Source organism: Tinamus guttatus, unplaced genomic scaffold, assembly GCF_059628265.1.
Source record: "Tinamus guttatus ecotype Peru unplaced genomic scaffold, ASM5962826v1 Tinamus_guttatus_pri_ptg000211l, whole genome shotgun sequence".
In the NCBI taxonomy this organism is placed as follows: domain Eukaryota; kingdom Metazoa; phylum Chordata; class Aves; order Tinamiformes; family Tinamidae; genus Tinamus; species Tinamus guttatus.
Window position 1 is genome coordinate 7911872 of NW_028288745.1, and position 288358 is coordinate 8200229.

Here is a 288358-nt window from a genome sequence, read left to right on the forward strand (position 1 = left end):
AGTAGTACAATAAGTGCCTTTCAAATAGTGTTCTGCAAAAGCTTTCCTAACAGGCTGCAAAAGACACATTGTGAAAGTTGGAAAGTTGCAGATTTAATGCTGGCTCAGGGATGGGTCTCTGCATTTGAAGGGATGGGAGGAATAAGAGTTTGGGGAAGTGCTACATTAAGAAATCGTGAGCTCTTAAGGGTGGTAGCACAAAATATACTTAAGCACAGGAGGACTGTGCTGATTAATTCACAGTTTGCTATTTATCTCTCCTTGTATTGTTACTGTTCTAATAAAGGGAGGTTGGAAAGTATTTGTCTGGCGGGTATAAAAGCAAGGTTCAAGCCCAGAGTGCCTATGCTATAAATCCACATCAAGTTACAACAGACTGTCCTACATCTAATGTGCTTTGTGTTTTCTCGTCCCATTCTTATTTTAATGAGAACAAGCTATCTGGAAGGAACATCCAAACTGTTCCTCATGTAACTGCTGCTTAGTGGTATTTTCATTTTCTTCTTCTGCCTGATTCCTTTCAGACATGTTAAATCACAGACATGGGTGATTGTGTATTAGTGACTGCAAAGGTTACCTAAATTAACACTGTGGGCTAATGTTATTTTAAATGGAGGGTGGGAGCACATCTGTTTCAGAGAGCTTTCAGATCGCCTGCGGTAATGACCACTTCAGCAAGCTGCTGCATGCACAGCTACTTATTCGCAGTAGTATTAACCACTGCAGCTGTGAGATGGCGTGTTTGGGTTCATGGCCATAGGCTCCTCTTCCTCACTGCCTTTGACGATTCCGCCCGATGCCAGCGTTGAGTGGGTGGCAGAGAGCGGCTCCCCTCTGCCCGTAACACGCGCGGTCGAAGGACGGGGCTGTCTGAGTCTCCTCCATTTCACTTGTGGCTCCCTCAGACAGGCTGGCATCGTCTGCTGCCATAACAAACATTATTTTTCAGGAATTGTTATATAATTCTATAGCACTATAAATATAATTGAGGTAATAAAAGTAAAGCAAGCTCTCTCATTTGTACCAGTGGATAAAAGTGCATGGTTTTTGCTGTTCCTCACGTCAGTTTAGGAAATGAGTTGGAAACAGTCACATGCAGAAGACTCCAGCTGAGGGAGATGTACCTCCCATGGGAGCGCCAGGTCACACGACTGACCTGCCTGGAGAAACGTGCCCTTTTCCACAGGTGTCCTTCTCCAGATGAAGGTGGGTGCAGCCTGCAGATACCTACATTGGACAAACCGAAAGGGAACAAACAGGCGGACGTTCAGCTGACACCTTCCTCATGTAAGTGGTTTTGCCTTAAAACATGGGAGAGCGGCAGCAGCGCTTTGCAGGGCAGCTCTGCCTGGTCAGAGGCAGGCAGGCAGAGGACTGCGGTGATGCCTTCATCTTCACGGCCTGTGACATCTCCAGCCGATGATACAGGAAACAGCTGGGATCTTGGAAAAATAGAGAGAACTGAGATGTGGACAGAAGCTAAGAGCCCTGTCCACAGACATAAGGGAATCCTGCATAAAATAAGGGGTTGTTGAAAGCTGTGTGGATTCCTTGGCTAACACCCTAAACCATTTGACCATCCTTACTAAATCTGTGTTGCCAAGTCTGTTGCCATTGAAATCTGAAAGCAAACATTAGCAGCCAAGAGCATCATGCTAATTAATTGCCTCAGGAGGATACAATTTCCAGGATCTAATGAAAGATGGAATCCAGCTCCCATATGTCCCACTTGATGGACCAAGAAAATGTGCCCATATTTTTCATAGAGACAGTGAGAAATGTCCAACTACTTGTCTTGCAGTTGAACAAAACTAATCAGCAGGCCAAGAGACGACTGTGCCCATGAAAAGCCAAATCAGACTGTGGCTGAGGAGCTGTCTGCATCTACTGCATTCACGGCACGTTCGCAGTGATACCTAGCATGAGCATCAGGACGTCGCTCTGTGCTGCTGCATTAGTGATCAGAACAGCAATACCCAAGACCTTGTGTGTAGCCACTTGGTACCTTTGGCAGGTCGTGAAAAAAGAGGTTAGTACGTCGTTCCTTGACAAAAAATGGAAAGAACAAACAGAGGTATTGGTATAAATCCAGACAATAGTGTTGAGCCCTACCTTGCCACGCCATAGGCTTGCTCTTGCTTGGACTGGAATCCTTTTAATGAGAGGCTCATGCCAGAAGGGTGCTGGGGTAACTGTGGGGCGGCAGCGAGGGCAGGACCCTTGGTCTCATCAGAAGGTGCCTGGCAGGAGCAGCCTGTCCGGTCGAGAGTGGGTATGATACCTCTGCGCACCCTCCTGCTTGGCTTCTGGCCCAAGGCTTGGCTTCTGGAGGCATGTGCAGTGCTTTTCCTCCGTTGTTCCGTTTGCTTAACTGTATAATGCTTATTTTAAAATGTATTATTTGAAGGCTGTGTCTGTTGCCAAGCTCCTTCTCCTCTGCATGTGGGAGGAACCCTCATACCACAGAAAGGCCGGGCACGCTGTTGTGCACGGGTCGTTACTGTACCGATAACCTGCCGCGGGTGAGACAGGTTCCCTATCCGCGTGTAGCAGTGTAATGTTATTTTCCTGATGAAAAGCTTCGGACGTGATTCCCAGTTTTGTCTGAATAAAGGTGACTGGTGACACGGTGACTGTGTGTGCTGGTTTGTACCATCAGACCCCGACCTGTGGCCTGCGCGGGGCCGGCTCCCGGGCCGGGCGCTCGCCCTGCTGGCTGGCGACATGGCGGGAAGGGTCACAAGGGCCATTTAGGGCAGTGGGAGGCTGAGGCGGGAAGCGGCAAAGGTAGCGCACAAGGCCGTGGCAGAGCTCTGCGTACGAGCCACAGTCCTCTGAGCGTCGCTTTATCCACCAAAGCACCACTGGTATTTGTTAAGTGGTCAATTCTGGATGCACTCGCCTTCATGTTTCATCTTTAAATATGATACATGTGAAACTACTAATCTAAAAGGAGTATCTCAATGATACGCTCAGTGAAAATGGGCATAGTAAAAACAGGTACAAATTGCATGGCACATTTTGCCTTAAATATGGAGGAAATGTATATTTTATTCCCTCTGTCCTGAGGCTAAGAAGTAAAAAAAAAAAAACAGGAAAGCCAAGGTAAGTAATTGCACCGCACCAGTCATTGTGCATCTCCTCAAGATCTCTCAGGTTCGTGGAGAAAAATGACATCGCCAAACTCCAATAAATTCCACGCGGAGCGGCTCATCGCTGCAACAGGCCTCCGTAAATCATTTAACAGCACGAGGGCTGCCGTTAATGCAGCCTGTGGGATAAAGGCAGACACTGGCTATTTTTCTGCAACTGGGCTTCAATTTCACTCTAGATTTTAGGTGACAGAAAGCTCAAAAAGAGCTTCTGGTAGCACTCTGAGAGATGAGATCAACCACTTATGAGTGTGTGTTTTGATGACACAGCCTAGGAAATTGAAGTGATTATTATTACGGAAGCACCAAAGTGATAAGTACCATGTAATATATGAGCAACCGTCAGTCAGACAAGCCAAGAAAGGTCATAATCCATTACAGGAATGTTGTAAATGTTATCATAAACTGACATCAGGATGCTGAGCTGGAATGCTTGCGCTTTTTTTTTTTTTTTTTTTTTTTTTAATATTGCTGTTCTTCAACTTCTCTCTGCCCTGGAAAGACAAGTTTAATATTCGTTTTCCTCTGAAAATGGAGTATTTCCAAAATCTTGAGGATAGCATAAGTAATTTTTCTAACATTTGTAGCTTTAATTTTTTTTCAAAGATCAGGGCTGATGTGTCACAGTAGCATCCAGGACACCATGGGCAGGTGAGGAAGGATAAAGCAGTACCAAAGTAATTCCTGGATATTTGCCCGTTGTTTCTTTATTTGAGCCATCACCCATTGCTTTATAAAGTAATGTAGTTACAAACAGTTATAAAGAGCTGCTGGAGCCTGAGGCAGCCCCTCCTTGGCCGCTGCTCAGCTCCCCGCGGCGCCCAGGGCCCCCGACGGCAGCGCTTGGCCCTTCGTGGCTGCCCTGGGGCCCCAGCAAACCCGACACGTGGCGTTCGCCACGGGTGCAGTAACGTGGCGCTGGCAGCGCCCGTGGGTCCCCGCGCGGCTTCCTCCGGGCCGAGGTGCTTACTGAAGGCATCGCACACCATTACTGTTTATTTAGAAAAATTACTGATCTCGTCTAGCTTGGAAGGGCTACAAATAAGCCATGTTCATGCCATGAAGGTGAATGTCCAAGAGGAAGCCAAGACAGGTCAACATGACTTGTATAAGATACTGCAAATCATTGCCTCAACTGAGACCTGAATGCCTGGAAGCACAGGCAGGAAAGTACATTTCCAGACTATCAAATTATCTTGGGCTAATAGTGTAATGCTTCTCACTGCTGTACCACATGTCCTGATGACTGAGCAGATAATGCCACAGCTGGAAAAGGATCGGAATTTCCAGAAGATGTCGGTAAGCTGAGTGCTTTCACAAGAAAGGCTGGGGTTTTTTTCTGTTATTTTAGGGGAAAACAAATGTGCTTATTCTTTATTATTCGTTTATATAGAGTAACATTCTATGATAAACAAAACCTCTAAATCACTCATCTGTTTTGCATCTTACCCTGCAAAGTGCTTCTTCATTCCTATGAATTTCCTTCTTTCTGTGATAGCAACAATATTCTTCCAATCACACGTGTTTCCAGAATTGGTATGAGCAGATCAGGTAGCAAAGCAATTAGAACAGGTTGTACCCCGAAGTGCTGTTTTAATATAGACTCTTTCAAGCACATACTTGGAGCAAACAGAAAATTCTGGGCCAGAGATATGAACCATAGCACTGCTTATGATCTCTGTGGAAGGGCATGACACCAAATGTGCTTTTAGGCTGCTCCGAGGTATGTCAAAGGGCATTAACTTCAGCACAGCTGGGCATATCCCCAGATTCACTTATGAATACATATTTCTTACGTCCTATATGTTAACTACAGTTAACATAACCTTAGTCATTAAGAATAAACCATAGAGTAAGCCTATTAGGGGAGATTTAGCATCTACACTTTTCTGCTAACATCTGCTTGGCTGACATACGTAATCTGCCTAGATGTCACAGTTTATATCCTATTTTCATTGGAGAAGGACGAAACCTGATTGGTGCTTTCATCTCCTCCTTTGGCTCGCTAGGAAATATTTCTTGCCAGCTCCAGCCCCAGAGGGTGCTCGGCGGGACTGCAGGCACTGAGAAGGTAAAGGTGCTGTGGTGGTTTCCTAACCTGGCCTGCCCGCACCTAGCTATACCACCCTGGCATAGCACTATTTGAACAGCAATCAGACAGTAGTAGCTTTCTGAGGACTTACGTTTCCTTTTAGTCCTTACAGACCTTAAGGATACGCACTGTAGTAATTCCAGAGCAGCGTAGTCCAAGGGGGAACTCAAAATTAGGGAAAATTAGACCATTTCTAATGAGATAGTTATTACACTGAATAATGATGATTATTGGTTCTGCTTAATAAAGCTGTCAGCCAAGGCAAAATATATATTAAGTTAAATTACATTACATTACATTTCTGTCAACTCAGATATTCGGCGCGGGCACAAACTGCGGGCACAGGGAGATGTTAAAAAGTGCTGCTTTTCTCAAATAGCATAAAATGTGAAGTTTTTTTTTAAAAGCACCCCTTTAAAGGCCTGATTTAAATCCCATTAAATCCACTGTGGTGAAGATTCACGCTGCCTTCAGTGCCCTACAGAGCAGGAGCGTTCTCTCATATTCACTGTGCTAAATATCTAAATGCTCTTAGCCTGCTTCCAGTCACATACAGGTGATGTGGTGAGGCACAGCGAGCTTCTCGAGGCCACCGAAGTGACAGTGCTATGTGCCAGGTGGGGGATTAAACAGCAGGAATTGTCAGCCGTAGCAGCCCAAACCCCACCAAGCTCCAGAGGAATCCTCTGCCTTGTGCCCTTCCTGCCCACTGCTTCCCCTGCTCTTCCTCCTGACCTACATGAAAATGGAAAACAGACTACAGAGTGTAAATTACACTGCTCATTTCCGAGGAGAAAACAGGAAAATATTGTCTATTGGCTAAAACAGAGATGTCTGCCAGGCCAAACTCAGGCAGTGGAGCAAGACGCTTAGCAGTGAGGTGACTCACCAGAGGCGCCTTGGCACGATGGGCCAGGCCGGGGCTTTCCCTTCTGGAGGGGAAATTTGACTGCTCAATGTGCTTTTCCCTAGAACAGGACAAAACTTCAAACTCAGAAGGTCCCACAGCACCGAGGGATGACGGGTGTCCCTCGGACGGTGCCGCTCTGCGCCAGGACGCTCTCCAGCAGTCAGCTGAAGAAGCAAGGAGAAGCCATGAGCGCGTTGCTGCTACCCCACCTCTTCTATGCAGGTTTCACCTAAAGGGATGTTTCTTTATGATATTTTGATATAAGCTAGACCATATCTTTCTTACGGAAAAGGTGCTCACTGCAGCAGCAATCTCAGTACCTTTTATAGCTTCTGAGAGCGATTAAACAAGTAGTAATGAGACATGACTGGCTATGCAGCTCTGCACATGGACCTCATGGCCTGGGGTCCATTAGGCCTTGCAAGGCCAATGTGGCGCACCCTGAACCTGAGGGAGCGCAGGTTCTGCTCTATAATTTCATTTATTTGGGAGCACTATTGCTCTTACGAACAACAATGCACTACCTCAAATGAGGAGGATAATGTGGTTAATAAGTCGCAGTATACGTGGATAGAAGATTTTTATCATGCGCTGAAACATTTAGTAATCAACAAGATTCCTCCTCTTCTGAAGCCCATTTTGCAGAGTTCCACAAACGAGGTTCAACAGTCACCATTTCATTAGCATTATATGGTTGCCATGGCAATGTGGTACCAATGCAATCGAGGGGCTTTTCATCCCAGGCTTATTATAGAAGTGCTCTTCCCATCTAAGATACATCAATATGGCAACAGCAAACAGACCTTACCATCTGAATATTACCACAGAATTTCAACCTGTGCTAATTTGGATAGGAACATATCATACTATTGGCATCAGACCCAGAAATGATCAGAGATGGAGGTTCCTGAATGCTGGACACAGCCAAGTCTCCCTGCTGCACCGGGGTGATTTCTCTCATTGCTTCCTGCAGCGTCTGAATTTGCTCTCAGAAAAGCAGCTGGCTCTGCTGTGACCACCGCGCGCGACGGCTGGGAGGCCACAGAGCTGCAGGTGGCCACATCAAAGGGAAAAGCAGCCGTGGATACTGAGGAATAAACCTGGAGCTGGAGAGGCCTCGGAGCCGACTTCTCCGAGTGGATTGCGGCTCACGCTGGGGAATCGCTGCCAAATGCAACGTCTTGGCTTCCCCGCCTGTAAAATGGGGATGCTGACCCTGTGCCCTGTGTGTGGGGCACCCCGTGTATAACCGAGGAAAAATGATATATAGTACGGCTAAATATTGTTATTAAGTAAAGTAGCAATGTTTTTAGCGGTTCCAGGAAAATACACAGCACAGAGCTACAATTTGAGGAACGTCGCTGGGAGGATCCGGGCTCCCCCCGTGAGGCACAAAAGAGCTGGCAGCCCGAGCGCACGGTGCAGCATATGCGCTCGTGGAGGAAAAGAAAGATAGCCACGTCGTTAAAAAATCAGGACAGTTTGTACTTCTTTAAAAACAAAAAATATTGTAGGCTGCAAGAGCAGTTGCTGCTGCAATCTGAGCAAGCAGAGCAACAATTTAATATAAGACAGCAGCAGGGTGGCTTGTTTATTGTATGCCACAACATTTTTGTGTAGATTTTCGTTGTTTTGTTGATGATCATTTCCTACTTAGATAGGAAATATCTTTCTCCATCCCGACATATAATGTTCAGTCTATCATTTCTCAACTTAATCATGTTGTGTCCTTTACAGCAGCAAGGGTAAATTATAGACAAGATAGTACTCAGTATAATCAAAGATGTGTTCCATTTTATATGATAAGTTTTGTCTGATTTAAAAAGGCAGTTTCCTCTCCAGCTGAGCACAGAAAGAGAAAACTCCACTAGCAGATGAAAAAGCACCTCAGCAGAGAGGCCTCTCCTCCATTAGGATCCTATTGTTCACTTGTTCACACACAAAACTAACCATTGCTGCTGCTATTAGCTATTAATTTTTCTCTCTTTTTTTTTTTTTTTTTTTTTTGCATAATACGCCCAGAGGACCAGCCGAAACCAGGACCCACTTGTGCTAAGCAGCCTGCCCAGGAATTTGAAGAACACATACGATGTTCTAGGTGAAGAGGGCTTTGTCTTGGAGTTTTGCTTGCTTGCTTGCCTGCTTTCCCTCTGCCTCTCTCTCTCCTGAAAATCCCTGTAATGTAAAATGGTTAAACTCTGGGGGAAGAAGCATTCATCTTCTGATCAGTAAATACTTTCTTGTGCTGAATGGTGCCTGCTGACTTTACTGCTGCTACTGCAACCTTTTAAAATGCTTCCAGGAAATCTCATTAGATTTTAACTTTATTATTATTATTATTAAGGAATCTGAAGAGAGTTTGTGATAATCCCAATTTAACTTTTTAATAAAATCTGCAAATAATATGCCAGCATGTATTTGATCTCATATACATATCTGATAAGAATGCTGATTTGTAGTAAAATTTGCAGACATGGGTCTGTTGTCATCGGATTAATGAATATAAAAGCTGGCAGCTTTATGCTGGCAATATTACGGTAAGCCTATATTTTTATAGTAGTTCTGAGCATTGCCTTCAGTACTGGTGAAGATTAAGATTTAGCATGCAGAAGTAATGCCCATTATGATGAGATTGTCCACAGTGAATTGAGAAGGACATTTGCTTAATTAAAAGTATTTATCTTAGATGATTTAAGAACTATGTCCTACTGCCAAACTGAGTATGTAAATATATTCCCTACAATCAGCTAAATACCGATGGCTCTACTGAAGAGAAGAAGAAAAATGTAAAAGGAAAATGATAGAGCTGATTCCGCGAGAACTCGGAGGGGTCCCAAGGACCTGACCCTGGTCCGTGGATGGGGAAGGTGCCACCGCGTGGAGAGCGCGGCGGGATCCTCACAGCTCTGCTCCCCGCCAGCTCCCACCAGCTCCCGGGTCCTGCCGGGCCCCCGGAGCGGCGCTTCCCGGGATGTCGGGGCACCCGCGCAGCCCTTCCGGCTGAGGCTGCTGCAAGGAGCCAGGTCGACCCAGCCAAGCGCAGCAGCAAGGCCCGTTGCTCTGCACACCCTCCTCATTTACTCATTATTTCTTATCTTCATTTAAATTCCAGACCATTTTTTTTTCTTTCTCCATAAGCTAATAGGAAAAATACGTCTCCCCCCCCGCAAGTCATTTAATTCAAGTAATTTGTTTTGATGCTTGCTCGGAGCATTCAAATAGCAGCTGACAGCAGCTGATATGTGCTACGTTCCTGAAGCGCTGGAGGAAACGATCTGCACAAGCCCCTGGTGATGCCGGCCCGGGTTCCCCGCGCGGGGCCGTGCGGTGCTGGGGCCGCGAGGGCCCCGGGATCCCCAGCGCCGCTGCCAGCACCAGCTTCAAGAAGGTAAAACCCGGTGTAAACCCCTGCTCTGCACCTGCACGGGGAGTAACGAAACCCAGGCCGTGTCACATCCTGTCTAGGTACTGGGAAAACGCAGGGAGAGAAGAGGGAGAAATGAGCAAAATATACAATAATGTACGAGGTGCCTGCTGTTAACTTCAAAGCTCGGGAGGAAAGCTCAACTGCTAGAGTTTGTGAGTGTGGAATTTAGACACGGGTAAATAGAGCAACACATTAAGCGTGTTTTTTTCCTCCAGAGCAAAATTAAATAGGCATACAGAGCAAATTATAATATTTAGAACTTCCAGGGCACATTCCAGTTGAGGATCACAAAATAATTTGAAAATATTAATGAATTAGCCTCACAGCTTGCTTTCAGGTAGATAATAATAATAATTACTACAAACAATAATAATAATAATCATCATTATTCTTATAGCTTCAAAGAAATGAAAATTGAGGCACAGAGAATGAATGCATTTGTCCAAAGTCTGTTTTACTGCTCTAAGCATCCTTCTCTAAAGTTATTATGTTTCACATTTATCCTTTTCTAAATTCTGCATGCAACATATTTCTCAGTTTGAGTTCTAAAAACCAATCAGCCGAGCATCCTTATGAAGCTGTTCTTATGAATATCTCCATTTGCATTTGAATTCTCCAGCAGCAACAGTCCTGCTTTAAAAAAAATAAAAAAGGAATAAAGAAAATAAATAAAAATCTGTCAAGGGGCCATCTGTGACTTGGTATCAGAATACTACCAAGAAGTTCTGAGGAGCAAAGTTCATTTTAAGTCTAATGCATGATGCTTTTTGGCCTAGGGAATTAATTCAATCCCATGATTTGTTTCTCGATGCAGAACAGCATCTTTGTGCTGCGTATGTGTGATCCTGCATTTAGTACATGTACCCATGCCTAAATACGAAATGTCTTACATGGTAAAACACTCCTCTTGATGGCCCAGGATATTTGCCACTTTTCTAAGGAGTATTAGGAAATAAGGGATCCCTGATCCTGGCAAGATGAGGACTGGGATTATATGTTCTGAATGGAAATATATAAAAGTTAGGAATACTTATCTGCAGGCTTTTTATTATCTCCTCTTCAGGTGCCAAAGTCTGATGAGTCTCAGCTTTAGCTCTTTACTTTCATGCATGCAATATTTGGGATTAACTCCAGGAAACAGGAAAAATAGCATTAACATCATTCTAATGCACCACATTATTTTCCCTTCCTTTTTTTTTTAACCATTAGGGTATGCAAATGTTCAGTTAACTGGTCCTCAACTTTTCTCTTTATTGAATTGCTTTCACTATGGCAAAATAAATATTCATAAAGAAATGTGGACAATAAATCATTTCAAATTGTTCAAAGTCGTTTTCTTTGCAGACTGCATATATATTCAGCTGTAACTCGCCTTTAATATTTCATTCAAAAGGAAGACTTGTAGAAGGACAATAGAGATAATGTGTCAAGTAGTAATTAAAATAAGGGGTAATGATTAAAACCATTTCAATCTACACTGTGCTCTGTCAAATTCATAATCTCCCATATTGGTTAGGATGACTTTCCACTCGCTTTATATAGAAACTCAAACTCACCTTCTGCTGAAAGACACTGCACAGCACACGCTATTTCAGCTCTGAGGCTGCGGGCTGCAGAGCCCTGCGCATCTCCGGGGCCTGGGCACATGCTCTGCGCATGCGCAGGTGCAGGCAACCTGTCTCACCACTCAGATTGAATCTATAAACCAAAAGAAATGAAATAAATAATATTTGGAGATCTTGGTTCAAATCCAGGTAACAATGATGTTTTATGCCTCTTTATATGTGTTTAGGCAACTTAAATACTCCTCCATATTTGGCCCAAACTCATTATCTTTCCTGATTTGTTACTTGTTTTAGGCCCTGTTTCAAAAGAGCACTTACATGCAAACTTAAAGAAATTGATTTAGGTAAGCATTTCTCGTTGTGTTAAATCTTGGGCAGACATTCAACTTTGAAATCAATTGGACTTATGAGCAGTCCTGACCTTGGGGTCTAAATGGTGGCTGAATCAGTGCATCGACAGAAAGATACTGGAAAAGATAATATCCATGTCTAATCAGAATTATAGTCTCTATTTTCATGGGAAATTACCCATAGATAACACATTATTCTGCTTAAGAAATCCATTTTACGGCATTTATTAGAAAGCCCCAACTCACACTTTCTGTATATGCTAAAGATGGCAGATGAACAGTGTCATTCCATGATAATGTATCAAATATTCTTTAAATGAAAAAATAAAGCACAGGACAAGCACAGGCACGAGGGATCATTTGTAATTATGTACCGAGACCCTCTCAATTGCCTGGCGTGCAGCAGCCTCTTGAAGGCTGGGTGGATGGGGCAAGCGTGGCTCTGCATTCCCAGGGTCTTAATGACAATTGCATTTGAAATATCCTCTCACAGAGCATCTAGAAATGAAACTCTCACCTAAGAGGGATCACATTTGCATGGGAGGTCTGTTCAGTTTACACATGAAATTATCAGGGATCACACTCTTTTACATGCTGAGAGCAGCAAGAGTTAAAAACCTGCATGTTTCTGCTATTGTGGTATACTGCGTATACGAGCACAACCATGACTAAATCTATGAGATTACAAGAAGCAGTTGGTGAAAATATTGCTGCTATGATATGTGAAATAAAAAGGTCTTCTTGCTATCCTTAAAAATGTTTCACTTACGTTTAGCCATTTGCCTAAAATGACTATAGTATAAAGATGGCAAAAAGAAGCTCTTAGGCACTGTTTATGGAGTCAAACACAAAGACAGAAGGGGCAATAAATTATGATGGGCTCCATCATGGTATTTACTATGATGCATGGTGAATAAGAAGACCCTAACGAGCTGGAGGAGGAGGACACGGGTGCCACCTCACTGCGCAGTTGCAGGGGCACAGTGTGACTCACGTAATTCCCCTGGCTTCTGAGCAAGGTTTAGGAATAAAACAGGGGGCAGCTGCACCACGTCTCTCAGACTCGCAGTGGTGGCCGCCCCCCGTTACCTGTGCGTGACCTAGCACTGGCCAGGCTGCCTTTAGTGGTGCTGAACATGGAATACACACTGCTGCATTGCACGCACATCGCACACCACCTCGGAGCCCAAAGCTCTCATCTCAAAGGGCAGGCTGTGAGGGGAGAGCACAGGGTCGGGACATATCTGCTCCTGTTGTATAATTTTCAAATAACCAAGAAAGAAAAATGAAACTCCTGTCATTCTCAGTCATGTCACCTAATCCACCTCAGAAGAGGGCAAGGCCAGAGCAAATCTGCAAGCTGCTGTGTTGCTGCTTGGGATCGGTATTGCCACACCTGGTCTCAATTGGAGCTAGATTTGCCTAATTAGGATCACCTGTTCTCAATTAAATCAGATGGTGCCTAGCAGGGGCAGAAGGTTTATAGAGCCCATGGGAAAGGGGAAGAGCTTTTTGCTAGATCCCCATTCTCTTGTGCTAGGATGAGTTACTGGAAGGAAGATGGTGCCCTGTGGAGCTGGGACCACCTTGAGCAGCTCTTTAGCTTCTGCTGAAATCTCTCTAATTTGGAGTCTTTAATTACAGAGGTGAGTTTTGTCACTGATTTAAATGGCCTGGGGTTTCATGCTCCCCATATACCTTTGATTAGAGTGCTGTTTCTCTGACAGTGCATGTAACAAGAAGCTCCCAGAGAAAAAGTTTAGCGTTTCCCCCACCTCAGTTGAGAACTATTTATGACAATAAGTCTTTTTGAGGAAATGGAAGAAAGTGACTTACTCTTCTTGTGTTTATTTTTTTTTTCATTCTGTTGTGCCCAAGCATGCTTGTCACAGTTATTCTCCTGTTTAATTTAGTTATCAATTGGTTCCTGAAAATCTCTTTGATCAGTCTCTTTTGATTTTATTTCTGGCTCTATCTGCCAGTGTTGGGCCAAATTCTTAGCGTTGATTTGTGCTGATTTCAGTAGAGCCAATGCTGACTTCCAGCTGCTGAGGAGCTGGCCTGTTAATGTCCCATTCTAATCACCTTCCCTTCCTGCCTTATCTCCTTCTTGCTAAAAGGACTTGTTCGCTGCTTCCTGAACAGGCAATAATAAGGAAGATGTGAAGCTATCCAAATAATAAGAAAGGAAGTCATAGATACGCCCGGTGTTCGTGTTCTTTAACATTTTAGAATGTGCTGTTGTACTTTCCCATGGGGAAAAAAAATAAAAAAAAGGTTCAGCATGGTGTGTTACCTTATAGCAACTTTGCACCCTGCGGTAGCATACAAGCTAATGTGAGGTGAAATGTAACAGAGCAGAATAGCTAGATATGAAACACATTATTTTTAAAGCTCATCCACTGAAGTTGTGGTGGAGGGATAAAGAAAAAAATATTCCCCCCTGCTAGCATGCTTGCTTTTTTCCATAATTACCTGGAAACTGTGAAGGCACCTAGATAGGCTGGGCGGAGGGAACCATTAATCTATTCAGCACTGTAATATGATTAATTTTGTTACATCCAAAGCATCTTTATCAGAAGGATGTTTGGTCCTGAGGCTTTGCTTTTTTCCCCTCTTTCAGTGCTCTGGCTTTTCTCCAAGCAGAAGGATAATTCCAACTTGTAGCAGATGTAGACCATCTCCTAAGACTCAGGATCAATCAGACAGAAGATGACTATTCTCCTTAACATCTTAAGATTCACTTTGGTTTAAAAGTCTGCTTTGTGTCCTGCAGGCTGTTATTTACCATAAGCTCTACAAAAGCAGCCATTGTATGCTTGAAAAGTAACAAAACTAGATTGACTTTATGCTCAAAAGTACGCAATTTATCAGGGAAATAAGAATGAATGAGGCTGCTAATACTGTAACAGACTCAAATGGGAAAAAAACTCCACATGGTAAAATGGCAAGTGAGAAGAGGGGATGAAGAACAGGTGGTAGAGGGGCGGATAAGGGCAGGGAACAACAAAACAAGGGAAAAGAGTATTAAAGACAATCTGGGAAGGCATAAGCATGCACAGCCCCAGGGGTTTGCCTGTGGCACTTCAAAAAAGGTCTGAGCAACTTTCAGAAATAGTAAAAATGGAATGAAAAGAGGAAGGGGAAGTGTGACAGCATGTAGCAAAGACTTAGAAGAAAATTAAGAAGAAACATAAGGCATGCTCTGGTTATTTATATGTCCTCCCATGCTTCTTTCTTTGCAAAACATCCTCTGGCTCTGCTGATGTGGAGGTAGGAAGAAAAAAGCAGGTATAATAGCTTAATGCTGCTGTTGTGTCTTGGGGCTAACTTGTTTAATTTAGGATATCTGTGCTCTGAACATAGGTAGAGTCTGTTTGAGAAAGCATAGCAACAACAAAATTACTGGGGAGTAGAAGTGTTTTTTAATAGGAACTTCAGATACTCAACTCCTTAGATAAGTATCAAGGTGTTGCATACTAGAACTCTGTCCATTTTTTTTTTATTCTGAATGCCTTTCTTCACTTCCCATATTCAGTTTCATGTTGTTTTCTGTGGAAGAAATGCAAATACCTCAAGTTTACATATGATGAATTTTAAATAAATATTGAACTGCTGTATATAATCAAAACCAGGAAACACACTTGATTCTGTTGGTGGAATTATCTGTAATAAAAATAGATCTGCAATCTGTTTGTGATAATTTTAAAGGTCTATTTTGAGAGGGTATTGATGAGGGTTTAGCTTCTGCTGTGGATGTAGCACTCTGCCCTGTGGAGCATCCAGCAGTGCCTCGGGCTCTCCAGGCACAGCCCTGGGGGCTTTTGCTTGCTGACAAAGCCTGAGCTTGTTGGGTAAAACTGTACTTGGGCTAAACTCCATTTAGTTTAGTTAATCTTTAATCTAGATGGTTTCTTCCTTCTGACTGCTTCAGTGGCTACTTGACAGCAACTTCTGGAGACTTTTTAATATAATACTGATACTATATGTAATGTAGCAATGGCCACTTTTATGTTCTAGAGTCTTTGCTCACACAGCACAGCCCTCTAAATACTCCTTGAGGTTGGTTGTCCCAGCTGCTTGTGGTGCCAGTGGCTATTTGGAGTCCTCCCAACAAGCAGATGAAATAAAAATCTTAATGTGAGTGTTTCAGTAGACTCCTGACATAAGCAGCAGCTTCCTCATGTGTCATCTGATGAGAAACTATTTGCACCCTTTCTTGAGATGGCTTAAGGCTTCCTTCACTGGAAGATATGCAACTTTAATGCAGCTAGAGAGGAATGACTGGAAAAATTAACCCCTCAATGTTCCATCAATGCATTTTTTTGATTTATGAGTATGCACCCTGTTTTGATTTTGCAACTGCAGACATGATGGATAATGAGCAAATGATAATGTTGGCAAGCCTATAGAATTCTGCAATAAGTTAAATATTTTCTGCCTTAGATATTTAAGCTGAAGAGTGTGAAGTTCATGCTGTAGGAGTATTCAAAGAAGTTTTAGTACTTAGTACTGAGCTTGCTGTGTGTAATTGCCCCTTGCTTCCTTTTCTCCTGCTATGAATAAGGCAATGTACAGCTGAAAATCTGAGCTGCAGGGAAATCCCACCCATGTTTTGAGGCTTGCAGGGTCAGAGTATGAGAGCAGCCATTAGCCTAGGGTTAGCTGCTGCTCTCAGCTGCAATGCAGTAGCACAAATGATTCCTAGTACAGAGGAGAATCTGCCTCTAAATGTTCTCCTTAAATAGCAGGAACATGAATGATCTGGTTTGCCTTTTAAGTTGTAAAAAGTTAATTGAGAAAGACTTTAATCAATACTTTATGTAATTTAAACCTGATGCAACTGAGTAGCTTGCCTCTGAGAAACTTTCCGATGGAGGCTTGCAAGCTTCCCAGGACTTGATGGTATTCTGATGAATAACATTCCTAGTAGCCTAATTTTCTAGCTAATTATCATCAAACACCTAGACAGACTTTCTGCAATATTAGATATGCTTTGAAAAAAAATCTCTTCAACCATGGGCATAAGGGAATTACAAATTCACTGGTATACAGATTTTCAAATTTTGAACTAGTAGCTAATCATATCTTAGTGGTAAAATACTACATTTTGTAGTTGGAAGATAGCGCAATAACTTATTCTGAAATTAAAAATAATCCACAGATATCTTAAAATAATGTATTATAAATTAAAGCTATGGGTTTTTAGTTGTATACCACAATTTTTAACTATGATTTGGATAAAGTTTCTATATGTTTGGTGTTCCACAATGTTCTATTTCAGCTTAAAAAAAATTGCAAATCTGTATAGGTTTTATCATGGTCATAACTTGAAGAGCATTAGTCCTATTCCAGGCACACTTTGATGCTACACTTGTTCATAAATATTTCTAGTCCAGTAGGTCCTTCTTCATTTTGTTCTGTGGAAGTAGTGTGAGGTGGAGGTTCAGACTTGGAAGGAAAAAGCGAGACCAAGTATGTCTTGCCCTGGCAGAGCCTGTGTCCTCTTGAAGGTATCTAGCCCCAGTTAAGGCTTGTCCTTCATAGCCACAGCCTGCATCTGCACTGAGCTGCACTCGCTCAGGGTTGCATTACTCAAGCGATGCAAAATCAGGTCCAAGGTAAATTGTGCTCCTATGGCTTTAATAGGGGCCTTCATCTTTGAATGGCTGATATGTACTTGTAAAGCATATAACCCAAAAGCAGATCTGGCAGTTTGAGTATATGATGGGAGAATAACAAATAAGCATAGCAAACAGATGGGACAGCCAGTCTGTTGCAATGTGGTTCAACTGCAGGGCTGGCAGTGGGGAGCAGGAGCTCCTTAGCTGATGTTAATTGTCATAGCTCTGTTCACTTTGGTATTTACAATAGCTTTATTTATAGGATTATCATTGATTTCTTTTGTGATTGGGAAAACGAATGAAAACTAACAGGCCTTTAACGTCCTCTGATGTTATGATTCCTTCAGACATATAAGGAGTGTATCCAGTGCCAATGATATAGGCTCTCTGCAATAAGTGTGAAATGACAAGTGTGCATATATGTACAATCTCATCAGTAGCTGACAAGCTTTTAAAAAATGTTTTGGCTATAGATGATATCAAAGTGTTTTGAAGCATGTGGGAGGGATCTTTCAACTTTTTAGAAAGACTGAAGAAGGCATTTGTTGTGTAGACTAGGAGGGCTGTGTCTGTACCTTCCTCTCCTCCACAAGTCCTGGCTGGGTAGATGTCACCTGTTTCTACGGTAGCTGTCATCCATCTGAGGCATTTCTGCTGGAAGCTGGGATGCAGCTTAGCAAGGCATGGTCACAGCATGAGATTATGCAGCTTGAAAAAGTAATGTTTTGGACATCTAGAAGCTGCTGTAAGAAAAGTAATAATCATAATTTGGGGAAGAAGCTCTCCTGAACATTATTTTAAGGATGAACTTGGGGTGGGTATGACTGGAATAGCAAGCACACCCTTCAGGGCCTGTTTGTGTAAGCAGTTGAATGGACACCTCCAGAAATGCTGTAACAGTTGCAGCCTAAGATCTAGCTTTGCATGAGGTAAACTGCACCCAGCAAAAAACTTTTTTTTTTTTTTGCGGTGGGTGTGTGTTTCAGACTCTTCTGTGAAAGTGTTCCTTTTTCAGACCTTTAAGTAAAATATATGGAAAAAAATAAACATGGATAAAAGACCAGATGACAAAATAAGGGCATGGTGTCTGCAAGAGATCTGCTTACAAAAGCTGCCAGGCGGATTGGTATTGCGGTAGGTAAAGAATGCTAGAAAGATAGCAAACATGATTTTGGAGGAAACAAAAGCAAGACTTTTTGGATCTCATCAAATTCTAGAAAATTAAGCATGAGATTGTCTAGATTTATTTTATTTGGTGGAAGATATATTTCTGAAAGCATGGTGTGTCTCATTGCATATAGCATATTCAGTAGAAATAAGTCTGTGTTGATGGATAAGGCTTGTAATAAAGGGTTAATTTCCAGAAGGAAACTGATTTAACTCGGAAAGATTTTTTTTATCAAATTGACTCTGCTTGGTTTGTAGTGATCTAATATGACCTTGATTAAATTAGAGAAAATAATGATATGGGCTGTTTGTCCTATTGACAATTGCTATCCTAGTCTAGGGTAACTGTGAGTTAATGTCTGGCCCACATTTTGCAGGGATCTCAGCTAGGAATTAATTTCTATTCCACCTTGCCAAGAAAGCAATAATTATTGATGATTGTGAAGTGGTGAAATAGGCCTCTGGAATGAGCTCAAAACAGTTCAAGATAGATGATCAGCTTGCCACCAGCCTAACAGTTTAGCAAGGATGCAGGGATACACTCCAGTGTCATTTATACACCTGAGCATCAGTTCTCTGGTTGGGTAGTGAGAATGTGGCTGCTCTTCCTTCATCTTATATAACAGTTTATTGCAACAGCCACTTCCAAGTAGAAAAAGTCAGCTCTTTTCCAAGCAGGTCTTGGATAGAATCAGGAAATTCCTGATTCCTTGAAAGTGGACAACTTAAGTTTGTGTCCTTCCCCTATTTGATGGAAGCTACAGAGAAAAAGATGTATTGATTTGAAATGTGAAGTCAAGTCAGAATGTGCAACTGAGGACAAAATAATGTAATGATGGTTATTTTTATTTCTGCTTTCATCTACCTTGGTTGAAAGGGTAGGCTTCTTCTGCAGATGCTTTCTTGTTTGGAGTTGGAATGAAATGATCAGCTTGTCTACTGACCAGGCCTCCTGTCAATCTGGACTTGAGCTGGTGTGGTAGTGAAAAGTTGCTGTCTTTTTGCAAATGCTGACAAAACATTAGCAGAAATAATGTTCAATATCTAGAAATAGCTGTTAAGGCACAGTGTGTGTTCTCACCTGCCTAGAAAACTCTGCCTCTTAGCATTAAGGAGTGCTATATGTGCACATCAGTGTGTAACCTTGTGATTTTTGCATTAACATTTTTGTGGGTCCAGCTAAACTTTTATGAATGGTAATTAAACAGTCAGCCAAGTGAAATGTGTGTTTGCAGCATGTAAAGATACAAAGTACTCTAACACATGGAGTAAGTTCCTCTTATTAACTTTGGCAAGGAGCTAATGTTTTTTTGACACCAAAGTTGGGGTGGGGTTTTGGCAGAGACTCTCAGGCCCATCACTACTTTACTGTAACCTTCCCTAGCTAGTGCTGGTGGTTTGGGCTTCTACTTCATATTTCTATGCCAAGCACCACTTTACCTCCAACTACTGTTAATTCAGCATTAAGCACCACAGAACAGTTCTCATTTAAAGTGTTTTCCATACGATATTTCATTGTATGACCTGGTCCTGATTTTAAACAAAATATGCAAGCTACTTAGCTGTGCCTGTTATTGTAGCTGGGTTTTATAATTGTGTTCAGAAGCCTGGTCCTACCTGGAGTCTGTTATAGTGAGTGCTGCAAAGACCTTGAGAAAAGTACAGCCTCTGCTCTGAAAGTAATTTTCAGCTTCCAATCTTTTAACTCCAAGTCCTACAGTAGCAGCAATATGTTTCATTGTGTACATGACCACGGCCGCTGTACTCACAGGGCAATGTAAATGGATCATTTGCAAGTTAATGGCATCTTCTATATGGAGCTAATTTGCAGGCATACAAAGGGTTGGGTGAAAAACGGGCAGAGTGCTGTATACTATTTGTATTGAACACTGGTAAAGGAAGAAAGCTTCAGTATTTTAGTGACAATCCAGTATATATTTAGGTAACAAAAAAGTGTAATTTTTGTATACTATAATATCTCTAAGTGGGAAGATACCTTTTTAATATAAAGCTATTATGTGCCCTGACATGGCTAAATAACTGGTATTATGCGTAAATTGTCACCTCCAAGCAAGCAGACAATCCTTATGGACTGCTGTGTTGTATGTGAGATAGAAGGAAAATATTTGCATTACAAAATCAGATGAGGTGACTCTTTACCCTTGCTTTCTTTCCTGTTAAAACTAAGATTTCTCTAGTTAACCTGTCTACCAAATTGCCTTACAGTGCACTAGTGTCTAGTACCTACTAGTTGCATGTTTTTCTTTCATAAGTACTTTAATAATAGATTCTGTGGTATTGTCAGATTTCTCTCTGGGCACAGGACATAGCTGAAGGCTTTAGAAAGATATTAACCTAGCTTAAAACTACTGTAGCTGGTCACTAAATATGGCTGGGATTGCATCCATGGGAATAGATGTAATGAGGTGAAAGATGAGTCGTAATTATTTACAGGGACATTGAGCTTCCATCTATTTCCTTTAGGAAAAAACAAGCCTGATCTTTTTCTCTTACAAAAAAAAAAAAAAAAAAAAAAATCAAGTAGTTCATTTTGTGCAATTTAAAGCGGCAAGTCAGCCTCTAATATTTACCTGAACAGAGAAATACTGGCTGTTGCTAAAAGCTAGGTATGTAGAAAATCCTTTTTTTAATAGTTTTTGAGTCTGACTTCTTGGAGACTTGGAAACTTTCCCTGTATGAAAGGCAGAGAGGATTGGAAGGGGATTTTGCTCAGAAGCAAGCTAGCTGACATCTGCGGGCATTTTTAAACTTGGATGAACACATGATTTTGTCCTATTTCTGCTGCCCAGTGAAATGGCTCTGGACCAAGTCTCATTCAAGAGGGAAACCTGACCCTTGTCAGATACTTGTTGGCACAGGAAATGCAGCAGACCCAGATAGTACTGGGCCTCCATATGTGCAAATGGTCGCATCCTTCAGAAGACCTTTATTTTTCTCCATGATTGCCCCAGACACCTACTTGTCTGGTAGGAGGCATCTTTTGCTTCCAGCACCCAGTGCTGAAGAGGGTGAATGTGACTGTCCTTCCACCACCCTGTGCTGTGTCACTGGAGACTGTGGTTATACCCAGTAATTCTGCACTGTGGTGGGCTGCATTTTGTTTTGCCCAGAAAAGATCATTTGGTCTGATATAGCTGAGTGGCTCTTCAGGATGTCTAAAATGAAGTGCAAGATACTCTTATCAAGCAGGATGGAACTGAGGAGGAGGAGACTAAACACCTACAAATCCTATTTTAAACTATGGGATATGTAAGGGCTTTTATCTGGGGTAGAGTGTATGTATGTTTTAGACTATAAACACTCAGGCTTGCTGACTATTCTGTCTCCCTGAGGTCCAGCAACATGAGAAGCACAGCAGGGAACAACAACAAAGAGGCAGATACAGAGAAGTCTCTCAAATCAGTGCAAACCCAGGATATTTGCTTAGCCGTCAGTGCTCAAGCTTTGTAATAAATATAGGATTTGTATACAGATGTCATTACTGGGGACTGAGGGTAGGGGAAAGTGAGCCAGATTTTTTTTTCCATCCCCCAAAATATCCAAAGAAACATTTGGTGGCATTTAAATAGGAAAACATAGTGCTGTGCCAGAAACAAGTTTTACTTTTTATTATTTCTTTGAATTGCATGATAGTGATTATCAAAAGATGTTTGCAGTGTGAAAATGCGGGGGGGTTCTTGCTTACTTTTTTCTCCCAAGATGATCATGTTAAAACTTCTGGTTGGTGCTACATCTAAAAAATTATAAAGCAGTTTAGGGATAAGCTTTTGTTTATACTGCCACAGATGGCTGGAATAAATTAGTGGACTTGCTAAGGAACAGTTCATTTTAGTTTTAAATGCATTTGGACACTTATCAAAGCCCACATGGTGACCATTTTGTTATTTATTCATCTATTTCTGCTTTACAATTCCAGGCCCAAAGGCTATGTCAAACTAAGGGTCATGGGTTCATTTTTTTGCTCTCCTACTTCTCTAACAGAATTTAATTTTATATATATTATGTATTTTATATATTCCACAGTTCAAGCCCATTTCAAACTCTGGTACTATGGCCTGCCTTGGTCTATTCTATGTGGCTCTCCTGAAGAGCACTGCAAATCCAATTGTAAAGCAACAGATAAGCAAGACTTAACATTTAAATTCATTAATGAGTGTTTAAGCATTTTCCCTCAATTGGCGAAGAAATGCATGAAGTTGTAACTACACATTTTCTCTTTCACATCAATACCACTGGAAGAAGCAGTGAGAGCAAGACTTCAAGTTAATTTTGAAATGAGATCCCCATGGGTTAGGTTAGCATGAGGGTGGCAGGGCTGTGCTGTGGCTATTTGCCTCTCCAGCCACACATCCCAATGCACCTTTCAGAAGCAGGATGGTGAAACCTCCCTCATGCACCTACTCTTGCTCCTTCCTTGACACCAGTGCAGGGCAGATGCCCTGCAGAGAGCTCCTTGGAGGTCAGGACCCAGAGGGGGCACCAGTGCAGTCATGTCTTCAAGCTTTGCTCTGACTTGCTCTATCCTGGGGAAATCCTCACCACTCTACTGCTGCTTGCAGTGCTTGAGCTGGTATTACTTAAAAGTACTTTTGAGTGGGGGCATGGGGGGAGGAGTGGAAAGTTGCTTGCATTATATGGCAGTGTACTGGGTCCTCTAAGCTCTCTAATGCATCACTGTCAGCATTTGAATGCTGAACTTTGAGAGCTACAAGCTTACCCTCTGAACTCCCGGATTAGCTGCTGCAATGGCTGGAGGAGGAATCTTTTGTTTTAGACTGGGTTGAGTTCCTGGAAGCATGTGGTGAATGGGAAGGGCCTTGCTGCCTGCTACCCTGCCCTTGCCTGCCCTCGCAGCAAGGCAGCAGGTCCCAACGTGTGTCTGTTGCTGCTGTGGTGGCAGCGAGTGCCTGGAGCTTTTATAGAAAGTTCACATGCAATTATTTTGTTGGCATGTGAGCAAGTTTTACCTGAACTGCACAAGGCACAAAGGTTAATGGCAATTTTCAAAAGCCTGTAACTCAACCAACCCTCAACAATGTTTCATGCCAGAAGTGAAAGTTAGGTCTTTAGCATCAGGGTTTTTTCTGCTGTTTTCAAAACCCTGCTGAGGAAAAGTTATAGGCTTAGCCTCTGGAAGGAAAAATACATGTTTAGGCTGCATAACACTTCAAAAAAAAAATCTTACTGTTCTGAAAAAGTGATACTACTAAATATTCTGACATGTGTTGTACATGATGTCTGGTTACTCTTCCTATGTTTCCCGAAATTTAGTTCAAGAAATTTAGTTTGATGGATTTGCTTCTCTTGCCCCATGCTGCGGAAGCTCCACCGGGGCTGATCCCTGGAAAGGCAGGCCTTCCAGAGCTGGGGAAGCTCCACTGGGGCTGATCCCTGGAAAGGCAGGCCTTCCAGAATTGGGGAAGCTCCACCGGGGCTGATCCCTGGAAAGGCAGGCCTTCCAGAGCTGGGGAAGCTCCACTGGGGCTGATCCCTGGAAAGGCAGGCCTTCCAGAATTGGGGAAGCTCCACTGGGGCTGATCCCTGGAAAGGCAGGCCTTTCAGACCTGCTGGGGGAAGCTGGCCACTGCAGCAGGCTGATGCAGACTGGCTGACTGCCATGGTGTGTGGATACAAGTAAATGGATTCCCAGGAGGCTGCTAGTAAGGGATGTCCTTCCTATCAAGAAAGGCACATTGTGAGTTGAGGCAGGGTACTGTCTGTGAATCCCATTCTCTGGCCTTCTGCTTACTGACTGAATAACCTCGGCTTCATTTGGAGGGAGAAACTACTGTGGCATCTAAGTGCTCTTACTCTTCACTAGTTCCACAGGGCAAAAGGTTGGTATCAGGTGCCTTTTGCTCCGTAGGCACAGATTGTATTGAAGGACCTATAACCTGAAGATACCAAGAAAATGTGATGTGACACTTCTCAAAAAGTTGAGGTTCCTCAAAGTGGTGTAATCCATAATAGGAAAACCACTGAATCCAGTGGCTGCTGCTAACCTTGTCTAAGGTAAGGGCTACTCTAGAATGCAAGCTGTATGGCTTTGTAGCTTTTGCATTTTTTCCTACCCACGAAAATATTTTTTAAAAGTTACTTATGGGGCTAATGCACTCTTACAGTCAATATACTGCTGTAGGTCAGGAGCAAAGGTTTTGGTTATGCTTGGGATGAGTGCTAGCAGTGCAGGGGGGTGCTTCTGACCTCTCTTCCAGTGCTTGCTGTGCAAGGGTGGCTGTAACCAGCTAGTCATGTGGCTGTGCTGAGGCTTGAGGAAACTCCGCTTGTGTTCGAGGACAAGGGTCATAACCTTGTTTTTCCATATATTACACAGGGAAGATAGGAATGGGGAGCGGAGGGGACAGTTGGTGCCGGAAGCAGTGCTGAGGACCGTGGCCCCTCAGGTGCAGGGAGCTCCCAGGGCTGCGGGTAACCCCGATGGCTCCGCTCTCGCGGGTGGCGGGAAGGCCCTGAGGCGGCGCCGGGCTGCCCCGTCCCGCCCCGCCGGCTGCGCCACGCGCGGGGCCGCGGCCGGGCGCGAGCGGCGCTGCCCGGGGCCGCCCGCCCCTGTGGGCGTTGCCGGGCGGCCCCGCCCCGCGCTCCTGCGCTCGCCCCGCCGCGCTGCGGGGCCGGCGCGCGGGCAGCGGCGCGATGGCGGGTGCGCTGAGCCGGGACCCGGTGGATATTGAGGTACCGCGGCCGCGCTGGCGGCGAGGGGCGGCGGCGCCCGCCCGGCCCGGCCCGGGCGCAGGAGGCGAGTGCCCCGGGCGGCCCCGCCGCGCTGCCTGGCCCGGAGCGGCGGCGCTGCCCTGCGCTGCTGCCCCGGGACTGCCCGGGCGCCGCTCTGCGCCCCCGGCCGCAGGGAGACCCGCGAGCGCCTCTCGGGCCACTGGGGGCTGCCGGTGGTGGCAGCCCAGGTGCTGCTGATGGTGGCCCAGGTGCTGCTGGTGGTGGCCCAGCAGTCCTCCGGGTCCGGGCTGTCCCCCTGCGGACCTGCGAGGTGTGACAGCAGCTGCACCTGCCGGGCCTGAGGCAGTGTCGCCCAGCAGGGCCATGGCCGCGGCTGCTCGGCCCGGCCGCAGGCCATGTCCTGCCTGTGCTGCTGCGGTGCGGGACACAGGGTTGCAGGCCCTGGTGCTAGGGGTGCCTGGATGGGACCAGGCTGCCTCAGGCTTATCCTGTGACTGAGGTCTGGAAACACTTTTGGATCCCTGTTGGGGGTGAGATGTGGAACAGGTGGGAAGAGCAAACCTGCTGGTTCGCAGAGGTGGCTCTGGAAATTACGGAGACACTTTGGTGTGAGATCGGTACTCTTGCTGTTTTATCAGTTTGGTGTTTTGAGAGCAGCAAATAGTGGATTTTTTTTTTGAAGTTGTCTGTAGTTTTTTTTAAAAAAGTTGTCAAAAGTTGGGAAAAGTTTGGGTTTTTTTTTAGCACTACAGACTTTTGGGCACTTACCTTTAATTTCTCTAGGAAAAGTATTTCTGATGTTAGAATTGCTTTGTATACCTAGATAAGTATGACTCAGAATAGAGTAATATATTATTGTAGTATCAAGTGTTGGCCATTGTATGTGGCACCATGTAATTTTGGAGACTAGTGCTTGTTTCCCTCTGAAAATATGAACTTTGGTCAGTGCCGCCTTGTGTTTGTGTTTTGGTGCTCTTCAGTTAGCAAGCAAGTGGAAGTGTTTGGCTTTTAACTAGATGTATTGTCTTTTGCCCATCTCGTTGACTAGTCAGTGCATGCTTGTCTCCCAGATGAATATGTCAATAATTACTAATAGTCTGATTGCAATTCCTTTCTTTTGCTTTCTTGGGACTCTTTTGGTAAAAGACCCAGGAATGTTTTCTGTAAAAGCATAGGGTTTTTTCTTTGAAGTAGAGAAAATGCATGTTATCTAAGCCTGCATTATTGCAGATTTTTTTTAACAATCTGGTTGTTGAGCAGAGAAGGCCATCAATGGCACTGACAACATAGCTTGGCTAAAATCTAAGTATTGATCAGATGATTTCATGAGCATATTTATCTCAATGATCTGCCTCTCACACAACACAGTGCACATAGGTAAAACTAAAATCAAAGTAATTTTGAAAACAAGTTGTTTTTTAAAAAAAAAAAAAATCCAGAAAGTTTTTCCCTGATGAGTTGTGTTCCCTTTGGTTGCCTTAATCAGTAGTGGCTCTTCCTGGGCATGTGACCTGTGAAATCTTTTGCCTGTGACACTAACTTAGAACCTTTGAAATTACTTTACCTCTAAGAGTTTGCTTTCAGAATTATGGAAAACTAGGGATATTGTGATTAAAATAATTTCTAAAAAATGTTACTTAACCCAAACTTTTTGTATGAGGGAGGTGACATCTAGCCCAACCTTACAAAATGTGTTGGGAATATTCCTTGGGTCCAGAAATGCAGGTCAAAAGAAAGAAAAATTCGTTGCAAAAGAGCCAGGAGTAGAAGTGCGTACTTTAAGATGTGCCATGCAAGGACTTAACTTGGGTTTTTATTTGTCTATATCTGTAGATTTTCATGTGATACTATGAAAGCTTTTGGTTTTGCATCTATGCACAAACTGGCTATTTCTATCACAGAATCTAAAGTATGGGGAAAGCATTGCCTGTAATAGCTTGTAATATGAAACTGTTAAATGGACACACAACCTCCAGAGGATTGTTATATACTTGATGCATACCTGTTTCAAGGATACTGTGAGGGAGAAAGTCTCTCTGTTTTTTTGTTTTTTTTTTCCTTCTAATTCCTCACTATCATTGCTTGTTAACTACAATTATTTTAAAGATTATATTAAAGTTGTCAGGTGAAGTATTCTGACATTAGCAAACAGTAAAATTGTGCTGCTGAATAGTCATAAATCAGCTTTAGTTCATGCAGAGTGACAACAACTCAATGACATTACTTAACACTGTTATATTAAGTACAGCAAAATACTTTTGTTGTTTTTATTGCTTCCCAAACTTCCTTGACTGTTTTCCAGCCAAAGTGCAGAGCGACCGATTGCGGGTAGAAATACCAGCCAGCCTTTCCTCGTTCCAGGCCTTTGGAGCAGAGCGTGCACAAACATCCGCCTGGGCAATAAGTCACCCGCTGTGTTCGGCAATCTGTTTGCGCTGCGATGCAGCCAGCAAACCTGGGCTTGGTCCTCGTCCCTGTAGCCCTGTCCTTTGGTGGCGGGTGGACGGCAGGTCCTCCCTTGATTTTCAATGCCCAACCTCCATTGCCGAGGGCTTCCCCAGCGGGGAGGTGCTTTGCCAAACAGTTGCTGTCAGAAAAATAAGTGTAAATAAGCTGAATAACACACCCCCAACCATGCCTTTCTCCATAGTGTGCCATAGTGTGGTCGGTCTTACAGGGTGGGTGGGCAGTAGGCTGGAGATGCTCAGAGCTGACCTTCCCTGAGTCAGACATCATCACTGAGATCTGGCTTGTAAAGAAGTGTGAAGAGTTGCAGCTGTGCTCTGAAATAGTCTGGGAATTAGCATGGTAAATTTATAATATGTACATATGTAATATAATGAGCACTACCATCATTGAAACTGCCTCAAGCTTTATTTTCACTTAGCTTTAGAATGCATAGGTGACTCCTGTGACACATTTTTTTTTAATAAAATACTCCATCTGCATAGCTTTATTTTTTTTACTTCAGCAAGCTGCTGTTTGCTGCGCTGCTCTTTGCCCTGTGCTCTTTCTTGTGTGCTTAATCCGTGTGTGCAGATAAGCTGCCCTTGCCTGCTGTGGACAGAAGCTTCATGCTCTGCGTTACCTCCAAGGTGGGAGGGAGGGTTTCCTGGGGCCTGACTGCCCTGGGCACTGACCTTCAGCAGGACGTGGCGGCGGCTCCGGCCGCTCCGGGGCACGTGATGCCTGCTCCTTTTGGGCTCACTTGGCAGCTAGAAGCAGACTGCTCTGCAGCTGCCAATGCTGGTGAGCAAGATTGTGCCCTGTCTGAGAACTTACATTGCCCAAAAAGTGCCCTGAGCCCAAGGGACACAGTATTTTGCAACCGTATCCATGCTGTTCAAAGTGACAGGTCTGGCAGCACTGAGGGGTTCTTCTGTCCTGGGGCTGCATCCTGTCTGGGTGCTACAGAGCACAGACTATGGCAGCAAATTAAACAAATTTTGTTTGTCACACTTGTTCCTGTACAAACAGACCAGTGAGAAGCTGCACATAGCAAAGGGGGTGGCTTGAAGGCCTGCCTGGGAGCTAAGCCTGGAGTTCTCTGATGGGGAAATAGAGCAAGTATTGAAATATAAAGAATAGTGTAAACAAACCACAGGGCATTCCACTAAGGTACATGGGGGATTCTGTTAATGTGGCTCTGAAGTTTGTCAGGAAGCTACTTTGTTATTGCCCAAGCTTTTATTTCAAAATGTTACAGCTACTACAATGTCTCTCTGCTTGAGATGCCTGGTGTTAGTTGCCTTGTAATGAAGGTTTAATATGTAATCCTATGTTCAAGTTACTGCTTTGTAGCTTGGCTTGATGATCAAATGAATGATCCAACTTGGTAGCTGTGTCTAATGGTATCATTTGATGAGTGATCCTGGAGGAAGCAAATTTTCCTGTTTGGTGGTTTTTGTTTAGATTTCTCTCTGGTGCTTTCATTGTTAGAGTGGTTTTATTGTAGTAAACTTTTAGCTGAGTGTAACAATTATAGCATGATTAGCAAAACCTCATGGAAGATTATAGACCAAAATTAGCAGGTCCATCTTGGGTGAGCTAAAACACTTCTGGCAACAAATTCTGCTTGGCAAAATAGCACCATGGCTCATGAGCACCTCAATCCACTTAAATGCAGCTGCCGCCTGTAGGAGTGAGCAGCGCAGTCGTGTGTGGTTGTCACCCCTGCCCAGCCAGGCCCAACCAGGTACCCGGAGGAGGCATTTGGGGCTGGAGGGTGCCTGGGGTTCCCGGCTGGGTGGTGGCACCCAGGTGCGCGGCGCGGTCGGGTCCTGCTCCTCCTCGGTGGGATGCTGGGTTCGCAGCCACGTGCGCGGTGCGGTGCGGTGGACGCAGCGTGTGCTGCGCGGTGGGACGCGGCCCTGGGCAGCGCGTGGCGGGCGCGGGAGCCTCCCGGGCGCTGGCAGCCCCTGGCAGCTGCTCTGCTCCTGCCGGTTGCCTGGCAACCTCCTGCTCTGAGCATCCCACTCCTCCTCCTCGGCATTGCGGAGCGGCCCGCTCGGCTCCTGCCCCGGCCACGCTGCTGCGCAGGGCTGCGGCAGGCGTGCGGTTGGGCATGGGGTGCCCTGGGTGAGCGATACCTGCTGGTGCCCAGGCAGAGGCTCGGCGGGCGGCGCTCCTGTGGGCATGGTGCCCAGCGCGCTGCCTCGCTGTGGGGCTCGGCCACCTCACCGTGTAGGAGCCGCGGCTCGCGGAAGGGGCCTGTGGAGGTCGGCCGTGTGGAGCTCAGTGGATGTCTTGTGTTGTGGTGCTTAGCTTCACTACAGTGCCACTGCTCAGTGTGTGAATATACAGAAATTAAATATATGGTTGTCAGAGGGGAGCTGCGGAGGAAGGTTGGTGAAGAAGGACGTGGAAGGCATGAGCAAAATGGTCTGGCTTCCAGTTCCAGTCTTCATTAGGAAATGGGAAAAGCATTTTGACTTCATTGGGTCAGGTATATTTTTATGGAAAGAACAGGTGATGCAGACTTAACCTCAACTTTGAATTCTTGCCTTTTCTGCTCATAGACGGTTACAAGTATAAAAAAATGCTTGAATCATTTTGTTGTTGTTGCAGACGAAGTGTAATTCAAGTGGACAATCTTCTTGAGAAAAAGAACCAAAAAGTTTCAAGAGACACTGTGAGAGTTAAAGCGGGCAATTTTCTTTAAAAACAAAACCAAAAGAACAAAACTCCCGAAGTTTCAAGAGATACTGTGAGGGTTAAATGTCAGAATAAGTACTGGTTTTTCAGATCAAGATATATAGATAAAGGTGGTATATTTACTAACTGTTTCCCAAGTTATTGCCTGCTTAAGATATGGCCTGTTTTGCACTGGTATCTGCTGTTTCTTGCTTGCAAGAATGCAGAAATTTCTTGTGCAAAACAGTTCTGGTGCATGTTCTGTTCAAGACAGCCCCAAAATTGCTTCAGAACCTTCCCCCAGCACTTTTATTCCTATGTACGTGTGTGCTCTGGGTTAATGTCTTGCCTATATCATGCCGATTGGCGTATTTGTGAAGGCTCTAGTGTGAACGGGTGCTGCGTGCTCTGCAGAGGCAGCTCTCGGCCAAAGCCATGTGTTGCTGCTGGATGCCCAGCAGCACCCGGGCTGTGCGGGGTGGCGGTGGGCACCTCACTGCATCCCATGCCCCACTGTGAAGACCTGAGGGCAGCAGCGAAATGGGGAGAGACTTCCATGCTGCTGGGGTGCAGCCTGGGAACAGGCCAGGTATCCCGTGTGCTTTAGCATCCAGGTTAGTAGCTGCAGACTGAGTTGGGCAATTGCACTTCTGCCCTCCGTCAAAATACTGAGACCTGCTTGTGAAACATTGAGTCCCTTACCCTGGTTGGAGAAAGGGACCTGCCTAAGCTGCTCTGTGGTGCCCAGGGTTTTTAAGTCTCATAGTGTTTCACTATTTAAAGTTAGGTTAAGCCATTTATCTTTGCGTTTTAAAATGCTTCTGGTGTGTGTATGCTCACGTGTGCCCAACAAGCACACTTATATATGTATGTACTTGTTGCACCTTGTGAAGAAACGGACTCAGTCTGGAGTGCAGAGTGAGACAACTTTATTTCCAAACCGACTTCTTTTTATACTTTCTTAACACAAGTGTTGCAAAGCGCACAACCAATCAGCATCTGGCCACCTGCGCGGTTGTCTGGCTTTGTTTCTTTTCTTCTGGCAAGACACGTCGCACACGAGGCAGGGGGAGGTGTTCCTCAGTCCTCGTCTTTCTCGGCTCTGTCCCCCATCTGCTGCAAAGACTGACACCCTTGTGGTTAACTATCTGCTAACAAGGTACTATTGTCTTTGAACAAGCCTCCACATCTCACCCTTCTTTATTTGTTTTTGTTTGAACAGCCATGACTTAATTAAATGATCAACCTATCCTTAAACACATAACAAGAAACAAAGCAGGCACACTAACAATAAACGAAATATGCCAAACATCAACAGGCTGTCCTACTAGACAGAACATGTCCTGTCAAATTTGATTGGCCAGAATTACCCATATGTCTTTCTTGAGGATGTCAAACTCGTGTCTCCTTCTAAGAGCTTAAATAGAGGATGTAATTCTTCTGTGGAAATTCCTAAGGAGGGACGGATCCAATTAATAGTTCCCAAAAGTTTTTGAAGATCATTCAAAGTCCTTATGTCTGTCTTTAAGGTCAATGATTGTGGTCGAATTTGATGATCAGAAATTCTCCATCCTAAATATCGCCAAGGCGGACTTTCCTGTACTTTATCTTCCGCAATTCTTAATCCTGCAGCTGATGCTGCTCGCGTAATCTGATGCAGAGCCTCTTCTGCTGTTTCCTTTTGCTCTGCAGCAATCAATATATCGTCCATATCTTCCCATCGGCACAGTACAGGGTGGTATCGGAGTCCATACCATTATCTTAATTTCTCCTTTGAAATCTGCATTGACAACTCCAGGTAACACACAAACAGCCCTTGTCTCGTGGTTGAAGATCGCCCAATTAACAGTGCTGCCATTCCTCGCCCCAGGGGGCTGTGGACACCAGTTGGAATTAGCACAACTGATGTATCAGTAATTAGCACTTCTATTGTGGTGGCCAGGTCCACCCCGGCGCTGCCCCCTGTGCGGGCGCACAGGCGGCGGCTGCTTCCCGGTGGGAGCCACTCCGAGGGGTGATTTGCCGTCATGGCGCGACCCCTCGCCGCGCTCCGCTTGAAGTTTCCCGAAGGGGCTAGCGGTCGACCTTCCTTATCAAATTTTGATCGACACTGATTAGCATAGTGTTGTCCTTTGTGACAGCGCGGACATAGTCCAGGCGCTCCTCCTTTGTTTGCTTGCGTTTTTGGACAGTATTTACGAATATGCCCAAATTGGCCACAAGCAAAACATGGCTTTTTCATAGACATTGTTGCAAATGTTTCGGCCATCAGTGAATATTCATACTGTTTGGTACCGACATTAATACATGCTTTTAGCATGTCATCAATAGTAGGATCCTTTAGTGGCCGCAAAACTCTCTGGCAATCAGGGTTAGCATTCTCAACTGCTAGTTGCTTAAAAATGTAGCTTCGTGCTTGTTCATTATCAATTTGTTTCTCCAGAGCCTCATTAAGCCGATCCAAAAACTTCATATATGGCTCATTCGCATCTTGTCTTATGCTAACAAAAGGTTGTCTTTGTTTACCACTCTCCGGAACGGCCTTAAGGGCGCGGAGAGCAAGTGCCTTAACTTGTTGCAAGCCCTCAGGGGGGATTTCTGCTTGTGCTGTTGTAGCACTGTGATCGCCCTCCCCCATTAGCACGTCCACAGTAACAGCCCGTAAAGGACCTTTTTTCGACAGCCGCTGGTTTTCCTCCCCCTGAGCTCGAGCAAGCTCTCTCATTTTCGATTCCCACATCGTGTATTGCATATCAGTCATAATGAGGCGAAACAAGGTTTTAAAATCATGGGGAGTAAAAACCGAAGAATCACAAAGAGATTGTATAAGGTGGGTGGTATATGGTGCGCCAAGGCCATGATCTGTCACCGTACGTCGCACGTCCTTAATAAGATTATACGACAAACCTTCCCAACGCGGATTCTGGTCTGGTGCACAGATAACGGGAAAGGCTTTCAGCATGCCCACATCCCCCGCCTGTTTTGCTCCTCGTTTTACTGAGGCCCATTTATCGTGAGGATCCGGGGGGTATAGGTCTGGCTCCTTTCCAGGGTCAATAGGACCCGGACCAAAAGGATCATCGTCCTGTTCATCAGGTGGCAGTACCGCAAAGGCTTTTGCAGCACGTTTTCTTTTCTGATTCTCATCAGGACACGATTGAGGTAAAGGAGGCGCGGAGGGGATGGCAGGGGCCCCGATCCCGTCATTTATGTTCGACTGCAACCCACTATGAGATTTCAATATTTCGAGTACAACTCGCCATTGTGGCAACAGGTTAGCAGCAGCCTTATCACCGCGCGTGGCACTATCCCACAGTCGGACCCCAATTTGGTCCCATCTTTCCAGATTAAAAACATTCTTACTATTCACCGAAGGATCGTCTTTAGAAGCCCATGCAAGAACCTTTTGCAGCTCTTCTTCACCTAATTTTTTTCTTTGCGGTTTCAAGTTTTTAGGAGAAGCTTCTAAATCGTCCTTTTGTTCCTTCATTAGGTATGAACCCATAGTTCCCAGCCGCTTACCTCTTTCCTTTCAAGAGGCTTTTAGTGTGCACACAAAGTAAGCTTCCTTTCAGCTTGATCCTTACGCTTCCTTTCAGCGTGATTCCCGGGAGTTCAGCTGGGCGGTGCAGCCGGAGAGACAGCTAGTCTTCGAGCCCCACGTTGGGCGCCATTTGTTGCACCTTGTGAAGAAACGGACTCAGTCTGGAGTGCAGAGTGAGACAACTTTATTTCCAAACCGACTTCTTTTTATACTTTCTTAACACAAGTGTTGCAAAGCGCACAACCAATCAGCATCTGGCCACCTGCGCGGTTGTCTGGCTTTGTTTCTTTTCTTCTGGCAAGACACGTCGCACACGAGGCAGGGGGAGGTGTTCCTCAGTCCTCGTCTTTCTCGGCTCTGTCCCCCATCTGCTGCAAAGACTGACACCCTTGTGGTTAACTATCTGCTAACAAGGTACTATTGTCTTTGAACAAGCCTCCACATGTACACATGTATTCTGGTTTGTGGGTGTATGTATATATGCACATACAGCCTCAAAAAGCTGCCATAAAGTATTAATGTATGTGCTGGCAGTGTTTTATTTGTAAATTCTAAGTGATAAACATAATGAAGCCCTTGAAATGCCAAACCTTTCATCTGTGCTCAAGCCAAGGTTCAGTTTTATTTTCAGCATGGCATTTGCTGCCTGAAGTGTTACAAGTGACTTGACCTTAAAATTACGTTTATTTTAGTTCATTGAAATGGTTGGCCTTTCTAGTTCAGCTTGACACCAATAGTGCAAATGGGACAACAGACATGCTTGCCTATGATTTCATTTGAAAGCTAATTTTAAAAAAAAATCTAGGTGCTGAATCTAAATATTTCCATTTAGGTAGGATGGTAGTCATTAGTTAAAGGCAATCATGATGCTTTTAATTTCAAATTTCATTCCAGGTTCCCAAACTATTATATATGTAATTAAAGATGGAAGTGTCCAGGCAGCTGAACTGCCTGGCTTGGGCTCATTGCCCATCACGAGGCTTGTGCTTAGGGCGAGTGGCCTCTGTGGCACTTGGGGAAGGTGCTGGATGTGGTGCCGAGCTCCAGGCTGGCGCCTGTGCAGCGCAGGGTGTGCGGGACCGGGCACGCCGGGCTCCGCGGGCAGGGCAGGGCACTGCGAGGGGAGCAGCGGGCTGGCCGGCGCGCGGAGGCATCCGCAGGGAAGGAGAAATGGAGCAGGCTGCGGTCGGCGGGGCGGTGCGTGAGCTATTGCCGAGTCTCCCAATTGCAGCATTTTGCTTTGCAGCCGCCACGCTGTTAGCATCTCTGCTGGCATCTAGCTCATTACCAAGGGCTTGTTTCTGCCTTGATTACGAGCATGTCGTATGAAGCCAGGTCCTATTTTTTTCCAACAATAATTCCTCCCCTCCCATCTGGGCATGACAAGCATATGCGGAAAACTCCGGAATACGTGTGTAAAAGTAGGCAGAAGTACTAGAATAGGTTATTAAAAATGTAGAGCCATAATGTGAGTAAAGAAGATTGGAAGTATAAAAAGAGGTTTTACACCTGGAAGTTATTATAGTTATTTAGATTGCGGGAGAATAATAACCAATTGTTTTCTAAGATGTATGACACATTTATGAAAAACCTTGAAGGATAAATGGATCTTTTTAGTATGCTACTTCCACAAAGGACTCTATGAATAAAATAATAGTGAGCGAACTCTCAGTGGATGCTGAATACTGCTAATTGATGAAATTATTACTTATTACGCTGTGACTGAACTCTGCTTAGAAACACTATTTTCAGTATGATTTTTTGAAAATGACAGCTGAAATGTAAGAGGCTTTGTATTGAAAATGAATAGTGATAATTTCTTGATATCTTTGAAATGAAGGATATTTCAATGACAGTTAAAACTGAGGAAAGTGTTATTTTTTTTAAGTGCTGAGATCATGAAATATTGCTGTGGAAATAAAATGAACTTTTCTGAAATCAATGAAGTAGACTTCAAATATGGATTTATGAGGCATTTTAAAAATAATTTTTAGTCCTCTTATAGTAAAGCAGTCAATTATTTGTGCCAGCAGTTTTCATATGTCAGATGTTAAGGTGAGAAATGTGATTTGTGAGATAGGGTGTAGCTGTCGCATTCAGGAAAACTCTAATTGTAAATTAAATCAGTGTTGGAGAAGCGTTCCATCATGGATTGCTCAGGGCAAGAATGGGAATGAGTATAAAATTTGGCTTTGATTTGGTACTGACAAATTAAAGACAGCTGTCCTTTCTTGACAAGCTATTTCAGGTCTGTGCTGGCTCTCCAGTTTTGTTATGGGTAATTGGTGTGAGGGTCTGTGCAGAGCCTTGTGTGCAGGGTGGTGCTTTGGGATGGAGCTGGAGGTGAATGCGAGATGTGGTTTCAGCATTAGCATGTTTATTCATCAATATGCAGAGCTTACCTACCTCCTGGTGCTTGGAATCCAAGGGACAAAAACCTGTGCAGGTTCATGCATGTGTGTGCCCATGTGTGGGCACCTTGAACAGGCACATTAGAGGTGGCCTCTTTAAGTTCCAATTGAAAAATCAAGTCCTTAAAGATGTTAGTAAGCCTGTACAAAAAAATCTTCAAAACAGATGGAGGAGTGCCAAGAGTTGGAGGAAAAAATCAAACAAGCCAACCACAACAGAAGCTGTTCTAGAGTGCTTGGGATAAAATGCAGAAATGAAACAAATAGTGAAGAGCAGAAATTAAAGTATTTCCTCTTAAAACAAACAAAAAAAACCCCTCCAGTCTGAGCAAAATGTTATCAGTTCAGTGTGGCAGCAGTAATCAATATTACTGACTGGTGAAGGGCCAACTTCTGTGTTTGGCTATAATGAGAAATACTTTTCAGAAGAGCGGAATAGTTCTTACATAAAGCATGGGACATGCACACTGCAAGATGTTGGCACCAGGCAAGGAGATGAGCCGATTTAGGAGCTCCACGGGCTATGTAGCACAAGGGCTGTTGGCTCATGTTTACCTTGGAGTGTGAAGTTCTCTGGTCGCTTTCTTGGTGCACCTTTGTCAAACTCACTAAGCTACTTGGAGCGCAGGGGCAAAGCCCTTGGAATTGCTGGGGCAGTGCCCTGGTCACTGCTTGTCCTCTCAAACGCCTGTGTAAAGGCTGCCAGCTTTTGGCAGTCTGGGAGATGGTGGTAGTCAGGAACCTTGTCTTGGGGCAGAGTCCTACCCAGCCCAGAACTTCTTGACCTGCTGGGATTTCTGATCCCCCTCCTTGGCCTACCTGAGCATGCAGCTTCTGCTGCAGCCCCTTACTCCCAGCAAAACTGGACTGTCTCTGGGGATGTAAGGCCTCCGCTCGAGAAGCGCAAGCAAAAAATAATACCCCAAAATAAAGGGCAGACCTGAATTTGAGCTGAGGGAGGTAAAGAGCAAATCCACACTGGCTTGTCGGTTTCTGTGGGATGTTTCTAAAGCTCTCAGATGCAAATAAGCAGGAAGGTCCCTAGAGTATTTCTGATAGTTATTTGGTTAGTTTTCATCTGTTGTGGGATTTTTCTTCCTAGTGTACTAAATTCACTTCTGTTGCAGCTGTTGAGGCTACTTGACAATTTTTGCTCCTGCCTGTACCAGGTAGCACGTAAAGTGGGTGCTGATCTGAAGTGTGCCAGTTGATACTCCCAAAGGAAGGGCAACTTTGTCATCCTGTATCTTGGAGTCTAGGAAAAAAAAACTTTGTCCTGTTAGCAAGTTGGAAATTCTGATTTTGCAATAAGAAATGAAGCTTAAACCATAGCTTTCTGCAGCTTGAAATCCAATGCTTTAGAATCATAACATGTTTATAAGAGAACTATTTAAATATATTTTTAGAAACCCTTAAAAGTGATGAAAATGATAATTATTTCCCCTTCAGAGGTCTCATGGCAGAATTGCAATTTGGCTTAAGTAAGGGCTGGAAAATAGTACTATGACACAGAACACCCTGTTTAATGTATTTTTAAACTATTTTTTCTGTAAAAGATGATGATGTTAAGAAGAAAATAGGAGGGCAAGAGGAAACTGCTTCCATAAACGGTCAAATTATATTCCTTGAAAATTAGCTATTAATTTTCAATTATCAGATATTCGATAATGCTTTCATATGTAGCTACAAACATCAGACCCTTATTCTTTATAATGTGTGATTATTTACAAAGCCTTCACATTTCAGTTTTTCTACATGCTGTTTTTTTCTTTTTGATTAGGGTGCTTATACATAGTCAGGAAATCGCTAGAAAATCAGTAATTTTATTAGCAATTTTTTATTTTCCCATTCTATTAAGCAGATGACATGATGACTTTTACAGCTTTGCTTATTGGTTACATATAGGTAAGTTTACTTGTTGCTTCTTGCAACAAATTTAGAAATCTGTGCGGATAGTTGGCATGTTCTTGGAACAAATACAAATTGTTGCATAACGTGTTTTAAGCACTAAATGTGCAAGATCTCTTTTGGTGTGTATTCTCATCCTTGCATTTCAGGTTCATTTATTGGACTTTGAAAATCACCTTTTAACAAAGTTTTCAGAACACTGCTTTGCTCAGCTAAAATTAGTTCTGCTGATTTTGCCAATGATTAAACTTAAAGCAGTAATAACTTTAATGCTAATTTTTCTCCTGTGATCAAAAGTCAGTAGAGCATTCACTTTTCATTAACTGGCAGGTCTCTAATGCAAGTTTGCTTTTTGCTTAAGCAAACACCCATAATCTCAGGAAAGTGCAGGTTTAATCTAAAGGATTCAGTTATTGGGATACCATGACCTATTTTTGATTTTGGCACTAGGTTTATTTTCAATGACAACCCGACTTGCTTTCTCTTTCAGTCCATCTGTCCTCTTGCAGAAATAGTGAAGTGAGATGTAAATGTACGACTGATAATGATCCTTTTCACAGTGAGATATTCATGAAATGGCTCTCCATGTGAGTGAGCGATTACAAATGTTATTTAGTATTCCTTGTGTAACAGCAATTGTACAAGTTGATGTGCAAGTGGCTGAAGCGTAGATAAACATGATAGGAAGGAAATCAAAGAAAACCTATTACACGTAGGATGTAAGCCTGTATTTTTTGAAACTTTTAAGCTTTGATTTGTATCAAAGGAAGAGATTTTAATCGGAAATTGAAGCAGGTAACTTTGACTGTAGTTGGTTTCGTAATCTGTAAAGATTGTCTCTATGCTTGTTTAAAGTCATGGAAATGGAGAAACCAGGAGTTAAGACTGTGTATTAAGAGCTGACTTAGCTGATCAGTTGGATCATTAAAGACTTTCTAGTGTGACAGCCATTAAGGAAATTAAACATAGGTGTTGAAGTATAACCAAAATTGAAACTCTTCTGTTCTTAAAGGTTCAGTAGATTTTTGTAGCTGCTAAAAGGAATGTGTGATGCTAGGTTCAGTTTTGAGTAAATCCACAAGAACGGTGCTCAGCTCTGCCTTCTCCAAATTTGGTGTTTTGGGAAGGTGAGACTTAGGGCAGGTGTCCTGAAGGAAGCCTCGCACCTGGGAGCTTCACCTTAGGGTACAGTGGCTGCTCTAAGCTGAGTAGAGCTGCTGCTTCTTAATGTAAACATGCTTGTGTTGCATATAGGATAGCTGCAGTGGAGATGAGTTATGGCGAGGTGGCAGCACGCGGGGTTCCAGCAGAGTCATTTTACCCCCGAGAGCTCTTCTGGTGGTGAACAGCGTGTGTTATCTATGGGAGGCAAATGGCTTCAATTTTTTCCTGTTTTAATAACCCTTTCAGAATTTACAGTAAATACCTAGCATAAAAGCAGGGCTGAGATTTCAACAGAGAAATCAAGCTTAGTCCGACAGTTAACACTGGATCAACAAAACTAGGTAAATCATGCATACAGATGTGTAATTTTGCTTTTCTGTTAATCTGTGATGCAACAACTTTGCTTGTATAGCAGCAGCTACAAGGTGCATCACATTTTTGTTAATGTTGTGGACATTTATAATGGAAGTTTCTTGAATTTTATGGGAGTGATTTTGAAAACTTCTCATTTTGCTGGGACAGTATTTTCATAATGCAAGGAAGTAGAGATTTGTGAATCTGCATTGGCAAAACTGATTTGAAGCTGCTTTGAGTATTTACATGTAATGGATATAGGGCTAAATCTCTAAGATAATATGCTATGATATTATTACAGGATAAATAGCTGTACTCTTGCTGTATAGAGGCTGTGGAAGGGATGCAAGAAGCCAGAAAATTGTTTATTCTGATTATCTGCATGGCAACACAATATACAAATATGTGCAATCACGTATATGTGCATGATAGAAGCAAATGGGGGAATCTAAAACTACTTGAAAATCTAAGAATCAAAATTTAATACTTAAGTGCTGTCTTAAAACCGGTGACCTGCCGATGCACAGCTGAAATAACGCCCACCACAAGATAATCCATCAGCCTTCAAACACTTGCTCTATTTAAGACTGAGCCTGTGTGGCTGTAGGGGGGAACAGATTTTGAGAGTCAAGTCTTGTAGGGGGACCTTGTACAGGGGGGTGCCTTTGACCATCATTAACCTGGACTGAAAAGGCTGACGTGCAGAATCACTGAATTTCAGTAAACAACTGTTAAGGAAGTGTCTCCTGTACTTGAGGAAGTTCCTAGGACTGAGATGCTGTTTTTAAATCTTGCGGTTAGGCGCTTGGATACGGCTTAGCAACCTATGATATGTTAGCACGTTAATGCTTGTAACCAATTACTGATGCTCTGCTGAGATGTTGCTATGCTAATTGCTATATATTGTGATACGTAACGCGAAATAAATGAAGTCACTTCCAGCTTCTATGAAGTTGATATCTGGCATTCCTGACCTGCTCCAAGCTGCAACAAAGTCTGGGTCTTTTCCACGTGGTGGTTGAGCCCTTCCTGCCTGAGCTCGCCAGGGCTCTGCCTTTCAGGAGGCTCCAGTGCTGCCACTTTTCTGGCATGTTCCTGAGCCCCAGTTGTATCTGTATGAGTGCGGAGCACTGGCTTTGAACTCGCTGGACTTTTAGGACTCAGATTCATAGAATTGCAACTTAAAATCATGGATTCCCAAGCACAGACACAGAGGATCATGTCGGGGAGAAGTTTATCCAGCTTCAGAAAGATTAGAGAGGATTGCAAATCGTTGCACTGCAAAATATCCTGCTGTAAACAGGATTGCAGTCAACTTGTGCCCTTGCCCCATGTGCCCATTTCCCGTAGTAATGAAAAATGTGTAGTATGCAAAAACCTGAGGGTTTTCCTCGTTGCTTCCATGTTCCCTGGATCACTCTTGATTCTGGATTTGGGATTCTCTGGGGATTGGTCTTCTCCCGTGTAGTTAGTGGCTTCTCAAAAGTTGGTCATTTTCTATTTCATTCTATTCCCTCTGGCCTTTGGCATTCCCACAACTAAATCAGGTCTGACTAGCACAAAAGCCCATATTCCTCTCCTATTAGTAATTGTTTGAATTGAGTTCCTATGATAAAGTATCAGCCAGATTATATACATTGCTCATAAAAATTTCCTCAGCAGATTAGCTCTTCTGTAAGGAAGTAATGTACATGAGATGGGTATCACTTTGAGATACTCATAGTAGCAGGATGGAGAAATATGAAATTTTCCCCTATTCCTTGATTAATGAAAAGAGCATGGACCTTGTTTCTGGAAGAGGTGACCTCACAGCTGCTTGGTTTTTATTTTTTCTTATGATTTCTCAAGGGATCTGTTTTCTCATTTAGTAGAGAAACTTCCACTTGCAGTTGGTAGGGTTTTGATGTGGGAGGCAAAACACTCTAACTGTTGGTGCTTCATTCAGCCTTTTGAGTGCAATTGTAGAAGTGAAAGGTAAAATGTGAATGAAGAAATTTGAAGAGAGATATTCTTAGTTTATCCCTTAATCATCATTTTTATGAACTGAAACTTTAAACAATGCTCATTATTCTAGGTCATAATCTGCCAGGAACCAACACTTCTATTTTGAGTTTTTTTGTCTTTGACTACTATTTTGTAATAATTAGTTTCATGTTCAGATATGCAGGGGGAAAACCTCAGGTACTCGCTTCTCTCGGTGAACTGACACTTGCACAGCTCTGAAATTTAGTGTGCTCGTTAACTCTTGGGAAAAAATAACTGTGTTCTCATTATGTTAACTTGGTGAACATATGCACCTTGCAATGTGCTCGGTGCGACTTGCTGTGAAGGAGATTATAACTCTTTTTAAAGAAATTGCGTAGATTAATGGAATAGGGTGGGTTAAGTTGCTCTGCATATTCATTCCCTTGCTTGCCTACCTTCTCCATGTTAACTTCTATGCATATACACATGGACACATATATCTATTAAACAGTTTAGCTAAGGATGCTCTGTGAACCAGTTGGAGCAAAACAGGACATACTGTGTGTACTGTAGGGACTGAGCTAGGTGACTGCTCTGTGCTCAGAGTAAGCTGTGGGCCCATGGCTTATGTCCCTAATAGTAACTGGTCCATGTGGGACCAGTTGCATTTTCAGCAGCTGTTTGCACTTTGATTTGTGTTGCCCTTTAGCAGGCATTTTGGGACTATTAATAGGAGAATTCCTTCCAAAAGCTAGGGAAATGCTGGAAGAAGAAAATACTACTTCTGATGAAGAAGCCTGTGCAGGTTCAGTATTGAAAGATCTGGTGGAGCCTGAAGGTTTCTCTAATTCTAGGGTCTTAATTTCAGTAGCTCTTAGCAGTCCTCACTTTGCTTTGTCCTTGGCAGTTCAAGGATAGACTGAATATTGCTAGTGAAAGCCACTGGTTTCTGCAGGACTTCCTCCAGAAGCAGGGTCTAATACTCAATATGAATTATTAACTTTTTTTCTTTTGAATGAGAGCTGAAGTGCAAGAAACCAGGGCATTTTGCTGAAGTTGTTACTCTGAAAACATGTTGAAGACTTTTCAAAGCTTTGCTTTCAAAAAGCTTTCAAAATTGAGAGCAATTCTGTGTATCTTACAAAGACCATGCCAGGCTGGCAAGACTTATTCTAAGAGATTGAAAGTGCTGCAGTCCCATCTAAGATGTAAATAGTACTTTTGTTTTTATTAACACTGTTGTCTGTATTTGTCCTCTTGAGCACGCTAAAAATACGGGTTATGGGTTTTGGAAAGTAGAGAGCCTTGTCTGAAGTGCCAATGTGAAAGAAACATAAAGGAGAGTGGAGCATAGTCGTACAAAGGAAAAATTTGTCTCAGAAGTGATTTCCTTTTAAGAGACTAGAACCTATTATGAAAGCAAGAGGTTAAAAAAGGCAATATTATAGCAATTACTAGGATCTCTTGTTATGACAGCATGAAAGGGGATTCTGTCTTTGGTGATACACAGAGTGTTTGCTCTTGGTAGATCTTGGTGTGTCCTTCCCAGCTGGGAAATTTGGACCTCACCAAGAGCATCTCATCCTCGCCATGAGCTTGTCTGCTCATCAGGGCCTGCTCTATAGCTCATCCATCCCTGACACTTCGAGGCATTTTTCCTGTTCTTCAGCTGTGAAGGCTTGTGATCAGGAAAACATTGCTTGGTTTCTCTTACTGTTTTTATTCCACTGAACAAAACTCTTCAGACAAATCTGCCTGCCCCTTGTTGGTATTACAGTGATCCTAACAAAACATAATACCTCCATAGCTTTATATTTTATTTTGCAAAACATGCATTTTATTAAAAATCAAATGTAATTGCAATCGCTTATGATTTCAACTAAAATAACATTTTTATAAGATATGAATAAAATATGACATTTTAAAAAGAAAATAATGGCATTGCCAACACCAGGGGCTTAGGCTGACTTACCACAGAGCAGGTGTAAACTGGTATTTTGATCTGCCTGAAGATGCCACATCCCAAACCAGACTCATCTGCAGAACGTGTCCTGCTCAGGTGGGCTGTCTTTAAGTCACTCACTGTTCTGGATACCTATTAAATCAAGTTCTTAGCAATTACTCACTGTAATACAACATGCTCTTTTAACAGTTTTTACAGTCTTTTCACTAATAGATGATAGTGGAAGATTAGCCCCACTAATTTTTGTGTGTATACTTTTTAATCATAGCATTTAAAGGGGAAGCTGTACTATGAATATCTAATGAATAGCTTAAGGCAAGTTTATTCTCAAAAGTTATGTTACTATACTGGCACAGATCAATATAACCATTTATCACAATTGTCAACGTTTAAAAACTGTAGCCATCCCTTATGCACATCACTCATTTCCAATGTACATATGAGTAGGCTGTAACATGTTAAGATATTTGCAGCCTAAATCAAAAAATATTATATTAAATACATTCCATTTTAGAAAGGAATATATTGGGAATGAAACAAATATTTTTAAGATTATAATCTTTGTGTTGTAAAGAAATGAGTTTGCATAGCATGGAAAAAAAATCGTTGTCATGGATTTTTGTTAAAGAAATTCTTTAACGAATTGGTTTCTAAGGGAGTCGTGTGCAATACAGATTGAGTTGTATTCTGCAGAGAGAGACCATTTGGCTTCATGCCCAAAGTGAAGCTTTCAAATTAATCAATGCATGGAAATAATTAAAGAATGTATAATGCTTTGGTGCCTGTAATTGTTGTTGTTGTGCAGAACCGTAAGTTAGGCTCTTGGATGGATGTTGTGCAGCTCCCACAAACCTGTCTACGCAACCCAGGCTGGCTTTTCTTTGGCATCTGCTCATGTTAATCTCATGACTATATGATGTTTTTGCGTACTTACTCGTAGTCTTGTTTCTGTTTCCATCAAAACACTACCTAGCTAGACTTCCGCAAAAATAGAATATTTAGATTTACGACCATAGAATATATGGAATTGTCCCTAGATTTTTTTCCCTGTAAGAAATATGACTGTTTATGTAAGCACTAAGCGTGTACTTGATGGGGTCTCCCTTAGTTTGCAGTCAGTGTGTTAATGTGAAGCTCCAAGCTCAGTGCGGTAGGAGCGGGCACTCATGTCCCCCGTCCCTCGCGCCGTGGGGCAGCTTGGGCTGCGGTGCAGCCGGAGCCCCTGGGGCAGGGCTGAGCGTGCGGCGGCACCGCGAGCGTGGGGCCGTGGAGCCCGTGGGGCTGGGCTGCCCTGGGATTCATCCGCACCCGTCAGCAGCCTGTGGGAGCGAGGTGCTCAGCTTGGCCTAGCTGAGCCAAGGCTGCTTGCTTCTGTGCATAGCAACCCATAGCTCATTGTCACAGACCTGCCAGAACTTTTTTCACTGTGATTTTATGCATATTGGCTGACCTATCTGAATCTGTTAGATTTATTAAATGTCTGACTAGCCATAAGCTGCAGAAAGCTAACCAGGGAACCAAAATGAATGGGAAGAAAGCACCCTTACTGATTTTCCTTTCTGACATTTGAACAGATCCAATAGCATTTATATAACTTTCCCATTTGTACATTTAACTTTAAGATTTTTAAATGCCAGATTGTTCTAGCACCAAGAGTCACCAAGGTCATCGCTCCAAGATTTAGACATAGGCAGCATCATTTAGATGGTGGTAACATCATTGATTTTTTTAAATTGTATGAGGTTCACTGTGTTCTATGCCAGTTTTGTTTCAGATTTAATTTGAGGACATACTGCACCATGTAGTCCTTTTGGATTTCTGCAACTGTTGCATTTGGAGCCATCCTACTAGTGCAGAATTCCAACAGGAGTAAACATATGGGGATTCTTCCGTTGTTGGTTTACCCCACCATTTGTTCCTAGGTTTAAACCAACTGGTGCTGTACCCAGTGGAGTACATCTGTTACAGTTTATTACTAGAAATTTGCAATTCATTTCAGAGCTTACTAAATAATTATAATATTCACGGCCAAGAGTACCGTGTTAAGCAATTATGAAAGATGGGCAAAATTTTACTGAAGTGCTGTGTGATTCGGGAGCTAATGTCCGGCTCGCGCAGGCGTTTCGGGCGCTCGGCAGCCTGTCAGCAGCAAGTGAGATGTGTTCTGACAAGTGGGCTTGGTCAGCCAGAGAAATTAAGGTAGTAACTAAGATGCTGTAAGTGACATCCCTTATGTGAGTGATGCTGCTGTCTTTCAATTAAGAAGGAAACAAATCAGCAAAAGCCACTGCTGAATGCAGTTGGTTGCCATGCCTTGCTGCAGCACTCGGCTGAAGAGCAGCCAGGATGGAGAAGGGCTTTTGCTGTTGGATTTGTAGGGACACATCTGCCTCCCCGTTCTGGCCCATAGTGCAGGTCAATGTGTGGAGGCTGTTAAATGATCTATGGTGTTTGAATACTGTGCTCTGTCTTCCTCTCCCTGCTTCACACTAGATGGAAATTGCTATATTGGATTGTGTGTGTGCTTTTTTTGTTGTTTGCTGGTAGGATTTTCAAGTAGGTGAAATTCCTCCTGTGCTTTACAGGAGGAATGCATTACTGATTAGCCTTGAGTAAGCATTAAATAGTTAATTAGCACATGAACCCTTTGCATTTAAATAAGTCTACATAAGTGTCCTCACAATTCTGTACAGAGTGGACTACTTTTTCATTATCACCCATTCGAGCAGACTTTTAAAATAAGGAAACACCCTGACATATTCATAACCCCATCATATTCATGATTTGCAGTGTCTGTAAGTCAGTCTCGCACATCTTTGACATACGTAGTAACAGTGTAAACACACCCTCTGCACAGCAGTGGGGAAGTATGGTGCTAAAGTCAAGATTTTTAAAGGAAAACTTGCAAAATCCATTCTGGGAGCTACAGTTAGCAATATTGTGCATTTTGGGCCTCTAGCAGAGACCTGCGTCTGGAGCCTAAACGGGGTCAGTTTTGGTGCTCGGAAGTTGCCACCTGATTCTTTTGCAGAGCTTGTGTTCCAAAAGGCCATTTTTTCCCCTCACATTGCACTAGTCCAATGAAAGATACTGCAGACTTCATCTTGCTTGTATCTTTAGCCTGTTGCTGTCAGTTGAGAATACTGCTGTATTCCAAATGTTGTTTGTGTATTTGCAAATAAAACCATGGCAAGAGAAATCAAATTACTTCAGTGAACTTAACTTACTAGTTCACTGGGTATGGAAATGTGACCCTGTGAAGGGGAAGCTGTAACTTACACTGAAATAATTAAATAGCCTTTCCTAACCCTGCTCTTTTAAAATCTCTTTTTTTTTTCTGTTTTAAAATCTTCTTTGCTTTACAAATTCTACTTGGAGCAATTTAATGAAATAGTCATGTTTCCATATACTGTATGTGCTAAACAGCCAGGGTGGAAACTATTATCATGGAGCCAAGACTGGCTGCTAGCTGTAAAAATGTTTTCTAGTAGTTGAAGTGCTTTTAAATATTCAAAGGTTAAATGGTTTGTATAATGCCAATCTGAACAAATTCATATGAGTTTATAGTGTTGAGCTGTCTTATTTTTGCTTAGTACAGTAAATCACTGAGAGGGCTTAGATGGCTTAAGAAATTTGAACTCTTTATTTTTTTGGAACTCTTTATTTATATTTTAACATTCTCTTTTCTTTCTGCAGAACATTCTGGCTTTAAATCCCCGAATACAGACTCATGCAGCCCTCCATTCAACTGCGTCAAAGAAGCAAGTTAAGAAGCAATGGAAAAGGAATTCTGATAAAAGCTGTTCAGTAAGTACACATTTACTAAGGTTGAAACCTCCATTGTGTAAGATGCTTAGACTTGAGCTTCTTGGCTTGTTCAGTAACTAAGTTTGGCTCATAGTTCTGTTTCTGTGGGTATAAAGGTGCTTCATCATCAGTGATGGACACTTCAGAACCTGAACGTGCCTCACCTTGACCTTTTGGTGACTTGGTCTTTGATGCAGCAGATTCCCCTCCTGTTAGGGAGGCTCTTCAGTCTTCAGCGTGCAGTGAACTCGCTGCCTACACTGAGGCTCGCGGAGGCAGCTGTGCTCGTGGGGTAGAGGACATCAGCTACCTCTGCTCTTCCTTCAAGTGTTTCTGATCAATTGCTCGTGTTTCTGATTTCCAAGAGTAACTCTGAGGAATGCTTCCTTTTTCTGAGACATTTAAAGAAAATGGGGGAACCCACTATAAACATATGCATACATATATGTGTATGTGTGTAGCGAGAGACAGAGTTGAGATTAAGTTTAGATTTTAGATCTTACTCATTGCATTTTTCAGGGAATAGAGTTTTAGAATCAATATTTTTCATCATAAACTGGCAAAATTCTTCAGTATTCCTGCTGTTAGATATCATCGTTTTATCTCTATGTACTTAGGTTCCTGGTCTCAGTATGATATTTGACTAATCCTATCAGAATTTGTTGTGTCTTTGATCTTTCAACTGATTAGAAAGCCTGTAGCATTTCGGCTGTCTTCATACAAAATCTGTTGGATAATCCTTTAAACTCAGAGGACTTTTACTACTAGAGTACTACTTCATCTCTGTAAGCTATTTCCCTCTTGGGTGTAATGCTATGGTGTGTTTTCATAGTGTTGCCAAAACACTTCCTCCTGCTAAATAAGAGAATAAAGGTTTCATACTTGACACTGATTCATTATTAAAGCTCCCTGAAGTTTCTCAAAATCAAAGGGATCCAGTTTCTTCGTTTTGTGAGGACAAAACATATCAACACTATCTGTTGGGAGGAGAGACCCAGGGATATCTGTAGTATTTCAGCCTTACTCTAATTTATTTTCCTCTTCTATCATTGTTTACAATAATGTCTATCTTATCAGACACTAGCTGATATTTCTGTTTTCTTATTTTATTAAATTATATAATGCTTTCTTAATTGGAAAGTAGCATAGATGCAAAGCTTCAGTTTGTGAACAGAGATGATTATTTTGGGATGTCTGATGCGGTTGGTGCCCACAGCGTCTGCCTGTGCTGCACACGTAGCTGAGCTGCTCGGCAAGCGGCTCCTGGACAGCTGTGCTTTACAGCCTTGTGTTTTCAGGTGACCTGAAATAAGTACCGGGCGGTCAACTGCTGCGTTTCAGAAACTGTGTGCTAGGAAGTGCAGGTATCTGTGCAGCAGGGCACAGGTATGTCTGTGCGATAACCTCATCAGATATTCCAGCACAAATTACCCTGGCTAGCTCAAGATTAATCTATAGCATATATATGCTTATATACAGTACTAGTGGATGGGTTGCACAGGTGCACACCCCGACCATTTTCTAAAGTTGATAAACTTTAAGATTGCTCTTGGTGATCTTTAAGCTTTGCCTTGGTCATCTATAAGCTTTCCCTCATATCAGCCATTTCCTTGTTTGATTTTCATGCTCTATTTATTCATAAAATGTCTGCTATTTCAAGATTTTGCTGTTAATAATGGGAGCATTTTCCCAAAACTGTCTTCCTGCTCCCTTCCTCTTAGCCCAGTGTACCTTATTGTGTCTTAAAAGCTCTTGGAGCCCTAAAACACAAACTGCTTGGTCTGTGCAAACAGCTCTGGTTTCAGGTTCATTGCTAGTTTGTGTAATCACAAATTTTCTATGGAGATTCTGATGTAGGGCGATGTCTTTGCCCAGATTTACAACCTACTCAGCAGCTTGGTTTTGGAGTTCTCTGTTACTGTGTAGAGACCTGTGGAATTAGAACCTTGTGCTGGCGTAGGTCTGCTCATGTCTTGCACCATATATCTTATAGTTTTAAAGATCAGAGGTAGCAGAATATGTGTATGTGTACAATCTGAATATGTACACACCCTGATCACAGATGACTTGCACTGCATGTTGTGAATTACCTATTAGAAATGTCTTAGTGGTAATAAGTAAGATGCTAGAACTGAATGGACAGTCAATATTTTTAGGCCAGTAATGATCCTTGTTTTTAGGACCCTCAAACTGTTTATTTTTCAGCAGAAAAACTCCACAGAACCAAAAATCAAGCCTAAGCATTTGTTTGGTATCTCACTCATAAAGGATTCTAGCAGAAAGCAAAGGACTTGTTTTTTTTTTTTTTTTTTAAACATTCTCTAGCTCACCATTGAGAAGTGGTTGCATTAGACAAAATGATATAATCCTTTCCTAGCCATTTTAAATTAAGGAAGCTAATTCAGGAAGGCATATGTTGAGCATATTTTTGTTACAGTCTATAAAGCCACTGGCAGTAATAGAGGCCTGTTGACAAACAGGGCCAAACTGTTTGCAGGCCATAGGAAGCGTACATGTTTGCCTTTCCTAAGGTCTGAAGCTGGCTTCTAGCTCCAGGTTCTTTTGAAGCTGTGCTGATGTCTGTGTAGAATTACTGTTGGAGGGAGGGTGGGAGTATGAAAATACAAAACTAATTAAATTAACAGCCCTCAAAACTCTGAACAAAAGCTGCATCTGCCGAGGCATACACGCAGTGACTTTGTAATGTCTAATACACTTCCAGATGGCAGACTTACATATTTCCTTGGAATAATTACACAAGTGAAATTTTAACTCCTAGTTTTCTTGGAGACACTGTGGTTGCCCATTAAATGAGCTCTGAAGTAGAAACTAGCTGTCAAACTTCTCTTCAACATGGGAAAAGCCTTCTCCTAAGGGAAGGTTCACATATGCTTTCAAGGAGAATTACTGTGTAAGCATCTGGATTTTGGTTCACTTTATGGCAGTAGATGCAAGATCAGTCAGCTTTCCTTTGGAAATCGTAACTCCAATTTATGTGAGGGTCTGTAAACTCCTCGTTGCTGAGTCATGCCAGGCTAATGCTAGGTGGTAGTGCTGGGGTGGTGGAGGATTTCTGTTGGCCATGAGAAATTAAATAGCCATTTCACAGCTTTTCTTCACCAACACTAAATCCTGGAGGCGGCAATGTTTTTGTTATGCCGTGTGGAACTGTGTGGCTACTGTGAGGGCTGCTGGGTTTCAGAATTTTCCTGAATAATTCAGAATTTTTAGGCTTTTTTTGGACAAGGTCTTCTCATTTTGCATAGGGATTACATCAGTCTATAAGATATGTGTTTGTGGATATGTAGTCTTGGTGGCTGTCTTCCTCTATGATTTTTGCTTGCTTTAAATCATGAGCTTTTGGTGCATTCTGTGTGTGCTACCATTAATTCTGGCATACTAAAGTGCCTGTGAGTCATATTTCAAGGTGTTATGGGCCAAGTTCTGCTTTTACTTGTATAGGTGCAGGCTTGCTGCATTACATGGATACTGTTTCAGTCTATTTCTTTATGTATATATTTGTATATATAAATTCACTACTCTTTGGAGAATTTGGGATATTCTATTCCAGCCTTATTTGCTAAAGAAATATCGGAAGCATCTACCAACCTACCTGTGTATTGAGACTTCCTTCAACTTTTGCACTGAGCAGTAGTTGCTCCAGATGGAAGAATTGGAAGAATTTCAACAAGACAAAGGCAGAGAGGAAATGGGGTTTAAATTAGTTTGTAGTTAATTGCCATAGCCTGTAACAGTATTGATTTTTCTGGCAGTAATAGCATTGTTCTTTGTCCTTACACTTGCTAAGCCTGATCAGCGTTAGGCAATACCAGCCTCTCTTCCTTGAACAAAATAATTAAGCTCAGTTGTTTCTTGCAGGGATATCACTTTTGGGCAAGATTTTTTAGGTTTTCTGTGAGTCTCTTCAGCCATCAGTGGGAGAACCAAATTCTTCACATTGTCTTTTTCTGTAGAACTTAAAAGCGTGACCACCAGATTGCCCTGGTAGAGCCAGGCATGCAATTTACTGTAAGATACAGCAGATCATTCCTCTTGAAATTCAGAGAGCAAGGTCTCCTGTCTTAAAATAGTAGTAATGAGCATTTCCTAAAGCTTCAAACTGCTTTTCACTCTGATAGCATATCTGCTGCTGTAACTGCTATATATGAACGTGTGTAATAAGGAATCTTTATTAGCAAAAAAGTTTGTAATGACCTGTTTTCATTAAAATATACATATTTACATACAAAAGCCTATAAGTAAGATGATTCTTTCAGCTATAATCAGTTTGTTATTCTTTAAAGTATTGTCATACAGTCAGATAGATGGAAGAAATGTTGTGCCCCATCATGTAGCATGAGTGCACCAGTAACTGATGGGTTGAAGCAGAAATAGGGCACCTTGCAAGCAAGTAAATATAAAACATAGTTCACCTAAAGACTGAAATCAGGAAATTTAATGAATAAAAGCTTTTTCAGTAAATTGACCAATTCTGGAAACATTGATGAAAGTATTTATTATTAATAAAGAGAATCCCAAATGTTGTAAATAGAGAACATTCATTAAAGGAAATCAACTCAATTATCGCTATAATGTAAATGTATAGTTTACCTTTGCAAAATATTTATTTTTGTCGTCTTTGCAGATGAATATGCAAGTTTAGCTCTCGTCTGAGTGGATATACAATGGCAGATGTCTCTCTAATCGCTGCTCTATTCAAACATTAATTGGTAGAACATATGTAGAATTCTACAAGTCTGAATAGGTATAGGATAGCAGCAGTCTTTTTAATCACATCACTATTCAACCACTAATTGGTGTGATGATTAAGGGACATTAGAGGGAGCACTTTGACATCTGATTCTTTGAACTGATATCTGCTCAGGCTGCACTATATTCATCATGGCCAGACTGATTTCTTAAATAAAATGCTCTGATTCCCAAATGTGGAAAATATTGCATTAGGATCTATTGAGGTGATTAGGGAATTTGAGAATGATTCTCTTATTTAACTAGTGATTGATTGTATATGCACAAACTATTCGTATGAATAATAGATGGGTTACTTTGAGTATCAGAAAGAGTGGTGAAGTAACATCAAGAGAATTTCTTTTTTCTCAGTGCCAATAATTAAATATTAATACAGATTTTAAAATGTACCAGTTTAATCATTTAGCAGTCAAATTTCTACTCATGCATTTTTTAGATTAACTAATTACTGTGCATTATCTTGTATCGATACCATATGCTGGCATTTATAATGAATTTTACCATTTTACTGAAATAGTGGCTTACGTACTTATATAATATCACTTATCACTGCTCTAAGAAATGCATATAGTATTTGAGTTGCCTATTTTATTTTTGTGTGAATGTCTGAAGAGCCACAAACTTGCAGGATTGCTATAGTTTAGTGTTTTTATAGACATTTTCTATATATCAAATTGCAAGAATTAGCTATTGCAAGCTGTTCCAAGCCTTTTTCTAGTCATTTGCAAAAGGTTCCCTTTTTGTGTGTCTCCAAGTGCTGTGCAAAGCCACCTCTGACCTCTTCATTTCCCCTGTCAGTATTCAAGTTTGATGTTGGGGGATTCCCATTCTTACAGAGCAGAGCTCAACACTGATTTACTTCTGGATGTATTTCTAATCTTTCCTGCATTTCCACCTGAAGTGGCTCAAAGCTGCTATTGTTTGGTTTTGCATGTATGTACAAACCAATATACAAAATGTTCATATGTTGCAAATACCAAGTTCTAGCTAGGTCTCATCAACTCACTCTCCTCTATTAAAGCTGACCAGATCAGAGGATACAGATAGAACCAAAAACAATCTCCCATCTTAACTTTCAGTTTGGTTGTTGTACCTGCCTAGACTTGTATGTTTTAGGTGTCATTTTCTATAAATACTTGCTTGTAGTTACTAGCTGGAGATAAAGGTGAAAACACCTTCATATATTGGTGTTATCAGAAAATAAAAGGAGCAAGAAGGGTGGGGTCCCTCCCCCCCCACCTCCTGTCTCTTTATTCTTAGTTTTTTTCTTTTGTTAATGTTTACCTGTGTTGGAACCTGAACTACTCCTCTCTTCTTTCCTCTTCTGCACTTGCTTCTCATATTGAAAGCCCTACCTTTCTTCTCTTTAGAAGTCTATCAAAAATGATCACAAGCTTCAGGTTGAGCATTTGAACATCATCTCTTGGAGAATCCTGAGCCTTTGTATGCCTGCTAGCAATTACTCGCTTTAGCTTTATTTGTATTGCCTGTCCTGGAAGACATCTCAAAGATTGGTCAGGAACTGTAAGGCTAATTTCAGCCTGAATGAAACAGTAGCTTGCTGAATGCCCTGTTTGAAGCAGGGCTGGTAGCACTCAATTACCGAGCTGTATTGCAGGGTTCTTCACAAGACCCTGTTTGTAGCTTGTCTGCAACTTCACCATATATTTGCATTAAAACTTCTCAGTACTAGTCCAGTATTTTCTTTTTGTGTTAAGTTAATGATTCAAATGTGCATGAACAAGATTGGTAAAAAGCTTGGTTTTGACCTTTAAGCCAATTATGACAACATTATATTTGAAAAACCGTTGCGTCCATATGCTTTGAAGCAAAGACTTGTCATAGGCTAGGGATGAAAAAAGTATGTAGTTGTGTAGTAGATTGTCCAGAGCATTGAAAGCCTTTGAAAATTACAGCTTGTCCATGGCCAATGTGGTTTTTTGTTAGATAACTGGCAGATGAATTTCCTTAAGACTCCAACTGTCCTGTGGACCTGTTATAATTAGGAGGAGACTGTGGATCTATAGTGCTTCTTGAAGATACTTGGGCTAGTGTTTTTCACTGGAAACTCTCCCCCCGCCTGCCACTTGCTCAGTGTGGTTAATGGAAAAAATTCCCATCTTAGAAGTACACAGTGATGGACAGTGCATTACCTTGTCAAGAGTCATCCTCCTGAACAAAAGTACTCCTGACCAGAGCCGCATCAGTCTGACAGTCCCTCAGACATAACATTAAGGGCATAAGCTGATTTTTACTGTTTATGAAATGGTTTGTATGGTAGGAGAAAGTGCAAAAACCATTTTTTATAGGGCATACTTTATCCATATATATACAGCCTAATTTAAATAGGCTCATTCTCTCACATGCTGTCATTCTCTCATATTAAAAACAACCTACACAGCTGGCAGCATGCCCTTAGCCCATGACCCTTAATTTGTCAAGTCTCCTGACAAATTTCTACTTGCTTTATCCCACCAGGAGCTTCCTAAAAATTCATGGACCTGAATGTTTCAGTAACATATCTGCTTTAACACTTTTTCTAAGGTTTATTGACTTCTAGCATGTGCTGTGTAACAATTGGTACTCAGGCATAGGTCCTATTTTTTTGGTCAAGACTTGAATGCTTCTAGAAAGCCCCCCCGATTCTTGGAGGAGTTTTGTGCTTTGCTGTTTTGCTACGTCAGATCTTTCATAGATCTTAAATCACAAATCAAACACTATTGCAAATGTAGTGATTTGTTCTTTCAAACCCACTCATGACTTATGAAGAATTGGTAATGAGGCAAAATTGGCTTCCAGCTTTTTGTCCATTAGGAAGATCAATTTGGACAAACACAAGGTTTACTTATATAACCACACAATATGACAGAGTTCCACTAAACCTTTCACTTTCTGGACTTTGAAGCATAGATGTCAGCTACTGTATTCCATATAAATGGAATATATATAGGAATGGAATACACATAAATTCCATTTTGAAATGACGTAAAATAATTGTACTCTAATAGTATTTGCTGTGAGAAAACCAGCCTGTTGATTTTGGAGATTGTTTTCACTGTTTCATTCTCGATATAAGGTAGCTTTTTTGGATATCTTGCAGTGAAGTCAAGTATCATAGCTGTGGATTTCCTTGTTCTACCTTGCTGTATCTTTGCTTGTGTGCTAGAGATGGATTAATTTGCATGCATTGTGATTATGGCCTGTGTTAGCAGGGCAAGCTTTGAGGTTTACTTAGGGGCATATGTAAATTTTAATCATTTTTTTACCTTATTTTTTGGCTTAAGGGAATAGTAGTGAATTTAAACCCATTCTGATTTGCTTATTCCCTCTTTCTTCAAAAACTGTTTGCTTTTATATACCTTCTCTTTCTGAGCCTCCCATTCAGGCAGATTTCATCTAATTATTAAAGCTTTCTTGTGGGCTGATGCTTGGCTCATTTTTAATCACAAACTGTGTGCTATCTCAAGTGGAAGAAGGGGCTTTCTTGCTTATGTTACACATTGCTCTTGCTTAGTGTTCCATGTTCTTTTATTTACAGCAGTTTCCTCATTGCAGAAGTAACTTGAAACTTCCATAATGCTTTCTTTGCTGTTTTATAATATGATTTATTGTTTGAATATAAAATATTGAAATTCTGATTTATTGAGTAAACTGATATCAGAAGTAATGTCTCTGGGCTTCTGCAGCTGTAGTCTTTCAACTGTTACATTATTTCAGAAGATGCTAGGTGGTCAATAAAAGAACCTTCCTTATTGTGTGTGCATTTCGTGCCTGTGGAGTAGAACCCGGTTGTCCAGTCCGTGGACCTAAGGGTTGCCTTGCTGGGGTGCGTTCCCTCTTAGCCTTCCTGGCTGTGTTCCCCTTGCATCAGGTCCAGCTCTCCTCAGAAGGCTACAGCTGCAGGTGTTTTTTGCAGTCACTTGTTCCATCTCCAGCCAGTCTTATTTTGTCAGCCAGTATCTGCCACAACCCCTTGGCAAAATGTTTCATTCGCATCTAAGACTGAAAACAGAACAGCAGGCAACGGTTGCTTAATTGTTAGCAGGACTGGAAGAGATTTCCTTCCTTAGAACTAAGGATCCTACTGTGTGCATTTCACTTAAAAACCTCCAAATTGTAATTCATGTCTTTTGTGTCTTTTTTTTTTTTTTAACTCTGAATATTACTTGCTAAGTCAGGCACTCAGAAATTCACAGGCAGCTAAAGAAATAGCTCTGTGTTTGTATGGAAGGGCATGCACTGCTCAGGAAAGACAGGACGAAAGTAAAGCGGCAGTGATGTAACAGACTTTTTTGAAGCAGGAATAAAGCTGAACCTTTATGAATCAAAATCCCTTTAGAGAAGGGTAATAAATGAGTTTCTAGTGTGTTGGGAATATGCTATAGTGTCTCCACACCCCTGGATTAGATTTGGCTATGGCTGTAAATAGAAATCTATCTAATCATAGAATCATAAAAATGTAGGTTTGGGAGGGATATTGAGAGAATTTCTTGATTGGGACAGGATGAAACGTACCTAGATCTTTCATGACAGATACTTATATAACTCATTTCTGAAGGCATGTGATGTTGGAGCCTTCTCATTCTTGTTGGTGTTTAATCAATGCAGTACAAGTTTATTCTAAATTACACTATTTGAAGATCAAATTTTCTGGTCCTTCTCTGTTGTGCTTCAAAACAGCTGATGATTTTTCCTTTATTATGAAGTCTGCTATATGTTAGAAAACTGTTAAATATCTTTCCTGTTTCCTTTCAACTTGCCCTTACTGGTTCTTTCTTTATAAAATTTCCTATCTTGTGGCTTTTCTTTGTGTTTTGATTTTTCTATGTCTCTTTTTTAACTGGGATGATTAAAAATATATGCAGTTTTTAAGATGAGATCTGGCTAATACCGAGTAGAATGAATTAATTTCTTTGCCTTGGACATTGAAATATCCAACAGTGTTCTATTCCTTCAACAAGAACATAGGATAACACGTATTCAGTTAATGGCTTAAATTCTGACCCTTCATTTTGGTTCAGTTTTTAAATTTTCTTGTCCTGTGTCCTTGTCCTGTCTCCTCCTTTCCTATTTCACTAATAATACCAAACAAACAGTGTTATTAAGTATTATTATATTCAGCTTCCCCAGCTCTCCGAGTCACTGGAATTCTGAGTGGCTCTTGAAGTATCTTGTTTCAGATCCCTTCTTGGTCACTTCTTTTCAGTATGTGCTTGGCTATAGGTTGTATCTAGATCACACTTTTAAACTTATTTGTGAAAATGTGATTTGAAAATTTATAAAATTTTACTCTAGTTTATTAAAGCTAGACATTGACAACTTATTTGATCCCAACAGGATGGAAAATAAAGCTGACTTAATTTGATCTGTTCTTGGCCTGTTTACATTGACTCTTTTATATCATATCTTCTTTTTAAAATAAATGCCTTCTGTTATTTTTTTAGAGGGTGTAATTGCTGTGGTCGTCTTGTTTCCGTTTCTGTAGAGCTAAGCACTGTTAGCTGAGGACACTGTTTATGGTGATCTGTAACCCCTATTCCACCATTTTTTGTTGCAGTTGCTAATAGCTTATGGGTTGCTTGATGTATTTTTCATGATTGAATAATATATCAAATTAATCTATTTGAGCTTACTGTTCTTTAACCTCAAATTGAAAATAGTACCAACCTTTAATTAAGGAATCAAGCTGAATGTACTTTAGACTTAAATGTAGTAAATAAGAGGGAAGTTGTAGAATAGGTAATAAAAGAAAAATTGTTTGTCAAGCAATTTTATGATAATTTATTGGGAATTCTATAGAAGAATAACAAAGATATCTCTAAAGATATTTTATAAGATAAATGGAGAAGTTAAACTAGAACAGGGAAAAGAAATAAACATCTTAGTAACAATCTTGCCTAAATTATTTAATTGATATGTGAAAGTTACTTGAAATTCATATCCCAATTTATAAAGATTTTCAGACTAAACAAGAGAACAACTTAAAAGTAGGATAAGACTGTGAATAACCACAAAGGAACTGAAAAAATGGGATTGATGAACAAAGCAGGAAGTACAGAGGAAAGTGAGAATTTTCAAAAGTCAAGTTGAGTCACACCTGACAAAAGAAATTAAAACAAATATTAAAAGGTTATTCAGCTATCTAAAACAAATAGTAAAAGGTTCTTAAGCTATCTAAATTAAAGGAAGTAAAAGAACAAGGAAAGCCAGTATGAATATAAGATTAAACATCGTAGGTATTGTCTAAAATCTTTGTCCTTGTTTCAATAAAATTGAAGTAAGAGAAGAGATGGCTAATGGGCAAACAATGCAGAAATGAAAATTACTATCGCCAGGCCAAAGGGAGAGCTTGGAAAGCCTTTATCTGCTCAAGTCATGGGGATGAGAATTCTGACAGAATATCATAAAAGAATTGGCATTTGAAATTACAGGCACAAGAAAGAGTGAATCTTTTCAATAGCGACATGTATTAGTATTAAAGAAAAGCAAATGCATCTTATGTACTTAAGAAGATGGGGAATTAATGGACAGCTATAGCTCCTGTAGCCTAGCATCAGGAACATGCAAAACTCTGAAAACTGATCTGGAAGGAAAGATTTACTACAACTATTATGATAAATATAAAATGGAATTAAATGGATTGAGGTTATTGATAGGGGTGGATAATGACACACTGGTAAGAAAGGGAATGATAGTGAGTGTTGAAAAAGGAGCTTTTGGGCTTTTTGCAGAGCCTGGAGGATCAGTCTTCAGATTCGTACTGTTTAATATTTTCATTAATGAGCTTGACATAAATATTAGGAGCATGTTGCATGAGTCGACAGGCATTGTCAATGCAGAAGGAACTAGGAGATCAGAGACAGAACTGTGTGACACTGAAGCTTAGAATAATAGTAATAATAATAATAAAAAATCTAATAGTGCAATTAGGCTGTATAGCCAAAGGCTGAGAATAAGAATGGCTGGGGTGAAGAGAGAATAGGATAGTTTAGAAACAGCATCTTATCATAGAGTGGCTGTCCCATCAGCTGGATGACATCGGGAAAAGGTAAGAGAGGTGCCTTGGGTGATCAGACCTGCCACTTTTGCTGGAGATAGGTGTTTAATGATGTATTTTTATTTCCAGTGTCTATGTTTAGTTGCTGAAGTTATCAAGGGAATGGAAGTTTTGTTTTATGAGACAAGTGTGATTAGCCAAGCAAAATAAAAAGGAGATGCTGTTGTTTTTATGAATACTCAGGAAAATAAGAGCAGACTTGAAAGGATCAGAGGATTATTTTTTTTTGTTTTGTATATTTGCTTTAATTTAAAGGCAATACTAGCCTAATAACATATAGCTACACTTCAGCTATCAATACATCATCTGAAAATAGACTTCTAATGATCAGAGCAGTGAAATACTGTGCCATGGTCTTTCAGTAGGAGTAGTGGGGACAAAGTTTGACATGGATGAATGTGAAATCAATGGCGTAAACCTGATCATTCAAGTTGACATTTCTTGTCTTACACTTTATTGGACCATGGGTGTCTGAAATAGAATGCTTGGAGTTAGTGGATAGTCTTTCTGTGCTGATTGCTGACTGTTAAAAGGAGATATTCAAGGTATGTAGAGGAATAAATTGCTTATAAATCACTTCAAATACTGTAGTGATGAGTGCCATTCAGATGTTCATGGGAAAAATAGTTCTGCCTTCAAGTAAGGTTTTGAATAGTGTGCAGTAAATAAGGCTACACGTGAAGCACAAATGTTGAAAGGCTATTGATTAGGTGAGCACCATTCTGTTTTCTGAGTCAGGTGGCAATTTTGTATAAAATAGCATATGGTCATATCATTAAAAACTAGTATTCAGGTTCCATAGACTGAAGCTGAATCAAGTTTTCAAAGAGTGACTTAATTTCTTTTTTTTGGTGTTTTTAAGTGCTTGCCTTGGCAATGCCAGTATTTATTTTAGGTAGGCCTGTGTCATGCAAGAATTCTGCTGTATTGTCCAACCAACTACATGTACCCTTCCATCAAGCTTTAATTTCTACAAATGCTACTGTGGGAATTAGTTTAATAAATAGGATTATAGAGCTATTAATTTCTGTTCTAGGTTTGCCTACTCCTATGAATAATTTCCTGTTTCTCCTTACTACATAACAATCTTTTGCTCGTTGACAGGTGCAGATTGATGTTGTTAAATGTATTTTTAAAGCATTTGCATGATATATGTTCTTTTCCCTTCCTACTGGTACTCTGCTATGCAGACATCAAGCTGCTTCAAGGCTGATTTAACCATATGAAAAAAATTCCAAGTAATAACTGATTTTGATGCATTTCAGAAAGGTATGTTTAACTAAGCTCTTCTGCCCTAGTTGTAATAACTTGAAGGCTTCCTAATGCTTTTGAAGTTTTAGTTCCTTGGAAAAGCATAGCTATTATCCCCAAACTAAAAAGATTGTTTTCTCTCTGAGAAAAGAGTTGACTTCTGGACAGAGTCTTCCATATTGCTGTTGACTGAATAAGGGCTGTCTAGGGAACCTGGCTTAGTGTCTGCTCTTGTGAAGCCTAGGGTACAGTTCGGAATGAGCCACTGTATTTTTTGGTAATTCCTAATCCTTGTGCCATTTTCCCCATTATATACAAGCTGGAGGCTTCTTGCTGTCTTCCCTTTAGGGTCAAGCTTTCAGAAATTATTTTGCAAGAATGAAAGAAGGCAAATAATAGTCAATAATGCATTCAAAATAAACCCTCTTTGACTCTTCAAAACTTAACAGACACTTAAATTACATAAGAAATATTATTTATGTTGGATTTCTGAGACATGGTAAATACTGGCCATATCCGTATGTAGCAATAACACAAGCGAGCTGCAAGGTGCTCTGCTCCTGGGCTGCACGGGCAGCCTTGTCCTTGCCTCTTTGCAGAGGCTCTTTCTCATCTATATTTGCAGCGGATTTACTTGCTGGTGAGGAGACAAACAACGTGAGAAGGATCTCTCATACATTTGTAGTGAGAAATCTGAAAAGCTCACTTGCTACCAGGACTCCAGAAAAAAACAGGAAGCAGTACGGAGCGTTGCTAGGCAATGCCACATGTCCACAGATAGTATTTTGCTTTTAATTTATTTATTCTTCAGTTTGAGTGTGTCCTGCTTGGAGCCATTTGGGTAATAGTTAAGCAAGCACATAGAAATCAGAGAGCTGCAGGAGCAGAATAAAGGAATGCAATATAAAAAATAAAAAGGAAAAGTCACGACACGTTATGAAACAGAACCAAGAGACATGAAATAATTAGGGAGGACTAAGGAAGGAGAAAAGATAAACAAATGAGGGGGAACAGAGCAGGAGAGGAAAAAACTCAAGTAATGAAGAAAAAAGGAAAGATATGGCACTACTGGAGAAAAATTAAAAATTGGAAGCTCAAACAGCATATACACAAGGGAAATGGGAACTGTTGCATAAGAATAAAGTTAAAATGTGCAGATAAAAATGGCTTCCAGAAGAAAAAGAAGAGATTCAGTAAATGTGTGTTAAAAGAATGTTTGTTTGCTTTGTAGCTGCCCTGATCTTTCCCATTGCTGCTCTTGTGCATCTGCAGTAGTGGCAGCATGCTCAGGAGCAGGGGAGTGACTAAGAACTGTTTTATGGGGAGGTAAATAAAGGCTTTGTAGGAAGGCATTTAGCACTTAAGCTGTTGCTATTAAGAAAAAAAGTGCAGGTGAATGTTAGATGTGAATTTAAGCTCTCATTGCAGGGAGGGTGTTACTATTCTGCGGATTCAACATCTGAGTAGGGACAGGATTAAAACCATAGGCATGTCTGTCTTGACCAGTGCTCTGGGGCCTAAAGCCCCTTGGCTTGCAACAGTTAGAGGCATTTCTAGACCCCTGTGTGGTGAGGGCTGCTACATGCCCTGCTTTCAGGCAGTAAATGGCTTGGGTTCTCTGGGTGTTTATCTGGGATCTTGCATTTAATCTGCATGTCTATAAATGTGTTATAGTAGCAGCTTCTTTCCAACATGGACCGTGAGAAGAGCTTTTAGGTACCCTGCTTACACATGGGGCTCTATAAAACCCTCTTCTGTGTACAGGAAAGTTCTCATTCACCTTATTTCTTACCAAAAGGAAATAGGTACAGTTTATTCCTTTAAGTTTTACTGAGTTATCAGGAGTTACGGTTATTAGAGATACTTAATACCTTATTTAAAGAAAATTACTTGATTTGAGAAATCTTCATTTTCAGTTATACATAGGTAACTAAATAGGTGACAAAACAGATGGCAAAACTGTAACCAGTGTAATACCCTTATATGTCCAATTTTCTGAATATTTCTTGAGAGAGAAATGTTTTATAGTGCCAGTTTTTGTATTGTTACACTGTGTTTTTTCTTCCCCAAGACTTCTTTAACAATGAATTAAAGCTTTAAAAACCTACCTTGTTGCATGATATGTAAGGAAATGTAATATGATTACATTTTTGGCTAAATAGTTTTAGTGCATAGTGAAAAAAATTGGGGGATTCCAGTTTCATGCTTTTTTTCTTGTGCTTTGATTTTGGGTATTTGAGGGTATTGGTGAGTTTGAGGTCATCTTTCTACTGCACACTGACTAGTAGTGTTGTAATAAGATCTTGCATCCCAGTCAGTGAGGAGCATGGTAATAATGCTACTACACTGATATTAATTTTTTATTTCTGTTACTTTTAAAATACAACTTTTTTCTCTTATTAGCCATTTTAGACTGAAATTAATATGAAATGCATTTTAAAACTCTCATGTTGATGAACACCTCTGTTCAAAGACCATCTTCTGAATTTCAAAGAAAAGGAAAAGGGATAAATTTAAGTCTGGATTTTTTCCAGATGTGTGTATTGTGAATCCTTTTATACATCTTGATATATTCTGCTATCTTCTCAGGTTACCTCAAATTTAATGTGTAGATAAAAATACCAGTGTGGAGGTAGCATTTTTGTTAATCTTTGCATATGGAGCTCATAGTGTCAGATTACTAAAAGTCAAATAATTCTTCAGTTTCTTGTGGGGAATGACAGTGACGGAAAATCTGGTAGAAAAGAGCAGCACAAACCGTTTAACTGCACTAGGATTGTGGCATAAGGGTTGTGCTCCCCTGCAGCCTTTTTCCTAAATCTTGCGCGTTTGACTGTGGTAGATGGTTCTAAAGTAAACTTAATATTTCCAGTAATTCCTCTGGGGAAATCTAGTCTCAGTTTCATGTTTGGCTTTGCCGGTGGTAAGTACCCTCAATTGTCACATGAGGACATTTGTTTCATTGCTATCTAAGTCATCTTTTATGCTGTTGTGAGCCTGCTTTTCAGATAGCCATTACTCCAGAAGAGAAGCGTTTATATCCTCTGTTTTCTTAGCAGTTCACTGCATCAGGGCCCTTAAACACCCTTCTGTGAGATGGCTTCAGATTTCTGTTGAGAGAATTTGCAGGAGGGATATTCTGCATGAGGACTTAGCTCATGAACATGGTGTCATTTAGCCACGTATGTCTGTGGCAAGAAACATCATCCTCAGTCACCAGTGCTGGTGTTTCTCACGCAGAGCCAAGAGGATGAGAGGCTGCAGGGGGAGCCTGGCCCTGCTGCAGCCCCAGAGCCCGGGGTCTTGCAGAAATAGAAAATCGTGGTAGTAGTTTGGGCAGATAAGCTTGCTCAGGAGAGCAGGGGAAAGCTGTGTCCTGCTACCCATTGTGGGTACAGAACCTTGAACCTAAATGTTTGGTCTGGGACTTCTGCAATACTGTTGCTGCAGAATGAAACAGACCTTGTAGAAGATGGGAAATGGCAGCAAAGTCATCTTGGGCTGATGAATCAAGCCTGCAAAAAGGACTTGCTTTTATGCACTTACACAGACCTGGACTGTATTGCTTCATGATGCTATTTAATAATTTTAATTGAACTTCCATTTCTGAAAAGCTCTTAGATTTCATGGTCTTAAGTTACGTGTAAAGAATAAGGAGGATTGTGTAAATTGAGAGGGTGCTCTCAAATATGTGGGTTAATTCTTTGTGGTCATTCAGCTTTGGAAAAAAAAGAAGGGATTGGGGGGTATGTATTTTTTCTTAAACTCTTCATTGAAGGTAAATGTTTTTATCTTCTGTAATTTTAACAGTACAAGCTTACTTGTGTCTTAAAGAACCTTTTCTACTCTCCTTCCCCAGGGTATCTCTGTAAAGGTCTACTCCTATTTTATTTAATTGTAATGAGTCACGGGAAGAATATTTGCCTGAGCAAAGAATCCCAAGAGAAACCAATCTGGGTGGAGGTACAGGGAAGTACTGGGAGGGAATGCTGTATTTGGGATATTTGTTTTCTTAATAATCTTTAGTCAGTTATTTTCACTGTTAGCATTCCTGAGTACATCATTTCCACTTATGTAGAGCCTGTAAGCGTGTGTGTTAGACTGCAGGCCCTTAAAGAATTGAATTTTAAATTCATACTGCAACTGCTGAAGGGTCTGAGGATTCAGCTGTCAAGAGCTGGTCCTGAGCCATTTCCAGGAAGGCCTTCGTACAGGCCTTGCTTAGGCTACCCAGGAGGTAGCACTTGCAGCTTCCTTGAAAAAGAAATAGTTCCTAGATGAAGCTCTTCTCTTGTTCTAAGATGTGTATTGCTCCCTGCTGCAGAACCCTGTTCCCTACAGGGAAGCATCTTAAAAGCATCCCTTTGGCTACACAGAGACTAGTAGATGATTGCCAAATCTTCCCTTCCATATACTGATCCAAGTTGAATTATTTGTTAGGTAAAGTATCAAAAAAGTGGGAGACGCGAAGTGTGTGTGTGTCTTTTTTTCCCTATCCCCTAAAAGCTTCCTTTTTTCCCCCTTTTTCCTCTTTAAGCTTCAGTTACAAGGAAAGGAGCATTGTAAAATGTTCCATTTAGTGGCATCACTTGCATTCACTGATATTTATTATTTGCAGATATGCCTCTGCTAGCTTGCAAGGCTTTGGTAGCTTTTTATTCTTTTTATTTCTTTGGTCTACTCCTGTGCTGCATGCTTGATCCTTTCAGACTTGTTTTTTCTCAACTTTCCTGTATCACTACTATCTGATGTGTTATCCCTTGCCAAAACACGTGGAGCCTGCATCTGCTGTGACAAGAGCAGGCTGAACGCAAGCAAGATGCTGTACCCCTGTGTGAACAGGAAGACTTAGAGATTTGCTCCTTGAATTTCGTGTGTGAAACAGCATGAAAGGGGAGTTAGCAGAATGTCATCTCAAATAGGAAAAACTTTCATGGTCTTAGTAAGATTGCAGAATAAAATGTTATGTCTTTTTAACAAATAATTAACTTTCATGTAATGACCTGTCTTAAAGCACTAACTGCATCATTTTTTAAACTGAAGGACTATAAAATACCTAAAATTCTCTGCTACTTAAGAGTTCCCAGTTGCGTTGACAATATTTTGGTAATAGTAAAAGTGTCTGTGGAGTTTTAGAAAATCTCATGCATCAGAGCTTCATGATATCAAAACTGTCTTACCAACCTATTCCTGGTAGTCAGAAAATGTGTTACTTATTTGTGCTTGAATTTGCATATGTACCTTAAAATAATATCCTTAAAAACAACTGAGAAGAATTAATGTGGTTAAACTAATGAGGCTGTGATTTCTACCACCTACATTTCTACTTAATATTTTCCCACTGATTTTTATTTGGTTATGTAAAATGTGAACCTGATTTTTTATAGGAAATTTGGTGTTCCTCATGTCTTAATATCTGTATTTTACTTTCAAAGAGCCTGTATGGCCAGTATGACTGTATCACATGAAAAAAATGCTATAGCAACTGTTCATGTATTATGAATGACATAGTGTCAAATGTTATGTAAATACCTGACGGCTCAATATACTTTCTGAAGATACCAGAAATATGTACATATTAAAATAAGTATCTTTGTGAACAGCTGGTCGTGTCTCAGTTTTAAACTCCCTTTCCTCCCTGCTTGGAGTAAGAACCCCTTGAGAATGAGTCACAGCAAATAGAGAGGAGGAATTCAGCAGGTGGATATTGTGCAGATTGTACACTCTTAAAGTAAGGCTCAGACAATCCTTTTTCTTAATTTTTAAGAATACTCTGTGGGTGAAATATGCTGTGTTAACCTTGTAGCAAATGGCATAGGTATTGTTTAGGTTCTCCCTACGAAGGTAGTTTCAGGAGGCTTTCTATGTGGAATACAGCTATTGCTTACTGAATTTTTAAGAATTGCAGCACCAACACTAATACTATATATTAATCATTTTATCCTATAACAGATGGGTACTTAAGTCTGAGAAGATCAATGGAACTGTTTAGCTTTTTGTGTTTCTTTCACTGTGGAAAGACGGTCTGTTCCACATTAAAGGAGAAGTCTGTTAGGAATATTTAGGTTTTATTGGAATAAAGCTCAGCATTACATAAGTTCACATCAGAAGTAGATGTGCTATTCCAAATTCATAACAATTGTCTATTAGTCTGTTTTTAATAATTTTTCTTTGGCATGTAATCCTGTTTAATTAGATTCTACTCTCTGTTGTTTCAAGATTCCATAAACTGGAGTCTTGTATACCAGCTGCTAAAGCAGGAGTTACTGTCTAAATGATATTCACAATGAGTATTTGGAAGGTTTACAATTATACCCTTGCTAATAAATTGTGCTATTTTCCCCAACAGTTTTAAGTGCTAATCTTCAGAAAGCATTTTAAAATTAGCTAAAATTCTGTCAAGAGATTTACAAAAATTGTTAGCATGAAGATAATTATGTCACAGTCCTTGGACTCCATCTCTGATTGTGTGCATAAATCAGAAAATGTCAGCTGTGTTTTCCCTTAATAATTATCCTTGTAGCAATATATTACAGTTTAGATTACTATTATAATTTTGCTTTAGGTTTATAAAACACAAGATAGTTATTTCTAAAGTTTTCTGCTGATTAAATAATTAAGATTTCTCAGAATAGCATGTGATTATTGGCTTCAACATTTTATTTATCAATAAGGAGATCAATATGGAAATAAGCACTTCCAGACCTTTTATAAAGTTTCAGTAACCTTTTTTATTATATTTTAATGGAGATTGTTTTATACAGATCTCTCATAACAGAGGCTGGCTTATATGGTATATCCAGTGTTTTCAGCAGGGCTAGTTAGTATGATTAGTCTTGCATCATGAGTGTGGGACTTGAGTTCCTGGACCAAAATTTGAGACATTTCCTGCTGAATGTAGAGACTGTAGGTATTTGTAGTAATATTTCTATTTCCCTAGCAGTTTTGGAAATCTGCCATGTGAGCCTGCCTCCTTAAAAGTACCTGATTTAACCCTTGGTATGGAGGTGGCTCTATCCTTCAAAACTGGGGCCGGGGGCCTCATTCTGAGCACTCAAATCTAGGTATAAATGCATTCAATATGCATGTTTAAAAATATGGCTGCGTAATCTTTAGAGGACTAAAACATAGCATATCCTGTTGGAACCTTTCTTTGGATTATTAATCCAGAATAAGCAGTTACAATTACTAGGTTTGCTGTGGGTCTTCATCATTTCAGTTATTTCATCTTTTTCAGAAGAATGCCGAACCTTGCTTAAGAAAAATGCTGGTTAGTTAAAAACAGGCACATTTGTTTTACTTTCTGGTCTGCATTTGTGTACTTTTGGCTTCACTTCCAGTCTTGTCTGCTAAAACCTTTACAGTCTAACTTTCTGCTCTTCAGGTAGGCATTTACAGAGTATGATCAAATCTTTCCTTGATTTTTTTGTCTGCTATTTCAGTAGGTAGCTCTTTAAATCATGTTCTCTCTAAGGCATGTTGATTTCTGGCTTTAATCATCATAGGGACTTCTCTTTACATGTCACTTGATTTTTTTTCAACATCTGTTTGAATGTTGACACCATATTCAACTGGACTCCATTTTCCAAATCTACATTGGCAAATAGCCTTGTTTGTCTCCAGTAGTAGATGTTCTCTGAAGAAAGTGTTTTCAAGGAGTGAAGATAGTCATTAATGAGAATTGATATAAAAATATACTCAATGAAATATATCTGAGAACTGATATGCAAATGACTGTTCTTGCCTGTGCATAATTGGGTGATATCTTGCATGAACATTGTTCCTGGGATAGCAACAGCTGCAGCAGCAGTCTTATGTCGGCATCTTAGAAAGCCAGGCAACATTTGGAGATGTGCATATCTTTGGGAACTTAGATTTCCATTTTGTTCATTTGTTTCTCATTTGCCACAATAGAGTTTGATTTTCTTGCAGTACAAAATTGACACTAAATAGATGATGCTAGTGGCCTGGAAATGTCTATTTCAGTCATGGAACATGCCAGGTAGGCATGAATAAACAAAGTTGGCAAGTGATTTGAGGTTTTACTAAAATACTTAGAGATAAGAAAAGGGAAATCCTCAAGAGAAAAACAAAGTCTATAATCAAGTATATGCCTTAAAGAGGTGAAAAGTAATTTTTAGCATTAACGCCAACAGTAAGCACAAGCCTAATAGGTGAGAACTGTTCCAACTGTTTTTAAGTTGGAAATTGCTGTATGCTCCTTAAGATTGATACACAGAGAACATCGCTTACTAATAATAGAGATTTGCTTTCACAGATGTTTGAAGAAAACTTAAGATTCCTAAGAAAATAATTGAGTATTGCAAAGAATTGCAAGAATAGAGCAGCCCCACTTACCTAAAGCTTTCACAGGAGAGAAAGAGAGGATATTTTTAAGTAAGGCTTTTGACTTGGCAGCTTATCAAGTAGGATAAGAGATCTACTCAACTTTGGTGATACACGCTGCCTTAGAATAGGTCTTACGCTCTTGTCAGATCAAAAGATTTTATTTTTTGGCTTCTGAGAAATGTATGTAAGACCTTATCAGTAATACTAACACTTTGGAAAGTCTTATGTAAAGTACTCGGGATGGAGTTAAGATAGCTGATATGGCTGAGCGTGATCTCCCCTCGTTTGTCTGTGACAGATTCCAGCAGCAGCAGCGGGACGGGCTCGCGTCTCCGTGCTGCGCCTCAGGCCTCAGGCGAGGCGGCGCCTCAGGGTGCCCTGGCCGGGCCCGCGGGCAGGCCGGGCGGCGCTCGGCTCTGCGGAGATCCCCGTGGTGCTGCTGGCAGCAGGCGGTTTGCTTGTGCTCCCTCAGCTGTTCTGGGGAGTTCCGCATTTTACCTGGGAGTCCACATCAAGAAATGCTGTTGTAATGGCTAATTAAAGAAAAGGGGGATTTTTGCGTCCAGGACAAACATGGAAGAAAGCTAGCTAAGCTGATGCATTTTGAGATGCATGTTCTAAAAAGTGCAAGTTATCTTCTGTCAGAATCCAAAGATTTTTATATTAAATTTGGGTGATTCTTATGTATTAGGTGACCTAGCTTGTTACTTCAACTGAAATTAAGACTGAAAGTAGTTTGGACTTGCTGTTATTGCTCAGACTTTTAGATACAGCTTATATATTAATATGTATAATGTCAAGAGGATATTGCTTGTCATGTCTGGTGGAAACATAGATTTAAGAGTATACAATCTTTGCCCCTGAAGCTTGCAGTTTATTTGGAAAATGAATAGCTTGCATTAAGGAAAAGAGAAATTTTTTTTGCAGCTATTGGAAGCAAAGCTTTTCAATTTGTTCATTTGTTCCTTCCTAATATTTGTGTGTCCCTTATTAGATGTTCTATCACTGTTGTGTGTGATGCCACAAGTACTGGTGAACCTCAGTTCTACATTGTCCTTTTATCTAGTTACTATGTAGTTTTAGTTCAGGTCTCATAGGTGAAAAGTGAACCATTTATGCATTCAGACAATTCCCTACTCATTTTTTGGATCATTTAAAAGCCTCTCAAAGTATTTATGCTAGAGATGTTTAAGAAACAGAATTTAGACTTCTGTGTTTTTTGACAGCAGAGTCAGCAGTAATTTTACTTATGTCCATGTTCCTAATCATATCTAAATATATTTAATTTTTCATTCTAAGCTTCTTAAAGATGATGCTTGGTTTAGCAATAATATATAGAATGCTATATGATTATTCAATCATGAAGTTGAAACTTTTAGACCTTATCTATATTCACAGGAAATGATTTGGCAGCAAGCCACCAAAAACAATTTTTTATTGATTGTATTTTCATTTTTCTTTACTATAATTGCAGCTAAAACCTAATGAGTTTAATTGCTCATTATGTTTAAACCTATGAAGTATTGTGGCCAAAAGCACAATGTCCTGTTCAGGGTGGCTATAGATATTAATCTAGCTAGCAGCAGAGATAGTGGAATGAACTCATTTTTTTGCTACTGATTTTTGTGCCTTTGAATGTGTAGTTCGTCTTGGTCATGGTCTATCAAAGTGTCGTCATTTAGTAGTTGCATTCTTCAGAGTATTCTTTTACTAACTTTGCTCATGGTGTGTGTGCGTGTTCTTTTAAATCAGCCATTTGGATGGGTTTGCAGTGTGATTTGGAAGACTTCACATGGGTAGCTATTCCTAATACCCTTTCAGAGGTTCTAAAAGATAGTATAAAGCTGATACTCATATCCATCAAGAAGGGGTATCTATCGACCTTTAAAAATGTGTTTAAATTTGCTCTTTCAAGCTCCTGCTCTCTTCTGCGAGAGGATGCAGTATATTGTTTTGGATCATTGCAGCTCTAACTGGGAAGATGTAGGTGTATTCAACCTTTGCTCCTTCCCCAGCTCGGCGTGTATTCAGTAAGTGATGACAGAGGACTATGAGCTCTTCTGCCTTCAGTGGTTTGCATCCAGCTCAGTTTTTTATTTTTACTTTATAGTGAAGTTACTGGCTCACCAACTGTTGTATTTTAGATGAGAGCTATTTGGTGGAAAGAAATTGAGAAAGGTAGATGTGAGAGTGTCTAGAAGTGGTTGGCAGAAATGGTAAAAGTAAATTCATTATCTTGATATAATGTTTATTATTGAGTCTGTAATATTTGCTCTGTTTACTCTGGGTTACCTATTTGTTTCCACATTGGCCCTGCAGTTGAGAAAGCAGTATTTTATCTGTGTAGGGCTACATGATTACAGTATTTTCTTCAGTCAGGGGTCATGTTTGCTGCCCTCAGCTGGTTAACATCTTATGGTCTATAAAGACAAGAGGAAGTATCAGCAAAATGGATATTTTTCTCTTAATTTCAGCATTTTTCATGTAGGGACCATGAGTTGTTCTAGCTTGTGTGATACAGGAAAGATTTGGTTCTGACTGATAAAATCTTATGGGCTGCAGATCCTCCTTGTTCTCTCCATGCCTTATACCATGAGATCAAGAGGAATGAGCTGCATTATACTCATGTCTTCCTGTGCACTGTTTAGGTGCTAGTGGCACAGGGCTATTAAACTTGTTTTCCTCTTTCAGGGCTCAGAGCAATATTCCAAGTAGTGTTTCCTTCAGTCTGTTTTCCTGTCAGATTGGAGGTTTCATTTTGGTTACATAGATAGTGTATTCTAGTGCATAGATAGTACATTGATGAATCAAGAATTCTTGATTTTGTTAGTATTATCAGTTTGGTTCTCTTATGTGTATTTTAGATGAATGACCTGTCTGCACGTGCTTAGAGCTGAAGGTCAATGCATACAGGTCTAAATAATGGAATATTTCATCATAGGGCTTTCCTGTCTGTCTTGGGTAATCCCTTTGAGTTTGAGTAGGATTTTGTCATACAAAGGACAGTTGATTGTAATACAAACAAAGAAAAATCAGATTACCCTTGGGATAAGACCCACTACTTGCATAATTTTTTAAGGGCAAGAAGGTTGCAAAAGTTCCAAATGTAGAATTGTTGCTTGCTTCTCTTGCTCGAAAATCTATTAAAGTGTTAAGTAGTGCATTAAAATATCTATAATTTTATTTTAAAGTAATGCTAATTTAATTAAGGGCAAGCTGAAAATACTAGGTCATTTTCAAATATCTGATCTGTTTCAATAATGCTTTTGTAGTCTCTAATTGAATGTCATTATGAAAATAAATCCATGCACAGAAGAAATGACAATAGGTATTGCATTTTTAACTGCCTTTAGGATGTGGGCTTGAAAATTAGTTCACATATTAAAAAACGTGTAAACAAATAATAGTTCACATGACTTTTGTTCAAAGATGTTGCATAAAGAGCCTGACAATCCTGTGTTCAAGCTTGTTAGCTGTAATAACTATTGCACTTAAAACTTAATGCTTCTTTTAAAGCCATATGGCAAAATTATGCCTCCCAGAGGTAAGATTTGGGATTGGAAAAAGGTGCTACAGAAAACAGGGGTATCTGTCTCATGTATTAGAGAAGCCTCAAGAGAATACCAAGTCTTTAGAATGATGCTGGTGGTCAGAGTATTCTTGTTTGGTGGCACTGGACACTCATTTTGTGCAAGTAGTTTATGTAGCGCTTAGCTACTCTGCATGTGTGTGCGTCTCTATACATATATATATATATATATATACACATATATATGTATATAGCTTTGTGAGCTTGTTGATAAAGGAAAGATATTTTGCTTTCAAAAAAGCAACAAAATTAAGTAAAAAATCCGTAGTTTCATTATGGCACATTTCTAAGATGATTTCCATGACAACCATGTAATAAGATTCATATTTACTTTGTTTCTGAGTTCTCGGTGTCTTTTAATGACTCCGGTGCAATTAAAACAGAACGCCTAATTTGCGAGCCGCGTGGCTGGGTTTGGGTGGCGCGCCGCCGAGCGCCGTGCCGTGCGTGCAGCCTGACATGCCTTGTGCCCTTCGTTGCAGAACTGCGAGAAACTGGAGAATAATTTTGATGACATCAAGCCCACGACGCTGGGCGAGCGCGGAGCTCTTCGCGAAGCAGTGAGGTAAGTCTGGGTCCCCATAGCAACCGTCACAGATGTGGTGAAGAAAGAGTCATTCTTCATTATTGGGGGAACAAATGAGTTCATTGCCACCATTCAGCTCCAGTCTCCAAGGTATTAATTTGTCAGTGGAGAGGCTTCCCTTGAGGCTGTACTTTGGTTTTGAAGCTGCATAAACGTTAAGCCTGACTGCACAGTAAAAACCGTAAATGTTTAATTTGTTATTTAAAATGCTTAAGGGGTGCCTTGTTGTATATTTATACTAAGCTGTGAATGAAGGAAAATATTGTTCATCTAAATTCTGCAAGTGTTAAAGAAATTGTACAGTGCTGTTTGAACAAACCTGTGTTTGCACCTAAATTGGCTTTGATTTTTATGTGGTTAGTGGCCTCTATACTCTGATTTTATCACTATTTACATGATTTTTGGTTTTGCTAATGATGTATTAACATATATCCAATACTTGATATATTGTAGATACGTATATTTTCCTTAATACATTCATATCATTATACTTAATGCTTAGTAAAGGAGGTCAAAATTACTCCATACCTGCATCTTCTACCATGCTTGCTCAGGTAGTAGAGCATCCGTTTGCAGTGGTCGGGAACCTCGGTGGCTGTGGTGCCTCAAGCGCGGTCCCGATCACTGTGATGAAAGCTGGCAAATATAACCCACCGCATAAATTAAGGAAGAATGTTAATTATATTATCTGTGCATCTGAAAGTGAGCCTAGCCTCTGCTTTTAAAGGTTTTCAGAACTGGAGAGTAAAATTTAATGAGGCACGTATTGCTATAATTCATCTGCTCGCAGAGTAACTTCAGTGATTTGGGCAAGTGCACTAAAGATTGGCAGTCCTCCCCACTCCTCCCCAGAAAATAAAATACAAATATTGGGGGTCTTGTTGAAAAATTAGTTACATCCATTTGCTTTGTGTTTGTTATCCCTTAATTTATGGATGCTAGTGAGTGAAATTATCTAGTCATGTTCATGATGCTTATGTCTCATAAACACAGCTAGGAATAGCTGTTTGCAGAGGTATTCAGACATGAGATGCCAGCCTGCCTCTTTTGAAATCAGTTCAAATTATCTATGCAACATACTCATTCCTGCCTGAGCATTTCAAATACTAGTGTCACAAATACCAGCAAAAATAATTGCAGCCACCCTTCTAATTTTTGATTTCTTGCATTTTTATTGGCTTTCCTTTATATATTTTGGAGTTTCTCCTGATGTGGCCAGCCACGCCTGGTTAGATTTTTGCATAATGCCAGTAAATAGAAATTATTTAAAATAACGATTTGGGGAACATTTGACAAACAAACCCACTTGGAGTATTTTCAACAACTTGGATGTGAAGTTGCTGGTCTCCTGTCATGGCAGCCATAGGCAGGTTGGTGGCATTTTGTGGCACAGAACTGCACAATTAATATCTTAATCTTGGAGCTGGTAGCTTTTTGGTGATCAGTGTTTGGTAGTGATGGGAGAGCTTGGACATTTCAAATGTCAGGTATCTCTTACAGCAACCCTGCGGAAGAGTCTCACAGTTCTAATGATGCAACTTTGACATGTTTGAAGTTCAATAGTTCATGGCTATAGTGGCCTCTGGACCAGGTGTAGGAAGATGAAAATTTGCTGTCAGCAGTATTGAGATAGCTGCCACCTTTGGGTGAGGAAAGCATGTGGAAGAGTTGCATGTTGCACTGAAACCAAAAGTGCATGGCAATAACAGAAAGCCCCCTTAGCTGGATAGGTAAGGAGATATGTGTGGATCTCGGATGAGCTTTGAGTGGGCAGGCTGCCCAAAATAACTGTGATTTCCCAGAGTGGTGCTGCTGCTCTGCCAGATGAGATGTAATGAACATTTTTCTGCAGTGCTCTCATTTGGCACATTCGTTTTAACTTTATCTTAAAAAATCAATTTTGTTTTAGTATTTTCCTAGGCTCTGAGTATCATTGTGCTCTAGGTAAACCCTAATACCCAAGAAGGGTTGTGAAGGGTCTTCATGAACTAAATTAATGTATGCAAAATAAGAATTGCATTAAAAATGTTTGTTCATGCATGTATATATACACAAAATAAGCTTTCTAAAGAGTATTGAAATAGTCATAAAATATATGAACTTCCTCTAGCTTGTGTATTATTCTAGATACTGAATGTGATAAGCAGATAGTAGTTTGCTGTAACTTAGGGTATAGAGTGGTATTGCAAGAATTTGGTTTAATTTTGAGTGCAGATAACTGAATTGAATGCTTTATGGTTTTTATTTTGTTAGTTTATCCGAAATGGTCGATTTACTTTATTTCAGTGTTAGCTGCCAAGCTTAAGTAAACAAGAAGCTAGGTTTTTTGAACCAGTCTTTTATAAATGGAAAAGCTATTGCTTTGCATGTTATGAATATATATACTATAATGTAATTTAGCAATTCATGTATTAACTTCCCAGAAAAATAATGTAGATATACCTATAAAGCGGGATTGCCTAAGTAATATCTTTAAGTTTTTGTTGAACAGGACTCAGTTTGTTCTTAGTATATCATAAAGGAAAAAAAAATCAGGCTCTTTGGTAAAGCTTCATAGTAGAAACTGAAAGGAGCTTTTAGGCTGGTATGTCTGCTTCGAGGAGGTAAGTATTTGAGGAAGAAGTGGTACAACTAACTGTGTAGCTATGGCCTTTTCCTGACAAGAATATTGGCAAGAACAGCCTTGGGGCTTTGTTGGTAACTGCCCCGGGAAGGGGAGGTGGAGCAGTTTAGAGGCTGTTCAACAACACAATTGAATTCTAGCAGAAGCATGGAGAAAATTCAAACTCAATCACTAATATTAATGATAAAATGTAAATTAAGACTTGGAGTGATAGGGCATGGTGAGGTGAAGGATATATTTCGGAACACAGTGGCCACGAGCTGTCAGGAAGAGACGGCCTTTCGGCGCATCCAGGCTTGCGGTGTGATCTGTAGTGCCGTGCAGTGGGACTTACTGAGGCTGGAAGCAGCCTCTGGAGGTGTCTGGCCCAATGCTCTTGCCCAAAGCATGCTCCAGTAGAGCTTGTTGCTCATGGTCCCTTCCAGTGTATTTGGTCTATCTCTGCAGATGAAGAGTGGAGCGCAACCTGCCTGGGCAACCAGTTCTTGCAGTTGACCATCCTAATAGCTAAAACTTATGTGCCCATGGCCTCTTTTCCCTTTACTGGATCCAAACCACCCAGATGAAGGTTGCTTTCTCCTACTATGTGTTTATACTCTGTTGGCTCCCAGGGTAAGCAGCCCCAGCATGCTCAGCCTCTTGTGCTGCATCTGAAGGGTTGGCCTGGTGCTTTGGGACAGTGTTAGCAAGGTGCTGTAGGGTTGCCTGAACTGTGCCATGAGCTCTGTGTCACGGAAGCAAAGCCACAGTATTTAACACCTTGTGAAACAGGCCGTACATTTGTTTCCTTACTGCCGGGAATGAAGTGGCTTTTGGCAGTGAGCACTTGGGTAATGACTGGTGGAGATGTTAAATGTATGAATGGATCTTACTTGTAGGTAAATACACCTATGATTTGTCTTGTGAACATTGAATAAGTGTGTGAGGGCTTTGCAAGTGGAAATTAAAGCTGAGTGTTTGTGGATAGACTTGTTGTCGCTAAACAAAGGTTTAAATGCATTTCATCAGATTTCCTCACCTGTTTGGATCAGTATAAGAAGGCACCAAAGTTCACTTGAAATTGTTCCTTTTGCATTCACATACTTGCATGGCTAATATGGACATGGAACTGAGGCTATAACTTTGATTTTTAGTTTGATAGCAATTTCTGTTAATGATGATATTCATGCTGTTGTCTTGACAACTATTTAAGCTTGGGTTGGTAATAATCAAGCTCCTTTTATTATGGTCTAGACTCTCAGATGTATTTGACAAATAGTTTCCAAGGCTGGGCAAAAACCCAAGAAAATTGCACTGTAAGAATTTCTGTTGTTTCAAACATGTTCGTCCATTTGATGCAGAATAAAATTTAGGGATTTAAAAAGTGTTTAAAACATGCATGAGACATACTGTAATGTATCTAACAACCCTATTAGGCCTCTGATTTGGAATATGGGAAATACAAGTTCATATTTGTATTCTGAGCTAGGCAACTTTGGTTTCCTAGTCTAAGAAACTATATGATGGAACTATAGAGTTAGAGAATGTGGGCTTGAAGGATGAGATCAATAGGAACAATGAGAAATATGTTGAAGTTAGCCAACTTCCTCTGGCAGTCTTACGCTGTTATGAGAGATGGATAAGTTGAAGGGAAGGGAAAAAAAAGTAGTTGCTTCTAGGTTGCTTACTAGTATATGACAATAGTTATTTGTAGATGCTGCAGATTATGCCAGTATTGATGATTGCGTTTTGTATAGTATAGGAATATATACAGGCTATTAGAAACACTTGAGGGCTTCCAGCATTATTTCCACAGTAATGACCCACGGCATAATTGAAATTTGTGGAGCCTGGAGATTCAACAGAGTCAGACTATGATTGGGTCCTGGGTGCCGTTTTGTCACGGGAACTTCACCGTCCTCCCTGGTGTGCTCTGAGGTCCATGGTGTTACAGGCTGAGCTGCATCGCTTGCGCTGCCCAAACGCTGGCCACATCTTCCCGGCGCGAGATGGGGCTGCCCGAGGGGAGCTGGGATGTTGAACCAGGCACTTAGGTGCCAGAGGCTGTTCAGCTGCATTGACAAGGCTCTGTGTTGAGGCAGCTTCACCTCGTTTCTCTGTTGGCTGATGAGGTGGGCAGTGTTGTTGAGCCCTCTGCATGGCTAGTGAGCCTGGGTGCATGTTGGTTGGGTTGTCCCACAACTGAGTCGTTTGCATCTGAAGGGAGATGTTGCAGAGCTGTGGCCCCATGCACATAGAGGAACTGGTGGCCCCATGCACATAGAGGAACTGGTGGCCTTAATGTGCTCATTTTTGTGATGGTCATTGGAAATTGCATTGTCTTTCTGTATTGTTTACTCATGTATCATGGGTAATTACTACATGAGTAAATTAGGGCTTCATATTTCATTTTCAATGTAAAAGAAAAAAAAGCAATTGTCATATATAACAAGTCTGTTTCAAACCACAGATATAACTTGCACTGAGGATATCGTCTCTGTAGTCTCACAATGTTCATCTGTGCTTTAGAAGGTAATTGCATTGCTTTATATATATTCAAGTATAAATCAAAAAAAAACCATCAAGTGTCTTGTTTTGAGCCTGATTGCAAGACAGGCTATTTTGTTGAATAGCAACTTTGTAATACCTTGACAAAACATTTTGTTGCTGAATTGCATTTCCAAGTTTCTTTTGGCTTATAGACTTGAATAGATTTGTGCAGTTGCATGTATACTGTTGGTGCGAGGATGTTGAACAGGCCAGTTACTGATGTACTGTGCAGCTGATCAGCCTGTTTCTTTCTGCAGCCTGTGCATTGCTTGATTCGCTGACAGGAGGGACGGAGAACAGCACTGTTATGTCATGTCCAGTTTGGTGTAGTTTGAGTCTCTCCCAATGAGTCAGGTCTCTCCCTAAACTTGCATAGAGCTTTATGGCTGTGATGGAAGGGATGTGTGTGTCTAGGTGACCTTGCATGTGCAGGGGGGTTGGACTAGATGACCTCCAGAGGTCCCTTCCAACCTTAAGCATTCTATGATACTATTCAAAATATCATATATAACTTCTCATTTTTCGTTTATTCATTTTAATGTCTATTTAAGTGGATGGAGGGATTGGGATAGGGTAGATTGTTTTCCCTTAAAAGTGCCTTCTATCATCTGTACAGCATAAACTAATGTGTAACTTAACCAGAACTGAGGTGGTATGTAGTAGATGTTCAGAATTGGCGCTTGCAAAGAGATGCGGAATATTTCAGTGCTTTCCCTCGGCAATGTGGATGCACTGTTCTCTTACATCAGGTAACTGAATTATACCTTAGAGTAGATATATACCTAGAAGGAAAGCATTGTTGTCAAAATAGCAAACTCTGATTTAGCAAATTGCATACATGGTTTTAGATAGATATGTTCTATCCCGCATTATAATTGCAACTTTTGTTGGTGCACTATAATGTTGTGCCTAAAGTAAGTGTGTGGTGTTTTTTAAAGTGGAAGCTATTTTGTAGAAACTGTCCCTTGCTTTTTGTAATTTGTCATGCATAGTAGTGGACTGTCCAGCAGTCTTTACCATGCATGGCAAGTAGACTGCTGTAGGCACACGTACTGTTCCTGGAGAAAACAAAACCCATATTTTTGTCACTTGGAGAGAATAGTCTGTTTCTTCTTTTGAACCATTTAGCTTTATGATTTAAAGGAAAAAATAATTGGATAACAGTCAAAATTTTGCTTTTAGCAAACTGCAGGAGATAGTGTCTGATGTTGGTGGTGAAAGAGATTTTGCAAACGGCAGTGGCAGATGGCTTCCCACAAAGACCCCAAAGCTGCTGTGCTGGGGGGACCGTGCTGCACCTTCCTGTGACTGAGACACTCATCTGCAAACTGCTAGAACAGAAAAAGGTGCTAGAGAATCTTAACTTCCCTCTATTGGTCCCTCCTTGTTAGTTCTTAAAAAGCAGTGATTTTGATACTTAGTTTGATTTTGACTGCTATTAGTGATCAGGAAAGAAAAATGCCCGGGACTGATAGAAGTGGTATCTGAAAAAATGGAGGTGTGAATTCTGTACCCTGATTCTCTTGTTATAAGCCATGGCTTTCTGCAGACTGGAAGACCAAAGACCGTTTCCCACAGTAGCTGTTCTGCCTGCACTCAAACCCAGCTGTCTGCAAATGATATTTTAAATGCATCTGCTCTGGTTTCTTTTCAGGTGTGCACAGTACTTGCAAAACCCCTGCAAATAAAACCTTTGGGCCTTTGCCCCTGTCCCGTCCCTGCTGTGCCCCCCGAAGCCGAGGGGCCCGGTGCTGTCCCGGACGTCTCTGAGCGTGTTCCTCCCCGCAGCCTGGGGACAGCAAAGCTGGAGGACTGGGCACACCAATGTGCAGTGATGGTCTTCAAGCAGGACTGCTTTCTGCAGTGTTCAGCAGCTTCTTCCACAATTCCAGTGTGCTTAGGACACCTCAATTATAATGAATTTTAGTAACTGCACATAGATTTTTTGCTTCTCAAGCACCCCAGCTTTATGTTATACTGAATATTGTGGTTCTGGACATAAGAGCAAATCTCCATTTTTCTGGTAGTGCTTGTTTATGGGTGTGAAGGGCGCTTGCTTCTGCACAGAGCTCTGTTGCCTTGCTGCAAAGCGGAGCGTTATTAGATTCTATACTTCATTTTTTTGCTAAACTGTTTGTTCTGTTGCACTGTTTCAGAGATTAAGCTGTGGGCCCAACTATTCCCTAAGATATTTAACTTTCATCAAAGTTAATCTGCCCTTCTTGAGTAGACTTCTGAACTTAAATCCTGTTTGTTTACTTGAGACTATTTTGAAGACCCAGAAAAGCATACTTAAATATTCCAATGAAATCAACACACCTTATTAGAAACAAGACCCTAGTGTGTATAGGATTTTTTTCAATATACTAGTTGTACACAGATTTACATCAACAGTACACGTTTAGCAATTTGGCTGCAAACTTTTGGAGAAATAATCTGCCATGCTCAGTGCTTAGGGAACGGATATTTTATAGGAGAGTCTGTTTTCTTGGAGTTTGCTGTTGAGATCTGTTTGGCAGCCAGTTAAGCACTAGTGCACGGTAGGTCTTTGAGAATTCCAGCTGAAGACTTTCCCTACTAGTGCCTAAGGCTAAGTAAGATCCCGCGTTTTGGCACTGCTAGGAGGGAGGAGAATTAAGAGGTTAGGCAGCAATCTGTACAAAGGAAGCTGCTCACAAAGTGAGACAAACTTTAAAAGTCTCGTGGAGAGTCAAGGAACAGACTAAATATTCTTCAGCACCATCTCTTGTCCTCTTGAGTATTTACTGTAGCTTGTCTTGGATGCACCGTGGAGAAAATGCTGACTTTTGGAGCAGTCATTTGCAATAAAATTTGACTTGTATGTATTTAGTTTGTTAAACCAAACTAAGTATTTAATTGTGATTTGGGCAGTTGCTGAGCTTCAATTTCTTTTAGGAAAAAAAAATACTTTTTTAGAACTGTTCAGGATTTGTTTTACAAATGTGGCCAGTGTATTTAGACTTATTAAAATGCACACTAATAATGGCTCTTTGCAGTGACGTTGTATTAGGCTGTGTACAAAAATTTGAAAAATGGTCTTGTCCTCAAGCTGTTTGAACTCTGACAGTATTACCAAAAGGGCAAGAGAACCGTGATATTTCAAGGAATGTTTGTCATAGAAAAAAACAGTTTATACAAACTTCCAAATGTATGGGTTTGCCTCCTCTTTTGTTGTGCATCTTCCTCTGAGTGGACAGGGGCCCCTGGGTGCTTCTTTGGGCTTCTGTTTTTAACCAGGGGATGGGAAATGCACTGACTGTTTTTATAAGCAGTTGCTTCATAATGTACGATTTCTTACTTAGCTCTGAAATGGCATTTGTTTCTGGGACTATGCTTCAGGCTGTTCTCACCTCTCTTCCAGTTGCAAATTCACTTACATGGCAGCTGCTGGTGTTTTTAAACCTCTCCTGTCTTTAAGTGCTGTCTCTTGTGATCTCATCTCAGACATAATAATTAATTGGGGTGGGAATTGTTCTCCATATGATTAAAGAACTACACAGGAGTATTTAAAAGTACTTAAAAATAGCAGTTATTTTATATTTAAAAGCTCCCCTGGCCCCAGTGGGCCCTTGTCCCTGGAGAGCTGCGGGCTATGACGGAGCCCGAGCACCCCTGGCCCCGCGGCCGCCGGAGCGGAGCTGCGTCCTGCATCTTGCAGGAGCAGCGGGAGGAGGAAGCTGCTCTAGGGGCAGGGGTGGCTGTTCTGGGAGCAGGTTCTGCTCCTGCTGGTCCTTATGAAAGGCTGGTTATACTCCAGGCAAGGGTAGAGGGCAACCAGGGACCTAGTTGCGGATGGAGTCCCTCATTTTCCTCCCTTAATTTAGGAAGCCATTTAACCTGCAGGGACTATATAGCATATATCTTGGCTCCCTTATGCAGTTGAATTTGATGCGTTTCAGTGAGTATATATCTTGGTATTCCTAGCCTCTGCATATCTCGTGCCATAAGACCAGTTCTCTCATATGTGAAAAAATTTGTATTCCCTTCTTCTTGGGTTTGCTGGATGAGTGAAGACTTTACCTTAAATTGGAAAGGCCTGAGCAGTCTTTTACTATTGGTGGTGTTACACATTCTATTTCCTACTCATGTCACAAAGTCATAACATGTAAAATTCATTTTTTTCCTGAAAACTAACTCTAAAGAAAATTTTGAAATACATCTTCTCATAATGTTTTTCTATCATATTCATTTAATTCTCGATGTAAGATGAGAATTCATTGCCCTTATGCTGAGAGTATGAAAACACAAGGTGATAATGGTGACTCAATGTTTATAATATGAAGTGTTGTTCCTGTAGTTGGTCCAATTACACAATAGTAAAGCAGGGATGTAACACAGCAATGCTGCTTTTCTATTTGTTTCAGTGAGTTTAGCACAGCAGGGAATATGGCATTCTTCCAAGGTAATGCGTCAAGTTCACAGTTGGCTGGAAGTGCAAGGGAAGTTATTCTAAGACTTTGCATGCTGCCTTATAACTCTAGTTGAATGTACGAGATAGTTGCCTTATGAAATGTATTTGTCATTTTATTGCAAAGCCTTTGTAATTTTTTTGGTGTTCTCAAGATATTTGAACACTCTGCTATGCAAATGCAGTGTTTACAGCACCACAGTTTTAAGAATCAAATATAATTTTGTATGCTCTTTCTTGAAGGCCCTGCTCCATTAATTTGTTGAATCATGTAAGTGCTGCTCCTCTAATTCTTTAAGGAATACAAATACAGGTAAAATATGAACAGATTGGTTCATTTCTTTTTGAAGCATAGGCAGCTAGTAACATGCCAGCAATTTGGCAGGGGAGCAGACTAGTGGTGACCAGGTGTCTTGTTTGGTTGTGACTTTCTCTTTGAGACCTCAGAGGTGTTTGGAATCTCTTGCTTTGGATCTTGCTGTTGGTCTCTTATTTTTCCAAAGTTTTAAAGCCATTCCATAAAGAATTTTTAAATAAAAGTTAGTGGACGTTGCTGTCTCAGATATCTTCATATTCCGTAAAATTTTGAGCAGCCCTTTCTCAAAAAAACACATACATATAGCATAGTATGGGAGTGGCTCTATAATCTCCTCCATTATAAAGGTTAAATTTCCCATCTTATACTTTTTCAAATCACCCTATTCACTTTATTTTTTCGATCAGCCTTCTGAAACAAGATCTGGTGTCTCTGTTATAAAAACACTGTCCCCGGTAGTAAGTTTGGACTTACAGAAAGAACAGCAATTGCTGCTAGATTTTCCAAAGATTTTCAGTTCTGTGCCTTTCCTAGAGCATTTCTGAATGCCTTTGGCAGCATTTATCCCACAAGTGGAGGGATGCTTGTCCCTGGCAACACTTGTCTTCCAGCCTGTGTGCTTGTTCCAGCTGATTGCTGTTTTTCCAGCAGTGCCACCTGAAGAGCACGGAAAAGAAAATAGTGGATTTGTATGTGTGACTTAAGGATCTTTGTGCCTCAGAATGAGCTCACCTGGCGGCCTGTGGAAGAGGGCAGAGCCCGCGTGGGTGAGGGAGGACACGGTGCTGCCTGGGCAAGGGCACACGTGGGATGCCTGGTTCCAGCGTGTCTGATGGGTGAATCATCAAGCACAGGGTGGTTAAAGTTTCATCTTGCCAGTGACACAATTTGATGTAGCCAATTTTTCATGGAGAATGCACATTTGGGACCCTGCAAGCTGGTTTTAGACCCCACAGCTGCTTTTGGAGCTGTGAAAGCTTTATTTTGGATTGGAGAGGGAATAAAGAAAAAACTCTCACATTTGAACATCATCTGTCAGGGGTTTGGGGGCAGTATTTTGTGGCAGCAATCACAGAAGGAGGATCAGTTGGAGATAAAGATCAAAACTGCAGAGTGACAAAACATGCTCATCCCTGGGTATCCTGGATCAGAGTATCTGCTCAACACCTTGGTTTGCTTTGATGGCCAGCACTGACATTGAGATGCTGCTGTTTTTTCAGGAGCAAAACCTCAGCTGAACTTCTGAGTCCGCCTGTGTAACCTGCTGTGGCGGGAACCCCTGCTTGCTCGGGGGCAGATGTATAGCGAGGAGCACTGCAGCCTTCTGATACTGTGTGAACACACCAGTGACCAAGCACTTCAGAGGCCTGGATTCAACAGGAATGATTATACCCAAATTTGCTTTAAAAATATATATATAGTACACTTTTTAATCCAAAACCTCTCACACTGCTGGAGCAAGCAGAATTATTGCAAAATTTAACATCAGTATCCTGTTTGTTACCAATTAGTAATAAATTCTGTCCTTACATTCTGCAATTTAATGCTTTCCAAACTTCAGTTGCTGCACTGAATTTTCATGGTAAATTCATAAGCATTTTCATGCATAGTGTGGCAGAATCGGTGTCTTCAATATCTGGTGTGGAGCTGCTTTCTGGTCCAGTAGTGTGGCTTATGTTGAGCACTCAGTATGTGAAAGGATAGAGCCTCTCGGAAGAAGGTAGAATTATTTGTGAAAGTGTCGCCCATGCTGTTGTTGCCCTCCTAAATATCCAACTTTGCTTTTATATGTAAAGTTGCCATTTAGTGGTTCATGTGGGAAATGACTAGAAGGAAAAAGAAATGTTTAGCATATTTTATGTTGCTTCATGTCTGCGGTTTAGAACAATCATTAAATTACACCAAATATACCCTAGTAATTTGTTTTACCTTTGAATAGTTTGAATTCTTCCAGTCAAGGGATAATGGTCAGTTATGGTAGTTACTCTAGTGCTGTCTTTTAAAAGAGGAAAAAACAACAACAAAAAAAAAAAGTGGATGGGAGGGAGAATTTTCCTCCTCATCTTCCCTGATTGCCAAGTTATTTGTATGTAGAGAGAAGATTCTTTTTGTATAATCAATCTGCTGCTACCCATTTTACTGCCAAGCATTCCTGCTCTATGGTAGCATAATGTTACCTAGGGAACAGCTTAAAAGCTGACATATACAGTGGTGCCACAAATTAATTTCACAGTTATCAGGATATAGGGTGATAACAACAACATGAGCTACTGTGAAATTACCATTGTTCCCATTGAGTTACAGTGTAATTATTACTTTTGTGGCAACTATGCAAATAACTCATGTTGCCGCTGTAGGATGGGATGTGCTTTCCTTTCTTTGATTCAGTACTTTGTGCTTCAGAGACATCTTTGTTTCATAAACTAGAGCTGTGTTTTGAATTGAAATCTAAATATGGCTCCGCCAGCCCCTTAAAAGACCAGAACCCCCCATCCCCTGCTGTCAGTCCATTATCACGTAGAATTATACTTCAAGTGTGAGATAATTGAACAGAAGAATAACCAAACTGTTATTTTTCCTTTATTTCTAGGATTAATATGGGAATCTTAGCTCAATAAATGAGCTTTGGCACAGGTACTGTTATTAAGAGACAATTTCAGGTTTCTTGATATTTTCATGGAGGCTATCTGGAAGGGACAGAATGATATGCTTAGTTACATTATAAGGCCTATTGATATAAAAATATATATAACTTTGTAAATAAAAATATAAATAAAATATGTGTATATATTGTATATAGATATAATTTTGTCCCTGGACAAGGATGGATCCTGACACACACACACACACACACACACACACACACCCGCACACACCCACCCACTCCATTGAGCCTTACTGAAGGCAGAATGCGGGAAGGTCCCATTAAATGGAGAGGCTGGCACGGGTGCTGCTCTGTCTGGCTTAGTGCATGAGGATGCGAGTATGCTTGGGAGGACGGCAGCATTCACTTGTGTATTCCCAGGAATGTAATCTCCATGATTTTTATTTCCATTTCTAAGCTGGGATTTTCAAAAGTTCCTACAGAGAGCTTAGGTGTTCAACTTCCATTGAATTGTAATTGTGTGTGGATAACTCACCTTAAGCTCCTTTAAAAATTCCCATTCCAGATAAGTGGTTAATGGCCAGATTTTCAAAATTGCTGAGAATCAAAGAGCTTTAAATGCTTAAATCCTAAGAAAGAAATAAAACTTTTGAGAAGTGTCATTTAGAAAACATCGTAGTTACCATTGCATGAAAAGAACAAGCAAATGTAACTGCACTTCTTGAATAAATAAGCAGCTCAGTTACCCAAGCAAAAGCCTATCTGTATGATAACTCACCATTACGAAAATTGAGTGCAAGATAAATGTTATTGAAGGAGAAAATTCTGATGGGAAAGTTGTGTTTATTCTAGAATTTAGTGAAATTCCATTGAAAAATGGTCCTAATAGTGTTCTCCTTTGATATTTTTATTTAGCTTCTTAATTTCTATTTTTTTTAGATCCCAAAGAACAGAAATTGGAGAAGGCTTTCTCTTTTTAGTTATAATAACTTTTCAGAGATTATTTTTTCAAAAAATGCCCTTTTGTTTTCATTCAGTCTTGAAGGATGTTTTTTTAAGTGACAAAATAGCTTGCTAAACTGAGTCTGTTTCCTCAGCTCCTATATTGTATTGACAAATATACAATAGCTTGATAAGGCTGTTTCTGCGAGAACTGACTTGTGAAGGAATAAATATGAACAACATCTTGAAGGCACTGCGTCCACGAGCACTTCTGAAATGCCTATCAGTAGCATTGCACTGTCAGGATTCGAGTTGCATAGATTTGCTCTAAATTTATCTTAAAATGCAACAGTTGCAGCTTCCCCCCCCCCCCCCGCATGAAGGAGCTAAACAAACATTGTTGTTTTTCTCTGGCTGGTAAGAGAATATGGCAAGGTTTTTGAAAGGGTAGGAATAATACTGAAAAGATCATGGATTTAAAGAAAATAGCCTTGCTGGAAGTCAGTGTTCCAGTGTATATTATCCATATTTTCCAAAATAAGTTTTCTCAAGCTATTTCTGTAAAACAAATGAAAAACAGTAATTTGATTAGTTAGACATGTTATATCCTGCATTTAAATACTGTGTTTTCACCTGGGAGTACATAAATTGATGAGGAAGGTCATTTCTTGAAGTTCCTAGTGATCCCTCTTTCTGAATTGCTGTACCTGAAGGTGAAGTGTTTAGAGCAGTAGCAGAGGCCTTTTTCAATTTTGTGGTAGCCGTAAGATTGTTTCTAGGAAATACACATCTGACTTCCTGTCCTGATATATATATGTATATATATATATATATATTTATTTTCTTGGGGTCAGCACAACCTGCTCGTGGTTTGTGCTGAGGGAACGTAGCAGTATCACAGGTATGAGCGCTATGCGGTTGATATAGACAGGATGTAGTCACAATACAAACCTTATGTCCTGGCTCATTTGTTATGTATATAATGAATAATGTTGCAAAGCGATGTGGTAATTAATGGAAGGGCTTCATGGAATGACTCCTGTTTATCATATCGTCACTCTCCTTTAGTGGTTTGTTGACAAATATATTTACGGCAGTGTGAAAAGGTTGCTAATTGAGATGGATATCAGCAAGATTTTGTGGAAATGCTCTCGAAAACCTGCCTTTGGGAAATTTCTTCCTCTACCTTCTACTTATTATCTGTCTTCATGATTCTGAAGAGCTAAGCCAATGTTGAATGCTTGAACACCCTAATGGTTAACCCAACACTGGTGTTCTTGGTTTGCAGATTTTTGTTTGCTTTTTTAGTCTATATGATAGACTGTTTCATAAATACAGAGATATGACCTATTAGTGCCAAAATTTTTTGCATAAAAATTCCTGGCAAGTTATGGAATAATAGTAAAGAATAATTCCTTTGCAAAATTGGTGGCATTGTTTTAATTATTGCAGTGCTTTTGGCATAACCCCAGACACCAGTACAGGCTGGGGACCGACCTTGTGGAGAGCAGCTCTGCAGAGAAAGACCTGGGTGTCATGGTGGACGACAAGTTGACCATGAGGCAGCAGTGTGCCCTCGTGGCCAAAAAGGCCAATGGGATCCTGGGCTGCATTAAGAAGAGCGTCTCCAGCAGGTCGAGGGAGGGGATCCTGCCCCTCAGCCCTGGTGAGGCCGCATCTGGAGTACTGTGTCCAGTTCTGGGCTCCACAGTACAAGAGGGATGTGGAGCTGCTGGAGAGAGTCCAGCGCAGGGCTACAAGGATGATCAGGGGCCTGGAACATCTGCCCTATGAGGAGAGGCTGAGGGAGCTGGGCCTGTTCAGCCTGGAGAAGAGAAGGCTGAGAGGGGATCTAATCAGTGTATATAAATACCTCAAGGGAGGGAGTGCAGAGGACGGTCATGGTCTCTTTTCAGTGGTGGCCACTGATAGGACTAGAGGAAATGGCCGGAAACTGAAACATCAAAAATTCCATAGGAACTTAAGGAAAAATTTCTTAACAGTGAGGGTGACAGAGCACTGGAACAGGCTGCCCAGAGAGGTTGTGGAGTCTTCTTCTCTGGAGATCTTCAAAACCCGCTTGGATGCAGTCCTGTGCCACGTGCTTTAGGTGTCCCTGCGTATGCAGGGGGGTTGGACTAGATGATCTCTAGAGGTCCCTTCCAACCCTAAGCATTCTATGATTCTATGATTCTATGATCATTTTTTATGGTTCCTTAGGTTTTCTAGGCTAACAATAATTGTGCTGCATATGACAGAGCAAATAGTGAGACTTCTTCCTGCCCTTTCAAGAAGGGGAATGATGGTTTGAGGGATTTCTCCATTCTCCTCAGCCCTTGTAGGTAGTCACCTAGTTTCAGCTGTCCCACTGGGGAGGCAGAGGGAAGTCTCTTATATATATTTATATACGTGTGTGTGTCTGTGGTGGAAAGGTGGGGAAAGAGGTGGTGAGGCTTCTAACTGCCTAGTTAAGAAATCAAGACCTAGCATCTATGGTTCTTAAGAGGAAGCATTTTTCATCTTTTCCTGGCTCAATCTTGCTAAGTTTTTCTTCTGCACTTTCTTCTAACTCACCTACCCTTCCCTTTTGTTCCCTCTGTCTCTTCCCCCTCCAGGGCCCTGCCGCTCCTTGTGCGGAGCAGCGCGGCTTCCCTCATGGTGGGGATGGGGCCAAGGCCTGCAGTGCCACGAGCTCCTCAGGGGCTAATGGAGAGGTGGGACCGTTCTGGGCTCCGCTTTTCTGATCTTTTTAGGAGTGCCACGGGGCAGGAAACCCAAGGCATTATTTCTATGCTCTCATAGTTAATTCCACTCTGTATTTAGAGCAACAAATAGGTGAAATATTGCCTGTAAATGGCTCCCGTGTGGTAGGGTTGCTGTACTACTTTCCAGAGAAAGTGCACTGCATCGGAAGGGAGAAGTGCATGGTTATGCTTCACTTTGTGGGTGGTGAATTTTTAGCATGTGGTTTTGTCACCTCTCGTGTTTAGCAGAGCCCAGGACTCCAGGAGAGAGATGGATGTGTGTGTGACAGAGCAAGCCATCTCACTGGACCCCCCTTCCCAGGGGACTTGAAATGACTTGACACAACATTGTTGCTCTTCACCAGGTAGAAAGCTGTGGTTGTCTTGTAGCAGGATAATACAACTACTATCCCTTTATGCAGGGCCACTGAAAACTAACAATTATGATTTGTGCTCTGAAGAATAAAAATAGTTCCTCTTCTCCACGGAAAAATATATAAATCAGTGCCAAATCTGGCTAAATTAAAAAAACAAACAACCGATTTTGTTTTTGGCAGGGTTGGTAATGTTCTGATCCTTGGCTTCAGGGCCAGCATATTTTTCTAGGTCTATGCAGAAAGATGTTCATGTCATCTCTGCCTCTGCAGTAAATAAAAAGCTGGATCAGCTCTGGTGTGTTGTCTCTGTAATGAATTCCAACTGGAGTACTATCCTTCCATGCTTGGCAGCTTAGGCAGCTTTTCAATGGAACATTTTCTGTATTTAGAAGGAAAGATTTTAACCTCTTGCTTGCCCAGAAAGGTATGTGGACATTGTAAAGTAGCGAAATATCTTAAAAATAGAAACTGGACCAAAATTTGTGGATTTGTGGGCATCAGTACACTTTGTTTACTTGGAAGATTGCTTGCAGTTCTGGGATATCTTACATTTCTTGTTCTGGGGTATTGAGGCTGTACAGGTTAGTTCTGCATGGCAAGATAGAGGTTCTAGCACCTGCTGTGCCCAGCGGAGCCTGGGACTGTGTGTTGCTATCTTGTGTCGGCTACTTCTGTCCTTCTCTTACAAAAGATAAGGTTTTGATACTGAAATACAATAACTTCAAGAAGTTTGTTTGGAAAATGCTTTTGCTAGTCAGTTTGTCTCTGATCAATACAAGTTCAATGGCAATGCAGTATTAACTGATGTTGATATAGGGCAATGTACACTCAGACAACACAAAATAGGTAAAAAAAAAAGGTCTTGAGAGCAGAAAGATAATGTCTACCAATTTACCCTAGAAAACAATATGTTTAAGGAATTCCTTGGAAAATTATTGCTTTTCCATTGCCCCCTGCTCCCAGTTCTCCAGGAGCTTTCTTTTCTTACTGTGCCTGTCATGAGGCTGTCCCTGCGGAGAGCTTCGATGTGCCCCACCAGTGTGCGATACAGCAGCATGCCGTGGATTCCCCCTTTGGCATGTGGGAAAGGCTTGGCAAAGTGCCAGGAGCTTTGGTGACAGACGAAGAGCTCTTTGACATTGAGATGTAAATGTAAGAAACCCTGAAATGAATGAAGCGCAAGGCGTGTGCTTACCCTTAAGCACGTGCTTTGCTATATATGCAGTACAGCTCTTCAGTGGTCAAATCTTGGCAAATATGATCTCTCTACTGTAGGTGGTGCTCATGGAGATAGACACAGGTCCTGGGAATTCAGATGTCATTTCATGTGTGGCAGTGCCCCTAAGTGCCCAGCGAGCTGGCCCAAAACAGCCCATTTGCTGGAGCAGCTCATGGGATCCACCCTGTATTTTGCCCAGAAACCACCTGCTAAAGACACAGTACTCCTGTCAAACCCTGCATGGGCCTGGTCTTGTGCGGGCACATTTGTAAGGAACAGGATTAATAATTAATGCGTGTTCTCCGTGTGTAAAATAGGATAATCTCTGACAGATGGTGGTTTTTAACGAGAACGCTACAGTAATTCAGATCAGGCTAAGCATGTTTTATCTGTGCTTCACAAAAATAAAATACGCTTACACAGATAGATGTAAAACCTACATGGTTTTCTTGCATTGCTGGTTATAGATTGTGGACACATCAAATTCCCTGGAATTTTTTTCAAATGTCAAATTTCATAGCATGCAGAAGTGATCAACCTCTGGCTGTCAAGTATGTGTGTCACAGGTTATTGAGCGAAAACAAATGGGAGAGGGAATTACTAATGATAGCAACAAACAAAAATCAAAGCTTTCAAATATGCAAAACTGTTTTATATTATGAGTTGTTACAGACATATAGCAGTTACCTTTATTTTGTAAACGCCTTCCATAGTGCTCTCAAGAAAGCAAGTTACTGAGTCAGTTTTTATTCATTTTTCACTGAGGCATGCTGACCTAAGATTTAGAGGGCAAGTTGGGCAGTCAAGCTGCACTGACCTCTAAGGAAAGATCATCTATCTCTTTCTGGTAACTGCAGTGATATATTAATGAATGATGAGATGGTTGATGTGCTCTCAGGACTTGGTCCATCATCAGTGTCAGGGTGGTGTGCTAGAAGGAATGGCTGATGGGATATAAATGCATTGGATATTTAGATTCTCTCATTGTATATGTCAAACTCGTATAGAAAGGCATGCTGCATGGGATACTGGTGATGGATCGGTGTCACTGCTTAAATGAAGGCTTTGAATCACAGACGTCTGCAAATGGTTATTTTCTTCCATTTGTAAAATACCATGCTAAGTATTTCCTTGGAATGCGTAATGTACCATATATAGCGTAAAAACAACATCTAGAAATGCTTCATATGAAACTAAGTAGAAATAGGATATGTTCCTGGAATGAAGGATCTAGCTTTGAAATACCCATTCTGCCTTTTTTTTTTCTGTAAAATTGATTTTAAATATGGTGTATCTGTTTAACAGACTATATATACATAGTTTTCAAATTTATTGAGAAGTATGTATTTATCAGAGAAGAGGGCTCCTAACTAACTTTCCAAATAAGTTTTTATTTGGAAAAGGCTGTTAGGGGAATATCTTTTTAGATTGCCAGGTCAGACCAAAACACCTGGAACCCAAGGGGTGTTGGTGTTGACTATTAAAATTACTTACAAGATGCCCCTGTAAATTCCTAAAATCTGAAAGCACCTAAATAGTGATTATTATCTGTAAACTGGGAAGGGGAAAAGTTAAATCTATGATCTGTCTTGATTTTTGTCCCTCTCCTCCCATCCCCTTGCAGTGGGTGATTACTTACAGATTGACAACTGTAAGCTTCATCTTTTGTGTTTATAAATGAGATCGAGAATAATAGATCTTCTCTGCAGATTAAGTTTCATAAATTCATCTGAATTTCCCCTCAGCCCAGATGATATTTTCAACAAGAGTCAATCCCGAGTTGGCTTTCTGTAAAATAGTCTAAAGTGTCTTCCTTTTTTTCTCCCCTGTCCTGTGGAAATAGATTGACTTATAGGAGCATAAAAAAGTGTGAATTATATCAGTACATGGGCTTGTATTATACCTCTCAACTTTAAAGTTCAGATTGTTTGTTGTAACACAATGGGAACACTGGAGTGTTTTCTGTAGTTATGTAGAGCGTGACAGCAGTTTATTGTAAAAACAAGGAAGATGGTTCTTGCTGCACTGCTGTGCAACCAGATTGCTCTGTTAAGTGTTAGCAGACATGATGTGCCCTGCCGTTACTGATGTGGATTTGGGATATGTGCTGAAGTTCCCTTCATGAAACCCTGCTCACGGGCCAGGGATTGGAAGAGGGTTTGGGTAACAGTCTAAAATGCAACCTGAAAGCCAAGAGGGGTCATGCTGTCTTGCATTTTGTTCATTTCTGCTATTACAGGATAGTTTCAGCTTTAGTTTTTATTTCCATGCAGACAGATCTGACAGTAACTTAACCTTCAGAAAAGCAGCGCTGCTCATCACTGCGTCATTCTACCACACTCCCAATAAATAAGTATCTGTTATTACAAGCCCTTGCTGCTTTGACTGTGTTATGGCCTTCAAGTTAGAAGGGCTGCAGTGCCTTTCCTGCACCGGGATTTTGCATGGTTGTTTTTTCAGATCTGTAACAAGTATTTTGCTTCGCTTGCTGTAACAAGTTGTGTGTGGTTGTGCTGCTCATTTCTGAAATGGAGGAAACTTTCAGAGTAGAAGAAATTGTTGGTCCTCTTGTTGAAGTTTGGCCTGGAGAAGGGCAAACAGTTTTCTATAATATCCGGTATATGTTTATCATGTTCTTGCATCAATGTTTTTTCAGTAGATACTCATTTTTCACTTGGTATTTGCAGATCCACAAAAAAGGAGGTGAGGAGAAATGGTCTTGTGTAATAAGTACTTTTTCTTTTTAGTTGTATTTTTGAGCATCCCAGAGGTAATGTCAGAAGGCAAGTATTTGAATCTTAAGATATTTTAGTTAGACATAAGTTACTATGCTCTGTGTGTGTATGTATATTTATGTCTTGTTAATAGGAAATTGTCATATTAAAGCAAGTGCTGAATTGGGGCCTGTATCTTTGTGACAGAGTTAAAAGCTTCAAAAATGTCTGTGCAATAGACACGGCTATTGCTTGTCACCTGTAGGTTGTGTTCTCATCGCAGACTTCCTGGTGCTGCTTGCAGAGTGTATTTAAGATGAAAGAGTGAGGGTTTGTGCAAGGCTCCTGCCTAACGCAGGGCGGGATGTGCCTCCTTCGGAGCTGGCAGCTGCTGCAGTCATCTCCACAAGAAACCACGTTTCCTTCCCTGTGGTGTCTCCAGGTGCTACGATGCCTGGAGGAGCTAAAATGGCACTAACTTTTACAGATGTCAACATCTGCAGAAGAATAAGGCTTTGTTGATTAAAACTTGGGTAGTCTAACACTGTAACAGTAACTAAAACAAAATACTTGTAACTGTGCATGTGACATTGCATTTTACATATAGCTCCCCCCCTTCCTTGAGTTTTGAAAGAAAACATCTGCTTGTTTTAGTGGTAGGAACTCTTGAGTTTGTGAAATATTTCCAAATTTTTTGAAAATACTTCTTGAAAAGAATACTTACTATATTTATTCATTCTTTAGTTCACTCCTTATTGGATTCATTATACAGTCAGATTTTATAATTTGGTCATACTTCAAAAATGAAAAGAGCAGAGTTAAGCTCTTATATCTTCCATATAAATACATGTCTCATTTTTAACAGCATTTTAGATATACATTTATCTATTTTGAAAGAAGTAAAGCCAGCAGTGGTTTGTACCCAATGTTCAGGATGTTGCTGCTCTTCCTAATGGGACAGTACAGAGCTTGTGTTTGTGTTGGACGTTGCAGGGAAGGGTCCTTAGTCCTAGCTCGAGGCTCAAGATATTCCTCAGCTGGCTGCGACTTGGATCTGATGAGCTTCAGGGCATCCTGTTTTCCCAGGCTTTCCTGGGAGCAGAGGAGGGCCAGGAAGGACTGGGCACTGTGTCCTTTCTTTTCCAGTTTGTGTTAGATTTGGTTTTCCTTTTAAGTAAAAAAGCTATCTATTACCTAAATATGACGTGGTATCATATCAGTGTCATGGAACAGAGGTTTGGGAGAGTATCTTTCATGTAGTTCTGTTTTCAAAAACGGATTTTTCAAGTAAAATGTAAAGAGAGGGTGTCAATTGTCACTGAAATAAAGGGCTAAGGAAAAAGAAAAATGTTGAAATAGTGAAGCAATTTAGCAATATTTCATCTAAAAGCCTCAAAGTCTTTTTTTTTTTTTTTTTTTTTAAAAAAGGCATGTTTATGGGAGTTGATAGAGGTACTGGTCAAGGAAATATAAAGCCTGGAAAGAAGTATTTAACATAGCCAAATGAGTTTGGAGAATTGTCTGCCTGTGTGTGTGCATGTGGAAAAAGCAACTTGCTGAAATACAAATATTCAGGCAGAGAAGCCTAGATTCAGGAATTTGGAATATTCCTGGGGTTTTAAGTGATATAAAACAGCTCCAAATACCAATTTAATGTGATTTAATGGAACAGGGTCTGGTAAAATTATCACCTCCAATGATATCACAAGAAGGGGGAAATTGCTTACACTGGTCATGTGCGTTGAGAACTCTCCATCATTTTGAGTGTTTGGTGTCTTGTTGAATGTTGACAGGCTGCAGAGCAGCAGACTAGAGCCTAGCAAGTGCTTAGCAGCAGATCTGTGTTGCCAGAGTTGTTTTTGAGGATGCAGCATTTAGCCATTTGTGCTGGCTGTGGGCTGGCCTGCTTGCAGCCAGAGCGTATGAAGAAGCACTCCTGGATGCATCTCTTGTTTTAATTTCATCCAAAAGGAATCTTTTTTGTAGGCTTCAAAACCTCTCTGCTGGGTGAATTGAAGCCTGTTAAGAAAAGGCTACTGGGAGGTTTGTTTCTCAAGTCCTCTGCTGATCCAAGGTAAAACGGTAATGCAGATGCACAGAACAGAAAAAGGCAGTTCCTGTATCCCTGATCTCCCAGTGCTGAGCCAAGCGGTGGTGCTCGCGGCCCCTCTGAGAAGGAGCATCATCTCTGCAAGCTGCTGGAATGAAACAGGGCAGAGAGATTGACCTGCCCCAGATTATCCAAGCACCGTGTGGAAGAACTTCAAATTGGAATTAGCTTTCCGGAAACCCTGTTCTGCTGCTAAGCCCTAGAGCCGTGTGATTAAAATATTTGAAGAACACAAAGGATGTTCTTGAGCTGATATCGTTTGGAGCAGGATGGCCTGGCAATTAATTTTCACATGCTTTTGCTTCAGTAAAATAGATCTATGTACACAGCACAAAATGTGTCTGAAGTAACATATTTTGAAACAAAGAGAAGCCACAGGTATTTTAAGACACCACTGTATTGAGAATTATTTTTCTTAACACCATCATCTGTTCTGAATATTATGTTATTTTAGCATACATGCTTTTGGGACATTCATAAATCCTGCAGTGTTTCAAAATGCTTGCAAAATCTGTCTGTGCTTCACTATATATTTTTGTATCAGTATCGCTTTTAATTTCTCTAATATCTTACATAAAAAAATCCTGTAATTTGAAGTTTCCTTACTGTAAAAATCTCACGTTACTCATAATAGGGAAATCCTTGGAGAGAGTGTTGTTTGGTGCAGAAGTGGATTAAAACCTTTAATCTGCAGCTCATTAGGTACAGTAAGTTATAAAAATTGCCCCTCATTCAGTTAGGCTCTCCCTATGTTGGAAATGTTTTAGTGTAGGTAGGTCCATCGTTCCTGAGTCTCTCCTTATGTATTTACCACATCTGGTTTAATTTAGAGTTTGTTACTTTTTGAGCTTGCTGAAATACTTATTTTAGAGGAATGTAAAAGCCTGGATGAAACAGAATTGGTTTTTTTAAATATCTTCAAATTCAACAAATTTATTAGATATCACGATCAGACTGCAATTTCATTTTCATTCTGTAAGGGTGGATGAAAGGCTTATTTGTTGGATGCTTTATATGGCAAGCGAGAGCATGGGTTTCCTTAAGGGTAGTTTCTTTTGGAGGATGTTTATTTGCGGGTTGCAGCCTCCGGGTAGCACTAGTGCTTTCATTAGCATGTGATTTGTGCCACCCTGCTGCAAATGAAACATTTGACTTCTGCATTCCTTTGTCAACAAACGCGCTTGTGCTTCCTCTCAATCATAGCACATGTAATCAACATGAAGGATCCTTTTTTATTTTTTTTTATTACAGGGCACAGTGAATACCAAAGACAGCAGTGTAGTAAGTTGTAATCAAATCAAGAAAGTCAGTCACCTGATGTTAAACCTGGACAGGAAACGCAATTGTACCTTGCAGTGCATGTCCTGGAAATGTTGCATAAAGCTGGAAAGAGGTTTGTTTTATCTGATAGACAGCCACTCAATAGTCTGCTTAGATTCCTATGTAATTGAAAAAATTTAAGAAGCATCATGCTAGTACTGTCTCTGCTGCATTTGGTAACATATTTGAGTGAGCTAAAGTAAGTTATTCCATGTGGCAGTCACAGTGTACCAACAACTATTTTTACTCAGTGTATCTTCGATGCAGTCTGCTAACATTCATTAACCTTTGGATATTGGAAAAAGAGCTTAGCTGTTAAAATGATTATTGAATATTATGATCCAGTATGTATAGGTACTAAATTGCACCTTATATTTTTATCAAATTAGTAGAGAATCTAGTAGATGCTTACTTTGATTGCTATGTTAATATTTAGATCTGAGAGATCAAATTGATAGAAGAATCATTAAGGGAAAGAAATTTATCTGTAGGATTTCTCATTAGTGCAAGAGTAGCCTGTTTATTGCAATAATTAGTGATGTAGTCAAATGCGCTGGAGAACAGTGTCAAGTAAACTGAATATTCAGAACAATGCAAAGGCATCCAGGTTTTCCTCATTACCAGGAATTTCGAGCCTAATTTCTGCTGCTTTGTCTAAATTACTGTACAAAAAGGATGTGTTTACTAAAAATGAAAAATACTAAATTAATTTGAGTTAATTTAGTATAGCTCAAATTATCAGAGAATTTTAGCACTGGGGGTCAAAAAGATGATATTTATAGAGACTTGAGATGTCTCCCAAATTATACCTGTGTCACTCTAAATAGAAAAAATATTTTATCATCTGGTATTACCCTGATATTTACTTCTGAGACTATATATATCTCTAACACAAATTGAAAAATGATATATTCTGTACTGTGGGTTTTGTATGAGAAAGCAACTCTGTTGTCTTTGACATGTAAAAATACAGTTTGTTTTTTAGTAACTTTATGCTGTACTTCTGCAGATATTAATCAGTACAGTTACTTTGATATTGTGGTCACTTTTTATTCACAAGAATGCACGATATCAAAACCAAAAACTGATGTTTTAAAAGCATCATCCCAAAATAGATGGAAAAAAAGGATTAAAAATGATCACACATATGCATACTTCTTTATTAAGGCATGTAACAAAGATTCTTCAGAAGAAATTTAACAATCTTCTGCTGGACACTGACTCACTGTGAAGTCCAGGTAGCTCTTGAGTTGCCTGTGTTCTGCAGAGCAATCCCGAGTGAAATGGCAGAGATGTTACCATGATTTCACCTCGCGGTGCCATGAAGGGAACAACAAACCTGTTGTTGACTTCCTTTCGACTCTCTGCTTCTGCTGTAGATCAAAGTAGCTTTTAATTAAAACTTTCAGAAAGCTTTTGCTAAATAAGTAGGTGATCGACTCCGGTAGAGCATGCGGAAAAGAGGAATGGTGGTTCTGGTGTTGCTTTGGAGCCTGGATGCAATCCCCTTCTATGCTGTAGCTGGCTTGTGCAACTGGCCAAGCTACTGAATTTTTCTGTGCCTTAGTTCTTCATGGTCAAAATGGACATAGTATCTCTTGGCATACAGCTTTGGGGGGAGAAGTACAAACCAAGAGTGAGAGATGCTCAGGTTCCACGTTCAGCTGACTACTCAGATGAGGGTAGGGGAATGGGCACACCTTCACAGGGAGATGTGAACTTGCCATGTTTCAAGGGCAGAGCTGGTGGTGGTGCCTTTTATAGACTGGAATTGCTTGTGTTGTGGTTTTTGCCCGTTGCCTTTTGTCTTCTCACTGGATGCCAGAATCAAGTCTGGCTCATTCTTCCTTCCCATCCCTTACTCGGCTTTGAGGCCCTGTGCGGGACTTGCTGCAGGGTGTTGTTCATGTCTCCTTGTCCTGGGAATGCCAGCACAGGTCACAGCACTTCAGAGGTGTCTTGGCAGTGCTGAGGAGAGGGGGAGGATCGTGTCCCTTGGCTGCTGCCATTGGCCTCCTTTGCCACAGAGGCATGTCGCTGGCTCAAGGTAACCCTGCTGTTAAACTCGGGATCCTGGGGTGGGCTTGCCTTAGGAAATTGGATATAGTTGAGTAAATTTTTGGTCTAGTTAATGCTTGCTACCAGTGGTTCTGCTTTCTCTCTCTCCTACTGCACAATTTTGCACTTCTCATGTTTCTTCCCCCCTTGGGACACAGTGTGTCAGTAATTTAATCTCTTATTTCTCCAAGAGTAAGGTGATAATGTCATACTTTATATTCATGGTAAATTAATAAAATATTTAATAGATACTAGCATAAGTCATTATGAACTGACTATGTAAAAAGGTGGAATACTTGAGGGCATTTTTAGCCTGTAATTCATGAGTACCTACTGAACTGATCTCAGCTTTCTGCTCAAGATGGTTTGAGTTCTATGTCTTTCTGTGTGAGGACATGGAAAATGCTGGAACTTGTGATTTTTCTCTTAAAATTTAGAAATGCATAATTAAATCACATTATTTAAAAATAATTCTGATTAATTTATTCTGTTGGAAGCTGGGGTTTATTTGAATTATTCTGTATTATTTGTCCTTTTGTATTGTGAACTCTGCTAGTAAAGAGATAGGTGCATCTGAAGTGAACAGTGTCACTCCTGCAAAGCAGCGCTATTAATTATATTTGAATGATTATTTGGCTAAATCTAGAAGCAAAATGCAGTGTTTGGGTGGAAATCGCCTCTCTGAGGTTAGTTCTGCATACTGTTTCTTTCGTTTTTGCTACATAAAAAGTGCGTGTTAGAGAAGGGCTATAACAGAGTGTTACTGATGTAGCAATAACAGAATTCACTGAGTAAAAGAATCTTCATCTGAACATATGTGAAGAGGAAGCTGTTTAGGAAAGCCAGAAAAAATAGCCTACCTTTTCATGCTAAGGACTGAAATACTGGTGATAATCTAATGCATGAATGAGAAATGTCAGGAGGTTGTGTAGAGCTATTATCAGGGTCAAAATAATCACCTAATCTTTCATTTGTTCATGCAACATTTTGTATCTCCACAAAGGTAACAAACATGCAATAGGAAGTATGAATTTAATGCATTTTTTAATTATGTACTAGAAAATTACTAATTTGCATTAATGATAGGGAGGCCCTATTATAAATTAGTGAATTGTACAAATTAGCAAGTGAACAAATACAATAAAAAAGAATAACATACCATATAATGTATTTAATCTGTTTTGACATTTGTGGTTCAATGTTAACTGTTTATGCTAGTACATCATCTCTCTCAGCACTGGTAAACATGCTCAAGTGTATTTTGGCAAAGATTATGCAGTGCTAGCAGTAGAAAATTTCACCCAAACAGTATCACTGCCTTGTCTTTGCTGAGAAATGGAAGTGTTATCTTGTATAATCCACTGCATATATCTCTGTTGTTTTTGTGTGAAACCGAATGCAGAGTTTTATGTGGTTGTATTTTATAATCACAAATAAGTACAATTTCTTAGGCTGCTGGATTTCTGTAATCGTAAAACACCAACACTGATTTGTGGAGAGATTTGCAAAAGCACAAATAGGATTTTTCCTGCTAGTTACACTAATCTTGGCTTTGTTGGCAATTGGGGGCTTATTTTTTATTTTGTTTGTTGATGAGATGTAGCTGTCAAACTCCTTTCTGTGTGCCTGAAAGTCTTTGAGGCTTTAAAGGGGTCAAAAGATCTGGTTAGAGGTAAGGAAAGGATGAAGAAAGAGCTTCTACTATTGTACCTTGCTGACAAACTTCTGATTATTGGCAAAATATCCGATCTTTTGATTATGCAAAAAAATTGTTTCAATCAGATGGGTGTTAAAAATAGTAATCAGCAGCTATTTCCAGGAAATCTTTCCTAGTCATAATGCTCATTAATACACTTATGGTGATAGTGAAATAGGAAATTAAAGAGGGGATTAAATGGTCCTTTCTGCTATTCTGGGCTTGCAGAGGAAAAGTAAATTGTATTGACTGAATTAAGAGTGAACTGCATTTGCTTGTGTTTATTCTCTTGTTTCATTGCTTCATGCTATATAACCGGATATAGATCAATGGCAACACTAATACACAATCTAACAATGTTGTATTGTTATTTTTCTTGAACTGCATAATTTTAGTCAGAACACAAGCTAAAGATGAGGACTATATAGTTTCTGGTATCTTTTTTGGGTACAGTTCTTGACTGAGGAATGTTTAATACTGTTCACTCTCATAAAAAGTACAGCTACTGAAAATACCTGAGCTTTGGCTGAAGTGGGACTTTAGTATGGATATCTTCTGCTTTTAAAAATCAGGAATACATTAACAAGATGTGATTGTATTGATATCGCAGGCTGCATCCTCGTAGCCTGTGAAACTTGAGGCATGAACCTGCTGGAAGTCATTGGATGGATTCATCAAGCCCTAATGCTCCTGGGTTAGAAACAGCACCACTAATGGCACAGTGCCTGGGCCTGGGACGCAGCGCTAATTGTGATGTTGATAATCATCACTAGCATGGGCTTCTGCATAGAGAGAAGAGGCCGTTTCTGCTGATTCCTAGGCTTTCTCAGATGTCTCTGTGTGATTTGTGTCTGAATGGGGAATGCAGTGTTTGGGTCTTTGTGAAGTAGTCTTTACATAAATCATTTTAAACTTTTTTTCCTGTAATTGTTTTCAAATAGCTGTGCAAAAGAATTGCCAAAAGGCAGACATCTGCTCATCTGTAGCAAAAGAAACCATCTACCAAAAGTGAATATTTAAATCCTTTTAGCAGGTTTTTGGAAATGCAGTGCCTTTGGGAAATGGGAAGAGTATACTTTTTCAGTTGCACTACATTTACAGTCCTGGGATTTCTATATTTGTTGCGAGTCTAACGATTTGAGCCTATACAGAGGAGTACAATGCCACAGATTTGAGAACAAGCAATTTATCAAACCATGGTAAATCAACAGATTAATGTCTTTATTAATCCATCCTAAAATTCCTCTAAGCTACATTGCTCTGAAAAAATGGTTCTTTTAATATTTTCCAGACAGCACTTAGCTGCTGAGGCATGCCAGAAAATGTCTTGATTTTTATGCTATTATCTTCAACATGTGAGGAAAAGTGACAAATACTTTGTCTTTTATATAATTTTCTTAAAAGGATGTTATAATTCTCCTGTTCTTAGGTTCTAAGGTTAAAACCTAAAATGCATTCTTTCTGCCTTCCTCATAGCAACTAATGTTTGTCTTGTTGCAAATGCAGATCAGCTGATCAGCTGCCAACCATGCTTTCTCAGCATTGACAGTCCAGGACCTTTTCTACATTTAGTTAGTAAATAATTTTTCCCTAGTAGCTATCCACCTAATTTTAGAAAGTAGTAATTTTAGAAATCCAATAGTTTTTTAAAAAAGTGTTCATGTTCACATTTGAAAATCTGGATATATAATACCTACTTAGTTAAGATCCTTTGGATGCCTTTATGACAGAGTATTGACGTAATCTTGCAGTGATTGGCAAAGTGTTGAAGATAGGAGTTTAGATTGTAAGAGAAAATATTAATTGAATATGTCACCCCTATTATCCTAAATACCTTGAGAGATATGTGGACTCTTAAATTCTGTAAGGTTTGCTTATTTCTGTGGGGCACCTAAACTGCAGATTGATAAGCAGACATAAATTTGTCATTTTTAAAGAATGTAATTCACTGTGCTAGAAGAAATTTCAAAGATAGTCTTAAGCCTATTAGGTCATCTAGTCTAGTCTTTTTCCCATGTAACTTTACAGTAACCCTGGTTAGTGAGACTTTAAAGGCTGAAGAGTTGTTTTTATACCTCTTATCAAATGGTCTGTAGGTAGGGGCTTTTCTCCATTCAGTTTTTAACCATTCAAATCCTTTCAAATATATAAAAACTGAGCTTTGGTAATACCACTGGTGTCTCCATAAGTTTTGGTAAAACAAACAACTACTCCCTTCTACCCCAGTTATACATACATGAAACCAATATGTAATTTTACTTGTCTGGTGAGTGACTTTAGGCTATGTCAACATTTATTGACATCATTCAGTTTTAATGAATTAGTCTATTTACGTTGAGTAAGCAAATAAGATTATGCTTTTGACTATCTGCTATTGAACTGTTATCATAGCTTTAAACTCAGGGTATTATAAGAGCAACATTGATTTGCTGTGTAATTTGAAAAGGATTCCTGATTTTGCTCTGTGCTGACCTCTGTAGTTTGCCAATATGATTTCTGGTGTTGTGTTGTAAAGCTTTTCTATTTGTATAGGGGATACTTTTTTGAATGTTTGTTTTTTGAATAGACTTAAAATGGAAATGTAAAATCAGATAATTCTCCTTAACAGCAAAGCATAAAAGAAAATGGCTGCTTTTAAAATTTTATTTTAAATACTCATGTATTGTAAATGGGGTTCTATTTTCTTATGGCTAAAAATATGTAAATGATATGCAGCTTAAATTAGATGAAAAATAACATGAATATATCCTGTATTTCTAAGTCTTGATGGCTGAGCATGCTTAGTGTCACTTATTATGGTGTCTTAGGCAAAATTCTTTATTTGCAAAAGAAGATGGAAGATTGATTGCACACATGCAATTTGAATAGAAAATACTAAATTGCAGAATTATCTGCTGTGTTCTGATAGTTTCCCCACGAGTAGATCCTCTCAGGAGAAGGATGGGAGGAGCAGCACATCATGCTAAAATCTGTAGCTGCTTTGATTTAAAATGAGGAAAAAGAGCGAGGACACTGCAGCTCCTCCTGCTAATCTGGGTCCTGGGATTTCGGATTTCGGATTTCACTTTCGCTGATTTAGGAAATCACTTAAGGCTTTTAATTATAAGCAAAGGCACGGTGATACTGAGGGTCAGCAGGACAACAGACACATTAAAATACAGCGCAGCTAAGTGATCTGCTGTGAACTAGAGTTTGGTTAAGTTTTTACTGAGGATACTCTGACAAAGAGTTACAAAACTTGGAAGAAGCTGCTTGACTGGGTCCGGAACTGCTCTCCTGGGTGGGAAGAAGCATCTTGGTCAGGTTCAGTGTGGAAAGTGGTTGAACTCTTGGGCGTTTTTAAAGTCCCCAACTGTTGTATCATCCAAAAATGTTTTTCTTTCTCCAAGTCTGGAAATGAGGAAAAACTAAAACCTTTGAAGCTTGTATTTCAGATGCAGAGTACAGTGATGTATTTTGTCTGCTTCGGAATATGCTCACTGTCCAGTCAAATCCTTATGCAACGGCAGCAGTGTTGAATGCATCCAATTCTGTCCCTTCTCGGTATTGCACTCTTCCCTTCGTGCTCCCTGTGTGTGACCCCTCTATAGCAGCACGATGGCACTGGAAGTGCTGGGAAGGCACTGGGCACATGCAGAGCAGGCAGGTCTGCCTTGGAAGAAGCCACCTCGTAGATTAACCTAATCTCCTTGGCCCTCCAGCGCAGTTACTAACGTGATGGTAAAGAGGATACCAAAGAATTCCAAAGAATTACTTGGAGCTCAGATGCTAAGAATAAAGGAAACATGAGCATATCCTGTTGCTACTGCCTTTCCCCAAAACATTTCTTTGTGCAAATGACTGCTTTGTTAATTTTGCCGCGGTTGTTGGCGTGTCTAAATTGAGACTGATGATCAGTAGCTCCACTGGTCTAATTCCTAGCTTATATGACACTGCAGTAAGTAGTTCTTCACTGAGAGCATTTTCTTGTATTTTTAATGTATGCATTTTACTTTAGATTTTATTATCATTAATTTGGATATTATTTATATACATTAATATTGAATGCTTGTATTAATTGTTTTTTCCTACTGTTAAAATGGTAGATATGAGCTGCTGTTGCTAATGATGTTTTGTACAGAATGCTATTTGTATAGAGGACAGATGAAGGTATTCTGGAAGCAAAGCATGTTTGTGACTTGTAAAATGCATGTTCTTTTATGTTATCTTTTTTTCTGCCATGAGCCCAAAGGAGTTTCACTGATGTTAAGATAAACAGACAACAGGTGTTTTGTATTTTGGAAAGGTAATTTATACAGGCTAAAGATCATGCCACATAAAAATAATTTCTTCTCTCCTAAAAAGACTAGAAATAATTCTTAATATAAGTCAAAAAGTCGGTAACACTTCTGGGAGAATAGTCTGGGTGAAAGAAGATTATTGTGTACAGGGCAAGCTATAATAAAAACTGTCAGTTCTGTCAACTCATTCTGTCTAAGGTCTATAGAGGATTAAAAGGATATTGAACATCATGTAACAGCTGTCTCCTATGTGAAAGGGACCACTGTTGTGGTGAACGTAAATGTACCAGTTTATAAAACTCCACGAGGCTCTCGGTGTGGTTGAGCCACAAGTGGCAAAGTTGTAATGACAAGTGCCTGTTGGACCTGTTTTACACTATTGGAATAGTGTATGATAATATTAGCTTTGGCATAATGACAAACAAACTATATTGTGTCTGTAGGATGTTGAGGCAATATTAATTAATATGTGGTAGCTAAATGTAATTGTTGTCTGAGAGATATTACAAATTGGCTTTTAAGTGTTTTTGGTTTTTTTGTTTTTGTAATCTTAAGTTCTAAATGGGAATGTTATTGACAGTAAAATGCCTTTCAATAATATTGAGTTTTTGTAAGACAATTTAATAAATAAAAAGTACTGATTAATGCTTTTGAAAAAGTGGCAATTTCATAATGCTTAAAGTGAAATAGGAAAAATGGAAAAACTGCTTAGGATGAATATTACTGTGAAGAATTGTTAATGTTTAAAATTCTTTCATTTGAAAAAGAAAGTACTTTAAGTTCTGAAGTTGAATGGGAGGAAATAGTCTACCCAGTTCTTTTACTCAGATAGTGCTGGTATTTTTGGGGGTGAGGAGTCATGGGGCCATAGGAGAGGCAGAAGATCTGCAGTACCTCAGTGTAATTCTAAAGCTAATGTGATGTATGAAAATAGAAATTCAAGAACTATGCACTCACTCTTCAGATTAAACATCTCTGTGGATGTTGAGAGTATTATGTAATGTTTTGTAAACTGAAGTGTGGTACGGAGCTGTCATAGGACGGTTTAAAGCTTCTTAAGCCTAGCTGGAAGTGTTTGCAGCAAGCAAAGACAGCTGGTGGGATCCACAGACAATTTAAAAATGGTTAGGAAGAGTTGTGCAAACATGTTTGTTTAAAAATAAATAAATAAACGGCATAAGAAAACAAGTAACACACCTAACAAATGAGGAAAGCAAGTCCCAAGCCCAAGTCTCCTTTTTACTGCTGGCGGACAAAATATATTGATTTCTTGCAGCTAACTGGAGGGAATATGTAGCCTCTTGGTGGTGGGAGCCGCCAGAGCTTGGGAGGAGACACCACCATGCACAGGGGGAGGAGCAGCTGCTGGGGGAGCACAAGGAACGTGCCATGTGCTCATCATGGCCCGAGATGTTTTGAACCCATCTGCGGCAGCAGCAAATGCACCTCACTCTGTGCTGGAGGAGGCCGAGGACACCCGGGCCACGAGGAGCTCTGTGCCCGGAGGAGGCCGAGGACACCCGGGCCACGAGGAGCTCTGTGCTGGAGGAGGCCGAGGACACCCGGGCCACAAGGAGCTCTGTGCCCGGAGGAGGCCGAGGACACCCGGGCCACGAGGAGCTCTGTGCTGGAGGAGGCCGAGGACACCTGGGCCATGAGGAGCTCTGTGCTGGAGGAGGCCGAGGACACCCGGGCCACGAGGAGCTCTGTGCCCGCAGGAGGCCGAGGACACCCGGGCCACGAGGAGCTCTGTGCTGGAGGAGGCCGAGGACACCCGGGCCACAAGGAGCTCTGTGCCCGGAGGAGGCCGAGGACACCCGGGCCACAAGGAGCTCTGTGCTGGAGGAGGCCGAGGACACCCGGGCCACGAGGAGCTCTGTGCCCGCAGGAGGCCGAGGACACCCGGGCCACGAGGAGCTCTGTGCCCGCAGGAGGCCGAGGACACCCGGGCCACGAGGAGCTCTGTGCCCGCAGGAGGCCGAGGACACCCGGGCCACGAGGAGCTCTGTGCCCGCAGGAGGCCGAGTGTCCACAGGAACACATGTAGGAAGCGCAAACCAGGTGGCAAATAACGCTCATGTTGTGGCTGCTGTGCCTGGTCACCTCAGTGAAGGACCTGGGCGAGTGGGTTGGCCTGGCGGTGAGGAGCAGCGAGGTGGAGCTGGGTGAGCTGTGGGGAGGAGAGGCGTCAGGCTGAAGTTGAGCCTGGAGGAAGGGGGGGAAAAGGTGTTTCCTCAGCAGCTGTTTAATTGCTTGTGTTGTCTTTGTTTCGCAATGCTCAAATCAGTAATTAAAGTTTATGTTAATTGGCAATAAGTTAATTTAAGTAATTACCCAAGCTGTGACTGTTGCCTGTGACAGAGGGAGAGAGGTAGTGAAAGGTACTCAATATGGATTCCGGCACTGGTGATGATAAAATAAATGTATTTTAAGTGATATTATTGATTTGCATCTGGGCTGCATGTTACATAGCTGCTAAGATAAATGTAAACCCTTCATTTGATTTGTTTGTTCACAAATGCAGTTTGTGAGACAGCATAACATGTCTGGAATGACTTGCATTATATATAAAAGGCAATTGGTTTTATTTTGATACCTCAAAAGGATACTGCAGCTTTCTGATTTGGCATGCACTGATTGTGCTGCAATATGCTGTAAACTACACTGCTTTTTTGTTTTTAATTAACTCTAATTTATAGAGCAGTTTTATTCTGAAACATTGCAAATTGGGGAAATACAATTAAAGCAATGGTATACAAGCTATATAAAATGAAGTGTGTGGAAGGCAGTAGTCTTTGGGGCTATATTGCAATGTGGTAGGTGAAAAACGTACCATAAAACTTGTGCTTGGATGGGAGGGGAAAGAAAAAAAACTTACAGAAAGCAGAAAGGCAGATGGAAGGACAGGGGAGAGTTCCTGCCCTCAAAAGGGATTCAGTGGTAGAAATAAAGTGGCAAAAGAGTTATGGTCATGAAGAAAGCCAAAGAAGAAGAGGAAAGATGAGTCATTGATGAATGGAATGATTTGGCATCCATCTCCGCATGATTCAGTACTTCTTAGGTGTCCGAAAATAACCTTGCCTGTAAGTGCTGTTATTCTGTGCTAGGGTAGGAGGGCTTTGTGTCTGAAGACTAACTTTCAACTCGGAGCAGTTCTTCCTTTCAGTCAGAAGCGCCTCCCTTACATCTCCTGTCGCAGCCAGCGGGAGTGTCGGTGCCTGGCTCTGATTCTGCAGTCTCTGTCTTTAAAATTTGTTTCCTCTGGTCAGCATAGTTCTCAGATGGAAAAAAAACCTTCCATTTCCTGGGGATCTGCAGAAGGCTCAGGTGGCCAAAGGTGACAGGGATGTGGGAGTCTTTCCTTATTTCTTTAGACATGAAATAGCGTTGCTAACTTGCATGATACTGAATGTGTCTCTTAAAAGTCCTGTTTCATGTCTTTTCCTGAGTATGGCAGGTACTGCGTACTTACTATTCTTAAAATGACCTATTGCTTGTATTGAAAGGATGTTAAAGATCGCAACCATCAATAGTCATATGCAGGAAAACTAAACTTCCATTACTGTCTTCTTTCTTGCAGTCTGTGCACCTTCCTCTGAGTTTCACATGTGTTTGTATGTCTTTCCTTACAATGTTTTCTTGTTTTCTTCATGAAGGTGAGTTCCATCTTGCTGTGCCCAAAGGTATTGATGAGTAGCTGGCTCATGTTAAGGGCACTCATTCGCCACCCATCTGTTCTGGGCAGTCTTGCCAATGTGCTGATCTGCAAATCTCCTACTTCATCATAAGCATTTCTCATGAGATCCTGCTCAGGATATCAGTCTCCAGCAAGAGGGAATAAGAACGTATTTTTAACCAAATTTTAAAAAGTTTATTTCTAGTTTAGCAAAACAATGTTTTTTCATTGGTTTAAAATATTTTAAAGGGAAATGCTTGTTTTTGAGAGGTGAGTGACAGTACAGAGAAGCCTCTGTCCCCATTTGTTGCTCTTCTGCTTGCATTCAAAATGCCTGCTTCTCTAGACCTGTTTGGTGTGCAGGTTTTAAGGAGCTTGAAAGGAATTGTGATCTTAGGATCCACGGGGAATGCAGCTGGTGTCATTGGCATGGTCAAGGGCAGGACAGCAAGCTTCTCAGGATGATGTGATAGCTTCTCCCAGTGAATCTCTGTCAGTAACTGCACAGTGCACAGGTTTGAGACACATAGAGCATCTCTATGACCAGCTCACTAATGGCGTGGGTAAAGCTCAGCAAATACAGGTCCCCACTGGATGACAACTGTTTTCCGTTTAGCTGTTAGAGTGAACCTAGAATGAGAAATCGTTCCTAGTTCGGGTCTGGCTCGTGCTGTGTATACGTACGGGTTTAAACTGCGTCCTGGCTCTCCTGGGCGGTGCTTTGCTCTGTGGCCTTGGTGCCTGTGCAGGTGCAGTTGCTGCAGCCCTCCCAGCAGAGCGTTCTGGGCCGCGTTGGCAGCTGCTGTTCCGCAGACGGTCGCTGCAGTCTGTCTGAGCTCAGCGCGCTGCCCTTCCCAGCCCGTCTCTTGCCTCAGAACTGCTTGCAGCTCCTTAGCGGCTTGCTTTAGCACGCTCTCAGTGCCCATCGTCGCCTGCTTGCTGAGCCGAAACGGTAGATCTGTTTCTCCCTTGCTCTTGCATTTTCTGTTCCCCTGTTACTGCTAGTGGTAGAGTGCGGCACAAGAGCCTTGGAACCAGGAACAATCTTGATGTGAGGATTGCTCTGGTCGGTCCTTAATGTGGATGGGCTGTTGGGTGGTGTTGCTCCACCATTCTCTTAGAAATAACTGATCCAAGTCCTTACAAATGTACTCTGGAACACAGCCGCATGACCTGTGCGAGATTCTCCTATTTGTGTTATGTGGGTCATTTCTGGATAAAATTTAGAAAGTTCTACAAATAGAAAACTAGAAAGCCCCTTTTTAAAATGATATTTTTATGCTCTGCAGAAAACCACATAAATGGACTGGGATTTAATCTGCTTCTAAACCTTTGCCAACAGTAACCAAGATAAAGTTTATTTGGCCTGTTTTTGTGATATATGAAAATTTTGTTAGGTTATCAGCAACGATCCATTGTGGAATATTACTTCAGATTATCTGTTTCACCTTTGGCCTTTCAGCATACAAGTAATTGCACTTCAGATAGTTTTATTGCCAGTTAGGCAGACAATTGTTCACTGCAATTTTAGGTAATGAAATAGCTAAATTGCCCTTCTTTGTTTAGAAGCAAAGATGTGTTAAGAGCTAGTCTGCTCCCAGAAATGAGACAAATCTGTTGGTCAAATAATATTGCAGAAATACTTAGGAATATTTCAACAATTAGTCAATGAAAATTATTTACTGAAAATTAGTCTTTGCTGTCGCTACTTTCTTTTTCCGCTGTGCACAAAAATACACACTGGTTTCTTAGATCTTTTGTTCCACAAAATTGTTGCTTTATCTGTTCCTTTATTTCTAATTTATGTATTTTTTCTTTTTTATACTTCATGGTTCTCTTGTATCCTTTTTTTCTCCTCCCCAAAGGATAGTATTTGTTCCAGAAACTTGCTACCTTTTTCCATTTTCTTATTCATTGTCTTGAAAAAAGATCACTATTCTTAAAATGTCTATTTCTTTTACTATTATTAATAATCTACTGCTATCTCTCTTTTGTTTTGGAGTTTATACTCTAATACCTACAGCTTGAGTGAGTTTGTGTTTGTGCATGTTTATCCACAATTTTAGGTGCTTATTTTGTACAGAGAAAATTGACAGGTACAAGCCTGACAGCTGCTCATGTTGGGTACTGCATAAGTACCTCCTTTGCATGTGGAGCTTAGTAGCTGAAAGAGATTCACAAGCAGGTTCACCTTCAGCAATAAATAGCTTCACTATTACAATATTTAAAAATTAAGTTAGCAGGTAAGTTCACTGGAAATACGTATGTATAATTTAGCAATGTTCAGTAAGACACATAGTGTTTGAGTTATGTGGAGAATGTGATTTTTTTTTGTCATTATAAATGCACAGGCCTGTCTGTAAAGCTATGCAAAATGGTAATATTTGCATAAATATTTATATAAATATGCTGTATTTACATAAGCTTGTAGAAGCTTTATATCTAACTTACCATTTTCCAATAACACTGAGTTGACCCAAGAGCAAAGTGCTCCCCAAATGAAAAATTTCATTCCTTGTCTTCAAGATTCCAAAGTTTGAGTTTAATGATAGAAGAACTATTGGGTTGCATCTTCCTCTTGTGTGGAAATGAATTCTATCTGAGGTAAATATAGTATTTTCTAAGGCCCAACATAGTGTATGTATTTCTAAAGGTAGGACTGTGTAAAACTGTTTTTTCTATATTTTAACTGAAGTGGATTCTGAGAACTAATTTTAGTAATCACTGTCGGTCTGGCGTTGTCTAATGCTCTGCATTTTTGTCATCCAAGAATATTATGACCACTTAAAACATGGGTGGTTTCATTTTGTATTTTTCGGTAGTGATCTTTTTGTTTAAATTTAATTGTAGCTAACAGGAGAATTAGATTTACTCTGGTTTGATGTTTACCTTACATTTTGAACTAAACACATAGTAATGGAATAGCCTTGAAAAACAAAAGGTGGCAATTACAGAAAAGGAAAGTGTAATTAAAAAGTGTAATTAATTTCTCTTTGTATGGGAACGTGCACGTGGCATTGAAGCTCCTAGTAATTGCAGGCATATTGCCTTAGATTCAGGATTTTGTGTGTTATTTTTCAGAGGATCAGTCACTTGCAGTAATTTCTGTAATAACTTTTTTGCGGACACTTCTATTATATTTATTCTTTTTGCCTAGCTCACCAGAAAGCACAGCATTGCTCCTTGGTGCACTCTAGCATCTATTATGGTATGGTCAAAGGATAATTTATTGTCACATAGAAGAATAGGTCAACACTAATGTCACTTGATAATCAACCCCCCAAGTTTAATAAAACCCCTCGCCGGCGTGCGTCCTGCGCGGCGCGCGGTGCTTTATGAGGACCGCAGCCCCTCGCAGCGCGTAGCTCGAGTGGGAGTGTAATTACCGAGCTGTCAGGGTGATAAGTGGGATTAATGGCAGCCGCGTGCACTCTAGGCGGCGGAGCGCTCGGCGACTCGGAAGATGGTATTATTTGGTGGTGTTATAAGCGAAAGTCTGGGCTGGCATATTCGTGGCACCCTTCCCTCCTCCCCAGAAGCTCCCATTCAAGTTTGTGTTGTCCTCGCTCATTAATAGCTGACATTTCCAGCAGCTGTTATTTGTGAACCAGCACAAAAATCAAAAGGGAAATAATTGGGTAAAGATGCTCGCTCCCTGTGCCGGTTAATCTGTGTGCTGCTTCTCCTTTCTAGGCAGTTTTGATGAGATTGTTGTAATCTACTCCAGAGAAATGTATTTTATGTTAAATGCAATTCTTTCAATCTTGGCCACAGACTATTACATTTTAAAAGAAACTGAGTTCAGGAAAGCAGGGAGGAGAAAGTCATAGGAGAATTGTTGTCCTTTTTAAACATGTGATTTTGTTTGTTTCTATGACTTCCTCACTGCGACGTGGCCAAAATAACCACCTCAGTGGCAATGTCCAATCTTGTCTAATGAATCGCCTCGTTTTCTGGCCTGTCCTACTAGAACGGGTTGTCTTTCAGTCTGCTGAGATCACTGAGGGTCCTGGCTCGGTGCTGCGCCCACATAACCCCACTGCTGTCCCCCAGCCCTGGGATTGCTGGCTGGGATATTTAAGGCATGTCCCAGTGACGGGTGCTGGGCCGGGGGACATCTCGGAGCCGCAGCTGGAGCTGCTAGTGCTGCTCTCCAGAGCTCTCCAGCGGAGGCCAGTGGAGCCTGTGACCTCATATGGTGCTGGGCTGGGTTTGGCTCCATTGGGTTTCCCAGCCTTTGGTGCCCGGGAGACCTGCCTTCCTTTCAGTATTCCCTCTGGGACGCTTTCCCCATGTGTAGAAATCCAAGAGCTGCTCCCAAATGTGCCTTCGGATGCAGCTGCCGTGTTTCCGGTGCCACCGTGTCTGCAGTACCCAGCTAGATGATGAATAGGATGAAAGCTAATTAATCTTTCACTAAACTGCTTTTGCCTTCTCTCTTATTTTACACTTAATTAAAGAAACAAAAACAAAAGCAATGCATGTGACTGACAAAGTTAGACAACTTCTTCACTGCAGCTATTTTCAGGCATGTTTGTTCCTTCTAATGTAGTCTTCATTTCTTTGTTTTTTTGTCTATAGGCCTCTTGCAGCCAGGCTGATCACTCCAGACAGTTTCACAGTAGTATTTACTCATGCTAGTTAACAATGATTAGGGTGGATTTATTAGACTTGAATAAATAGTGGTGCCCAGGTAATACATTAAAACTAAATTTTCATTCTCCATAGCTGAATACTGTTAAAACAATTTTCATGTGTTGTATTTTATACAATAAAATATACAAAAATATTTTATTTATATCAATGTATTTATACATTATGTTATTATATGGTGTATATTATATTTTTAAAAAATCATATATGTTGTATTTTATACAATAAGATATGGCATTAGGGATGAGAAGGGGCTATTGCGTATTTTGGTAGGGAGTATGCCCGACTGAACTGTTTTAAAAGGTCAGAGGCACATTACAAGAAATGCATAAGAAAGACTTCAAAATTTGCCAGGTATTATTTGTTTGCACATACAGGACAAACTAATTCCTTACTCTGTGGAAGTGTTGAGTTTTGTATGTCTGATTGTCCAGCATGAAAGTTCAATAATGGTCATGCAGCACTTAGAGGTTTTAACTAGGTACTTTATGGAAAAGTCTTTTATTAATCATTTTTGGCTTGTCTTCTGTCATGTGCACTTGAGAAACCACGTGCTAGTGGCAGCAGTTGTGCTCCATGTCTCCTTGACATATATTCTTTTATTCCTTTAGGTGCTTGAAGTGTGCGGATGCCCCATGTCAGAAGAGTTGCCCAACTCATCTGGACATCAAGTCGTTTATCACAAGTATCGCAAACAAGGTAAAATTGGGCTTGCAATAGTGCATGGAAGCAGAGAACAGCACTTGTCTGCATTGCTCATTGTACTATTGCACTACAAGGTGTATCTTTGTAAAGTCTGGAAAAATTATAATACTTTGTACCAGGGGCTTTAACATTCAGCAGATTCATCTTATTTTTAATTATTGCTGTTTCGTGCTAATACATTATGCTGCTCCATGCCAGTAGAAAGTGTGTATATTGCAAATCTATTCTTTGTGTCCCTTTTCCATAAAGACTTTATTTTTAAAATCTAATGGTGTTGAAAAATACTGACCATTACAATGTCATTATTTCACATTGCTACGTGACCGAGGTAATATACTTACAAGACCCTTTTTCATTAAAGGCTTATTTTAGCAAATGATTATAATTTTCATTTTCTTTGGGCTGAAATTTCTTGAAAGGTGCTCATGTCAAGGACTGTTCTCGTTGCTGTAGTTTATTTTAGCAGGCTCTGGTTCATGCAAATGTGGCCTGTCATTTAGATGAATAATGAAATATGATGGGAATAAGTAGAACCTGCTTTTTTGGAGTTGCTGTACCTCTCTTAACAGGTCATTATAATGACAGTGAAATCCTTAAAAGAAAGATAATATTTTTTCTGGTTTACAAATGACTGTCAACAGTAAGCAAGATGAATAAGGAAAATTGACTGCAAAGTTGATATGACAAGATTAATTTTTCTGTCTGGGATGGTCTAAACATGACTGGATATTGATTGCCCCTTGCCTTTCAAAAGTGTTTTCCATCTTTTGAGTCATTAGCTCCAGCTTGATTTATCTGTACGAGTCCAACCAGCCTCCTGATGTGCTGGGGGTGACGTGCAGGTTTTTGTGGCTGCGCTTAGCGCTCCAGGGTACATCCAAGATGCAGTGCTTGTGGCAGGGCCTGCGCAGGGGCAGCCGCAGCCCTGCTGCATGCGAGTGACGGCGACGCTGCCTTCATTACGCGGTGCGTATTGCATGGAGAAGATAGCAGTAAATTCTGCACCTTAACAAGAATCGCTGGGATAAAAGGAGGTATTAAGATACATGTATCAATTATATAACATAACTATGTGTTGATGTGCTTTACAGTGGTTGGCAATACGCCCAGCGTCTGCATAAAGGCTATTTTCTTATATAATCTGGATCCTGTCAGTGCAGCACTTACTTTCATGAATGTAGGCATCTGTTTCCAGCCATACTATATTACTTTGTGGCATATTGCTGCTTATTACCTCTTCCAGACGTTGTGAAGCAGCAGCAGAACTGAACAGAGAAGGTGCAAGGCAGTAATGAAACTGCTAGTCTCCATCTCTTAATTCTGCTCTAGCTTCTTTAGGAAAACTAAAGAAAATTTTGTGAAAGTGTTTTACCAAAATACTTTGTGTTTATTAAGGTTTGTTTATGCTCCTGCCTTGGGATATAATAGGGTGCCACCTGTTACTAATGAAAAGCACCTGATTATAGAAACACAAAAGCTGGGAGTAAAAAAGGGAAGGTGGACAGAAGACTGCAAAATAAAATGTCAAAACTGACACCAGAAGTGCCCTGGAATGAGGCAGCTGGTGGGCCTCCCAGCCTCTGATAGCCTTAGAAATACGATGCTTTTGTGAATTGGCAGAAAGGGTAAGTCATTTCAACAGCAGATTCATTCTGAATTCTGGGAATCCATTACAGAGGGAGAGAAAATTAGGTGGGGTAACTGCAGAGCTTTGAGAGCTGTATTTTGGCAAAGATACACTGGAATAATGTTAGGCATCTGCTTTAAAGTTGTGAAGAGAGAGCTTTGTGCTGCTGAAGCCAATGGGTCTACTCTTAGAGATTTTAATAGGGCCAGATTTTTACCTGTCAGTCAGGAAGGTGGGTCGCAGCCTATAGTGTTAGGGCTGTTTGATGTTCACTCATTTAAAGTAGCTTGGAAGCTGCAGATGCTGGGTAAGTCTCTGGTTTTGCCCTGAGCAAGTGACCTGATCAGCTGCTATTTTATCAGGAAATCCTGCTTTAGAAAAGAATTGCTATATACTGCTATTCTCTCCAGAGCTTTAGCATTCCTTAGGGGTAAACCTAAGTATTTCAGATTACTGCCATGTAGTTATATCCTTGCTTTTAGTACCCTGTCTATACATAGCTCCAGTATCCTTTCTGAAACTGTAGTTTCCATAAAAAGTAGACTAAGATTTTGTTACCTGCTTTTACTTCACGTTAATGCTTGATAATCACATGAATTGAAGGATACAGCTTTAAAAAAAATCCCATAGTTGGTTTCTGCTAGCTCAGATGCTAAGGCAGGAAACTATGCCCCAAACCAGCATTGCCCCGAGTTCCAAGTGTGAGTTTGCATACATACAGTATGCAAACCTTTGCTTACCCTTTGCTTTCTCCCCTTATCCTGCTTGAGAAAATCTAATGTTTCAGTCATGGGAGCATTTCTCTGTGACAGCTCTAATGCTGGCTCATAAAAAAAAAAAAAAATCAAGTTAGGAAAAAATCACAACCAGAAATACTTAGCAAATGGGTGAAATCATGGGGCAGGTAGCAGGTTAACTTAGCTATAGCTTCACTGTCAATAGCTGCACCTCCTTCAATTCATGTACAGACTGATGTCTTGGAGAAATAACACTCTTAGAGACAACCTCGTTTTGACTTGATGGCTGCAGTTTGCTCGACTGAATTTTCCTTTTGATATATTAATTTCTGGTGCCTCTACTAGAAAATGTTTCCATTGCAACATAATGAATCTTGTTCTTTGGGAACCATTACATAAACTCTTGCTGTTTGCTTTATTAATAGGATATTTTTGTAGGTAGGTATATGTACTACTGGTTTTTATACTATTATCTGCACTTTGAAACCCATTGCTTTCTACCAAGTGAGAAATACGGGGGAAGCTATGAGGCAGGTGCAGAAATTAAACTGATTTTCTTGAAGTCAGGACCCTTAACAGGATCTGCATGACTGCCCTGTGGCAGTGTCCTCGCCCTGTTTCGTGCTGCTGGCATATTTGTGCCTGTATCCTGTGCTTTTAGGGCTGACAGAAGACAAGAATAGTATAATTTTGGAAAATACACTGAAATTTCAAAGTTACCATTGTGAAAAATTACTGGTTTCATTAAAAATTTTTGAATTTGTTATGCAACAATTTAAAGTATATATCTAAAATTTTAATAAACTAATCATTCAGGTATCATTCAGCAATATGCTTGCTTGAATATTCTCTATCATTTCATAAAAGCATACTTTGCACTGTCAAGGTTTTGTTAAATGTCTTTGAAAATACTTTCCAATGAAAAGCTTTTTTGCTGTTTTCACCTTGTAAATAAACTCCTATATTTAACCCAACAGTTTATGCATACATCTGTTAGCTTCTAGACAAAATAAATAGAAGAAATGTAGAAGATTCAGGTATTTGAGTCAGTAAGCCCAGGACATCTGGGTTGCTTTCTAGGTTTGTTGAATTTCCTCTCCCATTTCCAAACCTTTCTTCATCGTTCCCTTAAGAAACTCCCTCCAGCAGGTTACACCTCTGGCTCTTTTGAGGAGATCTAGTTTGCAAACTTCCTTGCTCTCCTTTCTGTCTAAGTAGGAAGCAGTATGGCATTCAGCTATTTATTTAAACATGATTCATTAATAAATAGAGTATTTAGGCTACAGTGTACTGAAAATGAATTACTCTGTCAGGTATTTAAGAGCTCTATTGTATGTAGCTTGTTTTGTTGGAAAACTACTATAGCAATCATAAAAGGTCAGGGATGCTTGTTCTCTAAAGCCTGAGGCTTTTTAGATATTTACAGGCCATGTACAATGTAGCTGTTCCTGGCTGCTCTCCCATTAGACCTCAGCTCAGGAGTAGGAGAGGGACGGGGAGGAGGGGATCCTTCTGGGTTGAGAGGGTAATTGAATTGCCAGATTCAATGAGCCTTGAGTCTCTTTGAGAAAAAGGATGTCACTTACACTGTATTGTGTTAGGCCACTGACGCAGTAGAGTTTAGGCTGCAACTTGCGTTCTCGTTTTTCCATACAAACTGGATTACAGCTCCACTCTATAAAGGTACTGTCTAATCTATTGTGTCTCCCTGGTCAGCATTTCTTGGGTCCTAGAAACTGCTTGCAACTGTATCTCAGACGAGACTTCAGATTCCTTATTCACACATTGCTGCAATGGTTTTTTAAGCATCAGAAGATAACAAAGCAGTATTTTGATTTCCAGCTAGTTTCAAGAGGACATTCATGTTTAACCTAGCTGCTTTAAATGCAGCCTTCACTTTACAAAACGAAGAGCATATGCTTTGGAATTTATGGGTGCCATTTTAGTTATCTTTTCCTTTAGATTTTTTTTTAAGATGTTTAGCTGTTCTAGGAGAATATGTTTTCTAATTTCCTCTGAAATGCTATCAGGAGTCAGGAGCAATGTTAGGGTTGTGTCCCCCGCCCTTCCCAGCACAAAGGAGGTGTTTGAGTGGAGCTCCAGCACTCGTCCTGCTCTAGTGCTGGTCCCATCCAATGCCCTACAGCAGCCGGGAGCTCTGCAGCTCCTTAGAAGCAGCTCGGTCCAACACTCGCTGCCTGACCCCCCTTCCCCGTAAGGTCCAGGAGGCCCGAGGAAGCTGCCCCTGGAGGAGCATCAGCTGACTACTTAGGGACAGTTCTGGAGCTTTCTGTTATCTGGCACCTTTATGGTTGGGTAATTGCTTTGGAAAACTTCTGTTAGTGCTGTTTAGGCCAGCAGTGGATATTAACTTGTGTTATGCGGCCCAGGTGTAAGAAGCGCCTGGTCTGAGTGTGTCCTGAAGAAGCAGGCCTCCCGTTGTAGCTGCGCTCGGCCGGGCTTCCTGTCGCTGCTGCCCCTTCACACTAGCGCCCACGTGTTCTATATCAAGCCTTGCAGTATTAGCATGACTCCTGACATCAACCCCACAGACTTCTGCTTCTTTGAAAGAATCCTCTTTTCCCCTGTTGCTTAATAATAAAGACTAACTGGTCTGAGCTGATGTGATGATTTCTTAATAGGCTTTGTATGTTGGTGTCCAGCATTTTTAAGAAAGCCCAGACTGGGCTGCCCTCTGGAGAAAGGCTTGTTCGTGGCTGTGTTGAGCGCTGTTGTGGCAATGATGGAGAGAGAGCTGAATACTAGAAAAAGTGCAGGAGAAAAAGTGGATTTCAAGAGTTAAGTCTTAGGATTTCAGAGGAATATTCCAGTTAAGGGCAAACTGAAGGAAATGGGGATTTTACGGAACTGCTAGGAGAGGGAAGGAACTGGAGGATAGACATGGATGCAGAAGCATAAGCAGTGAATTCGAAGTCTGGGAGATTGGATGATTAAGAAAAAAAAATGTTTGGAATAATGTGCTGGAAATGAAAAAGAAAGAAAAGCAGGTAGACAGAGCAAAGCAAAAAAAAAAAGTAAAAATAAAATAAAAAAATTGTGAGAAAGAGAAAATGAAATGAAGAAAAGATTGTAAGGAAGAAAGGCTGGTGAGAGACATGGGATTATGACAGGTGAGAGAAGCTGCATGATGGTTTCTTGGTGCCAGAGGAGCTCAGAGTAAATTAACAAGGGACATGTCTGCCATTGGGAAGCCTGTGGAAAGCCATGAGTCACAGTTCACATGTAAAATACTGCAAGTGGGATACTGGTAATACACTGAGGGGTGGCAGAAGTCAGAAAGCTGCTAGATGACTGGTAAAAATTCTATACAGATATGTGTCACAATTAATCTTTAGGTACTACTTTGAGGTCCCAGGTTTTTGAAATTGCTGTTTTATTCTGCTTTTTCTGTTAATCTTTGTGCATTTCAGGTCACTAAATAAATAAATAAGCATTTAAATGAAAAAGTAGTAATGGTGTTAAATGATGTACTTGAAACGGTGACTTTTCTTGAGATGTCTGTTTGTAGTTAGTGTAATGGAATGGCTGACAGCTGGTTTCAGTTGCCATAGTATAATTATGTAGAATAGACTTTTGCGATGACACTATGTCAATTAAGGAATCTCTCACATTCCAGACTACAAAGGACAAAATGACAGTACAAGATATTTTTTCCGTTATTTTTCATAAAAAGATAGTGACACTGTGTGAAATTACAGTCCTGTTATGATGACATAAGTCAAATGATGTGAAAGATTTCTGGACTGATTAAAAATCATCAGCATTATAATATAGAATATGTATAATTTGATAAGCTGCTGTTATGTTTTGTTCATTCTACTTTGGAAGATATTTTGGTGGGAGGGCTGGCATGGTGGGGAGTTTTCTTGTTGTGTTTGAAGTGGTGTGTGTCAGAGTAAAAATTACTACTTACATAACAATAGGCAGTTTTAAATCACTATTCTTTGGATCGTGAAGATATTTTAAGACAATACATCTTGAATAAATTTTAAAGCCAAAAACTTCCGCACAATATGAATTTGGATGAAGGGACGTGAAATTTTTCCATGTTTTTGCTATGTCTTTTTCTCTTTTTTTTTCTTAATTTAATCCAAAGGAAAAAGAAATTTACACGCTTTTCTATTTTCCTTTGAAGCATTCACTGTATCCCCAAATCCTTGCTAAGTCAATGTTTTCATGCTTTTACCCAAGGCACAATAATGCATATTTTTCATTGTTTTAAGGAAGAATGCTATCAGAACACCCTGACACATGTGGAATTTGTATAAAAAGCTCTTAAATAGAAAGAAAATATTCTGTAAGCATTTCCTGATAGTAAATGCAATTTCTTCTGTTCTCAGTATCGATCCTACATGTTTTAATAGTTTTTTCTCTCAAGTAAAAAACAGTCTCATTTGCATGCAAATTATATAATGCCTCCAAATGATACAATGTGGTGATCCTCCTCTGCCTGGTTTCCGCTGATTATTGATGTCTGTTTAAGGCTTGTTTCTGTTCTGTGTTAGCAATGTAGTATTTATTGACATTTTGATGTAGGAAACCACAAAACATCCTATCCAGCCAGATTAATTTATTTCTGTGGCAACGCAGAGGAAAAAAGATTCTATGAACAATGGCACGGGCAGGTACTTATTGAATAAAAAAAGTAAAAACATTCTAGTTCTGGACTTGGTTCCTCTGTGGCATCTTCAGGAACTAGTCAAGAAACTCAGGCTCATCTTTATTACTTCAGCATCTTTAGAAAATACTCCAAACTATTAATGCAGTTTTCATCATTCCATGCCCTAGAGTAACTTTGTCATTTTAGTAAAGTCTTTCTCCCTTTAATTCTGATCTCTTCCTCTCTAAAGCATGTGGGATTTAGGTATGAACTTGCAACATCTCATGACTTCCAAAACCAGGATCTCACTTTCTTCACTCCATCTTGTTTTCTGCAGATTAATAGTCCAGTGGCACTTGGTCTCACCCACATTAGGACTTCAGTGCCAGCTTCCTGCATAAATAATTCCAGCAGGATGCCTGGGAATTGCTATCCCTAGAGTAAGGCAGGACCTTGTTCCTCTACCCAAAGTGGCCCTGCTCCCATCTGGAAGCCACAGGCTACTTTAACATTTTATTTTCTCTTTCTGTACCTTGCTGCTGCCTGAATTCACTGCTGTGACAGCTTTGGAGAGAGACTTCTCCTACATCTGTGCTCCATGACATAGTTTTGCTCAAGTTTTGGCTTGAATTTGCAGAAAGAAAGTATGCCAGCTGTGTTGACATTGACAGTGGTGGCAGAGCTCAAGTTGAAGAGTTATTTTACAGATAGGCAATGAAATTAAGTTTAGAAAGGAACATCTTAGTGGCTTTGCTTTCTAGGCATAATAACTAGCTTTGTGTATTGATTTTAATGAAAAAGTGTAAGGATGTTGGAAATTCTTAATTAAGTTACTTAAATGAAAATGCATGTATTACTTTAATTGTAATTGAAATAGTCAAAGATTATAATAATCATGGACAATGCAAGAAGGGAAAAATAAAATTCTTATTCTTCATGAAATATTAAACTAAATGAAAATTATTTGAAAACAATTTGATCTATAAGTTATTGGAAAAAATCCCTATTACTAGTTTTTGGTTTTTCCTTTAGAGTGGAAAAAGGAAGGGCTTGATGTAAGTGCCAGTGGAACAGACATCTAATGCTAGTTAAGATGCTGCTTTAGAAGGATGCGGCTCTCCTGCAGTCGTGGTGACCTCTGCCATCTGCTTGGGGATGTGTTGGAAATGCTGGGATCTCCGGTACAACTAGACTTTTGTGTTTTGGCAACTGAATTGAGGCCATGACGTCTTTACTAGCCATTTTTAACAGCTTTAATGATCTCAGATGTATTAAAACAAAATCATTCAGATACTGACAGAGCAAATATATTTGCTAATACATATAACTTCTCTTTAATATTCCTTTATTTTGTGAGTGAAATAAGTGAGAATGATAAAGCACCTACCAGCCACCACAGGCAAAACACTTGAAAGAAGTATTTCCCAGAACAGCTGGGTAAGGGGATTGCTTGTTCAGGCAACGCTAGAATTTTGATGGATTTTCATAGTCTCTAAGAAAATTCTTTGAAAATGCACACAGGTGTCTGTTGTGCTGCCAGGTGATAGACAAGGGCTCATGCTGTGGAGTAGACAGCAGCATCTGTAAGCAGAAGGTCCAGTTACCTCTACAAACGCATTTCTTAAACATTGGCATCCTCTTGTGAATCCCTTGCTGTTTCCAGAGAATCTGGCTTAAGAATGTTGTGCTCGGTCCTTTAACATGCCTGGAGATGAATTCGACTATTCCAGACCAAACATAAATGTTGTTACCCATTGTCTGTTACACAACCAAATCTCAACGCTATTTTTATTCAGAGCTGGCTTCGCGCTCTATGCAGCGTGGTGTTTCCTTTGATAGCACTTCTATGTACCTACTACTTGACAGAAAATAATCTGCGTCATTGCATAGGGTCTGCTCTGATGAAGTTCTTCATGTGTTATGAACTCTATCTTCTGGCTGTCCTGAGTCAGCTGTCTTCCTGGCATAGGGTGACAAAGAAAGAGATTTATTATGACCAAACAATTTCAGGTTAATGGCAATGTTTGAAGATTACAATGTGGGAGAGGTGGATGGAAGGGGAAGGAAGTGATACTATTCTTTCATTTCATATTTATTACTCATTTGAAGAAAGCTTGGATGAGATTCTAGCACACTAATTGCTTGCTGAAGAAACTTTTGTGGACCCTCAGCCTTGTGCTAACTCAGTTATTGCCTCCAGTAGCAGTGTATCAGCTTCCCCTGAATAGCAGTGGCCATAGAAAGCTCTAGAAATGTCTCCTGGAATTTTCTTGATGCAGTATTTGGAGAAGGTGGGCAGAGGTGGCAAGTGAAGAAAAAATAAAAATCTTGGATGTACAGAAGAAAAGATAGGGTGTAAAAGCTTGGCTTTGATTAGGTTATAATTTCATTAATGCAAATGGAACTGTGTGAAAATTTACCACAAATTAGATATAATGCAGAATTACCATCAGTAGTTCACCTCTGAATGACATTTCACTCCACTGCTGGCGTTTCCTCTGGCATTCCCTCACAAGGGAATGGTGCAGGCTAAGAAAAAAACGGTTTGTTTTCTCACTGTGCCAAGCTCTGGGAGTCTGCTATCCATTCCTCAAATTTTTAGCAGGGAAAGAAATCTTGCTAATTCTCATCTATTGGGAAGTTCTGCCTTCTCTAAAGATGTGCTCTGAATATTGAACAGCTGCTAAATTGTGACAGCTTTACTTGTACATAACCTCTTGGATCTGTTCCCTGTTTTGCTACTTGGGAAAACAGGTAAATAAATGACTGCCGCGATCAGTCTGCTGTTAAGAAAGAAGTTCAAGAGAGTCCAGTAGCTCAATGTCCCCAGTTAGTCACAGGAAACCTGTTCTCATCGCAGGCCTGGGACGGTTGGTGCTCCTGATCTGCTGTGAAGGACAGGCAGAGCCTCAGAGCTGGTGTGCACACACGTGTGCAATAAGCTGCTCATTCCCTGGGTCATAAGGGAGGGATGATCTAACTGTCACTTTCTGGTCAGCTGTCCAACAAGGTTGCAATTCAGCTACTGCTCAATTGACCTAGAAATGGAGACGGCATTTACAAGTGTGTAATGCAGGCACAGTGTTTTTCCAATGCAGATTTGTTATACCACTAGGAATCCTGCAAACTCATTAGAGAAACCAGTGTGTTACAATTTTTCAAACTAAAAATAAAACTTTTATCTTAGTATAATCATCATATTCTTCCAGTATTTTTTGCAGTCCTTTTGAATTGTTTTTTCTGGGCTATGTATAGGAATTGTGCATTTAAGTGAGGTCAGTAATATCTGTTATTTCAGTTCTTCTGCTGGTCAACTGAAGAAAAAGTATTTTGCATTTCCTCTGGAAATATTCACTTTCCTGATTTGTGACTTTATTGTTGATTTTGTGTGTGTGGTTTTTTTTTTTTTTTTTTTTTTTTTTTGTGCAGAACTACTATGGAGCTGCCAAAATGATTCTTTCTGACAATCCACTTGGCCTCACCTGTGGAATGGTGTGTCCAACTTCTGATCTGTGTGTCGGTGGCTGCAACTTGTACGCCACGGAGGAGGGACCGATTAACATTGGTGGATTGCAGCAGTTTGCTACCGAGGTACGTAAGGGCTGCTTGTGGCTGAAAGCCTTCGCGTGTGTACCAAGGAGGGTTGTTGAAGTGGTCGCGTTAATGGTTTGTTCAAAAAAGCTGGTACTGCTAAAATAAGTATAGGAAGTTAAAATAATTGTCCATTCAGAAGCTTAGAAATGCTTTCATAATAGAGTACTTGATAGGAATATAGGGCTAATTATTTGTGAGCGCGATGGCTCTTTACAAACACTTGTGTTGAGGCGATGGATAGGGTAGCTGATAGGTGAAAATATGCAAGTTACTGAAGTAGCCTACATAGAAGGAAAGTTAAGTGCATCCTGTAACTGCCCAGCGAGGAGATGCAGAACTGCTCTGGCCATAGGGCAGTTCTTGCAGCAGAACGTGTCGCTTGTGCTTTGTGTTGAGCCCTTGGCTGGAATGTTGCACCGTTTGCAACAGTTTGAAGTCTTGAACTAGACTTTCTGCAACCCCTATGGAAAAGGGAGACCTGGTGTCACATACTGAATGGATGGATAGAAGATTGTATTAACTTCCAGGAATACTTGGTGCTTTCTCATCTTCTTTCTTACATCTTTCATTTTGTTTAACTTTTTTTTATGGATGAACTGCTTAGATGTCTTTCCATTTTAAAAGTTTCTTTTTTCTTTCTTTTATGCAGCAAAGGATCTGCTTCAGTATTTGAAGGTAATTTTCTGAGGACAGCATGGTCTAGCACTTCTAAATTTTGGTGCATTAAAAAAAACCCACAAAATTTAATGTATGCGTTTGGAAAATTAGAGAGAAAGAACCAATTCACATTTCATCCCCAAAGTGTTATTTTCCAAAGTAGATATTATAAGACCTGCGATCAATAATAAAAGGAAAATGGCTATGTCTAGATACTGACTTCACTGACTTCTCAGAAAAGAAATTTGGTTGCATTTTAAAAAATTCAAGTGCTGCTTGTAGTAGAGAACAAATAGTAGCGTTTATCTGTTCCTAATGTACATATATACACACGTGTATATCTATAATATAAAGTTATAATTCTGTATTAATACTTCACAGTTTCCAAACCTTGTTTTCTTGTAATTTCGAATCTGTGATTTCCAACATAAAATCAGAGAGGCTACAAGGCTACTGTACATTTATAGCGCAATAAAAGGGATATGTTATACTTCAGATTTTACCCAAGCAAAATGAGTTAGTGAATAATAAATCTGATGAATAGTGCTGATTCAGGTAAATCAGACTATTTCTGTGATTTTAACACTTGTAAAAGGGAAATACTTTGTAAGCAAATGATTCTGCCTTTCAACTTTCAAGAAACTGTTTCAATTTTTCCTTTGTCTTTTAAAGACTGAAGCAATTCTGGTATGGATTGGCACATTTTGCTTTGGATCAAAGGAAAAGTTTCACATTGATGTTGATACTTGATATTAGGGTATTCCGAGGGGTCTTGAGGTGCTTCTGTGGGTTACAGTTGTGCAGCTTCAATGTTCCAGATTTCCAGCTGAAGAAAAAAAGACACTGCTGTTAGTCCATTAACTTCCTTGGTGGTGTGGAGAAATTGGGCAGTCTCAGTGTCTCGGACAGATCATGCAGACTGTTCTACAGATTCAGTCTCAGCTGGCCCCTCTTCTGATTGGCATGAAATATCTTTAAGTAAAATTTGTGCCCTTGGTCCTTGTACAAGTGAGGCACGTGTGACTGTGTATCAAAAGCATACATTAGGATCGCACTTTTCTATATAGTCAATAGCTAATGAGCGTGTCCCAGTTCTGTATCTTGAGCCATTTGGCAGAGCATGTTTACAAACATAACATGAAATTCCAGTCACCTTTTCAAAGCTTGAGAATAAAGCTTTGTAGGACAGACCAAAATAGAGATGCGAACCAATCTGGAAGTAACAGATGATACGTCTGTAAGGCCAATTTTTTCCTCTGCTGTCGTGTATAGACTTCACACCCCCTTCTCAATGTCTGTGGATTATGACTCCCTGAGCAACCATTGCTACCTGCTGCAGAGATTTTCCTTTTTCTCTCTTTATCCGCTTCCTTTCTGCTTTCCAGGAGGCTTGCAAGACTTTTGCAGTACCTGCTAAACTTAGCTGCTCTCCCTTGGCATGTAAAGAACTGCTTCAGTTTTCCTGAGACCGGAGCGTGCAAGGATGGCATCACCATGGAGGAGCCCAGAGCTCTCACGTGTAGGGCAGGGCCAGAGACGCTGCGTGTTGTGTCCTGCTGCTGTACCGAATAGGTGGCGTCGGTCACTCGAGAGACAGTGCTGGCAACGCTTCTTCTGATGACCTTTATTCTCTATATGTAAAAATTTAGAAACTAAATTGTTTAGAAACTAAACTCATATAATATCGGTTAAAACTTGATTTGTGTCTCCTTTTAGCCATAATGCTATGATTAATAGGGAGGAATTATAGCTTGATAGATATTGCTGAAGATCTGCCATTTTTCTTCAAAAATCTTTAGAAATCTATTTAAAAAGCTCACTGCTAGCATGATAATTGATACTATCAGGACAGGATGAAAAGCTCAAAATGGCTTTTCTTCCAGTGTTTTAAGTTTAAAAGATGTATTGTCAATAGTCCTAACAAAATTAGCACTGTAACAAAAATAACATTTCAGTAAATCTTATTGTCCTTACTATTTCTATAATATCCTAACTTATATTTTAAGTTAGCATTGTTAGCAACCCTTAGGTTTACTGCCATTTTACAAAGAATTTGTATATATTATGATACTTGAAAAGGAGCAATAATAGTCACTTTTGTGATTAGTAGCGTTTTTTTAAAAATTCTGTTTTAAGCTTTCAATCAGTTAAAACTTGTTTGATAACTGAGTAGTAGAAATCTTGGAAGCAGTGTATATAATATATACTGTTGAAAGACATATAGTGGTATTAGTGTTTCCAGGTAACAATTATTTAAAAACATTAATTAAAATACCAAAAAAGTAATAAGTTACTGTTACAGTACAAAAAAAAAAAGGGTACCAGATACTGCAGATGCTTTATGTTTTTAAGGAACTTAGCAAATTGTGATTTAGTTGTGCAACATGTGTTACCGTTAATGAGAGCTGCATGGTAATTCTCATGCACCATGTAATAGTTTGTCCCATGGGGCTTTATTTACTGAAAACTCCATTGTGCATAAAGCCAGTTTTAGACTTTTTTTTTCCCATGGAATTAGTCTGAGGATCATACACTTGATGTGTTACAAGGGACAGCAATAATAAAAAGGCACAACTGCTAGCTGAGATAAAAGATATAATTTGCAGTAAAGCAGAAATGTGGGTTTAAAATGGAAAATATATGGGTGTGACGTGTGCCCCTTTGTGCTTCTGAACAATGACTGATCATCTGTTCATACTGCAGATAAAACTCCCTAATTGTAAAATATTTGTCTTGTATACGGTAGAACACAAAAAACGGCACCTCACACCTCCTACATTTGCCTTCTACGCATCTATAGAGCTTTGTAAGTATATTAGCCTCATATTCAAAATAAATTGTAATCCAGTCAGGAGGAAAATGTGGATTTTGACAATTAATGTTCAAATGGGGAAAGAAAAAAAATGCCCATTTGTACTTGTGATGTAGAATGTGTACACGGGGATGCAGTTACCACGGTAACTGTTGCATCTAGAGACTAGCATGGAGTAAAAGCTCACTATTATAAATGATGAGTGTCAAGCGTAGGTTACACCTGCTGCTGCACAGGTCAAAATTATATTAATGTCTTTATCTGTCTTCTTTGCCCAAGTAGTTCAAAACCAGGAAACATTTCTCGGTTTCGAAATATAAGTTCAGTGAAAATATGCTGAGATTATAGTGACGATACATACAGGCATGATCTATATGATTGTCAGTTCCACAGACTGTACTGAAATTGGTGGTTATCCAAATCCAAGATTGTAGCTTGCAGTAAGAACAGACGGGGAGCTGTTGCGTTATCTATTACTGTGTAAGCAGGATGCCCTCAAAATCTTACATTTTTGGGTAGGTATTATTGGATTTAAAGGGTTTATAGTGTTTCCACATAATCATTCTAACTGGAGCAGCACAAGCTAAATACAAAATACAGTATTTTAATCTGTATGTGCAAGATGTAAATACTCAGTAATTTATTACTGTGACTCTTGTGCCTGTCCTGGTGCCTTGTCCCTCTCTGGAGAGGTGGTGTTTGTAGCAAAGCGGCCTTGTCCCTCTCCGGCTGTTTTTATAGCAAGAAGCCCTGGGCAAGGGAAACCCGATACGCGTTTTTGCTGGTGGGTGCCATGCCCCAGTGGACTGCTGTTCAGTCGATAGCATCTCCTCCGCTCCTGGCTGTGAGGGGGCTGTGAGGAGGCTGCGTGGGGCCGGGCGCCGGGCTGTGAGGAGGCTGCGTGGGGCTGTGAGGGGGCCGTGAGGGGGCTGCGTGGGGCCGTGAGGGGGCTGCGTGGGGCCGGGAGCGGGGCTGTGAGGAGGCTGCGTGGGGCCGGGAGCGAGGCTGTGAGGAGGCTGCGTGGGGCTGTGAGGAGGTTGCGAGGAGGCTGTGCGGGGCCAGGCGCAGGTGGGCTGCCGTACGTGGTTCCTGTGCAGGGCGTTCAGGCCTTGGCTCAGGCCTCCTCCTGTTGCCTGTGGACGCTCTTAACTGGCCCTCCCGCACGGGTGGTTTTCCCTCCAGATACACTTGCCGGTGTTTGGACGAGTTCTAGAAACTTATGGGAAGTATGCTTTACCAGTGTTAGACATCCTTTGCTGAAGGAGACACTTCTAATAACGTTAGGCATTTGTTAATGTCTTAATAATCTCTCTAAGGTATTTTGGGTCAGTGTAAGAGAGACAGAAAGGCAGCCATGGCTGACTTGCTGCTGAGAGGTGCAGCTTTAAAATTCATTATTTTGTCTCATTCTCCTGAGTAGGTCTTGGTCACAAAGTATTGCAAAACAAAAGCACCATCTGAAAATTGACATGAAATGTTTTTGAAGGTGAATAAGAAATACACTAGTAGTAAACCTTGATTCCAGTCAGGGCAAACAAGGAGCGACAGTTGCATGTAATACAACATTGAACATTTGCGAGATAGTCATCTCTGCACACCAAAAGATTTGTACAAAAGAATTCAGCATTATTTAATTAGGTGAATTAGTGTAGTGAAATTTCTTGAAGAGGTGAGTAAAAATCTTTTGAAATGCATTGAGGCAGTTTGCTATTTTCACACAGTTACCCTGCCAGCCTTAATATGCGAAACTGCTACTGAATGCCACTGAATTCCGGGTGGGAAGATATAGCCCTGCACGCTAGCTGTGCTGAATAGGGACAGTTTCACCCTGTTTGCAAAGAGGCAGAATGAAAGTTGACCATTCAGTCTGAACTACTATGGTTTCCTGCATGAATGCTTGGTTTCTGAAGCTTCACACTGCAACACAATAACGTTCAGTTTTAGTATAACATTTAGTTGATAGGTATGACTATTGTTCAATAATAAATTAAAGACATGTTAAGGATAACATAAATTTAGTAATAAATTTAAGATGTGCATATTCATAGCATTTAATAAACACATACAATATTATATAATTACATAATTATATTTTAATTAATTACATAGTTTATATTACTGACTAGCCTTCTAAAACAAGTGCATGAGACTAATGGAAATTTGTACCATTCAAGCTATTTCTATGTGAATGTAACAAAGCAGACATTTTAAAAATATCCTATTGCATTTTGGTTATCACAGTCTAGCTTCACAGTACAATATAAGCTTTTCAGCCTGTGAAATCCATTAATAGCCACATTAAACCTTCCCATATTGTATGAATTGTCAGGTATAAATGATTCTTTTTTTTTTAATAATTATCTGTCTCTTCCTTCTTGCAGTTTGTTAAAATGCTATGTCAATTTGCAAAGACTAGGAAAATTTGACACAGAAATTTTAGAGGGGGGAAGGAACTAATCATTGGTTTGCCTAGCATGAGTGCTCAAGTGCGCATGAAGAAAATTAACATTGATTCAAAACATAAATGAAAAATTTTATTCATAAATGGATTATACCAAAGTTTATCTCAAAAAAAAAACTCTTCGGCTTTGAGGAAAGTAAAATCTGGAAGTAAACTCACTAAGTGTTTTAGAGCTAATATTTATTGAGATGCTTGACAACATGTGTATTTTAGAGGGCTAGTTATTACATGTGTAATTGGAATAGGTGAAGGAGTGTGTGCAGTCTCTTGGTGGCAGAGGGGGCCGCCTCAATGTAACCTACTGAATGTTTTGCTTTTCAGGTGTTCAAAGCTATGAATATTCCTCAGATTAGGAACCCTTCATTGCCTCCTCTCAAAGAGCTGCCTGAAGCCTATCACGCAAAGATAGCTCTGCTTGGCGCAGGACCCGCAAGTATGAGTTGTGCTACTTTTCTTGCTCGCCTGGGCTACTCAAACATCACCATATATGAAAAGCAGGAGTATGTTGGTGGCTTAAGGTAATTAAAAAAAAAAAAAAAGGCAAAAAAAAGTTTCCTGTGACTGGAAAGTATAGTAAAAAGACTGTAGATGCCATTTATACATGAACTTTCTGCCTTTTTAAAGGGCATTTCAGTGCAAAGGAGGAAAAAGAATTTCCTATTTGGAGAACTTATTTTTATTTAAATAATCCAATATTCAGGTTAAAGCAGGTGCATTTAAGGGTAACTTTAACTGAGAATTTGATGGATATCTCCTATATTCTCTTCATATGACCTCTAAAAATGTTGATGTTCTATTGTTACTATTAAATTAACACTTCAGAAAATTGTCAGGTACCATTTTCTATGACCCAAAACAATTAAAACATGATGAAGTAGATGTAGTCATGTTAATTGAAATAATTAGTAGATATTTAAAATGCTTTAAAAGAATAGTAATTTAATGAAAAAAATTAAATTCAGAATGCTTTTAAGAACTTATTTAATAAATTAATTATGTCTACTTGGACTTGCAGCTTTAGTACACCGTACTGTAATTGGGAAATCAACCTTATGTAATTTCAACCTTCAGCAAATTGTGAATAAACAAAACAATTTTCAGTAAATACACAATTAAGGCAACTCTGCATCTTGTCTGGGTGTAAACAATTGTTGATGTTTCCTTAAGCCCTGGCACTATGTCCTGGACCATGTACTACAAGATGAATGTTTATCACCTTAATTTGTGGTTGAAATGATATCTAAAGTTTGTTGGAATTACTAAATATTAAAAGAATATTTCAGAAGGCCAACTAGTGGATACTAGCCCCCTCAATTAAAATCAAATGTCATGTTTTGCAGTTGTATTCATACTGAAGTGTTCGCAAAATAGCAAAGTGAAAAGAAAGGCAGTAAAGAGGGTGAGGCACTTGCGCTTCTCTCACTGCAGCATCACTGAAATCAATAGAGTTGACACCATTAATGAGTTTGATCCATAATGTCATAATGTCAAATACTTATTCAGTGCCCTGGAAGATAGAGAATCAATGCTGGAAAAGTAGACCTGATTAAGTGCGTATTTTCCACCGAGGTTGCAAAGTATTCTGTCTAATTATCAAGATGTTAATACGTAGGCATTTAACTATGTGAAGCTCTCTTACTAGAGCTAGCTACCATTGAAGAGTGCAAATTTAGTGTGTGAAACATCTATTCACATAATGAAAACACATTATGTTTTTATAAATACTGGATTTAAAATTAATTTACCTAAAAATACTAAGAAGTAATGAACTGTTCTTAACAATGAAACTTTACCCACTGACAGATCAGACTCATGCAAGATGCAGTAATATAATGCTGCTATTAATTCTGAGGGGAAAATAATACAGTACTCCTCCAGTTGCTTGCAGCGTGTGATGGTGCTTGCATATTTGAAGAAATGTGATTTTAAACTGCAGTTCTTTAATTTGAATTAAAGATTAATTTTAGTCAGTTTTGTTCTAATGCATACAGCTTTCCTCTAGGATTTGCTTGGCCTTTTGTTATCTTTTAATGGACAAGCAATACATTTTACATCTTTCCTGCTTTTGACTCTTAAAGAATACATAATGATAATGGTCAAATTTAACTTCCATTCATTGTAAAAAGTTTGTGATTAAAGTTTGTGTCAAAAGTGTGTGATTAAAGGCATCAGTTCCTTTTGCCCTTATTTTAATCTTGGAAGAGAAGGGAAGCTGACCTATGGCAACAGTCATGCATTATTGCAGTTACAAGCCTTTGCTGTTCCTTTAACAAGTCTAAGTTATTGATAAGTGTTTTCATGGCTTCCTAAACCATGGCAAATGGCTAACAGGACTGAGTTAATTTTGTATTCAGATTCAGCTGTTTGCCAAGGCAGTGCTTGGGCCCTTTTTTTTCTCTGTCTTGTTTTAGGTAATTTTAACTAGACAATCCCTTCACAAATATATAAAGATCATAGCTATCTTGGATGATATTCAGATTATTGAAAGCCTAGAATGAATCTGTAGTTACCTGTATGTCTGCACCTTATTTTTTTCTGTGCATAATTTTCTTTCATTTCCCTATTAGTGCAAAGTTAATGCATTGTAATAGAATAGACAGGAGCAGGCCTTGCTCAGGGACAGTGGATGTGCTGCGCCATTCATGCTCCTGTCTATGTGACTCCCTTAGAACATATCAAATGTTTCTCTTTTTTGGCTAAAGAGGTGATCCTTGGACAAAAGTAATTTGGGATCACCAAGAAGTACCAAGCACCTTTAACTGGGATAAGATTTGAGAAAGACATGAATGCATGTGACCAGTCCAGAGTTCTGTGCATCCTCCTCCTGCTCCTCCACCCTGCTTTCTTCTTCTTTCTCTGTGTCTCTGATGTTGCTGCTGAAGGAAATTTAGCATAATTATTGATGTAGAGGTTGACAGTTATAAAATATTTATTTTCATGTTAATGTGCATGCATGTGTCCACACAGAACTGTATTTGCATATGCACATGTACATATATTTATATGTACATATATGCAGAGTGCATATGCATATGTAAACTGTAACACAGAACTGTAAGTAAATTTTTAATATGAGCAGAAAAAGTGTTTACAAATTGAAAGAGTGCATAATGCAGCTAGTGCTCTGTTTGAGGCTCTTTCTAAGAGGTAAGGAAATGTTGGACCTTCAACAAATACGTGTGGTTTATAAAATTGAAACTTCCTTTTTTTAATTAGATTTCTTTATTGAATCTCTTTTGCAGAATCACACCTATCTGTTATTCTGCCTCGAACACCATTTTGCTTAGCATGACCTATGAGAGCAGCATTGTCATGATATGTTTGCTGTGTCTGATATTTAGAACGCTTCATTTCACATTGTTCAGAAAAGGTGCAAAGTGGTCAATATTAGAAATCATAAAAAGAAGACACGCTAACTTTTTAGCAGTATAATTGAGGTTGATGCAATTTAAAATAAATAAAATCATTCTGGTCTGTCAAAGATAGATGTTAAAGGTGAAATATTCAATAGCAAATGTAAAATAAAGCTGGCATGAATCTCCCATGCCAGTGCTTCCTTATGAAATCATAGATCCATTAATTGGACAACAGATGACGCTAGTAGAAGCTTAGAAACATTTGGGAAGACACGTTACTTCCCTGCATACTTTTCATCTTCATTGAATAAAATTATTTAAAATGAATTCATTGTGTTTACCTGTATAGTGCTTTACAAGACAGTTTTTGAACTAGAATAAATAGGTGTAGCTCTGTTGGAGCGAGAGGTCTGTATGGATGGATGTAAACTGAGATTCTGTGCTGGCACTGCAGTTCTCCCATACAGTAAACCTGTAGTGCCAGGAACAACTTAAAGATGTCATTACTAATCCTCTCCAAGAGAAATAACAGCAATTAATAATAAATAGTATGTCAAAAGCTGGACGTGAGTCTAAGAGCTGATATAAAATCACTGACTTGGTACATTCTGAAAGATCATAAAAATTTAAGAAGTAGAAATGGAGGAGGATGCGGTGTTAATTGCAGTTGCTCAAAATAACATGTACAACTTTCTTTTAAATTTTGTTAAAATTTGATTCTTCCCTACTGGATATCTTAATGACTGATTGAAGATTGCTATGTGTTAAGTAGCCAAAAGAGCTAGCCTTAAATGTCTTAAGTTTGTTTGATGTTACAGGTTTCTTATGGTGGACCAGAGTGGAGTCTAAACTCTTGTGAATCTGATCATATCTGTTAATGGTTACCTGCAAGTCTGGGCAAGAATGGCCACAAGGCATTCTTGGCCTGTGTTTTTAGTCACTGAGAAAATAATGCTTTTCTGGCCGCTCCTTAGTCTCACAATTAAAATCATGAGAGTCTGGCTTTGCCACATTTCCACTCAAAGACATTAAATATATCTTAAATGTGTGCTAGAAGGTTGATGTTTAACAGCTATATAAAAAAAATCCTTTCTAATATCTCCAAATGCTTCACAAGCTTACTTTTCTATTTTATTTTTTATTTTGTTTTAGTACGTCTGAGATCCCGCAGTTCCGATTGCCGTATGATGTAGTGAATTTTGAAGCTGAGCTTATGAAAGATCTTGGAGTGAAGGTAATGAAAAATATATCCTGCCTACGTATAGCTCAGAGGAAAAAGAAGAGGAACTCTGGCAAAGATTAACAGCAAAATGTCATGCACATTAGTAAAGAACAATTAAAAACTACACTAGACAGAGGCAGAAAGATGCTTCCTCTTGCTCAGGGCATTTCTCTGTCTGCTGTCTGAATGCCACTAGTTTGGAAAAGGGCAATCAATAGTTCTCATCTGGCATGCCTGCATGTGATTAATTGTCTGTAAGAAACAAATTCCTAAATTGCTTTAGGGGTTCAATGTAGCTATTAGAATGATTTGATTTTTTTTAATCGAGTTTCTTTTTCTTTTCTTTTTTTTTTTTTTTCCCTCATGCAAGTTTGGCAGTATTTAAAGCATTTGCATTTGACACTTCTCCCTTTTCTTCTTCCTTCTCTCCAAGATTTTTCTTCATGGTTTGTAATACAGTGTTGCATCCAAGTTAATTTTATGGCAAAATGCATCAAATCAAAGCGTTAACGTGATCTTCTTAAATAGTAGCAGTCATCCAGCTTTTTGGAAAGCAAGAGTGGTGTATTATTCTGATAAACAGATAATGATGGGAATATTACTTTATTAATTTAGGGATTGAACTGAAGATTTAGTGCTAACAACTCCTGCGTATTTTAAAGGAAGTTAGAAGGCGGAATGAATCACTGGACTGAATTTTTCAGTAGTAGAAGGGATAATAATCTATTGCTGACATGATTCTTCAGCATTCAGTCAAGCAAGAAATTCTTGGAATTGTTAATATTGGTTCGTACTGTAAAGGCAGTAGACTGTTGTCACAAAACCCAGGTGAGATGAGACCCATGCTGGTAAGATGTAAAGAGGCTTTAAATGCTGAAGATTTGATTTCCATCTTAATGATGGCTTGCAACCATTGAAAAGACTGACAGAAAGATAATTGGATCAAGAATAGAGCTAAAAACAGAGCAATGAAGTTATTTCAGACAAAATTGCTGGACATAGGCACCTGGGAACAGTCTTCAAAACTCATGAAGATTCTCAGGGCTCTCCGTGTTATGTCAAGGACTGGTAGAGCCACCACGTGTTGCTGACCTGCAGGTCCTTGGCTACTTTGAACTGCAGTAGAGACTTAGTGTAAATCTGTTGCCAGGCTCTGCCGTTGATGTGCAGTTGACCCTTTGGTGAGCTTGCTAGCTAAGTACCATGCTTTACACCTCTGTAAGCTACAAATATTTTACCGTGTTTACTTAGAACATTTAAAATCTGTGGTGGAAGAATGCTGTATTGTCTACATGCTCAGTAGTGTTGTTTATTCAAGTAATTCTATTGAAATTAGTAAGAATTACTCAGGTGAATAAGGATTACAGAGCTAGGCCCTAGGAGTATTATGAATCCCCACATAAAACAGTATTGCCATTTAAATTCCTTCATTAGGCTTTCATAACATATGTACACAATAGGATAAAAGAAAAAAAGCATAATGGCAATTTATAAAATGTGTTTTGTTGCCAGCGCGGATGTAGTCTGCATTCAAGAAAGGATTACAGCTATACATGGCTTTTGCACTTCTGATATAAATTATACTAAATCTACAAATGAAAGAAAGTGTTTCAGTGTGATACACTGCATGTAGCTGAACACAGGGCAAATTCTTTCCCTTGCGCTACCCTTGTAGCAGCTGCAATTGCTTGACCTGAATGGTGGCTACTCAGAGTGGGATTGCTGTGTGGGTAGAGCTCCACAGGTATTTTTCAACTTTTATTTTTTTGGTTTTGTCCTAAAAGTGACTGTTGAACTGAAGCATTGGTTTTGTAGACAGGTTTACCTTGTTTTACCTTATCCTAGAAGCCAAAGTAGCCTGTGGTGAGCCTTACTCAAGGATGATGTGAAGCTCCCCTTTCCCATATCTAGTATGGACCACATGCTTAAACAAGAGCCAGTCTGACCTTTCAAGTTCAGCTTGGGGAAAAAAGTAATTTGCTTTGTTTGTTCACTAGAATATCCTTTGTGGTTTCAGTATGCAGGACATGCTGGAAGTGATTTTTGCATTATCAAATTAAAAACCATAAATCTTCATGATTTTTTTAGGTCATTTTTGGTAAAGGCCTTGCAATGGATGGAATGACGCTCCATACCTTGAAAGAAGATGGTTACAAAGCAGTCTTTATTGGAATAGGTAAGAAGAGCTCGTGCTCCCATGTTTTGTCTTCTTGAAACTGGGTGACTGAGAATAAATTGGGGCTTGTATCTGCCTTAATAGCATGATGTGTGACAGCTTTAGTCTGATGCTTTAGGAAAATATGGAATATACTGACAATTTTAAAACTAGGAAGATAAAGCTACTGTCTTAATATAGCTAAATTAAGATAGCTGTTTATTATAATTTTTACATTTACAAGATATATTTGTAAGTAGGACAGTAATATAGCTGAATGGCTTAATTTATTGTTTATTTAAATAGCTCAAAAGTGGATGAACTGAAAAATTACTAGTAATTAATTGCCATATTGGTATAAGGGGCATAAAAGCTTAGTATTCAAATGTGAAAAACTTACTGTGCCCACATAATTAGTGAGCCTATGTGTAATCCAGTGATGTCATGCATGATTGCTTTTTCTTTTCTCTATATAAAACATGTAGCATATTTCAGATAGGCTGTAGTGAAATCTAATTATGGAATGGGCTAACAAAATAAGCTGACTTTGAGTTATACTGAAACTGGCATCATAGGTCTGTCTTCTCTCACATGCTAAAAAAAAAAAAAAAAAAAAACTAAAGTCTCGCACCTGTCTGCAATTTGAATCATTGCTGCTTTTAATGTTAGATTAGAATTGTTATCCATTTACGAGTATTTTGAAGTACAGCTGGACCCATCTTTTCCATACGATAGCCATGTTGAGCAGGCACCGTCTACAGTTGGTATGAAGCTTAATGCTCTTTATTGATCTAGACGTTGCCTAAGTGAACATAATAGGGAACAAGTTGTCCAACTGTTCCTCCTTCCTATTATTGATTACAGAGATGTAATTCTTAGTACAGCGACAACTGTTGTTTACCATCTGGGTATGCTGTATAATAAGCTTTGCAGGTTCGTCCTCTCATGTGATTATAGTACAGACCATTGTGATTTATATAATCCTAAATCCTCATATTGTTAGACACCTCTCGTGTGGGAATTTCTTCTGGGAGATATTTTGATGATATTGTGTACAGAGCACTGGACTAGCTTATCTTTATTGTTTTAATCTGTGCCTTTCAAAATGTTTTGTGAAAGCTCACAAATTAGGTAGAAATGCATGAATAAACCTTTGTTTTCTCAGAAGCTAGCATTTGGGAGGAAATGATCAATTATTATTGGAAAACCAATGGTTCCTGAGTCAGAAATTGAAAGCAACTTTCAGTTAATGGGTACTCAGAATGACCAGTTTTCACAGAGGAGGATTGGAATATTTGTATTGTATGCGTGAGCTTATTTTCTGACCTTAATGAAGCTATCCTACTATTGAATATTTTTGGTAAATATTTTTGCTAGGTAAAGGAACAGAGTCAAGGCTTTAATAAACAAAAAGAAAGTTTTTCAAAGAATAATTCTCCCCTTCACCACATGTTGCCTGAATGTGTTTGGAAACAGGGTATAAATGCTAATGAAGGATTATGTGTTCCTACACAGTATTAGAAACCCTTGTGCATTCATGATGGAGTTGGTGTGTCTCTGCTCCCAAGTGTGCCTGGCATCTCTTGCACAGTTCTGCAAAAGACACTGGCTGGTCCTTGTGGTCTTGCGTGCTGGTAGTGAGAGATGGGCAGTGAACCAAGGGGTAATAGATTTCTAGGATCAGTTTTGATTAATGCAGTAGAACATTTATAAATCTTTCAACGCCATCTGTACCGTACTCCAAGTTTTGTGTTCTTTGCCTACTGAAAAAGCTTGTGTTAAACAATTTGTATGTAACTATGAATCTCTTAAGTGGAATATTTGCAGAATACTAGTTGCATGGAAGAGTTGAGAATTGTGGGATTTTTTTTCCATAGCAATGCGATTTTTGAAGAGCATAAATTAAGAAAAGAAAGAGTCTCTCCAGTTAGGAGATCTAATCTGTTTAGGTCAATGTTTAAAGCATTCAAAATGTTGTGTGCTAGACCTGGAAATGATCAGATAGCCAGGGTGTGCCATCAACCTTTGCAATCTACGCTGTCTTGGTTTGGGAGCACTCCCTTACCTCTGTGCTGTTTTACTCTGCATCTTAGCTTTCCAGATATGGCATGTCTGAGTGTGAGGTTGAAGAGACTGATAAGGAATATGAGGCTACAAGAATGGATGCTACTCTAAAATAGATTAGATGCCAACTTTTTAAGATTTAATTCAGTGGATATTTAAAAAATGATGACTGAAAATTAAGAGATGTAGTTTATGAAAATTTTGGTGTTTGAAAAACAAGTCTTATCTCAATTGCTGCCTTATGTAAGCACTGTAGAGACTTAGTGCAACAGAGAATAAGCAAGTTTAGAGTGAAAAGTATAAATCTGTGGTAAATTAGTATAAATCTAATCCTCAGAGATAGCAACGCAAGGCATGAAAGGGTGTCTTCTGGAGAACAGAGTAGCCTGAGCACTTTATGCTGCTATGTCTCTTGGTTGGATTTTGGAGTTGAATATTCTAAGATTTTTTTCAGGAAATTGTTATGTCTGCACATCTCACTTGGCTGTCAGAGCAAACGCAGAGCTTGTAGGCCCTTATTATTCTTCCCTCATGAATTTTAGTTAACTTATTTGCAAACCAAGTCTCTGTCTGAAGAGTTCACAAAGTATTGTATAATATTTTTGAAAGAGAAAAATACAAAACATATTTTTAATACAAATATATATTGAAATGAAAATGAATGACTGAAGTATTAAAAGCAGTTAAGGACATGTCTGAAAACTTCTGAAGAAGTATCTAGAAAGGCTATCACCATAAATATTTTCTCTGCAGATTTTTATGCAAACCTGTATACTTACTCTTTAACATTTTGTTGTAACAAGGATTTTGTGTAACATATGTGTTCTCTTGCGTATAAAGATCAGATAAAAATGTATCTTCAACGATGATTTTACAGGTTAAAAAAAAATGTGTATATATAAAAATCCTAAGCCCACATTCCCAGAAATGACAGAGGCGCCTCAGCTTAACTGTGTGTGTGGGCTTACAACTAAACTGACAGACATAACTAACTTACTAGTTAGCTCTCACTATAGTGCAAATGCAACTAGGAATGAGGGTTTCTTGTTTTTGTCCATCTTGTGATGCTGGATTGCTATGGAGACAATTTTATTGTATTAGGCTTGTCAGAGGTTCTACTACAAACTGAGAAATTACAGCTTGTAAGAATGTACTGAGTAAATCCAAGCGCAGCCTGTTTCTTGTACATATTCTAAATAGTGTACCCTCCTTGCAAGGGTTAAAGTGGTGTATATAAAAAGTAAAAAATCCCGTGTGGAAGGAACCTTTGCAATAATTGCATTCGTTCATAGTTAATTAACATAGCATTTAAACAATAATATAATTAGATGATTTCATTGATTGGAATGAAATTACACACCTAAAAGGGAAATTAAAAGTCCAAGCATTGATGGGCCTTTTTTTTTTTTTTTTTTTTTTAAACAAAACAAAAAACACCTTGGGAGATTGATTTACTGTCTCTTCCCCAAAAAGTAAGTAATCTCGTCGTGCCTGTTGTTATCTTCTGATTAACTATGCAGTGCCACCTGGTGTGCAGATGGGAAGAATATTACACATCAAGAGCACTGTTCACACCCACCCACACAGATATAAACCTACGTGGCAAAAAGTGAACAGATGTTCATTTTGCTTGTGCTATAGGGAGAAATTGTGGATCTTACTCCTGATTCATAAACTAAATTTGGAGAACATGAAATCTGCATATGGGGCCCACAGGCCCATGGCCAACAAAGACATTTATGGAGGAATATGTCGTATTCAAAACTGGTCTCATTTCAGGTTGTGTACAAATTTTTTGTTTGTTTTTTTTTCTGGCTTTGTTTTCCTGAATGTTTTTTTCTCCTCACTTTCTATTTCACTTATCACCTCCAAACAGTAAAGTTTAGAATCAGAGTCATTTGAAACAATATCCAAGCCCTATTTGTCGATTGGTTGTATTTCAAAATTGTGTTTTCTGTTTCTTGGCTTTTAAGATGGTCCCTTAAATTATGTTCAGGCCTTTTGGCAAATGTAGATGAGCTGATGTAGCATCTCAGTGAAAGATGGAATTGAAGTGCAAAGCATTGTGCAGCTTCAGGCTCTTAGGATCTGCAGCTCTGGAGGTTTTTTTGGTTGTGTTTTGTATTATTACATAATGTCATTAGTATTTTGATACCTCATAGATGATGTGGTATTTTGCTGCAAGGAAACTGAAGCCTAAAGATGAGATAAAACACAAAAGCAGAGGAGAAAAGTAATATGTTAAAGGTAGTGCAGGAAAGAATGATGTTGATGGAAACATGATCATCTAGGTACTCAAAATAAATGCGTATGTAACTCGGTTCCTGAGTTACTTTTACTGATATTGTAGATAAGGGTCAATGTTGCCATCATGTCAGAACCCTGCAAGGAGGGTGCTTTTCACTCAGGGGGCAGATGGTGACAGCAGCGGCCTCGTAGGTTTGAGGCCACTGAGTCTCCTTTATCTATTAAAGGAGCTTTAGTTTTAAACTTATCTTTATTCCCAGTGCGCCATCATTCCTGGAGGTGAACAATGTACATACATTCAAGAATTTTTATGTTTGAGACATCTTTTTTTTTTTTTTTTTTTTTTTTTTTTTTTTTTACTACTGGCATTTGTAATAATCTTCCAGTTCTGTAGTTTTCACTGCTGCTCTGGATGTTGGTGGAACAGTTGTAATACACATCAGAAGCACTAGGCAGTTGAAAGCTTTCAGAGTTCAGATCACAAAACAGCTTATTTATTATTAATAGTCCTAGGACACTTTCAGAAAATACTAATAATCTGCCTTTGGGCATCCTTCAGTTTTTCACTTGCAAATTACACAGACCTTCATGCTCTTATTTACTTATCTTTCCTACCAAAAAACTACTTAGCATAACAATCTCTACTGCACATGTTTTACAAAACTCTCTCCTGTCTCTTCCTAAGATGCAAGACTCTTTCCCTGAAGAAATGCTCATCTAAATACGGTGACAAAATCAATTTTGTTCATATTGTTTTAAGACCAGTTAAATGCTTTTATATCTTGCAAGATGCATTCCTCTAAGATTGTTTAGTGTGTTTTGGGGGAGATTTCAAGCCACACAGCTATCTGCAGATTTAAAAAAAAAAAAAAAAAAAAAAGAAAGAAAAAATACTAGTTATCCTTCCATAATTAATGTCATTCTTCCACATTACTAATAAGACTTACTTCCACACCAATAATCAGACACAGAATTAACAACCATCCAAAATACAGCTTAGGTGTAAATTGGTGCTTTGCTGTTGACTCCACTTGAGCTTTTTGTCTCTTTTGTGGGAAAGAGGCATATGGACCAATACACATTTAATGCATGCAGATGTTTTTTGAAATGCTGTGTTTCCTTGTATATATGTGGATTGGCACAACACCAAACATAAAAAAGGAATTCAGAAATGCTGCTTCTTTCTGTCATGTTGAATACCTCTGAGGCCAGTTTAAAAAAATAGGCTTGTTGGATTTCTCTTGGACTGTACAGAAATAGGAAATGTACCAAAATCTCACTTGCGTAGTGCCAGCTATTGGTGAGATGATGCCAGGTACTTTTTCCTGTTCACAATTAAAGCTCTACGCAGCCTTCCTGCATGAAGTTATGTTTCATAAGCAGAATCTCTCTGAGTTGATGTTGCTTTCACTGCCTGCTCAGTTGTGGGTGTGTTTGTTGCTTAGATTGAGTAGATAATACAAAACTCAGATTTGTGAGGTGGCTTGGTTCTCGGGACTGCACAACCTGCTATGGCCTTCTTGCCCTGCCACTTCTCTGCTTCATGTCTGTGGCCCTTAGGAACTGCCCCTGGGTGGGCAAAGCTTCCATCTCACCCCACTGTTTCCTTATGTTTCTTGGTTATCCTCCTCTCTTTTCATCACTGCTTGGTACACAGGCTTTTGTGGATACAGGCAGAGTTAAATCTAATCAAGGGCAGTTTCCTCATTTCAGAGGAATCTCCTGACGCCTCGGTTTGCCTGAAGCTGGTTTTGGTCCCTCGTACACCTTGGAGCGGTCTCTAGGGCCTGCGGTAGCTCGCGTGGGATCCACAGCTCAGGGTGCTCTGTGACCTGCTGTCTTTCCTTGCCTGCAATCCCTCTCAGAGGGATTCCCCGAGTCCTTCCTTCAAGCTCAGAACATTAATTGAAGAGCTTCCAACTCCTAAGAAATTTTAGGAAATTTCTAATTGTCTTGCCCATTCCTCCTTCAGTGTTGCTGTCATGTAATACTTCCACTATCATGAGGAAGCACATGTGCTGCCTTGCAGCAGTAGGACTAGCAGTGGCAATGATCTCTTGTTTGAATGGGATGGTAGTTTTAGTGGGATTTTTAATGTCAACAGGTATCTCGGAAGAATTTTTTGTGTTCCCTGTAGTAAATAATCTTTAACTAAGCTACGTATTTTTGCAGCTGTATTTTGAATTTTGAGTTGATAAGGGTTATTATCTAGGCTTCTGAACCAGCTGTCATGGTGCTTGAAAAACTTTTGCTCTTCTGATCTATACTTGTCTGAGATGGCAGTCATATCATCTTTACTTTGGTATTAAAAGTCAATGTGTAAATCCACGTATTCATATTTGGTACAGCAATGTATATAATTATGAAAGAACATATATGTTATCTGGAAATCTTCTCAGGGAAAGGTTTAATGTGTATGCAAATATTTCTCTGGGTGTATGTGATTACTGGTGTATTCTCTAAGCTTGAGACCCGGTTTGACATTCCAAGTGCATTCTGTGAAGCAGAACACAAACCATTTAGAAAGTGAAAAAATGTTTCAACAGTTATTGTGATGATTCAGCATTCCCTCAGACTCTCTTTGTTAATTAGGTTCATAAGAAGAAAATATTCAATAACGCAAATCAAGAAGTCAGTGAGTCTCTAAAGTTAATACCGCAGTTACGGTGACGTGACTAGTTACTTAGAAATCAGAAACTTCTGTGCGTTACTCCATTTCTAAGAATTATCGAGGTTCTGTGTTCCTAATTGTTTCACTGATGTAATGGAAAAAGATATCATTTGCTGCAGATTTCTAAGATTTTTTTGGTTAGAAATAACTTGTTGTTTTGTGACTAATGATAATAAGCGGTTGCTCATTTGTGTATGATGAGTGTTTTTAAATGGATCCTAACAGTTTAATAGCTAGTGAAATTGAAGTACCTGGTGGTGGTGATTTAAATTGCAGTGACATCATTAGCTCTTATCAAAGACCATTTCTCAATAGTACAGTATTTGTAGCCTTTTCTCTAATGCATTGGATTTTTTAAAATGAGAAGAGAGCATATCTTCTAAAACAAACAGTCTAATTTTATAGTTAGTGTATCGTTTAGCAGTTAGACATTGAAAATCATTGCAAGTAATTTTTTCAATATACAGTTGATTTAGGGGAGTATTTATCTTCTCACAGGGGAACGTAGGCCTGATTATGCTGTTAGGACCTAATGCAATTCTTAATTTTGCTGGGGAAAAAGGAGGGGTAAATTTTTATCTTGTTTGTTGGAAAATTGTTTCCATTTTATGTTGTCTGAGGCTTCTTGGTCAGATATGCTGCAACTGTGTTGTAGAAGAACTCTTCATGGCTAAGGAGAAAAGCAAAGACCAAAATACAAAGCATTGAGGGGAACAGTGAATATTCTGCGAAGCTGAGGTAGGACCCAGGGGCAGGTAGAGCTCTTTGGTGCCCCAAGGGAGGACAGTGACTGCTGCCACCTCCAGCATCCCTGTCCCCAACATTAGCTTGGAGGGTGGGAAATGTTTTGGCATGCCAAATGGGGCAGTGTAGCCACTGTAAAGACAGTTACATATCCAATGTCAGTCCCAAATTATCAGAATTACCTATATATCCTTCTACACCCAGATTTTGAGTTCATACCTGTTGATATTGAGAAAAATGTTCCAGAAATGCTGGAGGGTGACAGGTGACAATTTTGTGCAGGAAGTCTAAGATACTTGGTTGTGTTTTCTAGGCGAATCACTGGGATAAAGTTTCTGCCTGTTCTGTTGCTGTAGTAGGTGCTTGATAATAAAACTCGAAGATAATTTACATTAATAAACTGATTTTCACACATGCTTTCCTTAGAATTTTGAAGAAATCACCCCTAAAAGTCACAAGCTCTGCTGCTTTAGGGCAGAGCATTTTCTGGAAAGCTCAGTAAAATTTTGAATGTTAGCTCCTTTTAAAACATAGGGACGCAAGAGTCCTGATACACCTACAGCATTGGCAAGCTGGTTCCTTATTTTTCAAATGCAAATTTAGGCCTTTGCGTGTGCTGAATATGCCCTTCATTGTATTTGAAGCATAGAAATACACACTGTAGCTCAGTCAGTTGTGTGGACCTGCTCTGCTTGTACGAATGGCATGTGTTTAATCAGCCTTGTAGACTTGAATAATCATAGATACGAGTGTGGCGTTCAGTGTTCATTCAGAAGACTAAGGAATATGCAAACAAAATGCTGATTTAAAGGAGAGTTGAATGAGATGCAGTTGCTGCAGGAGATGGCAGTTGTTTTTACCTGGGAGTTGTTTGTTGCTTTTAACTTTCCATGTGGTTACTATCTAAAAAATGATATATCACGGTGGTTTGTCGGGGGAAGCAGTGAGGTGTGATGCTCTGCTTGAGATGGAGGCTCTGGGTATTGGCTGCAGTTGCCTTTCTGCTCTTGACCTACTTGGAGGCTTTTGAGATGTTCTTCATTGTTCTGTTCTCTCATACAGGAGTAGTGAGATTTAGTACGAAACGTCTACTATATCTGCTCAATCAGATTCTAACTGCTAAATGTTCAAACATTTCCTTGGTAGTACAGAAATCTTTGTTCTGAGCCACAAACAATTTCTGCACCTCCTCTAATCTTTATTTTTATTCTAGTATTTTCAAAACGATCTGCAACAATCAAAATAACCAGTTAGGTAATGCAGATTTTATTTTATGAAAGAAATAATTGGCACTAATCTGGCAATTTCTGTAGGATCACAAGGTCTACAAAAATGTTTATCACATAACTTCACACTCACATTGTACCATTTTCTTTAAATTTCCCCCTATAGGGTTATGCTGTTAAAGACATACTGTCTCTAACATGGTGCTTTCTGAAATGAAATTTTAATAATTTATCAAAAATTTGAAAGCCATATCTCGCATAATGCCTAATAAGGTTTATTTCATTTCAAATATGAATAGATATATCTAGCTAAAATTTGCTTACATGGTTACATTTTACTTATATGCTGGAAAAAAAGAGCTTTGAAGTCAATGTGATTGCATTTTTGTTGCGAATTTGAAGAATAGTTTGACTTGCTTTCAGTTATCAAAAATATGTCTCTGCTTATATAACACTCCTAAAATTCCTTGTAGTAAAATCTACCATACAGGAGGGGTTTCCATATTTCTAATAAGCCTGCAGCGGTATAAGGGTCAGGGACTAACCAGTGAATTAAAGTCAAAACTCAAAATGAGGTGCCTTTTCTGTTTAGCACCGGGCACTGATAGAAACTGATAATGTTTGATTAATGAGCAGCAGCCTTGCAGTGGGTGAAAACATCTGTAAGAAATGATTTATTATTTCAAAGGTATTGGAAGCTTGCCGTATCTTGCAGATTTAACTGTGTGTGCCTGAATAAAATAAATGAGATGCAACATGTGAAAAATGAAAACACATTACTTGTAAAGGATGGTGTCACAAGCAGGGTCTTTTTGTTCAAGTACACTTTGTCATGGGGATTTTTAATGTTGCTCTGAATACAAATCATTTAACTGGTTCATAAAATCAACTCAGTTGGAATTCTTGCATCTATCATCCGAGACAGAAATGAGGGTTAAACTTAATATGCTGGAACTTCCTTTAAATACATCTATTTTGCATCATACATAGCTGTTCAAACTGCACATATTTAAAAAAAAAATCTCCTGTAAAAATGTAATAAAAATGAAAAACTATTGATGCAATTTAAAAATCGAAAACAGAAAAAATCAGTTAGGATTGTCATAATATGCTTGGTTCCAGCTTTTCACATAGTACATGATCATGTCCTTGCCTTGCGATTTGTAATGCAGGAGATCTCATTTGTCCTTCAAAGTGGGATGTGAAAAGTTCTGTAAAAGCAGTTGCTGTCTTAATTGAGGCAGGTGAAAAATGAACAAGAAGGCCTGTTACTATAAAGTAAAACCAGATTTTACAGCAAATTTTTGAATAGTTTTTAATGAAAAGATTGCAGTTTTAAGTGAACTACTAAGAAAAATGTATCCTGGCTTCTACTTTAGTAGCTTTTTTTCTGATATTTTCTAAAGCAGTGTAGACATTGAAGAAAATAGGCAAAGGCTTTTAAGTCTTAGTTCCCACATTTTATATAATTGATTTGGTTGCTGTCAACAGACTTTGTGAAGTCATTATAAAAAGCAATATTATTAATGCTACAACAGAAAAAGCAATATTATTAATGCTACAACAGTTGCTCTCCATGTGAATGTGTGAGCAAAGGTGCAATTTCCTTCTGCGTGTGTTATCTGTGTGTTTGACAGCGAGCAAGGCCTGGCTCTTGCTTTTCCATGCCTGTAGTTGCTGAGCAGCCTCGCAGGGTGGCCGGTCGAGGAGCGGGGCCCTTGGTGCCATCCAGGGCTGTCCCCGAGTTTGGATCGTGCAAAGCACGGGGTGTCGCCTCCAGGAAGGTGCAGTGCCTGCTCAAACAGGCTGGAGTGCCGTGACTCCCATCTTGGCGAAAATCCCTTCTGATTTAGGGAATAACTAGGGTGGAGAGTTTGCCACCCTGCTCTCCTGCTTCCCCCATTTTCACATCTTGTGTCAGCACAGCAACTGTGAAATGCTGCTTCGCAGTTGGACATATTTGGGAAATTTTGATATTTGCTGTTCCGCAGTCTACACCTATGTCTGTATAGATCTTGGCTGCTTTCCTGATTTTTTGTTCAGACGATTCATCTGAAATATTTTTTGTTGTTTACACAGGTATAAGGTTCTTTGGGCTAGTTGAGTCAGAGAAGAGATGAGTTTTCCTGAGAGGAAAAGAAAGTATAACCTAGTAAAGCTTTTGATAAAGTTTGCCCCTTTTTTTTTTTTTTTTTTGTAAAATTGGTGATATGCCATATTCCCTGAATGTATTTGCACACTTTGATATGACTGTGGGTTTTAGTGTATGGAAAGGTTGCATAGTAATTACATTGCTTTTTGTTACTTAAGGTGATCAGTGCTTATTGAGAGATTTTTTTAAAATCTTCTCATTTAATTTATGGCCTTTGCTTCTTTCACATACAGCCCTTTCTGCTCTGCTCTTCGGGTTGTTTTGATCTTACAGGCACCTCTATAGTGCGAGTTACAGAGCAGAAAAAAAAAGCCTCTTTATCTTCAATTCTCTTTTCATGGTATCTCTGAAATAAAAGGAAGAGGAAATTAATCTTGTCCTCAGCCCATGCCTTCAGCCAGTTCTTTAGGGTCTGTGAGTAATGTCAGGGCTTTGAGTTAGAGGTATCTCTTGTTCGTGTAGTGCTTGGCTCCTCCTCTCATCAGGCCCTAGCATTTATTTTTCTAAGATGTGCTTGCCAGTCAAAGCATTATGAAAGCAGAGGGCATCTGGTTTGACTGTCACAAAATTTCATAAAATAGAACTGCAGCAATGATAGCAACTCCCTCTCTTTGATGTGGAAGCCACAAACTGACTACTTGAAAGCAGCGACCTTTCAACCTACGAGCAGAGTGGAGCCACCTGCCAGCCAGGCGGTCTCAGGACTGTCTGCTGCAGGCGCTGGCATGGCAAATGCGTGGAAGAGCAGCTGGATGCCGAGTCCTCTGAGCTGGAGCAAGCTCCTGGCCCTTGGACATTTTGAGGGACAGACTTAAGCAAGTAGATAGTCAGAAGTCAGTGATGCCAGGCAATTTAATCTAGCAAACAAGATGAAATTTAGAAGCAAATACAATGCGAATTACTGTGTATCTGTTGCTATCTACACTGAAGGACCTGGAAAATTCCTTGGTCAAGCAGCTAAGTGTATAAGCTATCAGGTTGAGAAGTTAACAGACCTTCTGTAAGCCCATTTGGAGGTTTCCTTTATAAAGTATACACATATGAAAAAAACAGAGTTTTCTACCTTTCCTTGTTACCTACAAGGAGGAAGGTAGTATTAGTAACAAAGCCTAACAATTTGGAGTTTAGTATGGTATGATTACAAAAGTAAAACAGATTTCATTCTGAAAAGCAGCACTTTTGCACTTTGAGATGAAGTACTAAAAAAAAAAAAAGTTTACCATGGAAGTGTGTGGATTGCTGAGAGAAGGTGGAGCCAACCATGGCTTTATTCCGTGTCAGAGCCAATAACTGCGAGAGAAATGGCCAAAAGGATGTTGACTTCTCTATCAGAACTTCAATTTATTTTTTCTTTTTTTTCTTCCAGTTTTAAGTACATTAGAAAAAGTGTAGTACATCTTTATTAGGTAGATCTTTTAATATTATTTTTCACTGTTGTGTTTAACGATTACCTTCAGCCTTCAAATTAAACTGGCTAATGGAGTTATAGAAGGCATCTAAACTACCACAGCATTAAGTTTCAGACTAGGGACAGAACAGGTTAGTGTTATGGTCCTATGAGAACGCCTGCGTTTTGCAAAGGATCTGCTAAAATTTTTGCATGCAAAGTATTTTTTGGTATGCTTTTAGTAACTTTGTTTAAAAATAATAATAAATTTTTTAAAAATGTGCTTTGCATCTAGTACTTGGCCCAGGTTAAATCTGTACCAGCTTTTAAACCTATTTTATTATTCAGTATTAACAGCAGGATTGGTGCCTGGCCTTTCATGTAAATGTAGAAAGAGTAAATAGCAGACCTTATGGTAACTTGTCTTTACAGTCCTGAGGAGGAACTGCCCAAAACAAATTCTCCTGGGAGTGCTAATATAGACAAGCAAAAAGCCAGGTGACTCAGAGTGAAAAGGACAAATTCTTTCTTCAGATAGATGCACAAAACTCCCAATCTTTGGGCTTTTTAGGACTCCGCAGGCAGCTGAACTTGTCTGGAGACTCAGCTCCAGTTAAGTGGGTCAGGAGCTGAGGCGGCAGAATAGGAGACAGAGTGTGATTGAAGCGTGTGCACCATAAGCTTTGTTCAGACCAAAGGAGCGTTTGGTATCCTTTCTCTTGAGTTTGTCAGAAGTACAGTTAAACAAGTGGCATGCCTTTCCTCAGGTACATGTGCCTTAGTGAAGTGTGGGAGAAGAATTCCACATCCACATGGCTATTCTTGAGCAGAACATGTGCTCTGCAAAGGGCAAGTTCTCTCTTCCCTTCTTGAGAAGGAGGCAACCCAAATACCCTTCAGCTTTAATTTCTCATTTCTTGTAAAGGGCTCCCAGTTACTGCTCTTGGCCTAACGAAGGAATAGAGGGCACTCTCTGGTTTCTTTACATCTACTGGTAGAGAAAGGACAAAGCCTGTTACAATTTTCTCCTTACTATTTGTACCTTTTTCAAGGGTACAGCTCCTGTTCTGTTTAGGGCTATATGCAGAAGAAAGGAACACTGCTCAGGTTACTGGTAAGGCCTAGAAGCATCCAATGTGTTTTGCGTAGCACAAGCCCATCTTGCTGATTTAGACAACTTCCTGCTATGCACTTAATCTGAACAAACTAGAACCATTTCTTGTACTTCAATTCTGGAATACTATGGCCTGGTTATGTGACAAATCTTATGTTAATGAAAATGGAGTGGACAATTTCTTAGACTTGTTTTTAAGGTGCCTCTTGAAACTTTTTCCATTTTGTAATGTATATGTATTTTCTATCATCATTTTAAAATCTAAAAACAGATTCCAAACTCGTGCCTGGAAATGAATGCATGTATGCATGGAAATGAATGTCTGTGAGTGTCCTTATTTACGCAGGGAGTAATTCCCAAAGCAAGTAGTATTCACAGCTTTTTTTACTGCCATCATCTTAGCTGGCATGTTACCCGTACTCAAAAGTCCCATATTCAAGCCAATATGATTTTCAAAAGGTGCTGCTTTGAGACCCCTCTACTGCCATCACAGTTTTCTGAGGAACTGATAGTTAAATCCTGGATAGTAAACTACAGTATGCAAGAATTAGGAACTAATGCTTTGAGACAGTTCATTATGTCATTGTGTGCTTTTAAAATCCTATGCTAGTTTTGTTCATGTTCTTCAGCAGGGATGGAAGTGCGAGGAACAGTATGACTAATTATCTTTGCATGCATTTATCACTAAATAAAGCTCACACAAGACAGCAAGATTGTTTACTTACGCAGTATAATGCTGGGAATGGAAGATAGCTCTAGAACATAGGATTACATTGCCAGAATGGCACTATTTATTAAGCTATGATAACGCTAATGTTCCTCTTTGATGTATAGCATGTGCGACTTCAGCTGAACTTGTAGAGAGCCTTAAGGATGTTTCATTGAACATTTAGTATGGCAGCAAGCCAGAATACATTTAGCCTAAACCCAGATGACAGGTTCGTAATGAGGTGGTGATTGATGACCACTGCTTCCGTATGAAAACCTGCTTGATATGCTGGGGGGGAAATGCATTGCCAGCTCTTTTCATTTCACTCCCTCTGTATTAGTTATTCTTACAGTAGGAAAGCAGCACTGACTGCTGGTTATTCAACCCTGGTTTCACTTCTAGATGAAAATTGAGTACTCAGCTGAGATTTTAGAAGCACAGCCCTATGGCTATAGTTGTGAGTAATTCAAATCTTAATTTCAATGTTATTTTTTATTGTCAAAAATAACTGCAATTATGTTACCTATTAAAAAAAAAACACTATTCTTATTACCTACCTTCTGTAACTTCACAAGTCTTGTGATTCACCACTTTTCCATCTAAAAAGTATTGCTTTCCCATCTAATATAAAAGAAAAAACTTGGCCCAAACCTTGTAAGTCATTGCTCTGGCAAACAGGCAACAAAAGACCAGGGTCTACTCTGCTCACTCTTTTGATTGCTTTGCTCTGCTTAATGAGTGATGGGCAAACTGTTGTCCTGTTCGCTTGGAAGGATATTTAAGCCGTGTCCTCAGCCATATTTATGTCTGGTGTCCGAATTAGCAGTGGAAAAGTCGGAAGGACTGTAGCTCTATATCCATAGCTGTGCATGCTCAGGCAGGGTATATATTAATGTTCCCAGAGCTGCAGAATAACTAATGTGATCACTTTAAGGAGTGGTTAGAAATCACCCAAGGATGCAACGAAGGACACTAGGGCAGCATAAATATCCCGTGTCAGAAGTGGCTTATTATTAGCGTTTTCCTAGGCCGAAGTCAGGAAGTCTTTCCAGGAATGGATGAGGAAGCCTATGACCTCACCCGGAGTGATGTTGCCCTCCCTGAAAGCAAAATCATGAGTGAAGAAATAGGATCAGCAGTGGCATTAAGAGCCATGATGATGGTCCCGGGCCTGTGTGTGGGTGAAGGGGTGGCAGATTCCATTTCCTTCCTGAAGGAAGTAAGGCAAGTGGTCTGACCCATGGTATGTGTGTGTGTGCGTGTGATTCATGGGGTGTTCAAAAATGGGCCTTGAACCCAAGTGAGGCAGTCTGTGTTCCTGAGGTTTACTGCTGTTTTCTTAGGAATATTTTGATTTATGTTTTCAAATGTTCCTAATTACATATAAACTGTTCCTAACTGAGATGACCACGTTTTGTTTCTTAATGACAAGTCACAGGATGGAGCATATCCAGTGATTTTTGCTTCGTTCCTGGAAAGACCTTCGTTTTGGCATGAGGACATAGTCTTGGGGTGGAGATTAATAGCCATATGGTGGTGATGCTTATATACTGGAAAACCAACTATTTAGTGTAAAATCTGCCTCAAATTTCTCTACACAAAGCAGAGACTTCTACTTGGTTTGTTTCCATAACAACATACAAAACAACATCAATCCCGTATAGGAGAGTTCCACACTCCATAATTAGGGATACAGCTTTAAGTAGTGTAGGAGGAATTGTCTAAAGGTTTTTGTGTTAAGAACAATGCCAGGCTTTGTTCTTGCAACAGCCCACGAACACACTTCACTTTCCACGTGCAGGTAGCTGTGCTGATTTTGGTGGTTGTGTCTACGCAGCACAGGTGCAGTTGCTGAAATGACTGTAGTCATGTTGTGTGCTGTCCTCGAGTGACTGCAGTGTGACGGGGTTGGCTTGGGGGGCAGCTTGCTGTCTGCCTGGTGAGCAAGTCTGCCCTGGATTACCTCAGCAGAACGAGCGCCAGTCTTGGCGGTAGGGCAGCCTGTGGCGTTGTAAGGAGTGACAGCAGGACAGATCTGCCTAAAGGTCTTGCTTTATGCAGAAAAGCAGATGAAATGTATGGCTTCTGCACAGTGTTGAGCCAGTTGGTCTCTGCCAGGAGCATACGTGATGTTTTTGCTGGTGTCAGGTGTGGAGGTGCCACGCTCGCGCTCAGCTGGGTGTAGCAAGCACTGGAAGACAGCGGGTGCAGCTGCTAGAACATGCCCGCCTCTTCCCTGAGCCAGTTCCACAGGCCTGCTAATCCCCTCAGGCAAACAGCAAATTGAAAAAAAAGTTGAAAATCATTGTATGGGAGGCACTACTACTCTGGTAGAGTTCCTGCTTTGCTAGAAAAAAGCTTCTTTGTTCTACTTGTGGTTGATCTGTTTGTTTTTTAATACATTATCTATTTTGCAAAGTATCGACCCGAAATGCTGCAGGACCTCCTGGGTGGTGTGTGTGTTTCTTTTTCTTTCCTTTTTTTTTTTTTTTTTTTTTTTTTTTTTTTTTTTTTTTAGGCAGTGATATAACTAATGAATGAGAAAACACTTTCTCCAGAGCTCCCTGTAGCTGCTAAAACCCTGTGCCCGAAGGCAGGCGGTGTTTGAGTCTGGTAGGTTTGCAGCTGCTCCCGAGACGGTGCTGGCGGTGTGAGCCTGCGAGAAAGGCCGAAGGGGAGGAGGCAGGATTGGAAAACACAACTAGGTAAAGGGGAGACAAACAACAACAACATATCCACAAGGAAATAAAGCTGAAGAAATTATGCTAATATAAGGGAAGAAAAATATAACAGAATGCATAAACTTAAAAAAAAAAAAAAAAAAAAAACCACACACATGGAAGAAATAAAAGCTGAAGGAAATGAGCAGCATGTGTAAAATGATAAAAATGAAAGCAATGAAAACAAAGCAGAAAGCTCATACAGCTTGTAGTTACATTTTCAAAATTTTCTTCCTTTAGCAATATAGATATTTTTCTCTTTACAGAAAAAGAATGAATCAAATAGGTATGTGTTGATGAATTTAGATCTTTTCTGTTCTTTGTAAGTTATTGTTTCCAAATAGGTAACAGTTAAAAAGGTAAAGTTAAGTTTTTAAAAAAAAAAAAAAAAAGTAAAAAAAAAACCTTTGTAAATATCTCTTTTGACTGTACTGTTGTAAGTTGAAAAATAGGGAAACATTTGTATTTTGAAGATTTTTGCACTGATTTTAATTACCTTTGACAGCTAGAAGAATAAGCATATTATTATGCCAGCCAGTATACTGTTTATTTCAAAACATAATTAAATCATAGGTAAGGTTGCTAGGTGGCAGGTAAGAGAAGATGCATAATTAGATAAGGTAAGAAAAAAAATCAATTAGTAGAAACTAAGTAATCATGAAGGAAAGTTGCCATTGTCTGCACTGACACCAACTGACCACCTCATTCAAAAACAGTTCATTAAAGAGGCACCAGCCTCTCTGCTTCTGCAGCTGAACTCCTCGTGCTCTGTGGGTAGTTACCGGAAACAGGGAGGCTTCTAATTAGATGCTGATTCTGCTTTGCTCTTTGCAGAACCCTTGGAGATCCTGACTCCTGTTTTTTAAATATTAGCATTCACATGTGATTTGCAAGGATAGACCATGCAGCTGCCCAGTTTAGCAAGTCTTTCTACCTGTGTCCACTGTATGCAGGTTACTGGCAAAATAGCTATGATTTGGCATGGCCTGTGAATATGGTTCAGTTCCTTGAAACAGGGAAAATAGTTGCAGAAGTCAGTACTTGACAGGAATTGATAGCAAAGGGCCGAAGAGGGGACGTGTGGGGCTGTTGGTGCCTGGGGCGGGTGCTGTCCTGGCAGCAGAGGCAGGGGGAGGGAGGTGCTCTGCACTGCATGGGCCTCATGGCAGGTCCTTGCTGTGGTGGCACCGGAGGGCTCAGTCTGTCTGCTCGGGTGCTGCTGTTCTCCCCTGGCCTTGGTGGCAGGACTGGCCACTACTCTTGGGGTGCAAGTTGTCCTTGCGGAGTTGCAGTCCCCCTGAGGGCCCCAGCCCTCCCCTCCAGTGATCTGTGGAGTTTAGCTGTTTTTTCATACAACTTCCCCTTAACCCCTTGTGAAATGCAACCATTTTCCATGGCATTGTCTGTAACTTTGTCAGCATCTCTCTCTGTTACCTGGCCCATCCAGCAGTTCCTTGTGTAATGCCCGCTGGGCCCCTGGCCCAGCTTCTTTAGGTGTTGCAGGCCTCGGCAGCAGCCTCGTCGCTTGCCCGCAGCCCTCGCATCCTGCGTGTCTTCATGGCGCCTCTCATCACTGACAGTCTCCCAGCCCTTTCCCATTTCTAAAAATTCTTTGATAGTATTAAACGCCATGACTAGTAAACGGTGTTGAGCTGTCCTCACGGTGTTGAGCACTGACTCATCCTGGCATAGGTTTTTGGTGGAAGTGGTAAGCACCAGCTGTGGAGTTTGAGAAGGGTCTGCAGTGTGGAGGCTTACTGCTCATGTGGGGTGGTCAGGGCCGCCCGCAATCCGCGGGGCCTTGCAGGGATCCCGGGAGCAGCTGCCCGTCTCTCCGCCTGCGATGCCTCCGTCGGATGGGGTGCTCCAGGGCCGGCTCTGCTCCCGCTGCGCGTGGGGAGTCACTAGGCCGACGTTCGCTCCACTGTTGCATTAGGCAGGAACGAGTCTGCATGCTTCCCTGGCTATAATAATGCTGATTACGAAAGATCCCCTGTTCTAGCCTTTCTAAATCCTATTGCGTGGATGCCCAGGAGCCATCACTATCTGCTCTAATGTATGGTCCTAAGCAAATCACTTAAATTTCTTTGCACATCTGTAAAGCGGGATAAATGCTTATCTGTTATCCAGATATTCTGAGGACTGACTGTCTGTGTAGCACCTTGAAAACAGAAAGCACTACAAACAGTAAGTGCTATTTATTACTATTGGTATCAGAATAACTCATGCAGCCAAGCGTAGAGTATAGCTTGCCGTCTGCTAAACCGATTTGCATTTCTACATGTAGTGAAAATGGGAAGGCGTTGCTGTAATACCACAGCCTTCATTTTGTGAATTTTATGCCTCTTGCAGTGCAGCCAGGAATTCTGCATGCTGCATTTGTTACACGCTTAATTACAAAGCTTCAGGAATCTTAAGTATTTGTTTTTTTTCTTTTATTTTTCAATGTCTTAACATGGCAGTTGAGGCATCTTTCTCACCACTGCATTTTCTGAGCATTTCGTTCTTCGCTTTTCTCTTTCTAAAATAATCCAGCCTTTTGAGTTGTTTTAGTTGGATATATGAATTATCTTTAATTGATACCCCTCTGTTTTGTAACACCTATGTATTTGGGAGTCTTGATTTCAGCACGTTATTCTAAACTATTTGAGTAAATGGTTTAATGAATAAATCAGTAAATATTCAAGTCCCCCAAACCTTTCCCATCATACATTGATATTAATATTTTAATCTTAAAAGATTGCATTTAGAATTAGTTTTGTTACTTGATTTTTGAACAGCTTGCTCATTTGTATATTCTTTTTCTTTTATGTTAAATTGATGATAGAGGTAACTATGAAAAATGTGGCTCTCGTATGTAAATATGTCTGCTCAGCATTTGGCTGCAGACTCGAGAGGTATTACAGTCCTAATCCCTCCCAAAATAAACATGAGAGCGTGAGCTCTTGCGGAGCCCGTGTTCGCAGGTCTGGCTCTGCGCGTGGGCGTGCGCACATCCTTGGGGATGTAACTGTCCGTGCACGGCTGTCAGGCTGATAATTTTCATCACACGTGTGCTACCTTTATATACAGAGTGTTGATTTTGCATTTGCATACATTAGTGAATACATGTTTTCTACTTGCATTATATACTATAACCAGAGAGAAAGTGGTGGTTTCCAGAAGGTGTGGGTAAATGTAGTTAGAGGATTCTGTTTATTGTAGTCTCTTCATTTTCATACAACTGTTGTTGCTGCTAAGGTTAATTAAAGTCATTCTGTGGCAAGTGTTCAGACAGGCAAAGTCTAATTTTATATATGAAGTAAAAGTAGCTTAAGTTGTTAAAATATTGTTTCTTGTTTGGTGTAACTATTTTGCAGAGGCCAAACTCCTGAAAGAACTTTGTCAACAGAACAATGGGGGTGCACTGTGTAATTTATGTTGGATGTTTGCGTGGATCTAAGGAGCTCCCAGCATAGCAGAGAATTGTGGCTGCAGAATTATTGTGACCTGCTTTCAGTCGACTACAGTAGAAGTGATATCAGAGATAGGTTTATTGTTTTTATGTATCAAACCCGTCTATACCTGTAGCTAGTGATATTTAAGAATTTCTTTCAAATACTAATATTCCCTGAGAACAGAGGAAAATTGCAGTAAGATTTTGACCAAATCTTTAATGTCTCTGGGGTTTCTTAACTATCTTGTGCAAACTGTGTGCACAAGCCTTGTCTTAGTTGTACAACTATGCGTGTTTGCTATCTATTGACCTCTATGGTACTTCTGTTTAAGCTCTAAACAGCATTTTATCAATTCTTGTATTTTAATGAATATATAATATTTACAATATCAAATACTGAATGCTGACTCTTGTGACAGAAGGTTTTTTTCCAGTTTTACAATTACAGTGCTGCAGTGAATAGCTGTCCTCAGTTATTTAAGTTCCGCAGAGGACTTAAAATATGTATGATGAAGTATATAGACAGAATGGGGCAGCATTTTTCTATTGGCTTCTGTCTGTTTTGATCCAAGCACGATGAAGGGCCTAATGCTGTGAACAGTTAAGCATTTTTGCTTCCAGGCTGACTGTGAACTGTCACCTTTTTTCAGCTAGTGCTCAGCACCCCAGCCAGGAAGCTCTAATACTGGGCAGACAGCAAAAGGTGTCTCTGCAGCGCACAGAGATTACTCATATAAACAGGATGGAATATTAAAATTAGCTCTGTATGTATTTATTGGTGTAATAGCATACCACCAAACCCTTGATAATTTTAAGCAAAGTTGTTATCTCTTATCTCAGAATAGGGCAGCAATATAATAAATTATAGTAACCCCCCCCCCCCCCAAAATTGTCTTTATTTCAATGAACCTGGTTTTGGCACCCCTTCAGAAATGTAGCTTCACTTTACCTTCTGAGGATTATTAGAAAAGCTTCATTTACTACGACAGCCAATTTCTCCATCTGTCAAAAGCTAAATCTCTTTTAAAAAGAAAGAGTACAACTCATTTTTAAAATTTATACTAGTGGCATTGGGTATAGACTCTTGAAAATAATTTGAGGAAAAGATTTACATGCTAGAGAAACCTGTAGGCAAATTGGAAGTGTTGTTTAGGATTCATAGAGGAACAAAATGCATACTTCATCTCTAACATAATTTGTCTTGAGGTTTATGAAATAATTTTTCATCAGATTATAATATTTAGGGTAATTAAAGATACAGTTTACTATTTAATAAACAATGTGTTTTGTAACTTCATTAAGGATGCTGCTTTTCTTAATTGTAGTGGTCCAAAAGGTTGTCAGTGAACTGTGCATTGACTGCAGAGATGATAATGATTTTATATGGTAATAATTTTTAAATGAATAACTCATGTAGTTTTCCAGCCACATGGGGAAAATAATTTACATTCCTAAAGCTTACTTTAGCGTTAACCCCTTTACTTTAGGAGAGTGGATATCCTTGTGTAAAATGCTCATTTGTTTTACATTAGCACTAATGCAAGCATATAGGACCCACTGGTGTGAAAGGATTAAAAGCAGCAGCATTAGACAAGCATGAACATTTCAGAGAGAAATCCTCATTAGAGGGATCTGTTGGGACTGTGTAACTTTATTTTCTATTTATTGATCAGATGCCTCTTGTTTTTGTTACCATTTGAGACTCTACTGGGAGAGAGTTTTATGGCTGTATGATTCTAACTACAAGAATAGGCACCACGATGATTTTCAGGACCCTGCTCATTCCTCAATGTGTTTGTGTGACTGCTGTAGCATGAGCATGGGTCAGATGCTCATGTCAGAGATGCATGTGTCCTCCTGGGAGCGCTCACACTGTCGACTGGAAGGTCTTTCAGGCAGCTGGTGTTAACGTTCCGAAGTGTAGGTGTCTCTGGATGTGGCCACCTCTTCATCGATTAAAATGAGACTTAGGTTTCTATCTCTTCGATGCCTTAAGTATCACAAAAGTTAGTTTCCTAACATAGGAGGTACAATCGTAGGAGGCACAATTTCCATTTTGAATTTTTTAATTAGCCAAACACAAAGTGAGCTCAAGAGGAGGGTCCTTCTGTGCCCATCTCTGCAGATTTTTGTACCCACAAAGTCCCTGATCTGTGATTTTCATTGACAATGTTTCTCTTTGCGTCTTTGAATGTTGAAAAGGTGTTTGGAAATTTTTCACCATCTTTTCTCTATTTTCCAGACAGTAGCTTTACAGTATCTAAGATTCCGCTGCTTATGTTTCTGCCCAAAGTACCTGATCTGAGGTGCTTGACTTATTGGCTAAAGAAGACACTGATGTTAAATAACACTTTATATAAAATACAACACATGCTGAAGCTGAGTAAGGATCTCCCATTTATTTAGTGGATAACTGAGAAAACTTAGAGAACTTCATGACTCTTCTTTCTGCTATTGACCCTTACTCAGAGGCGTTTAGGTTGAAGTACAGTCTTGCTTAATTATTTCCAACATGCACAGCTCATCGCCTTGTGTACTAGCGTATCATATTAACAGAGTATTTACATAAAACCCCTTGCTACAGCCCCTTTTTAAAGCAAAGCCAGATAAATGTGCTTAATGATAAGGACACTGATGTGAAGTGGGTAAGTGACCTCGGTAAGAAAGACTATTGACCCCTCAGCCTGCTACAAGAATGTCATGTTCGTCGCCGCGTCCTGATACGCAGCATGTGGCAATCTGAGAAGATAAACCTCTGAAAAGGGCTGCTTACTATTCACCTGCAATTATAAAGCTCTATGCGCTGTTTTTCTTAGTTGATCCTGAACACTGGATCATTATCATGCAGAAAATGTCCCTTCAAAATGTTGCTTTAAAGAAATGAGTAAGAAAGTCTTCTCAAATGTTTTGATAGATGATTCATTGCATTGGAACTGCTGTCGAGGAGCCGATACAGCCAATCCTATAAATATGCAGTTACAAGAGCTGTGGAAACATGCGTTCTGGTAGCGTGACAGATTCAAAAGGCACCTTCTCTGTGGTAGAGGGTTTCTGAAGTTGCTTTCTTCCTGCTCTACATTCAGATGCAGTTGTCTAATTAGACTAATTGGTTGACAAATTTGCCTCCTTTTAAATAAAATTAGTTCAGAGGTAGGAGAACAAACACCATCAGAAACCTGAATTACTCTTTCTTTCCATAATTGTTTCATTTTAACAGAGCAGAACTAGGCTTTATTACTTTTAGGGGATTTCTGTTTAATTTACCATATATGAAATTTTTCTAGAAGGAATGAATGTTGGCCGTCTATTTATAAACCTTTAAACAAAGTGATTATAATGGAATCACTGATCCCACCTTACCTATAGTGGCACTAATGGATACAGCTGTAATGAATAACTGTTACCTGATAGCATTTTAACAGAGAGTGCTTTCTTTAAGCCATCACATGTGTATTTTCCTGCATTGTGTATTGTCTTCCCAAGACCCAAAACGTGCTGAGGGTAATGAGAAAGAATGAGAGCCTAGATGTATTCTTTCCTTGAATGGCTGGTTGTATTAAATCCACCACTCCCTGTGCAGACCTGCAAATCTATAACATCCTTCTGAGATGAATTCGGAAGCAAGGGGCTGCATTCTTGTATTCTTGGTCCAGAGATTAACATTGATCACAGGAAACACAAGGGAGCAGGTTGTACTATCACAGCTCAATGTGGTTAACTAGGATAGTGCCTGGCTTCTGTTCTACTTAACTGCGCATACAGGTTACAAATATTATTGATTGCAAGGGTCAGTGAAGGCTGGAGGGAGGTTATGTTGCTTGATGCTATTCGGTAATTTTTAAGGGACAAGAGCTATGAACCCTCATAGCAGCTGGGACAGGTACAGTTTAAATCTGACAAATGGAGATTTATGTTTGTGTGAGCTGGCAAAGCCCTTCAGGTAGAAATAATAAATGGAAATTTGATAGGTTGTTTTATCATAGGTCAAATAATGTGCTGTAGGAGAAGCAGGGAAAAAAAGATTTAATTATTACCTTTTCATCAGAATGCACTGATGATAGGTTTTTAGTCGTAGGTCTGTGCTGCAGAAAAATGAATAGTGTTTAGAATTCTTTTTATGAGACACTATTTTAAAGCATATGTAGAGATGGTGTACCTGAAGTGATGCAGAAATTCAGCGTGGGTAGAACAATATGGAAGTAATTACTGAATAATCTCTGTAGCATCTTTTTGTTCTTCCATGTGGACAAAACTGCTATACTAATATTCTGAGGTAAAACAGTATAATATATTATAATAAGATTTAAAGGAATGGAAAATAATATTTGTTTCTGATATTGAAATTTCATTTAAATAATTATTCAGTAATGATTCAGTAGCATTTGGAAAACATTGCTGTTTTATACTCAAGGCTAGTTTGTTTTAGAAATATGTGTGTATGCATGTAAACGCTTTGGATGAAATCTTGTTACGTTTTAAAAGCAGAAATAATCAGGGAGTCCCACTCTGTGACTTAGTACTTGGTATGCAGGAGCTTCTACCCAAATAAGTAGCATTTTGTGAATATTTGAGACAAATATAGTTATTATACAGAATGCAAAGCTGTAATTAATGCATCCTACTGTTTCATAGTCACCGTATTTGACTGGGGTTCAGGATGTCATGGAAGTTGCATGCATCAGTGTAGTAGTACGAACGTCTGTCCTGTGAGGGTAACAGAGCCCTGGCACAGGCTGCCCACAGAGGTTGTGTAGTCTCCTTCCCTGGAGATCTTCCAGACCTGCCTGGATGCCACCCTGTGCCACGTGTTCTGGGTGTCCCTGCTGGAGCGGGGGGGTTGGACTAGGTGATCTCTAGAGGTCCCTTCCAACCCTAAGCATTCTGCGATTTTGTACTGGGTTCAAGAGAAAGGACTATGGTTAAATATTTCTGTAATTTTCTGTGCTATTTTTTAAATTTTAGGAGAAAAAGATAAAAATCAGAGCTTATATTTGTATACATTAATGATCAGCTATATTGCTATATCAAAAGTATAGGACATGATTATGCAAGTGGTGTTGTCTCAATTTCACTGCAGCTACCTCACTGTCCAGTGGCTGAGATCTGACCGAAGGCTCTTGTTCCAGAATATTAACTTAGTAGTTCCCTGTGTATTTTCAGCAGATGAATCTGCTGCCACTGATAGAAAGTCAACATTTCTTTTGCAGTAAAGACCTAGTATTTATTTTTCATTCTGATGCCAGCTAAGCATTTGTGGTCTCTTTCTTTATGGATGTTTTCCGTCAGATTAAAGCTCATCTTACCCTGCTTCCTCCACATGTATCATGTGTAGCTTTCTCAAGATTATTTTTTCCAACTTTTTTGAAATTAAGGCTTAACAAGAAAAATACTTTTCTAGGCCAATGCTTCATTTACCCTTTGCACAAATTCTCATTGGCTTCGTATCATTTCCCTGTGCCAGCCTGAGTGCCTATAAACTGGACACATTAGACAGGTATGCTGTAATCAACCTGTTTGGGTGAGGTTATCATTCCTCTTATAAGGAGCTTTTGTATTTCCTCTTCTTGCTTTTGCTTTTCTTTTAGGGGTCTGCTGTCCCCAGATCCTCTCTCTCTTTCCAGTTTATTTAGCTTTTACTTGTACATATTCAGATGTGCCATACTGCATCAAAATCTCTTTTCAGCATACTGCTGCTTCTGCGATGGGGACTGTTTTGTGCGTCCTTCGAGTTCACTGACAGGCAGTCCCCAAGGAGGTGGTCTTGCTTTTCTGGCCAGTTCACTTACGCACCATTTACTGAACAAGAGGAAGCAGCGGGGCCAGTTTCTGCGCCTGGAGTGTGGTGCAGGGTATCGCACTGACAAATAGTATCTGGCTGGTGTCTAGAGGAAATACAGCCCCCTGGGTCTTTCCTTTGGCATGTTAGTGTTCAGAACATGCTTGTGAAAGGAAGAGAGAAAGGAAGTGACACCATTAGTATGTCAAATCTTAAAACTTCAGCACCCCTGCTATGCCAGTTCAAGGATGCTCCTGAATAACGACAGCTTGTGCCAGTTGTGAGAAGTGATCGAGATTCCAATCAGGACTGAAAATCCAGTCCAGCTCTGTTGTAAGTAGACTGGAGAAAGCTCATTTTTTGGGTGGAATGGCATACTTTTGTTAGAGATGGCTTTGGCTGAAACTACTAAATGCAGTTTTGCTAGTGACCTTTTCAGATTTGTAGCCAGTTGTAATAAATGTTGCTCAGATGACATGAGTTTTGCAGCAATATTCGCTTTATTTTTTTTTACAGCAGATGTTTTTCAGTTATGCTGCATTACAATTTACAGACCTCGTGTTCCACAAATCAAGATGCATAGCAAACTGTTTCAGTATTTTAAGTCTTGCAATAAACAATACTGGGCAGAACAGAACCCAGGGGAAGGTGAGCAGACTTCTCCATTCATCCTGTTCTGTGATGAGGTTTATTTCATTGTAGTTGTGCTGTTTCAGATCACTCTTTCAAAGGGACTTGCTTTTAGCTTACTGATCCTCACTTTGACTATTACTTTGAATACTTGGAAGCATTAAATATCACTTTCTAACCTGAGAAGAAATAGGACAATTGCCATTTGCTCCTTATTTTAGGAAGCTGTATATTTTTGTCCAGTCTTATATCACTTCAAGAGTGTCCTTTAAAGAATTATGTTCCAAATGCGATACTGTATGCTTCAGTTCTGAGGTATGCAATTTAAGAGAGTGCTTTTAAGAGGGTAAGTGCTGAGCTCTCCCTGATGGTTAAGTCTTTGGCATTTATCTGGATTGCAAAATCACCACATTGCTTTTTCAGATCTTTGCTTAATCATCCCAAAACACCCCAGTGATTTTCACTAAAATATAGTGAAAATCATATGCTCACTCATACTTCAGTGTTATTCCAATAATACTCTAAGTAGAGGACCAGGTCCCCTGTGTTGACAGGAATAGAATTACTAAGAACAACTAAGACTAGAAGTAGACTGTGGAAGGTGTGCAAAACCTTGAAAAGAAATAGACTAATTATAAAATTAAATGTGGACTTTATTTTTAGATGTAATGGGTCTAAAAAGTAATAATTTGCCTTTGGACATTTCACTCTGTATGGATGTCTGATTGGTCTGATCATAGGATTGCTAAATGCTTTGAGAACTGACTGTAAGGCTGCATGGTTTTATAATTCAAGTTCAGACACTGGACACGAATTGCATGGTCATATTCTAATTTCCATCACAAATATGGCTTAATTCTAAATTCTGGCTGCTCTTCCTGTTTGGAGATTGATGACTGGCTCCTGTGAAATATTGGCCACATCTAAACAGGAATTGACCAGTGGTATTTAAAGAGAGTTAGGATTATAAAAACAGCTTTCATTCTGGCTGGTCTCTGGGCACTTTTTCCTGCTCTTTCAGTGCCAATTTCTAGGAGTTTAAAGCCTAGAACCTATGGACCATGTTACTTACAGGTTCAGCTAATTATTTGGACAACAAAAAGTACTGTGGTGTTTATGTTAGTGTACATCGTAGTGTGTATTCCAGCAGTTGTCTGTGGATCTCATTGATAGATTTGAGGGCCTCCTTTTACATTTGTACACAGCACTCATCCTAATGTGAGGGTAAGAAAGCACTAACGCAAGTGTCTTCTCCTATCAACAAAGCCCTTAGCCATCATTAGGGAATTACTCTTATGGACCTTGGAAGTATACCTTGTTCCAAAGTAAAGAAATCATTAATAAAAAACAGTAAAAAAGAGCAGTTATATTACAAAATAAATCTACCGGGCTTACAAAGAAAACAAATTTGAAAGAGCCACCTGCTGTGGAGATGAGGCAGTAATCTCAACAGCAGGAAATAAAAGGAGAGAGGAGGAAAATACAAAACCATACACATTAAAAAGTAATTAAAACACTTATCTCCATCAACATACATAACAAACAAAAAAAAAAAATCAGCCACCTAGAAAACATACTCTATTGAACCTCACAACAGGAAGTAACAAAGCTGCCACCATAAATAAAAAAGCATTCCCTGGCAAATGAGAGAGATCCTTTAAAAATATAAGCCTCAAAAGTATTTACTAATGTGTTAATCGCTAATGGACTGACCTTGAGAGAAGCTGAGCACCTGCAGAGCATTTGCAACTTTGCTAAAAGTTTCATTTTGCAGGATCAAACCTTTAAAATGTGCAGAGAGTAACTCTGTAGATAGCAGTGGCTTTCAGCTGCAGTTCTGGTGTCTGTCATAACGTGGCTGGAAATGGTGACCTGGGTGCAAGCGGCTGCGGCGCAGCCGAAATGCCTTCCACTGGAGTTCACACCTCAAACGCTGTTTTATATTGACCCATGCAAAGCAATGTCATCAATGTTGATGTGAATAAATGTGACTTATAAACACATAGGCAAATATGCCACTGAATGCAAGTAGTTTAGGGAAAACTAAATCTGTCAGTTAAGAGGATATAGTTTCAATGTGATCTTTCAAAAAAAAACTTTAATGTACTTAAAATTCATGGGCCAATTCATACAATTCATGGATTGTGTGACATAGAATAAAACTGCTTTATATACATAGATTTTGATCTCCATTTCCCCAGACCACAGACCAGACTTGTTGAAGAAGAACAGAGCATTCAGGAATGTTAAAGGATGCTTATGTGCTTTGAATTTGCAATATGTTCCCTTCTTTTTCTGCCATACGCCTTTGTAATCATCCTCTGACCATAAGCTACCTGTATCTGTAAGACTCTTGCCAAGTCAGAATGTTATCAGGCACTGTGTTACATTTGAAATAATTTTATATGGGAACACAAGGAGGAAGTTGGAAAGATCAGTGCATAAAAGAGCAGGGAGATGGTTCAAAACAGGTATTCTAGCCTTTTCTGCTATTTAGAAGGATGCTTTCAGAAGAGAAATGGTGAATTTAGAAAATAATTTTAAAACACCTCAGCTTTAAGTCATCCAAACACGGAGTTGAGGCTCAGCAGGTATCCCTGTTTCTGGGAGAGGGGATTTGGCCATAACATGTGGAGGGCCTCTGGATGTGATCATAACACGTGGAGGGACACGTGCTGGGTCTCTGCTCCCCCTTTCCAGCTCTGGGCAATAGTTATGGCAATAGCAGCAGCCATTCTTCTTTTTCCTTAGCTGACTGATGTGTGGACAAGCCCTGATTTACTTGGTGCAGCAACCAACTGGACTAGACGCGTTGCTCTTAAGGCCAGTCCCTTGCCCTGTGCGTGCATCGCTGCAGCTGGTGGTTCAGTTTTGGGTTAGACTAGAAGGAAAGGTAAAAGAAGACTCTAAGACGGCTCCCTGTAAATAAAGATCATGAACTTGACACCTCTGGTTTAGCAAATTGCCATGCATGAGTATTATGTGAGAGCAAAAATAAGAAGTGCTGACATATATGTAGATGCTGTTATATATGAATATATGCATATGCTTTATATATATGTATATATGCATATGTGTATTTATACGTGTGTATATACAAATATAGAGAGAGCGCGAGCGAGCTTTGGCTCTGGAAGGCAGTGGCCTCATAGCAGCTCACTCCTTGCATAGCTGCTTGCAGAGTCCATCAGAGTGGCACTGGTAGTGCTGTGTTTTTAGGCTGTTGTTCACTGCCAGCAAAGGAAATAATTGTTAGTTCCAGACCTTGGTATGGGTTAAAGATATGAGAACTGCAATAATGGAAGACTGTTTCGGGATAGGAAATACCTAATAATAAGCAAAAGCCTTTAGATGGCTTGCAGGTGGATTTGGAGAAAAGAGAACTGACTAAAACTAACGCGAGTGTAAAAGTAAGGGGAAGGAGCTCATGTTTTTGTAAGCATTTTTTCTTGAGTGGCTCCTGGCTATTTTGTACTAGCTTGTGAACTCCCACTTGCTAAAAGATCTCTTTAATTCATCTTTAAAGGGTATTTCTCTTGAATGGAAAGTGGTCTTGAAATAATTTATCTTCTGGGTCATTATTTTGACCCAAATTCTGTCTTTCATAGATGACTTTATTTTTTAAATTTAATTTCTTCTCCAAAACTGTTTGCTGTAAACTGTATCTTTTCTCTGTAGCTGTTTTATTTTTTTCTTCAAATGCTCTCTCCCCTGGAAGGTTGTTGGCTACTTATCAATATTTGATCTGTCTGTAAAGCCAGCTTCTGTAGGGTAGCTGTTTATTATGAAGTAGTTTCTCTCTAAAGGGGATCTTACCAGTTCTTGATCTTTCTCAGTCTGTCCTTTTCTGTCTGCCTCTCTTAGCTGCACTAGTAGCTTTTATGCCATACTCATTCTCTCCTTTTTAACAAAATAAATGTAATCATTAGCAGGGCAAATAATAATGCAGCAAGGGGGATACATTATAATTTAGTAGAACTTACAGTGGATGCTTAGCAAAGAGCTTGAAACTATGCCAGATGGTTATAGGTACAAGAGAAAAATCCTCTGCATTTTCTTCAAATGTAAATATTGCAAAATTGGGTTTCCTGCAGTTTTCTGCAAAATAGTAGTATAAGTAGCAGGAAATGCCACTTATATTGGCTCCTGCTTAGTTTTTGTGTGTGTGTGTGTGTTTTTCTTTTTTTATCATAGCAGTCAGCCTAAACATTATTGGATTCAATACATCCTTAATCCAACTCCTTTGATTTCAGTGAGTTAGTGATGAATCTGACCCATGGACAGCTACTTTTGTACTGTTCCCTGGCTATGTCCTGTTGCTTCTGTGTACATGTCTATTATTAATAGCTACAAATAAATCTCAGCAAATAAGAACCCCTTGCATTTTTGAAAAAAGCAATTCACAGCAATGAGTTAAATGAGTGTGAAGGTAATATGATAGAAGTTTACCACAGTCTTGTCTTCCTCAGTAATTTCCCTGCTTCTGAACCTTATGTATCATTTTCTTTCTATCCCGTGCTCTTGCATTTGATTTGGTAAGACTTACATGCATATGTTATCCAACAGATTTAACTGTCAGTGCTATTAAAAGCATACCAGGGATCTGCAAACTATAAGCATGAAGATGCAGTCATTTGCAATGTTGCTTTTGCAAGCTTCACACCTGAGGTTTGTAAAACTGTTTGTATAGAGGAGGTTTTGAGAAAGTGTATGTAATGTGAAATATATTTTTGTCATTACATTTTCTCCTGTAATTCTGATTCCTTTAAAATGTCTATTTTAGGTTTGCCAGAACCAAACCGAGACAGTATGTTCCAAGGACTGAGAATGGATCAAGGATTCTACACATCTAAAGACTTTCTACCTTTGGTAGCAATGGCAAGTAAGCCAGGTGTGTGGTGATATGTAATCATGGTCAGTATTTATGTTAAATTATATTCAAAAGGTGTCATTACCTCCTATAAATTATTATTGTGATATAAATACCATATAGTGAATACAAGGTGACCTTGAAATGATCTAAGAAGAAGAAAGTATTGTCAACCCCTATAAGTGACTGCTTTGACCGTAAAAACTGGTTTTACCTGTGGCACAATCATTCTAGATCAGTCATACTGCGTATTTTGCAGACATGTTTAAGGAAGTACTAGTCTCTTACCTAAAGAACTTATAGACTAAGGACTCAGGATAACAGGGGTCAAATAAGACAAAACTCAGTTCCACAAGCATGAAATATAATCTTGCTTTTAGCTTTTATGTCTTTGTTTTGAGTGTAGATTTGCCTGACTTTACAAAAGGTTCCATAGCTGCTTTTGGTGGCCCTGAGTGCCAGGTCATGGGTCCCCACACAGATGTATCACAGGGACATCTTGATTTCTAACACACTCATTCACAGTCTGCATTCCCCACAGTATTAATGAAGAGTTTTTTGATATATATTCAGTGCTGTATGTGGTCCTGCACATATGACCACATATTTAAGCACACGTACCTTTTTTGTCCAGAAACTGATTTTCTTTAGAAACTTTAGCATCAAATAGGGCTGCCTGCTTATTTAATAGATTTTCCACAAATAGCATCTTAAAGAACTTATGTCTTATGGAAAATGAATAATTCTGCAAATAAAGTTTACTACTTCCTTTTATATAAAATATTTAGGAAGGGAATTTCTATTGTGCATCCCATCTGTCCCACCTCTTTGCTGTTTTGATCTAATAGTTTATTTTTGTCTGGTTTCGTAAGCTCAAATGAGTTGGGAGGAAAGGCTGTTTTGAAGAAAGAGATGGTAAAAAGAAACAGATTGAGAATATGCATACTAAAACATTTGTTGATTAACAAAAGAAAACTAAATCCTTCTAAACAATCCTCCTTGTATGGAGGATCCTCCTTGTTTGTTTAAAAATACTTTAAAGAATTCTGTACGAACATGTTGAACTCATGTACTTTGTTTTCTGCCTGCATAAGTATCTGTAGTACTGGGATGAATGTCTTTGAAAATGTTGCAAAGTAGTACTCTCCATTTGCCAGTATTTTATATATTAAGTCTACAATGAAAAAAAAATTACAAACTCTGAAGACATCCCCTTTTCTGCCTGACAATGATAGACCTCAATGTCATTGTTGCTGTTGTCTGTTAATTACCAAACTGAATGGTACAATGTCCTTTCTCCCTCCATTTATATGTTTGAATTCAGGGCACTGTATCCTTAAACTGGATACTGAGGTTTCTCTGCAACTGTGTCTGAAAATCTGCCTTGGGTATATCAGGATACTCAGAGCAGTAGAGTGCCATGGTTATATGGTCAGCTCAGCCTCTTGTGATTTAAATTATTGGAGGCTCATTGAGAAAATAGCTTTACAGTGTTTATGATATCATTTTTTAAAATTGCAATAATTTGTCTAATCCACAAGCATAAGTTGTGCTTAAGCTGATGAGGAAGTGCAGTCAAGTCCATGCAGTCCACATAGTTCAGTTTTACTTCAGGATTTCTTATGCAAGTAAATCATCAAAAACAGACGGTGATCAACAAATATACAGCATCATTATTCTCTCAATGTAGCTTTTTGCAAATAGTTTGTAGAAAACTATTAATAGATTAAACATTTTCTCCCAGTGGAAGATGTAGGAATTATGTAGGAATATTCTTTCTGCCTCACAGTCTTCTCTCAGAGCATAGCTTTTAAGAACCCTGACTTAGTTGCAGTAGTGTCAATGCCTTGTAGAGAAGTGTGGCTAAGGAAGCAAATTTGAGAAACTATTACACAAAGCTTTCAACATTCCCTCCCTTTCTCCCACCAAAACAAACAAAAAGCAGAAATGAAAGGTATTATTCTTTAGACTTTTTTTTTTTAATGGGGAGAGAGGTGAAAGAGGAGTTTAATTTTTGAGTAAAAAGATGTTACAATGCTCATTTCAACCTGATAGGACCTCAGGCTTACTAGTGTGTTGGAGCTTATTTCCTTCCTAGACAGAAAGGTGCTGCCTCTTAACGATACTGACTAGGAAATTATGTATATAAGTGTATCTTAAAAATGGGAATAAAACTGTCTTTCAGTGAAGCACAATAATTTGATAGTGACACTGCATGCTTGGAAACTGAAAGATGCAATTTTACACTGCTTTGTGTAAAAGTATCTCTTAAGCTGTCATGCAGAAACAGTTTCTCTTCTTGAAAATGGGTTTTTCCTTTCATCTTTCAGGGATGTGTTGCTGTCACTCTCCATTGCCATCAATACATGGAACTGTGATAGTACTCGGGGCAGGAGACACTGCCTTCGACTGTGCAACGTCTGCCTTACGCTGTGGAGCTCGTCGTGTATTTGTGGTATTCAGAAAGGGATTCAATAATATCAGGGCTGTCCCAGAAGAGGTAAAATTGAATAATAGCATACATGAGAAGAAATATTGATTACTAATGTTGTTTTTTTCTGTAGGGCTCAAAATTGTGCTCTATAGGTACTTAAATTATATCTACCAAACTTTTTTAAAAAACAAAACTGATCTTAAAATGTCTAAATCTTTATTAAAGAACTAAGAGTCGTATTTATCTCTGTATAAATTGTTTTTCTCTATTGTACACATACCATTCCCTGTAAAATCAGAGCAATGCACTTGCAGGCAGGGAGGTGGAATTTCTTATAAATTAGAAAATAAAAAATTCTTAAACTCCTGGAAGAGCTCCAGAAATTAAGCGTTTCCAAACTGAAGCAGCCATATAAGTATTGTACGTGAGTCTTCAGGTCATAGGTCCTGGAATGATCTGGCTGCTACCTAATGAATGTCGGTGATCGTATCATTGCCTTGGGAATCTAAAATTTTTAAGGAAATTATTACAGTGATTTTGGATTTGAATCGCTGCCAATGGCAATGAAGCAATGTCATCCATCCCATATTTCAGTGGTTGATGTGATTTTCAGTTTGGCTTTGCACTTTGTCATTTCTCCCCACATCTGCATATTTTGAAGCTGACTTGGCCTTTCAATGTATCTGTATTATTACAGGAGGAGCTTTTCTTTTTTTCTTTTTTTTTTTTTTTTTTTTTAAGTTGGGTTATCTTTTTCCATTATAATTTATTTGGGGCATCCTTTGCACTCTTGTGTAATTTCAATAACAGGACATCTAATGTATCTTTGTCATGGAACTGAAGGGAATTTAGCTTCCTGTTTTCAAAAAGGTGAATATCTTATAGAACTTATAGAAGGGGAATGGAAAAGCTTAAAAAGGAACAGAGGGTCTCTTGCAGCATAATTTACTTGTCCTTTGGATTTCTAGCCCCAAGTAATGAGGTTCCAGAAGGCATTGCAATGAAGACATTTGTGTGCTTTTCAGGTTCTTGCTAAGCAAGAATCAGTCATTGCTGTGTACCCAGATCTCTGTTAGCAGCCTGTGTCAGTTCCTAAAAGTCACGGATGTACCTACTGACCAAGTCACACAGTGGCTGAAAAGCTGTAAAATCAAAATATCTTAAAGTGGAAGGGGCCACACGAGAATGATGTCAGATAGCATATTTGATATACAGAAATAGTATGTCGTGGAAGGGGCCACACGAGAATGATGTCAGATAGCATATTTGATATACAGAAATAGTATGTCAAATGTCACATAAATAGACACAATCAAGTCGTGAAGATCTTCCCCCAACCAAATGCTGCTTGATTTCAGCAGGGGTTTTACCTTATCAGACTAAGATTCAGAAAATTTTAAGTCTGTATTGTCACTCAGAAAGCTGTTTCTAACACATAATATTCAATATATGATAACAAATCTACCTTAAAATCGCAGGGTACGTGGATTTGGCCATCGTCTTAATTAATATTGGGCTTTAAAAAGACAAAGGTGGTTGCATAAGGTAACTCTTTTCCCCTTAAAGGATTCATTAAAACTAACAGGGACTGATAAGGAAAATATATCAGAAAAATATTTCCATTGTAAATCTTCTTAGTGTCACTGTCTAGAAGCAATTGATTTAGCAGCACTGAAGACTCTGAAACCGATGTTAAGATGACTATCCGTATACCATAGAGAGATGCATTCTCCTAAATAAGAATGTATGGCATCATGAGTCAAAACTTATGTTACGAAAACAGAATGATATTTCAGATTTTTATTAACTTTTATTCTACAGGTGGAACTTGCAAAAGAGGAGAAGTGTGAATTTCTGCCTTTTCTCTCCCCTCGAAAAGTGATTCTTAGAGGTGAACACATTGTTGCTATGGAGTTTGTTCGAACTGAACAAGGTGAAGATGGAAATTGGAAAGAAGATGAGGATCAGGTTGTCCGCCTGAAAGCTGATGTGGTCATCAGTGCCTTTGGTTCAGTTTTAAGTGACGCTAAAGGTAAAGCTGACTAATGCATTCTGAAACTGCTGATGTTTATTTTTATGTTTATTTCCAGCCTGGAAATTGAAGTATTTTATTATAAAATTATCAAGGGAAAAATATTTTCTTCACTTTCCTAAGAGTTGTCTGTAGAAATGTATATATAAAGGAATTTCTTAATGGGCAAAATTATTAGCTATCTGAAGTTACTAGCGATTATTGGTTGTCCAGCTTCGGACTTCTGAAGTTTTTTAGTGATAGAGTTTTTAAAAAGTGCAGAAATGCTTTGTGAAAAGTCCTTTTATACTCTTCCAGCACTGAGGAGAATCTGAAATCCTGAGTGACAATTTTCTATTTAAAACTTGATTGTAAGACATGTTCAGCTGTTGTACCATATTTCTTTTTGCCAGCATCTTACAAATGCTTATTCCTCCTAAATAACATTGCTATTGAATTAATTAGCGTACTGTATTTCACCTGCCAGAAAGGTTACACTCCACAGATGTGATGTGTAACGTCGCATCACTGCTGAACAAATCCCTGTCATAGCATGTAAAGTACATGCTTTGGCACTTGGGAAACCCCATAATGAGGCTGGAGGGTTGACATCTCAAAAAACATGCCAGGATCTGCAGAACCGAAGTGTCAGCTTCACTAATTATTACTAAACAAAGGAGAAAAGTAAATAAGTTCTGTCAAGGATAAGAGTAAGCAAAAGATTACAATGTGTAGAAAGAAAACTACAAAAAAAACAGCAAAAATATATATAAGTATTGACATATTTTGATCTTCAGGTTTTTTTCCAGTCAGCTAAGGGGCAGCCTTCCTGCCCTTTGACAGTTTTGTGAAATGAGTCTTCAGGAGGTTACACAGCTTGTGACCGTTAGTCTTATTCACAACAATTTCTTTGTCCTTTAAGTATACCTTTTAAAGCAAAACTAAGGGTCTGATTTACAAAGAATTCATTTTTCTGTATCTCATCACATAGAGCAGGAATCCATATTAAAAGTATAGTGGCTCAGTATACTACTTGGTTTTCCTCTCAGTTTAAATAGGATATCAAAGAATGATCCCAGGGTTTTATTCTAGGCTCACTAACCTTAGAGAAACTCATTATGCTGCAACTTTAATCTAAGTTGTGAAATCTTTTTTGCCTATTGAATTAAGCAAGAATTAGGACAGAATTGCTATTCTGGTTTAGCTGATCTGGGTATCATTATTTTTTTATACATATGCAGGAGGACTGTGGCTTCTGTTCTATACACAACATTTGTTATATTCACCTATACTTGTCTCACCCTGTCTCATTATTTATTGTACTTCACAAGCTTTGGCCTTAGCAGTTGCATCATTCTGTAGTAAAGATATAGAAATTGGCACATAGGCAGCATTTCAGAGACATAACAAGGTTTACAGATGTAACAGGGGAAAAAAAAAAAAAAAGCTTAAGAGTATGAGTACAACTAAGAACATAAGGAGAACTGAGCAGAATTCACTCTGTTTTCCTGCTCTGACACAGGTTTGGTTATAAAGAGTTTGGACACATGCATCAAACAGTTGAAAGTAAAAGCCATCGGCTCAGCATCAACTTAAGTAGATCCCCAGTGTGGAGGTGCTCCTCAGGGTTAGGTTCTGAAAGCCATAGTGATCCATGTGCTTTTCTCTCCAGGGCACAGCCATGCCAACCAGTCATCCTGTGACATGTTGCGTGGGCATAAATGCTCTGGTGCAGGTCACGTGTAAATGTGGCAATCGAATGCTTTCTGCCAGTGCAAAAGGAATTTCAAAAATTGCTAACATAATGTGGTTTCCACGTGTGTTTTTTCTAAACCCTCTGTTTAGAAGGTCTCTGGGAAGATTTTCCAAAACCTCAGTGGTAAATCAAATATTAGCCTCTCTAATCAGTGTATTTGAGCTACATTGATCGATGGTGAAGGAGGAGCTCTGCTTACTTGGTTTGACTGTGACGTTGCCCTGGTTGGAGAGGGAGGGGGCAGCAATTTAAAAGACTCTTTTTTTTTTTTTTTTTTTTTTTTTTTTTTTGTCAGCCCAAGGGTAGGACTAGGCATCTTCCAGAGGGACCTTCCAACTTGAATTTTTCTTTGACAATGACTCAGATTCAGGCTGATTAAACGTGTTAATTGGTGCTCATACAAAGAGCTCTATCAGTTGACCTAATTCGTAAGGCACCTCTGGGAACTGAGAATGCAGTATTGCTATGGGCTAGGCTAGCAGGATTTTGTCCTGTTTGGTTTTAATACTGTTAAATGCTGATGTTATTGGTGCAAGAATAATAAATAAATTTTTAAAAAAGGAGAAAACAAGAAAGCTTAAAATAACACTCTTCAGGATAGCCTTGACACACACATTTAAAGTTGTTCTTAACAAGCACACTGCTGTCTTGGGCAGAAGTGGACCATAGATTAGAAAGCTATTTCCACTCTATTATCCTCATTGGGATGCTTCTTATTCTTGCACAGTAACGATTAAATTTGCAGCTAAGGTTCCTTACTCTCATGGTAGATATTTAGACTTCTTTGTTTTATTAAAATAAAATGTTAATTATGTTTTAAGCAACAGTTCTATAAGTATTCATTCTCCCATTGGGAATCATATAAATGCATCATTAATTACAAAAAGAAATCTGTTTTCCTAAGTCCATTTTGTGCTCAGGAAACTGCTAACAGAGCAGGAGAGTTGCCCTCTAGACCATTTTTAATAAATTGGCACTTTACTAAAATGAGTTTAAAAAAAAAAAAAACTCTTTAAATCAAACCACTGGAAACAGAAGAAGAAAAATATTTTACTTGTTGAAAAAGAAAGATTTTGCAAGCTGCTTTTTTATTGCATATTTTACTAAAGCCTTCAAGCCATCATGACTGACCCACATAAAGCGCTGCAAAAAAAATATTGTACCTTCCCTCATCATCTTGCTCTTTTTCTTGGTTTGTGATTTTGGAGCCCTGCAATATGAAATAACAAAACTTGTAGAAGCCCCATTCCAAAGTGCAGGTTTCCAATACATACAAATATAATGTTGTGTCCTGGCTGGCCCTGCGTGTGCAGAGCCTTGGCATCCTATCTAGCACCAGGCCAATTGCTTTTAAGTCTGTTCTGTGAATAATCTAGAGATTTTTTTTTTCCTGAGCAACAAAAGGGGACCAACATTTCTGGACCACAAAATTTTGCACTGTTAGTTTGTTCTGATTTATTTTTTGTGTCTTTCTGAGGAAAGGACCCACCTTTCTCATGAAGAAATAATGAGCAATGGTATGCTTGTCCAAAACACACTGCAAAACTTTTAGCCTTTTTAGTAGACAATAGTAAAGAGGAGCTTCTTCCATGTTCCAGGACACTGAACTTCCGCGTGGAAATGTCCGCTTTGTTTTCCTTAAGAGATGAAAAAGGGGAATACCAAAAATAAGTAAAATGTGAATATTTTTAGATTTTGGTAGTAGTTATCCGTTACATGACAACTGAAGGGCAACATTTTATTTCACATTTTGGGAATTGATCATAACGTCTGCACAGCGCCCTTGAACTTTCATGGGGCTGCCGCCTGCGCAGCGTTTCGGGGGCCGAGGAGGCTCCCGGAGCATGGAGCTGCTTTGCCCACCCTTGCTGGGCAGCCGGGTTGCTCTGGCCTCGCATCGCTGGAGCCTCCAGCCATGTGGAGGGGAAAGCAGGGCCGGCCAAGGCCCTGGCTGGGACCGCCGGGGCTCTCCCTGCTGGCACAGCCCCTCGCTCCGGAGGGCGTTAGCCCTCGCGCTGCTCCGCACTGCCACATAAGGACAGGTTGTATGGATTCAGCAGATTCCTACGCAATTGGGTAGGAGTTTTCCTGCTGAGTCACTCAGAGTACGACTTTCCACCAAAAATAGCTTTACTGAATGAGTTGGAGTGCAGCAGCTCCGCACGCCGCAACGATTGCCAGGCTCCCAAGCCTGGTGTGGCTCCCTCGGAAGCTGCAGAGCCATTTTAGTTCAGAGCAGAAAGGCAGAGCAGAAAGGCCACCTCTGTGGTACCAGCACGTGCGGGACGGGCCGGACCTGGCAAGCAGCCCATGGGCTGGAGGCCGCTGTGGACAGGAGCCTCTGCCACTCTCTGGGCTGGAGCCTCTTCTCTCTCCTTGGAGCCGCTTTGGTGCCGGGGTCTGTGCAGGAGCAGGGCAGAGCCTAGGAGACCAAGATGGCGCCCACCTTCCCCTGCAGGGCCTTTGGGCCGGGCGGCGGCGGCAGCCAGGCCGTCGGGGCACGCGGAAGCCAGAGCTTTGCATCAGTGTTTAGGGAACGTACAGTGCAGTGTGGGGGTTTTCTCCTCTTTTTCTTGAAGTAATGCTATTCACTGTAAGAAAGTCTCTAAGATGGATATCAAAAATAACATTAATGAGCTACTAAAGCCAAAATTACAGGAACTTATGAAATTGGTTAAACATAAAAACCATTAAACTGTTTATTGAAGCTTCACAGATATACTGCAGTTAATGAGCATTTCTGCTATTTAAATAAGCCCAAATTGAACACACATTACATGGATACATAATTAGTCATGGCAGTCAAACACACACACTCACTATTAAAGCTTTATTTGAGGAATCTTTTCCATTTGATTTGTTTTGTTAATTAAAATATTTTTTCTGTATTCACTTATATTTTAATATTGTTTTTGCAAGTGCTGTAATTTGCTGCTGCATTTCCATTTGTGTTTATTTGCTCTGAGAAGATGGCAAATGTGGAATATATATTCAGTACTGTCAGTTTTCTTTTTTTTTTTTTTTTTTTTTGTGTTAGCATCACTTGATAGCATTAGAATAATTCAATTGTATGTTGTCTTTCATCCAAAAAGATTATTTCAAATTATACATAATATCAGGATATGGGAGGAGAATGCAGCATAGCCACAGGGTTGTACTTTGAATTTTCAAGAGAAAAGTTGTATTAGTTTTAAACTCTAAAGTATGTGAGAGTGCAGAGATTGAAAGGGCCTTTTTTGTTTTGTTTTTCTTAGCCTTATACCAAATCATAGACTAATAAAAACACAGATCAATTTCCATATTGTTGAGTGTCAAATGGCTGCAGTTCAGGGAACTGATATTCAGGGTCATCTCCTTGGGGCTCAGATTTGACTCTGAGAATCTCTCACCCTTGAAGGGACAGAAAAGATGCTCAGCTTCATATAGACCCTTGTTCTTTCCCTCTGCCTACAGGCAGTCTGGAAAGAGGTACCTCTCTGCTGCACTGGGTACCAGATCAGATTGTGAGGACTTTAGCAATTCATATAGAAGCTACTTTGAAATCATGCTGTCATTGCTTCTTGTCTAAACCTTGGAGGTTGTAATAAAGACAGGAGAAAACAGCCTCTGGATGCCATGGTCAGCCTTGCCTCAGGGGAAATGTTCTTTCCGATTGTCAAAACAGAGATGGAGGAAACAAGTTCCAAATCCCTGGGGAGAGGTTTCAAGTGGAGAATGTTGGGTGCTCTTTGCACTCAGAAACCTTTGGGTAGAATTATGGACGGGCAGCTATTTTAGCACAAAATAATTCTAAGATAATTTTGAGGAGTGTAGTAGGTGCAGGATACAAGAGGTAGTATCTTCTGTTTCCAAATTAAGTAGTAAAAAATTACAGTTTTACATCATTTTGTTTGAAAAACTACATCTGTAGTCTCTCTCTAACACAATTCTTTGGTTCAGTGCTATCTCAGAGAAACAAAAGTCATCTATTAAATTGCCAGTGCCAAATCCTGCAGCACTGAGTTGTCCTCAGGGGGTTTGCAAACATGTCTTTACAAGCCTGTATATATTTAGCTTGTGAGAACTGTCTGGACCACTTGCTGAGATGGTACCACTGCATGTGAGAAGTTATCCTATATATGCCAAATATAAGATGATCAAAAGCCTTCTTGAAGTGCAGACCATCTGAGATACAAAGAGATACTTAATGTATTGATTTATAAATATTACTGGAATGTTCATAGTAAAGCTACTATCAACCAGTATCAGCACTTTTTAACCCTCATTTTCTACATTTAAAAATGTTTCAATCTAAAAGTTGTTCAGTGTGATCTTTCAGTAATTTAAGTATTTTTAAGGGAAACCAGTTCTTCAGTTTTCAATTCTATTACTAGGCAGATATTAATATTGCCAGGTTAAGCCAAAAGTGTGTGCTGAGTTCAGGACATTATGCAAGTAGGTCTCGAAATCAGATGAAGTATTTCTGGTGGTAAAAACAGAATATTCCTGGTGTTAGTTTTCATTATATCTTTTCTAAACATTGATACCTAACTTAGAGTTTTAAAATACTAACTTCTAGTTCAGCTGCTGCTGTGTCTGTGAATTTTAGGAGCACTGTTGATTTGGATTCTAGGTCTATACCATCTTCTGCTATTCTGGATTCTGTGCCAGTTGCAAAAACCCCTTTCCACTTGAGTGCTGGGTTTATTTGTATGCCCACAGTGCGACTGGGAGCACAAGTAGGACAAGCAGGTGCCAGTGTCTGCCTTTCTTCCCATTTATTGTTTTGATGCTGATTCTTCCCAGCCAGTGGATTTCTCCACTTTGAAATACCCTTGTAATGTTTGATTTGAAGATGAAGGGAAATACAGAGCCTGGGAAAAAAAAAAATCATTGTAATGATATGCACGAAAAGTATTTGAAGCTCGCTCTATGCTTGAGCATGCGCTGGGGCAATACTGGGAGTTTGCCCTCGTGCTGGTGTGGGAGATGTATCCTTGTCTTGGGCTAGCAGGTTGCTCTTTTACATATGTGACAGCACAACTACATCAGTTTAATTGACCTTGGCAATCTGCATCTGCTAGTGGTATGTCCCCGGGGGACACTGCAGTAGTAAGCTGCATTGTATTGTGGAATCTTCTGATCCTGTGTAGTAAAAGCTATATTAATAACAAATAAGTAAATAATAATAATAAACCACCAGAAACTCATTTTGATGCATTGCATGAAGATTTGCTTTTTTTAAAAAAAAATCTTATTGTCAAGCGGTATAAAATGTCGTGACTATAAAGGTAATGTTAAAGTTAAAAAGTAAACAGAGCAAAATTTTGCATGATAAAAGTCATATTAGCATAACAGTAAAAATACTTTTTTTCCTGAGCAATTTATTTGTATTTATTCCTATTTATTTCTATGCCATTTTTTTTTTTAAAAAAAAAAAACTACATTCTTTGTGAAGACAGTTTTAGTTCATGTACATAGTGCTTATATGTGTTGTTTTCTAGTATGAAAAAGTGAAGATCTGTTAAGGAATGTTTTACAAGAATTTAGAAACTTCAGTGAAGTAGAAAAGAGGCTGTGTTCATGCAAGCATTTCATTTTGATTATCGGCTCTTTCTGTGCTTATATATTATAATATAGTATATACTATATTTTTACATATATATATTTTATTGTTATGTACGTATATATATTAGTATAGGCAACAAGTCTCAAAGTGAGCCTTCAGGACATTCAGAGTTTAAATATTAAACAGAATGTTTTTGACTGACAGGAATCTTTTTCAGAATTACTTTTCGTTAAAACCAGCCTACTTTGTTGAAGTCAAAATTGTGTTAGCATAACATCTCCCGGTGGGGTTATGTTACATCTGAAAAATTTCAATCAGCTTTAATAATTCCATGTCAGAAAGTAGCAAAGTATAATTTTTGTTGTGGGGGTTAATAGGTGCAGGAAGTAAATCTAGTGATCTAAATGAATTTCAAGAAATTGTGACAGAAATATTCCTTTTCTGCTTTTAACTTCAGAAGTATGCTGTGTATTAAGAATCACAAGAGTTCATGATAGCTTACTTGAGAAAAGCCCTTTGATATTGTAAGTGCAGTGCAAAGCTGTGGGTGGAAAGAAATTATTGTTTCCCTGTTTGTACTGCTCAGTAAGAGGCTTTTCAGAATTGTTCACCATTAACTGGGCTTCTCCCCTGGCCAATGAACAGTCCCACGGAAAATGACTTTGTGATTTCCAGTTTCTGGGATATGCAGTTTGTTCTCAGAGAGTGACCAAAAGATCATTAAAAACAGTTATTTCTTGTGCCTGTGCCAACACAGACACTTCTTGTGACATTTGGGTACATTTATTTTGTACACAAGCCTGGGTTTGCAGACACATATGAATTGGTTACCTCTCTGCTATTGCTGAAAAGCCATTTCATGTAATAGATGTTCTTTGAGTCCTGTTAGTCTTTACATACCTTTATTAGCTCTAACGTGTCTCTAAAAGAATTTTTAATTTCTTCTGTAAATTCACGTTTAAGTGAAATGACTGGAACTGCTTTCTAATTGTTAATCAGTGTATATCTGACAGATTTTAGAAATAGTTTTTTCTATATTGTATTAATTTTTTTTTCTTTCACTTTAATTACAGTCAAAGAAGCCCTGATGCCTGTCAAGTTTAATAGATGGGGTCTCCCTGAAGTCCATCCAGAAACGATGCAAACAAGTGAGCCCTGGGTGTTTGCAGGGGGGGACATTGGTGGCCTTGCTAACACTACAGTGGAATCAGTAAACGATGGAAAACAAGCTTCCTGGTACATGCACAGATACATACAGGTGATTTTATTTTCCTCTTTCCAGTTTATGTATTTTAAGATACTTTTTTCATGATTATTAAAATAAATGTTATTGGTTTTTACATAAAGTGTACATGTTTTGAGCAGCTAATATCTAGATTATCTGGTAATTTGTATTTTACAGTTTCATTCAACTGAAAAACTAAAATTCTGTGCATAGAAATGCACTCGTGATGTCAGATAGCTAAGCCCAGCTTCTGTTATCTTAGCCTTGTTTAAATCTCAACAATATATTCTGGCCCCCAACTCTGAGTTCCAGTCAAGGGTAGCAACGGTCCTGTACAATGTGGTGCCAGTAGAAATCCTAAGTGGATAGTTGGGACGAGGGAGGGAACAGCTTGTTACTTTTTATATTCATATTTTTTAATATTAAAATCTCTCAATAATGTATAGAGTAAAATTAAGTACTACCAGGGTTCTTACAAAAAGTCATTTATTAGCATGTTAGTCTATTTAATGCAAGCATGCATTATAGAACGCTTACAACTGTTACATCAAAACTCAAGGTTCTCTGATGAAGCTGATGAGCTGCACTTAAGCCAAGCCAAAAAAAAAAAAAAAAAAAAAAAGCAGTGTATGGACACAGGAAGTGTTTACCTGAGAAATATCCATTTAAGGGATGCAGACTGGAACAATCTGGCACCTGTGTTTTCCCGTTTTGTCCCCTGGCACCTGGCTGACTGAGCTGCCACCTCTGCTTGCCCTAACTTTTGTAGTATGAGAACGAGCACAGAGTAAACATAGAGGAGAAGCAGCAAAACTGCCAGAGACACAGGGCGGTGTGTGGAGAACCAGCTGATAAAGAATGTGTTTGTAGTGCAAGGAACTTTTTAGAGACGTGATACATGATTCATTCTTCCACTGAAAGAGATTTGAACAACTGAAGTTGGGACTGTAACAGCTCAATGTCTTTCTCCCCCATCCATCTGCTCAAAACCTCTCTGATTGCATGTTTGTGCAGTTTCATGCTGTTGAGGTCTGATTTCATGTCCTAAAAATACTTCAACTGAAAGCTTGTTGTTAGTATCCGTGCATATTTTTCTCACTTATTTTAAAGCACTGTTTGTGTCCTGCCTTCTTAGACCCTATAAAAATGCTGAGTGTGAAACATCTTTAATCCCTGACCTGCTTTCTTAATTTCGCAGTGCACAGTGAAGCTGCTGACTCTGATGGGGAGAGAAGGGGCGTCTCCTCCTTTTTGCCTCCTTCCTCTTCAATCTCTAAAACATATAAATCACTTTTATAAAACCTCCTTTATAATGTTGCTTCCTCCTCAAAGGTGGCTTCTCTCCCCCCCGCCTTTGGAATGTATTGAATACTTTGGAAGAAATCTGAATAGTCATGGCTTGAGAATTAGAATTTTAAATCAAGGAGGCTTGATACTCAAGTATATCCGTTACCCTTTGCAGGTTTCAAGGCAGCTTATTCGACCTTACAGTCTCACCAGGAAGCTAATGGGAAAGCCTTACAGCAATCTTTGCAGGAAAGTTTCCAAATGTCAAGTGTCACCTTTCCAGCTGTTAGATGAATGGGTAGCCAAGGGGCATTTATTTGGATGTGCAGCCCTTGTAAAATCTGGTTGCTGTGGTGGAGAGCACTGTAATTTGGCAATTTACCAGCGTTTGGATCCAGTAGAGATTTTTGTGACCACATGAAAGTTTGATTTTTAAAGTTGTGACTTAAGAGAAAGAGCACTTTACTATGATATATGTAGTGCAGCGTATTTGGGGATGGCTGCCCCGTGTGCATGTGTATGTGTGTTCATTCCACAGACTTGTATAGGGAAAGCTTTGATTAGCAAATGAAAAAAAACTCGTGCACTTTTTTCTCTACTGCACAATTCCAAGACAAGCTTATTGCTATCTGAGAGTTTGAATCAAATACGTGTTAGATGTAGTTAAGTATGCCGATTCCATCCAAGCACTGTGGAGCCCAGAACTGGATACAATACTCCAGATGCGGCCTCACCAGGGCTGAGTAGAGGGGCAGTGATAGAGGAGCAGGTGATCCTGCCCCTCTACTCAGCCCTGGTGAGGCCGCATCTGGAGTATTATGTCCAGTTCTGGGCCTCACAGTACAAGAGGGATGTGGAGCTGCTGGAGAGAGTCCAGCGCAGGGCCACAAGGATGATCAGGGGCCTGGAACATCTGCCCTATGAGGAGAGGCTGAGGGAGCTGGGCCTGTTCAGCTGGAGAAGAGAAGGCTGAGAGGGGACCTGAGCAGTGCCTGTCAGTACCTCAAGGGAGGCAGTGAGGAGGATGGTGCTGGCCTCTTTTCACTGGTGGCCACTGACAGAACTAGAGGTAAAGGCCACAAACTGAAGCATCAAAAGTTCCACAGGAACTTAAGGAAAAATTTCTTGACCGTGAGGGTGACAGAGCGCTGGAACAGGCTGCCCAGAGAAGTTGTGGAGTCTCCGTCTCTGGAGATCTTCAAAACCTGCTTGGATGCAGTCCTGTGCCATGTGCTCTAGGTGACCCTGCGTGTACAGGGGAGTTGGACTAGATGATCTCTAGAGCTCCCTTCTAACCTTAAGCATTCTAGGATTCTGTTTTATCTATAGAAACAGGTACCCATTTCTAAAATCACTAGCTGCCTTAGCATTGCTAGCTATAAATAATGTGGTCAGTCTTCGCACAATAAAATCAGTCCATAATATTTCTCAACCAGCCCAAGACCGTGTCAAAAACTAAAATTCAAAATCACTATCCCAGCTACTTGCTTCTCGTATTTCAACCTGCTCCAGACAAAAAGCTAAGCAAACAGATGGGTTTGATATGTGCCCTGGAACTCCAGTCATTTCAAGTTCTGGCATGTGGTCAAGCAAAGCATGAGATCCAAACTCAAGGACTCTCCAGCAGAAATGCCTTATGTTCAAAAATGGCAATTATTTTCAGAAGCTTCTTGGCTGCTCTTACTTTGGAAAATTTCCATCATTAGTTGCCTAAATATCTCCTAACTCTTAACATTTTCCTCCTGCTCTGCGAAGCATGGGTTCATCTCAGATATTGTTGCCTGCAGCTGAGTGTCAGGTTAATTTCTATAAACTCGACCAGTCAAAGCTTAACCAAGGACAGACTAGTAGAACTTATTTCCAAGCACAATCAGTCCTCCTGGAACAGTTCTTTGCAAGGATATAGAGGTTCAAGCAGAATCAAACCAATTTGTGCAGCTGTCTGCTATTCAGAGAGTGTTTCAGGATTCAATCTTTTTTTTTTTATCATTCCATAAAACTGTGAGGATTTCTTTAAACTAATCTTCATCATTTATTTAGCTTGAGGATTGTAGTGGCCGTCATCTTTGTCCAACATTGATGTTATGATATTGGGCAGAAGAATATAGGCTACTCTTCTGTGTTGTGCCTCACCACCCATCAAGTATGGGAAGCCATTTCTTTGATCAGTGAATGGGATTTAATAATGGATTGTGGTATTCAGGATAACTCACAATTACTACAGCACTAACATCTAATTTCCCATGCCTGCCTTTGAGAGCAAAGACAGCTCTCACATCACCAATCTTCCTTTTTTCTTTGTGGACAGCTGAGCAAACCTCAAAGCTTCATTCCTGCCCTTGCAATATTCGCACCTGTGGAATGTGTCTCTGTTCTCTGGCAGCCAGGCTGCTGATGTCTTCTCTCACAGTCCCTCTTAGGAAGGCACTTTTCTCTCTTGGTTACAGTAAGACTTCTGACTTGTTTTGTTACTGTGATCTCTCCAGCATTTCTTCTCGACTTAACTGTACATGATGACCTTAAAGAATATAGGGCTGGATCCTCAAATGACAGAGCACTTCACTAAGATGTCATGCAGTATGACTTCTGTGAACATCACTGCATGACTTTGAAACATTTTTGTATGGTTTATTGTTTTTTTCTTTAATTTATGCTTTCAGTACATGCAGTTTGTATCTTAAGAGTATGATTGCTGATTATTTTATAAAGGCTGACCGTTTTTCTGTATTCTTCCTGATGTGCATTAATGTACATTATTTTATAATCAGTAGCAGAGATGGGTGGTTCCCAGGAAGCTTGTCTTTGAAGCTGTTAGTTATGGTTGTCTGATTCTTTTCAGGATAACTGAAGGAAAAATTGAATGCCCTTTGTTTAGCATGAGCAACATGAGACACTAGCATGGAGACCGGTAATAAAACACCATTTTCAAGGTGGCCTGAATGCAATTTAGGAAACCTGGAATTTTAGTTGTTTACTGCTGAGAAGGCAACAGTCCTGTTCCTGTTCTTGGTTGGATAACCAAGAAGGAAGTTAGAACATCTCCACAACGGTGCTGTGAGACAGACAGCTTAGAGGCCAAACCGCTAACTGGAGAGTGGTCTTGCCACTGTGAACTATTAAATTGTCTCCTATTAGATTTCTACTGTGCCTAGGAAAACATGGGTCTCTATAGGTTTCTGCAAGGAAAAATAATAGTAATAAAACTGCTCACTTTTATAGTCCTATGTCTGTTAAAGGCATCAAAACAAAGTTGGACCATATTGTTGTGGTCAAATGTTTTACCTAAAGAAAATGAAAGTCACAAATTGCATCGAGTTTCAAGCTCAGTTCCTGTCTCAGGCCTGTGCCAGAAGCAGCTTTTGCTGTAGGAGCGTCCTGGGTAGCGCAAGGCTGGGGGTTCTCACCCCCTGCAGTGCCCAGAGAACGGTGGTGACTGGATGTCACTTGCAATGCTGCTAGCTCAGCTGGTTGGCACCAAAGCAGAGGAGGAATGGGCCATACTTCTTGTTTTCTGTTTTTAAAAATCAAGAGAAGAGTTATTATAAATAAACTCTTGCCTGCAGGCTTTCTTTCCCTGTTTGTTTGTGCAATGTCAGAAAAATCCTTCATTATAAAGATTATTTTGCTTTTAGGAACCTATCAAACATTTGAGTTTGTTGAAAGAGCTTTGCTCTGTAGAAAACAACACATCAGGGCTTAGTAAATTTATTTCCCTTATAAGCATTGTGCTGAAAGGATAAACTAGCAAAAAATAGATAGAGCAAATAGGGAAGCGATATAAAGGAGAAAGATAAATCTGCGAGGAAATACAACCACTGGCTATTGAACCCTCAGGTGCATCTTCAGTTTGTTTATAAAGACTTGGTTTATTCTCTGGAAATCTCTGATTTTTTTCTCCTTTCCCTACCACCTCCATCCTTAGCAAGTCTTCAAGATCGGCCTCCCTGGGTCTAGGCTCGGGTGGGCAGGCAACGTGGAGTGAGGCGCTGGAGACGCCTTGCGGGGTGGTGGCAAACACAAAGGGGTTTTGGCATGGGTAGATTGTTGTTCTTGTGTGTATTCAATTATTAGCATGTAAAAAAATTATCAAAACTTAGGCTAGCGTCATTCAACTGCTTTCAGGCCTTTCACAGTATCAGAGAAGTTGGTTCCAAAACATATCCTCTCTGTGCAAGGAACCAGAGAGCTGAGGCCTTGAGCTGAGAAGTGAACCCATGCAGGCCTGCCCAGGGAAAAGCAAGTGAACTCTTGCATTCTAAACCAGTCTGGTAATCAAAAGGCATTAAAAACAGCAACAAAAACATCCTCATCCCCTCCACAGTCATTCGTTTTCCAAGATAAAATGGAGTAAATACATTCTTAAAACCAGAAGATGGCAATGGAAGTGACTGAATTTTTTCTCTGCTGTGGAACATCTTCCCTACACATGCAGTAGTGCTTCTTTCTGTGTGGCTGAAGAAATTTTTTTAAAACTGGAAGGAAGTGGTGTGATTTTATGCTCTAAAGTGAACAAATATTTTAATTCTACCTATTGGCAACCCAATTAGGATGTTGTTCAGTATCCATACATGCCAAAGGATTCTTTTTGTACATTTTTTACAATATTAGATGCAACATTTACAGTGAAAGAATTTCTCTCTGACTTCCAACAGAAAAGGCTGAGATACTGACATTAAATTAGAAAGCAAACAAGACTTTGGTGTTTCCCGTCATAAAGTGTATGTTATTCTTTGATCCCAAACCAGAGTCTAATTTTGTCATCTTTAAAATATTCATATTGAATAAGAATTGTGCATTTATTGATAAGTATCCTATTGTATAGGCTACTTTTTTTTTTTTTAAGAGGAGAAAAAAGTGCAGAGGCCTCAAAGCCTCTGTTAAGGCTATCTGAGTTAAGGGTGTCAGTTTGTTGAGTGATCTTTCACATGGCCGTTTCTATCATTTTCTGCAATCCCTACACCTCTGGCTGCTTGGACACAGGTCTCTGTCCATCCTGTGTTTTCTACTTCTCTACTTCTGCAGAGAGGTGGCTCTGGGGGACAGAACTGGCTCTTCAGAATAGTTGTGAAAACCTTTGAACGGAACTAGGCTACTGATACACACTATGAAATAGCTGTTTTGTTATTATTAGCTATTTCCACCATATTTGAGCACAACTGGACAGCTGTTCAATATATGAGTGTTCAGCATATTTTACTGTTTCGAAGAGTTACAATCTACTTGAACCTTTGTGTTGTTATATACAAATGATTCCCTTATCAGGACTAATAGTAAATTATATACAAATTAATAAGCAAAATTTTTTTTTTTACAGTCTTTATATGGTGCTGCTGTTTCATCCACTCCAGAACTACCACTCTTCTATACACCTATTGATTTGGTAGACATCAGCGTAGAAATGGCCGGATTGAAGTTTTCAAATCCTTTTGGTCTTGCTAGTGCAACTCCTACTACTAGTTCTTCAATGATTCGAAGAGCTTTTGAAGCTGGATGGGGCTTTGCTGTCACTAAAACATTTGCCCTGGATAAGGTAAGGAAATATTTTAAGGCATATTTAGTATTTAGCAATTCTTTTGTGTATTTGAAAAATCTGCATGTTCTCCTTGGATAAGGTAAGGAAATATTTTTAAGCATATTTAGCATTTAGCCATTTCTTTGTGTGTTTGAAAAATCTTAGTGTTTTGGGAATGTTGCTATTGAATCCAGCTAGTAAAAGGGCAGCAGGGAAAGGGTATGCAGCATGTAGATGGAATAATCTTTAAGGTTCCAATAGTAGGATGAAATAGTAACGCAGTTTTGGGGCTTGTTCGTTATTAAGGTGTATAAGGTCTTCCCTTTTACTTCACAGTTCAATATTAGCCAGCTATTTTTTTAAAAAAGTGTTGCAGTAAAAATGTTTTCTAGGAGGAATCTGAATGCAAAAGAAGGAGGTTTGTCAGACAACTCAGGAAGATGCCAAGGACTGTCAAGATAAGCTATTGAAACTGAGGTGCAGTCGCAGTGTGGTAATGTAGGTGCGACTGGGTGGCTCGTGGAACAGAAACTGCGTGCCAAATGGCAGAATGGGGTTCTGAACAAGAGGCTTTGGCAGTGAACGAGAGGACAGTTTTGAGAAAAGTAAAAATACCATTTGTATTTGAGCTGGGGCATGGCTTCGTTGGGAGAGAAAGGACGTCAGAAATAAATCTTTGGGCATAGGCGTGAGCGTAAGGGTGTGGATGATGATGTGATGTCAGTCAGTGACGAGCCAGGGCATGGGCTGAAAGGAACTTTGAACTGGGATCCCAGAGGCTGTGTTCAGTTATTCCTGGCCAAGAGAGAGAAATACAAGAGTACACTGATAGATGGAGACCTTATCAGGAGACAAAAGGTGGATTTGTTAATCTACCACATCTACTTAGATAAATTCCTTAAGTGAATTAGTAGGATAGTGAATCACTTATTAAAAACACTATTTAGGTCATAAATGTCATTGAAGTACGTTTAACACAGACTTATGTGTAAAGCACACAGTCAGTTGCAATTATTCCGTACCTAGACTGGAGGCATCCCATAGCAAATACTGAGATTTATTTATTAATCAGTTTTACTGCTGGTGTGCTTGCAGTCTTGCCAGACTGCATGTTGATTACAGTGCATCTCATGAGCTAAGCAGGCTCTAGCTTGGGAACAGCTTCAGTGGGAATTCTGGAGTACACACAGACGTGCTGAAGGAGGAGATGTGGATGTTCTGCTAAGCAGCAGACTGTCCACGAGTCACTGCTGAAGTGGCAGCAGCGCGGGCTGCCTTGCTGCTGCAGGTGTGATTTGGATGGAGATTTTTCACGTGAGAGATGGGTAAAAGCAAGCCTCTTCAGTGGTTATGAGATGTATTTTGTTTGTTGCAATAAGGTGCAAAATGTTCCACCTAGTATCCATTCTAAAGAGGAAAAGGTTGGAAAAGTGTTTATGATGTATTATAGTCCAGAGATGTTTTTAGCAAACTTTTCTTCCAACACTTGGTAGGAGGCAGCAGATTTTTCAGGCGCTAAAGTCTTGAATTGTTCTGCTGTCTGTGGCAGCACTGTGTCCCATCCAAGCACTGTTTTTTCTAGTATTGTCGTCTTTTCAGTGGTGCACATCCCACTGGTGTTGAGCTATAGTATTTGTGACATGATTTGAATGCATATCTTCAAGGTACTACTGACATATAATTGCTCTAATTTATAGGAGCAACATTTTAATGCTATGTAAAATAATATTCCAAATGGGAAGAAATATTCAGTGAGATACAGCAGTTTGTGTTTGAAGCTTTAGTATTATAAAACGACTGTTGTTAGCATAGCTCTATAAAAATAATTAATAGAGAGTTTGAAACAATATAGGTTTGTATAATGTGTTTTGGTTTTTATTCTCTGCTTCTAATTATGTGGCCAGGAATCCTGGGCTGGGCTCAGCAGGGAGCAGGGTGCTCTCGTGGGCTGTGGAGATGGTGGTTGGGCTGCCCTGCCAAGTCCTGCCACGCTGGTGAGCAGTGAGTGCGTGCAAGGGCCAGGAGCAAAGACGTCCTCGGCCAAGGCTGCATGGGCAGGGGAGCAGGCAGAGCTGCGCCCTGTTTCCTGCAGGTCCCACGAGAGGAGCAGCAGGGAGCTTGCCCCAAACAGCTCTGCGGTTGCTGAAGCCCCTCCACTGCAGCGGGCTGCAGTAGGTGTGCCAGAGGCAGGATTCAACATTCATCCCTGTTATTTCTTCATTTTATCTGTCACGGCTAGGCCTGACCTGTGGCTTCACTCTTGTTTGCAATAGTTAAAGGCTGAGCATAATCTGACAATGGAGATCTTGGCAGCAAGATAAATATTCCAGGGCTGAACACTGAATTTGCAATTGCATTCATATACTGCTGGGGATACCAGTGCCATCCTAGTGGCCATGAGTGTCCTTTAGTAAATGTGACTGCAGGGTGAATCTGGTGGCTTGCAGCTAATGAAAAGCGAAGACAACCAAACCGTAGATCTCCATGTGCTGACGTGATGGAATGCAATCGGGAAGCAAAGGAGGAGAAAGCACGGAAGAAGGAGATCCAACGAGAGCTACCCAGTGTAGAAAACTTCTAAACTGCCAGGCATGGGTCTCCTGTGCTCTCCGGGAGGCTGCACTTGCTTGTACAGGGCATCTGTTGGGTAGCAGTTCTGCAGTTGTAGGACCTGGGCCAGAATTTATTGCTCTGTCTTGGTCTCCTCGTGAAAGCATCACATGTCCCTGTGGAGAGGTAGCCTGTCTACCTAAACTGGATGTTTTGTGCTTGCTAACTTGCTTTTCAAACACCTGTATACTTCACTGCATAATTGCATTCAGCAAAAGGTGAATCCGGCAAAAGTTTGTTCTTGCATCCTACTGTGCTATGATTGAGACATAGAAATAATTAATATAATAGGTGAAATTTGTTCAGAACATTTATGCCTTTAAATATATAACACTGTAAATATTTTAGAAGGTACTAGTTATTAGAGTATAATACAAGTGTTAATTATAAGCTACTGTACTTGTATGTGTCTGTAGGTATCTGTGGGGGGTAGTGATTTGTAGAATTATATTTACAAAATTGAGCATGTTTGCACAGCTGCATTAATTAATATCAAGTAGATTTGTCCCAGAAATGAGCACAACTGCTTTTAAAGCAGACTATCGCTTGACAAGATAAACTAGGTAACAGAACAAAAGTGCCCATTTCTACACACCACCTTCTACACCCACATCTTCCCTCTTTCACTGCAGGATCAATAGTTTAGTTCTCTGCTGGTTCATATTGTATTTTGTCTTATTCAGATAATTCTGTGCTGCTGCAAACTATTATTTTTAAATTCTGCTGGTGAGATATTGAACAGAAATCAGGGAGATGAGTATTATAAACTCCACAGTAAATGAATACCAGTCATTACCTCTTTTAAGTCTTTCTTAGAAAAACAGAAAGCTACCTGCAGAATGAGAAATACCTATCATTTAAACAAGATAACAACGAGTGGGAGTTTTTTAGCATAATTGTTATACTGAACCATTTACTTATTATTGCAGAGTACTATGCAGCACATAAAACTTGAAATAAAACCTGTAGTCAGAAGATAAGAGTTCACTTTCTTAACCATAATATCAAAATAAGTCAGAGGTTATATGAAGTGCTTCCCTCTTCTCTTTATACGATACCCTACACCAGAGAGAGAAGTTTATAGCAGGCATTGGGGTTTTTTTTTTTTTTTCCAGCTGAACTCAGGATTTATTGTTTCCTTACATTATATAGGCTGTTTGGAAAGAGTAAGGAATAACTGGAATGGCAGAAATGTTTGCTTTGATTTTTATATGCTGCCTTTGCTTCTAAAATTTAATTCTGATTAATCAGATGCATCCGTCTTTATTCTGTTGTGACATGCATTGATTTGTGATGCTGTCGCTTTCAATAATATGGAAACAGTTGCCTTTATTATGAGAACCAGCAGGAATGCAGGCTTAACTTCACTCTTAATTTCTGACATTTTTTTTCATTGTGTGGAGAGCAAGTTGCATGGATGGTTTTAAAAACAAAGCTGCAATTAAAACTAGATTAAATTTTAACTAAACCACAGTAGGGAAAACTTTCTATTCATAGTATATGTTTATACAATTCACTAAATTTCTACTAGATTTATAGAATTCAGTAGATGTTACAATATACTTGCAGAAGCATTTCTTAATGGAAACCATTGCTGGTAGATAATTAGTTAGCTGATTCAGGCTATTTGATGTTTTTGTGTCCCGTTATTGCAATATATGGATTCAGGCTTCAGCTAGTTGTGTTTGTATACATTGGTACTGTCTGCTCCTCACTTTATAGTCGGAGGTGGTAAAATATCGTAGTACAATGACACATTGTTTTCCATAACATTAGTATTTTATAGAAGTGAATCTATTAGAAAAGGTGTATTTTTGTTTGATATTACAGCATAGTAATTTAGACTAAACTAGTTATAATTTATGGTGCCAAGCCAAAAAGCTATTTAAGATGCATTAAAATGCAGAAGCATGACATTTGAAATTCTGATGTTCTTAATATGACAAAGGTTATTCTATGGAGTTTTGCTATAATATGAAATATTAATATTTCACAATAGAGTTTTGATGAAGTACAATTTGCCTAGCTTGCATATGATAAAGAAATTAAATGCTTACCAAGGGAGTTCTGTAAGAATTAGAGCCCTGCCTGAACATCTGCTTGAAATGTTATTATCCTGTCCTGCTGACAGCATCGCTCCCTCATTGTTTCTCTCGATTGACAGCTGAATATTGTACTGATTTCTGCAGCAAATATGTTTAGGTGAACTTTGTTACGTTTTTTAGAAATTTAGAACATGCTTTTGATTTCCATCCTATAATTTTTTTTATACTCTTGACATTTGTAGATGCCAGATTGAGGTCTAGTATGCTGTAGCAAAGATAGACCATTGACGTGCAACGAAATGCCAGCTGATATCTCAGTAAACAGAAATATTACTATTCTTTATTGTGTGGTCTGTGTGAAAGCTGTATGGGCTTTCTTTGGGGAGACAAATGATCAGATTGTTAATGTCAAATATAAAAAAGACTGTTTGCCTTTCTACTAAATAACATCAGACAACTTTTATTAACTGCAATTTTTGAACAGAAAAAATGAGTATTTTACAGGGTGCTTTACCGTGTGGAGCTCTATAAGTTGAATTATTTATTGTTTTATAAATGTTAAACTAATTATTTATATTCTTTATTTTCGTGGTAATTTCTTGCATACAAGATTTTTTCTGTATTTCTGGAAGAAATTTAATAAGAAATACTAGCTGTATTGTTTTTCTTTTCTTTTTTTTTCTCTAGTCATAATGCCCCAAATTAGCAAAATATAACAAAGGCAAAAACTCTTCTAGAGATGTGCAGTAGCATGTGATTATTTAAAAAAAAAATCTCCTATGAATTCAATATTGTATTTCCCTTGAGTATTTTTGTATAGAAAATGTTGCTATTTGGCTGCAAAGAGGAACAAATCCTGCTGTGAATTGGAGCAAGTGGCAGGAAGAAGGTTTCCCTGCGCTTTGCCAGGAGCGCGTTTCCCTGCCACGTGGCACTTCAGGGCAAGGTCTCTGCTCCGCTTGGGTTTTGCCCATCTCTAAGGGAGAATTAAGAAGCCTGGAGGCTCTCTCCAAATGCCCGTGCCTCTAATGGCTCCAAAAGCTGCCCCCTAAGGACATGGGGCAGGCTGCCTGTGCACATTTTCCTCCTGGCTGTGCTCCTAGTGGCTGGGGCTCCAGGGGCTCCGCGCTGCTCTGCCGTGGAGGGAGGCCGGGCTCAAGACACGTGTCCCGTGCACGGTGTGACACGGAGGGCAGAGGGGCCGGAGCATCCGGAGTCGGCGCCTTTGCCGCAGTCCCGGCATGTGACCAAGCTCTCCGTGCTGGAGCTCACGTCTGTACCGACAGGATGGGTCTTGGACTGTTGCAGGCCAGCTCGTTGGCACCACCAAATTTACAACAGAGGTAGTTTGGACCATCTTGATAATCTCTTTTTACCATAAGTAAGCCTGATTATTTTGGCCAATTAGTATTTTGAATGCTGGAGAAAACGATTTGCCTTTGTAAAGTAAGAGCTTAACATCTCTCTGTAGAAAGTACCTCTATCTTGATTATAGTATCTATGGCTTTAGAAATGAAAAGCTTTTTACTATTTAATGAAAAACCTTAGACCTCAGAGAAAAATGTCTACTCCCACTTTCCCTGCAGCATGAAGTATGGCTGCAATGTTGGCTGTGAGGGGTGAGATGCTTTGGTTCCTGGGGAAATCTGTTTTTATATACATATATATGTATATAAAGTATATATATAAAAATATATATATAAAATAAGATATAGGTCTGGAGTGCAGTGTGACAGCTCATTCACGGAAGGCAAATAGGGATCTGTCACGCAGTGACTCAGGAAACCTGGTTTCTGCAAACAGTGGATCAACAAGGAGCTTCCTGTATTTCCTTCCTCCTTCCATTCACCTCTGTGTAGCTAAGCTTAGCTGTGACACTTTTGTCAGGTGCTTCTTGGACTGCTAAGAATCTGTAGCTCTTAAGAATGGCTCTAGTGAGTGCTCAACATTTGTGGATTTTAGCTTTAATCTGAATTTTTATCCTTAATAAACAGGATCTTGAAAAACATGTTTGTAGCATACTTGTGTCAAATACTCAGATGTGATTTTCTGTAGTTGTTTCACATGTCCTTGGAAGATTGTTAGTAATCTTGGCAATACCTCAGATAATTTTCTGTCAAAAGGAGTTCAGCTAAAAAGGCAGTTTCAGTGTAAGCTAGAAAGTGCCAAGTCTAATTCTGAAATTTAGAATTTTCACACTTCAGTTTTATTCTCAATTCAGTTTTGTTGCAAGCTCTTTTTAGTGTTTTGCTTTCTTCAAAACAACAGACTGTATATAGCTGCCTTTATTGGCATTATTGGCAACTATTTAGTACTATGTTAGAAGAAGTAGTGGAATATTCTTCTCCCTAGTTATGTAAAAACAAATTGCTAATCTGAGACAATGGCGACAGTGGCTTTATATGACTTTTCGGACTTTTCTTAACACATTTTTTTTAGTCTGGTTGCTGATTTTATTTTCTTTCCATTTGTTTCAGTGAAAGTTCCAGTATTTGGTTTTCCCATCTCCACATTCTCTTATTGAGGAAATTCAGAATGCAGTGATTTCAGTTGGTCTACCAAGGTGCTAAAGTAGAATAAGGACAAAAATGCATTTTATGCCTTGGTTGCTCCGATTTACTGTGCAACATCTTTGCTGGGGCTTATACGCAGAATCCATGTGCAAAACAGGTAGCTACGGTGCCGCCGCCTTCGCAGCAGGTCTGGGAACGTGGGCAGCCTTGGCACGTGGTGCATAAACGTGGTTCCAAACTCACTCTTTGGGCATTCAAAAATCCATGTAAAACATATAGGTACTGGCGTATAGCTGTGTCAGTAAGTTTGCAGATAACTGAAATAACTAGTTCTACACCAACGTATCTCTCCATGCAGGAATGACTTCACAGGCATTTAACTAAATCATTTTTCATGTGCTTTTGGTTATGGCAGCGTAGCTTTTGAGCAAAGGCAACCTGCTTTTCCTAAAACATGCTTAAGTTATCTTAGCTCTAGACTTCCCACTTGGTGGATGAAACCGGTAGGGCTGTGCTTAGCATCTGATTTGCCCACACAAGGAGCTGAGAAAACCAAGAGCTGATTTTTGAATCTCACCATGATATAATTATGTTTACTCCTGATTGACATTGTTGCAAAAGCAGGATGAAGTCCCATATGCTTAGAAAACCTGAGACGTTCTTATGTAAAAATTTGTCTTGCTAATACAAACATGTTATGTCAGTGTATTCGAAGTAACACTTCTAATTGTTGAGGTGTTTAACTATCTAAATATTTCACTATAATGCTCAAAGGTTATGGTTCTGGGTACAGGAATTCATCCTTCCGTCAGAAAGTGTCAGACTTGTATTAAAAATCTATTCGTGTTAGTTGCAGCAGGAGACAAGTGTGTCCATCCCATGAACATCAGAATTTTTACTTTAAGAATTATCCAAAATCCTGTTGTCACAAAAATTGCAGTTTTCATTTTTTCTTTAAAGAAATGCATCTTAATATTATTTTAATATTTACTATGATGATATTTAAATATATATTCATGTGGCAATTCTCATATGTATTATATGGGTATCCAACTTCAGATTTCTGTGGAGTACTTCATATTACTTCATATTACTACTGTGCTTGCCCTACTGTCATTGCATTATTATCTAGTATTAACTTTTTATACTCTAAAGCTAATTAGGTTTACTCTGACTTCATCGATGCAATGCAGACTCTGAAGCACATAATAGCAATGCTATCTATAGCTTTCAAAACCACCTATCAGTACTTTTTCCACTATTCTCTGCCGTATATAAACCTGTATTATGTACATAAGTTTACAGATTAACATTTCCTTCACTTCTGCTTACCTAGTTTCTGTTCTAGTTCAGTAGCATATAAGAATTTTCAAAAAAGAATTGCTAAAAGATGTTACAAATGGAAAAGAAATAAGTTAATACTGTGGCTGGATGGTTTTCGGTTAGCAACTGACCTCCTGTTTCTTAAAAAAAAAAAAAAAAAAAAAAAAAACTTGGCTAGAAGACAGTTCAATAAATGAACAGGCTCTCTATTGATCCCCTTTTCCCCTCGTTACACAATATGATTTACTTCCCTTGCAAGGGCTGCAGCCGTGCGGGATGGTGCTGCGATCCCGGTCATGGCGGCGGATTGGAATGTGTGGAGTAAGGAAGGCTGTCACAGCAGTCAATAAGATCTGAGAGGTGTTGACTAATTGCCTGCTAATTACACAGTAAATTGTCTAATTAAGCTGATGGTTAATTAGGGTATGCTCGCACAGCAGTCTTGTGGAATTTTTGTCTCGTGTCTGGGAAGCAGCTTGTGTAATTGGCAAACTGGCCGGCCCTGGCAGAGCAGCCGCGGCGGCGGCGCCGCTGCCAGCGATGGCAGCAGCGCGGGACGTGCTGCACCGGCCCTGTCACCGGCGTGCCACCAAGGGCGTCACGAGGGCGCCGGGGCTCGGCTGGCCCCAGCCTCGCCACGCAGCCCGCGTGGGAAGCCTGGCCAGCGCTGCGCGGAGCTGCAAATAACACAGCGTGTCAGCCTGGAATGGTGGGAGCACGGCAGCTTGTGCTCCTCTCGTGGTTTAGAGTTTTGATAGCATCCTCCATGAACGCTTTGGCTAATAATCACAGAACACCAGTATTCCTGGGCAAAGCGTTTCAGCAACCCATGCCATTTGCCCCTTGCATGAGATTGCTTCCCCTAGTGCATCCTAAACCTGGGAGTTGTTTACTGGAGTCACAAAATGATACGTCTTCCCAGATGTTCTGTTTGCCTGTTCATGTTGAAAAAGTCTAGCAACTAATAGAGATACTTGCCAACCATTATAGCCATCGTATATGGTATTTTGAATCCTCAAAAAGCATCATGTCCATCCTTAGATGTGACAGACTATGAACAGCTCATACTGGTGCTATGGGCTGAATGTGTTTGGGCTCTGTGTAGCAACGTGATTAATGAAAGTTTCCAGATTCCGACCCAAAGCTCATGCAGATTCAGAGTATTAGTAGGAACCTGGGTTGTGCAGGTATGACAGAGCAGCACTTCTCTATGTTTTAGGCTTGCACTGCGGGAAAGTTGGTGTGTACCTGCACTTCCTTGGAGTTAATTACAGCCGCCGAATCAGGAGCTCGGCACAACACAGGGTTTGGGTCTTTGCATAATACAGAGAATATTTTAAAGGAAGAATCTTTTTGTGTATTATAAACTAAAGCCAGAAAACACGAGGAAGTGTTTGTATATATGTGTCTGTGTGTGTGTGTATATATATATATATATATATATGTGTATATATATATATTTCTGTAAGTTACAGTCTCACTTGCACTATGTAATCCAATACCCATTTGCTATCTCCAAAATGATACTGGATTCCAGGGGTCCTCATCTTTTCTGTTTGCAGCATGTATAATATATAGTTCAGGCTCTCTTCTGAAATAAAAAAGGAAATGGAGTGAATGCCAGATTTGGCATTTCTGCTGAAATGGTTGAATCTTATTTAAACTCTAAATGCATTTATTTCCTAGAACAAATGCAATTAAAACAAAATGAAACAAAAACAAAGACAACAAAAGAAGAGGGAGTGAAATACTCCGTTCCACTGAATTAGTGAAATCACTTTTATTCATTCTTATTTTGTCATCTTGCAACCTCTACCTTCGTATGCACGCTTAATAGTGCCTTGATGTAGCACCCTCTACGCTGCAATTTTTCTTCTTGTTTTTTCTTCAGAAATAATTGAATCATGGAGCACTAAGAGCCTTCATAGAGCCACTCATCAGACACAGGACTCCAAACACTAACAGGCAAATCTACAAGGTCTGAAAACCTTCAGTTCTGGCAAGATTATCGTAATACTCTTGATTTTCCTCCTCTGTGCGTATTTGTGCATGATAAAAGGCTACAGTTCCCCTGGATCAGATTCTGTAATTCTTACTGGAATCAAACAGGAGTAATTAATTGAGTCAAATGAAGTAGTTCTCATGATGTGTACAAGAAGGCTGCATGTGTGCTTAATTTTTTCTTTTGAAAATTTGCTTTTAAGATTTACATACATGCGTTTTTGTAGCCCTCTGGACAGATGCAAGAACAGAGCTCTTCAATTCGTCTTTCTTTGCAATATTTTTAAGGTTTATTCCTGAAATGTCTTGGAGAAACCATGCTTTTGCCTCTGACAGCACACCTGGGAGCAAAGCTCACTTCTGCAGCCAAGTGTGGAAGCTGCCAGCAGACTCTGCAACTCGTCTGCATTTTCTATCATGGGTCCTACACAGATACAGTGCTAATGTGCTTCATTCTCTGAAGACAGACAAGGGAGTTTAGGGGATAATTGTTCTTTTTTTTTTTTTTTTTTAAACATCCTTCAAAAGGAATTTCTTTCCTGTTCTTTAGTGATCTATGATTTAATAAATCAAGCAAACATGGAAAAGGATGTAGCTGGTAATTCATATGACATAGTGCATATTTCAAGAACCTGAAATGGAAAGCCCTATTGCAACATCATGGTAACAAAATTATTGTATGACAATAATACTATTCTTACACAACATTAATTAGAAAATGTGATTTCTCATAAAACATTTGGTTAAATTATTAATATTGTCATGTGCAGCTATAGCTGTATCTTATACATCGATGGCTTCATGAGGAGTTGATTGAAAGTGTAAACACTTCCTGAGTACTTTGAAACAATAATTTCCTGGCCCAAATTTTTGGAGTACACATTCTGGAGCATCACTTTTTTTCTTGGTTATGCTTATGTCATTTCTTATTCCAGGCTAAAAATCTGCATTTATCTTGAGCTGAAATTGAGCAAATCTCTCAGTGAGGAAATTCATAAGGAATTGTGTTTTTTTCTTTTTTTCCTTTTTTTTTTTTTTTTGGAACAAACTTTAACCTGGAAAGTCCAATTTTACTTTACAATACATTACAATAAAACCGCTTGTTAGTCAAATTGATTTCTTAACTGGGGTAACTCTACACTCACTATTAAATCTTTTTTTTTTTTTTTCCTCCATTGTAAAGACTGCAGGGCTTTAATAATGTCTACATTTAAAGAAGATACCAGTCTCAAAACAGTGACTGACAGATTTCAAGCTCTGGTGAAAATCTGGTGATCAAATTCATGTGGAGGAGAGAGTTGCTTCTGTGTCAGACCTCCTCCATGGTAGTATCTTTCTTCGGTTAACCTCAAGGGTTCCCATCCCCACCAGGCCACTTCCTTGGATGTTTCCCTCAGCTTTTATCATGACTTTTGCCATGTGCTCTGAAACGGGCTCTTGTCATGGGCAGTGGAGCACCTGCACTGCTTTGGTTCGGCACGATGCGTTGGACTGCTTCCAGGTTTGGGTGTAAATGATGGGAGACACGTCAGCCACATTTCTACACTACTGTCCACCCAGCAAGCTACTGGTCAAAGCTGGTGGTCAAAGACACGACATTACTGACTATTTCAAACTAATGCAATTTAATAGTATAATTGAGGTCATATTATTTGCATGCAGCATGCATGTTTCCTGTGAAGTGTCTTGATACAGCTATGCGCTCATCGGCAGGAGCGCTGAGTGCAACAAAGCAGCACATTTTTTCCGAAGTGATGGAATGAGCGCTGTTGATTTTAAAAGCACTTATGTAAACATAGCTGGGGGAGGGAAAGCAAACGTGTGTTTCCAGCCAATGCCTGCCTGCACGCATGCAGCTCTTCTGGCTGGAGCTTTCCCCTTTGGTGCCATTAGCATTTTCATTTCGAGAAACTACAGTCTGCAGTGGAAGCACTAAAAATGTTCAACCTGTGGTTTAAATTATTGATTTTTTTGAATATTGAAGCTGTATTTCAAAGGGGTTTTGTTAGAGTTGCTTTTGGGCAGAGGATTCCAGAGGTAATTTGATATCCAAACGCCTGCGTGTTTCAAAGCCATTTCAGTCTTTTGAGTTTCTTCAGCTGATCAGCTGATTGGGTAAAATATCTTATTGTCTCCTGAATTGCAGGCACTAGATAAACCGCAGCTCAAGGTTAGCATGGAGGCCAGCATACAATGCTCTTGGTGATTTATTATGTGTACTTAGTGTCCAATCAGCTGACAAAGAAAAGCTCATTTATTTTTAATGCGGTAACTTATCTTTGCTTAAAAAAGGAAAATGTCTTTTGAGAGCCTAGTATTCATGATTGAGGTGCAGGGGCGAAGGAGCAATTATCTATATATGATGTGTAATTAAAAATAGGTAACTTTGTGGTATAGAATCTGGTAATTTTGAATAAAAAGTACGTGCAAGTATTTTTATAAACTGTGAACAATAAACTGTGGTTTAGTACACAGGTAAAGAACAGAATGGCTATAGTAAGGGAAAAGTGCATTTCAAAGACTCTCTCCAGCACCAGCGCTCCTGTTTGCATGGGAACGCCTTGAGAGGGCCAGGTTGGTGGTGGTTGTGTGTTCAGCGCATACAACAGTTTGCCATTCTGTTCATGGAAGAAAACTACTGTAAAAAATGCTGTTACATAATAAGGCTGAGATCTGGCAGCCAGTCATATGGGTATGCACATCGGAGTTTATGGGAATTGTGAAAATGAAATTAATTGCAGGAATGGACGTACTTAAGTAGTGGTGTTGTCACTGGTGGTGCTAAATATCATAAAATAAAGGGGTGATCCAGATTAAAAACAGTCACTATTTTTTTTTCCTTAGACTGTGGGTTAAGAATTCAGTATGAAAGCAACAATATATTTCACTTAGTTTTCGAGTAAATCTCAAAGTCATGCAATTTACATTGCAAAAATATGTAATATGTTTATATAAAATTCAATACAGAAACGGTGTGGCATAAAAAGCTTATTTAATACCTGATTGATTACCACTTGTAGTAAGTTCAGTTTCTGTGATGGTGACCCACGAATTGGCCAAGATGCTTGTTGAAGGATAGGGCACTTGAGGGATCTGCACTGTCTTACAAAGTACTCTTTAAACAGGGGGGTGTTAAAGGTTCTGCTGGGTCACTGTGTGCATGGAACAGCCCTGGGGAGCTTGCACTGGTCCTTATGAGCCCTAGGGGTCACCTTGCAGGCCAGGCCTCACTCCGCTGTGCGAGCCTGAGCCTGTTTGTGGTACGGCGCTCGTCACTAGCGACGCATCCAGCTCCTCAAGGAGAATGTTGCAAGGAGTTGTGCTCTAAACCCCACAGTCCTGTTGTAGGAAAAGGGAAGACAGTGTCTATCTCTTGTTCTGGGCTATATTTCGTCATACAACTATGCATGTCTTCTCCCACTTTGAATCAGATGGGTTTTGAAAAGTTATTCCAGCTTTAAAGCACTATTCTAATGGAATAAGCTGGTAGTCTGCAGGTCAGACTGTCTTCTGTAACAGAGGACAGATTTTTTTTCTTAGTATTTGAGCTCAGAGCATGTCGGAGTCTTTTGTAGCCCATTTCAGCTGCTTCTGCCTTCAGCAGTGCCACAGATACAGCCACAGCTGCCTCGCTGTCTCACACCTCTGTGGCCATCGTAGTGGAAACATTTACCATGTATCCTCCAAATGAAACCTTAACTCAACTGTAGTCTCTAGAAACCGCCTTTCTGTTCATTCTGTTCATTTCCAGGAGAACGAGCTTCATGTCTACCCTATCTATTTCTGCCTGCTAGATCCTCTGATGAGCGTATTTACTTAACTGACAGACCGGAGCAATGACTCCAAAGAGTGCTGGGATTTGGGGCCTACTCTGCATTTAATGAGAAAGAAGATGGCCAGCTCTGAATATTTTTTTTCTCAGTGGTAAACCGGAGAATCCTCTCCCTAGGAATTGCCAAGTATCAGAGCTACTTTCATTTCCAGAAGAATGTTTTAATGAACTTTGCTTTATTTGCTTTATTAAATGTGTGTTTTATGTCCCACAGGGCTAATTTATAAAGCCAATGGAAGATGTCATTTTTCTTATGCATTTAAAAAAATTAATAGGCAATAATTAGTGCTGTGGAAACTCTGGCTGGAGCTGGAAGAAGACCAGGACTGAGATAAGAGCCCCTGTGTCCATCACAACCACGGGGGAATAAGAGCTCATTCCTTGGCCTAAAAATGCTCTGTATTTCACAGTCTCTCTACATGGGTTTCTTTCTGTCAGTTAAAACATGTGCAAATGTTGAGCGCGTACTTATTAAGAGCTCTGCCTGGAACACCTAGAATCAACCCAGCAGGCTGGACATTTCTGTTTTGAGGCTCTCAAGAGGAAAAAGTCCTCACCCTCTGGATTGGGAAGCTTGCACGTAGTGTCTTCTGTGGGGATGGCTGGATGAACTTGCCATGTGCGGTGATGGGCAGCAGGGAGGGGAGGGCTTTGGCTTCCCAGCCTGACCTGCCCGGGCTGTTTCCCCCCAACCCACGTAGGGAGCAATACGTAACGCCATGAACCAGGACCACCTTCCTTCCCAGAGCTGCGCTGCATCCTCAGGGATACTAGCAGGGTAGCAGAATTTGTCCTCTGATGCACCCACTACAAATTAGTAAACTAACTGAGTTGGGATGATGTTTTAGTTCAGAGTGGAAGATTTGAGATTCATTTCAAGTTGATTCCATGGGAAAGAAATCTCAAAAGGCAGATTTTCTTACTTATGTGAATATATTTTCATTTTTCTCCCTTAATAACTGATTATTTGATTTTTAGTTTAAATTTATTCTGATACTATTTGAACTACTTAACATTTATGTCTATTGAAATAAAACTCCACAGTTTGTGTGCAGTACTCTTATACGTGTCCACATTCTGGTAGCCAATAAGTAGAGGAAAATACTCTTTTTTTTACAGATTTTAAAGTAGATGAAGCCTCTCAAGATCAGAATCTATCATAAAGATCCTGTACAAAAGCAAGTATTTAATTAAAATTGGCTCAAATCTCTTTCTGTTCGTTAATGTGATAGACAAGAATCAATACTTGAATTAGGGGGGACGGGTGTTGCATGTTTATTTTTCTTATTTTTCCCCATAGCTGTGTATCTAGGTGTGTGTATCATCAGGTTCTGAGAAGAGTAAATTGCTCAGTCTTGCAATCCCTTCTCAGGCAAAAGACCTTTTGACTTCAGTAGAACTTGTGTAGCAGAAAAGATGAATACATTCAAAACAAACGTAATACTTAGGAGTTCGTATTACCAAATTAGAAACATTGTGTGTTAAATTATCAATGGGATGTAAAAATAAAACAACAAAAAAAAGTATATGTCTCCCTAGATATTGAGACCCCTTCTGCCTCCCCTGTGTCCCATTATCTGTAATTTGAAATGGTTTAATGCCAGCTGGAGAACTGATATTTTGAAAATCATAGTACTGGCTGTTTAAATACCTTTCCAAGTAGCATTTGTATAATTCCCTGAATTTCTCACTGCTCAATATACTGTGATGGTAATGAATGCCTACAGTATTTAAGCATTCTTAATCCTAATGGAAAAAGAAAATGCTGCAGGTAAGTACAAGACATACCTCGATATTTGCAATTCATCCCCAGCAGAAAATTTAAATACTTGCTCCAAGGCAGTAATGCTGGTTCTCCTCTTAATTACTTAATCCAGCAGTAAAAATATTGTGGATTATAAATGTATTTAAACATAGCTGTAATATTCCATAACTCCCCAGTGTTGATTCTTTGAGCAAGAATTTAAGCAGCTCTTTAAATAGGTTTGTGATTAAAAGATTCTTTTTCTTCATTATTATTAAGGAAATCATATTTTTATTCCCTTTGAAGAAAGCATCTATTCTCACAGTCTTAGGGGAATGTGATAGAGTTGATTTACTAATAGCAATCTGGAAGAAAATATTTTAGCAATGGTTCACAATTGACTGATGGAGTTTTACAAAACAGCCTTTAGGAACAACTATAAATACATTGATTATATGACTTCCCTATGAGAAAACAGTAATTAAGATTATGCCACAGATTGGATCGGGACGTGTTAATATTTAATTAGGTAATAAGTGAGCCTGGTACAGGTGTCCGGAGCCGTTGACAGGAGCTCTGCTAATCCATGTAATACTGTCTTTTAAATAAATAGTCTCCTCCTTGCTTTTTTCAAGTATGAAGTTTCATTCTTAAAGAGAAGACATTTTTGTCACTTGTAATGGCACTGTAGACCATCAGCATCAGACTTCTTCAACAGACTGTTTTTTATGAGATTGTCTCCTAGGTCATGTATAGCACAGTCTAGAAAAATGCTGCATTGAGAGCGCTCTGGCTGCTTAATTAAACGGGAAATCAAAAGCCCCTGGACAAACGCAACGTTTTTGCCAAGAAAAATGTTGATTTTTGTGGGAATTATATCATCTGTCACAAACAGCTGGGTAGAACCTTTCTAAAATGCTTGCTGTTAAAGATTCCTATTTGTGTTGTGTCATGCTTTTATTTTTATTTCTAATTTTCCTTTTTAAGATGAAGAAAATCTTTTCCTTCTGGTTTTCTTTACTTACATCTTACAAGCTGCTTGTTTCCAAGCATAGGGAAAGCTTGTTCTTGGAGAAGAGAAATGACATTTAATATTTCTTTCTAAGCCCGCTTCCCCCTGAGAATTAGCTGATCAGCTTCAGATTTCTTTCTGATAGAAATCTGGAATGTTTTTCTGTGTTTCTTTGTTCCTGTGTTGTCTCACTAGAAAGGAATTAGCATTTTGAGACGATTACTGAACATTTTTCTCATTAGTCAGCTGATGCCCCGATTCATTGATCAGGTATTTACTAGATATCAAAGCAGGGAGATCTAAGAATCATGCACTGCAAACACAGATGCAAAAGTGAATGTCCAAATACAGATACAACTTTTTTTTTTAATCAAAAATTGTAAGTGTACTTCTCTTCTGAGGGGAACAGCTTCTGGCCACAATACAGTTTGACAGCAGAATTTTAATCATGTCCTATTGCTTGCATCTTTATCAGAGAACTGATAAAATAGGTGTTTGCATTGAACATGGGCAAGAAATTTTTCATATGTCCTTCATTTTTTTTGTCTTTCTCTTGTTTCCCTCCCTCGCTTCTCTGTCTTTCCCAAAGAAACTGATATGAAGCTGATGAGGGTTTGGGTTTGCTTTGAAAGCATCTTTTGTTAGAAGACTAATTTTAACCTTGTGATAAAGATTGCTTTTTGTATTCTGTTGAATGTGATATCTAGTAATTGTTTGTCAAGACGAAATGCCGTCGGATAGAGCACATTTTTAAAATGATGTTTTGTAATTGCAACCCCAATGTCTTTATAGTGTCTAAAAAACACAAGCAAATATGTCAAAAATAGGGAAAAAAAAAGAATTATTAAATGTTGTCTTTTTAATCTTAAAATATTGTTAGTGCTTTTCATTTTTTTTAGCACATCTACTCAAAAGAATTGAATCAAGTTCCCTACATTCAAAGTAATTTTTTCTTGAAAAATATGACTCAATATAAATTTGTACAATTGTCATATCCATAAGCTTACTCTTCATATTTTTTACATTTATTATTCATTTAATTGTTTTGATTTTTATTTTAATCTTCAGGTCTGTTACTTGTATTTGAGGGAGTTTTACATTACCAAATTATAAATTCTAATCTAACTTAATCTTAATTCACAATGAGGATGGAAGCCTAGGATTATTTTCAGATGAACAGAAGAAACGATTCTTCTCTTTAACCTTTTTCTTCTGTGTTCCTTTCGTTAGATCTTCAAGGACTGGTGAGATAGTTTAGAAAAAAGAATAAACAGATGATAACTAAACTGCTAACTTTTACCAGTAATAGTTGTTTGTGTTTTACGCAACATGAATTCTTTGACAGGTTTTCTTTGAAATTTTGACATCTTGCCTGTTTCTGTATGTAGCCTTAATCTTCTTGCTAACTTACTGATTGAGGATCCTTGCTTGCTTGCTGGTGCTGTAATGTTAAATTGGTTTAATAAACACAAATGGGCTAGTTTAACGTTGTAAAAACATTTATGAAGTAATGGTCTTTATTTTTGGCTTGTTTTAAATAGTTTGTAAATTCAGTCTAGAAGGAGAGTAGGATTTAAAGACTTACAAGCACTGCGTACACTTGCTTCAGACTGTCAGGATATAAGATACATACGGTTTGGGGGTATTTTCATCTTTAGAAAAAAGTGAAAAACATTGGTCATATTAACTCAGTTTTGCAAAAACATATCAGCAGTCAAAAGACAGATCAGAATATTTTTTGAAGTCTCATTTTCCCTTTATAGCATATTAGATCTTGTTAGTGAAAGTGGAAGTGTAATTTATATATATAACAGCAGGGTTCTTCCTGGTCTGTGCTAGTGGAGAGATCAGCACTTTTGTGCTTCCATGACCACCCATGTGAGTGGTCATGAAAGGCTGAGGCAACGATAGGGTTTTTAATTCAGTTCTTTCTTTGGTGAGGAAAACTGAAAAATACTATTTTACATTATTTCATTTTTATGTCCTATCTGTTGTGAAGAGAAGCAGCATAGCAGAAAGGAGAGAGGGCTAGGGCTAGACTTCATTCACAAAAGCAATGAAAATCGGTGTCTTCTGACAATAAACATTTCCTCTCTGGTGGTGGACAGATTAGAGCAATTTCTGCATGGTGGGAATGTTCTGGGATGAGTTGTTCTGTCAAGGCTGTTTCACTTTCTGAAAATGCTTTTGTCTTCACTGAGGGAAGGAAGAAGAGGGAAGGACAAGCACCTGCACCACAGTTTTGCATTTGCAGTTGTACTCGCAGCAGCTGTAGCTGCCTATTAAGGGTATTAAGGGGAGCCAGACAAGCTCAGCTGGAAGCACTTGGAGCCATGGAGAAATTCAAGATTGAATCGTTATTTTGGGCCTTGGAAGAGAAACACCAGGGCAACAGCTCCTGTATTGCAGCTCTAAGGGAGGAGAGAGGAGCTTCCAAGGGGGTGTGTGGGAACACACCGCATGTGACTGTGCTGGTGCCGTTGCTCTCACTTGCCTTTTCTAGGTGGGTAAAACTCCAGCAGGACTGATATGAGACACAGTCTGGCTGTGCAGCTGAGGCAACAAGAGGCAAAACCGTGCAGGACCCTGAGGTGGAGCGGGCAGGGAATCCCAATGGCAGCAGCGCCATTCCCTGCTCCAGGCTGTACTTCCCAAGATGCGCCAGCTCCTGGAGAGGTGGCCGAACAGGAGGGACCCCGCATCCTCCTCTGTGCTTCCAAATAGGTGAAATTGTAAATTAAGTTCCATTTTAATTAGGGAAAGCTGTAGGGAAAATTGAAGCTAGATGCTAGGGGGTTGATTAAAAAACTTAGAAACTGAGCTCAAAAAACACCATTTCACATACAATACTAGGTTTCAAAATCTTTTTGACCTTTTCAATAGATTGTTCAAAATCTGAGGAAAAGTAGGATATGAGAAATGGCTTAAATTCCTACTTTTTCAGTGACTGCGTTGTTCAGCTTGCAGGGCTGGTGTTTTTCATAGGGTAAAGTAGAACTTGACTTCTTTTTAGCAGAAAAGCTTAATGTCTTTGCTAGCTTTATCTGTAGGTACACTCCGCTGATACTGGTATCTGTAGATGTAGCTGTACTCCATAGTGGAGTGGAATTAGCTTAATATGGTATTTAGATCTCTCCTGCACAGTAAGGCCATCGTGGCTGCCTCAGTGTTCACACTGACTTCTAGTTAGTAGTAAGGGCAGAATGGGCAGAACGGCACTGTGTTCAGCAAACGCGGTGCCTTCACTCCCTGGAAGAAAGATACAAATTTGCGTTGTAGAATGTTGTAATCTGACCATTGTGTTAAATACTTTTTCTTGTGTTAATGAAAAGTAATGGACAGAGCTCCCCAAGTCCTATCTGATTTCAGAAAACCTTACTTTGAAGCACGAAGCACTTTCATTCTCTTAGGGGCCCAACGTTGCAATCGGAGTTCTCTGTGTCTCTTAAGATGCACCTCAGAGGGAAGAAAACAAGTATTAATATTTAGTGTAATGTAATTATATTTATTTAGAAAATCCCAAACTTACTCAAAACCTGCACTGTACTGCAGCTATTTTTATTGCAGGGCATCTGGACTTGTGGATGAAATACTTGGATGAGTTAATTTATTAGCTAAAGATGCAATTAATGTTTACTTTTGTATCTCAAATATATGTGCTTATTTGTTTTCTGGTGTGTTTTTCCACTCCTTCCCTCTTCCTCCCCTCCCCCCCGCTAAAAAAAAAAAAAAAATGCTTCGAGCATAGCAAATTAAGAGAAAAATAATGGAGCTGTGACATGAAAAAAGGTATAGACTTATTCTTTTGGCTCTTTATATTTGCGTACCATAACTGTATGAATTGAATGGGCATTGAATTTTTTAGTTTTTCTTTTGTTTTTAGAACATACAATCGTGAAATAAAAATGTGGACCCAGTTAATGAAGAGCTGTCATCTTCATCCCCCTAAAACAACCACCCTGGCTGAGAGGTGAATGGCTCGATTCGTTTCTATGGGCCATTAACTTCCACCCTTCCAGATGACAATGTTAACATTCACAATGTAAACTATTTCTCTGGTGATCACTTTAGCAGAAATGCACAATAAATGTGCTTATCGTGTGACCTAATACTGTGCCCGATAGCCCTCTGGGTCTCTTAAAACTCAACATCCCTACTGGCCAAACATAAAGTTCTGCTTTCTCAACTTAAGCAGAAGGATTGTCTCCTGACAATAAAGAAATCTGTGGCAATTATTAACTGAAAATGTGGACAGCATGAAATAAATCCCATTTTAGAGTGAATAGTAAGTCTGTGTGAATTTATACCTTTCTAAAAATATTTGTTTGGTTTATCAAAAACTGCTGGGTGTTTGAGGTGTGTATGCTAAGATACTGTCTCAAAACTCCTGTCCCATTATAGTTAAGCAGTTTAGAATTCAAGGATCTGATTGCAGAGTTCAAAGACTATTAGAGCAAGTGGGGCTTGATCAGGCCTTGGGCCTTTTTTCAGTGTTTTAATTAATCAACAAGAAAATAAATGTTTAATGTAAATTAACACAGTCTCAAGTTACCAGAATCCCAGATTTGTTCATAATCAGGTAAGTGGGCTCCAAAAGCAGCAGGATGTTGTCTCTGTTACACCATGGTCTTTGTAACACTATGTTCTGTGTCTGTGTAACACTGTGGCCTTCGTAACGCCATGTTTTGTTGTCTGTGTAACGCCGTGGTCTCTGTGGCGCCATGTTCTCTGTCTGTGTAACGCTGTGGTCTTTGTGACGCTATGTTCTCTGTCTGTGTAACGCTGTGGTCTCTGTGGCACCATGTTCTCTGTCTGTGTAACGCTGTGGTCTTCGTGACGCCATGTTCTCTGTCTGTGTAACGCTGTGGTCTTCGTGACGCCATGTTCTCTGTCTGTGTAACGCCGTGGTCTCTGTGGCGCCATGTTCTCTGTCTGTGTAACGCCGTGGTCTCTGTGGCGCCATGTTCTCTCTCTGTGTAACGCTGTGGTCTTCGTAATGCCATGTTCTCTGTCTGTGTAATGCTGTGGTCTCTGTGGCGCCATGTTCTCTGTCTGTGTAACGCTGTGGTCTCTGTGGCGCCATGTTCTCTGTCTGTGTAACGCTGTGGTCTTTGTAACGCCATGTTCTCTGTCTGTGTAACGCCGTGGTCTCTGTGGCGCCATGTTCTCTCTCTGTGTAACGCTGTGGTCTTCGTAATGCCATGTTCTCTGTCTGTGTAATGCTGTGGTCTCTGTGGCGCCATGTTCTCTGTCTGTGTAACGCTGTGGTCTCTGTGGCGCCATGTTCTCTGTCTGTGTAACGCTGTGGTCTTTGTAACGCCATGTTCTCTGTCTGTGTAACGCCGTGGTCTCTGTGGCGCCATGTTCTCTCTCTGTGTAACGCTGTGGTCTTCGTAATGCCATGTTCTCTGTCTGTGTAATGCTGTGGTCTCTGTGGCGCCATGTTCTCTGTCTGTGTAACGCTGTGGTCTCTGTGGCGCCATGTTCTCTGTCTGTGTAACGCTGTGGTCTTTGTAACGCCATGTTCTCTGTCTGTGTAACGCCGTGGTCTCTGTGGCGCCATGTTCTCTCTCTGTGTAACGCTGTGGTCTTCGTAATGCCATGTTCTCTGTCTGTGTAATGCTGTGGTCTCTGTGGCGCCATGTTCTCTGTCTGTGTAACGCTGTGGTCTCTGTGGCGCCATGTTCTCTGTCTGTGTAACGCTGTGGTCTTTGTAACGCCATGTTCTCTGTCTGTGTAACGCCGTGGTCTCTGTGGCGCCATGTTCTCTGTGTAATGCCGTGGTCTTAGGTGATGGCCTGAGATGGGAAGACTTGAGGGTTTGAGGTGGTTTTTCCGATGTGCTCTGCTGGAGAAATGAATCATCCTTTGAGGCAAACAGTGTTTGGTAACTGAAACTTTCATGATTTGCAATTGGTCCTTGATTCCATTTGGAGCGAGGTGTGGTGTTTGTTCCTGTTGGCTTGGCTTACCTTGGCTCTCCTAACCCCAGGTCATTTTGCTGGAATCTACAGTGGAAAATAGTTTTCCTAATCCTGGAGTGTACAGTAGTTTGTAAGATTTCCAGAAACAAATCTATTTTTTGTGGGTCACTTTATTGTCTTTGCCATTTTTTTTTTTTTAGTCAGTATTGCTATACCTTTGTCCTTAATGTGTTCAGATATACACTTTGCTTTACCCTAGTTGGTCTTTATTGTCTACTCCCCCTGCTCATGATATATGAAAATTTGTGCTATTTTTGCCATAGACTTTCTATTGTTTCCTTTACTTGGGGAGGTAAGAGGTGTTTTGTTTTGGCCAGGTCATCTCTTTGTTGTAGTAGCATTTGTGGTGGTGGGGGTGTTTTTTGTTTGTTTGTTTTTTCAGTCAGAGAAGTTTTTAGATTCAAACTTGAGGTGCTCTCTGGCATGCTTCCAGTGTAGCGCATTTTTCATATAAATCAGCAATAAACAGATTGCATGAGTAGTTGATATAAAATTGTTTTTTATTGAAGTGGCAGGGAAGAGAAAGAAAAAAAAAAAGGCATGGATGGTGGCAGCATTTGGCTGCAAATGTGGGGAAAAAAAAAGCAAATATTTGAATGAAATACCAGAAGATGTTCCGTCTGAAGTACCTTGTGCTAGAGCACTACGACCATTTCAGCTCTGGGCCTTATCTGCTGTTTTGGAGACAGACTGCCACAAAATAACTCTTTAGATGCCACCATGTTCCATACAGTTTGGGCCTTGGTGTAGGAACCCATGATATCATATAAAATTCCCTTCCATGACAGGAGTACACACAGTTGGCTGAAGCCAGCCGACACACAGCTGCAAAATGGAAATCGTCATGTGTGCTAATTTGAACTGAGCCCAACACTAATAATTAGCACCAGCAGACAGGCCATTAGCTCAGTCTTAGTGCCATGACAGAACAGACATCTGTAAAAAGTTCTTCTACCTAAACTACTCTCTCTCTAATGTGTTTTGGGGATGAGGAGGGGGGTGTGTTTTGCTGTTTGCGGTTTTGGTTTGTGTCAGTTCAAATGCAACTCAGAAAATACTCTGAATTATATTTTGTGAAAATATATGGATGAGCAGGAGATGATGCTTTTATGAGGAAGGTAAAATAGTCTAAGAGGAAAACTAAGGATTATTGTGGCATCCAAGATTCCAGAGTTGTTATTAGGGCAAAAATAGATTAACTGGGGGAGATTACTTTGAATGATTTCTACATATGTAAATGGGTGTATAATTATCTATTACTGTAGAATATTAGCGCATATTTACTGTATAATAAGCAATTCAACTTCATAAACAATTGAAGATTACCCCAAATTTACATGCAATGTGAAGAAAAGTCCTTTATCCTCTGAAACTGTAGCATTTGGCAGATTCAGGAATAAATAATCTTTTGTGGCAAGGGTATGCCTTATCAAACATATGCAGATCAGTGCTAATTAATGCTAATTAAGGTTTCCTGTCTATCTAGTTGGAAAAACGTCCAAATGTTATGAAATCCAGTTAGTATGCCTATTACCCTAATTGTTTTATATGGGATGGTTCTTAATTAAAATATGTAAATTGACCTTAATTGCTATATACTAATGGAGGTTCATGTTATCTCACTAAAAATGACAAGATGGTGAGGAGGGGTACTTAAACAAATAATTCCAATACATTTGTAACTAAATGACCTTTACTCAAAATTATTTTTAATTGGAAATTGGCAAAAGAAACATTTTACCATGTATGTTTCCCTTTAATCTTAAATGATGTCAGAATTTACAGTTCTTTGTTAATATAGATATGGTGACATTGTAGCTTAATTAAGACTACTAAACGAGTCAACATTTTGTGTGTTTACTGTCTGCTTCAAAATTGTTTGCTAACCTTATAATGACCTTAGGAAATGTGTGTTGTGTTTTACAACATTCATCGGAGTTTTAACTATTTTGGAAGTATTTTGGAACTATTTTAACTATTTTTTGATTTTTTTGCTTTAATGCTGTAATTACATTTTTGAAGTTGGGTACACTGGTATGCTTTTGCTGGCGGCCCTGTGATTCTGAGTTTGTGCTGGGCAGCACCTCTTTGCACTGGGGACATTTGTGCAGGACAGACTTTTGTCACTTGTGCAGTTCACACGTACGCCGCTACACAACTGAGGCCTACGCAGAGTTCTCCACAAGGCCTTGTATGCCTTTTCTGTCCAACCCAGATGCAATATTTGAACGATGTTTTGTGTGCTAGTTGCCTTGTAGGCATCATATATTGGCATTTTCTTGGTAGCTGAAATAGCTTGCTATACTGCTTCACACCAAAAACAAACATTTTTCTTCTCTGATTTAGAAGCTGTAATTAGACACTCTGCTAGGCTAGAGCACTGGCCTCGCCTACTGTGTTGTTATTTTTGCCTGTTTGCAAGGCACAATAGTGCTGAAAACATAAGGTTTGTAAAACCTTCCACTTGGGCACATTGTACGCAACCAGAGAAGGGAAGCCTTCCTACCTGCTGTGCAATGCCCCCCATATGAGCAGCACTGCTCAGCATGTGGAAGCACTTGGGTTTCCTCTCTTCCATACTGATCAGCCACTATAATCTCGGTTTTTACTCAAAACAATAGTACATTTTAAAAGCTCTGATACAGCTACATTTACGTTACATTCATAGACATCACCAATTACCAAATCAATCTGAAAGGTTTCATTGTTTTTCAGGATATTGTGACCAATGTTTCTCCGAGGATTGTGCGTGGAATTACTTCAGGTCCGATATACGGCCCAGGCCAAGGCTCATTTCTGAACATTGAACTGATCAGCGAGAAAACAGCAGCTTACTGGTGTAAAAGTATTGCTGAATTAAAAGCTGACTTTCCAAACCACGTAAGTGCTACTCGATCCTAAAGATGCAGTTTTTAGATTTAAAATCACCCGTTTAATAATTACAAAATAGAATCATAGTTTATTAACTGGTATAAGAGTATGTTGTTGCATATCTGAAGCACCCATCTTTATGACAGCAAATTCTGTGATATGACTGCTACACAGAAACCATGCAAATAGAACCATCATTATTTCTTTGGTTGGGCTCATCTTTACATTCAAATACACAATATTAAAGAAGAGGCATCCCAGAAAGGCTGCTTATAAGTTTTTATGTGAATAATTTTGTTTTTGAGATTGCATTTAAAGATGTAAATTACAATATTAATATCTGTTTTGAATTGAAATTAACTATAAAAGGAATTTTTGTGCTTTTGATTTTTAATCCAAATGCAAATTATTCTGATTTTTTAAAATGATTGTTTGCTTCAAGAGTGAAGAAATGGTGCTAACTTAAATTCACTGCAAGGATATGGTTTTGTTAGAGCCTTCTTGGCTGTGGGGAGTATCTGCCTGGAAGGTAAAAATGAGAGCTGGGAGCAAAGATGCCAGCTAGCTGGCATAAGTGGATTTCAGCCACTGGTCTACTGATTAAGAAGATCTAGATAGAGAGTAAAAATCTCTGCTGAATCATTATCTCAAATAGTTAGAGCCAGAAATCCCAAAGTCTAGATATCTTCTGTCTTAAAGCTTTACTTCCCTGGTTCAGCTCAGAGGAAAATAAGTGAACTTTCCTGAATATTTTATGTTATAAATAGATTTTTTCCTCATACTTGGAGTTTAAATGTTTACATCTGCAAGTATAAAAATTATAAAACTTGTTTAAACAAGTTGTACTGGCACAAAAAGTTAAATGTATATTTAATATCCCACTTCACCATTCATGGATTGTGTGTTTCTTTTGAGGCTTCAGTCACATTATTACCTGTGATTGAGCTTCATATCAGGAGAAAGTGTGAACCTAACACAAAACAAAAGCAAACAAACAAAAACAACCTAAAGCAAAAATACTTCTTGAGAAATGTCTGGGTAGACTTAATTAAGAACCAAGGAAAGACACTTTCCTCTGAAAAGAAGGCAAAGCACAGAAGAGGACACAGAAGAGATTACAATACAGAAACTTACCTTGCTGTGGTAAATGCTAAAAATAAATCAACATTGATACATAATTACTTTTGCTCTGTAGTACAAGTAGTTTAAGGTAATTTTTTTTTTTTTAATAGCCAGAAAGAATATTAGCAAAATAGCTAGTTTACCAGAATTTTAGTCCCACAGCAGCATCCTATCACTCGCCATTAGGAAGAAGTGAGCTATAAAGCAGAAGGAACTGCAGAATTCCCACAGTGTCGCCCAGGATTTAAACTAATCTTGCAAGGGCTTGTGCAAAGGAGGGCCAGCTGGCGTAGCTCGGTGGATAATGTCACATAGCCATGACACCTTGGCTGTAGATCAGGAACCAGCATCTCCCTGGTGCAGGCGCGCTGGCTTCATCCCTCCAGTGTGTGGGGAAGGGCAGAGGGCAGCCTGATGCTCTGGCTCTCTGGAAGCAGTTTGGGCTGCGGCTGACAAGAGGTGTTCCACTCAAGGGAACCTCAAGGATTATCTTAACTTTGTGATGAGGAAAAGGAAGACTTGCCCTTTCTGAGGTCTATTGGGAATTTTGGGAATTGGCCATGTGGTAGATTTCAAAAACTAAAGCAGGCTTTGCCACAAGTCTTAATTTCTTATTTTGTTTTTTTAAAACCAAGCAGATACCTGTCTGTATGCGAGCCAGTGCAATTTTTGGCCAAAACTCTCTATTTCTTATTTTATGTTGTATTTGAGAAATCAGTTTATTTAGTAAATATGAATTTGACTAAGAACTCATGACAGATTATGATCAGAAATGAAAATGGGGGAGATTTCACTCATACCTTAGCTAACTGGTACTAACAAAATGCAAAATTTCTCTTAAGAGAGAAAAAAATTGAAAAGAAAATTATAAAAGTTTGCAAGAGAATTCACTACTGAAGTTTCCTTTTCACATATTTGACACTAGTGGCAATGTGGCTGCTATCTGAACTGAATACTTGTCCTGGCACTGCATCTTTGTGTGTCAGTAGAACAGGGAGGTTTGTGCCCAGCGTAGCCAATGATCGTGACCCTGTTTTTGGAGACCGCAAAGAGATAGAATCTATTGGTGTTAGCATTTGTTTCATCAGAAAAAAAAAAAAAAAAAAACATGCAAACTGCTTCTGTTTCTCATCAAAACCTTTTGCTAAGCCTACGGAGGAAAGGCTTTGAAGTGGAACTTAGTGAAGCAAAATACGTTGCAGGGAAAATGTCAATCACTACAGGGCTGACAGGAGCCCATCACAAACAAGCAGATGATATATGGAATGTAAGGAACAACAGTTTTTGGAAAAAGATACCAAAGTGAGTATTTTTCAGTATTGCTGCAGTTCAAACACTGAAGCCTTACAAGTATCTTTTTGACCTCCTTACTGAGCATAAGCGAGTGCCGCTAAGGAGCTCACACAGGATACCAGATTGTCAGCTGTGGTGCTGATTCTGGAATTCAGATACCAGTCATGATGTGTTGAACTGAGAAGCCTTTTTCTCTAGAATCATTAAGCACTCTTGGACTCCAAAGCTAAGCGGAAAAATCTCTCCTTGCTAATGTTTGTGGTGCTGCATGTGGCCTGCAGGATGCTGCTGACAGTGCTGGTGACAGTTGCTCAGCACAGAGCAGGTTTTTAAGGCTGAAAGTGTTAAAGATGTATTTTTGTTCCACATTTTGTTCCGAGTGTCCCAGGAACACCTGTCAGGAGTAGCCGTGCTAGGGGGAGCGGGAGGACAGCAGCTCGCTGGATCCCAGGCTGGTAACTGACTTCTTAGCACTTTTTTTTTTTTTTTTTTTTAAAAAAAAACCTCCTAGAATGGTGTCAGAAGCTTCTTTTATTATTATTATTATTATGCAGTTTCTTCTACTGTAGAGGTGTGAAATAGGGCAGCCAGTGCTTTTTTTTTTTTTTTTCTTCTCCTCTCCTTTTTTTCTTAATGTAGCCTAGCAAACCCAACTTTGTTTTAATTCTATTCTGTGAGAAGGAGGGGAAGTGAGAGGGTTAAAGAGCAAGACAAACACAGCTGAGCAGACATATGGGAGGCCTTGCTCCTGTCAAGAACCTTTTGGGTAGAAAAATGCAGTGTTCACAAAGATTTCTGAAGTTGCAAGTTGGATAGAAAGAGACTTGCTATAGGAATAGTGGATGGTCTATCTGGAGAGGTTGGAGTAGTTTGCTGAAGTGATCCCTGAAGTGGTGTCCTACATATTCCGCTTACGTGTAATGCCAACTCAGTTTTTAATAGCTGGTTCTGGCTGTAGACTGGAACATTTGTATGCTTACGTAAACTTTTCCCCTCTAATTCTATATTAACAATATACCTTCTAATATGTTTTCCAGAAGAAATTAACCAGTATATCTGAAGACAAAATAATTTCAGTCATTGCTATAAGTTACATTTACGATTTAAAAGGCATTAGCTGTAAATATTGGAGGGGATATAGAGGAGTTTTATTTACTGTGAGGAGCAAGACGAACTTGGCTTTTGCTGATGTGTTTAGGAATACTTTGTGCATTTTTGCAGCCATAATTAGAGCTTTTACTTTTGACAGGTGTTCAAAGGCCTATGGGATCTTGTGTGTAGTATACATAGTACTTTCATTTGGAGTTACAGGTCACATGTGGCTTGAACAGGGTATGAAAGGTATTAGTTCATTTTAACATTTAGGTTTCAAATTTGGAGTATTTGGGAATTTAGAGTAACATTTGGAGTGCATTTAGTTAGACAAAATGAGAGGCATAACCTTCAGCTTCTTTGCAGAAGTCATGTTCAGAGTAAATGAAGAGCAAATTGTCAGCCAGCTGCTCTCCATCTAGGCTTGCTTTGCTAGGGCTGCTGTAGATGGCTTTGCCTTTCCATGGAAAGGAAAACATGTTTTCTATTCCAAATACTTGCTGCTGTGTGCAGGCACGTGATAATCACAGATATTAACAAGTTTAAAGATGGAAGCCACAACACCTGCAAACTTTCAGTCGTATTCTTGTGAAGAACCTGGTAGGGCTGTTTCTATATGGACCTCACCTGGTAGCAATAACAACCAGCACACTGTGGACTTGAATGGGGATGGTAGAAGTTCTCAGACCTATCAGAGAACCCTTAGTGGAAGTCCAAGTTGTTTGCCACATGAACTAGAATGGATGAGGTGAAGGAGAAACAAACTGGGTTGCCCAAGAGCATACCCGCTCTCCATACCATGTAAGTACCCAGCAATGCAGAGAAGCTACCTGTGTTCCCTTATCTCTGTTTCAGATCCAAAATCACATAAACCCTCCAGAAGTTGTTACTGATGCAGCTCTAGCTTCCCAAAGCCAGCCATCATGGAGGCTTGGTAGGAGGTGAAAAAACCCACACAGCAGTTGTTAAATTCACCATATGGAAAAGATCCTTTTCACTCTGTGAAGCTGGCAACAGGCCTAGTCCCTAACATCAGAGGAAATCCTAGCTAAGGAGGTTGAGGTTGGAATAAAGCACCCATCCCAGCTGCCTTGTGCAGAAACTGAGGCACTTGGCCTTAGCACATGTGGAATGTGGTGTGGCCGAGACGTTGCAGTACCTGCTGTCTGATGTAGTGGCTAGAACAGGCCTCAGAGCACTATAGCCTATGACTGCTTTCTCCTTTACTCTTCATTCTTCACCACAAAGAAGAGGCATTAAATAAAACAGTATGAACAGATACCCTCTACAATGGGAAGACACCTCTGTGCATTCCAGAGGAGCTTTTATTCTTCCCAATCCTGAAGTTGTCTTCATTGCCCTTGTCACTGGTAGAGCCCCACCTGAGCTGATGAGTTTTTCCAGTTTCAATTTTTCCAATTCCACAGAACTCTGATTTCCACAGTGGGTTTGCACAGGCAGTGCTCATCCATTTGAGTAGACATGCTACTTTCCATTTGCAAGAGTAGGTGAACAAAAACAGAGGCTAGCAATAGACATGCTGGTTTTCTGGGGCTTTGAGAACACACTTTCTTATAAGAAAGGAAGTTTTCTATGCTCTTCCACAAAGCATAAAAAATGCTCCACCCCAACCTAAACTTGTTAATAGGGATGGGATTGAGCCACAGATATCGCACTGTAAGTTTTAAGCTTGAGGTTTTGGTGTTGGTGGAAAAAATAAGAGAATACAGAGAAGCTCACTTTTTTCAATATTTATTCCTGATTTTGAAAGTATTGCAAGCTAAAGTAAATATATGTGAGGCTTGAAATGTAATGGAATTGTACAATTGGATATGAGCTAAAATTAGAGGACATGACTGATAACTGAGAGAATAAGTGATTGTCTTCTGTGGCTTTGAGCAGGGCCAGTCGTGGTCCCAGGGATGGGGTGGCCATGGCGGAGAGGGTCTTGGGAAGGACAGCCAGCAAGTCCGACCTGTTGAGGTGGTTGCTGTTGCCCTGCAGCTCAGCATAGGTCATGAGGTCAGTGTCAAAGTCACGTATGAGATGTGAAAAGCCTGAAGTTTCACATAAACATAAAAAATATTTTTCCTCTGCAGTTCATGTTAAGAAATAATTCAGAAGGACCTATCTCCTCACAAGGTAGGTGGGTCAGGATCAATTGCCTGTTTTGCCTGTTAATGGTGCCTGATTTGTAGCTCCGTACACGTAGTGTGGAGGTGGTGTTTTTTCACCAGAGTAATTTTGGTCCGTACGTATGGAGACTGTTGAGGGAAGAGGAGAGATATAGGAAAGCAGAGGGATTTCACTGAAATCATATAGTGAGTTAAAAGATACTGGTCTGTAGGGCCAACAGATACATGAGGGGGGTGTGTGTGTGTGTATATATATATATATATATGTATTAAAATATATATTAAAAATGCTTAGAAAAGATAAAACCGTAGCAGAACGTCTAAATGTTTTCATTTCTGTATATAGGCCAAGTTGTTGGGGAATTTTTTACTGGATAGCCCTTTCCAGTGGAAGGAAATGTCCTGGGATAAAAAGGAACTCACAGTATCCATAGAAGAGGTTATACTGTAAATTGACAAAAGCAGCAGTAGTGAATACCAGGGTGAAGTATTTGAAGGCACCCTGGGAAGGGCCAGGCTGAGCTGGTAGGAGAGTGAGTCCTCCTCGGCCGTGCCCCAGCGCAGGACGGTGGGGACAGTCGGTGCAGCCCTCCTGCTCGGAGGACTGGGGGCAGCCCCAGGCTGCTGCTCCTGTGTGCAAATGAGAGAAGCCCTTTAAAGAACAGAATTAGTAAAAGGGGTGGAGAGGCAGTAAAAATAAAATAACCCCTTTTGTGGTAACCTTAAAAATCTAAGGTCTTCTAGGACATGAAGAGAGGCTTAGCTGAAGCAGTCAGCTAGGGTTTCCCAAAGCATTTGATAGGGTCCCTTACTAAAGGATTTGAAAGAAATTAAGTTACCATGAGATTGGGGGAAGAATCTCATATGGTAATAAACTAGTTAAAGATGGGAAACAATGTGATAGGAAACAATGCTCAATTTTCATAGTGTATAGAGATCTCTAGTAAAGTTCCCTAGGGATCTTTGTTGTATTCTATGCTATTTAAAATATTTCTTAACAATCTGGAAAAGGAATAAATTTCAAGAATGTAAAGTTTGCTGATAATAGTAAATATTTTGGGAGATAAAGGTGAGAGCTGACTGTGAAGAATCTCACACTACTAAGTGACTGAGCAATGAGCTGCCAGATAACGGTAAATGAGGATAAATGTGGTGATGTGCACAGGATAAAATGGTACTACATTTATATATACAATGAAAGATCCTAAGCTAACTGTTACTAGTCAGGAGTGAAATGCTGGGCTTACAGTAGAAGGCACTAGGAAAACCTCGGCTTAATGCTCAGCAGCACTGAAATGAGGCATGTCAAACACAGAATTTGTAGAAAGGGAGAGAGCATGAATCCAAAAAAGGAAGGTGTTACGCCAATATATTGATTCTTTTTATTTCCATGTTTTGAATAGAAGCTACAGTTCAAACTTTCCTACCTTGGCAAGGGTTTAGCTAGATTGGAATCTAAAAGGCGATGGACTGAGACGCTTCTTCATTTGTCGCTTTGGGCTGTGGAGCTCATTCTCCCAGGGCATCAACAATTTCTAAAGAGGAGTTTTCTGTGGAAATGCCACTACGAGCTTGCCTTATATGAGCTTGCAGGCCCCGGGCAGAGAAGGAGCTTGGTGCCTCGTTTCTATGAGTTTGTGCTGGTGATGCACAAAGAGCAGCTAGACTTGGACCCAGGATTAGCATTTGCCTCCTTCCTGCCAATTGTGTCTCAACCTTTGGACCATTGTTCCGGTTCTGCATTTTGCCAACCTGATTAACATGAAATTGCAATTGCTAAAAATCAAGCTAAGATGAATGTATATTTTTTTTACTAGTTTGAAAGATTGTGCTAAGGATTTTGTAATTCAAATACTGTCTTCAAGTTTATTGAGATTTGAAAGACTGCATTTTCAGAGGGTCATCACAGGTGTTTCCACATATAGAAACACAAGAAAAAGTCTTTTAAAAATTTTACCCAGGGAAAAGGTGTTTTAAGAATATGATATTGAACATGTGTCTTTTGTTGGAAGCTGCAATTTGTGATTGAAAACATAACCCCATGGTAAATTCAGTGAGATTCAGGCAATCAATCTATGATTCAAATGTGCGGTGTTCCTGGTGACAAATTAGGACTGTGAAGAGAAATGTGAGAACTTTTATGTTTTGCATTTGGAAACTACTGCTTTGTTGAGAAACCTACCAAAGTAGTTAGTGCAGAATTGCACTTTTCTACTACGCCTGTTGTAAAGGCATGACTGACTTTTGTTTTTGCAGTTAAGGTTTGACAAATAGTAATCAGCTCAGTAAGGCAGGGGAGGTTTTGTGCATGCGTTAAGAGTATTCCTTTGATTTGGAGTGTGAGTTATTGATCCTGCAGATAAGAACAGTTTTCACCATTTTGTAAGAACCATGAGCACATCTCTAAAACTTTAGCCTCAGAGTGTGAACTAGGGGAAAAGTAAAGCAGTTTCTGGAGTACTTCAACCAGCTCCTAGAAAATGAGACAATCTGCTTGATTATTGTAAAAGACAAACTCCTTAATGGGTAGTATCAACTGAAGCTGGTTTAGGACTTGCTTTGGCTGTTGCCGTTGCTAAAAATTTGTCGTTTTTTTCACTTTCCTTTAAGCAGGTGTGAAAGAATTGTACTAAACATGAAGCTGTGATTAAAAAGATATTTCTAAAATGTAATACTACTGACAATGACATGAAGGGTTGCATATTTTTGTTCTTATTAAGGTTCAATTTTCCTTTTATTTTCTATGGAGACTATTATTTAGAGAGAACAGAAAGACACTTTAAATCCCCCCCTATTTTCTCCGTTTCGTAAGGTGCCATGTGCACAATAGAATGCTGGAAAACGATCTGTGAAATCCAATGGGAAGGCAGAGAGCATTCGTTCTTCCTAGAAATGTCCTCCATAAACTGCAACAAAGGAAATTGCATCATGCGTTAAAAAAATCCGTACAGTAAGATATCCATTTCCCCCCCCCCCCCGCCATTTTGTGCTTAAAATAGCAATAACAATCTCCGAGCTGGGCATTTCCTGTCGATTAATGACCAGCCAGACTTAATGGCCCTCAGCAGTGCCTCGGGCCATCAACTCCTCCCAGCCAGTCATTACTCCCTAGAAAATGCCCTTTTCTGTGTAGTTACTGTTTTAATATTAGGATATACAAGTTGCCATTGGAGGGAGAAGAATGACCTTGTGGTGTTGTTAAAAAGTAAAAACAAAAAATGGCCAAGTTTTACACTTCAAAATTGTTAATGGTCAATGATCTATAAAAATTAAAATGTTAGCTTTGCAAGAATGACAAAATGCTACGAGGCTTATTACCTGTGCAAAGCATTTATCCCTCAAATACTCCCCAATTTCCGTTTCATGTTTGTCATAGGCAATTGGGTAAATTACAAAATTTGATCTTGTAAAATATGCCATAGCTTTGGCATTCATTTGTGTTGGCTGTGCTATGATTTTAACTCTTCTAGGAGGCACTGAGTGATTTAGATAATTCTGCTTTTTCTCTTTTGTTGAATATGTATAATGGTAATACTAACAAGGCCGATTGTTACTTGTTGAAATTAGTAAGTATATGCTGTTTCCGTAACCCACATTATGCACCTAATTTCTGGAGCATAGTTCAAGTTTTAGGCATTTTGTTAGAGCTCTAACGGAGAATATGAAAGCTAGGTCTATATCTAAACATCTTGCTCACATCCTTGTGTAGGCTAGGAATGCTAAAAATAAAATTGCATTTAACTACTGCCCTGGCAGAAGCGCAGTGTAGGTGCAGTGGTACCATCCAAGGGTTTATTTTGTTCAGGAGCAAGCGGAGAGCTGGTTTTGCCCATGCGGACGCTCCGGCGGCGCAGACGCGTGTGTTGGTGCGGCCAGCTGAGGTGCGTGCGGAGATCCCCAGGCCCGTGGGCAGTGGCTGCGCTTCATCCCGGCCTTTCCAGAGGCGGGGGGCTATGGAGCCATCCCAAAGTCAGAGGAGGATGTGGGAATGAGGGTTTCCTAGATGTTTTTCTTCATTTTCTGCTAAGAGGAGCATATAGATGAGCAGTGGAAATATTAGTGGGCTCTGAACTGATATTCTGTACCCTGAAGGCTGCTAATGTCCCACCTTTTTATGTGCATTCAAGAACTATGAGCATAAATTTATGGATAGTTTCCAAATGAAACTTTTGTATCTGTCACCTTCCTGCTTCTACATCTTAAGTCACCCAGCTGTGGTTTTCAAATTCTCTTTTATGTTCTGGTTGGAACTAATAAATTATACTCCTCAGGTTAAGGAGTAACTGCTAAGAATGCAAGATCTGGTAGCCAGCAGGATTCTAAAGGCAGAACTCATTCTCTTTTCCATTAATTTGATAAACTGTTACTGTGAACATAGACATACCAACAAATTCCCTTGGGATAGCAAAACATAGCATGTCAGCATGGTAACTGTCCACGTGCATGTTCTTAGCTTGCAGAAAATAGAAGCTAATTTAAGTTAATTTGACTTTATCTCATTTTGGACAGAGCAAGCTGGAATGACCTTGTTTTATCTGGGAGCTGAGGAACCACTGGTGTATTCAATTCCTGCCATTGTGCCAGTTGCTGGTAACTCAGTAGTAACTTGTTTGTCCTGTGTGCAAATGCAGTGGAGATGCTTTCCTTTTAATTGCTGAAACAAAAGTCTGACAGCAAGTACTTACTTGCTAAACACTTAAACCCAAATGAATATTTTAAACTCTTCCTTTCAAGCAGGCATAAATACATCCCTTGTTATGAGCCACTTAGTTAAATGCAAACTGTAGGGAAACAGCCGAGTACTTTCCTATTCCCTTTCCTGCCACTCTGCCTGTCATCCTCACAACTCACTGACAGGTTTTTTCAGTGGTTTATTTTTGTATCTTTTTATTTTTGTGCATGTGTGTGTTCAGGGTTTCTCATCTATTTCATTTTCAAGTTCCATTTTCATTTCATTCTCTTTATCTTCAACATTTTTATTATAAGGCTGTAGTTGTGTTGATTGTTTCAGTCTGTGGATAACAGTTAGTCAAGGTCTTAGGTTTTGAAAGACAGATGCTGATTTGTAAATTTTAGGGCAGCATTTTGCAATGTGGCACTTTTTGCAATGTGAGAGAATCTGAAAGACTTATTCTTAGAGAGCCATATCTCCATTTAGAGTCTGAATATACTTGCAGTATGTTTCATTTAAACAAACTATCAGTCAGGCCAGGATGTGACTCATATAGGTACCCCACTTGTGTAGATACCTTTGAGCTGTTTATGCCTCTCAAGGCAGAGGGCCATAAAAACGTGGGTTGAAGTCACATTTGCATTCTCTTAATGTTGTTCTATCAGTACCTGTCTGATTCCCAGAAGCACTTTCTGCCTTTGGCTCTGCATGAAGAATCCATCTTTGACCTGATTTATTTTCTGTTTATTTATGTTCTTGGGAGCACAGCTGATCCCTGCTGGGACATTGATACAATCCCTCCTATATTAGATGGCAGTTGGTATTGCTGTGTTTTTCTTGAAGTTAAACAATAATACTATAAAATCTTTACAGCATTTTAATTTTGAAATGTCCAATCACATAGCAGTATGCAGAACAAACTAGATAACCACTTTTTAAAACACACAAATATTTATTGAAAATAGAAAGGCCTCTTTCAGTTTCTGAGCATCTTCTGATATGCTTCCTGATGAAAAGATGAAGTGGGTGGAACTGGCAGTTGAAGAGGGAAGATTAGTCAGAAGGTAGCTGCCAGCTTCCAGCCATTAATTTTGTATCTTCTTTGCTGTTGGAGGGTAGCCAGAAAACTGCTTGGGTCATCAGACATAACAGCTAGCTACTTAAGTAAATTAGAAAGTCTGCATATAAAAATAAAGCTACCCACTCATGAGATTTTCTTATCATATCTCTCAGGAGAGAGCACTGAAGACCCATCCTCGTAAGGTTTGGGGCAGTGGCACCACTCTGCACTGGGGCTGTGTCCTGGTCAGGAACTAGCACGGGCTCGTGGGAAGGTAACAGAGAGACTAAGGAGGAAAAAAAAAAAAAAAAAAGGGATAACAATATAGAGGCTCTGCTTTCTAAGACACCATTTTAATATAATTCTTCGCAAAGAAAATAGAAGAAATATTTTTGCAAATGAAAATGATTATTTGAAAGTTTTTGCATTGTCCACAAAGCGTATTTCTTGCTTGCATAGCCTTTGTTTTTTTTTTAATCTTCTCCTTTTTCCATTTAAAAACTCTTAAAATAGGTTACAGCTGTGTAGTCCAGGCTGGCAAGAACATACAGAGTGTGAGCTTATTGTGATCATTTGAAACGGCACCAAAGGGGACCCCTTTAGAACCAGTGCTCCTGCTGGTACAGGAATACCTTTAAAGGAGCCAGGACTCCATTAGCCTGGGCCTTGTGGGCAGCAGCAGCTTCTCCCACATCAGGAGACGCGTTCCTGTTCCAGAGGGGAGGACGGGGTGCGTGCGCGTCGCGTGCGTTCGGGGCTTCGCTCTGTTGCAGCCTGAGCCTTTGAGTGCGGGGCTGGCTGGCGCACTGTGGTTGAGAAGCTGGCCCTGTTGCTGGGCTGACTCTGTAGCAGCTGAATCTTTCTGAAAGGCAGAGTTGCACGAGGTCAGATAACGTCAGAAAAAATAGAACTGAGGAATATGTTTGCTTTATACAAAATGAAGAAGGGGAACAAAACCTAAAGGTAGGTAACAAAGAAGAAAAACAGATACACTGGCCCTGCAAGATCACAAGAAGAGACAGTGGAGACAGTGATGAACCACATCTCAAAAAGGAGCAAAGCTGATACGTTGAAGACTCCATGACAAAACAGAATGAAAAATAGAGAGATAAAAGACAGGTTCACACCAACATGAGACTGCATCAGGTTTCTGTGCCTAGGGAGAGCTCAGCAGGCCTGATGTCAGAACTGATAAAAATGGATAGTTTTCTGCTTGATACAAAGGTATGAGGTGCCACGTGGAAGATTTAGCATGATCCTGATGAGGAAGAGGCAAAAGAATTTGCTCATCACATGCGTTTTCTGCAGAGAGCGTTCGTAGTATTATAGGAAAGTTCACTTTGCAGGTTCCTCAGAAGGTCATCTAGTGCTAACTTCTGCTCGGAGCATATTAGCTCTAAAGTCAGACAATCCCAAGAAAATGATCCTGATTCAAAAATGATGTCTAAAGTGGAAACTTAAGTGATCTGCAACAGAATTACTCTAGTGTCTGAAGAGGAAAGCAGCAGGTATTACAAGATAATGAAAATCAATCAGTGGGACATGCTTTATAGCTGGTGGAGATCACTCTTCCTGATAAGGGCTGTTGCATAGGTGAAGGGTACAGTGTGTCCTAGTATGCTGTGGTGCTGGGCTTGTGCTGTTCTATGTGTACAGTTAGCTCAGGAGAAGAAAAAGCTTCAGAAAGAGTCAGGGAATTACAAAGTTGTGGTGAGGATGGAACCCAGTGTCCCCAGTGTGACAGATGCCCTTGTTTTTCCAGCCCTGTAAGCATGTGCAGGCCATTTCCCCTTGAGGAGAGCCTGGTCCTCAATCAGACAAGTGTTGGAGCGCAAGGCAAAGTCCTCTGCTCATGGAGACACCTGGACCAGATAAAGTGAGACCAGATATGGCAGTTCTGTACGTCTCTCCCTTGCCAGCTGTAGAGTCCCAGGTATGCAAAGCTCTCAGCCTGACAGCCTGTTCCAGCACAGCCCTTCGCAGCTGCACGGCCCAGGGTAAGAGCTGCTGGTGCAAAGCTGTGTCAGGCATATCACTGCAGAGAGATACCCGCACAGACAGAGCGGGTGAGCTATGGAGGATGCCACCAAGCTGACAGTGTCACCTCTTCCTCCCCAACTTTGCTTGGGTGCCAGCAGTATGAGGTTGCATGGGGAAGGAGATCAGAACGTTCTTGAGTGCAAAAGGAAGATTTCCCACTCTCTTCTGAGCTACATTTCTTACCTCTGTCTGCCTTAATGCTCCTAGTTTTTTGAGCCTTCAAATCCAAGGAAGTGAATCAAAGGAAGCCCTGGGGGTGATAGAACCAGAGAATAGTCAGAATGGGCTTCTTGGAGATGGAAACAGACAGAAACGACCTGGGGAATTGCTAGCTCACTGAATGCTGGAGTTAGGGAACTCTGATAAAATTATTCAATGCACATTTTGTCTATCTTTAATTTCCATTGACTTTGTTTTCTAATAAGCTAAGCAGCTTTGCTGCTAAATAATAGGGGTAATAAACAAGATCTACATGTATCCAGAAATAACTGGGGAAGGAACTGGAAAGTGGATTTTAGGATTCCTTCTAGTCCACTGCTCTTTATTGCCTAAGCAGCGTCAACCTGGGGCACTGCAGCATCTCTGTGCCCTCTTGGCTTTGCCTTGGCAGAGGGGCACCCGGTAGAGCTGCCTAGGCTGCTGTGGGGATAAACCCGTTAGTAATTAGTGAGGTGCTGAGAGAACTGTGTTAAAAAGGGCTGTATTTACAGCCACACTGATGATTTGATGAGAGAAAAATCCCCATAGGTGGAGGAAAAATCCATAAATTTGTTTTGCCTCTTGCCAACCTAGTTTTCCATATGTGGTCTTAAGAATCAATAATGTGTCAGAAGCCTGGTGTAAAGTTTTTGCTACAGGTCATAGCATGTGTCTGAAGTATTGTAGAATTAGATAAAATATTTTTCTGTTAGCTGCTCCTATACTGTGCTGGCTGCATCTGCTTTTTCTTTGTGTTGGGGCAACGGGGAAGTACAAAAATGCAGCAGGGGCATGGCAGATCCACAAGGGCTTGCCGACGTTGTTCGCTGGGGGCATTGCTGAAAAGGAATCTGTCCTCAGCCTTTTCCTTTTATTCAGCCATCTTATATGCAAGTTATTTTCCTTTGTGGTTTTGCAGTTTCCATTCGCCCATGTGTTCATTGACATTAATTACGAGAAAGAGTAAAGATGGGACATTTTCTTCTCTATCCAAAATAAAATCCCAAAGATTCTGTCAAATTTCCAGTGAAGTCTGTAGCCATGAGAGTAAGTGTCTGTGGAATATATCTGAAGTACTGAACTTTGCAAGGATCTATCATAACATGGAGAAACTTTTTCTAATCGTGTAAAATATGCCTGTTTCCCCTGAGTTTCCTACAAGTGCTGGTTTTTTTTTTTTTTTCGTTAGACATGTGGTTTAGGGAACCTGCATTCCATGGCCTCCTTTTCCCTCCTCAGGAATTACAAGGTGTTAATTAAAGCTTGCCCTGAGGCACTGGAGATACAGGTGCATAGCAGGATCTCTTTTTGTTCTGTCCATCCCATTTGCTTTGAGTTGCTGCCTATTCAGTGGGTCTCTTGATGCTGGTTTAGTGGTGAGCGAGCGGTTCCTTCAGGCCCGTGTGTGGTCACGTCTCCACGTTCGTGCACGCAGCAGGGCCGGGGGCCCCGCAGCTCCTCACCTGCTGCTCTGATGCTGCCTGGCACAGAGGGGCGCTTAAAACACAGGGCAGTTCCCCCCATTCCTCCAGCTGCAGACAGTCCTCAAGCCCGCTCTGCTGCTCACTGCAGCCGCAGCAACAGTGGTCTGTTATCTTACACAAGTGGGCTTGCTTCCAAGTCCAAAGTTTTATTTCTCTGAGGACATTTGTCCTAATTCGGAGCGATAGCCCAGTCCACCTCACTGACATTCATGCAGTAATCTCATTTAGTCTGCACTGGTCATTTAATAGAATAGTGGTAGAGTCATCATAAGAAAATGAGAAAATGTCACAGGGGGATATTTTTTTTTCCCCTCCTTTGAGAATGAACATCTTGAGTTTTTCTGGAGAAGAGTCTTGCTGTTTCTTGTCGGTGTTGATTTTGTGTGTGTTTGTGTATTAGTGTGAGCAAAATGTTAATATTTTTCTGCTCCAGTCATGGGCTCCTTGGCCTTCTGATAAAGTTTGAACAGTTTTTTGTGTAGAGCTATTGTATCTTACTGCTACTTCTGTTCAAAAAAACAGTGGAGATCATAGTATAAAGTAATAAGATAAAGACGGGGCTTTAACTAGAAGGTTTGCTGCACAGACAGCAAAATAATAAACAACAATATTCTCTATTTGTCATCTTTTCATTTACTGAAGTTATCTTAAGTCTATTTTAAGTGCAAATTACGAAATGGTAAAACAAGGGATGGTTGAGTCGTTAAATTATTTACCATCCAGTCCTTGAAGAAAAAAAAAAAAAAGAGAGAGAAAAGGCGAATTACAGGTCAGCAATGTCAAGACATTCTGCATTGCTTGTCTCTATCATCATGCAGAATCTTTTTATTAAGGCAGCATAGAAAGAATAGATTTATGGACTGAAGGTACAATGTTTAATATGTCCATATCCATCTAGATTGACAGTTCCTACAGACATGAATTTCCCAGGAGAGACAATGTTACTGGTGTCAGTGGATGGCATCATTTACTTCAATGTTCCATTATTAAATTGATAACAAGATAATTCCTCAGCTTCTCAGAGACATGACAGGGTTTACAATTGTTAGCTTTCTTATTGCATGGGATTTGATGTTCTAGGTAGTTTTTAATAAGAAGCTTATTTTTATTTCAGTTCTGCAACACATCAAAAATACAACAGGAAAGTGCAGTAAAAGAGAAACCTGGTTCAGTTTATAAGGTATCTAAATTGGTCCAGTTCCTAGGGGGTTGGGGTTTTTTTGGTTTTATTTTTTAATTTTTTATGATGGTAAAGAAACCTGTGCTCCTGTTACTTTTCACTTTGTATGTAGGGATGTTTGTGTAACCCAGAAGGAACACTTGCTGCGTTAGTGCCGCGTCCCGTGAGCCGCGCGTTTGGAAGGTTCCGCGCGTGCGGCTGTGGCTGCACACACAACTGCTCGCACAGTTGTTTGCTCTTTGCTGAAACAAGGAATCTGACTTCTCCCAAGTTAAAGGAGATCCCAAATAATTACTGAATGACAAACATTTACTACTGCTTGTCAGTCTTCTAAGATCCTAATTGATTTTAAGTAGCATCGCGCCTGCTGCGTGGCCTCGTGTGTCGCGGGGTCTCTGCAGTGGCACAGCCCAAGCAGGCGGAACTGCCGCTGTGGTGCAACGTGGCAGACAGAGCTGTGCAGAATAGAGACTATCCAGCGTGGCCCTCCAGGCTCAGCAAAACACTTCGGGGTGAATTTTCTCTTGCCCAAAGCAGCAGTATGTGTCTAAAAAGTACAGCTTTTTTTCCACAGAGCTTATGTAGGAAAAAAATTCCTTAGGAAGCCAGATGAAGTAGATGAAGGAAGAAGGATGACTTTGAGTGATCATTTCATCAATCAATGTCCATTTGGAAGAAACAGAGGACTACAGCTATAGTAGTGGCATAGGTGGTATTGAGCTGAATATTTGTTCTGGCCAAACGTGGCATAACTGCGTTTATGTTTAGAGTCAGACTTACAGAGGCTAGCAGTACAAGCCTAGAAAGTCTATATGCAACCTAAAATGTTCCTTTCTATTCCTTGGTGGTTTTATTTTGCAACTAAGACCTATAGGATAGGGAAGAATCTGGCTTAGAGTCTGTATCTTTTGTTCATATAATGAAAAAAATGTAGTATGTCTATATGGTCATGTGTGTTTTTCATTTAGATACATACAAACCAAGGATTGTTTATCAGCTCAGTGAAACAGCCAAGGATTGCCCAGTAAAGTTTCCTTTATTAACTTTCCACCAGCTGCACTGCCGTCATCCCTGAGCGGGTGCAGGTCCCTTGGCATGAAGCTTGGTTAGGGAGAGAGAGGGCCAGGTCAGGACTCCCTGCACGTGGTCCTCTTGCACGCAGAGGAAATTTAGTGCTGTTAAATAAAGATTCAGCTGCCTAAAGTTACCCTCTCCAGATGTCCTTGTGAGGCTGTAGGTATCTTTTCCCGTGGTGCCTGATGAACTCAATCTGCTATTTCTGCTATTAGCTTTGAAACAGTAAACCTTCAGTGCTGGACCTCTTCCTCCTCATGGCTTTTGGTGGAGTGTCTTTGGTTCTGTTCAGACCAACCAGACCCTGTGGCAAGACTGTACTGTGATGTTTAGGAGTAAGAAAAACTTCTTCAACTGAAGATAGCAGTCTTTCTGTCTGATCCAAACACAAATGTTTCCTGAAGTTTAGATCAATTTAGAATAATTTTGTAGATATTAGAAGTCCATTTCTTAAGATAGTCTTCAATCTCTGGATTCTATCTATAAACAGCAATTGCCCTTTTTCACGTCTTTCCTTCTCAAGCAGGTAAGTTACAAAACCAGTCCTTCTGCCTCCTTGAAAACTCTTGATTTTACAGCTTTCAGGGGAACATTCTCTTAGTGAAAATATTCACTGTCTCCTCCTATTTCTGCAAGGAGTTTGCAAATCAGATACAAAATCCTGGGGATTTTTGCAAGCGCTTCCGCATGCAGAATGAGGCGCAGGTTGCAGGCGGCAGCAGTGTCTCCACGGAACATCTGTTGACGCTTGGGGCAGAACTTACCTCAAGCTGAAAATTAATCAAGCCAGTGTGAGGGCCGCGCTGGTTGGGGCGGCTGGATTTGCTTAAATGCAGGGAGATTATGTGCAGATCTGCAAGAATAGGTTAGGAATAGATGTGGATTAAGGGCCGGTGTTGGAAGGCTGTAAAAATACGGTTATTATTGGCACGAGAATGGATGATTACAATTGCTTGGGGATTGTTTGGAAGTTTTCTTAACTTTGCAGGAGCTGTCAGCGTTCATATTTAAATCCAGCCTCTTGAGAGTTTTCAAAATCTCTGAATGTACTGGAGCTCCCTTAGTCCCTCCAGAGCAGTACAGGACAAATTGTCTACCTACGGTTTTACTGCTCTCCTCATTTAAACAGATGTTCTCAGAACCGTCTGACCCAACGTAGGTCCTGTCGTTTTTTTTCTCTCCATCCTTTTGTTCTGAAACCCATTGCATTGTCAACGATAGAGGAGAAATGTCACTTTAAAACATATGCACTGGTGAATCTTATTCTGTTATTTTTTCATGCTATCGCGTTCCTGAGACATTCCTGTAAAGATAATAGAAATGAAATTAAAAAATCGCAAGGGAAGTAGAGTCTAGTTTAAGCTTCCAGGGGATTATTATATACAGGGAGAAAAAATATTTTAAGGATTATGAGAAGTACCTTGTCAGTGCCTTTTAAGTAGAACAACTAGTAATGCATTAGTTACAGAATTGTGTGAAATGGAGGTTTTTACTAGGTGCTTTAGCTACACTATATTCATCTTATAATCACGTCCTAAATGGTACATTATATACCTCCCATTTCCATCGTCATTCCCCCCACTCCCAAAAGCGTTTTTTTAGACACTCTTCCATGAGTGATGACGAAAATCCTGTAGGGATACAGTGTCTGATGTTGCAGGGCTGCAGTTCCCTCCCCATGAGCGTTGCGAAGTTCCGTGTCGCGTTGTGCAAGGCTGGGGCACGAAGACCCTGCTGTTCCCCGAGGGCCATCGGGAGCCGCCGCTCAGGGCGCACAGCTCCCGGCCATCCGTGTTGGGATGCTTTGGAAAAGCTGGCACTTGTGCCCAAAAAGGCTAAACAGAATAGTGAGGACAGGCTGAAATATTATAAATTGATTAAATTTAAATCACAGTATACCCTGTGACTTTTATCAGTTTTTATTGCTTCTCGTCTTTTGCTGTTTGCTTTCTAGGAGGTTAAGTGTGGTAATATCCCATTTTTTTTCATAACCTCCCATATCTAATTTTAGGAGGAGGAGGTTCAAATCTCCTGCCTCAGAGGCAGCACATGTACAGGCCCACAGCTGATTCGTGGTGGGGACGTCCCTGGTACCAAATGGCAAGGCCGATGTGACGTTTGGTGGGAGAAAAGCTGCTTAAGGAAGTTAACGTGGAGGGCTGGGGGATTTGCCTCCATGTATGAATTAAGGTTCATTTCAAATTATAAGAGAACATTGGGGAATACAAAGAGAATTAAATGCCTATTTAAAATATGTATATATTATCCCCTCTGAGATCCTGGTTTTCATGCTAACAGCAGAAATTAATTTTTTTTTTCTTTCAATCATTTTTGTTACTGTAAACACTGTACACTGCTTCTGTCAAGTATATATGCCTAATTTTAAATTTGAATGGGAATCAGTATTTAAAATTATGCTATCTTAATTAGCAGCTCTTTGAAGTATCACGTATCTTGTTCTTCCTCCTTTGTACCGTCTCAGCAGATTTTTCAAATTTCATTAGTAGTACTTGACAGAGCCTTGCTCAGCTACTTGTACTTATGGTTGGTCACCCTGGATGTCCCACAGCTTTCCCTGATGAAAAATTTGGTTTGTATAGCAGCTGAATTTTGATACAATTTGCATTGTGACTAACTGTGGAAATTCTTATCATGTTGTTAGGATTTGAGTAGTTTCCTTTAGTTACCCTCCTTTTGTTTCCTTTAGTTACCCCCTACAAAAAGTGTAAATTTGCAGAAGATATAGTTTCTAGTAAACTGCCAGATATTGCAGTAATTTAAGTACTTTTTTTGCTTCCGAATTTTCTCATATAGATTGTCTTAAAATGAATTTTCAGAATAAAATGTTCTGATGTAGGTCTTATAAATGTCTTTAAAAACATTCTATTCTTTTTGTTTATTTTTTCCTGTGTAGCCAAGTTACCTTGAATATTGAATAGAGCAAATTCTATTTCATAAGCATTTGTATAAAGCTATATAAGGCTGTTTGCAGTAGAGAAAGGATTGTATAGAAGTGACAAGCTTTTCCTCTTTCAAGCACGGAATAAAATCACAGCCAGGAAAGATCATGTGGATCTAATGAAAAACTATTTATGCCAGAGACAATGCAAAGGAAGGGGTACCTCATAGCAAGGCTTCTTCACATGCTTTCCTTCCCAGGAGACCTCCCTCTTGCAGACATCAGTCAGAAAGGGGGCTTTCCTAGGTAGTTTGTAGCTCGGTGGGTGGTGTTTGATAGGTAGAGATTCATCAAAGCAACGCAAGTACTGGAACACAATGATAGTTACAAGTTGTGTTGTCCTTTTAAATGAATGTACTGTAACCTAGACATACCTGCTTTTCTCCATAACTACCTTCCCTTTCAAAGTATATTCTCCTTCTTTCTGAAGATATTAAATATATCAGATTTCTTCTGGAGATAATTTGGGAGTTTACAGCTCCCAAAAGATGTGTTGGATGAGTTTTATAGACCAGATTTTTAAATACTCTTCCATCTATGAATGAGTCATTAGCCCTTAACATTATGAGAAAGTTCAAGAGAAGTGTTACACAGACTGGAAGGGAAAGAATAAGCTCATTGCAGATATTAATGCAGATTGTGAAGCTTGTTTGGAAGAACAAGACTCAAACTAATCTCATCCTACCTATGAAGCAAAATTAAAACTTTCATAAACAAGTATGGCCAAATATGTTTTTGCTTTCCTCCCATGACAGTTTCTCTAAGGTGCCCTAAACACTCCTAGTATTATATAAATAGTAAAGAACTTAAATATTCCTTCAAGCTAAAAACCAGCTTCGTCTCGTCGTTGGTTTTGTGCCTCTAACTGCCTTTGTTCCCATTTAATCACATCCCATGTGAATTCCTATATGTTTGTGAATTCCTGTATGTTTGAATAGGCTGCTAGTTTTCCTTAGCGACTTGGTGTTGACAAAATGGGTGACCTCCTAGACCATTTTTTCATCTCCGGTGCTTTGCTTCCCATATACAGGTAATTGTTAACTATGCAGATAGTTAATGTTTGGAATTTTTGCATGCAAAATCTGGTAACACAGTTTAAAGTAACTGTATATTTCTTCCTTTCAGATTCTAATTGCCAGTATCATGAGCACCTATAGCAAGAGTGACTGGACTGAACTTTCAAAAATGGCTGAGGTAATGTTTTCCTAATTGTGTTTCTTCATTATTTTTGTCTTTTCTTATTCTTCTTAAATATAATAAGAAATTTCTTGAAGGAAATAGGTTCAGAGTGCAAAATGAGAGTTTAAAACATGTCCATTATAATTTGTTTATTCTGTGATTTCATTAAAATGATGGGAATGTAAATTTAAAGGAAATCTATTCTGTAAAAATGGTCCCTTGGATTTTTAAACAGTACCTGGAAAGCCTTAAGACTTTGAATCTATATGCTTTTTATTTGCATTTTAAGCAAACTGTATATTATGACGGATGCCCTGATAAAATTTAATTCTACCTTTGAGAGCTTAACTTGATCTTACCTTGCCTACAGGCACACTAGTTTGACAGCACCAGAAGAAATTTTGAATATAAAACTCTTCAATATTTAAAGTATAAAAGACTCATTTAATGCTATTCTGGTTTTAATATAGACTTTCAAAAATGATAGGAGAGAAAGCCAATGTATGTAATAGCAGTCAGCAGGCTTCCTATAACATAAATCCAGTCTTAGACAAATGCAAACAGACCCTACACTAGAAACTTTGATTTTGAAATCATTTGAAGGGGGGGGGAAAAGTATAAAACGTTACATAGTGAATACTATAAGAAACAGTCAATTAAGAGAGTGATGTTATCACTCAGAAATATGTATATATCCACATATAACAGGAAGTTGTTTGTTTGTTTTATAGAAAATTTCATCACAGATCAAAATACCTAGAGGAAATAAAATGCATATTTTCAGGCCATTAAAGGAAGGCTTTAACAGACAATAAAGAAAAAATTATTGACTTATCATTATTGTTACCTTAACCTTGGTATTGTGTTCTATAAATATTGTACAGATACATATTTTATGTATATAAGTTTCATATGTATATATATTTCATATATAAATATATGTGTGTGTCTATGTGTAATTATGGGCTTAGATGTTTTGAAATAATGTTTCTATTTGCATGTGTACATGTGTTTGGATGCCCTTTCTTCTTTATTCCCAACGTTTTAAAGCCTCTCATGGTAATACGGGAAGACGCTTCTCTGTTTTCTTTGGACATTTTAAACCTGTGAGGGAAAAAATCACTTTGGGGACTTAGGGAAGCGAAATTAAACATCATCAGTAATTGGCTTTGTGATCTTCAACGCTAGTCCATTTTATACCTGTATTTACCTAATTGACCATGAAATCTTTTGTGGAATCCATGCTTGACATGAGCTCTACTGCTTTTAAACTGACTGTGATGAATGGCTTTATCGTGCCACGTGCTCCCTTTTTTTAGTACAGTGCTGCTGCTACCTAATTTTAAGGCAGGTACTTTCAATCTGTGCTTGCATTTATTACCCCTTTGGAAAAGATTCATTATTTTAATGCATTTAATAATGTGCCATATATGTAATATAACTTTCTTCAGCAAATAATCTTGCCTTTGTGCATAGGGTCACACTTGCTGGGGCACTCTGGAATCTGCTTGGAGAGCAGTGATATTTTATCACACGTGTAAGACCCTCTCCAGCAGGTAATAGATGTGGCTTTGCAAAGAGCACGAGCCCCGGAAGGCACCGAGGTCCCTCTCCACAGGAGGACGACCTATTCGTCCGAAAGGTCAGCCTGTCACGGAGGCCGATAGCACGGGCATGGCGCTGCGGAGCCGCCGGCACCGGGAGCCTTCCTGAAAATGATGGATGGCTTCCTCCTGGATCGCGCTCCGCAGCGCTGCTGAACCGTGGCTACACAGCAGGCAAAAGTACGTCAGGTCAATAAGAAAAAAACAAATGCAAATGCACAACAAAATAGGAGTGGCAGCCAAATAGGAAGCCAAGGGAGAGATCCTCCTCCTGGGCAGCAGCAGTCCTGCAGGGAGGAAGGGAGATGTGTTTGTGTGCTGCCCTTCTGCATGTCAGCAGCTTTTCCTCTTTAGTTTTGCCTAATAGAGGGTGCTGAAGAGGAATTAACCTACTTAATATGTTTGCTTGGGCTTTTTTTAGTAGCCTTGGCAGACTGCAGAAACAAACTACTTAGCTACAGAAGCTGTGGCACAGGCATCTACAAATGATATGGAGAGGCCAAATCCATTAAAGCAAAAAGGAGAAAAATACTACTAAGAATTGCAGTTCTTCAGAGCGTAGAAGCTACCTGTATAACACTAACTGCTGAGCCTTCCTCTCATGGCTTCAGTTAGGCCCTATTATGCATTTCATTTTTTAACATTTTGCAGGGAAAAAAAAAAGCCCTTATCATGGTTGTCTTTTAGCATGTTGTTGTTTCTTTTCTCATTATTTTTTACTCTATTTTCCCTTTGGAAAGCAACATCGATTCTTGAATGTTCTTCTCTTGATAATAATCAACACATTTGATTTTCAGGCTATCGTAACAGCAGCTTTTTCTGAAATATTATTTTTTTAATAAATCAAGCACCTAAAAATCTCTTTGACATGAACAGTTAGTGCTACAGTGAAAGAGTTCATTACTTGGGCTTATGTATTTTTTTTCCTTTTGCACGTTTCTTAGGTGGCTGGTGCAGACGCCCTGGAGCTGAATTTGTCGTGTCCCCATGGGATGGGAGAGAGAGGCATGGGCCTGGCCTGCGGGCAGGTAGGGCTCCCGCAGCAGCCTTGTCCCTGTCCCTAGAGCATCTTGTGCTGGTGCACGGAGAGTGGCACCGCGGGGGGAGGACACAAGCGGCAGATTCCTAGCTTGAGATTTTGGGGTTGAAAGTGTTTAAATATTTATTGCTGGAAGTGGAAAATGATAGAAGCTACGAATATACAAAATGCTTAGATTTGCTGAGAACAAAAATGCATTATGTATTTGACAGGAAACAATAGTAAAGCAGATAATTTCCCAAACCTGCTTGGACAGAGCTTGGTGATTACCACTGCAGTGCCCTGTGGATATCTTCCAGATCACGACGCAGTGCAAACTGCATGTATCAATAATGATTTTGAAAGACATGAGATATAGACACATTTCACATGTTTCATTGTACAATTTTTAGCATTTGAACCTAACAGTATTTCCGGATTGCAGAATGTGGCAGGCATTCTGGTAGTGCCACCTGCAGTTACCTTTTCCTGCTATAAGACCGTGTTGTGTACAGTTTGGACTGTCATTATCCATCCCCCATGTCTCTATCATGCTGAAATCTGATGCAGGATTTTTGAATACTTGCCGTGACATTACTTAGGAGAAACTGTCTTATTTTCCCCATGAAAAAACAAACACTCTCAAAAAACAGTTGTTGCATTTATTTAGGATAAATTTTCGGATTTTTGTGTGTTTTCCCATAGCCTTGAAGTTTATTTGGGCTCAGAAACATGCCTAAGTGTGGTAATCTAATAAGTCTCTGAGAAATCTTGGTTCACCTAGTCTCTTGGGAAATATTTTCTGCAGATTGACCTTTAAATTTTCCAAAGACTGAATCTTCTGGGTTTCAGGTAAACAAGAAGACAGTTGATCTGAGTTTGTGTATTCAGGCACTGACTTGGCAAATCCTGGTTTCCAAGTGTGTGATTTCCCATCTTAAAACTGTTTGGGGCAACAGGAGAGAGAGGGAGGAGGAAGATGCATCATGGGGATCACAATTACATCCCCTAATAGGCACCCATTATGCCATTCAGCTGATGCCCTCGGTGGGGACTAGCAGACCTCTTAATTCCTCCTCTCTCCTTGGCTTGGCCCAGACTGTTTGAGAACCGAGGTGTGGTTGGATAACTAAGCTGTTAACTTTGTAAAACTTTTATCAGGGAGGCAATAGGAGCTGTAATGATTTCAGTGGAAAATAGACCTGGACACACTTCTCTTGAATCTTTATCATAATAATGTTACTGTTAGGCCTGGTGCATGAGAATTTTATTATTTTCTGGGGGCAAAAGTATGTCAGTTGATTCCCAGCTGTAAGTTACTATTGTAATGGAAGTAGCCTAGATGCTTTTCATGGTCAATGGTCATTTTCCAAAGTTTTTATTAGGAGGGGTAGAGAAAAAAAAATCACAGAAAGCCTTCAAGACCATTCTAGGAAGATGTTAATAGTTGTTGTTCTTTTTTTTTTTTTCGTTTTCGTTTCTTTTTCAAAGTGTTTTTAACAACAATCAGCCGTAATAGCCACTTTTATCAGTTTGTGAAGCAATTCCCATCCTTCCCTCTCCATGGTATAGCTCAGTAGTTTGGGTTGTCTCCACATGAGATGGGAAAACCCTGTGGAAAGGTATGATTTAGGGAAGAGCCCTCAGGGAATCGCATGGAAACTGAAATAGGCTCATTTCAAGCTCTTTTCTTTGCCTTTTATTTAAAGTATATGCTATTTCCAACCTGCACTGGTTGGAATAAAATATATATATATATATATGAAGTTGCTTAGATGTGTAGTCAGTAGGGAGCTGTCTGGCTACATGAGCTTTTACATATTTTTCAGCTACTGTAAAATTAGAGAACCAAATGCAGAATTTGAGTCCTCAGGGCTATCGTGTGGATTTGTGACTCTCCTTGGAGGAGATCTATAAAGCAAGGAGATTACATTGTATATAAATATGTGTTTGTATAATAATAGTATTTCTCATTTTCCCATGCAATATGGATATTCTTTTGAATGTTTTATATATACTGCTGTCACTTAAATGTATTTTGTCTTTTAACTTCCTTACCAAAAATGAGAGCTCAGAGAACAGAACTCAGTTCTTTAGACAAATAAATAAATAAAACAAGTGATCTTTGAAGGGCCAAATCCAGAGGTTCTTTCTCAAGAGTTGACCATGACAAATTATAGTGGCTTTAAATGTAGTTTGCTGAAGCAAAGGCTGGGAATAAAGTGGATAAAATAACACTATGTGCTAGGACATCTCTTGGTGGTCTTCATGGAAAGTTCTACAAGTGGAGTCCCCTGGAGACCATTCCTAAACCAGGGAAGTGCTGGGATGTTCTTTGCCTTAGCTCCTAATACCCGCTTTTCCAGAGCTGAAATCAAGCAGGTGGTATATGTGTAATGGGAAGAAGAGAGGGCTCATATATGCTCTGCTAAAAAAGTATTCAGTGCCTCGACAACCGAGCATGAGGCTTTGAGAGGCAGCAGAGCTTTCCTCTTTGTACAGTGAAGCAGGGTTTCTTAAATCTTTTTGATAACATAATCCAGATCTTCATAGGAAAATTTCTTAGGGATTAGGTCCCTTTTCATGCCTAAGCACATTAAATCCTCAGGAAAGTACAGAAATCAGTGAGATGAAAAATAAAGGCAGAAATACATGTATGTGCACTTTTGCTATTTTTAATGTCTAAAATGTTCTGCTTTAAAAAAAAGAAAAAAGGAAAAGAAAGGTTAATTGCGCTGTCTACTTTTGCTCCTCATTTCAATTCCTATGGTCTGCCTAAGGGTAAGTGTAGAAATCTGGAAACATTAGATTCACTTTTTTCTATTCCATTTTGTTATCTCCTCTCAAACATTTCCACTGTTTCATACCACAGTATTTTTTTAAAAATTCCAGATACATCCAAATAAGATGTATAAAAAACGGGTACTAAAAGTGCCTGCTTGTTTTGTCCTGCATTACAGTTCTCAGCTTTTATTTGATTTTAATTTCAAATCATTAGTGCAGACACTGTGGCGCCTGAACAGCATAGCTAGCCAGAGGGTAATATTAAAGATGCATCTGTATTTCTGCCAATAAGTTACTTAAAGCTGGTTCTGTATAAAATGTCAATTATATTTACTAATGCTGATTAATGATAATAAAGTTAAGATGCATATTCTTTCAGAACAGTGTGCAACCGTAGCTGTAGACCATTAAAAATTGTGAGAATTTTTATCATGAAGTTAAGCAATACTAATGCACAGATTTTCTTTGAATCAGATAATGTGAGTGTACAAAACATTTAATAATAAGCAGAAAGACAATATGGTAGACAGCAGGTTATTACTGTATTTGTGGTGAGCTTTGTATCTCTTCACTGGGAACAAAGAATCTTTAAATCTTTATTTTGTAGCATATACTTGTAAAAATGATATTAAACCTTCAGGACCAATGCTATGATTTTAAAACTGTGGATGTCTGTGTTTGGCTTTTTAATTTTGGTCCAGAAGTCGGGAATCCTCCCCAGGTAGGAGGATAAAGCAGTTCAAGAACGTCTTGCCTGGCGAGGTCCTGTGCTCTCCATGTCCAGGGTTTCAGGGCTGGTGCGGGCAAAGCCCTGGCTCAGCCTGTGCAGTGTCGCCAGGCCCTGGGCCTGAGCGAGACAGTCTCCAGAAGACGTTTCCAGCTCAGTTTCTGTTGTTCTGTGGATTCACCACACTAAATCTGTCTGAAAGCCTTGCATTGTTTATACCTGAGATGGGAAAGGAACAGTGGATAAAGGTAAGTGCATGTACTCACCTGGGCATGGTAGGGCATGATGGTCAGTGGCAGGGAGAGCTCAAGTGAAAACCAATACATCAGTTGAACTTACCAAAGCACAGAAGATGCTTCTGGACTTTTCTTTTTAGTCTCTCATATTCAGAGATCTCAGCCTAAGTGCAAGAATAGAGATTTGCTATAAGCAAATATTAAAATAATAACATCATGGCTTATAAGTATTTCCTTAGTCATGCCTTTTAACCCTCCAATATATTTACATATCTCAGCATTTAAGCTATAGATTTGGAGGACTGTTTGCTTTTTAAATTTATGTTGAAGGAGAAATATATTTCTCATAAGCACTAAAATATAGATCATAGTTTTTTAACTATTCAGAACATATACAAAATGATGTTGCTTTGTAGTTGTTTTCTTACCTTTATTTTCATTTTACTTAAACTCTAGTTGTCACAGCCTCTGCTGCTAACTATGTTTATGTTTATTACCTGCAATTAGGAGGCAAGATTCAGAAAAGCCCACATTGCCTTGTTCACAAGAAGGAGAATCTGTTAAAAACAACAGCAACAAAAACCAAATCGAACGAAAAGCTCTGGTTAGTCTACAGAGATGAAAGCTGGCTGCATGGCACAATTGGATTTGCTCCACCGTACCTTGGAAATAGGAAAGATGAGGCTGCTGCTTAATTGAAGTGCACAGCATAGCATGATAATTTGCTGTTGCTCTACAGTCAAGGAGCTTGAAGTATTTTAAATAAATGATGCCCCAAACAGAATTTGATTATATCTGTGTTCATGTGGCAGTCTACCATCACCCTCCAGTAATATGCTGGTTAAGTGTAATTCATTGGGTCCTGCAGGCAATATTCGTGTTCCCTCTCTTTTGTATCAGTTAACTGCAACAAATTAATGCAAAGTACACCAGGATTGTGTTGCACTGTGCAATAGGAGCAGCAGGAACACGTCTACCCAAAAGAATATAGCAGATGTAATCAAAATGTTTGTGGCAGTGTCTCAGAATTTTTACATCTTGTCCACAGGCACTGACCACTCTCCTCCTTTTTGGTTGGGAACTTAGGGAAATAAGGCCTGACTCGTTTCGTACACTTATTCTCAGACCAGAAGATGTATGTGCTGGGCTTAACTCCCTGGCTTGCACACTAACCATGGCCACATGTTATCTTTTAAGCTAGTTCAATTTTGTTGTTTTAACCTCTTTGACTTGTCCATTTTTTCTTTTCCTCCATTTTGTCTGACTCTGTTCCCTTTCTCTTTTCACTCCTCCCTTCTTTAAACCCCTCCTCATAATATTAATCTGCTGCTGAGTTGCTGTCAAAGTAGCAATTGACTCCTGCACAGTTTCAATAGGTATCCGAAAGCCTGGCTGTGCAGCCGCTGCTGGCTTAGTGACCTCGGCCACCTTCTCCTGGGGCCTGACTTTGTCTTTTTCTTGTCCTCAAAGGATTCAGGTATAACAAAATACTGTGGTTTAAGTGAATTTTTTCCACATTTTCAGTATAAGTCCTTTCAGTGCTTGTGTATTTTACTTTTTGTAAAGAAGGAGACAATACTTAATAGTGAGGTATAAGAGTTGATTAGTATTTTGTCTTAAGAATTCTGTTTTTCATATTCTCGAGAATAAATGAAGATGCACAGTTTAACAAATTCATCATCAGAACACTATTCTGTGATTTTATATTGTAGTTTGACAACATTAAATCCCTGTTACATTTTTGAAGGATTTTTAATTGAATTACTCCAAATACAAAACAGAAAATAAAAAGGGTTTATAAATAGGACAATAATGTTAACATCACTGCAACTTGCTGAGAATTTTTGATGACATGGTGTGGCTGCTGATAGGGTTTTAAATACGGTATACGCATGGTGAGCTTTTATTTATTCATAGAAAGTGTTCTTTTTGGAATAGATTTTATTAGAAAATGTAAAAGTAGATCTATTTCCTTGAAATTCATAAATGTAGGAAGAGAAGTTGGGATCCTTATTTTCAGTCTCACTGCCATAGCAAGCGTTTCAGCTGGAGTTTATACTTTGTGAATTGCAGGTATCACAAAAACAGTTAATTTAGCCGAAATATCAGTGAATGCTGTGTTTTAAAAAGACTTTTTAAATGGAACTTCAGTAATTAGAATATGACAGAGGATATAGCAAGTGAGTGCTTCCTGGAAAGGAAGTAAAGCATGATTTTTGTAAAATCCAAGTGGCAATTTGGATTTATTCTTGCAGTTACCCTTTAGTATACTGAAAACTTTCAGAAAGGGGAAATGTAGAAAACTTAGGCAATCTTACATTTCTATGCTTACATTGTTAAATATTTTTGTTTTTACTGGCCTTCTGGACTGTTTTGCCTCTGGATACTTGGTTTCAGCGTAAGACACTCTAATTACTCATATCACTGATGTCCTGTAAACAAGATTTATTAAGAAAAATGTGATTAGTAACAAATATCTGAGAGTAAGTTAAATAAAATGTTTTAAGACTATTCATTTTGGCACATGTAAAAGTTAACTACACAAACACGTTAATAGCTGTTTTTTTTTTCCTCTGTGGTTTTAATTTTATGTCCCTATTTGATAAAGTTAATTAATAGTATGCTAACTAGTCTCTTCACTGCCTAAGTGAGATTTCCCAGGAATTAGGTTCATACGTTTTAAAATTTTCCCTCACCTCCTAGTAAAACTGGTGCACTGAAAGGCTTGCCGTTTGCAGTGTATCAGATCTGAATAAAGACACATGATCATTATTTCAGTACTCAGTGGAGAATCCTCAGAGCATCGCTTCTAAATTTCTTAATTGGTCACTTTCGAAGATTTATGTACTCCTCAAGTATCTTGATATTTTCTGTCTCTGTTATAGGAAAGGGACAGAGAACTTGGCCTACCTGACCACAGGAAAAAGCTATTTGTATCTGCAGTTCTCGTGTACTCAAGCTCTATGCTTTTCTGTAAGATATCTCATGTATGTAAGATATCTCATGAAACCTTTATGCCTTCTAGCAGGTAACCTCTGCATGAACTAAAGAGCTGAAAAATTGTTTAATCATGCTGTGTACCACTTTTCTACAGCCATATGAGAAACATTATTTTCGTCAGATAGAAACAACCAAGATAAAATATTTTGTTCTGTTGGGGAAAAATGTCATTTTTATTTAGCCAACACTTTAAAGGTCCCAATGCTGTTGATACACAAGTCTTTCCTGTTAAGTATCTCCAAGAAGTTTATAAAAATGTTAGCATGCAGTTTCACATTTTTTTGTCTGGAATATTTAGACCCAGTTGGTACATAGGTCTCAGAACAAAATCATTTGATAATTTGGACTGGCAATCTGTGCGTCACCCTTTCAGGCCAGCTGTTATTAACCTTCATTGTGACAACCGAAGAGAGTAATGGTTGGGTTTGAGTTCTCTAATGTTGCATTGAAATCAATAGCTGTAGATAGTGATTGCTGGGGTTTTAACTGACATCTTCATGGAACAGAGAGCTTTTTCATAATATAGCATTTTTTAAAAAGAAAAAGCCTTATAATCTATTTTAAAAATAGAATGTTTTTTCTAACAATTATTTGTTGTTGTTGTTTTGGTTGTCTAGCTTAACATTTTAAATTAAAAAATATAGACTAAAGAAAAACAGTGTGGTTCTACCACCTACTTAGAGACAGTAGACAGTAGTAGATTTTCAAAATAAATTGAATTGCCTTTCTCTTAGTTGTGAGGTAAAGACAAAACCCAATAAAGCTTTTATGTGATTGGAAAAAGGGCGTAATTGCAAAACTAACTAAAAAAGACAGCCTCGAGCCTTCCAAGTCTCAGTTGTGCTTGATCTTGACATCCCTCTTATCATTGCTTCGACTTGCATCACAAATCTGTATTTTGTACTTTTGTGTACTGGCCAATCAAAAATATCTAGCTCAGTTTTGACCTTGCCTTAGTATTTGTGATTTTTTCTGTCATTAAGTGCTACATTTTCAAAGAAGGGTGTAGGAGTGCCGTACGGCTCCTACGCGCTTCCGTGATCCAAAGTGCATCTCCCACACAGCACTTCGACAAACGTGTTCTGCAGTTTGGATATTGACCTGTGTTAGTATGGGCAGCTGTTAGATGAGCTATGGTAAAAACTTTGCAGTACCATTTTCTGTGAGTGAGCTTCAGAATATTTTCCTTTTCTATCTTTTTTTTTTGAATATACCATTAGCAGCAGTCACTTGTGCAGCTCCAGTAGTGCACTAAAATAAAAAAATGCTCTAATAACCTGTTATTCCTATTCTTTCATTTGTAATAGAGAGATGATCAAAGGCTGTTTCTCCTATACTTTTAACATCCTTCAAAGGTTCTAATTTAAATGCCGGAGAAGGGAGAAATAGTAATTGCAAGACCAAATGAGACTTTAAAAAAAAAAAATAGGAGATGGCAATTTACTAAAATGGAAGATTAGTAGGAAATTGTGTTTCTGTCATAATCATTTATGTGTTTTTTTTTTTTAAGATTTTGTTAAATACTGCTAAATGTAAAGTATAATCTTTTTATGTGTGCCAAGATTTCCAGAGCAGGCTAGTGGTAAAGCACAGTAGTTCTGTAGTCTCGTTGTGACTTTTCTCAAGAGCTGCTCTTGTTCCTGCTCGTATAGGTTGGGTCTCAGAGATTTGACTAAAAGGGAGACAGAGAGAATGTAATCTATTTTAAAAAAAAAAAAAAAAGGTTTTGTCAAATAGTATATGTTGAAATTACAACTATAAAATCTGAAGAGACTTGTAGAAGTAATTTCTGAAACTTTGTTTTTAGGACATTATGTATTTAGCGATGGGTGAGATTTAAGGGCTGTACATGCAAACCCCTAATGGATCTTGCATCATTTTCTGTGCCATCTAGAACTTCCCGGCAGCAGAGCCAGGGTAATGGATTTGTATAAAACGTCTGGATGATCGGTGATGATGAATCTGTTGCACCTATGTAAGAAAGACTTAATACATATGTAAAATTTGGGTTATGAATGAGAAGATTTATGTTTTATTCTTAACTATAAAGGTCCTTACGTTATTCCTGGTTAGGCAGAACTGCTGCCATTATAGTAGTTAGGGATGGAGGGAAGATTGTATGGTATGGTCCATTTTCTGTAACTATAATTAGGCAAAAGCAGCTAATGTGCTATAGTGAGTGGTAAATTTACTTCAGAAGTTCTCAAGGGAAATTCCGTAACAAGTATTTTTCTGGTATCTGATACATTCCACATATATGCACACATGCATAAATACATATATTGGTCTGGACATCCAGGGATTGTTTGTGGTGTTAGGGAAAGTGTCTTCCTTACCCTAACGCAGATGTATTTTCACCTGTTCTGTTATTCCCTAAAGAGCTGATAAGGTTAATGCAGGAAGTATCTCCTGGTTTAAGGCGTTCTGAGGAGCCAAGCTCAGGTTCGTGCCAGAAGAGCCTCTTCAGATCTTCATGCAGATAACTCGGTAAACTCTGGTCACTGGAAGGAGTTGTGCTTCAGCATTCTGCCTCTCTTCTTTCCATTTGCTAAATAGATACAAAAGCACCTCATGCCTCAGAGGAGTGTTTTGGATCTAACCTAAGGATTGTGCTGTAATAAGATGTGTAAAAATGAGGATCCTGTAAGACCACTGAAAGGTAGTAGTAAAAGTAGTTTCCCAGTTCTACCGCTGAACATTCCTGTGGAAATCTCTTCATGATTTTATTCTTTCCCATGTAACAGAAGGAGGGGTGACCTCATGTCTGCATGGCATTTTCACCCCGTGTTTGAAATGTGCAAGTTGTATCTGCCTTGGGGGTGATAAGGACGGTGGTTTCAGCTCGTTACCAATGCCGACTGGAATCAGGAGGCGACTTGCTACTTTAATTTCTGAGGACTTACAGTTGTGATGGTAGTTAAGCTTATCATGTGATCATTCACCAGAAAAAAAAAAAAGGTGAATAGTTGTTTTTCCTCTAGTATATCTACCCACTGGCAATGAGTAGTTAGGATTAAAAGCTCCATCTAGCCTGAGGCTATAATGAATATTCAGGAGAAATGATTCTGTACCGCTGCTTAGGGAAGTAAAAAGACAACCTCTGTAACATTAAAATCTCCTGTGCCTTTGGAGTAAGAAAGCAATATTTGATTAAGAACAGGAAGATAGAAGACAAACTGATGTACCTCTCACACCAAAAGAGATGCTGCATTGTATTAAATCACTAACAAATTCCCATAGATCAATATTATGTTTTAGCTCATGCTAATTTCACCAAGGCTTTGTTTAGATGGCATTGTTAAAAGAACAGCAGAAAAATAACACGCTACCAATGGAGATAGAAGTCCATTGAAGCAAGCATTTATTTTTTTGGATTGACAAACACAGTAAAATGATAGTACAAATTCTGCAATAATTGCATTGAATTATTGTTAATGAGAGGACCTACAAACCTAGATATATGTAACAGAAGAAGGTTATAATGTATAGCAACATGGCATGCTTTGAATCAAAACCATTAAAATCCTTTACTCGATTAAGCAGAGTATATTTTAGTTAATTCATATTGTGGATTTTGCAAATGTAAATGCCCATCTGTTTTTACTGCTAATAACTTTTTACGTATCAGGCCATTTCAAAAATATTTTTTCACTATACAGGCTTCATCAACCACTTATAAATGATAAAAGCTGCAGGCACTTTTCATAAAGTTGGACCAGGATGAAAAAGATATTTTTGTTATATTAGCAGTGACACAGGTATTTTTAGCAGAGATTTTTGTAATGAAATTTGTGTGCCTCAAGATGTGTTTCCTTACAAGCTATATTCTCAACCTTTGAATGTTTTATAAATCCAATCTCTACTACGAACCAGTAAATGAAGTTTGTAAATCAGCATGAATCTTCCAGAAATCTGAACAGAGAGGAGGTCCTGAATCTGCAGAATGCTTCAGCCTATGCCAAAATACAGTCTACATCGAATTGATTTAAATCCAGTGTTTGGATACAAGTTTTTCTTGTATGAGCTCTGCAGATTGTTCTCAGTCCAGAGGTAAACTTTCATGGAGAGGTTGTATAATCCCAGGGAATTTCCTGTGGATTATATAGCTCATGCATTTCTTATGAAAATATAGTGATGAAATCACATGAGTATTTTCTAATTGTTTTCAACAGTGTTCAGTGTGTTTTCCCAAGTCCTCAGTACAAATATAATAGGAAATTATGAATTTCTTACATGAATTACTTTTTCTTCCTGATCTAGAGAAGAAAATGTGACATTGCAGATTGAGATAGGTAGCAATATTAGCAAAGTTTAAGAAGTGTGAAAGAGAAGTTCTTAAATGACATGTTAGCTGTCAACAGAGCATAAAAACGGGGATTTTCCTGCCATGGCCTTATTGCATAGACATCGCGTGGGCAGTGGGGAAGCTCGGGCATGTTTTGGCTGTTGTCGCTGGACGTCGCAGTGTCCAGCGGTTGGATTGGAGTAGGAAGGGACTTGGAAGCAGGGCTGAGGAAGGAGGAGGGAGCAGTGTCCATGCTGCAGAAAAAAGGGAAAAGGGAGGAAGAGGTGCCAGGGAGGCTGGACCGGAAAAAGGCGAAGTTTGGTCTGGCTGAAACTCGGGATCAAGAGGATACTCCAATGGGCTCTGCTGGAGGACTTCTGCCTTTAAAAGGGAAACTGCAAGAGCTGTCACGTGTACGTGTGGTTTGGGGCTGGCACAGAAAAAAATGTTTGATTTCACAGTAGCTTTTCATGAAGATACTCAGCATTATCCATATATGATATTTACTGAATGAACAAATGAATTACGTAAGTGATAAAGGAAAAAAAAATTGAAATGCCTGTTTCCATCCAAAATTGACAGATTTCAGGGATTTTTTTTTTTAATGCAAAATTCAGCATTGTTCCAAATCCCATCAGTGACTCTTCCACTATGAAGCAAGGTACTCTTAACTTTTTCTTCTGTTTTTTTGTTTGTTTGTTTGTTTGTTTTTCTTAAAAAAGCAGAAACCATTTCCTTACTACAAAGATTGCTGGTTTTGCCCCTTGGAATCTTAAGTGAAGGAAAAAAAACAAAGATTTCACTTCCTTCATTTGGCCTTTCAAATTATTTTCCATTTAAGATACCTGTGGTTTTATGGGAACTAAAAATGGGCAGTTTTCCAAGACTGATCCAACAAATGGGCTTTTCAGAAGGAATTGCCTGTACAAATAGCACAATCAATCATTTGAACTGTTTCCTAGCTGGAGAAATTGAAGATCTTCCATTGCATTTGCTGCATTAATTTTGGCATTGGAGTAGTTCAACTGATGGAAAACAAAAAGCTTAACTTATTATCTTTTTGGGGGGAAAAAAAAAGAAAAAGAATTATTTAGTAAGGAAGACAAACTCATTAAATTGTGTAAGATAGGATGAAAACTGGGTTAATGTTAGTGCAAGAGATCTCCCAGTGATCATATGGATCAGAAGAATGGTGTTTTTTAAACAGGGCTGGAGCAGGAATGTTTATGGCAGCACTGTAAGCAGCTATGAAGCCAGCAGCATGAGTTATGGAGTGCCAGCATCATGCACGTTACTATGAGGATATCTAAGGAGAAAAATTAACATAAAGGATATACAATTCATATCTTCTGGAGGTTCTCTCATTTCTGCGCTGGGCCTCAAGGAAATTCAAAACAGAAATGAAAGTCAAAGATGTAACTACTCACATGCTGCCCGTGCAGCTTTCATGCATATTGCATGGGTGCTGCATCGGCAAGGACATCCCCGTTTTTATTGCAATGGCAGAGCTAAGCCTCTGGATTTTGCTATTCATGTAAAGCACAGTGTACCTTCCAGGAACAGAACCTGTATTTTTTATGTTTGTATGCAATTTTTGGTGTAAGCTGACAAAAACAGCAATGAAATATTTTCTGTTAGTTCACTAAACTGCGAACCTTCATGTGCACTGGATTGCTTTGTACTTCATCAAGGCTCAGCCTGTTTTCAAAGTTACTGCATAGCAGTGCAGCTTTCAGTCTTTGTACATTATCCAAATGGGAGAAAAATCCTCACATATGGCAGACTTAGCTATCTGTGAGAACGATAAAGAGTTAGTAAATTCAAATAATTGCTACAGTACCAAATAACCTACCCGCAGGTTTTACTTGTACTATTTTTTAATAGCACCATTTATGTCTGAACCAGATCATGTTGTTATGTTTTACGTGCAGCGGTATTCCAAATGTTAAGATATTTGTTGTAGAGCATTAGCCAACAGAAAGAAAAGAACAACTCATGGCTTAGAAGTTGTATTGTGGAGTAACGACTAAAGGTGCCAGAATCAGAGTGGGGGGTCTACTGAGATGTTTTCAATGGAAAAGATAGTTGATTACTCTCTACGTTATATGTATTCCATATGGGAAGTAAATGCCTGGAAATATGAAAAGTCACCACTTGAGGATTTCTATTTCCAGATTTAAAAGAAAAGTTTTTGATCTTTCATTTTGTGAAAACAGAGGCGAGCTCAGAACTGCTGAGTTGCATTCCGATAGCCCTGCATCCTCGGCTCATCCTGGTTGTTTTGATCAAGGTATAATCAGCCAATATTTCAGGACTGCATTATTTTATATCCCAGGGAATATTTACAATGTACCTTATGTAGAGTGAGTCATTAAAACTGAAAAATACTCTTTAAAATAGAGAGGTAAATAAACTGTCATCCAAAGCGGTATTTTTGCCCTCTGGGAAATGAACGTTTTGTGATATCTTTGTCTTTTGAAAAAGTAAATCTTCCTTTTTTTCATGAACTAACCTTTCTGTAATGGATTTGTGGTTTCTTGATGTGTCTGAAATAAGTTAACTAATGAGATGAGGTTCAGTGCTGACATGTAATTTCACAAAATCACAGCATAGCCACTTGTAACAAAGTTTTCTATTGCCTTGATATACCTTTTGTTCATATTACTTTTAATTATGTTCTATATTTATCTGACCTATTTGAACAGGATCCAGAGCTGGTGCGGAACATCTGTCGCTGGGTTAGACAAGCTGTTCAGATTCCTTTCTTTGCCAAGCTGACCCCAAATGTCACCGATATTGTGAAAATCGCGTTGGCTGCACAGGAAGGTAACAGACTCCAGGGCACCGGCTGTGCAATTTTACTCATTTGCAGGATGTGGGGGACTTGGAGAGGGGATACTGGAATAATGACAAGTGACAACACAAGTTAATATGAAAACACTTTGCTTAATGCACTTAGGATGAGCACATTGATCACAGACATTTCCTAGATTTTTTTTCCATGTCATATTATAGAATATAACAATCTATGAAGAGAAGTATATTGGAGTGTTAACATTAAATCATACGTGGTTGCATGTAGCTTTATATATGCACGCTTCTATTTATATCATACTTATATGCCAACGGCACCACTGTATCTTCACCTGTTCCTCCTTTCAGCAGCAAAAGGATGTTTGTGTGTTCAGAGAAACCCGCGGTGCCCTGCTAGGGCCTGGCAGAGCAGGTGGCCCCGCGCGGAGCGTCTTGGCCCGTGGAGCAGCCCGCGGAGCCGGCCGTGCCGCACAGCGGGAGCTGCACGGCGGGATCCGCGCGCCTGCCCCACGCGCCCGCCCCACGCGCCTCGCGTTGCTTCACGGCGCTTTCAGCGGGTGGCAGCCTGCCTCGAAGCTGGTGTTAAATCCATCAGCGCGCAGTTGGCTTCAGAGACCTTTCTGCACGTCCCCTTGCAGTTAGTTACTTTTTGACTTGAGCTGTTTGTTTGAATTTCTAGTTGTTTCACAGTTTTCCTGATTTTTTTTTTACCTTGTTCTTGTTCACAGACACATTATTTAACAAAAACCATCCGACCTTTCCTTTCACAGGTGGCGCAGATGGTGTCACAGCCACCAACACCGTGTCGGGCCTGATGGGACTGGACGCGGACAGCACGCCATGGCCAGCAGTCGGGAGAGCTCAGAGGACCACATATGGTGGTGTGTCAGGTAGGTGTTGCCCTTTTTGCTGCCTAGTGCTTCCTTGGAGGCTGACAAAACATCGGGAGGTCCTTGTAGTGGGCTAGAATATCATGTCTGCAGTCGCGCCGAGTTCTTAGAGCTCACGGCTGGTCAATGCTTCTAATAGTCATGACAGATGGAGCAGATTAAGTGTGAAGGCTCTTGTGTTGCCCTTTCCTTAATGGTAAAGTGCTGCATCAGAATACTGTGATAGGGTCAGTAGCGAGGGATGAAAATCTCTTCTTCTGTGACCCTCACTTTTCCTGGAATTTTTCATTCTGTCACAATTGTCAGGGCACACGTTAGACAGAGGCTAATGAAAGGGCAGCGCAAGGGGAAAATATCAACATCCCAAGTGCAGTATATGTTTCATAGCCTGAACTCCGGCCGTTCAGTCTCCTCCCGACTGAATATACCGCTTCCAAGTAGCTTATTTTGTCCTCTTCCCACTGTGGTGGAAATGATGGATTCTATTAGGCAAATATATGTATATTTGTGTAGACTATTCTTTGAGATGGAGAAGAATATCTTGCATAGACCCCATTTCCAAATCCACTTCACAGCTTAATTTTAAAACCAGCAGCAAAACTTTTACACTCCAGTTCAGTGCCTTTGCACACTAATGTATTAATCTCCTGACCCTCTGCACTCTGTTGCTGTGACAACTTGAACTTGACCCTGTAAGGACAATATTGTGAGCTGCTTGACTTCACTGGAATGGAGATTAGTCTCCTTGGTGATAGAGGTAGCAGAAAATATACATAACAGTATAGCATCCTGTTAGCATCCTCCCGATTAAGTCAAACATTGAGGTATCGGAACCACCTCCCACCTCAACCCAAATCAGAGTAATCAGAAGAGACCAGGCAGGCAAAAATGCTTTATTTTATGTCAGTGGTGCTACTCTTAGAGAACCATAAGAAAGGTAGCAAAAGATATCTTTTAAACAACTTTAATTCACGCAAGAGTATTCCGTGGAAAATTGCCTTACTGTCTTAGAAAACTACATGGAATTTGGAAGTTTTTAGAGAACACTGAAAAGCAAGAGGGAGATAATGATCAGCAAAAGTCATGCCTATTGCATAATGATTATATCACAGTGACAGTCCAATAAGATGTTATATTTTTAATGTTATACAAAATGGAAGGAAAGGAGGAAAACGGAAGAGAACAGCTATAGCCCATTTCAATTTCTCTAGCCTGCCATGTTGACAAGAAAAGAATAAAGGAGGTCACAGTGGGTGCTGTGCATTAAAAATTAATAAAAGAACTATTGCGGTAGTATTTTATATAAGTAACACCATTCACATTTTCTCATTTAAGTTGCAATGTCTGAATATTTCTCCCTACCATAAGTCTATCTAATAAAATCTGTAGAATGACTGCATTATGAAAAGTGTGTCTTATGTCACAAATTTAAAACATATATATAGTGTAAACTACAGCAGCACATTGGGTGCTTAGGCACATGGAAAGACCTGTCACCATTTCCATACTTTCATGATTTAGAATTATTTTTTAACTTAGATCTGGGGAAAATTTTGCCATATTGTGTGTGTGTGTGTGTAAATACAAAAATATCTTTTCCTTCTTGCAGTTTTACATATACCAAAAGAAATAGGAGAAGTCAGTTTGGAATATACCATTACCTACAACGCAAATTTGTTTTTTTTTAATATGAAAACCACTGGAATTTTTATCAGTTTATCAAGTTTTGAAGGCGCGTGTCATTGCAGACATTAAGTTTTCACGCTGGTAATTGACCACGCTGGGTTCTGGTCTGAGTCACTGTGCAGAAGGAAGCCGCGGGGCCGGTAAGGAGACGCTGCACGCGCCCTGCAATGCCTTCTGCTCAGTGATCGGGGTGTAACGTTACACAAATTTCTGAAAGCAAGAAAGCAGTTTTAAACCCTGAGAGCTAGCATGCTTACAAACAGACAAAAAAAACAGGAGAGCATTTCGAGTTGTCAGAGCAAGAGGCAGAGTGGCCCCGCTCCACATGCAGCCCGAAGGCAGACGTTTGACCTTTCCGCGCTGCATTCCCGTCTGCTGCGTGGCAGTGACACCGCCTTGTTGGCCACAGGCTTGTTGGGAGCTCCGTGATCCTTGCCGAGGAGCTGCTGCATGGGTAACGTGTTGTTTTCCTAGTTTGATTTACTGAAACTTTGTAGCCAATTTTGTTCTGTCTTATTATTTGATATACCCAGCCAGGTTGTTTCTTGGTTTTTCATATACATATTATCTTGAGGGAAGATTTATTTTTTAAGTAAGTCAAAGGCAAAGTGATAAGTTTAGTCCATTTTCCATATGTTTTACAAAAGCTCAACTGGCTTATAGTCATGTTCTCTACTGCACAAATCTTGAGCAGATACAAGGTGTAGCCAAAACATTTTGCTCTGTGATTTTTTTTTTTTTTTTTTTTCCCTCCCAAGTGGTGCAGAACATATTTTCTTTCTGAAATAAAGTCACTCCGTTCGTATGGCTGTGGGCATGACCGGACAGCAAGCAGGGTAGGGCTTTCTGCTCCCCGAGGAGCGCGGCGCGGTCGCCGCTGTGTGGTGAAAGCTGCTCTCCATCTGGGAAGGTCTCACAGGGCACTCAGGGGCCGGTGTCGGAGAGCTCTGCAGATGTGACTAGCTCAAGACCACCTAGCTCGCAAGGAATTGCTCATTCTAGAGTGCTTCCTCCAACCTGGATTAAACTGGGTTTAGATCAGTCTGGATATGATTTTCCGGGTTTTTTTTTTTCCTCTATTTATTTATTTATTTCTCAGCTTGATAGCTTGAGAATTTTGCTGCACTCCTGCAGATCTCAGTGTAGTGCAGCTTATCTTTTCCAGGTGGAACATGGCTCTCTAGTAAAGAAACCTCTTCCACTTGCAACTTGCCTTTGGCTTCTTCTTTCTTCCTCCTCTTGCCTGACTTGTGGAGAAACAGCTAGATATAGAAGGATTTTTATTCAACTTTTTAGGAGAGGCAGACATTGGAAAGGAGATTTCTTCTCCTTTCCCTAATTCGTTCTAAACTGGTAAATGACAGGGAATTTTCACAATCTAAAAATAATAGAAAATTAAAAATGTTATCAACTCCATTGCCAAAGTAACTGGGATGTCTCTGTGAAGACTTGTGTCTTAGTTATTTCTTTTAAGTCTTTCACAGGACCAGAGGTTTAATGAGATTACCTTTAGAAACCCTATTTGAGTTGTCACAGTGAGTATTATCTTGGCAGCCTGTGCTCGGGAAGTTAACTTCCTGTTTTGCTATAATTTGATCAGCTGCAAGTTGCTGACCTGTAAAGCTTGGTAATTTCCTCTTGCCCCTGCACTGCATATTGGGACATTCTGACATGGAGGCTCCCACTATCCCAGCTGGGTGCTCGACCACTAGACTGTAGAATTAGTGTCTTTCGCTGCCCTCCATCTCCCTGCGAATATTGAATTAATGTGAAGTGACAGAGCTCTCCCAGGATCCTCACAGCAGCACAGCTGGCCCACCTGGTTTGGGAGACAGGCCTCATATCCCAGGTGTGAAGCAGGGAGTCCTGCCTGGCTCTCCTGTGACCCTCCATTACCCTCTCTCTTGGGAACGTTGTGCAAACTCTTTCTTCTCACCTTCTACCTCTTTCTGGGGGCCAAGAAATCTTCACAGGGAAAATGTCACTGCAACAGGTACATTTTAATATTCACAAATTGGCATTTTATAAGGGAATTCATTTCTAGTTGGTGTCGTAGTGCCCTAGCTGTACCCAAAGGCTGGAGCAGTCTTACGATTTCTGTGGCCTCATCGCATGAGAGATAATGCTTAGAGGATTCTAACCTTCATCTATTTTTTTAAGTTTCAAGGAACTACCGCTTAATCAAAAAAGTGTAAATGTCCTGATGAAGCTTCCAAAATACCAGTAAGGAAATAAAACCTTAGATTTAAAAAAACTGAGAAAATAAGATACAACTCCTCAAAATATGTAACTTGCCAACCCCATCCTATGTGTTTACAGAATTAGAGACTCAGCTTGATTTCCTATAAAGGGATTTTTCAATTGATCAAGCAGTGTTAAACTTTGAGAATATAGAATACATAACATTTTTACTCCGAACTCCTGTTTTTTATGTGCAGTGCAGAGTGTTTGTTTCTGAAAACAAAGCTAATGCTAGTATTTATCCTCACAATAAATAATAATATCCGACTCTGAAAGAGAGGTTTCAGTCTGGATAAATATAAATGATTTTGAAAATGTATATTTTATAGGTACTAGAATAAGATGCCAGGTCTCCTAGAAAAAAATTGTTAATATACTGTCAGCAGCTATGTGCTTCCTTAAGATTTGTTTCCTTTAAAATTTAAAAAACCTCTCCATGAGCTTTCATACTGTGCTTACATATTTCAGGTCTGTTTTTTTTAAAAACACATCCTGTTGCAGCACTGTAGGATATCTATTGCAGGCAAAATAGAGACGAGCTGCTGTTTGAATTTCCATGCTTTTTTGTTCTTCTTTATCATTTGTTTGTTTCTCTGTTTTTGTCTGGAAGCCAGATCCTTAGGGGGTGCATTTTTAACAAGATACACTGGACCTAGCAGAAAACTTGGTTAAAAGTAAATCTTTTTGTTCGGCGCTCAATTGTTTTAATACTTTTTACAAAAATGCTAGCTTATTCTAGAATAACAGTTCAAACATGTCGTGTCTGTGCGATATTAGTACTTTGCACAATTATTGTTGTATTGTGTAGTATTTTTATTGGAATGTTATGACATCATTTGCATATTATACAGACTATTAAAATTTATGTGTTTGTATGTGTTCTCCAGAGCAAGAGAAATTCAGAAAGTTGTGTGTGACAGCTCTAAAAATGACCATGAGAGATCTAGACAGTGGATTCGATCATTATATGTGGGAATATATAATTTTGTAAATTAGTAGAGGCAGTTAATTTTAATTACTTTTCAAGTAAGTTAGTGGAGCTGTCTGTTTTTACAAAAAACACTGTCAGGTGGCAATTGTGGCTTTTAAGGGAATACTTTGCAGGTGTTATTTCATTAAATTAAAATGTGTACATTATATGAAAAAAAATGACATTATTAATAGGGACATATATTCGAAGCTGTTGAAATGCATGAATTATCCTGAAGGGGGGAAAGTCAAAGTTATAATAAGAGCTGTCTTTTAATTTTAATTTTATGCCATATGATTAGAAGAAAATCTCAAAAAACAAGAGCATTCACTTTCATAATCACAGTTCTCTCAGTGATTGTGTGGTATTGATTTTGGTCAATAGAAATGAATGAAAAACTGCCTATCAGTGGAAAGAAAAGAAAACATATGTATGTATATGCACTTGTGTTTACTATAAATATTTGCTGAGACAGTTAAAAGACTATTTACATTAACATATATTTATAAAGCAGTGCGTATAGGAGTAAAAAACAAATATATGCCATAGCACAATTTTAATTTTGGTTTATTATTTCTGTTAAATGTAGCTCAGCCATTAGAAGTAGTTATTTGCATATATTATGTCAGGATGCACAAAGAGGGCTCTGTTTTCCACGCTGTCCTTGCAGCAGTCGGATTTCTCCTGGTGCTCTGCCGGCACTGGGCTGTGCCGGAGAGATCAGAGCCCTAATAATAGATTTTTGACAGGGAGCTCGCCTGCTACCTGCCCTACACAAATCCTCACTGTTCATGTTTGCTTCATGGCAACAAAGCAGACAGAAGGAAAATGCCAAGTGCTGAGTTTGAGGTACAGCCCTGCCATAGCTTGACATTTCAGCAGAATAGCAGTTTATGAGATGCATAATTTTTCATCTGGGACTCAGCTGCCATTTTCATAGACGCTTGCAGCTCATCGACTGACTGGAAGGAGGGCAAAGGTTTACGGCATAGATCAAGGTCTACATCCTTCCCATAGCTATTTAAAGTAAGTATTATTCTGCCAGTAGGGTCAGAGAACTACACACTTTTTTTTTCCACTTTTAATATTTTTTTAGCCAATTTATTTCCCACAGAAAACACGCTTTACACTTTTAATGCAGATGCCATTTGTAGATTATTAAAAGTGATGATAATTTATTTCACTCACCGAAAGATTAAGCGAATCCTGAAAAAAAGGCTGAGGCCTGGGTCTTTGCATGCACAAAGCTGTGTATTCTCCTCTTAGTTTGCAAAAGCTCAAATGAAATGAGCTTGAAATGAATGAAAAGTCTTTACTCTGGGAGCGTAATTGGTTTGTATTTTATTATTGTTATAGATTGAATTTAAATTTTCTCGTTTGTGCACATGTACTTGAGAAACAGATGCAGTGTAGGTACATGTAAGTGAGTGTTTAATTTAGAATTACACATCTCCACGAGCTTCGCTAACAGTTCACCATGTCACAGTCTCATATAGAACAATGGTACAGTACATTGGATTAATTAAAGAAGCCTTGCAGAGAACTGAATTCTCAGTATGTCAAGATTTCAATTTTATGTTAAATATTTTCTAAAGGCCAGACCCTTAAATCTCAGGGGCTGTACCAAGCAGTGAGCTGTGAATTTAACCATAGGCTAACTGCTAATGATAAGGAAAAGAGTCCAAGTTGAGGCAGCTGTAATACAGTCGTTGGATTAGGCTATCAATCACTCGGTTCCCTGAGGGACGGGCAAAGACGACAAAACAGTGAAAAGGGAAATTAGGAAGGGAGGGCATGACTAGAATGAGATTCTTCACAAAATGTATCTGTTAGTTGGCTGAATCCCCCAAGCATCAGACAGGAAACGTCCGGCATTGCTCCCGGACTAAAAGCTGAGCATTTTTTCCAAACTTCTTAAAAAAAAAAAAAAAAAATCAAATCATCATTAAGTATTACTAGTCTTTACAAGGATGTAGAAATGCAACATATAAATCAGCTACATTGTGCTGTTTTAATAACCTGTAATTAGATTAATCTCTAAACTGCTGCTGTTGAATGCTGCGGATTTACTGTTTGCATCAAATCTCATATAGAATATGTCCTGTTGAAATAATTCCTTTTCCAAATGTGCCTCTTTTTTAATGAACAGATAACCATTAAGCTATCAGATTTTATTGATGACCACCAAAGGCCAATGTCAGAAGGCGATTTGGATGAAATCATAAATTCTCCTCAGACATTTTCTAACATGGTGAAAAAATCAAATGACGCGGTGGCCTAGCTTGTCCATGCATGTACAAAACATTCCAGCCTTCTAATCTGAGTGCAGCTAAATAAAGTGGGAAATCGGGTGATATAATGGGTACAGATTCATGTAGTTTATTTCAGGCATATCATAGAGAGTAAAGCTTGCATAGTTAGCACCTTGGAGATGTGCTCAGGTGAAGAAAGGAGGGAAACAAAGAGATGAAATGAAAGTCAAATCATTATCAGTTTGATGGAACTGGAGGCTTTTTATTTAAATTTGTTTGCAGGAATGGATAGAGATGTATACAGCACATGCAAACGGGGTGCTGGTCTGTCAGGAACAGAAAAATGCTCCTATGGGTAATGGCAGCAAGACTGAACCTGCTGGCATTGGTCGGTTGTCTTCCAGCGTCCGCTGGGTGTAGCGGGGAGAGGCTGCAGCCTTCTGCCCTCCTGGAGGCAGTAGAGAAGTGGGTTTGTATTGAAGCATTACCTCTAAGTGGCTAAGCTTCCAGCTGTGGACTGGGCACAAAAAGGTGCGTTTGGGTGGCAGGGTTCTGGCAGGAGCTCTGCAGAGCTTGCTTGTGCTGTCAAGTACTGGATAGTTTCAAACTCGAGTACGGGTTTTGAGGCCTCCGTATAGGAGGCAAAGGAGAGATGTGACAAAGCAAGTAGGGTCCAAATGCAGGTGCATCCACGTGTTGGTGTTACGAGCTCCTGCTGTTGACCATACAGAGTTTATGGTTGTCTAGTCTGCTGCCTTGTTATTGTGCAACAGATTCAACAGTGAAGTTTGTGATACGAGCAATACTGGAGAGTGCTCAATAAGGTATCTGTCTTCTCTGTCTTCAGTATAAACTGTACCTGTCACTCACAGCAGAGAAGTTCCTAATAATAATTCTAAAAATACCAGGAATCTGGCAGAGCTTGTAAGCAACTCTGATAAACGGCTGTATCAGTGGAGGTTAACCCTCCTTCCTACTTACCCACTATGTCTCAAGCAAGCTTATTTTCTTCCATATCTCATCTTGCCTACCTATTTGTTCTAGTCACCAAATGGCACATGCTGGTTGTAAATCCCATCTGGATTCAGTGGAAGACGTTTTCTTCTTACCTGAAGAGTCAGTGCATTCTTACTGTTATGCCTAAAAAAGACATTTTGTGATACATTAAGCATCAAAACTGGGGCTAACGAATGGAAAAGCTACCTTTTATGTAAGGTTTGTTAAGATGGAGCTGTTTTTCCTTCTGTCCTGCGCGGCAGCTCCACTTGCAGGATTGGCCACCCGGCCGGTGTCTTCCCTTGCCGGTGCCGGGCGCTGTCAGCGCCAGCCGTGAGCCCCGCTGCAGCGCTGGGGGTGACACTGCACGGGGTCAGGAGCCTCCATGGCACGGGCACTGCTGGGAGCTTGTGGGGCAGCTGGGGCTCCATACGAAATAACAAATTGGTGGATTTTAGGAATGGAGAATGGGGTGGCTTGGAAAGAAGGTTTCACAATTGCATGAAGCTGAAGTAAGTCCAGTTGCAGGAGGTTTTGATGGTCTCAGAGTTTTCAGGGCCGGGGAAAAATACCCAAGGAATTATTTGGAGCAGTTTTGAACACAGGGCATTCCTTTACATTCAGCAGTGTCAGAAAAGCATGATTAACCTGCTATTGCTGACTTGCTTCCATGTAGGAGAAAACTTAGAAACTTCCTGACAGTGGTTAGCTATGATTTATGATGAACTTCCCGCCGTGAGTACATCTCTACTCACTTGAATCCTTCTAACATTCTGTGTTTCCTTAGTATCATATTTAAATGATGAAGGAATTCTTAAGCCAACTTCAAACATAAAATGCAGAAGACAAAATATAGGCAGGTTTGATTAAGAGAGTGGATCCTGGGTTTACTTTTCACTGGACGTTACATCGTTCCTCATGAGTTATTGCCAAAAGCGTTTATAAAATATTTCCTAACTAATGGGACATCCTTTTTACATTTCAAATAAATGCAACCAATATATAATAGTTAGCTAAGAGTTCTGCATTTTAATACAATTTCATGCAAGAAACAGTGTTGTGTAGAATAAGTTGTATAAATATCCTGCCCATGAACAATAAATACGTACAAAATCTTGTAGGAAACATGCTGTGGTTTCACTGTTTCCAGTTTACTGTTTCCAGTTTACTGGTCATCCACATCTATGTTGCCAAGTAATTGCTTCTCCGTCAGCACATACTGTATAACCCTCTTTACAAAGTCCTATTTAAATCCACAAGGATGCTCAGGGATTTAGTGAGACTGAGTGAGAACTGTCAAGACCAGTGTCCCCTTGTCTCAGAATGGGACACACAAATCCCCAGGGAAGCTGTAGCAAATATGTAGAGAAGGTGGGCTTGCTGATATTGGAGCAGACAACAAAGTGTGTGGTATCTGGCTTAGCACCAAGAAAGGCTGATGCTCTGAAGACCTTTGTTATTGTCAGTTCAAAAATGGAGGAAGTGATTTGTTTTACAAGCGTGCGTGAGGATATGGTAAATTGTTATGGTTGCGCCTGGCCATTTATATGTGTTTCGTGGTCTTCTTGAGTGACGTATTGTTTTTCAAAAACACGTGTGATTAATCCAATCCACATTTTGGCTGGGTCACGCTCATCATGCTCGCTGTCATTTATAGCTGTGCTTGCACTGTTGTGTAAGCAGTTGTCTCACATCAGTTGTCTATCTGTTGAATACGCTGGCTTTGGCAGTGTTTTTACTGGTTCTTGGATGTATGCCCATTTTAACAGGGAATACGCAGAAAATTATTCTCACTCTAGTGCCTGATAACCTCTGTGCATCAGAAGCACTTACAGAGAAGCCATTGCCAGACAAAGCATCTAAGAACTGGTTGCTTTTATATCTATCTGTCCATATATACATATATATATATATGCATGCGTGTAAATATGTATAATGTAAGCAGCTTCTTTAAGATGGAATTTGAAGAATTCAGACCTCTAAAGGGGATGTGGTGGATCAATTCCTCCTACAAAGTTGGTCTCCTCCTCTGGATGTCTCCATGGTTCTTTAGTGCTTTTCTGTGTTTGTCGGGAGTGATATTCTTGGGTGCCCGAGGTCTCTGGCGGGGGCAGAGAACACATGTTGTAGTGGTGCTCTCTTCTGCCCGCACTTCCCTTGTTGTCTTCCTGAGCTGCCGTTGCGATCGGAGCGCCCTGCCAAGGCACTGCCCAGAGTCCAGAGACCTGCCCAGTTCAGCGGGGTGGGTGAAATGTCCCTGCTCTCTGCAGAGTCTTAGGCAGTTCTGAGCAGAAGTCCGAAGTTTGTCCTACTGAACAGGATACTTAACTGAAAGACTGTTAAGCTTTTTATAATGATTATAAAGAGGCATTTTCAGAAAACAAGGTAAATTTTAGGTAAATTCCCTTCTCAATCTATTGATGTCATCAGTAATTTGAGGTTAGAGATTAGTACATTACTAATTTAGGAACCTTTGCCAAATGCCTGTGATAGTTTGGGCCCATATTTTGTTATTAAAATCAGGTGGTAGGCTAGTAGATGATTCTTTTTTTTTTTCTACTGTGTATTAGACTTTTTTTTTCCTGAAAACACAGATATATCTGTAGCCTAGTCCATTTTCTAATGCAGTGTCAGAGGAAACAGCGTTACTTGTATGCTTGACATTAAAATATCTTCCCATCAGTTGATGTAAAGCATCTGATATTTGGTTTATTAAAAGATATAAAAAAATACCAGCATTGCCATCCCTTAATTCTGTTGCTCATATTCTTGTTACAGTAGGTGTATGACATATATTTTCTGGTTTAAAAAGCTCAAAACAAATTTCTGCAATTTAATCTCAGTGTTAGAAAAAGGATCACAGCAGCTGCTACAGTATTTTGTATTTAAGCGAGTTTTTGTAAAGGCTGCTGACACGCTCCCTGGGAGCTAAACATTGACAAGCATGCTCTGGCAAGCAAGATCAAGCTTGGTGAGTTCACACAGCTCAAGTTTTTGTGTTGACATTGTAACCCAACTCTGAAAACTATTACCCTCCTGCATTTATTTTGGCTTTCTAGGTGATCCTGTCCACTTGAATTAGGGATTTCCACTGTATTTAAAATACCGCAACTTTGGATTAGTGTTTGATTTAAGACTAGAATCCATTCAAGGTTGCTATTACATCCATGTTTGATGACATCTTCAGTAATGTATTCTGTGTAGAATCACAAATGACAGCATAAAACTTTCATGACTTCAAACATCTCTAAACACTGAATGCAGAATAATTTAAAAATCACATGCATCTTTCACATTGAGAAGCACACCATGTCCTAAATTTGTGAGTCTGAAAGTCATTGATCGGAAGTGAAGTTTAGACATATATTCATTATGGGATATAATTAAGGAGATTAATTTTTATCTGTATTCTTTAACTAAAAAGAAAAAAATGCTTTTTTCTTTTCACCTAATTACAAAGGCACTGTGTTTAAAATGCTTATACTTTCTGAGTTTCTGAATAAAGAATTTAAGCCTATTTGGGGTTCTAGTAAATTTGGCATGTAGACTGAATTGCTTACCAGGTGCGTTGTGCAACATATGGCATTGTACAGTCTTTGTGTGCTTCATAGTATTTTCTTAAATTACCAGTATTTGTTTTGATTCCAAAAATGCACTTGTCTAGGTTCTCTAGTGCTTTGGACTTAAATGCTGGCTTCTCAGTCCTGAACAGATGTGTTCAGATTCCACATAAAAAGGTTATGCTTTTGTGAGTCTTCCCTTTTGAACATTCCAGACACGTTCAATGACACGTCATGCAGATGGCATCTTCTAATTTATATATATATATACACACACATACTTAATGCTTAAATAACCTTCAGAATTCCCAATAACTCTGCATGATGAAGAAGGAGGCAACACATTTTTGCCCAAAGATACTGTCCACTAAACTAATCAGTTCTTTGAGGTATTTTTCATTTTGGATTGGAAAAAATCCAGGAAGGAGTGAAAATGTAGGGCTTTTATGGGTGACAACAGTGGCCAGTAACAGTCCTACACCTGTCTGTGACTAGACATATTCCCAAGCTTGAAACAGTATTGTGGGTAGCCATAAAAATTCATTAATAAGGTCCCCAAGACCAGGAGTTTATATGTAGTTTATTTTTAAGAGGAGACTGCTTGAGCTCATTTATAAAGGATGTGCTTACGTCCTTCATACTAATAATTTTAGAGGAAAGGATGCTCTGCCTTTTGGGCAAGGACGGGAGGTTTGGAAGCAGGATTGTGGAGCGCTGCCTCTTCTGCTGGCTGACACCTGCACTCCCTCTCTCCTCAGACATGGATCTCCTCTCCCAGCCTCTCCTGCCTCTCTTCTCTTCTGTAAGATGGAAACCTTTGAATAATGTTTAGATAGTCTTTCTTAGAGGCCCTGTTCAAGTGCCAAGTCTTGCAGGTTTATTTTTAGTAGGAAGCGATGTGCGTTCTGAGCAGTATTTTAAAATCAAATCAACGCTTTGTGGGCCCCAGCCTTCCATTAATTGGCCTTTGCTTTGATCACGGAAGACCAATGACTGCAGTTTAGGAGTTCAGTTTTTATCATTTTTCTTGAGTGGAAGCCAAGGGGATGAGTAAGTACATAAATTAAGTCCCTTACTCACACTCTGAGCTGCCCTCATTGGATAACAATTAAACCGATTTGACAGAGCAATGTACTAAATTCCCTTGCATCTCCTTATGTTGCTCTGAATATATCAAACAAATGAGTGTTTAGGCCTATTAATGCTGTTATTTTTTATTAATGCTGAAACCATAGTTATGATGCAGGTGCATAATTCCATCTTGAAATCAACACTGAATTGTGTGGCTGATCACAAGCAGGACTGATATAAATATGTTTTAATTACCAAACCCGTGTAATATATCTGGAGCTACTAAAGACCTCCACAAATAAGGATTATGCTTCTTCTGTGCCACAGGTGGTTTACATAGCACCGACACGCTATTATTTTACTTATCACTAAGGCATGAATTCTTAGTCTCACAGTAATTCTTAGCTAGGAAAGTGGCATGAGATTTCCTATAATTGTGAAGTTTATTAAAAACAAGGAGCAGAGGAATAAACCTTTTTTTAAAATTATCATCCACACACAGTGCTTCACTACCGCTAAGGTATGATGAGCTCTTTGTTGGGGGAGGTCCTTTTCTTTTACAGAAAACTAAATGTTATCATGTAAATTTCATTACAAAAATACAGAAGAATAAGGAACTAAATATTTAGAAACTTATGAACCTAGTTATAAAGCCATAATTACAAGAAAGTATTCTTGCATAATGAGACCTTTACATCTGTCATCCAGTGTTTTAGTGTCTGCAATAGTTATTAGCTGAATATTTCTATTATTACCATTTTGAGAGCAACTGCCATTCTTGAAACTGATTGATGTTTAGGAATAAAGTGCTTTTATTACATGTTGCCAGCTTCTGAGGGCCCATCTTATAACCTACTGTGCCTGCAAAGGAGTGATGATACGTCCTCTTTCTGAAACTAATCACAGCTGAAGAAAGTAAAAGGGTGAAAACATTTTTTCCTTCACAGCAGAACTTTCACAGCACCATTTCTGCTGCAAAATGATTATAGTATTTTATCCTCCGAAAGTGACACTGGAGGAAGGTAACTTTATGTACAGAAAGAGATGTTTGTATATAGGAAACTAGCATTTACAGTGGCTTGGCTTGAGGCAGTGAATTTATTTGCAGGTTGCACACTGTGGTCTCAATCTTTCACTGTTTGGGTGCAGACTTCCCTCGGGTGTGATGGCTGCAGAGTCTCCAGCAGCATTTGCTTAGCTGAATTGAAGTTCATGCGCCATCCAGACCAGTAGACAGATTTGCAGTTCTGAGAAATAAAGAGGACACAGAGCAGAAAAGTGAACCACCCCACCAAGTGTTTATCTTCTGAAGGCCACACTGTCTTCCTAGGGCCTCGGCAAACTCTAATCATGCGCTGAGAGTTTTCAAAGGAGGAAAGCTGTCAGAAACCATTGCAGGCCAGTGAGCTATAAATATTGCTCAAAGGGCACTGGTAGTTTGGGGGAATTTGCATATATTCCTTAATTCCTTAGTCAACTTTGTCTCTTTCTAATATCTTCATTTTCAGATGCCCTTTGCAGAGCTGATCCATGCAGATGCAGCTGCACTTTTCTCTTGCAGCAGAAACACTGAGGAAGGGGTTTTGGCACCTGGGGGAGAGGGGCTGTGCGGCCAGAGAGGTCATCTCTGCGTCTGGGAGCCAGACTGCCTTGGGATCCAGGAGAGGTGCACGTAGATTACCATTTGAGAGAGAGGGGTTATTTAAATTTGTGTACGTTTCCATTAAGATACATGGTTTTTGGCTTACAGAAAAGGATGCTTCAAAAAAGGGAGAAAAAAAAAGAGAGAGTTCTGTTATTTTCCATATGGAAACATACTGTAGGAATATATTTCTAATCCCTCTGCTGAGTGTAAGAAACAGCCCTTGCATTTGTCCCAAAGAAGAGCCCAGCTCATAGTATTCCTGCTATTTTGCATCTCTTGCAGAGCCGTAATGATGTCACCTGGAAATTTGCCCTGCCTTTTTTTTTTTTTTTTTTCTTTTTTCCTTTTTTTAATTTCCCCTTCTGTCTGAGTAAGATCCGAGTACTGCTCATTCTTTGTGCTTCTAGTGTCTTCTAGTGTGTTAGGACTCTGGTGAAATACTTGTGGTGAAACGCTGCTTGTAAGGGAAGCAGCTGCAGGTCCTTAGGAGGCATGTGGGAGGAAGACTTGCTTGCCTTGTTTCCAGAGGCTTCTGGCTTTTCTCTCTCAGGACCATGATGAGCCAGCAATACTGAGCAGGCATCAGAGTGCTGCTCCTTCCAGCTTCTTGTCTTTCCCTCCTGGAATAAGGCAGGGAAGCAGAGGGTGCTGGCGTGGCCCTGCCACACGATGTGTCCACGCTCAGCCTTAGGAGCACGTTCACTTAAATGTGCTAGTGCGAAGCTCCCTGTAACTTTGGCTTTCAGAGACCTCCTGGAGTTGGAAAGCTTCTGCTCCAAAGATGCTTCAGGTTCTGTATTAAGATAAATCAGCCAAGTTTTGGGTGCTGGAGAAACCTCACCAAAAAATATTCCAGTGGGATAGGGTGGGAACCCAGCTGTTCTCTCCTGGCTCACAGTTTGCTCCACAATTTATACCTGGACCTGTAAAAATCAAATCCCTTTCAGTCTTCAGTAGGAGCAGCACTAGTTTTTCTTCTTGTTCACATGAATTCTCATCTGCACAGATCATGTTGTGTCCAAATGCAAAATTGCAAAACGAAATTGTCAGAAGCCCCCATACTCTGCTTCCTTTCAAATCCCTGTGCTGGCAGCAGCAGCTTGCTTTCCAAATAACTCAGCAGACTGTAGTACAGCCCTTTTTTCTTTCCAAATGGTAATGCAGCCCACCAGATCACAGACACATGCAGATTCCCATGTTCAGTCAAGGTAGATAGTTTCCATTTATTGCTGAGAGAAAAAAAAAAAAGTGTCAAATAACTTCCTACTCATCCTATGGCAAGCAGCTGAGGAGGGTTGTATGCTTCAACTACCTTAGGTATAGCTATCAGTTCTCCTACTCTTGGTTGTGTGAGTCTTGAGAAATGGAAAGTGTTGAAATAAATGACTATGATACACACAGTGTTGAAATAAACATTTATTTTAACACATTGTATGTGATGAGCCATTTATTTTAACACTTTTCACTTGAAGTGTTGAAATAACAGGTTTTATCAGGGGACGTGTCATCCACTGTTTCATGTATATGTGAATATGGAAATATATCTATCTACTGAGCATGTGCATGTATGTACTCACAGAGATTATATAGGTATATAATATGTAATAATAGTATGGTAGATGTGTGTGTACATACAGTATAATACAGGCACATAGAGTGTTTTCAGCTACAATGGATTAATTTGTTTCATAGTATGTTATTGAAATATACTGATTGAAATTGCAGAGAATAAGCCTCAAAATAGACTAAAGCTGTTAATGAGTTGCTTAAAGACGGAAAGGAATACTTCAATATTTCTAGCAAGTGTTTCTTTAGTCTGCTGTACTTTTATAAGTTGTATTTTCATTTCCATAATGAACTTCCTGACTATTCCTAACAGTTTGGTTCAGGTTTTATTAACAATAAAAATGCAGTGTTTAAATATACCGTAGGAGTCTCAAGGCAGCACTGCTTCTGAGGATGACAAGTCTGCAAGATTGGGGTAGATAGCCACAACCATTGCTGCGAGACTTCGAGCAAATGTATGTGCTCCTGCACTGAAGTGAATGCCCATGAGAACTGCCATGTGCTGAAGTGAAACTATCATCACATTTTGAGGGATGGATCACCCAGCAGAATCTACCATTTGTCCCACTGTGGTGGTTTCACATGTCTCGCTGGGGAGCTGTGGACAGTGTTTCTCGATGGTCTGTCCTTTAGGAATTATGCAGTTATAATTCCTGTGGTTTTTTTTCCCTACATTATACTGGAAATATACCTCAGTCACTAGTACTACTTTTAGTATTTTATTACTGCTCTTGCATTGTTAGTATATATTTTATTTTCTTATACTCTCAGTCACTCTTGATAACTGGCATGTTTTGTCCTGGTTCAATGGAAGAATTCTGTGCAAGAGGTGCCTCACCTGCTTCCAAAGTACAGGGTGATGCTCAGCTTGCCTGTTAGCAGCAGCACCACCAAACAACTTCTCTAAGTCACGAAGATGAGCTATAGTGAGACAATCAGGAAAAATATATATATATATATAAATATGTATATATATATATAGCCAATTAAAGACAATCCAAAGCACCTTGTGACAGATCGTCTAGCCTGAATTCAAACCAAAGCAGGAAACATAAATGAAACAAAATAATGACCATCTGATAAGCTTCCATATAGAATGTTTGCTAGGTTTCATGCAGATCACCAGAAATATTGACTTTTTGTGGATCTGTAATTTCCAATGAAAGAATTTGTTTGTTTGAAAATGTTTAACTGGCTCTTCCACCAAATTCAAAACAATTTATATCTGTCTTTTCCATTTTTCCTATTGGAGTATGAAATGAGTGAAAATCCCCCTAGGTCTTCCTGGATAAATAATATTTACTGATAAGAAGAAAAGTATTTTCTCTCTCTCTTTCTCCAATTCTAAAATTTTTAATTGAGAGAAGTCTCCTATGACTGCTAAACATTTATTGAGAAAGAACTCTGGTGATTTTGTGAACTTTCAACTGAAAGAGCATAAATAACCATCAGTAGAAATCCAGGAAGAGTAAGTGTAAACCCTAAAAAGGACACCTTTTTTTTTGTCTGTGCTTATGAATCTTCTACCTTTTCTTATTTTGGATGGAAGTTTTGTTTGAAGAAAACAGGAAGCAAAATAATTACTCCTTTTTGGCAAACATAATTGGAATCAAAGCCATGGGCTTTTCATAGAGAACCAAATGAAGAGTTAGCTTTGGAAACAAAAGAGAAAGAAGAAAATAATTATTAGAGAAAGTAATAGCCCTCCACCAGTGTATTGGACCATAAATGTCCAAGTTAGTCATGCAATAATTACAGAAATGGGTAGAATGCAGAAAGCAAACATAGCAAGAGCCAGAGATGGCAAAGTGAGATAGAAATCGTTTCAAATCTGGAGAATTGTTACCTTTATTCGGAAGCCTTGACTAAAATCCTCATGTCACTGTAGTCAGCCGAGCGCGGGCGATGCTGGCCCGTCTCGCCTAGGGCTGTCAGGGACCTGGAGCCCCAGCGGCTGGGCTTGCAGGGGTGTCCCATCAAGTAAAAATTCCCTTCCGTGCGTAGATACACAGTTAGAGGTTCTGGATGGAGATACCCAGTGCCTTAGTACATAGCATGTTATTTATTAGCGAATTTGGCAAGTGGCTGTTATGTTGATAGGAGTGATGGACTGAACAGATTGGGAAGCAGATAGGAAGCAGGGGCAGGTCTTTCTGCCAGATCTGGAGCTGAGTGAGAAACTCGGAGCTGCGCACCATAAAGTAAGAGCAAGGTCCAGCTTGAACTCGCTAAGGCACCTCCTGTATTTCTTACGGCACTGACTATTATACGTCCCATTTGGGGACTTTGTAGCAGCTGTGTGAAGTCTTTCTCTCTAAATATATCTGTTCATTGGATTTTTTTCTGCATATGAATGCATTCACTGGCCATTTTGAAGGATGTGCCTGCTACACTGTTTCATTAAACTGCTGCGTTATCGGGTAATTGTTTAAACATAATGCCACGGCACTATCAAAAGGAAAGGTGAACTAATGGCATTTGCAAATGTCAGGGATTATCTTAACACTTTTATTATAGTTTATAAAAAGTAGGTTCAGGGCATTCCATGGCAATTATTTCCACAGAAATTGGTTATTTAAATAAATTGCTAATTATCTGGATCTGACAGTATTGAAAACCCTGCTAATGAGTTATTTGATAAGCGTAGCTTATGATGGCCACCTACAGGTGGGAGAGAGAAAGAACATACAGAATAATTGCGATCAAAAGAAATGCCATGCAAATGAATAACATACAATTTCCCTGAACTATTTATAAATACAAATTATATATATAGAATACTTTGATCGCTGGCACTAGGAAGCACACACATTATGAAGGAAATGTCTTGACTCAGAATTATATTTTCTTTATTTGCTTTTTTCCCTCTAATTCCCCAACTTTCTTATCTAGTTACTCTCTGCAATATTGAATTGATCATCTACAGTGCCTGAACTTTCCCAGATCAATTCCCTGGCGTAATGTTTTTTTCTCTCAAGTCTGATATTTGCTGTCATTGGTTTCTTTTGTCATTAGTTTTATTAATTTTAACAGTTGGGGAGATAACAATGTCAACTGTCTTCTGAGGATGTATTTACAGAGACAGGGAGGGAGATGTTGCTTAGATTATTTCTTTTTTTTTTAGCAGCAGGGGCATAAAGGTATTTATTAATCACAATAATGTCTATGGTTAATATCAGTTTATTTTTCTTTGTAATATGTAGGCTCTGGTAGAAATCTGAAATTAATTTATAAAGAAGAACTGCAGTTTAATATAATGCAATGCGTATGAAAAATAAATTTTACTTTACATTGCACAAAATGGTGAGAATTATGACCTAGTTTCAATTTTATGCCACCTACTAAGCATAGATACAAAAATTTGCATTTATATTAACCTTAGGTATGAGAGTTTGCTTTTCTTGTAAATCTATTTCTTTCACTGATACGGAGTTTGATAAAGACCATTCAGACAGTTTCAAGGTTCAGACTCTGTACTGGCAACTCAAATAATTTATCTGAGTTTCATTTGTTGTTTTTAATGCACCTGGATCATGTTTTCCTAGAGGCTCATTTATTGCTACTGTAGGTATGTGTTAAAGATTCTTTAAACTGCCACACAGGTACACAGTATTGCAAGCACGAATATAGCCCAGAATTCCAGCTTACTGAGAACAGTGATTTGGGGGGAGAGTAGGTCATTGTGATCGAGATGATCTGAACGGTTTCTGCTCAGAACTAGTAATTCTGGGGGTTGCTGGCAGCTTAACACCAGGCCATCTCCTTGATGAAGGCATTAAATCTGGCCCTTGAGCTTCAATTTAGTCAACATTTTTGGCACTTGGCAGGACTGAGTCCTTCAGGGGACTCCAAGGGCTTATGAAGTCTTAAGAAAATATATGTCTTCTGGCACTGGTAAAGGGTTCTGTGCTTCCAAAGGAAAAATAAACAACCAAACCAATGCATAACTGGAATACCTATCATGAGTTATCACTGCTATCAGACTGCCAGTCCAGCTCTGTCTATGTGCATGGGCCAGGAAGAGGCAATCGATCAATTATTTTTATTGTTGCATTTCCTTAACGACCATCCATATTAAGGATGAATAATCTGTTTAACTTTAAAAAAAAAAAATGCGGCAAGAAAAAAAAACAGAGACTATTTCATCATATAATTATTAGGTAAATTATTAATTATTAGGTAAAGGTATTCATTATAAGGCAAAGGTATTTGTTTTTGTAGTGGGACTTGAAAAGTAGTTTTCAATATATGGTAGCTTGTCACCTCTACCACCTTTTCTTTTGTCTGTCTTTTTCAAATCTTGTTGCCCTGCCTGAGGCCTGGATAAATTGCCTTTGTTTATTAAATTTCATTATTTTACAGTGAGGTAAATGATAAAGACATGTAATGTCTGCTAGCAGCTATAGTGCTTCTATCAAGAGTGCCCCATCAGCACTTTCCCAGCTACTGGTGCTGAACTAGTGGAATTGCAGGTCCCAACATGTCCAAGTGTATTGTGGATGCTTATTTTTTAGCATGTGAGCTCTCTTTCAAATGTCTGCTATGTTTGAATCTCAGCTTCTTACGTATCATTGGATTTATCAGACAACATTCGGCAAACTCCTGATAGTACTTACAGCTATTTCAAAATTCGACATTAAATCTCCTTTATTTCACCCTTAAAAAAAAGAACAACCTTCTTCACCAATTTCTTTAATGGAATTTATTACCTTTCTGTGGTGAACTCATGAAAATTCCCCAGGTGAAAAAAAAATTTGACTGTAGATTGCATTCACTGTCCATTTGCTTTTTTCAGAGCTTGCCTTCACATTTTTTATTATTGCTACTACTGTTATGATTACTTTTTTGCCTTAATCTGGAAGTTTACACACCTTTTTTTTTTTTTTTTTACCAGCATCTTCTCTTACCAGAGGGTGGTTTCTAAATAACCAGTCCAGAAATACTTAGAAGGCAGCTTGCATGTTCCGGTGTGTTCCTTCCATTTTCTTTAGAGGACCCCAGACACTAAAGAAAAGTTGTGGAGAAGACCAGTAACTTTTCAGTCATTGAAGACCTTTTAATTGAAAACCCTTTGACTGGCATTAGAGCCATTTATTTACTCTCATCAAAAGCTCGCTGGAATTGGTTTTAAATTCGTTTAGTTGAATTACTGATTAATGGAATGCTTTTGCAGTTGGATCAATCATCACTAGTTATCACTAAGTTACTAATCTCCAAATGTATTAACTTATGGTTATCAAGTGCAGCTAATACTAATAATTAGTGCCTGGCTTCATCACATCATACACTTAATTTCTTTAGGCTGAACGAAGGCCTTTCTGATTGTATGTTCTGTTGGAACCCAAATAATCTGTCATTTACTCCTTTTCCTCCCCTGGCCGTTGTACAAAGAGGCATTCACTTAAGCAACAAGGTGTCTAATTTAATCATGCTGAAAAAAAAGAACAGTTATGTTCTGGAAATATTTTGTGGTGTAACTCTGTGTAACAAGATACCAGCTCAAGAACCTGTAACGCTTAGGAGCTGATTGAATACCAGCTCTCACTATTACACTGGGGTTAAAAAAATGTAAGCCTTTGTGCTTCAAGATAGATAGTAGTTTTAACTCGTGTAGTTTGGGGAGAGATTTCCCTTTGGGCACATGATTTCAGAGCTGTGAATGTCTGTGCTCCTTCAACCTTTTTTAAAATAACCACCGCACTGCCCCACAGCTCAGTGAGATTCTGGAGCTGGCTCAGTGCCTAAAAACAAGTAAGGCCTACACTCCCCTGAAGCCCCAATTTCGAACACTACTTACTTAAAGAATTTCATGAATTTCATTTCAGGTTATTTTCAGGAGTTTTGGTTGCATAATGTATGTCTTGTTGTGTATGACCTCCAAAAAGGACTTCATAAATTCATAAGGGTAAACAGTATGGGTTCTGTTTGTTTTTTGTGTGAAGTCTTTGTCTAAGACTGGACCATCAGTTCTGTTATTTTTGCTCTTTGAACAGCAGCAATCATCTTTATTCAGAGATTTGTTATCTTCCTCTCAAACTCATTACTGTAGATCTAGCACAAATTATGGTAAATGCTCGTTAGTGTCCAGTGGAAAGTTGCTCTCCAGCTCATTTTTGTAATCTATTTTGCTGTGATCTTAGCTTCTTCAAGACAGTATTTTATGAGACTTCTAACTCTCATCATTTAGCCTCTAGGTTTCACACCAGCCCAGCCCCACTAACAGTGTTAGTTTGTGTAGGGTTAGACAGCCCCTTTTGCAAATGAAAGATTATATGCAGAAAACAACATACCCTACATCCTGAGTCGGCCGACACGGATAGTGGAGAGAGGCGAGGTGCTGAGCTCAGTCAGACAGGGTTGTTTGAAGAAAGCAACTTACCTTTGCTAAAGATTCTCCTCTTAGATTAAAATTCTAGCCAGCAAACTGCAGCTCTCCGCTCAGAAAAGGTAGCTAGACTGCAGCAACACAGATCGTTTGGGATGAAGAAGGAGTTTTTATCTGAAGGAAATGAAAATACAGCAGCTATTGTTTGCTCTGTGTTTTTTTCTGCACTTCCTAATCGCAGTTTCTTTTTCCTTTGCCTCAGTCTGTTTTCTTCTTTTTCTTTGTCATGGTCATTTGCCCTCAGAGAAGGTTAAAGTGTTGAAAGTTAAAAGAGTACTCATGGAAAGTGTTCAGAAGTATTTCCTATCAGGCTGTTTTCTCAAGTTGCATAACACAGCATAAAAAAGGCACTAATATTTCCTAATGTAACCAGCCAGTTCCTCTGGGAGTGATGTATCCCTCTCTTACAAGACCATGTTGTTTTCCAGTGATTATATAAAATGAGCCAGAAGTTTTTTAAATAAAGTACAAAACTGCCTAAAGAAATGCCAACTAGCGTAAAATACAAAAAGATGAACGTGTGCAGACATCATGTATCAGGTAGTATGTGCTGTATCTGTATGTATGTTTTAAATAGTTACATGCTATCAGTAGGCTGTAGCCAAAGCAGATGTGGAGATAGTGTGTTGAGATTTTAGTAATTCCTGTAAATGCACCAGGGAGTCATCTGACTCAGCTTGTATATGCCACTTGGAAAATGTAAACTCAAGTCTTGCAGATGCATCTATAAATGAGTGTGTTTTGGCCTTTGGAATTTGTGACTGTCGTGCTAAGGATGGTGGCTACTTGCAGGATTTGCAGAATCTATGAACACATCCAGAGTGGAAACATATCAAATAATATATGAAGTGTCATGTGCAGGAGAAAAAAAGTTTTTTAAACAATGTTTTATTCAGACACAAAGAAACTTGTGCATTTGTACTTGGCAACAGGGCTTTCAAAAAACAACCTGATTCTTGATGTAAAAACGTAGATCTTTTTGTCTGCTGTGTATGGTATGGGATGGTGTTGCTTTCTGTTTCAAACATTGCTAGTCTTTGTTCTGAGCATCTGTTAAAATGTTCAAGCCAACTTTACATTGTTTATCCAAATGTTTCTGCAATTTTATTACACCCAAATTAATAATACAACTATTGATACTACTTGAAACCCAGCGGGTGTTGGTTTATAAATTAGTATAATCTCTGCCTGTCAGAATTAGACATTAGTTCCTGATGATTCTTCCATGAGGGATGTGCAAATTACACAGAGGGTTTTCTGACATTCCTAACAAAATGTTCTGGCTTTATGTAGGAAATGCCATTCGACCCATTGCCCTCCGTGCAGTGTCTGCTATAGCCCGGGCTATTCCAGGATTTCCCATCTTAGCAACTGGAGGAATCGACTCTGCTGAAAGTGGGCTCCAGTTTCTGCACAGCGGCGCTTCTGTTTTACAGGTACCTTTCTTTTTTTTTTCCTCCTTTAAAACATGTAAATTAAAATGACTGTAATTAAAAATCATAAAGTATCTTAAAGATTTCCTTTCAAACAGTAACATAGTGGATTTATTACACCATTGAAAAGAATTCTAGATCCATGCTTCTTTGTAAGGGACATTCGCTTCAGGTAGAGTAGTAGGGGTTGCCAAAAGATGACTTTGGGTGTCACGATACCGATCTGGGAAAAGACTAGCCATGAGTATGTTAGCACTATTTCCCCTAATCCGTAGGATTTAAACCTTAAACATTTATGCCTCATCACACAAACAAGTTGAACCCAGAGTTAAGTTTGAGATTCCCAGCCTGCTTCCTTTATTCTCAGCCTTTGTCTTCTGCAAAGATGCTGTTTAGGGGGAGGAGTTCCGAGGAGCCCTACCTTGATCCCACTGGGAATCAATTTAAAGTAGCTCTTCCTCATCCAGGCATCTTGTGTCCTGTAAGTGTGTCTGCTATAACAGAAAGCACACAGCTACAGCTACGGTGCTGGCGTTGCAGCCCGTTCTTTGGACCGAGGTGCTGGGTAGTATGCAGTGGTTGACATGGCCTGCCTTGCCTGCTGGGTTGTTTTGAGGCCCTCTTGGGTCAGGCCCAGCTGGTTCGTTAGTCCCTGCTGTGAGAGGGAGCTTTGGTGGTCTCTTGTTATGGGCATTGGCTGCAGATCAGCCCCTTACCTGTTGCAATTGAGATGTTAGAGCATTGCTGTGTGTGCTGTGTATGTTGGACTAGTTGATATGGGGCAGGTGGTAGTTACTTTATGTTGTTCTGTTACATATAGTTCCATTCTGGCAGATATTAGTCCCTTTTTGTGGAATTCCCAGCATAGACAACTGCAGCTGTGGGTCTGGTGAATATTGGCTTTGTGTCACTCCCCAGTGACTCAACTAGGATGATTTAATTTCCCCAGTCCACTTTGACATTAAGAATTGGGTTCACTGTGACCTTCATTATTGCACAGCTATGGTAACTACTGAGATTAGTTCCCTGTTTACTCTGTTGCAAAAAAAAAAAAAAAAAAAAGGCCAATTTAATGTTTTGGCTCGTTTCTCCTCCCTCCCCCCCCCCCCCCCGCTTTTTTTAATGTACATGGACACATGAAAGTTAGCATCTGTGAGAAGTGAAGTAGGCGGCTACTGCCTCTTTGTAGAGTCACTATGCTTGTTAGCTTTATTAATACCATTTCCTATTTTTTTAGTTTAGTTTCATCAGAATAGTTCAAACTTTTTTTTCCATTAATAAACAACAGATCTGACTTTCTTACATAATGGTCTTAAAGTCTTTTCCGTGTAAATACTCAGTAATGATACAAATTACAGAACACCATTTGTCTCAAAAAATACAGGATTGGCAAGGAAACACTTAGAGAGCATAATACACACATAATTTAATGCAACCATCCTAATCGTGCTCAAGAAAGTTTTGGATTTATGAAACATTTTTGATTTTTATTTTCTTTTACTGATAAATAAGTTCTCTGGAAGTGGCTTCCAGAATTCCCTTTCATCTGTACTTTTCTTCATGTGTATCTAAACTAGCCTTCTGCCCTTCAGAGAGCCATATAAGACTTAACTCTTTCCAAAAGAATTTTCCAGGAATGGTGAGAAACCTCTGTCCTGCACCTTAGGTTTTTCACCAGTTTAACTTAAATCAGCTCTATAACTGATTTAAACTCTTCTGTTTCAAACCTATCCTCAGTACGAGTGGGTTATTTCTGTTTCACTAAAATAGGGAGGCCATTTATATTAATCTGAGATAAGTGGATTCTAAAACTGGTATGCAGGCAAGTTCCGAAATAGTTTAATTACATTTATTTAAAAATAAACCTTTAATAAAGTCAGTGTAAGGTTATGAATAAATAATTCCCTCATCTCAGGAAAGGCAAATGGAAGGGAGCATAAACAGGTGCTCTCAATGCACAGTCATATAAGGAATATTCTTGACCAAGACTGCTATGAGACTTCTATTTGCGGGTCAGACTAGATAGGTGGTGATGACTATAACAGGGCAACTTCATCTTCATAGGTTACCTTTGGAACCTAGTTATGATTATGAGAATTGAAGCTAACTGTTTTCCTGCCTGCCTAGGTCATGCGAACATCCACCTGTTACACTTTTCCCTGAATCCCAATTTCTCTTTGACCTTTCTGAGAGACTCTCCTTGTACCAATGCCCTGTTCGTTTCTTCCTCACCAGTCAAAACCTCCCTAATTTCATATATGCTTCCCATAATCTTAAGTATTTGTTTTGGACATAGTTGGAGATGGTGCAAAATGGACATACGAATTGACCCAATACTATCAATTTTATGGTCTTACATCATGTTTCCAAAACCATGAAGACTCCCTGTGAGAGATTTCTTGGGAGGCAGCAGGAATACGGCACAGATTGGTTTGGACAGATGTGTCGCTCTGCACCGCCGCTGCTTGGAGGAGGTGATAGCTGCTCATCCGCTTGGAGCTGGAGACCTCGAGGTCGTTACTGCCTCCGTTATCACCAGTCTGCTACGCAGGATATTGCTTGGATGTTTGTGTTTTAGTAGTATTTTAATGGGGTGGGGAATGTCAGTTCATCCAGCATTTAAACAACTTCTGTCTGATAATGCTAAGCAGCACAGATTGTATTGATCCATCCGTGAAGCTTAGTTAGAGCCTAGGAGAGCAGCAACACTTGGGTGGTCATTAGACTCCCCTTTGTTTTTCCTAGACAAGAGCCCTGTGTCCTCTCCACTGCGAGATGATGATGTTGATGAGCTAAGAAAATCGGAGGGTTCTCTGTGTGTTGATCTAATTGCAGTGGGGCATGTATCTTGGAGAAGGAGGTTTATGAATAATGAATGTAGCGCCATTAAAAGCAGGATCAGGTTTTCCACTGCATCTATTTCACCACCATCATTTCTCCATTATTTTTTCCAATGGCTTTTATTTTTAAAATGTGGGGATTTATTTTCCATTGACAAAATCAGCTTACACAGAAATGCAAGTCTGGAGTCACACAGTAAGCCATATTTTAATATATGCTATAACAAACTCAAGTGATACTAAGTAGAAATATTAGGGAATGGTCTGTGCAAAGAATTTCAATTTTTGATGTATACAGTAACTGTGCATTCTATCCCCTCCTTTAGTAGATGGAAGGCAACATTTTAACATCTTTACTGACAAAATGTTCACATGTAAAGAAATATTGCAGCAGGTGTAGAAAACTACCTGGTCAGTAGTATCTGAGGTTAAAATTTAAAACAGTTGAATGGAACATTTTCCTCTTTCTGCAGTTCTGAAGCATTTGCAAAAAAAAAATGCTTTTTAAATTTTTCATTAAAAATGTTGGCACATTTCAGTCATTCTTCAGCTGATATCCTAGCACTATGCTTTTTTGTAAAGCACCGAAATCCACCAATCCCTTTTCAGTACAAGCATAAAATTAAAAGAAAATAACAACTTTATCTGTGGAGAGTGCAGTCCTGCAGCTCTTGCATACCCAAAGCTCTGGAGATGTCTAGCTACGTCTTTTTGAGGTGCAGTTCATTATTGTGGGCTTCCAGTGAGTCTGAGTCTTTCTTTTAACTGAGTTTTTTTAAGCCCAAATTTATCAAAATAAGATGCATATTGGATTTTTTTTGCATCTTTTACATCACATATGTGATTTACCATGTCACACTGATGGTTTGTTAAATTTTTTGCAAGGCTTTGAAGCAGACATATATTTTTCAAAGTCATCTCACTGTAGGAAATTAAAAGTGGAGACAATTATAGAAAATTCCAGTGGAAAGAGAAAATGCATTATGGAAAAGGCAATAAAAGTGCAAAAATATTAAAGTAAAAATCACTTCACAGTAGCCTGAATGATTCAATTGTAGATCAATATAGTGTAGTTAATGCATTAGCAGTAGAGCATTAATTTGCAATTACCGCAGGTGATCCGATCCTCTGTGTTCTGTCCATTGACATAAATGACCTTTTGTTGAAAGAGATTCTGCAGTCATTATTTCTAGCAGATGTAACAAAAAAAAGGAAAGCTAGAACAAAGAGGTACTTTCTGAAGTAGACATTTTTCGTGGTAGACTCTCTTAACTCTATATTCTGCCCTAGAATACTTTTGTTAATCTTTGATATGAATCATTAACTTGAAAAGAACATGGGTTCTCTTCACAAAGATTTGTATCCTTACCAGATAGCAGAGGCCACGCGCGTCTCTTGCTGTTCCAGCCTGGGTGGGCTCCGTGAAGCTCTCTGTCTCCGTAGGAGCGTTGTTAAAATGGAGCCATGGGGCTGCCTTTGCTGCTTCGCCCCAGCGCCAGGTTTGCCCTGCTCTGGAGAGGGAGGAAGGCAGCAGGACAAAGCGAGTCGTGGGCACCTCTTAGGAACCGCTGTCTCTGGGGGTTCCGGACAGTTTGGTTAGTATTTTTTCTCTGGTGAGTTTTTTACTGCTGCATTTAACCGAGGGGTTTTTATAACAGCAGGATGGCCCTTTGTGTGCGAATAAACAAGTTTTTCCGGCACAAAATAGTGGGAACTTGAACCGTGAGAGGGCATTGTTAAAGCATTTGTGCAAATGCGAAGCCCTGTGAGGAAGCTTCTGTGTGGCCCTAGGTACCAGAAAACAAAAGCAAGGTTCTGAAAATATAATCACTGAAATGCTAGGAAAAAGCACTACTATTTCATAAACATTATGTAACATCTCAGTGTTTAGATGTTACCATTTTCTCTACCCCAATCTCAACAACAGGAAGTAAATGTGCCTTGTAGTTATTTACTATATTTTTTCCCATTCAAATTCTTTCCAATTTTCCTTAAGGTCACTGATACAATTTTTCTATACTTTTTATGACTACAGAGTTGCAAGATATAGAGCTAATTCTCACTGCACTTAATTAGTGTTCCTTAAAGTCCATCTCTGTGTCCGTTTGAATCAATGACCGATTGTAAATGAGGACTAGATGAGGCCAAAAAAATTCTTATCCAGGAATTACTGCTTATGCTGTTTAATGGTATGCAGACTAAAACACTAAAACGCACTGAAATCAAGGAGTGGTGATAAAGCAGGCCCAATGTTTTGTATTTCCACATTAAGTTTATACCAAAGATGTTTGGAAGAGTTTTACTTTATCCTGTAATCAGTAACAGTGATTTTGAATGCTGGGAAGGGCCTAGTCTTTAGATATAAATTGAGTGCAAGGAGTCATGTCAGGTATCTGGACACAACTCCAGTACGTGATGGGATCGGTGGAGCAGCCCAGCCTGGTGCTGCTCCTGCTTGGGTTATCAGCAGACCCTTCTGTTGCTCTTGCACAGACCTTGCACTGGAGACCTGGTTGAACTGAGGCTGCAGATTTTGCTTTATGCAAGCAGAAAGATTTCTTTTAGAGAGTTCTTCTCTGGCCATTAAGCTGGGAAAAGCATAAATTTTCTGGTGCAAGCTGTGGCTAAGAGGATAGAAGAACAAAACCTTTCTGTATGGGGCACTTCATGATACTGAGAAGTTGAAATGTTGGAGCTAAATCTTCTCTCACCTCTTAAATTGAAGTAATTGAAGGATAGTTTATTAGATGTGGTATCACCAAAATAATGAGAGTGAGATGAGATTCAAGGAATGCTTCTTTACATTTGCCAACAGTTTTAAGAAAATACCATTGAAGGCAATACCAGTTTTTAGATGCAAGTTGATTCAGGTAGACTATAGTTTCAGATAGAAATAATGCTTCCTAGACTGTTCCCCAAGAAACATTGTGTGTTGTATGTTCTTCTGAATATCCTTAGTTACATTTGAATTCTATGGCCATTTCATTGCCATTTGTCAGAAGAATGAAGGTATTTTGCTCTAACAAGTCCTGAAAAAAAAAAACCAAAAAAGCCAGGTGGAGAAGAGAACTTTCTTGCATTCCTTCAGCATAGCAAAGAGCGCACTATGAGCTCACCTTTATTAGATCTCCAAGAATCCACGTGGGAAAGTAGGAAAGTGTCAGCCACAGGAAAGGCTTTAATTGGCCGTCACCCCTTAGTAGACGTCAGGGTACCCGAGCGCAAGCCGCAGAGCTGCTGGACGCCGGGTGTCATTAGCTGCAGCGCCCGCAGAACCGCGTGCCTGGAAACGTCCTCGTGAAAGGCCCTGAAAGGAGCAGCCCTTCCCTGCAAGGCTGAGACTTACAGCAGCCAGAGAAACAAAAGGGAAATCAAAGGCTTGTCTGAACATGTCAAAATAAAACGAAGATAAAAATGAATGTGAAACAAAAGACTTAAGAGATCATTTCCAATAAACCGTCCATTATTTTCTGCTTTTTTCGTAGCTCAGTGCTAATTGGAGACACTCAACCTGTTCCCAACTTCTATCTTTGCTAATAAAATATAAAAGTCATTAGAGGACTGCCACACCTGCTCTGTTACAGATGCTTGAGATGGGAATGGCTAATTGCTAGTGAGAATTTTCTGTGAAAATTCCTTTCAGTGGAAACCTGAATTTGAGAAAAAAAAACATCTAGAAACATTTTTGTTTATCGCTGGTTTAAAAAAAAAAAAAAACACAAAGTTGTACCAGGTTTTCATTATTGATTTTTAATTTTATTATCTTGTCATTTTTAATGAAGAGTTAAAGTATTCAAATCACCACTTTTTAAAATTGCAGACTAAACTGAGCTAATGCCTTTTATTTTGCACAGTTTTGCAGTAGTTTTACGTTGTTATTTGGAACTGCTTAAGGGATTTATCTATCAGCTTTTCTTTCTTTCTGCTCATTTCGCCAGTTAGTAAATGAAGTCAGTATAGATAGGATTGTTATTTCATAATTTTGTAAGAATCAATTCAAGCTCCTTCTGTAACAATTGCTATTTGTCATTCTCGTAAGGGATTCTCATGCAAAGTAGATTTAAGTATCACTGAATGATAATAATTATTTAATAACAATTAGGTCTCAATTGAGCTTTAGATCAAATGCTGCCCTGTACCAGCTCATCCCAGCCTTTGCAGGCAAGTCCTCCTCTCCCCGTGTAGCTGTACATGCTCTTTCCCTTCTGCGCAGCTCCTAGTCCTTCTCTGCCAGGTTCGATGGCATGGGGAGTTCAGGGGCTGAGGAGATCTGCAGAACAGTTGGTTCAGCCACACTGTCCCTTTCCTCCTCCCAAGGGTCCACAGCCTCTTTTTCCAAAATCCAGTTGCTGTTTTTAATGTGGATTCACACTACTAATTAGACCCCCTATGCTATATGAACAGAGAACTGTCCTCCCTGGAGATAAAACCAGCTGATGCATGTTCTTGTCAGATGAGATTTTGAGCTTGGTTTAACAGGTTAACAAAATAAAACCAACAAGGAGATGAGCCTTTGAAAGAAGCTCAGTTAAGTGTCAAAGTGGTTATAGACAAGCAGTTTTGCTCTGCGCAGGTTGTGTTCAGACACCAGGATAGTTTGCTGTAGACAGTTTCCCCTCTGTACTATTATATTAAGTGACTGGAAATTGTCCTTGTTGGACTGAAAATGTAAATAGAAGGAAGAATGAACACAGCGGAAAAAGGTTGAGTTTCTTTTTACATTACCTCCAATAGTTACTCATGGGGTTTTCTGTATTGTAATTTAAATTATAATTGTTTTAACTACAGAGGACTTGCTTTCCTAAAAGGGAGAATGTAAAACATTCAGGCTTGCAAAGCTTTGCAGTCAGAGCTTTCTTGGAAACGCCGTCAGTCCTACAAAGAAAATAGGCATGTAAGAAATTTTCCATTTTGTATCACAGTGGCTCCATTGATCTTTCAATCACAGGATGTAGATAGCAGAGAAAAGAAGAAAGGGAGAGAAAGAGCTGGAAATGCTCGATGCTCAGAGGTGTGGGCCTGGTGCCCATCCAGACGGAGGCACCTGTGCTGCGCTCAGCATGGTTGGACTGAATGGCCAGGCGACCCTTCTGCCCGTTTTGCAGTGGTAGAAAAGTATTTTCTGCACTGGAAGGAGGTGGCAACAAAGGAATATGAGCCCTGATGCCTTTTGAAGTGTTTTTCCTAGCTACAACATGAGTCCCCTGACACAGCTTGATCTCTCTGGTGAGAGGTCCTTTCATCCATGCAATTTGAATGAAGGAAACAAACAGAGAAACCATTTTTCTGAAGCTTGCAGTACATTTAAAAATGGGTTTAACTTCCTTCAATATCTGACTTATGTCACTATTTTCTTGCTGATATTTATTATTTGGACAGAGATAGGTAAAACAATCCCCAGGGAAATGTGGAAGTGGGTTTTTATCTTAGATACGAAGGACTCAGAGGGTCAGAACTATTTTATTCACATGAATCTCACTCTTCAGTGGTCACAGCAGCTGCTGCGCAAATTTGTACAGGCAAGCTGATAAAGGATGAAAGTAATTTTAGCTGAAATAAAATGTGGGAGTACTAAAGGAAAGACTCACAAGGATGAGGGGTTAATCATTGCAGGACTGAACTGAGGTTTGAGAATGGAAGAATTGCTTTTCTGTTTGATTTTAAGAGGTTTTCAGCTTTCAAAATTCTGGTCACAGGAGGATGTCCCTCAGTGGATGGCACTCATTAGAATTTGCTGGAAACTTTTTGGAGGAAACTGTTTTTCATTGACAAATTTCATTTCATCAAAATAGGTCTGGGTTCAAGTCCCTGCTGTGCCTAGTTCAGTGTGTTTGGGGGTGAAAAACTCTGAAGCTTTACCCTGGATCTGTTATGTATTAATGACCCTGCATAGTACCAGTAGATTTATTCTCCTGGGGAGAAGTCAATGAGCAGGACATAGTTGTTCCGTCACAGGAAAATTTAAGAATAAAAGACCTTTATCAAGTTAAACTGATCATCAGAAGTCTGAAAAAAAAAGTATTCATTTAATATATTCAAAGTAAAATATTATTTGGGTGAGTCAAAATTTTGTTTCGATCATTTTGAAAATGTGTTAGTTTTGACCTTTTCATTCCAATTAACTTAGATAGCAAATCAGACATTTTCATGTTAAATGGAGCTGTTGCATTCCATGTTGTCAAACAGCACATATTGGCAATTTCGAAACATTTTACACACATTTTTTTCAGAACACTTTTTTTTGTAGTTAAGGATATGATTCCCTAATGCATCTGTATTATTTTATGATTTTTAGTCAAAATTTTTATAAAATGCTAGTAACTTCTGAGTTAATCTGTTGTGTTTGACTACTGTATAACTTTTAATCTCAAGTCACCAGATCTGAGTGTTGATACCAGCAGATAATTTCTTCACAGGCATCAGTTGGGTAGAAGCAGCATTGGTAAGCAGCCGACCCCTGCTTTACACCTGGCTTTGGAGCACTTAGAGGGTGCAGGCCATGGAAATCAGCCCAGGAAATCTGCATCCGCATGGTGCAGCTACTGATGCTGTCCTAGCAGCTGCTGAACAGATTAGAGATCTGAAGGATTTCATTTTCCACAACATTATTTGTAAGAGAAGTGAAACTTTTGGGTATTCATAAACAAAATGAAATATGAAGTGATATTCAACATGTGTTTAAGGATAGCTTGAGAGCTTTGTATGTGATTGGACTGTTTACACAGCAGGGTAAGCTCATCTGCTTTCTAACATATCTTTCATTTTATAGATCAGTACACTGATTGAATTTTCTGTAGATGATTGATTATGAGACTGTTTTCCACACTGCTCGATGGTCAAGGCATGTGAAATCATAAGTATTTTCTTAGGAAAGATGATCACAATCAGCACATTTATTGGCATGTGTGCCCACCTGCTGCATGAAGATCCACTTTACAGTTCCAAGAACTGAAAGGATGCGTTAAGAGATAAGGAAAAGAGGACATTCCTCTGAGGGGGGTTGGCAGGAAAAGAACAATTACTTCAGGAAGCATTCTGAAAATCAGTGATTTCTTGTTCATTTCCCTCTCAAAGACATGGGATACAGTCTAACGTCATCCAGAGCTCCTTGATCAGCACTAGTTTCCCACTCCCAAACACCCAGCTTAGTTATTCAGATCAAAGATACGTTAATTAGAGAAGATCTTAGGGAAGGAAGAATCCATCTGAGCAGTCTGGGAATGAATACACTGAATGATGTTCCTGTAACATCCCTTACAGTGCTCTTACCCTCTCTCAACCATCATGTTGAAAGTGGCTAAAAGATTCTGGACTTTTTTTCTCCTCCTCCGTTGTAGGCCAGTCAGGCTCCCTGCCTTGATACTTTCCAAATGTCAGCTCGGTTCTGTTGAGCACCATGATAGAGGTAAGTTGTCCCATTCCTGAAAAGATCACAGAATAACAGAATGGTTAAGATTGGAAGGGATCTCTAGACTGGGTCACCTAGAGCATCTAGATCAGAGTTTACCAGAGCTTGTCTTGCATGGCTGGAGACTCCTTTCCCTTGTTTTAAGCTCTTATTACTCAGTGGCATTAGCTTATGCTTTTGATCAACGTAATGCTTTACCTCCTACTTGTCTGATGAATTTTCTTGAGGCATAACAAAGTAACAAAAATGTTTAATTACTAACAACTATGTGACATCTAGCCATGCAGAACATCAGGTCATTTTTCTGTAGGCTTCTTAAAAGTGCATGCGAGTGGTTGCCTACCCTGCAGTGTGTGGAGGTGTTACTGTATTCGAATTTGTTTCCTCCACGTAGCCCCTCAGGTGTCACCCATAAACCTTCCAATCATTAGCACTTCAAGTTCAGGGTTCAGATTATGACCTTATGACCTTTTTTTTTTCCCCTCATAGGTTAGATATTTCATAAAAATAAGACTTGATTCCTTCAAACTGCTTCCTCAAAGCCATACTGGACTCCAGACAAGCAGTTCATAACTTCATATATATTATTTCTGTTCTAAGGTTTTAAAAAGACTCTCAGCCAATGTAAAATCACTCCTGCATCTTGATCCAGTGTTGGAAGCCTTGTTAAGTAACATCCATCTGCTGACCTATATTGCCAGAGCCACTTAAACAGCTAATATGAATAAATCAAATAATTCCATCTGTACTGTATCAATATTTGGGAAGCTTTTTCTTATTTACGAATTTGTCCTTTAAAACAAAGAATATCTTTTTTCTTTTTTCCTTTTTTTTTTTTTTTTCTTCCAAGGAGTGCACCATGTTGCCTGGTAATCCACTTCCCTTAACATTCTTAATCCTACAAGCTTCCAGCAAAAA

The 288358-nt window shown here is 39.7% G+C and overlaps 1 protein-coding gene and 1 long non-coding RNA gene across 2 annotated transcripts; both read left to right on the forward strand.

Moving 5' to 3' along the window:
* The first annotated feature begins 1173 nt into the window (after positions 1–1173).
* LOC148594738 (uncharacterized) lies at positions 1174–3799 on the forward strand. The gene is made up of 2 exons (XR_015913348.1): positions 1174–1206; positions 3759–3799. It is a non-coding gene; the product is annotated as an uncharacterized LOC148594738 (long non-coding RNA).
* Positions 3800–24938: 21139 nt separating this feature from the next.
* DPYD (dihydropyrimidine dehydrogenase) lies at positions 24939–236059 on the forward strand. Its single transcript, XM_088524477.1, has 15 exons — positions 24939–24998; positions 47137–47247; positions 72746–72828; positions 113752–113839; positions 124260–124421; positions 130676–130872; positions 134863–134944; positions 137021–137108; positions 168747–168854; positions 171164–171333; positions 173089–173299; positions 181656–181840; positions 188409–188624; positions 214386–214550; positions 235976–236059. Exons 1-15 carry the CDS (start codon positions 24960–24962, stop codon positions 236057–236059), a joined length of 1989 nt encoding a protein of 662 aa, XP_088380603.1. The 5' UTR covers positions 24939–24959.
* The last annotated feature ends 52299 nt before the right edge of the window (positions 236060–288358 follow it).

Excerpts from the sequence above, each read along its gene's own strand:
- DPYD (XM_088524477.1), top strand. The coding sequence starts at position 24,960 with ATGGCGGGTGCGCTGAGCCGGGACCCGGTGGATATTGAG. Across the intron at positions 72,829-113,751 it reads GCTCTTCGCGAAGCAGTGAG|GTGCTTGAAGTGTGCGGATG; the intron begins GTAAGTCTGGGT and ends TTATTCCTTTAG. Across the intron at positions 188,625-214,385 it reads AAACATTTGCCCTGGATAAG|GATATTGTGACCAATGTTTC; the intron begins GTAAGGAAATAT and ends ATTGTTTTTCAG.